Source organism: Mobula birostris, chromosome 6 (assembly GCF_030028105.1).
Source record: "Mobula birostris isolate sMobBir1 chromosome 6, sMobBir1.hap1, whole genome shotgun sequence".
In the NCBI taxonomy this organism is placed as follows: Eukaryota; Metazoa; Chordata; class Chondrichthyes; order Myliobatiformes; family Myliobatidae; genus Mobula; species Mobula birostris.
Window position 1 is genome coordinate 168,431,568 of NC_092375.1, and position 233,925 is coordinate 168,665,492.

At 41.3% G+C, this 233,925-nt stretch overlaps 4 protein-coding genes across 11 annotated transcripts; 2 read left to right on the forward strand and 2 right to left on the reverse strand.

The window, feature by feature from the left end:
- The first annotated feature begins 11,534 nt into the window (after positions 1-11,534).
- Positions 11,535-127,672, forward strand: LOC140199562 (lysosomal cholesterol signaling protein-like). Of its 8 annotated transcripts, XM_072261837.1 has the most exons (17): positions 11,537-11,840; positions 27,490-27,693; positions 29,450-29,923; positions 43,572-43,971; positions 55,617-55,782; positions 69,797-69,952; positions 82,475-82,558; positions 95,210-95,330; positions 95,823-95,901; positions 100,530-100,623; positions 106,044-106,251; positions 107,496-107,594; positions 111,087-111,217; positions 114,537-114,632; positions 114,765-114,829; positions 115,172-115,309; positions 126,782-127,672. In XM_072261837.1, the coding sequence occupies exons 3-17, from the start codon at positions 29,467-29,469 to the stop codon at positions 126,987-126,989; spliced, it is 2,502 nt and encodes an 833-aa protein (XP_072117938.1). In that variant the 5' UTR covers positions 11,537-11,840; positions 27,490-27,693; positions 29,450-29,466; the 3' UTR covers positions 126,990-127,672. The 8 variants fall into 8 exon arrangements, with proteins under 8 accessions (XP_072117945.1, XP_072117944.1, XP_072117941.1 ...); XM_072261843.1 differs by lacking the exon at positions 27,490-27,693 and having other exon boundaries at positions 11,536-11,840; positions 126,816-126,933; XM_072261836.1 differs by lacking the exon at positions 27,490-27,693.
- Positions 127,673-142,361: 14,689 nt separating this feature from the next.
- Positions 142,362-170,369, reverse strand: scrn3 (secernin 3). The gene is made up of 8 exons (XM_072261845.1): positions 170,280-170,369; positions 162,468-162,642; positions 155,156-155,337; positions 153,169-153,368; positions 150,238-150,444; positions 148,130-148,292; positions 143,937-144,117; positions 142,362-143,089 (listed from the first exon to the last, which is right to left on the reverse strand). Exons 2-8 carry the CDS (start codon positions 162,639-162,641, stop codon positions 142,931-142,933), a joined length of 1,266 nt encoding a protein of 421 aa, XP_072117946.1. The 5' UTR covers position 162,642; positions 170,280-170,369; the 3' UTR covers positions 142,362-142,930.
- A 45-nt stretch (positions 170,370-170,414) lies between these two features.
- Positions 170,415-202,413, forward strand: cir1 (corepressor interacting with RBPJ, CIR1). Its single transcript, XM_072261846.1, has 9 exons — positions 170,415-170,563; positions 173,112-173,206; positions 177,050-177,123; positions 177,396-177,456; positions 180,198-180,246; positions 182,408-182,525; positions 189,726-189,832; positions 196,716-196,801; positions 201,412-202,413. The coding sequence occupies exons 1-9, from the start codon at positions 170,492-170,494 to the stop codon at positions 201,983-201,985; spliced, it is 1,236 nt and encodes a 411-aa protein (XP_072117947.1). The 5' UTR covers positions 170,415-170,491; the 3' UTR covers positions 201,986-202,413.
- Positions 202,414-217,128: 14,715 nt separating this feature from the next.
- On the reverse strand, positions 217,129-218,771 carry sp9 (sp9 transcription factor). Its single transcript, XM_072259646.1, has 2 exons — positions 218,751-218,771; positions 217,129-218,492 (listed from the first exon to the last, which is right to left on the reverse strand). Exons 1-2 carry the CDS (start codon positions 218,769-218,771, stop codon positions 217,161-217,163), a joined length of 1,353 nt encoding a protein of 450 aa, XP_072115747.1. The 3' UTR covers positions 217,129-217,160.
- Between the last annotated feature and the right edge of the window lie 15,154 nt (positions 218,772-233,925).

Below are 233,925 nucleotides of genomic sequence, written 5' to 3' on the forward strand. Positions count from 1 at the left end.
TATTTCGGCATCTGTTACCGGCAACTGGTCCAGCGATAGATAGATAGATAGATATACTTTATTGGTCCCGAGGGAAATTGGGTTTTGTTACAGCCGCACCAACCAAGAATAGAGCATAAATATAGCAATGCAAAAACCACAAACAATCAGACAACAATATGCAAACTATGCCAGATGGAAATAAGTCCAGGACCAGCCTATTGGCTCAGGGTGTCTGACCCTCCATGGGAGGGGCTGCAAAGTTCGATGGCCACAGGCAGGAACAATCTCCCATGACGCGGTGTCTCAATGCAGTGTGGATCACTTCTGCTGGGTCACAGTATGAAGACTTTCCTTCTTCAGTTGCCAACCGTGGAAGACAAGACAAGCCATTAGTGTTGCTGTGTTGTTTGGTACCCTTCAACTCTATGTCATAAGAGTGGGATCGTAGGAATAGTGCCCAATGTTGTAGCTGGGTAGCAGTCATCACTGGAATTCCCTTCCAAGGATTGAAAATGGACACAAGGGGCTGGTGATCTGTCACTAGCGTAAACTTTTGTCTGAAGGAATAGTGGTGGAACTTCTTTATTCCCCATACTAGACTAAGTGCCTCTCAGTCGATATGTGCATAGTTGTGTTCTGCACTCGTTAGTGATTTTGAAGCAAATGCAATCAAATGTTCAGATCCATCTTTCATAATGTGTGACAAATGGCTCCAATACCATACAAGGATGTATCATGCACCAGTCTGATGGACAGCAATAGGTCATTGGATGTTATTAGTCTCTTTGTTTCCTTGAATACCCTTTCACATCTTTCTAACCATTTCCACTTTGCTCCTGTCTGCAACAGTGGATTCAATGGGTGCAGCACTGTAGTAATGTTTGGGAGAAACTGGTGGTGGTAGTTCACAAGGCTTACATACAACCTGAGTTTTGACACATTTTCTGGTTTGGGTGCCTGTAGCACTGCTTCAGTCTTCTTTTGTGAATTGTATAAGCCCTGCTTGTCAATAACATGTCCACAATTTGAGATTTCATTCTTGAAAAGCTCACATTCCTCTCTCATTGCATGCAGACCATACTCACTCAGCCTGGTGAACACTTTACTAAGGTTCTGGAGGTGCTCTTCATCATTCTTGCCAGTCATAATGATGTTATCGAGGTAACATTGTGTTCCTGGGATATCTTGGAGCACTTGGTCCATTGTTCTTTGCCAAATTGCTGGAGCTGATGCGAGACCAAAGACGAGACGATTGTGAGCGTTGATTGTGAGTCAATCTTTGAAAACCTCTCCCCACCTGCCAAGATTGCAAAAATGTCTTCTATTCATGGCAGGGGATACTGCACAGAATGCAGCACCGGGTTGATGCTCACTTTGAAATCCCCGCATTTGCGAACAGCTCCAGCCTTTCCTTTCTTGATAACTGGGACAATGGGTGAAACCCAATTGCTCCACTCAACCTTGGAGAGAATTCCAGATGCCTCCAAGTTCTGCAGCTCAGCATCCACTTTAGGACGTAGTGTGTAAGGCACTGGATCCCCTTTATGGAATCTTGGTGTTGCTGCTTCATCCAGTTCAATTCTGGCCTTCATGCCTCTGAGTTTAACAATGCCCTTCTCAAACACCTTCTCATTAGCATTAAGCAGCTGTGACAGTCTTTGGTTAGTGCTGCCATTTGGGCTGCAGTTGCCTGTTGATGAAACATGGAGAGCTTTGATTTTGTGCCAGTCTAGTTGGATTTTTCTCAACCATTCATGTCTGAAAAGTGCTGGCTCTCCACTTTTCAACACATAAAGCTCTAACTGCTGTGTTTGGCCTCCATACTTCATATTCACAATAACTGACCAACTCACTTGTCTTTATAATGTGGGAGGAGAGTAGAATGCCTGTAAGAGACCCCTGCAGTCACAGGCAGAACATGCAAATTCCACCCAAAAAAGCATCCAAAATTAGAATGGAACCCGGCCTCTGGAATTGTGAAGAAGCAATTATAGTAGTGGCACTACGAGGCTGCCCAATAAACCTATGCCAAAACTGAAGTCATTTTTCATCTTAGAATACAGATACAAAATTCCCTAAAAGTGGTGTCACAAGTAGATAGGGTCGTAAAGAGAGCTTTTGGTACATTGGCCTTTATTAATTGAAGTACTGAGTATAAGAGCTGGAATGTTATGATGAGGTCGTATAAGGCATTGGTGAGGCCGAACCTGGAGTATTGTGTTCAGTTTTAGTCACCAAATTACAGGAAGGATATAAGTAAGGTTGAAAGAGTGCAGAGAAGGTTTACAAGGATGTTGCCAGGACTTGAGAACCTCAGTTACAGAGAAAGGTTGAATAGGTTAGGACTTTATTCCCTGGAGCGTAGAAGAATGAGGGGAGATTTGATAGAGGTATATAAAATTATGACGGGTATAGATAGAGTGAATGCAAGCAGGCTTTTTCCACTGAGGCAAGGGGAGAAAAAAAACCAGAGGACATGGGTTAAGGGTGAGGGGGGAAAAGTTTAAAGGGAACATTAGGGGGGGCTTCTTCACACAGAGAGTGGTGGGAGTATGGAATGAGCTGCCAGATGAGGTGGTAAATGCGGGTTCTTTATTAACATTTAAGAATAAATTGGACAGATACATGGTTGGGAGGTGTATGGAGGGATATGGTCCGTGTGCAGGTCAGTGGGACTAGGCAGAAAAGGGTTCGGCACAGCCAAGAAGGGCCAAAAGACCTGTTTCTGTGCTGTAGTTTCTATGGTTTCTATGGTTTAATTAAATATTTCTGGAATTCATAAACTTTAATCTATAGCTGTAAGTATTACATTTCTACAATCATCCTTAATATTAACAAATTATGGCAAAGGATTATGTTGTAAGATTGTTAGATTGTGTTTCAAGACAAAGATTAACAAATGAATTCAGAATTAAATACAGATTTCCTCCACCTTCATTCTATCATTAAGTATTGACTGTCAGGTCATTAAGATTGACATTAAACTGAACTGTATGTTATCTGGATGATAGTGTACATTTGAGTAAATGGCCTATGAATACAATGAGCTTCTTATTTGTATAATATAATGGATTGAAAATTTGGAGATTTTGACCTAAGTCCGTCTCTATTGTTTTAATTTTGTCAAGTGAAGAATTGTGTGGAGCTGAGCAAACAACCCCTGTACAATCAGATATTTTAAAAACTGGTTATTTCAAGGAAAGCATTTCTTGCATGTATAAATTGTGTTCATTTTCTTTGCAAATTAGTAACCAACTCTTTATAGCATCTCTGCAGTGCTACTCTTGGCCATCTACATTTCTCAAGTGGGATTAAATGCTGCAAAGGTACTCAAGTAGCTCAGAGCCTTCCGTAGGAGAGCAGCAGCTCTTCTGATTGGTTTATCAATCTCTTTGGTCAATGCTCTTCACTGGTGTAAAAGGTGCTTGCAGCTAAAGTTACTTAGCCATTTCTCACTAACCTATCGCCGAGAAAGGAGAGCAGCAATGACCTTCCCAACTATTTGTCTTGCTGTCTCTCCATGTTATACAGGAATGCATTTAGTTGCATAAATGAACAATTAGGGGATATGATTAAATGCAAGAAATGCATAGAGGATTAAATTCTTATAGCTTTCTTCCAGCCAAGTCTACGTTGGAGTGTTCGTATCACCAACATAGAACGTTACAGCACAGGCCGTAGGTAGCAGTTATTCACAGGCTGCACATCTGGCATTAAACATAGGCAATTTACAGTATAACAATCTCCAAGTCACACAGAATCCTGACTTGAACACTGAAGTCTAAATCTTTCTACAATCCCATTGTAGCCTATCAGCTACTGTCAGCGTAATGTGGCACCTGCCTACCCCTCATCCATTGGGTGACCAGGGATGGGGATCCGCCTGATCTTGTCTGAATTGCCCACATTCTAAAACAATATTGTCATGTGTTATATTTCTCCATTATGTTGTGCTTTTGACAATCCACAGTGGATATGAAGCAAAAAGTTGACCTGGCACACTTCTGTTATATTCACAGTAAAAGGGAGACATGGGAGAGACTATTCACTGCAATTTCTTCCGGAGAAGGTATGACCTGTAAAAAATGGAAGAGTTACACCTGAACTTGAGAGGGACCAACATCCTCAGGGGAAGGCTTGCAAGAGCTGTTGGGAAGGGTCAGAACTAGTTTGGCAGTTGTATGCGATCCAGCGTGTTTGGTCAGATAATGGACCAGTTAGTGTAAAGATAGATGTGATGTGTAGAGACACTGTGAGGAAGTGCAGGAGCCAGGCATCTGTTCTCCATCTGCATTGTATTCTGTGTTACATATTTATTATCATAACTAGCCACATGAATGGGGGTGTGGTAAAAGCGAAGAGAGTAAGTTATGTATTCGTGCTTATTTCATTGCAGATTGTAGCTTGGGACCAGCGAATGTCGTATTTTTTGCTGACTGCTAAATAACACTCAATTGCCCTTAACCTACACTTGGGTATGCTTAAATTTTATCGCTTTGAGATTGAATGTTTGCTAATTGCTAATCAGAATCAGGGTTATTATCACCAGCATGTGTCGTGAAATTTGTTAACTTAACAGCAGCAGTTCAATGATATACATGATAATATGGAAGATAAAAAGTAGATCAATTACTGTAAGTGTTTATATGTATATTAAGTAGATTAAAATAATGCAAAACCAAAGTAATATATATTTTTTAAAAAGTGAGGTAGTGTTCATGTGTTCGATGTCCATTTAGGAATCAGATGGCAGAGGGGAATATGCTGTTCCTAAATCGCTGAGTGTGGTGGCTTCAGGCTTCTGTACCTCCTTCCTGACAGTAGCAATGAGAAGAGGACACACCCTGGGTGATGGGGGGGGGGGGGCGGTCCTTAATAATGGACGTCGCCTTTCTGAGGTAAGACCATAGAACCATAAGGCATAGCAGAATTAGGCTATTCAACCCTTTGAGTCTGCTCCACCACTTCATCATTACTTATCTCCGATCCCATACACCTGCCCTCTCACCATATCCCTTGATGCTCCGACCAATCAGGAACTTATCAACTTCGGCTTCAAATATACACACGGACTTGGCCTCCATCACAGCCTGTGGCAGAGTATTCCACAGATTCGCCACTATTTGGCCAAAAAAATTCCTCCTTACCTCTGTTCTAAAAGGTCACCCTCAATTCTGAGGCTGTGCCTTCTAGTTCTGGATACCCCCACCAGAGGAAACATCCTCTCCACATCCACCTTATCTAGTCCTTTCAATATTCATTAGGTTTTAATGAGATCGCCATGCATTCTTCTAAATTTCAGCAAGTACAGGCTCAAAGCTGCCAAACACTCCTCATATGTTGACCCCTTCATTCACGGAATCATCCTTGTGAACCTCCTCTGGACTCTCTCCAATGACAATACATATCTTGGATACTTCAGAGGCTATTACCCAAGATAGAGCTGACTAACTTTATACCTTTCTGTAGCTTCTTTTGATCCTGTGCAGTAGCCCCCCCGCCAACCCCCATACCAGACAGAGATGCAGTCTGTCAGAATGCTCTCCATGGTACATCTATAGAAGTTTTCAAATGTTTTAGGTGACAAACCAAATCTCTTCAAATTCCTAATGAAAAATAGCTGCTGTCTTGCCTTCTTTATAGCTGCATCCATATGTTGGAACCAGGTTAGATCCTCAGAGATCTTGACATTCAAGAACTTCAAATTGCTCACTCTCTCCATTTCTGATCCCTCTATGAAAATTAGTTCATGTTTCCTCATCTTACCCTTTCTGAAGTTCACAAACAGCTCTTTTGTCTTACTGACATTGAATGCAAGGCTGGTGCTGTGATACCACTCCACTAGTTGGTATATCTTGCTCCTGTACACCGTCTCAACACAATCTGAGATTCTACCAACAATGGTTGTATCACCAGCAAATTTATAGTTGGTACTTGAGCTATACCTAGCCACACAGTCATGGATTTAGAGAGAGTAGAGCAGTGGGCTAAGCACACATCCCTGAGGTGCACCGATGTTGATTATCAGCAAAGAGGAGATATTATCACCAATCTGCAGAGATTGTGGTCTTCCAGTTAGGAAGTCAAGGATCCAATTCAGAGGTAAGTACTGAGACCCAGGTTCTGTCGCTCATCGGTCAGGACCAGGGAATGATGGTGTAAGATGTTGAGCTATAGTTGATGAACAGCACCCTGACATACGTAGGTGTTTGTATTATCCAGGTGATCTAAGGTCGTGTGAAGAGCCATTGAAATTGCAGCTGCCATAGACCTATTGTGGCGATAGGCAGATGGCAGTGGGCCCAGGTCCTTGCTGAGGCATTTCATCACCGTAGATGTGACTATCACCGTAGGAGATAGTCGTTAAGGCAGCTCACAATACTCTTCTTTAGCACTGGTATAATTTGCCTTTTGAAGCAAGTGGAAACTTCCACCCATAGCAGTGAGAGGTTGAAATGCCCTTGAATACACCCACCAGTTGGTTGGCACAGGTTTTCAGAACCTTACCAGGTACTCCATCAGGACCTGCTGCCTTGTGAGAGTTCACCCTCTTTAAAGACAGCCTAACGGCCTCTGAGATGGAGATCACAGGGTTACCAGGTGCAGCAGGGATCTCCACAGCTGTAGATATATTCTCCCTTTCAAAGTGAGCCTAGAAGGCATTGACCTCATCTGGTAGTGAAGCATCGCTGCCGTTCATGATGTTGGGTTTTGCTTTGTAGGAAGTACTGTCCTGCAAACCCTGCCAGAGTTGACGTGCATCCAATAGCACCTCCAACCTCGCACGGAATTGTTTCTTCGCTCATGAAAGAGCCCTCCACAAGTCATACTTGAGTAACAAGACTTAAATGCCTTAGATCTAACCCTCAGCAGATGACGAGCCTCCTGGTTCATCCACAGCTTTGGGTTTGGGAACGTACAGCAAGTTTTCATCGGCTCACCCTCATCCACACAGGTTTTAATGAAGTCAGTAACAACTGCGGCATACTCATCCGGATTGGAAGATGAATCCCTGAATGCAGTCCAGTCCACCAATTCAAAGCAGTCCTTTAGGCGCTTCTGTGCTTCCCTTCTCCATACCTTCTTGGTCCTCACGACTGGTGCTGCAGTCTTCAGTCTCTGCCTGTACTCAGGGAGTAGAAGCACAGCCAGGTGATCAGACTTTCTGAAGTGTGGGTGTGGAATGGCACGGTAAGCACTCTTGATGGTGGTGTGACAGTGGTCCAGTGTGCTGTTTCCTCTGGTACTGCAGGTGATTAGTTGATAGTAATTATTTAGTGACTTTTTCAAGCCGGCCTGGTTAAATATCTATATATTGTTCTATATACTATTTCTTCTCAGTGTTTACAAAGGGGAATATCATGGTAGCCAAATAAATGAGGATAATAAATAATGAAATCTTGGAACATATATACAAGGAAGGTGATATTTCTGGTCTTGAAGTGTATTAAAGTGGGGAAAGTATCCATGGCCTGACCAAATGCACCCTTAGACCTTATGAGAGGCCAGAGAATAATTTGTGGAGGTTCTTGGAGAGGTATTTGTTTTGTAGTTAGCCAGGGAGAAGTTCCAGAAGACTGGAGTGTGGCTCATGTCTTCCATGGTAGGCTGATCTGGAAGGTTTAGTCACATGGGATTCAAGGGGAGCTAGCAATGTGGATTCAGAATTGGCCCAATGATAGGAAGCAGAGCGTGATGGCTGAAGGTCAATTCTCTGACTGATGGGTGCCCCAGGAATCAGAGCTGGGACCACTGTTAGTCATTATTTATGTAGATGATTTGGATTTGAATGTACAATGAATAATCAGCAAGTTTGCTGTTGTTACTAAATTAAGGGTGTTGTTAGATCATAAGACATAGGAGCAAGTCAGTCCATTCGGCCCATCAAGTCTGCTCCACCATTTCATCATGGCTGATCCTTTTCCCTCTCAACTTCGTTCTCCTGCCTTTTCCCCACAACCTTTCATGCCCTGACTAATCATGAACCTATCAACCTCCACTTCAAATGCACCCAGTGACCTGGCCTCCACAGCGGCTGGTGGCAATTTTAATTCCACAGATTCACCACTTTCTGGCGAAAGAAATTTCTCCTCATTTCTGTTCTAAATGGACATCCCTCGATTTTAAGGCTGTGCCTGCTGGTCCTAGTCTCCCCCACTAAGTGAAACATCCTTTTCACATCCACTCCATCTAGGCATTTCAACATTCAATAGATTTCAATGAGATCCCCCCCTCATTCTTCTACATTCCAGCTAGTACAGGCCCAAGGCTTTCAATCGCTGCTGATATAACCCTTTCATTCCCTAAATCATTCTCGTGGACCTCCTCTGAACCCTCACCAATGTTAGCACATCCTTTCTTAAATAAGAGGCCCAAAACTGCTCACAATACTCCAAATGAGGCCTCACCAGTGCCTTAGAAAGCCTCAGGATTACATCCTTGTTTTCATATTCTGATCCTCTTGAAATGAATTGCATTCACCTTCCTCACCACTGATTCAACCTGCAAATTAAGCTTTCGGGAATCCTGCAAGAGGACTCCCAAATCCCTTTGCACCTGAGATATTTAAACTTTCTCCCCATTTAGAAAATAGTCTTTACTTTTATTCCTTCTACCAAAGTGCATGACCATTCACTTCCCAACACTCTACTCCATCTGTCACTTCTTTGCCCATTCTCCCAAACTGTCCAAGTCCTTTCTGCAGCCTCGTAGCTTCCACAACACCCCCTGCCCCTCCACTTACCTCGATATCATCATTGTTGTTGACAGTGAAGCACATTACAATGAATTACAAAGAGAACTTGACCAGCTAGGGAGATAGGCTGAGAAATGGCAAATGGATTTCAACTTCGATAAGAGTGAGTTGATGCATTTTGGATATTCAAACCAGGTTAGGACTTACACGGAGAATGGTAGGGCACTGGTAAGTGTGGTGGAACAGAGAGACTGGAGTACAAATGCACAGTTCACAAAAAGCTGATGGGGTGGTGAGGAGATTTTATGGTATGGTGGCCTCATCAGTTAGGGCATCAAGTTTATTGACATCATCTTGCAGTTATATGTCATTGTTGAGACCACACTTGGAGTACTTTGTACAGTTTAGGTCATCCTGTTAGAGGAAAGATATTGTCAAGTGGGTGAGTGTACAGTAAAAATGCAGCATGGATGAAAGATCTAAGATCTAGGAGAGGTTGGCCACACTGCATCATTATTTCTTGGAGCAAAGGTGAATGTCAGACATTCATAAAATTATGAAGGGTATGGATGTACAGTCTGTGTGAAGTTTGCATTTTCTCTTTGTGGATTTCTTCCAGGTAGTGTGGTTCCCTCCCACATCCCGAAGACTTGGGAGGTAGGTTAAACAATTGCTATAAGTGATATTATTTTTGTTAAATGGCCAACAGAAAAGCATGTAAAGAGTGTGGGAATGTAAGAGGGAGTTAAAGGTGAATGTGACTGATGAGTTGACTCTGCCAGGAGCCAATGCTCACCCAATTGGCTGTTTGCACATCACAAGTTATAAAACACAGAAGCAGACCCTTCAGCCCATCGTGCCCATGGTGACCATCAGGTACCTATCTATAATAATCCCAATTTTCACACAACGTAAACAACAGGAATTCTGCAGATGCTGGAAATTCAAGCAACACACATCAAAGTTGCTGGTGAACGCAGCAGGCCAGGCAGCACCTCTAGGAAGAGGTACAGTCAACGTTTCGAACGCAGCAGGCCAGGCCGTCCATTATTTATTTTTATACATGCCCCACCTCCCCCTCGTACCCCATCCATTATTTACTTTATACACACATTCTTTTTCTCCCTCTGTCCCTCTGACTATACCCCTCACCCATCCTCTGGGTCCCCCCCCCCTTTTCCTTCTCCCTGAGCCTCCTGTCCCATGATCCTCTCATATCCCCTTTGCCTATCACCTGTCCAGTTCTTAGCTCCATCCCTCCCCCTCCTGTCTTCTCCTATCATTTTGGATCTCCCCCTCCCCCTCCCCCTCCCCCTCCCCCTCTCAAATCTCTTACTATCTCTTCCTTCAGTTAGCCCTGACGAAAGGTCTCGGCCTGAAACGTCGACTGTACCTCTTCCTAGAGATGCTGCCTGGCCTGCTGCGTTCACCAGCAACTTTGATGTGTGTTGCTTTCACACAATGTGTTGCCTTCTGTGTTTTGGAGTTTTAAACACTCATCTGAATACTTCTCAAATCTCGTCAGTCTCTACCTCCACCAACCCTCAGACAGTGTATTTCAGATTTCAACAATCCTCTGGGTGCAAATATTCTTCCAGAAATCACTTACTCCTAAACTTAAACCTATTTTGCACTGGTCGCAGACAGCACAGCTAATGGAATGCACTTATCTATATCTCCTCTGTCCAGGTAACTCATACTTGTGCATACCTCAGTCACGCTCCTCCCTCAACCCTCACCGTTTAAGCCAGCTTATCTACTCTCCCCTCATAAATGATATATTCCACCTGAGGCAACATCCTGGTGAATCTCCTCTTCAAAGCCTACAGTGAAATTGAAGTTGAAGTCAAGTTTATTCCCACATTCCTAGATACCAAGTACAGGTGCAATGTAAAACTTACTTGCAGCTGCATTCTAGGCACTTCCCTATAGCTTCAGCAGTGCCCTGATGGTTTATATAGTGGCACCATAACCTCCTTCTCTCCCCGTTTATTTAAGACTTTCTTAATCATCTTATATCTTCAGGATTTTCAGAAATCTACATTAAGGCTTCTCTGGTCCTTGGCACTTCCCTGGGTTTTTAACCATTCATTATTTTATCAGTCCTCGCAAAATCTATGACTCCATATTTTCTAGATTAAATTCTATTCTCATTTCTCTGCCCATTTTATCAACTCATCAGTATTCCCACCATGTGAGCATCAACCACACTCTCCGACATACTTAGGTCACCTCTGAAAAGTTGCTCAGTCCAAGGGTAAGGCCAGTCCCTTCTTATCAAAGCTATGCAGATGTGTTGTATTAAGTAATTACGTGCAACTCTTTGGATGTCGCCGGCAAGACCAGCAGTTAATGCCTGTGGCTATTTGGCCTTGATTCGATAGCGGAAAGCTGCCGTCTTGCACGGTGGTTCAGGGGTTTAGCGGTAAACTTTGGCAGGTCCCGGTTGTTGGTTTGTGACTTGTGTTTTCGGTGGCAGGCGGTCACGAGCTGAGAGTTGCCACAGCGTATTTTTTTTTCAGATGTAACGCTGCAGCCACGGGTGAGGGAGAAAACGAAAGTTCGGCAGGAAGGTCATGGTGACAGTCAGGCGAGTTGCCTTGTCCTGGGTGGCAAAGAGACTCTCGACTGTTCTTGCAGCTGCACTTCAGTGGAGAGTACTGTCGCAAGAAGAATCAGTCAAATAACTTAAGAGTGGTTGCAACAGCGCTCTGAGTTTCTCAAGTTTATGATCCGAAGTGTTTGGGGGCCAGACTGCTGAAGCACCGTACTTCAATGCGGTCCCAGGGGACGGAGCGCCCTTTCTGGCGGAAGGAAATGTTGGCCCCGCCTCCTTCGCCTTGTCGGCTCAACTTGGCGATGAGCGCCGGCCGCCCCGCGGCTGCGGTTGGTGCGTGGCCGTCCGGGGAGTAGCCGATTGGCTGGGCCCCGCTGCCAATCAGAAGGGAGGGTGTGCGGACTGCGCTGGAGCAGTGTCGGGACAGCAAAGGGCGGGCGCCGGTGAGCTCGCAGTCCAGGTCCTTGAACCATGTGCACGGTCGCCGTCTCCGTCTTCGGAATCACTGCCCACACAGCAAACAGCCGGCCTTCGATGTCTTTGGGCGAGGGCAGTGTTTGAACGCCCTGTCCCCGACGTAACCTGGTTTTGCGACACTAACGATCGGTAAACACATTTTATAAAAACATTGTACTTCAGCCAGGGCTCCCTTGCAGATACTGGGCTTCATCACCTTCAGAGGGGCAGAATCTTTCAATGTCGCATGTTGGTAGTTGCTGTAAGCGTTGTATAATGAATTGTCAAATACGATGTAAAGCCCGACGCGTAACATCTCTTCAGATGACAATATTGTGACAATAAATCTAGTACAGTCGAGATAATCGGACAGGGTAGGCAAAGTTAAGCGCCATGCACTTCGTTACCATGGGGGCGGGAGAAAGGGCGTGGGCGGGGAGAAGCATTTAACGAGGCACAGCATCGAGGAAAAAATGAAGAGATAACAGCAGCTTGAGCTGCCATAACTTCATGTGTACCTTCCGATAACTAGATGGTAAATGTTGCAGGTGTGTATGATACAGTACTATCTATTGCAGGAATACCCAACCTGGGATTAACAGATCCCCCGGTTAACGGTAGGGGTCCATGCAATAAAAAGGTTGGGAACACCGGATCTATTGAAAAATGATCCCTCTTGTGACTTGTAGTTTGGTTTTGGACTCATCGATATGTTGTATTGCCTACGTGCATTGCCATTTCAAACTGTGTGCAAACGACATTATTTTGAGTGTCCATGGGCAATACCAGTAAGTGCTGATATAAATTGGAAACGATTGAAGATACTCAATTATATATATGTTAATTTTCAGTATTAGTAATATGTAGCTTATTGATTGCCTTTAACGGAATCAGGTTTATTATCATTGTCTTCTGTGACATGAAATTTGTTGTATTTTGGCAGTGCAAAGTCATAAAATGACTATAAATTACAAAATTAGAAAAGTGAATAAAAAGGAATAAGGAGCAACGTTCCCTCTAATTTTTTTAACAGCTGCGTGGACCAACCATTGGTTTGAGCAGGAAATTTTACATGGCCTAGAAACTGCTAGGCACTTTAATAAAGCACTATATAAAAAAAAATTGCAGCTGCGTGGCAACGAAGGCTATGTGTGCGGGAGCATTTCAGTTACTGTGCAGCTGCACAGCTTAGAGGGAGCAGTGATCATGAGATAGTGTTCATGAATTCATGGACCATTCAGAATTCTCTTGGTGGAGAAGCTGTTTATGACTCATGGAGTGTGGGCCTTCGGGCTTCTGTACCTCCTCCCTATTGATAGTATCAAGAAGAGGGCATCTCTCAGATGAGTGAAATACTGCAGATGGCAGAATCCCAAAATAAAACAGAAAATGCTGGAAGACTTGAGGTCTCAGCAGAGGGAGAAACAGGGGAAATATTAAATTGTTTTCTCTTTCCACAGTTGCTGCCTGACTTGCTCAGTATTTCAACACTAGTTTTCAGTGCAGAATATACAATTATTACTTGCTGCTCTTTGGAACACAGAAACTATTTCAAAACTGAAACTACTTGGGCATTGAGACACAAAGGAGAGTTGATTGGCATATGTCAATGTGAGAGACAGAGATAAAGAATAAAATGCAGGACTCCAGAGAAAAAGAGGGTGAGTGAGTACTGGAATTGCTGTGCTAGCATGGTTCTGATGGGCAGAATGGTCTGCCTTCAAACACATGAGTATGCTGCTGGTTTTTGGCCTGTGTTGTGAGATCCTTATGTGATTTAAGTAGATTTTAGCTTTCTCAGCTGCCAGTTGTGTTTTTTTTAACCCTATTTTGGATGTGTGTTCTTTAATCTGGCGCCAGTTTGTTCTCATTATCTACCATTGTCTGTCCTATAGTGTTTCAATTAGATGCAACTGAAATGGAGCAAACTTGGACTGTCAGAGTTTACAAGGAGTTCTCATAAAAGCCTGAAATATTGAGATTCAATCAGCCCTTTCTTTCAGAGGTTAATTAATATTTTACAAACCTTGGCTAGATCATTTTTGAAGAAATCATGTTAGATTTAACATTACAAAGATATTTAAGGACTGGAGCAAAATCTAATTAGCCTAGAGTCACCTATTACAACATTGCCACCCACAATCAAGCTGAAAGCCAGGAAACAGGCAATCCCCTTGGTGCTCCTTGACTTAAAACACATTCTTGGTTGCATTGTGCCCCATATTTGTTATTTAAGGTCAAAGGCTTGAGGGCCCTGCAAATATTGCTTGAATCCTGAATATTCTCAGTTATGAACACTGTAATATCTTAGTTCCAAAGAAAGTGGGCATCTGTGTATAATGCCAGAAATTATATGTTAATAAATTCAAATTAAATACATTGATTTGATCTCCAAACGGAAACACAGTGATCTCAGGAGTTCTAATTTGGAACAGTTGAGTTTGTCATGCCTTTAATGTAAATTGGTTATGTTTTGGATGCGATCTATTCTAAATATTAATTCTTATGTCTGTATCAGAATTCTGTAAGAACTACACATGTATTTAATTTTATTAACATTGCACTTTTTCTTTCTGGATATAATATCTTCAAGCTCATTCAGTGCACATCATACCAAGGGGAAAATGTATTGTTTGGACACTAAGCATTACCTTGTGCAATACTGCTCTTTGATTTTTATTTTTCTGAGACAATTGGTAATGGATCCAACAAATTAACTGGAAATTATGAAATTGTTAGCGGGGTAGAGGGAGAAACAATACCTACCCAGAACTTTTTCAATCGGAGTTATTTTCTAATTTGGCTTTTCACCAATCTGAAGGAGGGAAGTTAGGTCGATGTCTGAGTTGAAATCAAAGTCAAAGTTGAGTTTATTGTCATATGCACAGTACACTGAAAAACTTACTTGCAGCAACATCACAATCACATGGTATTGGATACAGAATATTTGCAATTAAAGCATATATTATTACCACAAGTTACACTAAATTATATAAGAAAGAACACAATAGTTGACCAATAGTTGCATTGACCAAATACAAATGACCTGAGATATTGTCTTTCTGAGAAGTGGTAATTATTTTCAATCTGCATGGGAACAGCACTTTAGAATAACAGCCATAGTAGTTCAGAACCTACAGATGAAAAGACATTAAATATGAGAACCTCATCAGAGAATGACCTCAATAAAGAATTATTAAAGAAAACAGAATATAAAAAGGATGGAAAATAAAAATGGACTGTAGGGGGCTTCAGATATATGTGACTAGGAAAAGACATGAAATAAAATTAAGGCTCTTGTGGACAAATTGGAAGGACTTATAATTGAGAATTTCATGTAGGGATGGTAGAATTTATATGTGGAATAAGAAAGAGAGAGGAAGGCAGTGAGATTTGGGTAGGCAAAGTGAGTGAGAAAAAAATTGGTCAATTGGAGTACAAAAGTGAAATGGTCAATTTTGCTAGGAAAAATGCAAATAATACATTTTATATACGATGAGAGATGAGAGGCAGAGAGATCTGGGTGTTCTAGTTCATGGCTTGTGAAAGACTACAAGGTGGATACAGGTCCTTTGGCCCAGTGAGTCCTTGCTGACCTCAGTGCCCATCCAGCTAGTCCCAATTTCAGACATTTGGTCCATATCCTTCCAAGCTCCTCCCTTCGTTTGGGCAATATCCTCCCACAGTTCTGCTCTTTATTGCTTGTACATTGTGACGGAGACGCAACATAAAAGATTTTTACTCCCTTGGATATAAGATGTAAGAGTTAAGAAATACCTATCCAACTATGTCTTTAATTATACTATTGTACCTGTTTCAACCACTTCCCCCAACACACATCAAAGTTGGTGAACGCAGCAGGCCAGGCAGCATCTCTAGGAAGAGGTACAGTCGACGTTTCAGGCCGAGACCCTTCGTCAAGACTAACTGAAAGAAGAGATTTGAAAGTGGGAGGGGGAAGGGGAGATCCAAAATGATAGGAGAAGACAGGAGGGGGAGGGATGGAGCCAAGAGCTGGACAGTTGATTGGCAAAAGGGATATGAGAGGATCATGGGACAGGAGGCCCAGGGAGAAAGAAAAGGGGGGGGGGGGAAAGCCCAGAGGATGGGCAAGGGGTATAGTGAGATGGACAGAGGGAGAAAAAGGAAAGAGAGAAAAGGAATGTGTGTATATAAATAAAAGACGGATGGGGTACCGGGAGAGGTGGGGCATTAGCACTGTTCATGCCATCAGTTTGGAGGCTACCCAGACGGAATACAAGGTGTTGTTCTTCCAACCTGAGTGTGGCTTCATCTTTACAGTAGAGGAGGCCACGGATAGACATATCAGAATGGGAATGGGACCACTTCCCCCGGAAGCTAGTTCCATATATTCACCGCCCTGTGTAGAAAAATTTACCCCTCTCACCTTAAATCCATGCCCCCTAATTTTGGACTCTCCGACCTTGGGGGGGGGGGGGTGGAACCTGTTACCATCCACCTTATTCATGCCTGTCATAACTTGAAACATTTCTATAAGGTTCCCTCTCAATCTCCTACTGTACATTCCAAGGAATAGAGACCTTACCTGACTCCTCTCCCTGTAACTCAGACTCTCCAGTCCTGGCAAAATCCTTGTAAACCTTTTCTGCATTCGTTCCAGTTTAACACAGTGACAACAACAGTACAGATACCCCACATGCACTTATACATTGTTGTAACACAATGTACTAGCTCCTGTACTAATTGTCCTGACTGATGAAGACCAGCATGCTAAGCTCTGTTTCCATCACCCGGTAAAGCTGTGACACCCCTTTCAATGAACATTGTTCCTCACTTCTATTCATTATCATCATCATGTGCCATGTTGTAGACAGTTTGAGGATAAAGGGGAAGCCTTTTAGGACCGAGATTAGGAAAAACTTCTTCACACAGAGAGTGGTGAATCTATGGAATTTTCTGCCATAGGAAACAGTTGAGGCCAGTTCATTGGCTATATTTAAGAGGGAGTTAGATATGGCCCTTGTGGCTAAAGGGATCAGGGGGTATGGAGAGAAGGCTGGTGCAGGGTTCTGAGTTGGATGATCAGCCATGATCATACTGAATGGTGGTGCAGGCTCGAAGGGCCGAATGGCCTACTCCTGCACCTATTTTCTATGTTACTATGTTTCTGTGACGTAGGCAACCACAGTCTTGACCATGATTGTCATTGGCAAATTTTTCTACAGAAGTGGTTTGCCATTGCCTTCTTCTGGGCAGTATCTTTACAGGACGGGTGACTCCAGCCATTATCAATACTCTTCCGAGATTGTCTGCCTGGCGTCAGTGGTTGCATAACCAGGACTTGTGATATGCACCAGCTGCTCCCATGGCTTCACATGACCTTGACTGGGGGCTAAGTGGGTGCTGCACCTTGGCCAAGGGTGACATGCAGGCTAGCAGAGGGAAGGAGCACCTTACACCTACTGTGGTAGAGATGTATCTCCACCCCAACACCATGTTCAATTACACTGCCTATCGCCTTACCACTCATAGTATGTCCTACAGAGGGTTGACATGCCAAAGTACATCACCTCACACTTACCTGTACGGTAATTAATTTGCCACTCCTTAGCCCACTTCCCTAACTGAGCAATTTAAATGAAGTACATTAATTTAGTCTCCAAACAGAAACATGGTGCTCTCTGGAATTCTGATTTGGAAAAATTGAGTTTGGCAGGCTTTTAATGTAAATTGGCTGTATTTGGAATGTGATCTGTTTTAAATATTTATTCATATAACCACACATCAGAATTCTGTTTAAAATCTACACCTATTTTTAAACCCATGTATTCTGCAATAACCTTCATCACTATCAACAACACCTAATTTCAGATAATCTGCAACCAAGTTATTTAACTGCCCTCTTACCCAGTGCCTGCTTCAGAGTCAAGTAGCCATGGGCAGCAGAATCTACCACAGGAGTAGAATTGTTCCGACGAGGCCCAACATCTGCTTATCAGCATTCTGTATTTCCCTCTGGAGCAAGTCCGTGACAATTTCCATTTTGGGTCCGGGCGAGTGTCGCGTGACAAGGCAGCGTGCCATTTGGTTGAAGATGTTACCGTACTCTGCTGTTTTCATCCCTTAGAGAGAAAGCATACTGAGAAAAAATGTTTCAGTTCATTTTAAAGTATATGGTCTTAAATACACATGGTGGTACCATTTGGATCAGTTATCAATTATCGTATGTTGCGAGCTAAATTTGTGTTAGTGCTTTGGTTCTACCATTGAACTCAAAATTGCGACTGTAAACAAAAAGGTCAGGCTGCATTTTCTTTTAGGAGAGATCCCACCTAATTCATACAACTTCAACTTATCGGAGAAATCCCCTTGTCCAATACGTTCCCACCGCCACCACACTCTCCACCCCCTCTTCTCTAACTTATTTCTCTCTTCCTCATTTCTGATTTTCTTTCCACATATGCTGCTTGACCTGCTGAGCTTTTCCAGCATTTTCCATTTACTCTTTTTGTCTGTCACGTTCTCTTATTTTACTCTTACATCTATGGTGCCAGGGTCGCGTAGCGGTCAGCACAACAATATTACAATGTTGCAGTTCAGGGTTCAAGTCTGGCCCGGTGTGGAGTTTCAGGTTTGCACTTCTCCTGATGACTGCGTGAGTTCCCTCTTGTTGCTCCAGTTTCCTCCCACAGTCCAAAGACCTGCCGGTTGGTAGGTCAATTGGTCATTGCAAATGCTCCTGTGATTAGGTGAGGGTTAAATAGGTGAGTTGCTAGTGGGTCAGAAGGGCATGTATCTCTAAATAAATTTAAAGACCCCTGGGCTGCTGGGCAGGTCCCACACCATTATCATTAACAACACAAGCCACCTGCTGATCACTGCTCCCATTAAGCCTTTTTGACTGGCACGTTGACAGGCAACCTCTTTTGTTCTGTTCAACCCTACCTCACTTTTCCTCCCACGTGTCCCTCTGAATATACCCCTTGCCCATCCTCTGGGTTCCCCCCCCCTTGTCTTTCTTCCCGGACCTCCTGTCCCATGATCCTCTCTTATCCCTTTTGCCTATCACCTGTCCAGCTCTTGGCTTCATCCCTCCCCCTCCTGTCTTCTCCTATCATTTTGGATCTCCCCCTCCCCCTCCAACTTTCAAATCCCTTACTCACTCTTCCTTCAGTTAGTCCTGACGAAGGGTCTCGGCCTGAAACGTCGACTGCACCTCTTCCTAGAGATGCTGCCTGGCCTGCTGCATTCACCAGCAACTTTTATGTGTGTTGCTTGTTTCTCTCCCTTTCCCAGTTCTGACAATGGGTCTCAGGCCCAAGATGTTAATCACCTCTCTCTTCACAGACACTCTCTGACCTGCTGCCTTTCACCAGCATTTCCTCCTCTTGTAACTATTGTAAGATGGAGAATGCTGAATTACAAGTGGAAAGTGGAAATGCCCAGCTGGTCTTGCAGCATCTCCAGAGAGCTGATGTTATGAATGGATGAGCTTACATTAGAGGAGACCAGTTCTGAGGGGCTACAGCATGCTAAGTTGTTATCTTTTGTAACTCCAAAACAAAAAATAATTGAAAGCAATAGCATGGAGCCAGGATATGTGTCTAACTTCATTTTTACTTTAAGCAAGATGCGCACATACCATGTGGCAGCATCATAACATATGCAATTCTTTTTCAGTCTTTTTATTAATGTATGCAATTCATATAACCGGTAATGAATTATTTAAACAAACAAGAATACTTAATCAAACAATATATTTATAATATTACTCAAATATTATATAAGGCATCTCTGTTAGTCTTGCGAGACCATGGATCTGCACCTGGAAAGTCTTCACTCTCCAGGGCAAGGTTGTATGGAAGACCAGCAGTTACTCAAGTATTACTGAAATATTGAATACACAGCACTCCTTCCCTGCTGAGCTATAAGCTCCAACTCAATACAGAATGCATCTCAACTTATATACACAGTATCCTATATAATACAACAACATACAGACATCCACAGCATAGTAAATTTTAAATTGGCCCATTCAGGCCCAAAGACTTTAAAGATGTAATCTCTGTGAAGGCTTTCTTACTCTTGTGGGATAACGTCTTTCTTGACAGGGTGGGGGTCACTGTGCTTCGCAAACGGGGCTGTGAAACGGTCCCAAGATGTACTTCCTGGTGGTTGAATGAGTTGACTCTGGGACTGCAGGAAGTAGTCCTTCACACCTTTCTTGCAGATGTGTTGGCATGCCAAAAGGTGCATGGCAAGCTTCGTTGGATGGTGTGGATCATAATGTGTGAATGCAATGTCTGACGTCACCATTTCCTTTACGTTTTGGAAAGCCACATCACACTGCTTTACCCATTGCCATTTCTTCCCAATCTGTAGTAATGAGTTCATGGGGTGGAACACAGTAGTAACATTTGACAGGAAACTGTAACAATAATTGACAGATCCTAAAAAGGACCCCAACTGTGACACGTCCTTTGGCCTTGGGACATCCACCACTGCTTGAACTTTCTCAGCCCACTTGTGTAAACCTCGTGCATCAGTGGTGTGATCACAGTAAGTGATGCTTGGTTTAAAGAATTCAAACTTCTTGTGTTGTGCTTTGAGCCCATAATCTTCTAATCTTTTTAACACTGTCTTGACATTTGGATATGTTCCTTGCAATACTGGTAATAATAATGTCATCTAGATAACATTGAGTGCTTGGGCAGTCTTGCGGCACCGGGTTCATAGCTTTCTGCCAGATTGCAGGTACAAATGCTACTCTAAAAGTAAACCTATTTTTAGCAATAAAGGCCTTTGTGAGTGTTTATGGTGAGAAACACCAGGCTCTTTCTCCATCTCCAACTGTAGGTAGGCCTCAGCTTAGTCCTCTTTACTGAAGTGTTTTCCTCCAGAAAGATTTCCAAAGGTATCTTCTATCCTGGGCAGAGAGTATTGATATACTTACAGCACTGAGTTGATGGTGACCTTAAAATTACCACAGAGCCTGACAGAGCCATTCTTCTTGGCTACTGGGACCACTGGTTTTGCCCATGGGTTATACTCAACCTTGGAAAGAATCCCTTCGGCTTCCACGTGATCTAGCTCACTGGCTACTTTATCATGAATGGTATAATGAAATGGATGGACTTTGTAAAACTTGGGTGTGGCATTTTCATTTAACACTATTTTACCCTTGATATGTTTGAGGTTTCCATTGCCATCCTTGAACACTGCTGTGACATCATCCAGAACCTTTCCAATTCGCCAGTTGACTCTGTTGCAGACTTGATGGATCTCCAATCAAGTTGTACTTGGTCTCAGTCAATCACACCACACAACGCTGGCCCTCCTGTTTTTATCACATACAAACCCAATGTGGCTTGTTGGTTGTTTTATTTCACTGTTGTGAACATCATTCCCACAGAAATTATCTTTTCTCCATTGTAAGTTCTCAGTTGGATATCTGCAGGCTTCAGTTCAGTATCTTTGAAATGCTGGTCAAACTTATTTTGTGCAATGACTGAAAGAGCCGAGCCTGTGTTCAATTCCATTTTAATTGCCGTTCACTTCTGGTGTAAGCCATATTGCTTGTCTGTTGTTGGCTTTCACATTGTAAATCTCAAGGTTACTCAGTCCAGTGTCACTCTCATCAACACCATGCAGATTGGTGTTCTCTTTGAAACTGCAACGTGATCTTTTATCTTTCTCTCTTCCCTGTTATGTCCATTTATTTTTGTCTGCCCGACATGCTCTTTATATGTGTCTTGCTTTGTTGCATTTTCTGTAAATTTCACCATTAACCCTACAGTGGTCTGGTGTACGTGAGTCCCTGCCACAAGGGTAACACAATTTGTTCAGCCAGACAGATTTCTGTTTAGATGTTGCAATTTTGTTCATGCTCACTTTCATTCCTGACTGTAATTCAGTTGTGTCCCTGGCTATTGTATCTATTGATACAGCTATTTCAACTGCTCCTTTAAAGTTGAGTTGTACTTTAGTTAAGCACCATTTTTGAATACTTTCTGTTAAGATTTCACAAACTGAATGATCTAAAAGGTGGGAGGAGAAGATGGCGGCGCGATGCAGCGTGCACGGCCTCTCCGGTGAAATGGTATCGTATTTGTTAAATAGGGGGCCGTGCACAATTCCGATTTGATGAAGACAGATATGAGAAGCACGGAGGAACATCTGGAGAAACTTCTGAAATGCCCGGTTTGCTGCCGCTGCTACTGTGCAATTGAGAATCTCTGGAGGGTAGGCCCCAGATCCTTGGCTTTGCCTGTTGCTGGTAGCCAGGGTTGGGGTCGAGGCGCTTGGCAGAGATGGTGTTCGGTGATCGGTGTCGGAGGGCTGGTCGAAAGCTCGAAGTTTTCGGATGATTCAGAGTCGGACTGTGGTTGGTGCTTCCAGGATGCTGCATCGGCAAGTTTGCGGAGCTGGAAGCATGGCAGGGAGAGTTTTCTTCCTTCTCCCATCTGCATGAGATCATGGGACTTTGGAGAGACTTTGAACTTTTTTGACTATGCCCATAGCCTGTTCTTCATCAAGTTACGGTATTGCTTTGCACTGTTGTAACTATATGTTATAATTATGTGGTTTTTGTCAGTTTTTCAGTCTTGGTCTGTCTTGTGTTTCTGTGATATCACACTGGAGGAACATTGTATCATTTCTTAATGCATGCATTACTGAATGACAATAAAAGAGGACTGCGTGTCCTCATAATCATAATAATCTCTCTGTGCGTCATTAAGCCCATTACTGAACTGACAATGCTCAGACAACTTCTTCAATTCAGCCTCATGCACTGAAATGGACTCCCTTTCCTTTTGATTCCATTTATGAAACCTAAAGCAATCAACAATGGTTTCAGTTCTAAGTATTCTTGCATTGCTTTCACAATATCAGTAAACCCAGTTCGGGTGGTGTGGTTGTAGCAGTTAGACTTCTAAGCAAACTGTATTCCTTTAAATGCAATGCACTCAGCAAATTTGGCACTTGCTTCTCATTGGCTACTTAATCTGCTTCAAAATGCTGCTCAGTTTGCTCAGCATACAATACTCAAATTGTCTCTTGTGCAATTGAATGTGTCCAACTTTCTGATGCAGCCAGCCATTTCTACTTTTATTTTACGATTTTTATCACCCGGTATTCACTCTGTTTATAAGCTCATGAATTCATCTGTTTTCTGCCCTTTTTAAACTCAACTTTGTCTGCCCTTTAAAAGAAACGTGTTGCTCTGCTTTTTTTTGGTTCTCACTGTGCTTTTTTTTTTAACTTCAGCATCTCGCTGCACTTCAGCGGGTTGGTGGGTTTGTTTAAAACTTCCTCGTTGCCACTGTAATGTTTTGTAGCTCCAGAACATAAAAGCTAATTGAAAGCAAAAACTCGGAGCTGGGGTGCAAGTCTACCTTGGTTTTTACTTTAAGTGAGGTGCGCTTGTATCACGTGGTAGCATCATGACATATGCAGTTCACCTATTTATACATATAACCTGTAATTAATTATTTAAATGCTTAATCAAACAATATATTTACAATATTCTTCAAATATTACTGAAATATTAAATACATAATATAAATGGAGTAAGATTTGTTCTCTATGCTTACGTGGACTTCAGTGCAACAGCACAGAAGGCTAAAAAGGGAAAAGTCAGCATTACTTACCACCCCATGAGCTTCTGCACCCAGCACGTTCTTCACAGCTTCCACCATCTTCAAAGGGATCCTACCACTAAATACATCTTTATCTCCACTCACACTCTGCTTTCAACAGGGATCGCCTTCTCTGTGATTCCCTTGTTCATTCGTCAGTCCTCACTGATCTCCCTCTTGGCACTTATCCCTGCAAACAGTAGTAACGCTACACCTATCCATTCACCCCCTCCCTCGTGGCCCCAAACAGTAGTTCCAGGTGAGGCAGCACTTCACCTGCAAGTCTGTCGGGTTATCTATCTGCTGGTGCAGCCTCCTCTACGTCGGTGAGGCACAACATAGATCAGGAAACTGCTTTGTTGAGCATCTGCACTCCATCCTCTGCAAGGTAGCCAACCATTTAAAATCTAATCCTCCTCTGGGCCGGCTGGTGGCACAGCGACATCGGCACTGGACCCGGGAGCGGAGGTTCCCGGGTTCGAAACCAGTTGGGTCCGCTCCCCAGTACGCTTTCCATCCGTGCCGGGTTGAGTGTCGAGATCGCAACTCAACCTCATAAAATAAAGGGAAAATACTGCAAGAATGTCCGTGTGAGGGGTGGCGCACCACACAGTCTCTCTCTCTCTCTTGCTCCGCACCTTGTAAAAAAGCCATGAAAAGGACATAATCATGGATGCACACATGGACGGACACGCACGCAGACGCACAGACTCTCACACACGCAGGCACACTCCCAAAAAAAAACTAAAATCTAATCCTCAGTCCAATTCCGACATGCCCGTCCAGAGCATTTTCTATTGCTGTGATGGTTGGAGGTGCAACACCTCATATTCTATCTGGGTAGCCTACAGCCTGACAACATGAACATTGATTTCTCTAACTTACCATAATTTATCACCCCTCCCTCTCTTCTTTTTTTCTATTCCCCATTTTGGCTTTCCCCTTAGCCCTTCTCTTCTCCTCATCTCCCTATCACCTCCTCCTTCCCCTTCAAAATCAGGTTTAATCACTGGCATATGCCGTGAAATTTGTTAACTTTACAGCACCTGTACAATGAAATACATGATAAATAGATAAACAGAAAAAAACTGAATTAGTAAGGAGGTATTCATAGGTTCAATGTCCATTTAGAAATTGGGTTGCAGAGGGGAAAAAACTGTTCCTGAATTACTGAGTGTTTGCCTCCTTCCCAAAGATAACAATAAGAAGAGGGTATGTCTTGGGTGGTGGGGATCCTTAATGATGGATGCAGCCTTCCAAAGCACCGCTCCTTGAAGATGTCTTGGATACTACGGAGGCTAATGCCCATGATGGAGCTGACTAATTTTACAAGCTTCAGCAGCTTACTTTGATCTTGTGCAGTAGCCCCCCCGCCCCAATATACTGGTGATGCAGCCAATCAGCATGGTTTCCATGGTTCATTTGTAGAAGTTTTCGAGTGTTTTAGTTGACAAACCAAATCTCCTCAAACTCCCAATGAACCATGCTACCATAATGCAGCCATGGTCCACTCTCTTCTCTTATCAGATTCCTTCTTCTTTGGCCTTTACCGTTTCTACCTGTCACCTCCCAGTTCCTCACTTTATTCCCCCTCCCCCTCCCCAACTTTTTCTGGCTTCTTCCCCCACTTTCTTTCCAGTCCAGTCCAGTAATTAGTTCCTGTAGTTGTAAATGAGGAAAAAAATCACAAATTAGAGGTGCAAAGGGTCTTGGGAATCCTTGGGCAGCATTCCCTGAAGGTTGAGTTGGTGGTATGGAAGGCAAAGTGAATGTTAGCACTAATTTTGAGAGAACTAGAATATGAGAGCAAGGATGTAATGTTGAGGCTTTATAAGGCATTGGTTAGACCATGCTTGAAGTATTGTGAGCAGTTTTGGGCCCCTTATTTAAGAAAAGATGTGCTGGCATTGGAGAGGGTTCAGAGGAGATTCATGAGAGTGATTTCTGGAATGAAAGGATTAACATATGAGGAGCACTTGATAGCTCTAGGATTCTACTCTCTGGAGTTTAGAAAAAATGGGGGGGCATCTCATTGAAACCTATCAGATGTTGAAATTTCTAGATAGAGTGGATGTTGTGAGGATGTTTCCTATAGTAGATGAGTCTAGGACCAGAGGACACAGCCTCAGAATGTAGAACAGAGATGAGGAGAAATTCCTTGAGCCTGAGTGTAGTGAATCTGTGGATTTCATTGCCACAAGTAACTGTGGAGGCCAAGTCATTGAGCGTATGTAAAATGGAGGTTTTTGATTAGTCGTGGTGTGGAAGGCTACAGGAAGAATGGGACTGAGAGAGGTAATAAGTCAGCCATGATGAAATGGCAGAGCAGATCCAATGGGCCAAAAATGCTCCTATGTCATATGGTCTTATTGAAGGGTCTTGGCCCAAAACATCAACTCCTTATTCCTTTTCCTAGAAGGCACCTGACCGACTGAGTTCTTCCAGCATTTTGTGTGCGTTACTCTAGATTTCCAGTATTTGCAGAATCTCTTGTATATAGAATATGTGTTTGCTGGATTAAAGTGCAGACTGTAAAGGGGTGTTCCACAATGCCATCATCCAACCTGTGTTTAATTTCTCCATTGCAAATGTAAGCAGATTGTAAGAAGTGGAAGTTAATCTCTGCTTTATTTGAAAAGATGATAAGTGCCTCTGGTTAGTGCGAGGGTAGAAGTCAAAGGGCAGGTGCTGCATCTCCTGCAGTTGCATGGCCAACTATCATGGGAAAAGAAGTAGATGAGGAAGATGGAAAATGCAAATCTTGGGGATTTTTTAGGGCATAGCCTTTTCAGAATACTCAAAGGGGAAGCCAAGATTTATCTGGTGGTGCAGTTTAATTGAAGATGACGGGAATCACAAAATATGGTTGGTTGAATATGGAGGCTTAAGGAGCAGCTCACCTTCCATCTGAGCACATTGTAGCCTTATGGGCTCAGTGTTGACCTCAATAAATTTAGAATACAATACAACATTGAATACAATAACTCAGTCCTTCCAGGTTCTGATATTGGATCAGGTACTTGTAATTTATTTCTCCCCTCTACAGGTATTGCCTGATCTGAGTTTTTCCAGCAGACTCTTTCCATCAGATTTCCCACTCTACCTCTCATGTGTTCCTACATTTATTTTCTAATTCTCCTTTTTCATCTATTAACTAGATGGCATCAAAACCATTATGCCACCTAGACATTAGTCAATAATAATTCTTTCCCTTTGGCAAATTAAATACACAGTTGTTCTCTAACTTTTCCAAGGAGCTAGCATGGATGTGATGGCTTAATGGCCTCCTCCTGTGGAGTAATACATAGTTGTAAAATTAGTCTTGCTACTTTATTACCTTTTCAACATTTAAGAGGCGATTAGGCACATGAACAGGTGGAGAGTTGAGGGATATGGACACATATAGTCTGACGTGCAGTTTAAATTGGCATCACTGCTAGCACAGACGTTGTGGGGTCTCGGGCCTATTCCTGGGATGTACTGTTCTAGGTTCTGTGTAATGCCAGTGGCATCTGATTGATTTTTACTGCATTTGTTAATGTCACTACCCTTCAGTAAGGAAGGATTCCAGGAAGACTTTTGGTGCCAACTGTTGAATTTTGCACTGTGAATATGAGACGTTACATAAAAGTTATGCAATTGCTCAGTCAGATTATGATTCCAGACAGCTCCATTAGTACAAGTAAAACTTGTTCTCAAAATATTGCTGGCCATTTGGTTTCTCCTGTTGATGAAAGCAAATCATATTTCTGGCATCAGTTGAAGAATGTTGACTGGGCAGTCCACTTCAGCAAGACCTCCTTGTATGAACTGCTAATTAAGAACATGTATCTGCAGAATCTCTTGTGCTTATGATGGATTAATGCCAGTTAAAGTATAGATAAAATCTCACCTAACTAGTGCGAGAAATTTCAGAACATCAGAATTGTGTTGCTGACAGTAATTGCAGAGAAGTAATACTGCACTGTGGTTAGAGGCATCAGATAAGCTGGCCCATTGTATATGATATGTTAGGATCAGTACTATTGCAATTTAAGCGAGGTAACATCTTGTTGTTATAACTTTGAAAAGTTCTAAATAATCATCAGGATTTGAAATGTTCAAAATAAATTTATTGTTAAAGTACATATATGTTACCATAAGCTCCCTGAAATTGATTTTCTTGTGGACATTCACAGTAAATACAAAGAAACACCATAGAGTCAGTGAAAAACCGCACAGAACAAGATGGAGAAACAACCAATGTGCAAAGCACAAACTGTGCAAATACAAAAAAACCCCAACATCATAATAATTAATTAATAAGCAATTAGTATCGAGAACATGAGATGAAGAGTCCTTGAAAGAGAGCCCACAGTTTATTGGAACACTTCATTTTTGGGGTGAGTGAAGTTATTTCCTCTGGTTCAAGAGTCTGATAGTTGAGGGGTAATAACTCTTCCCTGAACCTGCTGGGGCACTTCCTGATCCTGTTGTACCTCCTTCTTCTTGGCAATAGCAAGAAGGGAGCATGACCTGGGTGGTGGAGGTCCTTGATAATGGACAGTGCTCCTTGTAGGTACGCTCAGTGGTGGGGAGGGTTTTACCCATGATGGACTGGGCTGTATTCACTCTTTTTTTTAAGGCTTTTCTGTTCAACGGCTTTGGTATGTCCATACCAGGCCATGATCCAACCAGTCAGTGTACTCTCCACATCTGTAGAGGTTTGTCAGAGTTTTCGATAACGTGCCGAATCTTCTCAGCCTTCTCAGAAAGTAGAGGCACTGCTGTGCTTTCTTTGTAACGGCACTGACGTGCTGGACCCAGGTCAGGTCCTGTGAAATGATAACACCGAGGAATTTCAAGTTGCTGGCCCCCTCCACCTCTGCACCTCTGATCCCCTGATGAGGACTGGCTCATGGACCTATGGTTTCCTCCTCCTGAATTCAATAATCAGCTCTTTGGTCTTCCCGACATTGAGTGAGAGGTTGTTGTTGTGGCTCCACTCAGCCAGATGTTCAATCTCCGTCTCATATACCGATTCATCACTACATGTGATTCGCCTGTGACAGTGGTTTCGTCAGCAAACTTGCATATGGCATTGAAGATGTGCTTGTAAGTGTAAAGCTTATAAAATTTAAAACACTAGTAGTTACATTGACTAAAGATGACCTTTATTAGTACATTGAAACATCGGAATATACAGTGAAAATGTGCTGCTTGTGTCAATGACCAACACAGTCTGAGGATGTGCTGGGGGCAGCGCACAAGTGTTGCCATTCTTCTGTCGCCCACAGAGCGTGCTGGCAACTCGATAGCCTTAACCCGTATGTCTTTGGACTGTGTGAGGAAACCATAGCACCCAGAGGAAGCCCACGCAGTCAAGGGGAGAACATGCAAACTTCTTACAGACAGCGGTGGGAATTGAACCCGCGTTGCTAGCTCTGTAAAGTGTGACGCTAATCACTGTGCTGCCGTGCCACCCCTCTACCCTTTCATTGCTGCCCCTTCATTGATAATAAAGGTGGTGCTTTTGTATCTGGCTCACTGGACATCCCTCACAGTTTATCAGGTTCATTGGAAATATCCTACTGTGTTATGTCTTCTAATTCACTTATTTTTTTAAAGTGCATTGGATGTTATTAAATAACATCCAGCGCTCCAGATAAGTTACAAGTCCAGTTCCACTAAAGTCCTGAGTGTGCCAGATTAACAATTTTTACTTTAAGGGTGTTCTTTAAAATATCCTAAATGTTCATTAAGCACGTTGAGAAGGTAGACATACCAAAATGACTTGACTGTCAGATTATTTTTATATAAACAGTCCTGCATTCTGTTTGTGGTTATTAATGCCACTGGTTTCCAGTTGCTGTGATAACAGAGACAGGTATTCCAATGTTGATTAATGACGTTCCTATGTTTATTAATGATTATGGAATTACAGAGATCAGTAAACTGCCAACATAGTGGTGTGCACTCAGAATTAAATGATACTTGCATATAATCCAGAAAGTTTGTGTAAGCATGGTTCCTCTTAAATAAGGAATGAGAAACCATTTAATCCAATACCAGGAAAAGCCAACAAGGTTAGGGATCAAGTTTGGCTTTGTCCTGAATAAAGACTTTAAATTATCATTTGTGTTTTTGTTTGTCTTCCAGCATTCATTGATACATGAATGATCTCATCATTGACCCAAGCCACACTTTCAAACTCCTCTGTGGAAAGAAGCATGGCAAGTCTAGATATCGCCACAAATTCCTCCGGGGCTGTTGCTCTTGAAATATCCATCAGCAGGCTTTTCCCTGCTCTTTTAGAGTGCTTTGGCATTATACTTTGTGGATATGTTGCTGGACGAGTGAACATCATTAATCCTACAGAGACCAAAGGTTTAGGAAATTTTGTGTCAATGTTTGCACTTCCTGGCCTCCTTTTTCAGAATATGGTGGTTTTGGACTTCGCTCACATAAACTGGATTTTTGTGTGCAGTATTCTTGTGGCTAAGGTTGCAGTCTTCATAACTGTCTGCATTCTGACTCTGCTGATAGCAAGTCCAGAAAGCCGATTTGGCAAAGCCGGGCTCTTCCCCATCTTTGCTACGCAGAGCAATGACTTTGCTTTGGGATATCCTATAGGTGAGTCCATTATATGAAATTTCATTGAACTTTAGTTTTGTTTAGACACAATTATCAAATTTTAAAATGCTGCTTTTTGGAGAAATGGTTAAAGTTGAGAAGGGCAGAGGATTGATGGGCATTGACTTTGCAGGCACCTGATTATTTTAAATATTCGGCTTTGTTGAAAAGGAAGTACTAAGCATAAAACTTCAAATGAATGCTGTGTTTGTTATGATTCTGCCATTAGCTGTTTCTGGCTGTGGAAAGCATTGCTCGCATGTTTAGAGATAAAAATTACATTTTCTTTTTGAAGCCAATTCAGGTAAGGAAAATAGTGCAAAGTGCGTATGTGAATTTAACATGACGTGAATAATTCAACAAGGGCTTCCTCGACAGTTCTGAAGGAAAATAATGGCAGACTTCAAGAAGTTGCCCGCAGTCTTATGAATTGAATTGCCACATGCTAGATGCAATATAATGCAAGTAATTTTTTTGTTTTTTTCCTTTGATACATGTTATTGCTGACATGACAAACGGGTTTTACATGCTCCTTAGTTACCATTCATAAGGTGGTGGTGAACAGCTGTGGTCTTTCTGGTTGAAATACTTCAGCAATGCTTTTGGGTAAAAAGTTCCAGCACTGAAATCCAGCTATGGTGATGAAGCAATAATATTTCTTATTTTGGGATGATACATGACTTGAATTGGAATATGTACAGTACTGTGTAAAGGTCTAAGGCCTATTCATATAGCTGGGGTGCCTAAGACTTTTGCACACTAAGGCGTTTGTCAAAGTGGAACAGAGAGTGAGTTTGTAAATCTGGTGGGAGCAAAGAATGTTGGGAATGGCAAGGGTGGAGCACCGCAGGAGGGGTGTGGGACAGGTGGCAGAGAAGGAGTGCTCGGCCACAACCAGCAGAGAGGCAACAGGTGATGTTACTTGATTCCAAATAATTGGTTTATTGCTCATTACAGAATGTCTCTCTGGTGCTTCCCACTCTTTACCTTCTCCCTTCACCTTTTCCCAACCATGGTTCCCCTCTCCCTGCCCCCTTCCCACTCTCAGTCCACAATAGAGACCCGTATCAGATCATCTCTCACATTTGTCATGAAATTTGTTGCTTTTTTGTGGTAACAGTACAGTGCAATGCATAAAATTACTACAGTACTGTGCAAAACTCTTAGGCATCTTAATACTGTATGTATGTGCTTAAGGCTTTTGTACAGTACTGTAGGTAGTATTACCTTTTGCACCTGAAGCTCTTGGCCTTCATGGTTTTTAGAAGTCTGTAAATTTGGGACTTGTTAGTTTGGGATTTAAGCAAATAACTATAATGCATTTTGCAAATGGTGTTCTCTGCAGCCATTGTGTTGATCCTGCACGAGGAATTCCAAGCCCCTTTGCACCTCTGATTTCTGAATTTGCTTACCGTTGAAAGAAGTCTAACTTTCATTCCTTCTATCAAAGTGCATGACCATACACTTCCATACATTGTAGTCCATCTGACACTTCTTTGCCCATTCTCCTAATCTGTCTAAAACCTTCTGCAGGCTCCCTGTTTTCTCAGCAGCACCTGCCCCTCTGCCTATCTTTGTATCTTTCACCAAAAGCTAACCAGAAAAGGGCTCCTTTATTCCCACTCTTTGCCAGCCAATCTATCCATGCTAGTATCTTTCCTGTAATAGAATGGGCTCTTACCTGGTTTAGCAGCCTCGTGTGCAGAACCTTGTCAAAGGCCTTCTACGAACCTAAGTGAACGACATCCCTTGACTCTCCTTTGTCTGTACTGCATGTAATTTCCTAAAAGAATTCCAACGGGTTTGTCAGGCAAGATATTCCCCAAAGGAAGTTATGCTAACTTCAGCCCATTGTATCATGTGCCTCCAAGTAGCCCAAACCACATCCTTAAAAATGGACTCCAACACCTTCCCAGCCACTGAAGTTAGACTAACTGGTCTATAATTTCCTGTTCTTTACCTCCCTCCCTTCTTAAAGACTGGAGGGGACATTTGCAAATTGCCAGTCCTCTGGAACTATTCCAGAATGTAATGATTCTTGAAGGATCACTTCTGATGCCATCAGAATGTCTTGACTTTGTCCACTATTTTTTTGATCCCCCATTACTACCCCTCCAGCAGTCAAGTGTCCACTCTCCCCTCTCTTTTACTCTTTATATATCTGAAAAACTTTTGGTATTTTCTCTTACATTATTAGCTAGCTTACCTTCCTATTTTAACTCCCAGGTCATGCCCTCTTCTCATTGTTACCATCAGGAAGGAGGTACAGAAGCCTGAAGGCACACACTCAGTGATTCAGGAACAGCTTCTTCCCCTCTGCCATCAGATTCCTAAATGGACATTGAACCCATGAACACCATCTCACTGATTTTTTAATAGTATTTCTGTTTTTGCACTATTTTAAATTTAAATATTTAATATACATTTGTATGCTTACTGTAATTGACTTATTTTTTTATATATATTATCATGTACTTCTGCCGCTAAGTTAACAAGTTTCAAGACATATGCCAGTGATACTAAACCTGATTCTGATTCTGAACTATTCTCTCTTTATTGTTTTTTTTATTTTCCTTCTGTTGGTATTTCAAAGCTTCCTCATCCTTTAGCTTTCCATTAATTTTTGCTATATTATTTGCCCTCTCTTATACTTTTATGCTGTCTTTCACTTCCCTCGTCATCCACAGTTGCCTCATCTTCCCTTCTTCGTCTTTGTGAAGAACCTATCCTCCACCTTCTGAATTGCTCCCAGAAACCCCAGTGATTGCTGTCCTGCCGTCGTCTCTGCTAGTGTATCCTTCTAATTAACTGTGGCCAGCTCCTTTCTTATCTCTGCTGTAGTGGTTTACCTTAAACTCTCTAAATTAATCTGGTTCATTACCCCACACCCAATCCAGAATTGCCTTTTCCCTATTGGGCTCAACCATAAGCTGCTCTAAAAAATGCCATCTCGTAGGCATTCTACAAATTTCTTCTCTTGGAATCCAGCACCAGCCTGATTTTCCCAAACTACCTGCATATTGAAATCCCTTGTGACTATTGTAACATTGCTCTTTTTATATGCTTTTTCTGTCTTCCATTGTAATTTATACTATGCATCCTGGCAACTGTTCGGAGGCCTGTATATCAATCTCATCAGAATCTTCTCATCCTTGCGGTTTCTTAACTCTGCCCACAAGGATTTTACAACTGCTGATTCTATGTCACCTCTTTCTAAGGATTTGATTTCATTTTTTACCAATGGTGCTACCCCACCCCCTTTGCCTACCTACCTGCCTTTTTGATACAATATTTATTGTTGACTTTTAAGCTCCTAACTGTAATTTTCTTTCAGCCATGACACAGTGATGCCCACAATGTCATATCTGCCAATCTCTAAACTATGCTACAACATCATCTGCCTTATTCCATATACTGTGTGCATTCAAATACACTCAGAGGCCACTTTATTAGGTACACCTGCTCACTAATGCAAATATCTCATGAGCCAGTCACGGTGACAGCAACTCAATGCATAAAAGAATGCAGATGTGATCAAGAGGTTCAGTTGTTTTTCAGACCAAATATCAGAATGGGGAATAAATGTAATCTAAGTGACTTTGACCATGGAGTGATTGCTGGTGCCAGATGGGGCAGTTTGAGTAGCTCAGAAACTGCTGATCATCTGGGATTTTCACGCACAACAGTCCCTAGAGCTTACAGAGAATGGCGCTAAAAACAGAAAAACATGCAGTGTGCGGCAGTTCTGTGGACAAAAAGGCCTTGTTAGTGAGAGCGGTCAGAGGAGAATGGTCAGACTAGTTCAAGCTGACAGGAAGGTGAGAGTAACTCAAATAACCATGCATTACAACTGGTCTGCAGATAGAGCACAACATATTGAACCTTGAGTGGATGGGCTACAGGTGCAGAAGACCACGAACATATACTCAGTGGCCACTTTATTAGATACAGAAGGTACCCAATAAAGTGGCCAGTGAGTATATAACACCTTCAGTTCTGTATCCATCGCCCTTTACAATTTTGCCTCCATGTTATTGAAAGTTACATTTTTGTCTTTTTACTTATTCTGGAGACCTTTGTAACCTTTCCTGCACTCTTTCCCTTTTACCTTATCCTTACATTTTCAAACTGTTGAAACCACTCATTCTCCACGGTTTAGTTTGAAGACAAACTTCAAGCCATTCCTCTGACTGCAGGTTTTGCCCTGTCAACTAACTGCCTGCCCTTCCTCACGGTCTGACAACATGCTACGTCTACCTGTATACTAACTGCCCCATCCTCTGTCCTATCAGTCTGGGTTCCTTCCACCTGTCAAATGAGTTTGAAGATGTCTTTGATGATGGGGAGAACTGTGGCCACAGTGGAGCCGGCTGAGTGAACAATCCTCTGCAGCCTTGCACTGGAGCCTCCATCCCAGGCTGTGATGCAACCAGTCAGAATGCTCTCCAACATACCTCTAAAACAAATTGCAGAGCCTTTGGTGACAAACCAAATCTCAAACTCCTAACAAAGTATAGATGCTGACATACCTTCTTCGTGGTTCAATCAATGTGTTGGGCTCAGGATAGATCTTCCGACCTGTTGATGCCCAGAAACGTGAAGCTGCTCACCCGTCCCACCACTGACCCCTCAAAGAGGACTGGTGTGGGTTTTGAAGTCCACAATCAAAACTTGGTCTTGCTGATGGCTGAGTGCGAGATTGTTGTTGTGACACCACACAACCACCCAAACTGTCTCACTCCTGTCCTATCCTTGTCACCATCTAATATTACGCCAACAGCAGTGGAGTATCTTATTCATGACTGCGTCAATGTGTTCTGCTACTGAAATCCACTTCAAGAATCAAGAATCTAAGGACGTACTGTATCTGGGTTCCAAATCTAGTGGGTTATCAGATTCAAAATACCAAAATGTAAAAACATTAGCATCCAGAATTTTTTTGCAAAGCGCACACTCTTAAGTCTTCCATACCCTACTATTTATTGCAAGAAGATTTGAGTACATGAGTGTCACCTTGTTGCAGTTACATACAGCAGCTCCCTGGTGGGACTGCACTTGGAGTATTATGTACAAGTCTGGTCTCCTTACCTTGTGGAATATTGCATTTTTGATAGAGGCAGTGCAACAAGTTCACCAGTCTGATTCCTGGGATGAGTCTTGGTGTGAATGGGGGATTGTCATGCAAAGAGAGATTAAGTAGATTAGACCTATATTGTCCAGATGGAGAGAAGATGTATTGCCTGGCTGGGGTGTTGAGAACATAGTCATACTTTATTGATCCCAGGGGGAAATTGGTTTTTGTTACAGTTGCACCATAAATAATAAATAGTAATAGAATCATAAATAGTTAAATAGTAATATGTAAATTATGCCAGTAAATTATGAAATAAATCCAGGACCAGCCTATCAGCACAGGGTGTCTGACCCTCCAAGGGAGGAGTTGTAAAGTTTGATGGCCGCAGGCAGGAATGACTTCCTATGACGCTCTGTGCTGCATCTTGGAGGAATGAGTCTCTGGCTGAATGTACTCCTAAACCCACCCAGTACATTATTTAATGGATGGGAGACATTGACCAAGATAGCATGCAAGTTGGACAGCATCCTCTTTTCAGACACCACCGTCAGAGAGTCCAGTTCCATCCCCACAACATCACTGGCCTTACGAATGAGTTTGTTGATTCTGTTGGTGTCTGCCACCCTCAGCCTGCTGCCCCAGCACACAACAGCAAACATGATAGCACTGGCCACCACAGACTTGTAGAACATCCTCAGCGTCGTCCAGCAGATGTTAAAGGACCTCAGTCTCCTCAGGAAATAGAAATGGCTCTGACCCTTCTTGTAGACAGCCTCAGTGTTCTTTGACCAGTCCAGTTTATTGTCATTCTCAAAGGGATTGAACCATTCAGAACAGAGATGAGAAGGAATGTTAGTTTTTTTAAATATATCTCATTTGTCTTTACACATAATACAGGAGGAATTCAGTGGGTCAGTCAGAGGGAAATAGTTGACATTTTGGGAAGAGACCCCTTCATCAGAATGACCTGCTGAGTTCCTCCAGCGTTTTGCGTGTTGTTCCAGATTTCTAGCATCTGTTGTCTCTCTTGTGTTTCATTTCCCATTGCTATCCTCTTAGAAATGTGTGGTTAATTGTAAGAATGAGAAAGGTATTTTTTCTTCTATCTGAATATTCCCTAACAAATAAAGTATCAACACTAAAAAAAATGTCTAACAAAACCAGAAGAACTCAAGCAACGGCTTTGGAGGCAAAGGGTGTATGTTGATTGTACAGGTTGAGACCCTGCTTCAGGACTGAAAGAGAAGAAATATTGCCAGTGTACAGAAGGGAGAGGTGGGACAGAGGCTGCTTGGTGATAGACAGAACCAGAAGGGAGGGTGATGAATGGCACATGGAGTCATGTGTGGGAGGGGATGGTGGCAGGGCGGGAAAGGTGAACAAGGAGAGAAGAAACATACAGTAGTGGGCAGATGAGTGTGTCTCTTTAATCGCTTGAATTCCTCATTGGCAGATCTCAATCAATAAGAGATTTAGCAGGTTTAAATTTCTGGGTGTTAACATATCAAATGACCTGCCCTGGCCCCAGCACATAGGTGTAATCACAAGGAAGGCATCATTCTTAGAAGGTTCCAGAAGTTTGGTTTGTCGCCAAGTACTGTAACTTATACAGATGTACTGTTGAAAGTATCCTGACCAGTTACATCGTGGCCTGGTACAGAAATTCGAATGCGGAAAGTGGTGGGCATGACAGGCGCATCCCTCCCCACTATCAGTAGTATCGACAGCGGGCACTGCCTCAAGAAAGCAGCATCCGTCATCGAAGATCCCCACTGTGCCACCTTCTTGCAGCTACCATCAGTCAGGAGGTACAGAAGCGTGAAGTCCCATGGCGCCAGATTTAAGAACAGTTCAGCCTTTTAGCCATTCAGTTCTTGAACCAACTTGCACAACCCTAATCACAAGAGATCAGCAACACTGTGACTACTTTGATCACTTTGCACAAAATTAACATTGTTTTGTTTTGTTCTGTTCTGAATGTAGTCTTGTAAAAAATAATGTATAAACAAGAATTTATTTTTCTTGTGAATGCTGCTTATATAATGCAATATGCCTGTGGTGCTGCGGCAAGTAAGTTTTTCATTGCACTGGTGCACATATGTACCTGTGCTTATGGCAATAAACTAAACTTTGATTGTGAAAATTGTCACCTAGTCAATGGCTGGTTTGTTCAACATAAGGGCCGTATTTTAACATCTGCGGTCTCTTTTTGTCTTCAAAACAGCTGTGCAGTTGAAACAAGGAAAAAGCTAAACTGTGGTTGAGGGAAATATGGACAAAATATAGAATCTTTGAGTCATAGAAAACTAAACCTCTGAACCAGGTCCTTCGGCCCATCTCCTCCATGCCAACCAATTTAAACTGCCTAGTCCCATTCTTGACCTGCACCCAGACCATAGCCCTCCATACCCCATCCTTGTACCTGTGCAAATTCTCTTAAATGTTAAAATCAAAATCCCATCCACCCCTTGTGCTGGCAGCTCGTTCCACACTCTCACCACCCTCTGAGTGAAGAGGATACCCCTCATGTTCCCCTTAAACATTTCACCTTTAACCCATGATCTTTATTTATACCCCTGATAATTTTGTATACCTCTATCAAATCCCCTCTCAACCTTCTACGTTCTAGGGAATAAAGTTCTAATCTATTCAATCTTCCCTTATAACTCAGGTCCTCAAGTCTCAGCAACATCCTTGGAAATTTTATCTCTACTGTTTGAATCTTATTTACATCTTTCCTGTAGGTAGGTGACTAAAACTGCATACAATACTCCAAGTTTGGCCTCACCAATGTCTTCAACATAACAACCCAACTGCTGTACTCAATACTTCGACCTATGAAGGCCAATGTACCAAAAGCTTTCTTTACAACCCTACCTACTTGTGACACCACTTTAAATGAATCATGTATCTGCTTTGTTCTACAGCACTCCTCGGTGCCCTGGTGCCCTACTGCAAGATCTACCCTGGCTTCACTCTTGACTGCAATAAATTCCATCTGCATTTTTCAATCCATATTTACAGCTGGTCCAGATCCTGCTGCAAGCTCTGATATTCTTCCTCAATGCCCTCTACTCCCCAAATCTTGATGCCTTCTACAAATTTGCTGACCTAGTTTACCACATTATCATTCAGATCATTGATGTAGATGACAATCAACAGTGGACTCAGCACTGATCTCTGTGGCACACCACTAGTCACAGAACTCCAGTCAGAGAGGCAACCGTCTACTACCACCCTCTGGCTTTTCCTGCAAACTAATGTCTAATCCAATTTACCACCTCATCTTGAATGTCAAGCGACTGAACCTTCTTCATCAACCTCCCATGTGGGACCTGCTCAGTTGCCTTGCTGAAGTCCATGTAGAGAACATGCACAGCATTGCCTTCGTCAATGTTTCTGGTGACTTCCTTGAAAAACTTTATAAGATTGGTTGGACATAACCTACCAGGCACAAAGCCATGCTGACTATCCTTAATCAGTCCCTGTCTATCTCAATACTTATATATCTAGTCCCTTAGAATATTGTCCAATAAACTTCCTTCTACTGATGTCAGGCTCACTGGCCTATAATTTCCTGGCTTGTTCTTAGTGCCTTTCTTAAAAAGTGGAACAATATTAACTACCCACCAATCTTCTAGTACCACACCTGTCGCTAAGGATGATTTAAATATCTCTGCTGGGGCCCCTGCAACTTCTGCGTTTACCTCCTGCAGGCTCCGAGGGAACATGTTGTCAGGCTGGGGGGATTTGCCCACCCTAATTTGCCTCAAGACAGCAAACATCTCCTCCTCTGTATAGGGTCCATGATCTTGCTGCTGCTTTGCCTCACTTCTCTAGAGGCTGTGTCTGTCTCCCGAATAAATACGGATGCAAAAATCCATTTCAGGCTCCCCCATATCTTTTGGCTCCACGCAATGATTGCCTTTATCATCTTCCAAAAGACCAATTTTGGCCCTTGCAATCCTTTTGATCTTAACGTAGCTGTAGAAACCCTTAGGATTCTCCTTCACCTTGTCTGCTAGTGCAACCTTATGCCTTCCTTTAGCCCTTCTGATTTCTATTGCATTTCTTATGCTCCTCAAATACCTCATTTGCTCCTCACTGCCTGCACCTGCTATATACCTCCTTTTTGTTTCTTAACCAGGGCCTCAATATCTCTTGAAAACCAAGGTTCCTTACACTTATACTAGCTCTTCCTTCAGTTAGTCCTGACGAAGGGTCTCGGCCCGAAACGTCGACTGTACCTCTTCCTAGAGATGCTGCCTGGCCTGCTGCGTTCACCAACAACTTTGATGTGTGTTGCTTGAATTTCCAGCATCTGCAGAATTCCTCATGTTTACGTTCCTTACACTTGTTATCTTTACCTTTTATTCTGACAGGCACATACAAACTTTGTTCTTTCAAAATTTCATTTTTGAAAGCCTCCCATTTACAAAGTACACTTTTGCCAGAAAACAGCCGATCCCAATCCACACTTGCCAGATCCTTTCTAATACAATCAAAACTGGCCTTTCTCCTATTTAGAATGTCATGCTGTGGACCAGACCTATCCTTTCCCATAATTACCTTGACACTACTGGCAGTATGATCTGTAGAAACATAGAAAACATACAGCACAATACAGGCCCTTCAGCCCACAATGCTGTGCCGAACATGTCCCTACCTTAGAACTACCTCGGCTTACCCATAGCCCTCTATTTTTCTAAGCTCCATGTAGCCATCCAGGAGTCTCTTAAAAGACATTATGGTTTCCACCTCCACCACCGCTGCCGGCAGCCCATTCCATGCACTCACCACTCTCTGCGTAAAAAACTTACCCCTGACATCTCCTCTGTACCTGCTTCTAAGCACCTTAAAACTATGCCCTCTCATGCTAGCCATTTCAGCCCTGGGAAAAAGCCTCTGACTGTCCACACGATCAATGCCTCTCATTATTTTGTACACCTCTATCAGGTCACTTCTCATCCTCTGTCGCTCCATGGAGAAAAGGCCGAGTTCATTCAACCTATTCTCGTAAGACATGCTCCCTAATCCAGGCAACATCCTTGTAAATCTCCTCTGCACCCTTTCTATGGTTTCCACGTCCTTCCTATAGTGAGGTGACCAAAATTGAGCACAGTACTCCAAGTGGGGTCTGACCAGGGTCCTATATAGCTGCAACATTACCTCTCAGCTCTTAAAGTCAATCCCACGATTGATGAAGGCACATTACCTCTCGGCTTTTAAACTCAGTCCCACGGTGGAATCTCTAGATTTAGTGTTCTGTTACATAAACTTCTGTCACATGTTCCATATCATTCCCTAATAGGAGATCAAGTATTGCACACTCTCTCATTGGGACTTCTATGTACTGATTAAGGAAGCTTTCCTGAACATATTTGACAACTCTATTCCATTTACAAACGTTTACAGTTCTTTTACTGTATCAAGTCCCAGTCAATGTGTAGAAAGTTTAAATCACCTACTAGCACAACCTAGTGTTTCTTGCAACAGCCTGTGATCTCTCTACAAATTTACTCCTCTAAATCCCCCGGACTGTTGGGTGTTCTATAATGTAGCCCCATTAACGAGGTTGTATCTTTCTTATTCCTCCGTTCCACCACCCATAAAGCCTCACTAGACGAGTTCTGCAGTCAGACCTGACTGAGCACAGCTATGACATTTTCCCTGACTCGTAATGTCACCCCTCCCCCTTAAATCCCTCCCACCCTATCGCGTATAAAACAATGGACCTCCAAAATAATGAGCAGCCAATCCTGTCCCTCCTGCAACCAAGTCACGCTAATGACTACAATATCATAGTTCCATGTGTTGATCCATGGCCTGAGCTCACCTGACTTTCCTACAATTCTCTTTGCATTGAAATATACATATCTCAGAACATTAGTCCCACCATGCTCAAAACAATGACTCCTGACTTTGTCTGAGATCTTAACAACATGTCTCCACGACCACTCCATTATCTGTTCTGGCACTCTGGTTTCCATCACCCTGCAACTCTAGTTTAATTTTTAAATTAGAGTTTTAATTTTTAATATTTTGTGATATCGACAAGAACTAAGAACAGGAATGGCCTTGAAGGTTTTGCTTCCATTCGGTAAAATTATTACTGATAATGAGTATTGTCTTCAAATCTCTATTGCTACCTTCCTCTTAAAACCCTTGATTGCTCTGTAGCTTAAAACATGCCACCTCAGCCTTGGGTATACCTGACTCTGCATTAATTGTCTTTTTAGATGGAGCAATTCCAAAAATTTATAGTCCTTTTAAGAGAGAAAAATCCTCATCTATCTTAAATTGGTTACACCTTATTCTTAAATTCTTCCCCCTATTTCATGAAGGAGAAATACCCTCTTTATATCTACCCTATTTATATTTACCATTTATAAAACTCCTTCAGTCTTCTCTTCTCATTGCCCTAAACTCCAATGAGAATGGAGCCAGTTTGCTGAGTTTTGTCTTGTATAACATTGTTTTATCCTACGATTAACCTAATATACCTCCACTGTCTCTAAAGCAACTATATTCCTCCTTAAATTAAAAAAACTAAAATTACATGAAGTACTTAAGGTGCCGAAACAACTTCCCTTTTTAAATAGTTTATTTCTCTTGGAGTCTTTGCTCATTGTCTTGCATCATAATTCCATAAATACTTACTTGTGCCATGTACTGTGACTGAGAAAGAGAAATTTAGCTTGAACTAATTTGTCTCCGTTGCTGAGGTGAAGATGAAATAATTTTAAATCATTGTTGGTTGAGTGAAGAACATTTTCTGGAACAGATTAAAAATAGTTCAAGTTAACGCTTATTGTCATTCAACCATACACACGTATAACCGCCGAATGAGACCGCATTCTTCTAGATCACAACACAATACGTATAACTCACACACATAGCTCGTAAAGTAATATTACCACAAATAAATTAATGAATAATAAACTGCATATACGGTACAAGTTTAAAAAGTAAGCAGTATAATGCTACTGGTGCTTCATAAATGATGAGACCTGGTGATGTCAGTGAGTTCCGTAGTCTGGGGGAAGCAGTTGTTTCCCTTCCTAACAGTTGAAATTTTGTCTAGTAAAGATATCTTTTGACCTCAGCAGAAAGAAGGTATTGGGATAGGTTGCTGAAATCTTAAACATGTTCATCTTTATAAAATACTGTTTTGCAGTGCTACTTGCCACAGTTTTCTAAGCAACAAGATATGAAAGCCTAATTTAGAACTGTGTATAAAACTGTATAAAATTGAGTACTTTTTTAATAATTTGTTCATCACTTCATAATTTTATACATCAATTTGCATTTATAATGCATTAAAATATACATATGTATAACAAATTACACATGTATAACCCAAAAATAGATACTAGGAGAGATAACTACAAGGTTAGTAATCCTCCAGAAAGTGGACCAGAATCAATTGTATAGACTGCTGCTGAAGTGATTAAAGAACAGTAAGGAACCAGCAGATATTTTTGAGGATATCTTTAGGATAAAGTTGAAGCATGAGTGCATGGTTAGTTAGTTATATGTCAGTAATGGGTATCTGCTATTTTGTCCATTTTAAGCAAAGATGAAGGGCAGATGAGGGAGTGGAATATTGTAGAAATATTTCTAGGGGCTATGTTTTCCACTCATAATCTTGGAATAAAGTTCAGTTTTAGCAGAGCCAATTATGACTCAGTAGTGCTTGAAGCATCCCCTATTATCCTTGCTTCATGATTGATCATGACTAGATCTATTGTCTAAGAGACCTGGAACACTCCCCCCAAAAATCATCATCTTTCTGCTGTCAAGACATTAAGTTGAACCTATTTCTTTGAATGAGTTTTAGCTATCAGATCAAAAATAACTTTATATCAATCATTATGTCATATATATTACTCCAGTGAAATGTTTCTAAAGAATTGACTACAGCAAGGTTGTCTTCTCCAGTCCTTGTTTGAGCCAGATGTGAGATTGATGGCTTAAACAGTCCTTCACCCAGATATAGGCTCTTGCAAAATTGATGTGACAGGCAAGGGGTGTGTTAAAGTGACTGGCCTGGTCGAGGGGAACATTTTTCTGCAATAGTGGCAAAAATGCTGGTATTTACACTAATAGTATACTAATTCCATTTTATTCTCCCCTCATTCCCATCAGTTCTGACCATGTTCTACCACTTAACTACACTATGACTTCTGGGGTAATGTAAAAGGGAATTTAGGGCAGTGGTTTTGAACCTACTTCCATAATTCCCCACAAACTAACAAATGCTTTCTGTAAAGCAAAATTCTTCAAATGCAGGAAATTTGAAAGGAAAGTGGAGAACACTGGAAATGTCCACAGACCAGACAGAGAATGAATGGATGGAAGTTCATCAACCTGCCACATTAGCTCTCTCCTGTTTCTGTCTCTGTCTCTCTCTATCTCCTGATACTTTTTGACCTGCTGGCAATTTCCAGCATTTGGTATTTTCATTTATGATATTGTAAAGTCAGTTACTTATGCAATATGAAATGTGTATACTTAAGGCAAATCTTTTAATTCAAGATTTTTGTGATAACATAATGGCTTTGTGTATTTCAGTTGAGGCTCTCTACAGAGATACCTGTCCAGAATACCTTCAGTATATATACCTGCTCGCTCCCATCTCACTGTTATTGTTAAATCCAATTGGTTTCATCTTCTGTGAAATCCAGAAATGGAAGGAAGATTTGAACCTTCAACAAAGCAAACTGAAGACTATTGCAATGGTACTGTTTCAGGTTTTAAAAAACCCAATTGTTTTTATGGTCATTGTTGGAATTTGTGGGAACTTTATCTTTGAACAAAAGATTCCAGCGATTATTGGAGAATTTCTGGATGGTCTGGCCAGCTCCTTCAGTGGTTCAGCGCTCTTTTACCTTGGACTTACAATGGTCGGGCAGATTACAAAGCTGAAAAAAACTTCAGTTCTTGCAATTATTCTTCTGATTACAGCCAAATTGTAAGTAGATAAACTTCATCTTCTGATACTAATTTCAGATAAGTGTTGGTCTGGTTAACTTGTATTTTCCAATCTGGGCTTTAAAGTGGTTGACACTCTTCTTAATAACAGGATAATGTTCAGAGCCACACTTCCCTGTATTGATGTGTCTGTGACTGATTAGTCTCGAGACAAAATAGCGTAAAAGTCTGTTTTACAAAGATCAGAAAGGCAAGTGTTGAGGGACAGCCACGGGTTCAATTCAAAGGGGAGGTGGAGATGGGGAGGTGGTCAACCTGAACTTGTTTGATAGGTATTCAGCTCTTGATGCCAAGAATGAGGATGTGTACTGGGTCACCATAGAATGTAATTGAGGGCAACAGCAGGAATCGACACAAGCAAAACACAGGATGAGTCAAAGAGCAGGTGAGCATCAATTGTAGGGGATTCATTGATTTGGGAGATAAGCACATTGTTTTTCCTCTGGGATTGTGATTCTAGGAGTCAAGGAAACAGGCCTTTGCGCCCTCTGGGTCTCCATCAACTATCAAGCACTGATTTATTCTAGTCCCATTTTACTTTCCTTCCAATCCTACCATATTTTGCCACCCATCTGCGTGAGGAACAATTTACAGTGGCCATTCATCCTACCAATCTACATGTCCTTAGGACGTGAGAGTAAACTGGAGTGCCCGCGGGAAACCCACGTTCACAGGGCGAATGTTCAAACCAACCAGACTGCACCAGAGGTCCAGATACCTACTCCTGAATTACATCCAGTCCCCAGAACATGATGGAAAACATATAAAAATTTTAATGTGACCGAAGTTTCTGATTTATGTTTCTATGAAACAAAAAGGGAAGTGTGAAGTGGACTTTTATATAGAGCCTGAAGTGTTATATTTAATCTGAGAAAAGCTAAGGTAGAAAAGTGATGGAACAGATCACAGTTTCTCATTGTGAATGGGAAATTGGCCAAAGCAGGGAAAGCAAAGGAAAATTGTCTTGTGATGTTTCTTTGATATTAAGGGGGAGGGGGAGGGTGTCAGTCTGTGGATCCAATAGTAATCTATGAATTGAAATTTAATAAATTTGAGTTTATAATTGATATCGAATTAGAGAAATTGACAAAAGGAGTTTGTATAGGATGGAAATTAGACTGATAATTGGCTGATCAGCAAGTCTGTTAGCGTGAAGAACTTGGAGGTGACCAATGGTTCAGGGCTTTTCCTCCAGCATCTCGTTGCAATTAAGTCTGTTTGAAACATGCTGATGTTTGAAATGTGAAAAGTGTAATAAATTTAAGACTGTCTTCACTTGTACTTGTTATAACTTTAATTCTCTCTCATTCTTGTGCATGTTAATTTCAACAAATTTCTCTTTTGCATGTCCTCTCCCTTATCTTTTGGATATCATTGTGAGGGGCAGGAAGAACCTGATGTGTTACAGTTTAGAACTTATATCAGTGAGCCACTTCATTTCCATCATGACTACTTGGTCAAATGTTTTTTTCTCTAGTGCCTGTCTATTCAAATTAATTCTCATGGTCAACTCTTCCATCCCCAGCAACCACTCTCCTTTCAGCATGTTCCTCTGCAATAACCAGAGGTACAACATCTGACCCTTTACCTCTTCACTTTCTGCCATCTAGACACTCAAAATGTCCCTTCAGTTTAATCAGCAATTTGCTTGCACTTCTTCCAATCTAGCCTACTGCATATGGTCCAATCACAAACAAGAGAAAATCTTCAGGTGCTGGAAATCTGAGCAACACACACACACACACACACACACACACACACACACACACACACAATGCTGGAGAAACTCAGCAGGCCAGGTAGCATCTATGGAAAAGAGTTTCCATATGGAAGGGTTTCGGCCCGAAATGTCGACTGTACTCTTGTCCATAGATGCTGCCTGGCCTGCTGAGTTCCTCCGGCATTTTATGTGTGTTGCAATTGCATATGGTACTTACAATGTAGTCTCTACACTGGAAAAAGAACCAACACGGATTGAAAGATCACTTTGCAGAACTTCTTCTTTTAGTCACCGGAGTGATCCTGAGCTTGCAGTTCCCTAAAACTTTAATTCTACATCTCACTCCTGGCACACCTATCTGTCTGTGCCTCCTGCACTATTATAACAAAGTCCACCATATGCATGATGGACATAACCTTTTCTCTGTGTACGCTCTGTTGAGTCTTCCAAAGTCAACCTGGTGTTTGCTCTTTTTCTGTTTGCACCAGAACCAGCCAATTCTGCTGTGTCATCCAGCTATAAATTTGGCTCAGTCTCTCCTCCATAACTAAACTGACGCTCCGAACTTTCCTTGGACCCTCTGGAGTGTTATCACATTCATCCTGTACTGTGGTAGCCAGAACTGTGGTCGGTGCACTAGTATTGGTGTACCTCCTATTTTACATTGTTCCTATCTTCAGGATCTTGACCAGTGAATGCATACATCTTGTGCATATTTCAGGATCTTGGTCACTGAATGCATGCATCTCGTGCATATGCTTCCATCTGGCTTATCAAATTCCCCTACTTCCCTCGAAGACCTGTGTAAGGTTGTTTTATTCCTGTACACTTCTTCACCTGGGGTGTATTCCTCCCTGTTACAAATGTTCAAGGTTATGGAAAATAGCTCTTGCAGAATTCACAAACCACTACCCAAAAATTCGTGATATGGAATAAAATACATTCTGGCAGAACTTGTATGGAAGAAAAAGTAAAAATTCAGCGTACAATTTATTCTTTTTTTTTCAGCTCCTGTTTTTTGATGCATGCACAAATGTTAAAAAAATGCACAAACTTCTCCACCTGACAGTTCCATAAATATAATTCTGCAGTGTACACTTAGCTTTCTCTTTGACCATCAAGCCACTTTTCATCTGAAAGCTACATAGCAATACCTAAGATATAAATTTTTATAACATTGATCAAATCCTACAGATACATAATTTTAAAAATGAGATCTCGGAAATCCAAAATGAATGGCCATCTAGTCATTAAAATTTACATTAGTCAAAATTCTTTATTACCCTGCCCTGATGCAGTTTCTTGGATCTAACTTGCCATTTTTCTTTTAACTTAGAACTGATTGTACGTCTCTAACCAGTTGCAACTGGGACTTGGTCAAACACTTTGCTGAAATCTTTTCGAATTACACCTTTGGCCCACATTCCCAGAACTTATTACTTCTCAGAAACTCTTCAACCAGCTCTTCAAATATACCCTTAATAGATTCATGCTGATGTTACAATATTTTGAAGTAGTGGTTTACACTGTTCCTCAAATTTTTTCAAAAATTGCTTATCAGCCGTGTTAATCCAAATGGTCCTAAATATACTTCCCAACTTAAAAATAAAATGACATACAGTACTGTTTAAAAGACTTAGGCACTCTTGCTAAAATATATATATTTATTTTGCGCAGTATTGTATTCGTCAACGTGGAGTGGAGGGCAAGTTTGCAAGTCTAACTGGAGCAAAGGATGTTGGTACTGGCAAGGGTAGAGTGCCACGGAGGGAGTGTGAGACAGGTGACAAAGGAGTGCCAGGGTGGGGGTGGTTGGTATGGCATGTCTGTCTGTCTGGCTGTCTGTCAGACATACCCAGCCCTGGGGCAGCAGGCAAGGTCATTTGATTCCAAACTGTTGGTTTATTGATGATTATATAATGTTTTTCTGGTGCTTCCCGCTTCCTTCCCTCTTCCTTCCCCTTTTCCCAACCGTGATTCCCTTGCCGTGCCCCTTTCCTTTCTCAGTCCACGATGGAGACCCATATGAGAATCAGGTTTATCATCACTCACATATGTCGTGAAATTTGTGTTTGTTTGCAACAGCAATACAGTGCAGTATTTAAAATTACTGCAGTACCATGCAAGAGTCTTAGGCGCCCTAGATACCGTATATACGTGCCTCAGACCTTTGCTTGGTGTTAGAGTTCTTCTAGTCACCTGGTACCATGTCAACAGCCAAAAATGATTGGTGAATGATGGCCGTAGTCTCCACGATCTTCTTCCTTGTTCTCCACGTCAGGTATTATTCATCTTTAAGGACTCTCTGTCAGTTCATATTTCTTTTCTGGTTGTTTCAGCCAGTGTGTTATACTTCCTCTTGAGATTGCCTGTAGCATTTGGATAGGTGCAGGGTTTTCAGTAAGACTCGTATCCACAACATCCTGCACCATGTAACATTGATGCTGCTCAGGACCACAGTATGTATTTATGTGTGTAAGAATCACCTTTTGTTTTTCCAATATATTTGCTCTTCTATAACTATCATGGTCTATAATACACTTGCAGTCTGTGGTATCCCTTTAGTCCAGTGTGTGATCCTTACTTGCAGATCTGATTGTTTCTTTAATCACAGTTCGTCCCTTCAGTCTTCAGATTTTTGCTAATTAATTTTTATAACCATAGTAAATTGGTGCTTTGTACTCTCCTTTTCAAATCCCTTGTCTTTTCGCCTTTGCTGTCCAATCTGAAATTGTGCTAGCATTCCTGCCCTAGTATTTCTAATAGTGTCAGCATTTTCTTGGAAATGCTTGTGTGAAATGCCTTGGGACACCCTTGCATGATGAAATTGTCTGCACGTGTCCTCAGTTTACCAGCTTTATGCAAGTGCAAGCAGACCAGGAACCATATTATTAAGTAATAGCAAACACTTTTATTATTTTTATTCTTGCTGTTGTTTCTTCTACCTTCTGTGTTATGATACATGGGTTATGACTGAAGAAAAATGGCTGGAGTCACTCAGCACTTTTGTCCGCGGGTGTTTAAGAAGCGCGTCAAAAATCAAAATTATAAAAATTAGCAAAGCACAGTGGAACTGCCATTATTTACAAAAAGATATCTGCTAGAAAACGCAACAAATAACCCCATACTGAACTCCTGGCATATCTATCTATCTCTCTCTCTCTCTCTCTCTCTCTCTCTCTCTCTCTCTCTCTCTCTCTCTCTCTCTCTCTCTCTCTCTCTCTCTCTCACTCCCCCCCTCTCTCCCTCCCTCCCTCCCTCTCTCTCTCCCCCCCCCCCCACCGCCGTGAGTGATCCGTCCCATTTTTTTTAGGCACCAGGACATACCGTCGTTAATTACCCACAAAGTTAACTTAAGGCTACACATGAATCAGAATATGATACACCCCACAATGAGGTTACAATCATATTATAAAATAAACAAAGATTACTAGATTTTAAAGACACAGTGAGTGTAAGGGCACTTTATCTGAATGCCCATAGTATTTATAACAAGGTTAGTGAACTTGTTGCACAGATCAGTATAAAGGGGTATGATTTAGTGACCGTTGCAGAAACATGGTTGCAAGGTGCAGAGGATTGGGAACTAAATATCCAAGGATATCAGGTAATATGGAAGGATAGGCAGGAAAGGTAAGGGAGGTGGGGTAGCGCTCTCAATTAAGGATGAGATCAGGGTGATAGTGATAGACGATATAAAATCTAAGGAGCAGAATGTTGAATCCATCTGGATAGAGATGAGGAATAGTAAGGGAAAAAGTCACTGGTGGGAGTTGTCTTGGCCACCGTTACAGTGACACAGGCAATAAACTGAGAAATATCTGAGGTACACAAGAATGGAACAGCAGTTATCATGGGGGACTTTAACTTGCACATAGATTGGTGAACCAAGTTGGTCAAGGCATTTTTGAGGAGGACTTCATAGAATGAAACATGATATCTTTCTTGAAAAGTATGTTGCCGAACCTACAAATCTTGGATTTGGTCCTGTGCAATGAGACAGGTAAAATTAGCAATCTTGTAGTTAGGGATCGTCTTGGAAAGAGTGATCACAGTCTGATTGAGTATACAAGTGGAGGGTGTAATCGTTTGATCTAAAACCAGTGTATTATGTCTAAACGAGGGAGATTATAATGGGATGAGGGAGGAGTTAGATAGGGTAGACTGGAAACACAGTCTATATGGTGGGACGACTGAGGAACAGTGGAAGACTTTCAAAGAGATTTTTCATGGTGCTCAACAAAAGTATATTCCAGTTAAAAGCAAGGACAGTAAGGGTGGGAAAAGCCAGCCATGGATAACTAAGGAAATAAAGGAAGGCATCAGACTAAAAGCTTGTGCATACAAAGTCACCAAGTAGTGGGAAACTGGAAGATTGAAACAATTTTAAGAAGCAACAAAGAACCACTAAGCGAGCAATAAAGGGATAGAAGATAGATTATGAAAATAAACTAGCACAAAATATAAAAACAGATAGTAAAAGTTTTTTTAATTATATGAAGTGGAAAAGGGTGGCTGAAGTGAATGTAGGTCACTTGGAGGATGAGAAGAGGGAATTGATATTGGGTAATGAAGAAATGACTGAAGCTTTGAATGACTATTTTGTGTCGGTGTTCGTGGCGGAGGACAGGTCTAACATGCTGAAGAGAGATGATGTTGATACAATGGGAGGTGCGGACCTCGATACAATAGCTATCACTGAAGAAGTAGTGCTGAGTGAAAATGTGGGCCTAAAGAGAGACAAGTCCCCTGGTCCTGATGGAATGCATCCCAGGGCGCTGAAAGAAACGGCAGAGGTTATGTTTGAGGTTTTGGTGATAATTTACCGAAATTCTCTGGATTCTGGGCAGGTCTCAGCAGATTGGAAGAAAGCAAATGTCACACCACTGTTCAAAAAAAGGATGTAGGCAAAAGGCAGGTAACTATAGGCTGGTTAGTTTAATATATATAGTTGGGAAAATGCTTGAAACTATCATGAAAGAAGAAAAAGCGAGGCAGCTGGACAGAAATAGAAGATTTAGTTGTTGTTGTTATTATTATTATTAATTTATTATTTAAATGGGAAAAGATTGCAGCTTGCTGCTGTGCAGAAGAACTTGGGAGTGCTTGTGCATGAATTGCAAAAGGTTGGTTTGCAGGTGCAGCAGACTATCAAGAAGGCAAATGGAATGTTGGCCTTCATTGATAGAGGGATTGATTTTAAGAGCTGGGAGGTTATGCAGCAACTGTATAGGATACTGGTGAGGCTGCACCTGGAGTATTGCATGCAGTTCTGGTCTCCTAATTTGAGGAAGGATATACTGGCTTTGGAGGCGGTGCAGAGGAGGTTCACCAGGTTGATTCCAGAGATGAGGGTGTTAGACTATGAGGAGAGATTGAGTCACCTGGGACTGTACTCACTGGAATTCAGAAGAATGAGAGGAGATCTTATAGAAACATATAAAATTATGAAAAGGATAGATAAGTTAGAGGCAGGAAAGTTGTTTCCACTGGTAGATGAGACTAGAACTAGGGGACATAGCCTCAAGATTCGGGGGAGTAAATTTAGGATGGAGTTGAGGAGGAACTGCTTTTCCCAAAGAGTGGTGAATCTGTAGAATTCTCTGCCCAATGAAGCAGTGGGGGCTATCTCAGTAAGTATATTTAAGACAAGGTTGGACAGATCTTTGCATAGAAGGGGAATTAAGGATTATAGGGAAAAGGCAAGTAGATGGAGATGAGTCCATGGTCAGATCAGCCATGACCTTTATAGAATGGTGGAACAGACTTGACGGGCCAGATGGCCTACTCCTGCTCCTATTTCTTATGTTCTTATGTTATCTACCTTAAATACAGGATGCAAACAATATATTCATATTTACACATCTCCATTACTAAAGAAACGGAATATTCCACTGTGTATGGCAGGAAAGACACAATAAAGCCAATCCATTATGAGAACGCACCGTGGGGGGTGGGGTGGAGGAACATTGATGTGCATACACTCAGCACAACGACAGCGTAATGAGAAGGCTGTGTGTGTGTGTGTGTGTGTGTGTGTGTGTGTAGATGCACATGTGTACGGAGTGTGTTTACTGAACCATCTCCTTCACAATCTGCTTTATACTTTCCTTATTTGAATCAACATTTCTTTACCACAGTTTAAATTCTGTTCTTGACAGTACTTGTCACGAGCTGTTTGAGGATAACAATCTGTCACTTGTAGTTCCTGCCAAGAATCGTAGCAATGCCCATGTATTTAAATTCTTCTGTCCCTGCAACATGGTTACAACTGTGCTTTCATCTGTCATTTTCTGCTATTTCTATCGTCTGCACTGGTCGTTCTCTGCTGGCTTCAACTCACTTTGCATAATTTTGGTTGACTATCCTAAATCAATGATGTGATCACTTCCTCATTCAAAAAAGTATGAGAAAGAGATCTCATTCAGCCTCCCTCACGTTATTTTCTTTTTCTTTTGCTTACATTCTCCTATCTTCTTTCTTGTATGTGAACGCTGTTCATTATTTTTATACATTTATCTCATCTCGTGAGCTTTTAGCTCATGATCTCCCTACATCTTACATACTCGTGCTCTTTTCCTTGTTTTCGTCATGCGTGTCCCTTCATTTGTTGGGTTTCTTCCTCACTGGTCTGTTTTGTTTTCTAGGCTTTCTCTCACTTTCTAAACTGATCTGCTTCTGTTTCTGTACTGCCTCACCTCATCTTTCAGATCCTGTTTTACAACCTTGTATGAGATGCTCCCGATTGCTATCACTGTCTATCGCTGTTGTTTCTTCATATCCCTCTCTGCTGTTTTTTCTCTTACCTGTTTCAAGTGCCTGCTTTTTTATACTTCCTGTTTTTATGTATATGAATTTGCACACACAAAAAAAAAAGAATTGCCATTGCCAAAACCAACTTCCAAAGAATAAAACCCATTTTTACCAACAGACACATTTCTATGACAACAAGACTTAGGCTACAAAAATGTTACATCTGGTCAATTTTGCTGTATGCTTCCGAAACATGGACTATAACACCAGAACGCCAAAGAAACTTAGAAGCAACAGAAATGTGGTTTCTTAGAAGAATGCTGAAAATATCATATAGAGATAGGGTAACTAATGAGACAGTACTCCAACATGCCCATACAAAAAGATCTTTAATGAGAAACATTAAATGAGTGAAAACTTAAATTCCTGGGCCATGTCATCAGAAAGGGAGAAATAGAATGCCTTACATTACAAGGCCGTATGCCTGGGAAACGTGGAAGAGGAAGGCAAAGAAGAAAATGTATGGACACTGTGAAAGAACTAACAGATCTAAGTGTGCAAGATGTCATTGACACTGCGAGGGATCGTTCAACGTGGAAAGCCATGATCGCCCAAGCGTGTAACGCGCAAGGCACATGAAGAGAGAGAGAATTTGCATTCCTTTTGTGCCTTTTCGGCTGTGTGAGTGGATAAGCTCTCATTTATTTTACATTTTCACTTTTCATCTTGAGTTCAGTTTCCTTACTAATCTCTTGCTCTTCTATCCTCCTTGTGTGCTCGTCCTGCCCAAGTGCCAACTGCTTAGCTGTCATCAGTCTTTTTTACCTTAATACATAGGAGCAGAATTAGGCCACTTGGCCCATCGAGTTTGCTTCCATCATGGCTGACTTATTATCCCTCTCAATCCCACTCCCCTGCCTTCTCCCAATAATCTTTGACACCCTTACTAATTAAGAACCTGTCAACCTCTGCTTTAAATATACTCAATGACTTAGCTTCCACAGCCGTCTGTGTCAATGAAATCCATAGATTCGCCATCACCTGACTAAAGAAATTCTTCCTCATCTCTGTTATAAAGGGACATCCTTCTATTCTGAGACTGTGCCCTCTGGATTTGGAGAGAATGTTTCCTATAGTGGAGGTATCTAGGACCACTCTATCTAGGCCTTCCAATATTCAATAGTTTTCAATGAGATTGTCCCTCATTCTTCTAAATTCCAGCAAGTACAGCCTGAGAGCCATCAAATACTCTGCAAACATTAACCTTTTCGTTCCCAAAATCGTTCTCGTGAAATTTCTTTGAATCCTCTCCAATGCCAAAACTGCTCACAATACTCAAAATGTGGTCTGAATAATGTCTTATAAAGCCTCAGCATCACATCCTTGCGTTTATATTCTAGTCCTCTCGAAATAAATGCTAACATTGCATTTGCCTTCCTTACCATCCACACAGCCTGCACATTAACCTTTAGAGAATCTTGCACAAGGATTCCCAAGTATCTTTGCACTTCCAATTTCTAAATTTTCTCCCCATTTAAGAAATAGACTATACTGTTATTCCTTTGTATCATCTGCAAATATGGCCACAAAACCATCAATTACATCATCTTGCCATCTTATCATATCATTTGATCTGTGGTGCATTCTTTCTCTAACCTTGGTATTAACCCTTTTCTTTTTGGTAATAATGCATCTGAAAATTCTTGCTTCTACCCTTACAGCTTTATTTTATACCTTCTCTTTATCCTAACATACATTAAATTTATTCTGCTCTGGCCCTTGCACAATGGTTTCACTGGCTTTTTTATTCTTCATCAAATAGTTACTATTCTTGGCTGAGAAATCGTACGAACACTGAAAAGTAAATTTAGATGAGGTTCGGAAAGTAATATGATTGGCATGTTGGAGAAGATTCCTTTGTTGTCGCCCTCCCGATCCTGACCTAGACAAAAATATCTGTTGTGATAGGTAATGTGCTTTTCACCCTGGCCTTTAATTTCTTCATTATAATGTTTTATTGTGCATTAGCTTGAATAATCCTTTATTGGTAATTATAATGAACCACTTTCATATTCTTCAGCCGTTCAAAAATACTGCCCTTGTAAATTTAGTCGGCTTCATCTTGGATACGAGCCAACAAAGTACCCAGGACATTTTCAGGGAGTGGTGTCTCAGAAAGGCAGCGTCCTTTATTAAGGACCTCCAGCGCCCAGGGCATGCCCTTTTCTCACTGTTACCATCAGGTAGGAGGTACAGAAGCCTGAATTCAGCAATTCGGGAACAGCTTCTTCCCCTCTGCTATCTGATTCCTAAATGGACATTAAACCCATGAACACTACCTCACTTTTTTATTACATATTATTTCTGCTTTTTGCACGATTTTTAATCTATTCAGTATGTGTATACTGTAATTGATTTACTTATTTATTATTATTTTTTCTTCTATACTATGTTTTGCACTGAACTGCTGCTGCTAAGTTAACAAATTTCACGACACATGCTGATGATAAGAAACCTGATTCTGATTCTGACAAATTTTGTTTTTCCAGTCAGCCACTTATTGCAGCCAAGATTCATTGCGTAGTGTCCTTTGAAGTCAATCTTTAGAGGACCTTAGAGCTCGGGAATGTTCTACCTTGCTATAAAGATTCTAAAGTAATTAACCTTGTGACTAGCATAGGAAATGTGCTTTGCCTACCCATCTGTTCAAATGTTTTCAAATATTTAAAACCATACCAAACAATTTAGCCTTTCATCTGTCATAGAAAATCCCAGTAACTCAAGCCACCCACATACTTAATCTCATAAAATCTTTAGCTTCATTCTGGTAATATTTACATTATCTACCATTTATGATTTTAATGTCCACTCTGCAGTGCATGCCTAAATCTGCAAAGAATTATTTATTTCTGACGATCTGTAAATATTTTTGACTGCTTCAGTGGTGTCTTATCCTTTTTCTTTTGTCTGTCTAACAAGTTGCATCTAGGATCTGATGCAACTTGAGGGTTTTCTGCCATTAAGTTGGGTGATAAACAATTATTCAAAGAATTTGATGATGATGACATCTTGTGTTAAATTTGCAGTTTATTAAACTCCTCAAATGATGATGTTATCACTTACTACAGAATATTTGTTTTTAACAATCGTAGATTGGTGTTTCCTCTCATTAGCCGTGAGATGGTGGAAATGCTGAACAACCGCGACACTGATGCTAACTACACCAGTCTGTCGAACTTTGCTTTCTTATATGGAGTTTTCCCAACGGCACCTAGTGTAGCTATTTATGCAAATCAGTACAATATGGAAATTGAAATTGTAAGTATATAAATGATTACTCTAACATTGATTTTAAACTAGAGAATGCTGTAGGCTTTTAAAGGACTGATATCTTAAGCATGTACTTTTATCTCTTGCTCTTATACACTAACTTGTATGACATGCCTATACCAAGTAATTCAAACCACGGTAAAGTTTAGTTAAACCACTGTGTGTAAACTTTCCAAGCAAGGTTATGAATCCTCTTTCAAACCTATAATGAAGAACAGAGCTTTGAAAAACAGGCACCAAAGGTTGGGAGATTGTAAATAATTTATCTTTGAAGGGTATATGTAGAATTCTTGGGAAGAGATGAATATTCTGTGAGGCTTCCTTTCAGCTTTGACCTGTCATTTCACCTGAGCAGTGGTGGTTGATGTACTTTTCAAGAAGAATCTTTGTGCATCTAGGGATGGTTCCATTCATTTTTATGGGTGATGGTGGAAAGAATATTATCCAAATTATAAAATGCAAACAACAGGAATTCTGCAGATGCTGGAAATTCAAGCAACACACATCAAAGTTGCTGGTGAACGCAGCAGGCCAGGCAGCATCTCTAGGAAGAGGTATAGTCGACGTTTCAGGTCGAGACCCTTCGTCAGGACTAACTGAAGGAAGAGTTAGTAAGAGATTTGAAAGTGGGAGGGGGAGGGGGAGATCCAAAATGATAGGAGAAGACAGGAGGGGGAGGGATGGAGCCAAGAGCTGGACAGGTCATTGGCAAAAGGGATATTAGAGGATCATGGGACAGGAGGCCCAGGGAGAGGGACGGTGGGGGGGGGGGAGAACCCAGAGGATGGGCAAGGGGTATAGTCAGAGGGACAGAGGGAGAAAAAGGAGAGTGAGAGAACGAATGTGTGTATAAAAATAAATAACGGATGGGGTACGACGGGGAGGTGGGGCATTAGCAGAAGTTATAGAAGTCAATGTTCATGCCATTGAGTTGGAGGCTACCCAGATGGAATATAGGGTGTTGTTCCTCCAACCTGAGTGTGGCTTCATCTTTACAGTAGAGGAGGCCGTGGATAGACATGTCAGAATGGGAATGGGATGTGGAATTAAAATGTGTGGCCACTGAGAGATCCTGCTTTCTCTGGCGGACAGAGCGTAGGTGTTCAGCAAAGCGGTCTCCCAGTCTGCATCGGGTCTCGCCAATATATAGAAGGCCACATCGGGAGCACCGGACGCAGTATATCACCCCAGCCGACTCACAGGTGAAGTGTCGCCTCACCTGGAAGGACTGTCTGGGGCCCTAAATGGTGGTAAGTGAGGAAGTGTAAGGGCATGTGTAGCACTTGTTCAGCTTACAAGGATAAGTGCCAGGAGGGAGATCAGTGGGGAGGGATGAGGGGGGGACAAATGGACAAGGGAGTCGCGTAGGGAGCGATCCCTGCGGAAAGCGGGTGGGGGGGGGAGGGAAAGATGTGCTTAGTGGTGGGATCCCATTGGAGGTGGCGGAAGTTACGGAGAATAATATGTTGGACCCGGAGGCTGGTGGGGTGGTAGGTGAGGACCAGGGGAACCCTATTCCTAGTGGGGTGGTGGGAGGATGGAGTGAGAGCAGATGTGCTTGAAATGGGGGAGATACGTTTGAGAGCAGAGTTGATGGTGGAGGAAGGGAAGCCCCTTTCTTTAAAAAAGGAGGACATCTCCCTCGTCCTGGAATGAAAAGCCTCATCCTGAGAGCAGATGCGGCGGAGACGGAGGAATTGCGAGAAGGGGATGGCATTTTTGCAAGAGACAGGGTGAGAAGAGGAATAGTCCAGATAACTGTGAGAGTCAGTAGGCTTATAGTAGACATCAGTAGATAAACTGTCTCCAGAGATAGAGACAGAAAGATCTAGAAAGGGGAGGGAGGTGTCGGAAATGGACCAGGTAAACTTGAGGGTAGGGTGAAAGTTGGAGGCAAAGTTAATAAAGTCAAGGAGCTTAGCATGCGTGCAGGAAGCAGCGCCAATGCAGTCATCGATGTAGCGAAGGAGAAGTGCGGGACAGATACCAGAATAGGTTTGGAACATAGATTGTTCCACAAAACCAACAAAAAGGCAGGCATAGCTAGGACCTATACGGGTGCCCATAGCTACACCTTTAGTTTGGAGGAAGTGGGAGGAGCCAAAGGAGAAATTATTAAGAGTAAGGACTAATTCCGCTAGACGGAGCAGAGTGGTGGTAGAGGGGAACTGATTAGGTCTGGAATCCAAAAAGAAGTGGAGAGCTTTGAGACCTTCCTGACAGGGGATGGAAGTATATAGGGACTGGACATCCATGGTGAAAATAAAGCGATGGGGGCCAGGGAACTTAAAATCATCGAAAAGTTTAAGAGCGTGAGAAGTGTCACGAACATAGGTAGGAAGGGATTGAACAAGGGGGGATAAAACCGTGTCGAGGTATGCAGAAACGAGTTTGGTGGGGCAGGGGCAAGCTGAGACAATAGGTCTGCAAGGACAGGCAGGTTTGTGGATCTTGGGTAGGAGGTAGAAACGGGAAGTGCGAGGTGTGGGAACTATAAGGTTGGTAGCAGTGGATGGGAGATCCCCTGAGTGGATAAAGTCGGTGATGGTGTGGGAGACAATGGCCTGGTGCTCCTTAGTGGGGTCACGATCGAGGGGTAAATAAGAGGAGGTATCTGCGAGTTGTTGCTGTGCCTCGGCAAGGTAGGGGTGAGTACACCAGACTACAACAGCACCCCCCCTTATCGGCGGGTTTTATATTAAGGTTAAGATTAGTGTGGAGGGAGTGGAGAGCAGAGCGTTCGGAAGGAGTGAGGTTGGAATGGGAACAAGGTGCGGTGAAGTCGAGGTGGTTGATGTCCTGTCGGCAGTTAGCAATAAAGAGATCCAGAGCAGGCAGAAGACCAGAGCAGAGTGTCCATGAAGAGGAGGAGGGTTGAAGGCGGGAGAAGGGGTCATCGGTGGGGGTGGAAGAATCCTTGCCGAAGAAGTAAGCTCAGAGACGGAGACGGCGGAAGAAGAGTTCTGCATCATGGCGAACACGGAACTCGTTGAGCTGTGGGCGAAGGGGGACAAAGGTGAGGCCCTTACTGAGGACAGAGCGTTCTGCCTCAGGTTGGAGGAACAACACCTTATATTCTGTCTGGGTAGCCTCCAACCTGATGGCATGAACATTGACTTCTCTAACTTCCGCTAATGCCCCACCTCCCCTCGTACCCCATCCATTATTTATTTTTATACACACTTTCTTTCTCTCACTCTCCTTTTTCTCCCTCTGTCCCTCTGACTATACCCCTTGCCCATCCTCTGGGTCCCCCCCCCTCCCCCGTCTCTCTCCCTGGGCCTCCTGTCCCATGATCCTCTCATATCCCGGTTGCCAATCACCTGTCCAGCTCTTGGCTCCATCTCTCCCTCTCCTGTCTTCTCCTATCATTTTGGATCTCCCCCTCCCCCTCCCCCTTTCAAATCTCTTGCTAGCTTTTCCTTCAGTTAGTCCTGAAGAAGGGTCTTGGCCTGAAACGTCGACTGTACCTCTTCTTGGAGATGCTGCCTGGCCTGCTGCGTTCACCAGCAACTTTGATGTGTGTTGCTTATCCAAATTATATTAGGTTTCATTTTGATTTAAGTTAATTTCAAAATTGACCTTTGCACGAGGTTCAAACATGTTATCCAATAAAAGTGAATTAATATCTTCTGCAGCTTAGGACGATTACTCCTATGTTTTGTGTCATTGTAAGGAATGATTCGAATTGCAGGTCTCCATAGATTGGAAAATGCTTTGTTACAGTTCTTACAGTTTAAAATCTTACAGTCCTTGCAATTCTTATAGTTTAAAAAAAATCTGTGATGGAAGTGGAACGCATTCAGTTTGAATTGTTGTTTTTTCTCGAGTGTTGTCTTCCCTTTCTGCATCTGTTTCTGACAAAGCTGAGGTCCCATTTCTTCAAAATGAGCGATCAAAGTGAGAGACCAGAATCAGAATCAGGTCTAGCATGTGCCGGGAAGTTTGTTAACTTAGCAGCAGTTGTTCAGCGCAATCGGTGAAAGTATAAAATAATAATAAATAAGAGAAGACATTGTGTACAGAAACCTGCCAACCAATGAGCCAAAGCTGAGTGAAAGACATTGACTAGTGGATTGCAGGGCAAAGCTACAATGCTCTGAAATTGTAGAGGAAGGAGGTGCTGGGTAAATTTAGGATTTATCACGGTGTTGAGATTCTTTCAGTATGTGTGAATCCGATAGGCCTTTATTCCATGAATTCCCAGAACTGTTGAACCAAATGACCAGGATGGTAATATGATTACTTTTTGTTGAAGTATTAAGAGCCACATTGGAGCTAATCATTAATAGGAAATAAAATGCAGTGGGTTCCAGTTAATTGGTCCATTGTTTAATTGGGGCGGCCACTCTTTGTCCTCAGAGAACAAAAACTAAATGTGAAAATAGCTGCCATTCCCTTTGTTTATTTGAGACACTATGCCATTTAACTGGGACAGGAGACTGTTGCCAAACAGTTTCTAACTAGCATCAATCATGTGAACTTGTGTGGACGTTAGAAACTACACCGTTCTTAGAGTAAAGAGTTCTTAATTAACGTAATTTGCGTGTGTTTGTGTTCAAAAATCAGTGATTTTGGTCACTGATGGCGAGAAGTGAGCAGTAAGACAATTCAGAATTGGTTTGCTCGCTGTGGTTTCAAGCATTCAGGCTTGGAGTGGCCGGGTGTGAAAATGAAACAATTTCACTGCTTCAACAAGTTCAGAACTCCGAAGAATTTGCAGGTATGGACAATCATTTTGAATACTATAATGAAAATGAAGATTTGGAGGATGCAATCATAGAAAGCATTGTATGAAGTCAGTCTATTATCTGCACTAGGTGTCTGTGCTAATTGTATCATTTAAAAGAACACAGAAGTGTGTTGGTTGCCAATCGTATCCGTGCAGGGGAGTTATATAGTGGAAAAGCTAGTGCACTGGGATAGTTTCACTCTCTTGACTTCGGAAGTCTGGGTTCAGTGGCACGTGTAGTCATCACAAACTGGGGTCTTCCTTGGTTGCGGTGGATGACCATGACCTCTTCTGTGCCTTGTTGTGCTCATCGCACTCCAAGTAGTTTTGCACAACTGCCTTCTTGGCCGTTGGATCCATCTGCCCAATCAGCAGGAGCTAACCTCACATGTGAGGATGCGATTGTCCCTGTTTTGCCTGGGTATGAGGTCTGCCGGCTACGCTCACCTGGTGTGGCGGCTGTCGCAATAGCTGGGATTCCCTTTGTGCTCGGAGCCACGGGTGAGAGCTGAGTGTCTGGTGGGGACCAAAGGTGAGTCAGCTGCCCCAGAATGGACAGAACAAGTCCCTTCACCAGAGCTGCTACCCCACCCTGGACACTCCATACACATCAGCCTATACCAGAAAAATTCCTCCGTTGATAACTATAATACACAGTTTTATAGTACTGTAGTCGTATTGGTAGTGTTCCAATTAGTTCTGTATTTGAACGGTACTTTGTTTTAATACCTTTTTAAACTATTTCCATGAAACTTCGGCTAATTGGGACAGCCACTTAATTGCATCAAAAAATATTGGTCCCATTGTGCCTCAATTACTGGAATCCACTGTATAACTATTTTGCTAACCAAGTTCAGTATCTCTCCAGTAACAGTTAACTTACGTTCTTCTCCTCAATGTAAATATATCATCTGCTTCCTGACTTGAAATGCTCGTTCAGCTAGATAAGCAAATTAATGTAAGCTGCATTCTTTAATATAAAGCTAATTTGGGCAAGACAACTCTTTTTTCCGTTAGTCATTCGGCCACCCTGCAAACAGCAGTGAGCAGAAAAACCGTATGTCCTAGCTTTGTTTGAGCTGTGCACTCCCTGGTTTGCTAATATGACGATACAGAACAATTTGTAAGTGGATTGTGGCATAGAGGCAGTGCCTTCATCCCACTATGTCTATATCTATACTTTTCCTATTTTCCATCAGTCAAACTGCAACCTTCTATGCCACCACCTTAAGTGCTGCGAGAGTATTTGTCTCCGACATTCTCTCAGGCAGTGCCTTTCAGATTGCAACTACCTTCTGAGCAGAGAGAAAATATCTTACTCAAATCTCCAAGCCCTTACCTAAGACCATGCCCTCTGGTTATAGATGATACCTTTGCTAAGTGCAAAATGTTCTCACTGACTACCCGATCTATGACCCTCATAATTTTGTATACTTCTGTCAAGTTTTCCTTTATTTTATTAACTCAAGAAAATCAAAACTAACCTATCTGGTCTCTCCTTGTAGTTAAAATGCTCCTTCCCTGTCAACATCATTGTGAATTTCTTGGGACCCTCTCCTAGGCAATTAAATCTTTCTGATAGTATGGAGACTAGAGCTGTTCTGTCTTGTAACTCCAAAACTTAAAACTAATTGAAAGGAAAACATGGGAGCCGAGGATAACTCGTGTACGCTTAGTTTCACTTTAGTGAGGCACCCACAGATGACGTGGTGGTGTAATAATGTATGCTATTCGTGTACTTCTTACATATAGTCCATAGTGAATTATGTAATTAAATAATGATTAATCAAACAATATATTTACAATATTACTGAAATATTAAATACACTACACTTTCCTGCTTAGCTATGAACTCCAACTCAATATAGAATGCATCTCAACTCACATACATATGTAGCAAACTGCTATCTAGTCATTTTAATGCACAGTGTATGTAAATATATGCACACACACATACACACACATATACAGACACACACACACACACACACACACACACACACACACACACACACACACACACACACACACACACATACAGTGGAGGATTTCTTTCTCTTATGCGATAACATTTTCCTTGACGGGGGGCCTCTCTTCTTGGCAGATGAGACTTAATACAGTCTCAGGTTCTGGGACTGGTTGTAGGAGTTGAGTCTGAGACTGCAGGAAGTGGTTTTGACAGCCGTGGACACCTCTCTATTGACCTCTATTGACGCTGCTCTTCTTGACTGATCGATGTGTTGTCTTCAGATGACATCAGACGCAATCTCCATCTGGAGGTGAGCGGTCCAGTTCTGTCCTTAATCTTTCCACGTACCCACTGTTGATCACCTCTGTAGTCCCTCGCCGGGACTGCTTGTCCAGGAGTGAAACATCGAACCTCCTTGTTTGAGGAGCCGTTAATTTGCCTCAGCTGTTTGTGCTGCACACTCACAATGTGCAAGGGCGGAATTGCTGAGCTTCTGGTTCAGTGCAGTGTGTTCTGCAGCATGTTTTTAGACTCTGGGCAAACCTTTCCACAGCCATTTGTAGCTGGGTGGTACGGTGCAGGTGTAAGATGTCTTATTCCATTCATTTTCAGGAATGACTGTAACCGTTCTGCAATGAACTGTGGTCCATTGTCACTGACTAAGTGTTCTGGAACAGCAGTCCTTGAGAAGAGACTTCTCAACACATCAACAGTGAGCGAGACTGTAGTGGAGAACAATTCTGCCCCTTTAAAGCTGCATCCCCTACTATCAAGAAATTTGCGCCCATGAATTGTCTGGCACAATGCACATGAATTCTCTGCCAGGGTAATGCAGACCATTCCCGGAGATGGAGAGGTGCTGCTCTTGGCATCTTCTGGATGTGTTGGCATCCCAAGCAGTGCTTGGCAAGCTGCTCGATCTGCTGATCTATCCTAGGGCACGAGGCAAATCTTTCAGCCAATGCTTTCATTTTGACCATGCCTGGATGACTGGCATGTAGCTCCTCCAACACTTCAGCTCGCAGTTAATTGGTGGAAATGTACGTAATTCACAACCACTGACATTGAATTAGGGTTTCACTGTAAGAAGCTGGTTTGATGGAGTGATGTAACTTCATAAATTTTTTACAGCTCTTTGTGTTCAGTGTTTGGAATATTTTATTAGCAAAAGCTTACATTAGTGACCCCAATGCTCTAGGATGATTCCAGAGTTATTGAACAAGTTGGCCAATACGGTCACTTTGAAACTGCTGGAGTTTTTGGAGCACAATGCCATTGCTTGGTTCATACAAGCCAAGGCCCAGTTTGTGCTGCGAGAAATCACTGCTGACAACACCGAATATTTCTTTCTGGAAGTGTCACTCAACAACTCCACAGCTGCGAGAGTGGTGAGTCTACTAGAATACCCGCCTGAACATGATAAATACTGATCGCTGAAAACTCATCTTTTACAGACTTCCGGACTTTCAAAGTCTGAGCGTATCAAACAGTTGCTGTCCATGCCTGGCCAGAGCTACTGGACCACATGCTGTCTCTCCTGGGAAATCACCATCCTTATTTTATTTTTCAAGAACTCTTAATGCAGCAAACGCCTGATCAAGTTTGCTTAGCCCTTGCTAAGCACTGTTGGGAGCTTGCTAAAATGGCTGATAGTCTAAACTCAGCTAGGCAGTGGTGCATAATTCCTCCTCCTTTCTCAACCTCAATAACCCTGGCCAGCAAGGACCTGCACGGCTGCAAAACAGATGATGCCGGGCCTGTGTTTTTACCACACTCACTTTGTACGAATGCCTTGCAGCTTCGACAGTGCCAACGTATCGGGACATCGGAGGTCTGTGGACACTGGGTCGTCTGCTGTTCATTATGGACACCCTTTCAGGGTGATGCTTCCTGTGTGACATAGGTACTCAAGTGAGGGTGCTGTCAGCATCGCCTATTGATGAGAAAGACATGACAGATGATGCTGTGCTTCGGTGGTGATGTTACACATGGGATTTCATCCTGGCTAAAGTGGCTAGGCCTCTACTCAGTGTGCTCAAGGACTGTTAGTCGATCTTAAGAACTGCTGGGTTGTGGATGTCAAGGGCTGTAGGTTGTTACCCTGCTTCCCCAGTAAGTTCCCCACAATGACTCTGTCAAATGCATGCACCACCGCATGTGAACTTACTCAGCTGCTGGGCAAATTCCCAAACCTCACCAAGCCCACGTTTTCCACTACAGTCACAAGATAAGGGGTTGAGCACCACATTTCTACAGCAGGCCTGCCAGTGCGTGCCTGAGAGTGTAAACTGGACCCAGAGAAGCTGACAACTACAAAGGCTGAGTTGGCCAACGTGGAATGACTTGGCATTGTATGCCGGTCAAATAGCTGCTGCGCTTCAGCCCTCCATAAATCCGATGGTGGTTGTCAACCATGTGGTGATTACCAACACCTTTTAGAGGCCAACATCCCCTATCGTTACCTGGTCACAGACGTCCAAGTCCTTTTGGCATGTTTAGCTAGAAAGTTAATTTTTTCCAGGTAACTGTGTGCTCAGGAGACATTCCCAAAACAGCTGTGATAACCTCCTTTGATCTCTCTGAGTTTCTGCGCATGCTGCTTGGGCTGAAAAATGCAGCAGAAACTTTTCAACGGCTGATGGGCTCTATATTAAAAGACTTAGATTTTTTTTGTTTACCTGGATGACATACTTGTCGCCAGTGCATCCAAATCTGAACACGTATCTCAGCTCCGCTCACCTTTTGAGCACTTAAGCCAACATGGGTTGATTATTAACCTTGCTAAGTGTCAGTTTGGGTTGTTAACCATTGACCTTGGCTATATTATCCCCACAGAAGGTGTGAGTCCCCTCCCATCAAAAGTAGCCGCTATTTTGGATTTCCCACCACCCCACAGTACTAAATAGCTGCAAGAGTTTTTAAGGCATGGTGAATTTCTGTCACTGCTTCATTCCGTGAGCTGCTGAACTTGTGCTACCCCTGTAAATCTGCTTAAAGATATTGCCCCTAATCGCATGCTTGACTGGTCAGCAGACACAACCAGGGCATTTGATGATACCACAGAAGCTGTTTCCGAAGTGACCCTCCTAGTGCACACTCCCCAATGCAGCCATAGCTCTACTGATGCTTCAGACTATGCTGTGGGTGCTGTGCATGAACAGTTGGGCACAGGCATGTGGCAACCATTCGCCTTCTTTAGCCGGGAGTTCCGTCTCCCTGAAAGGAAGCGCAGCATGTTTGACTGTGAGCTTCTCGGTCTCTATCTGGCTGTCTGCCATTTTCATTTTCTTCTAGAGGATCGCCATACCACAGCGTTCGTTGACCACAAACCCCTCGTGCATGTGATGGCCAAAATATCAGACCCTTGGTCTGCCTGGCAGCAATGCGAACTGGCCTACATATCAAGGGGAAAAATAGTGCCGTGACTGATTGCCTCTCAAGGCCGATCATTGGGGTCCTACACATAGGGGTTGATTATGCCAACATGGCCACCAACTAAGCTACTGGCACGGAGGTTGAGGCTTACTGAGTAGCAGTCACAGGCTTGTGGTTGGCTGACATGAAGTTTGGGAAAGCTGGAGTTTCCCCCCTGTGCGATGTCTCAACCAGCAAACTGGAGTTTTTGACTCCATACATGGCCTCTTGCCTCTGGGCTAGAAGGCCTCACAGAAACTAGTTACACTAAAGTTTGTGTGGCATAGCCTTAGAACCGATGTGCATGATTGGAGTACAGCCTGTGTGGAGTGCCAGCGGCCAAAAATTAACCATCATGTTCAGGCGTCATTGGCACGTTTTGAGGTCCCTGAGCGATGGTTTGACCATGTCAATGTGGATCTTGTTCATCCTGTTCTCCAGCCCCCCCCCCCCTTAGCATGGTGTACCATGAGAGTTCATCCCTCTTGTATCGTCAATGGCTGCAGACGTGGCTCGGGCGTTCATCAGCACCTGGGTTGTTCGATTTTGGCACCCCACCTGATATTTCCTCTGTCTGCAGGACCAGATTCACATCAGACCTCTGAGCTACGAAGGCCCAGAACTTTGCATTAGGCTACATCACACCATGGTGTATCACCCGCAGTTCAATGGCCCATGTGAGCAGTTTCACTGCTTCTTAAAGCCTGCTCTGAGGGCTTGCTTGACTGATGAGCACTGGTACGATCATTTCCCGTGGGTCCTGCTGGGGCTCAGAACAGCTCTAAAAGAGGGCCTGCAGTCATCTGTGGCTGAGTTGGTATACGGGCAGCCTTTACCCTTGCCAGGTGATTTCATTCCTGAAACCACAACTGCCTGGTTGGCCTCTCAACAGCGTCCCACCCTCCTCATAAATTCAATTCCTTTTCACCTATTCCTACCTCCCATCATGGCATATGGCACTCTTGGTTTCCTGTTGACCTACCTTCGACCTCGTTTGTTTCTGTCCACCACCATCCCCTTAAGCCTCCTTACAATGGCCCATTCCATGTTTTGGAATGGGGAAAAAAGACTTTTATCATAGAAAAGGGGGGAAAACCTGAATATATTTCAGTAGATTGCCTTAAACCTGCCCACAGAGATTCAGAGGATTCCACTACCGTGCCTCTGGCATCGCAGCATGACAATGAATGTGACAAGCCAGAGGCACCTGCAGTTCCTCCACCCATGGAACACAGGACTCCAGCCAGGCGGCTCGTCCGAGCTCCGGACAGGCTCACAATGCCAATTTTAATGAATTCTGGGTGGGGAGAGGGGGTGGCGGGCACTGTGTAGGGTAACATAGTTGTTGGAAGTGTACATGATTCACAATCACTGACACCGAGTTGGGATTTCACTTGAAGAGCCTGGTCTGGGGTGGTGATGCAATTATGTAAATTTTTTACTGCGCTTTGTGTTCAGAGTTTGGAGTACCCTAAGTGGGTGGTTACGTCCTTGCTTAAACATAAAACACCTCCACTGTTTTTGTTAGCGAAAACCTACAACATGTTTGTATTTTCCAATGCCATCCTTGAACACTGCTGTGTTATCATCTCGAACCTTTGTTAATTTGTTTTCAGTTAACTCTTTTGCAGCTGATGTGGCATGCAAATGGTGGATCGATCTACAATAAAGTCGTAGCTGTTTCAGTCAATGCTGGCCCTCCTGTTTTTGCCATGTACAAACCCAATGGTGATACACCATGGTGTGATGTAGCCCAACACAAGGTTCTGGGCTATCGTAGCCCAGAGGCTAGATATGAATTTGGTCCTGCAGTCAGAGAACATATCAGATGATTGTTGTATTTCACTGTTACAAATGTCATTCCCACAGGAGTTCTATTTTCTCCATTATTTGTTCTGAGTTGGATACCTGCAGGCTTCAGTTCAGTATCTTTGAAATGCTGTTCAATCTCATTTTGTGGAATGACCGAAACAGCTAAGCCAGTGTTAAATCTAATTTAATTAATTTGCGGTTCACTTCTGTTGCCTATTGTTAGTTTCCACATTGTAAATCTCAAGGTTATCCAGTACAGTGTCACTCTCATCATTATCAGATTTTTTATCAACAGCATGCAGATCAGTGCTCTTTCTGAAACTGCAACTTGGCTTTTTATCTTCGTCTCTTCCTCGTGCAGTCCATTTGTTTTTGTCTGCCCGACATGCTCTTTGTATGTGTCCTACTTTGTTGAATTTTCTGCAAGTTTCGCTTTTAAACCTCCATTGGTCTGGTGTACGTGAGCCCCTGCCACAACGGTGACACGTCTTTGGCCAGGCAGGTTTCTGTTCAGACGTTGCAGTTTTTGTGCACGTCACTTTTATTCCTGACTGCAACTCAATTGTGTTTCTAGCTGCTGTTTCCATTGATACAACAGTTTCAACTGCTCTTTCAAGTGTGGGATGTGCTTCAGTTAGGAGCCATTTTTGAATGCTTTCTTGTAAGATTCCACAAGCTAAACAATCTCTCAGTGCATCATTAAGCCCATCACTGAACTGGGAATGCTCAGACAATTTCTTCAATTCAGCCATGTATGCTGAAATGGACTCACTCCCCTTCCTTTCAACAATGGTTTTGGTTCTAAATGTTCCTGCAGTATGTTCTCAATATCAGCAAAGCTCATTTTATCTGGTTTGATTGGAGCAGTCAAACATCTAAAAAAAACTATATGCTTTTCCATCAATTGTACTCAGCAAACTGGCACTCATTTTTAATTGGCTATTTCATTTGCTCCCATGTAGCCAGCCATTTCTGCTTTTTTAAAGTTTATTATTTTCATCCAGCATTCACTGTTAATGAACCCGTGAATTTTGTCTGTTTTCTGTTTTTTTTTCTTCAACTTGAACATCTCTGCCACTCCTAGCAGAAAAAAAATCCACTTGCTATGCTTCATCAGGTAGGTAGTTGGCTTGGGTTTGTTTTAAAACTTGGTGAGGTACTTATATATGGCATGGTGGCATAATGACATATGCCAGTCACATACTTCTTACATATAACCCGTAATGAATTATGTAAAGAAAGAATGCAATATTACCCAAATATTACTGAAATGGTAAATACACTACAAGAGCACCTAGCAGTCTTCCAGCTATGATCTACCTAATGTATGATATAATTGTGCATATGAAAGTTTTACCTTTGAATTCTGTGTCCTGGCTAATGAATGTAGGCATCTTAATTGCCTTATCTCCCTGTGCCTTTCCTTTGTTCCTCCATAGTTCCTGATGTCCTACCATTCACTGTGTATACCCTACCCAGTTTGTTCTTCTCAATATGCATACCTCACATTTTTAAGGACTCAGTTCCCATCACAAAAAACAATACTCAACCATTATTATCCTCTGACTTCTGTCAACAGGCCCGTTTCTGACCCATTTTGCTCGATTGCCCTGGATCTCATGGACCAGTCTCCCACTGAATGCTTTGTCAAAGGCTTTACTGAGTCCATGCCAGTTATATTAATCACACTATCCTTAATAGAAACTTGGTTACCTCTGAAAAATTCAGTCAAATGTGTGGAGCAGGTTTCCTCTGGAATATGTTTTGCTATCTTTTATACAGAGTCTTCTTTCTGAAGGATTCTCTGATGGCCAGCCTTGGGTTCATAGTGATCATTGTTAATGCTTGTTCCTACAGATAAGTTACATCATTTAAAATGATATTCCTTTTGGTTTCACTTCTAGACTTGCTAGAAGAAATTTCTTAAACATTTTTAAATGGAAGTACCATCTTTGTGTATGAGAATAAACATGCAGTGAAGAAACTCCTACTTATCTAACTGTGACAGTGAAATAGCATGCAGTATTCTGCTTTGATTTTAATATTCTAAAAATAAATGCAATTTATCTTTGTAGGTGACTCCAGGGATGGTGATAAATACATTAGTGTCTGCTCCCATCATGTATGTTTCGGCTTGGCTTTTGACAGTTCCATCCATGCAAACAGAAGTTTTGCGGTCTGCAATTCAGGATGTCAGCTTTGACCTGAGTATAGTCACCCTATTTTTTCTGGTTGGTATCATTTAAAAACCTTTATATCATTTTGATTCAGGCATGACTTTCCACCATTGCTAAGGAAATGTTGCATCTCTATGTCATATTTTGAAAAGGTGATGCTTGTTTATGATATAGGTGATGCATATTTCAAGTCACAAGTTATCATGAAACTTAAATTGATGCTATGTTTTCATATTGAATTCTCAATAATTCATAAATACTAACCTTTCCAATTAATGTCTCTTCCATATGCTGCAACATCTCTGGGTTACTGTAAACAGTTGAGTGCTCGCCCCCAAATTCTGCCAATATCCAGGATTCAAATAACTGTTGGTACATCCCATATTTGCCAAGCATGTGCCTCCAACTGAAGCATTAGACATGTACTTATAAGTAATATATATAAATTGTATAATTAATAACATTAATATATGAGCTATATATTAATTTTTTGCATATGTTCAGCTTTAAAGTACTCAAATAGTCAGGAAAGAAAAAAAGACATGGCTGAAAAAAACAGATTTTGTTTCCTTCTCCAAAGCACCAGTAATGTTCTCAGAATCCAATTTAATAAACGATTTTAACCAATACGTTCACTGCATATCAATAGCACAATAAATTATCCTGCAAAACTATAAGAGTAATCACGTCAACAAAATTACATCCGGGGGACTTCCGGTAGAGTTCATGGAGTGAAGTCGTGTTCTTGACTTGCTCCATTACCCCTGAGTTTTTTTTCTTATGATCAGCTATATTTTAATTAACCATTAAGGCATCGACTTTTACAATACTTTGAAACAAATTGGGCTCTTCGATAATCGGATGTTTTTAAGGTCTGCTATGTCTAAGAATGGAAAAAATGGGAAAGACGGCAAACCTCCGGTTAGACCGAAAGGTACCGATCTTCCTCCGACTGAACCACCGGTGACCTTGAAAGCTATATCGGATCTAATTCAAAGGGAAATTTCAACCTCTATTACGGAACTGATTCATTTGGAAATTTCAATTAATTTCCAGAAAATTGCCAATTCAATCGATAAAATACAATTATCTATTACGGAACATCAGTCGGCTATATCTAATCTTCAAAAATCCATGCAACAAAATAAACTCAAGATGGGGAAAATTGAAGAAACAATTACTATAATGAAGAAAAAACTTGACTTTCTGACCTTTAAAAACTCTGACTTAGAATCCAGAATGCGACGGCAGAATCTTCGAATGATTGGTGTGCGTGAAGCTGTGGAATCTGACAACCCTATGAAGTTTTTTTCTCAACTTTTAAAAGATGCATTTCCTACTGTATTTCCTGACCAACCACCGTTATTGGATTGGGCTCACAGAGTTCCATCATACTCGTCTAAGTCAGATAAACCTCGACATGTCATCTTACGTTTTCATTACTTTCAAGACAAAGAGAAACTGTTTCGATTCGTTCGATCTAAAGGTTACATTGATTTTTCGGATCTTAATTTCCGATTCGTGGAGGATTTCAGTAAACCAATTCGGGATCAACGGGTTCGTTACAGATCTGTGATGTCGGAACTCTACAAGATGGATTTAAAACCAGCGCTGCTTTACCCAGCACGTCTAAGGATCCGTACGTTGGATGGAGCCCTCCGTTTTTTTGAATCTCCATCGGATGCCCAGAGTTATCTGGATCAATTTTCACCTTCAACATCTTAATCGTAATTTTTAACTATCTCCATTTGATCGGAGGTTGTGAATCTGTCGGCCTTAATTTTTTTTTTGCCTTATATGGGCAGAAAAGTTTATTTTTGATTAATTAATATGGCTGCTAAACTTTCTTTCTATCTATGTCATTCCTTTCTTTTTCCCAGGGGATTTTGGGTGGTTATTTCCTCAACGTCATTCTACGTATTTCCTTTGAGGCCTTAAATTTTGTAGTTTTTAAATCTACTTTTTTTGCAGGTTTTTATAACTAGTTTATGTTAATAATTTCATTTCTTTTTTTTGTTTATTCATAGGGTCTGGGGTTTGTTGCGGTTTTTTTATATTTTCTGGCTTTTTCTCTGTTATATTAAGTGTTTGTTTTAATTGATTTACTTTTTTTATTCTTTTACTGTTTTATAATTTGCTGATCTTTTTTATATTTACACTTTTTTTTAGTGAGCATCTATCGGAAGTCATGGGGGTAGTTTTAGTGCTTGCTTCTTTCTGGCTGGTCTGTTTTAGATTTAGCCTTGGGGTCATGGGGTGGGGGGTGGTGGGAGGGGCTTCACGTTTTAGTTTTTTTCTTCTTGGGCTATTTACACTATTGAAGTATTGGTTGCGTTCTCCTTCCCGGTATCTCTTGCCTTTCCGGGTTCGTGGGTCGAGCCTATCGTCAATCCTCCCTTTTGTGGGTTGACTTTAGGGTTTATGAGGTCTATTATTAATTTTGTCTCCTGGAATACTAATGGTCTTAACCATCCTATTAAAAGGAAAAAAGTTTTTAAAGTTTTCCGGAGACTTAAAGCACAAATTCTATTTTTATAAGAGACCCATGTGCGGAGGGGGGACAGACTACGTTTTTTTAAATTCTGGAAGGGTCAACAGTTTCATTCGAACTCTAACGCTAAGATTCGAGGCGTCTCTATTTTTATAGACTCCTCAGTTACTTTTATACAACATGATATTATCTCTGATCCGAATGGTAGATTTCTACTGGTTAGTGGTTTACTATTTAATAAAAAGGTAGTTTTGGTTAATGTTTATGCTCCCAATATGGACTGTCCGGAATTTTATAAGTCATTATTCAATCAGTTCCCGAATTTGAATGAGTTTTCATTGATCTGGGGCGGAGATCTTAATACCTGTTTATCTCCAGCTTTGGACCGTTCGGCTCCTCTACGGACCTTACCTAATAAATCTGCGACTTTGATGAATTCATTCTTCTCTGATTCTGGGTCGACGGATAATTGGCGTTTTTTTGCATCCTCAGGAAAAAGATTTTTCTTTTTTTTTACATGTTCACCATTCTTATTCAAGAATTGATTATTTCTTTATTGACTCTCATCTTATTTTTTCAGTGATTAAATGTGATTATGACTCTATAACCATTTCGGATCATGCTCCACTTAAGCTTTCTATTAAAATTCAGGCCAATACACAAAATAATAGACAATGGCTTTTTAATTCGCTGTTGCTTCAGGACTCGGACTTTGTTAACTTTATGAATGAACAGATTGATCTTTTTTTTTACAATCAACTATACAGAGGATATTTCTGTGAACATTCTTTGGGATACTTTTAAAGCTTATATTCGTGGTCAGATTATCTCGTATTCTGCTGCTTTGAGGAAGAAGCTGAAGCAGGAGGAGTTGATAATTGTGGACAAGATTAAGGAAATTGATAAGAAATATGTTATAGCTCCCTCTGAGGAGTTATATAAACAAAGAAGTGAACTTCAAATGGAACACAGTTTATTACTTTCGTCCTCGATTGTAAACTAATTAAAGAAAACAAGAAGTGAATTTTATGTACACAGTGATAAAATTGGCAAACTGTTGGCTAACCAATTGAAATCTAATTATACTAAGTCTCAAATTAATCAGATTTATAATCAAAATGATCGACTGATACTTGATCATGCGGGGATTAATCAAACCTTTTTTGATTTTTATTCTTCCTTATATCAATCAGAGTCCTCTCGAGACTCTAAATATATGAATGATTTTTTAGATAACCTAGAATTCCCTGAGATGTCACGGGATATGTCTTCTATGCTAGATACTCCCATTACCACTGATGAGATTAAGAATGTTATTTCCTCTATGAACCTGGAGAAAGCTCCTGGTCCTGATGGGTTTACCGCAGAATTTTATAAATGTTTTGCATCTTCATTAATCCCGTGGTTCTGTAGGGTTTTCGAGGCTTCATTAAAACTGGGTAAACTTCCCGAATCTTTCAATAGAGCGTCAATCTCTCTAATATTAAAGAAGGATAAAGATCCTGCTCAATGTGCATCTTATAGACCAATATCTTTATTAAATGTTGATTCTAAAATTTTTTCTAAATTATTAGCAAACAGATTAGAAAAAGTACTTCCTTTTATTATTTCGGAAGACCAAACGGGTTTTATTAAAGGTCGTTACTCTTTCTATAACATATGTACACTGTTAAATATTGTTTATACCCCCTCACAAAATGTTCCTGAGTGTGTTATCTCTTTAGATGCTGAGAAAGCTTTTGATAGAGTAGAATGGCCTTACTTATTTAAGGTGCTTGAAATGTTTAATTTTAGCTTGAAATTTATATCCTGGATTAAACTGTTATATCATTCTCCTGTAGCCTCGGTCCGTACTAACTCTTTAAGCTCACCTTTTTTCCCTCTTTTTCGAGGTACTCGACAAGGCTGTCCTCTTAGTCCTTTATTATTTGATATTGCATTAGAACCTCTTGCAATTGCCATTTGAGAATCTCCAAATATTACTGGGATAACTCGGGGCTTAAAGTCCCATAAAATATCACTCTATGCTGATGACTTACTTTTATATATTTCTAATCCTCAAAAATCCATCCCTGCTGTTTTAGATTTATTAGCACAATTTAGTCTTTTTTCAGGTTATAAATTAAATCTTAGTAAGAGTGAACTTTTCCCGATTAATAAACAACGTCTCTTATATCACAACTTTCCGTTTAAATTGATTAATAATTATTTTTCATATCTTGGGATTAAAATTACTTGTAAACACAAAGATTTATTTAAGATTAATTTTTTAACCTTAATTGACCATATTACTCAACTTTCATCTAAATGGTTTCCATTATATTTAACTTTGATTGGTTGTATTAATGCAGTTAAGATGTTTTTTCTGCCAAAATTTTTATATATATTTCAGGCATTACCGATTTTTGTTCCAAAATCTTTTTTTGATAAAATTGACTCAAAAATTTCTTCATTTATTTGGCAAAATAAAAACCCGAGATTGGGTAAAATACATTTACAGAAAGCTAAGAGAGATGGAGGTTTAGCATTACCTAACTTTAGATTCTATTATTGGGCAATTAATATTTGACATATGAAATTTTGGTTACTTGACCAGGATATACTATCCATTCCTAAATGGGTAGTATTGGAATTACAATCTGCTCAGGGCTATACACTTGGCTCTGTTTTATGTTCCTCTCTTCCTTTTGATCTGAAACGCCTCAAACAGGTCTCTAACCGGATAGTTAAATATACCTTACGTATTTGGTTTCAATTCAGAAAATTTTTTGATCTTAACCAATTTGGGCTAGCGACTCCTATTTTAGGTAACATATTTTTTCCTCCCTCTTTCATGGATCATGCTTTTCAAATTTGGAAGACTAAGGGTATTTCACGGTTTTTGGATTTATTTTTAGATGGTTCCCTTATGTCTTCTGAACAATTATCTAATAAATATAATTTATCAAGAAAACAATTTTTTAGATATCTACAAGTTAGAAATTTCCTAAGTACTATACTTTCTTCTTTTCCAATGCTTCCTCCTACATATATCTTAGATACTATAATTAACCTTAATCCATGTCAGAAAGGTGCATCGGCTATGATTTATAATATTATTATGAAACTTAGGAAAGCTCCATTTGATAAGATTAGGGTAGATTGGGAACAGGAATTGGGGTCTATCATTTCTGTGGATGACTGGGGGCAGAGTTTACAATTAGTCAATACTTCCTCTATCTGTGCTAAACATTCCCTAATTCAATTTAAAGTTGTTCATTGAGCACATATGTCCAAAGATAAATAAGCTCGTTTTTATTCTCATATTAATCCTTTTTGTGATAGATGTCCAGGGCAGATAGCCTCTTTAACTCATATGTTTTGGTCTTGTCCTACTCTGGAAACTTTTTGGAGAGACATTTTTAATATTATCTCAAAGGTATTGAATATAGATATCTCTCCTCACCCTATTACTGCTATCTTTGGATTACCTAAAATTTCCAGTAATCTTTCTCCTTCAGCCCGTAGAATGATTGCATTTCTTACTTTAATGGCGAAAAGATGTATCTTACAACATTGGAAAGAGCTTAATGCTCCATCTTTTTTGGTTTTCTCAGACGATATTATGCTTGAATTTGGAGAAAATTAGAAGCAATCTTTATGATTCCTCACTTAAATTTGAACAGACCTGGAGATCTTTTATTCAATATTTTCATTTAATGTAATTTTTTTTTCTTCTTCTCTTTTTTGCTCCATATTTATATTCCCTTCTTGTTTTTTTTTACTGTTTTTAATGGAGGTTGGGTTTGAGGATGTGATTTTAAGTTCTTTAACTCTACTTGTTTCCAAGTTAGCCCATTGCTTTGCTTTGCTTTTAGTTTAGTTGCACGGTGGGTTTTTTTTGGGGTTTTTTTTTTCCTTTTTCTATTGATATATATATATAAAAATTAGTATACTATTATGTTACCTTATTATTTTATGTTTAAATTACATTGTTTGTATCATTTCTTTTCTGTTTTAATATCTCCTGTAATTTTATTATATTCTAACAGTGTATTAGTGCCTATATGGCTTATCTTTTGTATACTTATTCAATAAAAAGATTTAAAAAGAAAAGAAAGAAAATTACATCCATGTGCGCAGTAGCTTCACTGCAATTTTGTATTACAAATTCCTGTGTTCAGATTAAAGTTGAAATTTTCTCTGTGTGCACCCTGCTGTAATTGTACTTTCCTGCCATTATAACTGCCAACATCTTGCCATTAGCAGAAGCTACAATTACCACGTCAACTCGATGTTGGCTACTTCTGTTGTGACTATAGCTATAGAAGTATACTGTGTAACCTTTAAAAATAGTAGCTGAATTAATTATCTGCACCCTTGTTCAATTACTTGTATTTCTTTTGCAGATTAATTGCCTAGCTGTCTGCAGATATGTCTGTGTCGTATATTTGTTGTTGTATTATATCAAATTGCATTTATATCAAATATAATAAGGATTGTTTTTCATTGGTCTCAAAGTGAAATCAAGACATTTCAAAGTGTAGTTATTACCATTTTTAAATGGTGGGGTTATCTGCTCATTGGACCCAGCTCCTCTTGATGAGTCGACTTGAATGAACAGCCACAACTATGTAGGTTGATGGATTTTATTATGCTGATTTGCAAATGCAATGCAACGTCTTCCAATTGGTTCCATTTGGCAAACTACCCATTTCCTTGCTTGCACTTGCCTACAGCAACCTGATTTCTGAAACAATAGGCTCTTGATTGTTGTAGCCCTTCCCGTTGATAATAGCAGGCCACGGCCCTAGAAATTCTATTGCTAAGAAGCTAAACCGCACCCTTGGACAAACGGGCTGCCAGAACTGTCAGAAGGATTTCGTTTAACAATAGGTATCTGTGACGTTTACGAACATCCAAAAATAATCAACAGCTATTAATGAGCTATGTTTAGAGAAATATTTCTTAAAGTAAATTTTAAAACATTTAAACAGAATAGTTAAATATATTTAAGCTAAATCAATTAATTCACAAAACATAAATAACCTGAAACACTTTCTTTCCAAATTCATTCATTTTGACTGAAGTCAGGTTTAATCTGCTACAAGTGCAGTGGGCAGATTTTCTAGCATAACCTTGGGTTGTTATTCTGGTCTTTTGGGTTGTCATTCTGGTCATCACTGATACTGTTTTTTTAAGTTGTGTTTCAATGTTTAGAGCAGAATAAGCAACCTGGAGTAGTTGCTTCTGATTTCAGTGAGGCTAAATGTTCTTTCTGCCAGCATGTGAATTCTGCCAGATCTGAAACTGTTGATCTTTGTGGTGCTTAAGCATCTGGTACAAAGTTTCAATTTGCAATACGCACTGTGTGGCTCATATTAACACTCTAGCACTTCATTTTCCATATCTGAATACAGGTTAAACACCCTTTCTCCAAAATGCTTGAGGCTAGGTTTCAGATTTTTTCGGATTTTAGAATATTTGCCTCTATCTGATGAGATAGTTTGGGGCGATGCAGCCCAAATCTAAACGCGAAATCCATTTGCATTACATATCTAGCTTATACAGTATCCTGAAGATGGCTTGGTAAAATATTTTTAATAATTTTGTGCATGAAACAATAATGTGCACATTGAAGCATCAGAAAGATAGGCTATCACCACCTCAGCTGCCCAGGTGGACAGTCAGTAGCTGTTTGGCATCGCTGTCATTCCGGACTCTGAATTTATGTGCTACCAGTGAGCAGTCTGTATTTTACACTTGTTCATCACACGTATGTACTGATGCAGCCTTTTAGCATAGTAGATTTTCATCAGCAATGATCTTGTCACACTCATCAATGAATTTCTCTGCTGCGTTGTGCTCAGCAGATGCTTATCACCGCAAATGTTTAAAAATGTACTGCCGCGCCTTTTCTTTACCTTCTGTTATCAGTCTGTTGAATATTCACAATTACCTACAATTTTCAGGCTACATTCACACTAGACCGGATAATTTTAAAAACGCTGGTTTCACGTAAAAATGATAGGCGTCCACACCAGGCGTTTTTGAAAATATCTCCGTCCGCATTAAAATGGGTATTTGGGCAGTTCTCCTACTGGGCATGCTCAGGACACATCTACAGAATTCACCTGCTTCGACGAGTACGCCCAACTCCGACAGTTTGGACCAAACAACAGGTGATGGCTGTGACACGTTTGGTGTAGAATCTCGCCGTGAAAGACTTGGTGCGCGTTTGTCCAGTTACAGACTAGAAAAACTTAAAAGGAAATTGCCAAACGACGGATAGCTGTTGGCTTTCACGCAGGAGGACTTAAAACTGAAAAAAACAAATACTGGAGCGTATGGAGGCAACCGACAGGGAGTTCACGGACAGTATGACCCAGCTGACGACGAACATTGAAAAACTGACTAACTCTGTTGCAGAGGGATTTGCAATGATGAGGCATATGATGGCTCCCGCCCCCCCCCCCCACCGTACTTTTCACGCCACGATACCAGCCTCATAGCCACTACAATAGCTACACATATGGACACATAGACCCCCAGGTGGCCCCACCAACATTTTCCCCACTCCCACAGAGGGGTCACCTTGGAAACATTTCCTTCAACCATAGTCTCTTCACCGATGAAAGGGACAACAGCAATAAGGCTTGTTATTGGGCAAAAGTGAAATTTGCTGTTACCTCATTTGTTTGCCTTTACTTTTGCCATGTCTTTCTGTATTATTTTGTTGTATTTAACATGTGCAATAAAACGAGTTACTGGGCAAAAGTGATTTTATTTTTACCTGAGTAAAAGTGTAACTTACAATTTTCTTTTTTTGGCCTTAACATTTTCACGTCTATGCGAAACATAAGCTACTACTTAAAAATGACATTTTGGAAGTAGTGACAATTGCATCTGTTGAATGTTTGTACAAGCAAAACATTAATAAAGCACCTTGTTAAATGTATAAAACATGTCTGCATCAGTGTTATCTTGTATTTCCATACAATGTTACATTAGGCTGTTACACAGCTATTGTCAGAGAAGTGCTTGCATAAATAGATAAACCACCTCCATACAAGCAAGGACAGAAAACAGGGCAAAGTGAGTATACTTATTTATTCAGTATTCAGTAAGTGATGGGTGAAAGTATTTGGTGAATACATTTCTAACTCTTCTGGCTTCAGTCTCATTGCCATCTGTTCTGAAATTGTTAGGTTGTGTGGAGGGTTGAAATTAACGTAGACACACATGAAGCCGTCTGCCATTGTTGTTGTGGTGTTGGAGGTTGTGTTCAAGAAAACAATGAGATGCCGCGCTGCTGCCACCATCTGTTCCGGCACGTCATGACAGCGTTTTTAAAAAGAGCTGGTTACCCCGTACACACTACACCAGCCATTAGGTGTTTTCAGATTAAATCACTCTGGAGAGCGTTTTTGAAAAGCTCCGTTTTCGGGGGAGGAGAACGCCGTTTCAGTGTGGACGGAAGGTCAGAACGAAGAGAAAAGGCTTTGGTTACGGATTTACCCGGTCTAGTGTGGACGTAGCCTCAGTACGTCCTGCTAGATCTTTGCTTGTTTCGTGGTTAGCACATCGTTAAGCAGCATATGTTCTCTCCGATGCTAACAAACTCGTTCATTCAATACAGGATTGAGATCTTCATTTTACACTTTATGCAGTGGTTTTCTATTGTTCATTAATTTCTGTTCATTCCATATGTGAGGTCATTTCTCAGAATCGTCTGTGGTCCGCAGAGACTTGCACATCGCCTGGGAACCTTCCCAGTGCCTTGTGGAGTTTTCCATTTGTGACATCATGTCAGTGCTCCAAAATTTTTGGATTTTGGAGATTTTAAACTTCTGGATTTTTGGATGAGGAGTGCTCAACCTGTATAATCCAGATAGTTTCTGAGGGCTTTGAGCATTTGACTTTGTGATGTAAAATTGCTAAAATCCATTCAAAGTTGCCTACATTTAAGTCTTAATCGAAAGGCAGCACCTCCAAAAATTACAGAGCCATATTTCTCTCCTGCTGTAGAGTACTAAGGGGATTATGATATAAACTCACAAAGTTCTGATTTTAAGATGAGTGCTTCATTGATCCGAGTGCTTAAATCTGGATTTTAACAATATACTACATTTATACTTCAATTCTCTTCACTTTGGTTAATTGGCATAATTAGTTATCACGTCATAAAGAGCTCAAGTTACACAATGACCTCTAAACTCTCTTCAAAATAAACTATAATGGTGTTTGTAATTAAACATTAACCAACCTCAAAGAGCAAAAAAAGATGAGTGATCTAATGTAACATAGTTATTATCTACTGTATGCAATCTATGTTTAGGACATCCCAAAGTGTTACAGTTGATTTAACTATTACAGATACAAACAATATGTCCAAAATATAATTGTTTTAGATCAATGAAATGTGAGTTCTTAAATATCTCAACCAATCATCTGAAGCAGCATTAGGGTGCCATTGTTTTAAAAAGTTAGTAAAAACAAGAAAATGAGTAGGTGTTGACTGAATAAGCAGGCTAGTGATCCAGATGGCAGAACTAACAATCCCATAATGGAATTTAAAAGTAGTAACACCTTTGTAATGGTGATTACAAAGCCAATACTATGAAAATACATCTGATCCATTCATGTTTTTAACCAGTCTGGTCTAATCATGACTCTGGGGTACCTCTTAAATTCCTAGCAGAAACGGAATCAGATTTGTTGTCCCTTTCTTATATGGAATGAAATTTGTTGTTTTGTGACAAATTACAAAATAATTAATTAGTACAAAAACAAAAGGAATACTGAAGTCATGTTGCTCGGTTCATGGGCCATTCAGAAATAGGATGATAGAGGGGAAGAAGCTATTCATGAATCGTTGAGTGTGTGTATTCAGGATCCCCTACCTTCTCCCTGATGGTTTTAACAAGAAGAGGGCATATCCCACATGGTGTGGGTTCCAAATGATGGATGCTGCCTTCTGGCACCACTTCTTGATGTCCTCATTGATGAGGACAGTGGTGCCAGTGATGAAGCTAGTTGAGTCTATAACCCTCTGCAGCCTCTTGCGATCCTGTGCACTGGAGGTTCTGTACCAGGTTGTGATGTAGCCAGTCAGAATGCTTTCTACCATGCATCTGTAGAAATCTGCTAGAATCTTTGGTGACGTATCAAATTTCACTCTCCTAACACGGTAGAGTGGCTGTCATGCCACTTTCATGATTGCATCAATGGCTTGGACCCAGGGTAGATCCTCTGAGATGCTGACATCCAGAAATTTGAAGCTGCTTACCATTTCTACCTCTGACTCGTTAATGAGAACTGGTACAATGAGATACACCACACAATTGAAGTCCAGATAAATTCAGGCCTTGCCGGCAATGTCTAAATTCCAAAAAGCAAATAGACTAAAATCCTTATTTCCTCTGATAACAATTGCCATCTGAGCTCAACCAGCCCATTAAGACATTGTAATGATCTGTTGCTGGTGTTTTAAAACAACCGTCTCTGTACACAAGTAGTTTTTTTTAAATTAACCTTCTAATTAGTCCCACAATGTGCCTATTTGTAGTACTAAACCACAAGTGCACACCGCTACCTAATATGGATTTTTGGAAAAGTTTAGAAGGTTATGGAGCAAACACTGGCAAATGGGACTAGTTTGGTCGGGGCATCTTGGTTAGCATTGACCAGTGAGTCAGAGAGCTGTGTCCGTGCTCTGTAACTCTATCAATTCTAAGAACTGATTGAATAATTATATCATTAAGCTCCTTTTCAAGTCCAATTATACTTGAGATTTCAAAGAACTTAACCAGATTAAGAACTGTTCCAAATCTGCAGTGTCTATTTATATGTTGGCAAAAGAACCTGGGAAATGCAACAAGTCCTCTGTTTCATGTTGTTATATGATGTAATTGTTCTGCTGCTATAAAGAGTATCCCCAGATTTGCCAGAAGAAATACCATTGGCAATAGTTATTATATGCCATTGCTTCATAATGAGGGCAAAATGCACTTTTTTGATACCTTTTCTTTAAGAAGCTGAGTCCATATTCACTGAGTCCATTTTAAATTTGAAACCTCTTATAAACATTTTTTTTCTTCCTGTAGGTGTGGACTCTAGCTGTTATGCTGCTAAATAAGAGATTTAAGCAGTTGCCTCATTTATTCTCTCTTAACTTGCTGATTGCACAGGTAAAGATATTTAATTATAAATTATTAGGATTATTTTATTATCTCTTATTTGGAAATAATGGACTGCTGGGCAGTAAATATTTTCTGTAATTATTGCAAACTTGAATAGAAGGAAATTAGATCAATGATGAAATGTTTCTATATAAAGTGAAGTGCATCCCAATATTGCTGAAATTCTAATGAAAGCTGATTGACCTGAAATGTCAACTCTATTTCACTGAGCACAGATGCTTCCTGACTTGCCAAGTTTATCTAGCATTTTCTGCTTTTGTTTCAGGTTTTGGCAAAATTTGTCATTAATTTTGGAATGTTTAGTGAAGAGGCAGAAGGAAACAAAATGTTCAGGAAGCAAAAATCAGACAGGTCTCTTGAGTCATAAGGTAGCCAGTAAGGAGCTTAAGAAGGTACTTAAGAAAGCTAGAAAGGGACATGAGATAGCCTTGGTGAATAGAATTTAGGAGAACACCAAGGCATTCACGTATGTGAAGAGTAGAAAGACGACCAGAGTGCGAGCAGGACTGCTCAAAGATAAAGGAGCAAACATGGGCCTAGAGGTGGAGGAGATAGGGGAGGTCCTTAATTAATACTTTGCTTTGGTGTTCACTGGGGAGAGGGACTTCGATGAATGTGAGGTCAGCATATAACGGTCAGCATATAACAAGCTAAAATGCTGGAGCATATAGAGGTTATGAAAGGGAGAGTATTGGAGCTTCTGAAAGATATTAGGATAGATAAGCTCCCATGGTCGGACAGGAGATATCCCAAGTTACAATGGCAAATGAGGGAAGGGATTGCTGGGATGTTGGAACATAGACAATGATATTTGAGTCCTCCCTGTCCACGAGTAGTACCAGAGGATTGGACGATGCCAAGTGTTATTCCATTGTTCAAGAAAGGTAGAAGGGATAATCCTAGGAATTATAAACCAGTGAGTCTTACGTCAGTGGTGGCAAACAAACAGAGAATTCTTAGAGGCTGAATTCATGAACATTTTGAGAAGCATAGTCTGATTAGGGGTAGTCAGCTTGGATTTGTGCCTCATGAGCCTGAATGAGCTTTTTGAGTAAGTGACAAAACAAATCGCTGTGGGTAGAGGAGTGAATGTGGTGTATACAGATTTTAGTATGGTTCCCCATGGTACGCTCATCTTGAAGGTGATGAAGCATGGGATAAGATCATGAGACATAGAAGCAGAATCCATGGGAGCTTGGCTGCATGAATTTGGAATTGGCTTGCCCACAAAAAGTAGAGGGTAGTAGCAGATGCAGCAGGTTCTGCCTCGAGGTCAGTGACTTGTGATGTTTTGCAGGGATCTGTCCTGGGACTCCTGCTGTTTCTGATTTTTATAAATCACTTGGATGAGAAAGGAAAATGATGGGTTTATAAGTTTACGGATAACATGAAGGTTGGTGGTGTTGTGGATAGTGTAGAAGTTTGTCATAAGTTAAAAAAGGGACTTTGATAAGATGCAGAGCTGGGCTGAGAAATGGCAGGTGACATTTAATCCAGAGAAGTATCAAGTGATAAACTTCGAAGATCAAACTTGAAGGCAGAGTACAGGGTTAATGGCAGGATTTTAGCAATGGGGAGGAACAGAGGGAACTTGGGGTCCAAAACCGTTGATCTCCCAAATTTGCCACTGAATTTGATAGGGTGTTTAACAAAGTGTATGGTGTGTTTACCTTCATTAGTCAGGAGGCTGAGATCAAGAGCCACAAGGTAATTTTGAAATTCTATAAACCTCTGATTAGACCACACTTGGGGTATTGTGTCCGTTTCTGGTTGTTTGATTGTAGGAAGGACGTGGAGACTTAAGGAAGGCGCAGAGGTGACTTACCAGGATGCTGCCAGGATATAGAGATGATGTTTTAAGATGGAATGAGGGAGGATGAGAGGCGACTTGATAGAGGTATATAGCATTATGAGAGGCATAGTTAGAGTGGACAGTCAGAGTCCTTTTGCCAAGGTGGCAATGGCCAATACAAGAAGACGTCAGTTTAAGGTGAGCGGAAAAAAGTTTAGGGGACATGTCAGAGATATGTTTTTTACACAGAGACTGCTGTTGCCTGTAATGTATGGTCAGGTGTGATGGTGAGGGCTAATACAATAGGAACATTTAGATAGGTACGTGGATCTGAGAAAAATGAAGGGTTATGGGCTGTGACGAAGGGAAGGATGAAACTGATTGTGAAGTAGGTTTGTATAGGTCAGTACAATATTGCGGGCTGCAGGATTCCTACTGTGTTGTACCTTTCTGTGTTCTAACTACAGATTATTTTGTGTGTACTTTTGTTTTGTCTGTTAAATTTAGATGTGCAATCTGATGTTTCTGGAAAGAATAATGCTAAAACAGCTAAGCTACATTCGTGCCATTTTATTGCTGAACTCCTTGGTGCATTCACAAGTCAGAGAGAGAAAAGCACAGAAACAAGCCATTATGGTCATTAAATGCATGCTGACTATCAGCCTCCAATTTGCACGAATCCTATCTTTGGATGAACTCCCCAAGCTCTACACTTACCTACACCATAGGGGAACCGGACTGATGGGGCAGTTGGTTTACAAACCGAGGCAGAGTGCAGTCAGACTACTAGCAAGGACAGAGTGATGGTACAGCAAAATTGCGGTTAGCGGGGTGTGTTGCAATGGAAAACGGAGAGAAAATCAAAAAAAAAACCATAAGATATGGGAGAAGTAGGCCATTTGCCCCATTGAGTCTGCTCCACTATTTCACCATGGCTGATCCAATTTTCCTCTCAGTCCCAGTCTTCTGCCTACTCCCCATATCCCTTCATGTCCTGACCAATAGAGAATCCATCAACCTCTGCCTTAAATATACACAAGGATTTGGCCTCCACAGCTGCCTGGACAAAGAATTCCACGCATTCACCACTCTATGGCAAAAGAAATACCTCTTCATCTCCGTTCTAAAAGGATTCCCCTCTATTCTGAGGCTGTATGCTCTGGTCTTAGACTTACCCACCATAGGAAACATCCTCTCCACATCCACCCTATCAAGGTTTTTAATAGGTTTCAATGAGGTCACACCTCATTCTTCTGAATTCCAGTGAATATAAGCCCAGAGCTATCAGACACTTTTCATATGACAAGCCATGCAATGCTGGAATCATTTTTGTAAACCTCCTTTGAAATCTCTCCAGTTTCAGCACTTCCTTTCTAAGATAAGGGGCCCCAAATTGCTCATAATACTCCTAGTGAGACCTCACCACGGCTTTATAAAGTCTGAACATTGCATCCTTGTTTTTATATTCTAGTCCTCTTGAAATGAATGCTAACATCACATTTGCCTTCCTCACCACAGGCTCAACCTGTAAATTAATCTTTAGAGAATTCTGCCAAAGGACTCCCAAGTCTCTTTGAGGCTCAATTTTTTATATTTTCTCTCCATTTAGGAAATAGTCAACTCTTTCATTTCTTCTGTCAAAGTGCGTAACCATGCACTTCCCAAGACTGTATTCCATCTGCCATTTCCTTGGACATATTCCTAATCCTTGTGTTTACCTCCTGTAGCCTCTCTCCTTCCTCAAAACTACCTCCCCTCCACCTATTTTCACTTTGCAACAAAGCTATTAATTTCGTCATCCAAATCATTGACATATAATGTAAAAATAATCGGTCCCAACACAGACCCTGTGGAACACCACTAGTCACTGGCAGCCAGTCAGAAAAGGTTCCCTTTATTCCCACTCTTTGCCTCCTCCCAATCAGCCACAGCTTTATCCATGTTAGAATCTTTCCTGCAATGCCATGGACTTATAGCTTGTTGAGCAGCCTCATGTGTGAAGCCTTGTCAAAAGCCTTCTGAACATCCAAAAACACAACATCAACCGATTCTCCTTGTCTATCCTGCTTGTTATTTCTTCAAAGAATTCCAATGGATTTGTCAGGCGAGATTTTCCCTTGAGGAAACCATGCTGACTGCAGCTTATTTTATCGTGTGCCTCCAAGTACTCTGAGACCTCATCCTTAATAATTGACTCCAACATCTTCCCAACAACTGAAATCAGACTAACTGGCTTACAGCTTCCTTTCATCTGCCTCTCTACCTTCCTGATGAGTGAAGTGACATTTGTAATTTTCCAGTCTTCCAGAACCTAGTGATTCTTGAAAGATCATTACTAATGCTTCCACAATCTCTTTAGCCATCTTTTTCAGAACACTGGGTTATACACTGTCTGATCCCAGTGGACTGATATACTTTGACACCTTTCAGTTTCCCAAGAACTTTCCCTCTAATTGAGGTAACTTCACACTCTTCAGGACCCCTGACACCTGGAACTTCCACCATACTGCTGGTGTCTTCCACGGTAAAGACTGATGCAAAATATTTACACACTTTGTCCACCATTTCCATGTCCATGTCCCCTGTTACTACCTCTCCAGGATTGTTTTCCAGTGGTCCAATATCCACTCTCCCCTCTCTTTTACACTTTATATATCTGAAGAAACTTTTGGTATCCTCTTTAATATTATTGGCTAGCTTGCTTTCGTATTTCAACTTTACATTCTTAATTACTTTTTAGTTGCCTTCTGTTGGTTTTTAAAAGCTTCCCAATCCTTTAACTTCCCAGTAATTTTTGTTCTATTATATGCCCTCTCTTTGGCTTTAATGTTGGTTTTGACTTCTCTTGTTAGCCATGGTTGTGTCATCTTTCTTCCTCTTTAGGATGTATATATCCTGTGCCTTCCAAATTGCTTCCAGAAATTCCAACCATTGCTGCTCTGCCACCATCCTGGCCAGTGTTCTTTTCCAGTCAATTCTGGCCAACTCCTTTCTCATACCTCTGTAATTCCCTTTACTCCGCTGTAATACTAATACAACTGACTTTAGCTTCTCCACAAATTTCAGGGTGAATTCGATCATATTCTGATCATTTTTCCCTTAAGAGTTCTTTTACATTAAGCTCTCTAATCAATTCCGGTTCATTGCACAACACCCAATCCAGAATAGCTGATCCCCTAGTGCAGTGGTCCCCAACCTCCGGGCTGTGGACCAATACTGGGCCGCAAAGCATGCAGGGGTGCAGTGGTAGCTAGGACGCACCCAGCACATCTTTAAGAAAAAAGCCGAAATAAACAAGCTAATTAATTAGGTGCCGCCCGGCACGTAAATGTCGGTCTAGATCAAAGGTGATTGCCGATTGTGTAGAGCAAGTGAAATGGGTGGCACCTAATTAATTAATTAGCTTGTTTATTTCGGCTTTTTTCTTAAAGATGTGCTGGGTGCGTCCCAGCTACCACTGCACCCCTGCATGCTTCGTGGCCCGGTATTGGTCTGCGACCCAGAGGTTGGGGACCACTGCCCTAGTGAGCTCAACTACGAATTGGTTTGAAAAGCCGTCTCATAGGCACTGTAGAAAGTCCCCCTCGTGGAACCAGTACCAACCTGATTTTCCCAATCTACCTGCATACCCATGACCCCCATGACCTTTGCCCTTTTAGCATGCATTTTCTATCTCCTGTTGTGATTTGTAGGCCACATCCTTACTACTGTTTGGGGGGGTCTGTGTATAACTCCCATCAGGGTCTTTTTACACTTGCAGTTCCTTGGCTCTATCCATAATGATTCAACACCTTCCAACCATATGTCACCTCTTTCTAATGATTTGATTTTATTTTTCAAAAGAGCCACCCCCTCTGCCTTCCTGCCTGTCATTTTGATACAATGTGTATCCTTGGACATTAACTTCCCAGCTATCATCTTCTTTCAACCATGATTCAGCAATGCCTACAACATCATATCTGCAACTGTGCTGTAACGTATACTGCACGCCTTCAAATATAACACCTTCAGTCCTGTATCCACCCTTTACAATTTTGTCTGCCTTTTACATTGCAGCTCATCCTATTGACTGCAATTTTGCCCTGACTACAGCCTCTCCTGACTACACAGTGCCTCTGCTTGTAACCAGAATTGATTAGGGAGCTTAAGGTAAAGGAACCCTTAGGAAGCAGTCATCAAAATATGATAGAATCCACCCTGCAATTTGAGGAGGAGAAGCTAAAGTCAAACATATCAGTATTACAGTGAAGTAAAGGGAATTACAGAGGCATGAGAGAGGAGCTGGCCGAAATTGATTGGAATGGGACACTAGGAGGGATGACAGCAGAGCAGTAACAGAACATAGAACGCAGAAATCTACAACACATTCCATCCTTCGGCCCACAATGTTGTGGTGACCATGTAACCTACTCTAGAAACTGGCTAGAATTTCTGTACCGCTTAGCCCTCTATTTTCCTAAGCTCCATGTACCTATCTAAGAGTCTCTTAAAAGACCCTATTGTATCCACCTCTACCACTGTCACTGGCAGTCCATTCCATGCACCTGCCATTCTCTGTGTAAAGAAACTTACCTCTGACACCCCCTTGCATCTACTTCCAAGCACCTTAAAACTATCGTGTTAGCCATTTCAGCCCTGGGAAAAAAGCCTCCGGCTATCCACATGATCAATGCCTCTCATCATCTTATGCATCTACACCTTATACAGAAGACACAGGATAGATACAACCCAAAGTAGTATTCTAAAGGCAGGATGACACAACTATGGCTGACAAGGGAGGTCAAAACCAACATAAAAGCCAAAGAGAGGGTAGGTGATAGAGCAAAAACCAGTGGGAAGTTTGGGGAGCTTTTAAAAACCAACAGAAGGCAACAAAAAAAGTCATAAGGGGAAAAGATGGAATCCAGAGGTAAGCTAACCAATAATATTAAAGAGGATACCAAAAGTTTCTTCAGACATATAAAGAGTAAAAGAGAGGCGAGAGTAGATACTGAACTGCTGGAAAATTATGCTGGAGAGGTAGTAATGGGAGACTAGGAAATGGTGGAGAAATTGAGTAATTATTTTGCATCAGTCTTCACAGTGGAAGATACCAACAGTCTGCTGGAGGTTCAGGTGGAAGTGAGTGAAGATGGACCAGATGGTGTACACCCCAGGGTTCTGAAAGAGATGGCTGAAGAAATTGTGGAGGCATTAGTAATGATCTTTCAAGAATCACTAGATTCTGGAATGATTCCGGAGGACTGGAAAATTGCAAATGTCACTCCACCCTTCAAGTGGAGAGAGAGACAGAAGAAAGGAAAGGCCAATTAGTCTGACCTCAGTGGTTGGGAACATGTTGGATTCGATTGTTAAGAATGTGGATTTGGAGTACTTGGAGGTACATGATAAAATAGGCCATAGTCAGTATGGTTTCTATAAGGGAAAGTCTTACCTGACAAATATGTTGGAAGTTTTGAAGAAATATGAAGCAGGATAGACAAAGAAGAATCGGTGGATGTTCTGTACTTAGATTTTCAGAAGGCCTTTAAGAAGGTGCCACACGTGAGGTTGCTTAACAAGTTAAGAGCCCATGGTATTGCAGGAAAGATAGTGGCATGGATAGAGCATTGCTGATTGGCAGGAGTCAAAGAGTGGGAATAAAGGGAGCTTTTTCTGGTTGACTGCCAGTGACTAGTTGGTGCTCCACAGGGGTCTGTGTGGGACTGATTCTTTTTATGTAAAATATCAATGATTTGGATGACAAAATTGACGGCTTTGTGGCCAAGTTTGCGGAGAATACGAAGATAGGTAGAAAGGCATGTAGTGTTGAGAAAACAGGGTGGCTGCAGGAGGATTTTGACAGATTAGGAGAAGGGGCAAAGAAATAACAGATGAATACAGTTTTGGGAAATGTGTGGTCATGCAGTTGGGAAGGAGAAATAAAAGTGCAGACTATTTTCTAAATAAAGAGAAATTTCAAAAATCTGAGAGTCCTTGCGCGGGATTTCTTAAATGTTAGTTTGCAATTTTAGTCAGTGGTGAAAAGAAGGCAAATGCAATGTTAGCATTCATTTCGAGAGGACTAAAATATAAAAGCAAGGATGTTGAGGCTTTTAAGGCATTGGAAAGGTCTCATTTGGAATATTATGAACAGTTTTGGGTCCCTTATCTGAGAAATGATATGCTAACATCGGAGAAAGTACAGAGGACATTCATGAGAATCATTCCAGGATTGAAAGTTACCACAGGAAGACTGTATGATGGCTGTGGGCCTGTACTCACTGGAATTCAGAAGAATGAGGGGAATCTCATTGAAACCTATCAAATGTTGAAAGGTCTCGAGTGGATATGGAGAGGATGCAGACCCTTTTTAATTGCAAATAGTGCCTCTCCCATGACTATTCTTGCAAACAGCAGATTCCAGATCATATCCACCCTTCAAGTGAAGTTTGCTTTAGAGTCATTGTTTGCGGTAGCACGGAAGCAGATCCTTCGGCCCATTCAGAGCATGCTGACCTTATTCTGCCAAGTCCCATCTACTTGCTCCTGTGCCATTGCCATCCATACCCTCCCATTCACGTACTTATCTAAACTTCTCTTAAGTATTGCAATCAACCACTTTCCGATGATCTCACCTGGTCCCTGAACTCCTCCATCCTGATCAAAAAGGTCCGGATACTGATGGACTTTTACCACTGTACCACTGAGAGCATACTCACTAACTGCATCTCAGTGCGGTACAGCAATTGTCCTGTATCAGACCGCAAAGCACTCCAGCGTGTGGTGAAAACTGCCCAGCGGATTATCGGCACCCAATTGCCCACTATTGAGAACATCTACCATAAACACTGCCTGGGCAGGGCGAAAAGCATTATCAAGGATACATCTCACCCTAACCATGGACTTTTTACTCTCCTCCCATCCAGTAGGTGCTACAGGAACCTCCGCTCCTGCACCAGCAAGCTCAGGAAGAGCTTCTTCCCTGAAGCTGTGACCCTGCTGAACCTCACATCACAGCGCTAAGCAGTATTGCACCCGTATTGTATTGTCTCAGTACTTTTATATTTGTGTGCTGTAGCGCTTACTTTTTATTTGCAGTTATTTTGTAAATAATACTATTCATTTGCTCTTCTGGTCAGATGCTAATTGCATTTCATTGGCTTTGTATCTGTACTTGGTACAATGCCAGTAAAGTTGAAACTAATCTAATCTAATCTAATTTTATCCACCACTTCTGACAGTTCTCAAATTCCCAAAATCCTTCAGTCTTTGTCCTAATTATTTCATTCTGCCTAGGTCTCTCATAGTTATATGTGCCTTAATTAAACCTCTATTCATCTCCTGTGTTCCAAAGGAAACAGCATAGCTTAGTTAATCTTTCCTCTTAATTAAACCACACGATCCTTGTTGTTCTCTTCTGAGCCCTTTCTCATGCCATTGCAATGTTTCTATAATATAGAATTATATTATAGGAGATGAGTTATTAACTTCAAGCTTTCTGCATAATCACTCAAAGAGTTGAACTGCACGTGCATGTAACGAGAGCTGTATAACTCATCTCGTTCTACCTTAGGCCACGAACTTATCGATCACCCCCGCTGTGGACACTTTCTGGAGGTCCAAGACATAGACTTCTACAAAAAAGGGATCCATATGCTCCACGACCACTGGACTAAGTGTGTAAATGTAGGAGGGGACTATGTTGAAAAATAAATGTGCTGGGTTTTCTAAAATTGACTCTTTCTACCTTAGGCCATGAACTTATCAATCACCCCTCGTACAGTTGTCTAGAAATGCCCTAATTAGTTTGAACTCCCTGTTAGTCCTTGATCAATGAGAGGAATATTCAATAGCCTGCCTTAATTACTCTATCTACCTTTTCTATTATGTTTTGTAATTAATTCTAATGACCTATCAGGTGTCTCTATTGCAGTGTTTTCAGTATACAACCATGTATTGCTTATTCCCTTGCTTTGCTTGCCCTCCCAAATGCAATCTCACACTTAGTCCCATTGCACTAATCCATTGATATCTTTGTGATCTTGAGCTTTCCTGCTCATTGTCTGCCTCATAGCTGGGTTTTATGTCATTTGAATGCCTCAGAATCATGCCCCTGACATTTAAGTTCGAATCATTAAACTTCACCATAAAAAGGCAAAGCTCCTGGCACTGAACATTGTGGAATCCTGTTGCAAACAATCTTTTGAACTAATAAAACATCTGTCCACCTTTTGCTTCCAGAAAAGCAGATAAATTTTGGATCTGATTTGCCACCTTTATTTATGGAGACATAGAGCACTACAGTACAGAATCAGGCCCTTTGGCCCATCTAGTCTGTGCCAAATTATTATCCTGCCCAGTCCCAATCACCTGCACCTGGACTCCATTGGCCTGCTTCTCTGGTTAGTCTGCCCGATCTGATTTTCTCAGATGCTTTGCCAAGATTCATGTAGACCATATAAACCTCATTAAGCTGTCTTGTAGCCGCCTCAAAATGAAATTATCATTTTTTTAGATAGATGCTTCCTACGTCAGCATGGTAACATAGTGGTTAGCATAAGGCTATTGCAGTACGAGCCCTGGATTCAATTCTGCTGCTGTCTGTAAGAAATTTGTACTTTCTACCTGTGACCGTGCGGGTTTCCTCTGGGTGCTCCAGTTTCCTCTCGCATTCCAAAGACATGCAGTTAGTAGGTTAATTGGTCCCCTGAGTATAACTGGGCATTGCAAGCGCATTGGGCTGAAAAGACGTGTTAACATGCTATATCTCTAAATAAGTAAATGAAAAGGGCAAACTGCAGTGGCTTTATTACTAAGTAAATAATTCAGACTCCTGAACTAATGACCTGGAGATGTCCAGTCAAATATACAATAGAATACAGGTAGGTAAATACATCTAGAATAAAAGGTAGTACCAATAAATGTCTCCTCAACAACTTTCAATTCCTTGGCCCTGATTGCCTGATTTTTACTATGAATGCCCAGTCCTTATACAGTTTTATCTCCCATCAAAAAGGCCTTAAAGCTCTCCGCTTGTTTCTCAACAAAATACCCAAGTTCCCCTCCCTTCTACTGTCTGGCATAACTGATCCTCATCCTCAACAATTTCTCCTTCGGCTGCTCCCATTTTCTCCAGACTCACGGTGTAGCCATGGGCATCCGGGTGGGTCCAGGCTATGCCTGCCTTTTCATTGGGCTACGTGGAACAGTCCATGTTCCAAGCCTTCCCTGGTAATCGTCCCCAACTCTTCCTGTGCTATATCGATGACTGCAATGGTGCTGTTTCATGTACCCATGCTCAACTCGTCAATTTCATCAATTTTGCCTCCACCTTCCACCACGACTGTTCCCAGGGTGTGGCTTTTGTTTCCAGGACATCAGAGATGTCTTCCTTCTTCAAAGAACGGGGTTTCCCTTCCTCCACCATTGATACTGCCCTCGCCTTACCTCCTCCATTTCCCGGACATCAGTGCTCACCACATCTTTCAGCCACCTTAACAGGAATAGAGTTCCTCTTGTCCTCACCTACCACCCCATGAGCCTCTGTATCTAACTCATCATTCTCCGCAATTACCACAACTTTCAACGGGATCCTACCACCAAACACATCTTCACCTCCCCCACTCTCTGCTTTCTGCAGGAATCGCTTCCTTCGTGATTCCCTTGTCCGTTCATCCCTCTCCACTAATCTCCTTTCTGGTACATATCCCTGCAAGCAACAGAAATGCTACACCTGCCCATTCACCTCCTTCCTCATCTTCATTCAGGGCCCCAAACAGTCTTTACAGTTGAGGCAACACTTCACCTGTGAATCTGCCTGGATTGTCTATTGTATCCAGTGGACCCAACGCAGCCTCCTCTACGTTGTTGAGACCTGACGTAAGTTGGGGACTGTTTTAGTCAAGCACCGCCACTCCATCCACAAAAGCAAAATTTCCCAGTGGCCAACCGTTTTAGTTCCTAGCCCCGTTCTCGTTCTGACATGTCAGTTCTTAGCCTCCTCTTCTGACACAATGAGGCCACTCTCAGGGTGGAGGAGCAACACCTCATATTCCTTTTTGGTAGCTTCAAACTTGATGGCATGAACATCAGTTTCTCCTGGTCATTTTTTTTTTCTTTCTTTTTCTCTTTTCCTCTCCAACTTCCTCCTCCTTCTATTCCCCACTTACCTCATCTCCTCACCTGCCTATCACCCCTCCTTCTACCCATCTTCCTATGGTCCACTCTCCTTTCCAATCAGTTTCCTCCTTCACCACCTTTCCCATTACCATCTACTGCCTTCTAGCTTGTCCTTCCCCTCGCCCCACCTTTTTATTCTGGTGTCTTCCCCTTCCTTTCCAGTCCTGATGAAGGATCTTTGCCCAAAATGTTGACTGTTTATTCATTTCCATAGTTGCTGCTGGACCTGCTGAGTTCCTCCAGCATTTTGTGTTTGTTGATCAATAAATGTTTCCCCAGAAATTCTTGGATTGTTCTTCAAGTGTGAGGAGTTTATGAATGTCACTTTAGGAAAGACAATCTGCTGTTTTTATTTGACTTGGAGTCTAGATTGTAGGTGATTCTAAACTCACCCCTTTTAGTCTTAACTGCCTTGCAGAACGGGCTATAAGTTCTAAAGAGAAACTCCTCAACAACTTCCCAACAGCAATTAGAAATGAATAGTAAATACCAACCTCCCAGAATTTTCTACGTGCAATGAATGGATTAACAAAGGAGTCGAAGTTACAATGTTCAGCATGAAACGGGGTGAAGAAAATTAATTTTATTTTGTAGGAGAAAGTGGAAAATTCTACTTCTTATGCTCAAGTGGTGAATTTTGTCATTTGAAAATCTATTCACATTTTACTTTTAAAATTGTTTTCCAGTGTATGGTCTGTATAGGAATGATCCTGTGGTATGTTATCATCAAGCAAAATAGCCTCCTTGGTCAAGTTCTGGGATTCATTGTACTGTATAGTTCGTTGTATAGTGCATACATGTGGACAGGTAAGGTGCCTAGAATGTAAAACCTCAAACTCAACAATCACGGCAGCATTTGAGGAAAGAGAAACAGTCAACATTTTGTGTCTGCAGTCTGATGAAGTGTCACAGCGATAAAGTGATGACTCTGTTTCTGTCCACAAATGCTGTCCATCTTGCTGAGCTTTTCCATCATTTTTGTTTTTTATTTCAGATTTGCAACACACACACGCACACGCGCACACACATACACATTTATCTACGTAAGCAGTGCAAACAGAGAGCAGAAGGTAGAGTTCCACTCATTGTCCATTCAGGAATCTGATGGCAGAGGGGAAGAGGCTGCTTTCCTCTAAGTTTTCTGATTGCTAACTTCATAAAAATTCTAGATGTTTGTTTTCTAAGTTAGTTGCTTTTTAAGAAAACAGCCATCCATCTGATTGCCTGTTTCATTAATTGGATCTCAATTTGGTGACTTCTTGTAAAATGATTGAAATGTCAACCTGTTTATTGTATCAGGTCTGATAGCACTGTCATTACTTCTGTTGGAGCAAAATGTATCTAAGCACAGAGGATTCTTCATTGTTGCTGGATGGGGGTAAGAACTTTTATTTTTGATCTTGCTGCTATGATACTTCGTGATTACAGAAACTGATTACATTAAATTAATTTGTATGATAAGTGTTTTAAGTCTACAACAAATGGAAGTAACATGATAACTTTTTGTTTGTTTTCTAAATCTAAACTGTATTATTGATTGATCCAGATGTTTTGCTTGCCCTGTTATAGGAAAGATGTAATTAAGCTGGAAATGGTACAAAGCAGATTAACAAGATTGTTGCCAGGACTTGAGGGCCTGAGTTATAGCAAGAGATTGGACAAACTGGGAATTTATTTATTGAAGTGTAGAAAACTGAGCGATAACAACCTTATAGAGCTGCATAAAAATCATAAGCGGCATGATTTAGGAAAGGGAATAAAATGCTGGAGGACGTAGATTTAAGGTGAGTGGGGGCAGACCCCGAGAGCCTATTCTTCATGAAGAGTGTGCTGCATCTGTGGAACGAGCTGCCAGAGGAAGTGTTTGAAGCAGGATGCATTAACATTTCAAAGACTTTTGGACAGTTACGTGACAGGGAAGGTTTAGAAAGATAATTTGGACCAATAGGCCTGCTTCCATGCTGTATTGCCTGAACGGGCTTGCTGCAGGCACGGGTCACGTTTTCCCAAGCACGCCCCATTGCAGCCTTCGGAACGCTGGTTTCTCGGGCACAGCTGCTGCCAGAAGTAAGTTGGCAGCTGCCGTGCAGTTGGGACCCAGATCAGTTTAATAGTCTGAGCTGAGATGGGTCAACCGGAACTGATCCTGGCACAAAATTCCTCTGGAAGCCTTGGACAGCTGGAGAAACGTTCCGCTCAGATTCACCTCCTGTCCATGCTGCCTATGTTTTCCAGTCTACTTGAATCTCTTTGGGCTAAAATAATTAAATTGTCAAAAGCCAGATACAATACACTTCAACAGAACTTTTAAACACAGCACTAATAATTAAAATAAAATCTGCCTTGCGTGTTCCTCCCCTCCTTCCCCTGCAGTCCATGTTCCTCACTCAAATGAACAGGCTCATTCTGGATCCAAAAGCCTCTTGGCCAGTTCCTGCTCTCCCACTGGACTCTGAAGATGAGTCTAGTAGCTGAGTGAAGCCCGTAGCTTTCGCTGGAACTCAACCACTAAGGTTAGGATCTCTGCAGGAAAGTAGATGACCAAAGGTCACTGGCACTTAAGGTGGAAATCCAGCTTACTTATTACTAACCCTGACTACTACTATAACCCCCATAGTTTTACATGCAAAATAAAGCTGTTGTTCCATCCCCATCTCGCTCACCAATAGAAAGACTGTTTGGGTCCACTGGAAACTCTGCATGGGCTTTGCTCAGAACATCTCTTGTCGTAGATGCATTAGCTCAGTGGAGGTGGTCTGCTGGAGGGATCCGCTCAGTGTCTCTTCAAAGGGGCAGAGCAGATTGTAAGTGATGACTGAGCCTCGGGCAGTGAACCTGAGTCTGAAATCATTTCCTTAATGATCTTTGATGACATGATATTAAAAAAAAGTTTAAAGCAGTTAAAATTGCCTAAGACATGAAATGTGGTTAAAAGTACATTGTACTGCCGATAATTAATTAATTTAAAATGTAAGTAGAGAAAAATATACAAAGAAGCTTATCAATGAAGGTTGGTGACTAATAAATGGGATTGTTGTTTGAATACCAGAGAGGACCACCACTAGGTGCTGTTGTGAACCCACTGTCATCTGAACTTCATCCAACCTTCAGTGACTGTAGTGCACTCTTATCAGCCAAAGCTACTGGTTCTCTGCTGAGCTGTGGCTCATAGTGACATGCAGAAAACTGAAAAGCTTTGCACTTGTCTGCACTTACCAGTTTTCAAAATCCTGGGATACCCCAAAGCATTTAGCGAAGGAACTTTGAATGTGTGTCGCAAGAAAAACATGATGGCCAATTCATAGAAAGAAAAGCTCCTGCAAATACCAGCAAACATTCAGACTTTATTGACTTGATGGAGGGATAAGTACTCACCAAGACACCATAGATAACAGTCTGCTTTTTGTGGTGGAGTAACAGGACCTTCCATGTCCATTAAAGGGGCAGACAAGGACTCAGAAATAGAAAGGCGGCCACTTTGTTGTAGAAAGAAAAGGTACATCGCATCTAATAATAACAAAATCTAAATCTTATACTGGCCAAACTTGTTCCTGTTCTATTTTTTCTCTGGGAAGTGGCAAAGACTTACCGATAGCCCTTATAGAACTGGTTAGGCTACAATATTTGAATATTTGAGGTAGTGCTCTGGGAACAAGGGAACCCAAATGTACTCTGATTAGGAGCCTTCAGCTCCATCTCCAGGCATGGCCAGGTTACATCATGACTGGCTGATCAAATTGACTGAATCTTGAAGAAGGGATGCCCATGGTCCATGAACACTACTTTGCTATTCTTTTTTTTTGCACTACTAGTTTGTAATGATTTATGGCAATTTTTCAAAAAAAACAAATTTCACAACATATGAGCCAGTGATAATAAACGTGATTCTGATGAGGGAAAATGTACTTGATCCTCTGCAATCAGATTTAGCTGTCGCATATGCATTGTCTTTTCGTGAAGGTAGGAGTGATCTTTTGGAGCCAAAATATTGCAGTCACGTTGAAGGTAGTCTCAAACATAGGCTGTGATTATCATTATATAAAATCATTTGGATTCAGAATAATAATTCAAAACTTTGCATGGAGCGAGGCTTGGCAGGATCAACAGAATTTTATTCCATCACAATCTGCAAGCTCATCAAGCCAGGGGGTCAGGACTAATTTAGTGAAGTATATAGATGTGAGAAATTGTACAGGATGTATCTAAAAACATTGTGCTGATCTGGTAAAACTGCAGTGTGGAGCTGCCTATATGTAAACATATCATGTTGTTGACAGAAGTAAACAATCCTAAAACCAAAGAATCAAACCAAACTCTCATAATCCTGCCAATTTCAGCTGAATTTAATCATTACATTGTTGTTGAACAACTTCTGCTTTGGCTCTGAAATCTCATCTGCTTCTCCACCTCTCTTTCCTCTAAAATACTCGTTAAAATTTGCTCCTTAGCTAAGCATCTGGTCTTATCTGGAACTATCTCTCTGTAAGTGTCTTGAGATCATTTCTACATCATTAATAGAACTATGTCTGGAAGCCTGTGATTAGTGATGTGCCACAGGGATGGGTGCTGTGTCCATTGTTGTTTGTCATCTATATCAATGATCTGGATGGTAATGTGGTTAACTGCATCAGCAAATTTGCAGATGACACCAATTTGGGACGTGTAGTGGATAATGAGGAACACTATCATAGCTTGCAGCAGGATCTGGACCAGCTGGGAAAATAGGCTGAAAAATGGCAGGTGGAATTTAATGCAGACAAGTGTGAGGTCTTGCATTTCGGTAGGACCAATTTTGGTAGATACGTCTTACACAGTGAATGGTAGGGCGCTGAGTAGTGCAATAGAACAAAGGGATCTGGGAATACAGGTCCATAATTCATTGAAAGTGTGATATAAGTTGATAAGGTTGTAAAGAAAGCTTTTAGTACATTGACCTGCATAATTCAAAGTATTGAGTACAGGAGATGGGATGGTAGGTTGAAGTTGTATGAGACATTGGAGAGACCTAATTTGGAGTATTCTGTGCAGTTTTGGTCACCTTCCTACAAGAAAGATGTAAACAAGGTTGAAAGAGCACAAAGAAAATTTACAAGGATGTTGCCGGGTCTGGAGGACCTGAATTATAAGGAAAGATTGAATAGGTTAGGACTTTATACTTTGGAACGTGGAAGATTGAGAAGAGACTTGATAGAGCTATACAAAATTATAAGGGGTATAGATAGGGTAAATGCAAGCAGACTTTTTCCACTTTTGTTGGGTGGGAGTACAAGCAGAGGTCATGGGTTAAGGGTGAAAGGTGAAAAGTTTAAGGAGAACATGGGGGGAAACTTCTTCACTCAGAGGGTCGTGAGAGTGTGGAATGAGCTGCCAGCACAAGTGGTGCATACGAGCACGATTTCAACGTTTAAGAGAAGTTTGGATAGACAATAGACATCGGTGCAAATCGATGGGAGTAGGCAGTTTAAATGATTCAGCATGCACCAAAGGGCCTGTTTCTGTGCTGTACTTTTCTATGACTGTGTAAGCGTAGGCGGTTCTTGCTATTTACTCTATTGAGACGCACCTTCCTCGAGTTACGGCTGGAGGACCACATTCTCTGCCTTCTGCTAGTGAGTTATACTCTCTTCAGAGGCTGAAAGAGAACTTTGAGCTCCCTCAGCTCTTTACTTTGGTCACCAGCAATCTTTTCCCTGGTGTTTGACCTTTCTATAAATTTGGGGGCAGCCTTTCCCTATCAGCAATCCATCTGATAGTTTGATTAAGTTTTGCATCAGCATTGAGATTGGAAATGAATAGTGTATGGTTTGGGAAACCTGGAAATAATGTAGTGGCTGGACTAAAGATGTCTAGACAAATATATTGGATAGAATTTTAGATCCATTAAACATTTGCAGGTGTGGATGCCATAATTACCTTTAATGATGAACACCTCAGAGAAGACAGCTTTTCCCTACAACTGTGCATTATTATGATTAGTTATTTCAACAATTCTGGTTGTTTTACTAGAATACCAGCATTCACTGTGGGACTCTTATTGATTACTGCTCATCCAGATATGCAATCACTGGGTGATTCGGCATTCTTTTACGGACACTATCAGGTAAGAAATAAATCCGTATCTCTAAATTGTTCAGGAATGTTTGAAGTGTCTTTTTTTTGCCTTGGAATTTAGCCATTTTGAGCTCCCATCTATCTGACCATCAGGTTTCCTCACTGTGGATTCATTGTTAACATTTCTGCCTGCTTTATGTGGACAGGTCCCTTCATATCTTACTGAACATCAGTTTGCCATCTTTTGGTTCTTTCTTTGTTGAATCTAGCTAAATTGCAATACCTATTTCCAATTTCTCTTTCCCTCTCTAAATTGGGCAATTATTCGAGTATTGTCAGATCTAATAAAAATACTCATCCAGGAATTGGTCAGATAATTTCTGGAAAGCAGTCCTTACTTTTATAGGGTTAAGGGTGAAAGGTGAAATATTTAAGGGAACATGATGGGGGGGGGGCTTCTTCACTCAGTGAGTAACGAGCTCTCCATGGAAGCAGTGGATACGGGCGTTGTTTTCAACATTTAAGAAGAATTTGGATAGGTACATAGATGGGAGAGGGTATGGAGGGCTATGGTTCAGGTGCAATGACTAGGCAGAATAAGAGTTCGGTACAGACTAGATAGGCCAAAAGGTCTGTTTCTTTGCTGTAGTGCTCTATGACTCTATGATCACAATTGCCTACAAACAAATTTAGATGTTGGAGCACCATACATTATGGAAACAGGCCTGCAGTGCATGCTAAGCTCTTGTTTCCACAATTTTCATGTTCTTGCATGCTAAGCACTTGTTTCCACAATTTTCATGTTCTTGCATGCTAAGCACTAGTTTACACAATTTGCTTTTTATTCTCCTCACATTCCCATCAACTTCCCCTAAATTTCGACTCCTGCGCTGTGCACGAAGGACAATTAAGGGTGGCCAATCAGTGGATCAGTCTGCATGCCTTTGGGACTTGGAAGGAAAATAGATCATGTGGAGGAAATTTTTGTGGTCTCAGGAAGACCCTGCAGACTCCACACAGACAGCACTGAAGGCCAGGATTGTATCTGGATTGCTGGAACTGTGTGGCAGTGGTCAGACCAGTTTACACCACTGTGCTTTATTTTTTTTTTGGCATGTGCCTGTGTGCGTGTGCGCGTGTGTCCGTCCGTGATGATGTCTTTTTCATGGCTTTTACAAGGCGCAGAGTGAAAGAGAGTCTGTGTTGCGCGCCACTCCTCACACAGACATTTTTGCAGTATTTTTCCCTTTTTATTTTACGAGGTCGAGTTGCGACCTCGACACTCAACCCGGCACGGATGGAAAGCGTACTTGGGAGTGGACACGACTAGTTCGAACCCAGGAACCTCCGCTCCCGGGTCCGGCACCGATGTCCTTGCGCCACCAGCCGGCCTACTGTGCTTCATTATTAAGAAGTGACCCCTCACTATCTTTCAGCATCTCAGGATGAGGAATAAATGTGGCCTTTTTTGTACCTACACGAATACCTCCAACCAAGCTATTAGATATTTCCTTCTGTTTCTACAGTTTGCTGACCTTAGGAATGCACCAACAGTTGACCTTTACCCCTTCCTTTTTAGCTGTCCAAGAAGGGCTGCACTTCTATTCCCTATCTTGCTGAGTTTATTTGTTCTGTAGTTTGATTTCCAATAACAACACTCATCAGCTCATTCCTGGTAGTTGAGTGAGTGTCAGAGGAAGGGAAGGGCAGACTGGGTGTGGTTGGTGTTGTTGGAAAAGAAATATTTTGATAGCTGGCCGAAAGTTGGATGATGATGCTTAAGTGTGTGTCTTTAGGTGAAGGTTAGGTTGTTTTGCATACAGAAAGAAAGCATTATGTGGGCTTTTACTCACATGCTTTTCTTGTGTCTAAATGTGAGCTACCTCAATCAACTGGTAGCACTCACATCTACCACAATGAAGTGCTTTGAGTGGATGGTAATGGCTGGAATTAACTCCTAACTAAGCAAAGGCCTAGACCCAATACAATTTGCCTACCCCTGCAGCAGATCTACAGGTCTCCATGCTGCTTTGGAGCATTTAGTCAACAGCAAAACGTACATCAGGCTGCTGTTGGTAAATTACAGCTTGGCATTCAATACCATCATCCACTTAGTATTAACTACCAGGCGTCAAAACCTGGGTCACTGTACTTCCCACTGTAAATGGATCCTCAAGTTGCTTATTGGGAGACCACAGTCACCGTGGATCGGTGATGGTATTTCCTCCTCAGTGACTGTCAACACAGGTGAACCACAAGGATGTTTGCTCAGCCCACTGCTTTGCTTACACTACTTTCATGACTGCGTGGATAAACACAGCTCAAAAGCCATTTATAAATTTTACAGATGACACCACTGTTGTTGGCAAAATCTCAGATGGTAAAGAGGAGTGAGATAGATCGGCCAGTTGAGAGGTTGAAATTAATTGAATTGAATTGACTTTATTATTTACATCCTTCATATACATGAGTAAAAATCTTTACCTTATGTCTCCGCCTAAATGTGCAATGTGCAATTTATAGTAATTTATAATAAATAGTATATACAACAGGACAGTCAATATAACATAGAAATACAATTGTATCAGGGTGAATTAATCAGTCTGATGGCGTGATGGTGGGTGAAGCTGTCCTGGAGTCTGTTGGTCTTGGCTTTTATGCTGCGGTACCGTTTCACAGATGGCAGCAGCTGGAACAGTTTGTGGTTGGGGTGACTCGGGTCCCCAATGATCCTTTGGGTCCTTTTTACATACCCGTTTCTGTAAATGTCCTGAATAGTGGGAAGTTCACATCTACAGATGCACTGGGCTGTCCGCACCACTCTCTGCAGAGTCCTGCGATTGAGGGAAGTACAGTTCCCTTACCAGGTAGTGATGCAGCCAGTCAGGATGCTGTCAGTTGTGCCCCTGTGGAAAGTTCTGTCACAACAACAATGTCAGTAAGACAAAGGAATTGATGGTGGATTTCAGGAAGGAGAAATTGGGAGAAGCGCAGCTGTCCTTCATGAGGAGCCAGTGGTGGAAAGGGTGAAAAGCTTTAAGTTGCTAGCTGTCAACGTCTCTGAGGATATGCCCTGGGCCAGCAGATCGATGCAGTCATAAAGAAGGCAGAATTGTGGCTTTACTTCATTAGGAGTTTGAGAAGATTTGGTATTTGGCGAATTTCTATAGCTGCCTGATGGAGACCATTCTGGCTGGTTGCATCACTGCCTGGTGCAGGATTGCAAAAGGCTGCAGAGGGTTGCAGTCTCAGCAAGATCACAACCTTCCCCACCATCGAGGACATCTTCAAGAGACTTTGCCTCAAGGGGGCAGCGTTCATCATTAAGCCCCCTCACCATCCAGGACATGCCCTCGATTCTTTACTACCATCAAGGAGGAGGTACAGGAACCTGAACAACAATTCAAGAGCAACTTCCTCTCTGTCATCAGATTTCTGAATGGTCCATGGACCCATGAGCATTACCTCATAATTCCTTTGTGTTCTCTATTCATTTCGTAGATTAGAGTAATGTTATCCTTTGCACTGTCCTGCAATAGGAAGGTGGAAGGTTATGGTTGAGGGCTGTTCTTGGATTGGAAATCTGAGCCTTGGTGATGTTGAGGATAATGCTAGACCCTTGCTGATTGTAGTACACATTAAGAATCTGGATGTGAAGATAGGAGTTCTGATTAGTAATCATGCAGAAGATGCAAAGACCTTTGGTGTTATTGAAAATGAGGATGGTCTGCATGAGGAGAAAATCTTTAGACAGAGGGTGGTGAATCTGTGGAATTCATTGCCATAGATGGCAGTGAACCTCAGGGTTGTATACTGTATACATACTTTGATAATAAATGTTCTTTGTATCTTTGGAGGCCAAGTCATTGAGTATCTTTAGAGTGGAGTTTGGTAAGTTCTGATTAGTAAAGGTATCAAAGGTCCCAGGAAGAAGATAGGAGAATGGTGTTGAGAGGAATAATAAATCAGCCATGATGGAATGGTGGAGCAGACTTGATGGGCCAAATGGCCTAATTTGTTCCTATGTCATATGACCTTATGGTCATTCACAAAATATTGATGAATTGGTATTATGGCTGGAGAAAAGGTATTTGGAATCTATTACTGGAAAGTATGAATTAATGCATCTAGAAGGACTCTTGCAGAAAAAATATACAGAATAAATGAAGGAACCTAGAGAAAAAGAGGGAGCTTAGAGAACAGATTCAATAATAGCCTCTGTGTTTTGTGACATATTACCTGTGCTGAATGTTGTAGACCAGAATGGTTTGGGCAGTTCAAAAACTTGTCATTCGTGAATCTGGTGACATGATGGTGCTCCTCGTTATGGTTTGCACATTTTCCTTGTTTCCCATGGGTACTCCAGATTCTGTCTGGATTCCAAAGGTATGTGAGTTGATAGGTTAATTGGCCAAGTGCGATTAAGTGGTAGAATCTGGTTGGGGCAGGGTGTTGATGGGAATGATGTTGTGATTGTTCGTTTCTGTGCATCGGGCGACAACTTCGCAGTTTCTTCAGCACTTCTGTCTGTTTTTTTACGAGACCAAGTTGCTAGCTCAACACTTAACCCAGCACAGATGGAAAACGTGCAAGGAGCCAGCCGCATTCGAACCGGGAACCACTGGCCTCAAAGTCAGTTGCGAGTGCCACTACACCATCGGACAGTTTTGATAAGAATGTGTGGAGATTAAATTATAGAGAAACAATTTAGAGCAGGAATGAAATTTTTTAAATCTCCTCTGGTTTTATAATTCTTCCCACTTTATATATTAGTGTGGGCACGTGGCCAAGTGGTTAAGGCATTGGACTAGTGACCTGAAGGTCGTGAGTTCGAGCCCCAGCCAAGGGAACATGTTGTGTCCTTGAGCAAGGCACTTAATCACACATTGCTCTGCGACGACACCGGTGCCAAGCTGTATGGGTCCTAATGCCCTTTCCTTGGACAACATCAGTGGCGTGGAGAGGGAAGACTTGCAGCATGGACAACTGCTGGTCCATACAACCTTGCCCAGGCCTGCACCCTGGAGAGTGAAGACTTCCCAGGCACAGATCCATGGTCTCTCAAGACTAATGGATGCCTTTACTTACTTTATATTAAAAAAAAACCCTCATTCTTTTTACTCCAGATTCTATTGTTGCAACCTTTGTTAATATTAATTTGGGAAGCAAGGCGCATGTGAAGGATATCACATTGAGAACGTGCACAGGTTTCAGTCATTGCCTGAGAAATCTCAGTCATTATAGGAATCATGTTATATTTATTGTGGTAGAACTAAAATGCTGTAAGAAAAGAAGTTATTTTCATTTTGGGCTTCCATTAAGTAGTAAAATATATTGACCTATGTATATTACGCACAATAACTGAAAGCATTTGTGTTTCATGAGCTTTGGCAGGGATTCTTGTTGCTTTGACATTCAAGTTTGACAATCATGTTGCTGATTCCTTGCTACATATTTTGTCTTTTACAGGTTATTAGTACAATGGTGGTGCTTTTGTGTAGCATTATTCTTGCAGGTTCCTCACTGATGCTACTGAGTCGAAACAGACAGAAGAATGCTTACCGGATGCTGCAACACAGCTCCATTTCCAGGAGTATTAGTGAGGATGGTGTAGCGAATGAAATCCAAGTAACAGCTAGCAATGGAACGTCAAATATAGAATTTGCATCAGGAGAAGGTAAACGTGTTTTAGGGTACACGACACCATATAAAAAAAAAATGGAAATTCCTGCCTGTTACCTAATGAAAAATTCAGCGCATTGTTTTTTTTTAAATTGTGGGAATAGTGTGGGTTGTTCCTTTCCTCCACCCTGCTCTCCCTGGCCTACTGTGAACTTCCACTGAATTGTTTTAAATTGGATTCATAGCTTGTTGTTGCCGAGTTTAATGATTGGTATCACCAAACCCTGCAAGTTAATAGCCATCCCAGGGAGAATTGTGAGCATACCCAGGGTCCATGTATATTTTTGGCAGTTCATGACATCTTCATCAGTGTACATGGTACTGAACCCAACAGATACTTAATGTCTAAAGTACATTTATTATGAAAACATGTATACTGTATACAACCTTGAGACTCGTCTTGTTGCAGGCAGCCACGAAACAAAGAAACACAATAGAACCCATCACACACCCCACACAACAAATACCCAGTGTGTGAAAACTTGAACTAGTCTGGCTATTCTCATCTGACCTCTCTCATTAACAAAGCATTTTGGCCTCCAGAACTGCTGCTCATTGGATTTTTTTTTGTTTTTTGCACCATTCTCTATAAACTCTAGAGACTGTTGTGCGTGAAAATCCAGAGATTTGTAGATGGTACAAACAGCTGAAGTGAGTGAGTGAAGAAGGGGTGTGGGTGGAGTGTCTATCGAGCAGGCTGCTATGTACTGTATCTTGAGTGTTTGATGACATCCATCCATTTAGGCAATGGAAACTATTCCATCACAGTTCTGACTTCAACACTGTAGGCGGTGGGCAAGTTTTAGGGAGTTAGGGGGTGAGTTAATAGCTGCAGGATTCTAAGCCTCTGATCTGTTCTTTTAGAAACATTGAGTTAGTGATAATTCCAATTTAATTTTCTGGTGCATGGTAACCCCAGGGTGTTAAAAGCGGGGTGATTCAGTGATGGTAATGCCATCAATCTTATGTGACTTGCTATCTATGACATAATTATCTCAGAAAATTTAAGTCAGTCTTCACATCATCTGCAGTTATTCATTTCAGGACAAAATGCAGAGACTTACTACATTAAGATTTTAAAGTAGTCATTTATGAAAAAGTAAAATTATTAAATTGAACAGTACCTGTTGTAGTTTGAAACGTTTATGTGTTTATAAACTATGCATGTAAAAGTTAACTTTGTTTGCAGACAGAGCTAATTATAAAAATGGGTGTTAAAGGTATTTATTTTATTAACAGACATTTGTGAAGAGCAAATAGAAAATCAAGGTGAATTATGTTATGCCAACCAGGAGGTTCCGAACGATAACAGGACCATAAATACGACGTTACTGGATGGTATAGTTATTAAAAGTTAATGATGTGTCCTGTTTAATCACTTGAATATTTTACTAACGAAGGACAATATGAAATATATGAAATGCACTGTAGGACATTAATATACACTGATCTGGAAATTCTTATAGATCAAAACATAATAGCGACTCATGACCAAAACAAAACTAATCTGCCTTTTCTCAAACCTCAGAAGTGGCAACTAGATAAATACAGCTCACATCCTCTTCTAAAGGCTCTCATCTAGAACACGGTTTCCCTTCCTCTGCTGTCCTCACCTGCATCTTCTCCTTCCCAGACATCCACCATCACCTCATCTTCAGCTGTCTTAACAGGGATAGAGTTCCTGTTGTCCTCACCTACCATCCCATGAGTCTCCACGTCCAGAACATCATTTACCACAACTGCTGTCATCTTCAATGGGATCCTACAACCAAACACCTTTATCTCCCATTCCACCTCCCCCCCCCCCCCCCCCCCAGCATCACCCCACCTTCTACAACACTTCACCTGTCAGGGTCATCTGTTGTATCCAGTGTCCCTGGTGTTGCTTCCTCTATGTCCATGAGACCAAAGATATTTGGAAAACTGCTTTGTTGAGCACCTTTGCTCCATTGACAATAGGGAGGATTTCCTGGTGCCCAACCGTGTTAATTTCACTCCCCATTCCATTCCAACATGTCAGTCCATGGCCTCCACTTCTGTCACAACAAGGCCAATCTCAGGTTGGAGGAACGAAACCACGTATTCCATCTGGGCAGCCACCAACCTGATGGCATGAACATCGACACAAGAAATTCTGCTGAATGCTGGAAATCCAGAGTACCCCATAGAAAATGCTGGAGGAACTCAGCAGGTCAGGCAGCATCTATGGAGAGGAAAGAGCAGTTGATGTTTCAGGCTAAGACTCATCATCAAGACGGGAGATGAAGGGGGAAGAGGCCAGAACAAGAGGTGGAGGGAAAGGAGTACCATATAAACTAGAAGGTGATAGGTGAAGCCAGGTGAGGGAGAAGGTAGATGGGTGGGGGAGTGGTGGGTGAAGTGAGAAACTGGGAGGAGGTAGGAGAGGAGAGTAGACCATGACAGACAGGAAGGAGGAGGGGCAAAAAGGGGAGGTGATAGGCAGCTGAGAAGAGGTAAGGGGAGCCAGAGGGAGGAATGGAAGAAAAGGGAAAGGAGGAGGGGGAAATTACCAAACATTGGAGAAACCAATGTTCATGTCATTAAGTTGGAGGCTCCCCAGAGGGAATATGAGGTGTTGCTCCTCCAACTAGAGAGTGGGCTCATCATGGCAGTATAGAGGAGGCCATAGACCAATATGGCATGAGCATCGATTTACATAGAAACATAGAAAACCTACAGCACAATACAGGCCCTTCGGCCCACAAAGCTGTGCGGAACATGTACTTACTTAGAAATTACTTAGGGTTACTCATAGCCCTCTATTTTTCTAAGCTCCATGTACCAATCCAGGAGTCTCTTAAAAGACCCTGTCGTATCCGCCTCCACCGTCACCGGCAGCCCATTCCACGCACTCACCACTCTGCATAAAAAAACTTACCCCTGATGTCTCCTCTGTACCTACTTCCAAGCACATTAAAACTGTGCCCTCTTATGTTAGCCATTTCAGCCCTGGGGAAAAAAGCCTCTGACTATCCACACGATCAATGCCTCTCATTATCTTGTGCACCTCTATCAGGTCACCTCTCATCCTCCGTCACTCCAAGGAGAAAAGGCCAAGTTCACTCAACCTATTTTCATAAGGCATGCTCCCCAATCCAGGCAACATCCTTGTAAATCTCCTCTGTACCCTTTCTATGGTTTCCACATCCTTCCTGTAGTGAGGCGACCACAACTGAGCACAGTACTCCAAGTGGAGTCTGACCGGGGTCCTGTATAGCTGCAACATTACCTCTCAGCACCTAAACTCAATCCCACAGTTAGTGAAGGCCAATATGCAGTATGCCTTCTTAACCACAGAGTCAACCTGCGCAGCTGCTTTGAGTGTCCTGTGGACTCTGACCCCAAGATCCCTCTGAACCTCCACACGGCCAAGAGTCTTAACATTAATGCTATATTCTGCCATCATATTTGACCTACCAAAATGAACCACCTCACACTTATCTGGGTTGAACTCCATCTGCCACTTCTCAGCCCAGTTTTGCATCCTATCAATGTCCCGCTGTAACCTCTGACAGCCCTCCACACTATCCACAACACCCCCAACCTTTGTGTCATCAGCATATTTACTAACCCATCTCTCAGCCAGGTCGTTTATAAAAATTACGAAGAGTAGGGGGTCCCAGAACATACCCCTGAGGCACACCACTGGTCACCGGCCTCTATGCAGAATATGACCCGTCTACAACCACTCTTTGCCTTCTGTGGGCAAGCCAGTTCTGGATCCACAAAGCAATGTCCCTTTGATTTCTCCAACTTCCAGTAATTGCTTCCCTCGCCCCTTCTCTCCTTTTCTATTCCCCATTCTGGCTTCCGTCTTACCCCTTTTCTTCTCTTCACCTGCCTTTTACTTTCCTCTGGTGCCTCTCCTCATTCCCGATCTCCCATCTGAGCAGGTTCTTTCTTCTTCACCCCTTTACGGTTTCCGCCTATCACCTTCCAGTTTCTCACTTCATCTCCCTTCCTCGACTCACCTGTCTTCCCTCTCACCTGGCTTCACCCATCCCCTTCCAGCTTGTATTCCTTCCCTCATCACCACCTTCTTTTTCTGGCTTCTTCCTCCTTCATTGCCTAGTTTCAGTTTTATTATTCGGTCATTAATAAGGAACTAATGGGAACACATTTTCTTCCCACTGTGGCACTGTTAGCTGTGGTGTCATTCTGCACTAAGGTCCTCCAAGTTCTATGCACTTCTCTAATTCTGCGCTCTAAATTAACTTTGATTTTAATAATTTGACCTTCTGCTATGAAAACCGAGTCTGTAACTCCTTTTACATCTGTCTGCATTTCTACTTTCCTGCTTTCAGACACTCCTTAAAAACCACCAGCTTGACCAATTCTTTGTTCCTATGTCCTGATTTCTCCTTTTAATGTTCAGTGTCACATTTGTTCTTAAACAAATACATTAATACTGCAGATAGTGAAAAGCTGGAAATACCTCACCTGTTAGACGGCATCTGTGGAGATTGATTCAAAGTTAATATTTCAGTCTAGTGGCCTTTCAGCAAAAATTCTTTCTCTACCTTCATGAATACTGTGCAACGTACTAAGTACTTTCAGATTTTTTTTCTTTTGTTCGTATTCTAGTTGAGTACCTTTTGAATATCTTACTATGACACAAGTACTTCATAAATACACAATATTTTAATTTGGCGGAGAAGTAGATAGGAGTTAGTATTTTGAATGGGCTGTCTTCCTCTTTGTGCATTTTTTGATCTTAAGTTAATCGGTTGTATGTCTCAGTCGATAATAGTTGTTTCCATTATAATGACAATATGTTAGCTTTCTCCAACTACAAATCTTATCTACCAGCAGAACAAAATAGGGAACCTTGCAACCCTGAAAACACGTTGATGCAAGAAAGGGAACGCTTACAGAATAGAGATCCACAGTTCGCCAGGCACGTGCTACTGTGTTTGCTTCTCATTATAGGCATGTTTGCTGTAAGTTTGACGTTAAAATAATTTTGCTTCCTTTTAATAAATATGTTAATCAAAAACAGAAACAAAAAAATCACTTATGTTCTTTTCATGTAACATCTACAAAATCCTGGAGGAACTCAGCAGGCCAGGCAGCATCTACAGAAAAGGCTAAACAATTGACATTTCATGCCGAGACCTTTCATCCCTTCATCCTGAAACATTGACTGTTTACTCTTTTCCATAGATGCTGCCTGGCCTGCAGAGTTCCTCCAGCATTTTGTGTGTGATACTTGGATTTCCAGCCTCTGCAAATTTTCTTGTATTTATATTCTTTTCATTTTTTGTCGGTCTCGGTTTATGCTTTGCCTTTCTCAGAAGCATTTTTGTTGTTTATTGAAGTATTCGGCAGGTACCTTTAAGCTAGTACAGTCCTCCTCAGGAAAGTGTGATGCAATGTTAACCTTTGAGTGCCAATTTTTATGAGGTAGCTAAAAGGAGGCACTCAATTGCGGAACTGTGACTGGATAGAATTGAAGCAACTTAGGTTATTGCTAAACTTGTATGGTACTTGATTAGAGCAAGCTCGGAGAACTATGTATAGATCTCGTCATGTCGTCAGTAGAGAGTGGAGAGAGTTCAGAGACAGTGTTGAAGGATGATGCCACAAATGCCAGGGTACATTCATCAGGAAAGGATAAGTGGACTGAAATTTCTCTCCCTTGAAAAGAGAAAGCTGAGGGTTCACCAGTTAGAGGTCTTTAATATAGTGGAAGGTTTTGATAGCGTGGATAAGAATATTTAGAGTGCATAGAGTGGTGAAGAGCGTTAATCAAGAGGACATTTGACATAAGATGTTCAACAAGGAATCCAGCAGAGAGCATGAAAGAGATTACCCAAGGAGTGGTGATGATGTGGAACTGGTTACCATAAGCTTGAAATACATATGAAGGTGAAGGGAATAGGTGTTGGCTTGATAATTTTGTGTGAGGAAAGATGGGAGAAGGCTAAAGTGCAGCATAAATTCCATCATGGGCAGGTTGAAATAAATGACCTGTTTCTGTGTCATATATCCTTGGCTACATTTTCTCCGGCTGCTTTTATTACAGTTGAACCAGAGCAATGCACTTTAGTTTCCCTAACAGATCTACATGAAGCGCTGGCCCAGAATATTATAAACACCAATAGATTCTGCAAATGCTGGAAATCCAGAGCAACACAGAGTGCTGGAGGAACTCAGCAGGTCAGGCAGCATATGTGGAAGTCAATAAATAGTCCTTGTTTCAGGTTGTGACCCTTCATCAGGAGTGGAAAAGAAGGAGAAGAAGCCAGAATAAAAAGATGTGGGGAGGGAAAGGAGTCTAAGTTCGAAGATGATAGGTGAAGCCAGGTTGGAGAGGGGGAATGAAATAAGAAGTGAGGAGGTGAGGAGTGGAAAAGTTAAAGGGCTGGAGAAGGAATCATATAGGAGAGGAGGGTGGACCGTGGAAGAAAAGGAAGGTGCAAGGGCACAAGGAGGAGGTGATAGACAGGTGAGGAGAAGAGAAGAGGAGACCACACCAGGAGCACCAGATACAGTAAAAGACCTCAACAGATTCACAACTGAGGTGTTGCCTCACTTGGAAAGACTGGTAGGTTCCCTGAATAGAGATGAGGGAGGAGGTGAATGCGCAGGTGTAGCACTTCTTCCACTTGCAGGGGTAAGTGCTAGGAAGGAGATTAGTGGGGAAGGACGAATGGACAAGGGAATTACAGAGGGAGCAATCCTTGCAGAAAGCAGAGATTTGGGGAGGAGGTAAAGATGTGCGTGGTGGTAGAGTCCAGCTGAAGATGGTAGAAGATGCGGAGAACAATGTGCCGGATGCGGAGATTTGTGGGGTGGTAGGTGAGGACAGGAATATCACTGTTAAGTCAGCAGGAAGATGGGATAAGGGTGAACCTCCAGGAAATGGAGCTGATGCAGGTGATAGCAGTATTAGTGGTAGAGAAGGGAAATACAGTTCCTTGAAGAAGAAGGAGGAGGGCATCTCTGATGTCCTGGAAAGGAAAGCTTATCCTGGGATGAGATGTGACAGACAGAAAGGAACTGAGAAAAGGCAGTGATGGAGAAGCAAAGATCCAGAGCAGCCAGAGAACCAGAGTGGGGTGTCCGAGAAGACGAGTGGTGTTGGAGACAGGAGAAAGGACTATTGCTGCGGGTTAGAGAGTCCTTGCCAAAGAGGTGGGCTTGCAGACAGAGGCAACTGAAGAAGAGCTCAGTGACATGGCGGGCACTGAACTCACTGAGTTCTGGGCGAAGGGAGACATCATTCTCCGCAACTATCACCCACTTCAGTGGGATTCTGCAACCAAACGCATCTCTATCACCTCCCATTCTCTGCTTTCCACAGGGATAGCTGCCTCCGTGCTTCCCTTGTCCGTTCGTTCCTCCCTACTAATCTCCCTCCTGGCATGTATCCCTGCAAGTGAAGGAAGTGCTACACCTGCTCATTCACCTCCTCCCTTATCTCCATTCAGGGCCTCAAACAGTCTTTTCCAGTGAGGCCACACCTCACTTCTGAATCAGTTCAGTTCGTCTACTGTGTCTGGTGCTCCCGATGTGTTCTCCTCTACTCTGGTGAGACCCAGTGTAAATTGGGGGACTGCTTTGTAGAGTATCTTCTCTCCATCCGTAAAGAGCAGGATTTCCTGCTTCCAACCATTTTAATTCCAATCCCCATTCCCATTCCCATTCTGACATGCAAGTCCATGGCCTCCTCTACTGCCACGATTAAGCCATTCTCAGATTAGAGGAGTAGCACCTGATATTCTGTCTGGTTAGCCTCCAATCTGATGGCATGAATGTTGATCTCTCCAACTTTTGGTGATTTTCTCTCTCCACTCTTCTACAATTATCTATCTGGACCCCTTTTAGCTCTTCCCTTCTCCTCACCTGCCTATCACCTCCTCCTTCCGCCCTTGGCCCATCCCTTTCTTCCATGGTCCACTCTCCTCTCCTATCTTGATTCCTTCTTCCTTCTTCTCCAGCCTTTCACCTTTTCCATTTCTCACCTCCGAGCTTCTTACTTCCTCCTCCCTCCCTTCACAATCATATTTTAGCTCGTACTCTATCCCTTCCGCCCACCTTATTCTGGCTTCTTCCCTCTTCCTTTCCAGTCCTGATGAGGCGTCTTGGCTCAAAATGCTGATTGTTTATTCATTTTCGTAGATGCCCCTTGGCTGAGAATATTGTCTGTTTTTAATATTGCTTTTTACTGAAAATGTATTGTAGTGTAACTACAGTACTTAAATTGTCTGCAGAATTTTTATTGATCCCTGACTGACTGTGTCTGCTATTTTTCAGAATGTTTCTAGTTGTTTGTGGTTATTAGTTAACCCCGATCCAGGTCGCCTTTATGTTGAACTGCAGTTTTTCTGCGTAATCTTCAATTTTGGACAGGTTTGTGTTCTTTAAATGACTGCTTTCTATGAAAGTATTTTGATGTTTGAATCATGATGTTGATTTAATTTAGTGGTCAATGTCAGTGAAAGCAATAGGCTAAATAATACATCAATTCTTGTTTCCCTTCAGGGTTTTATTTCATTTGGCATATTTGGATTAGACAAGCATTCAGTCATTCTTCCATTTAAAAAAAGGTAAATAATTTTATTTTATGCAACTACATGATGTGTTCCTCCTACTCTTCACTTTAAGAAACAAGATTTACATACTGAGTAAACTACAATATACATAGGAGAAATATGTCAAATTGTATTAAACTGGTAAATTATGTATTTTTTACAAACTAATTTGGTATATAGCAATATGTTTTATCAACTTTGTAATTATGGGATGGCACAAAGCAAACTATATGAATTCTGGTCTTCCTCATTATGCAGTTCTTGTGCCACAAGAATTGTCTCAAGTGTTTCAAGACGGGTGAAAATCTTGAACTTTTTAGCAGTTTATCCATAAATAATAGCCTATTCACTTAATAGGCTTGAAAATCTGTGGTATGGAAAAGATTTTGGAGCACAAACTGATAATGCAGTAGCTGAGCAAGTAAGGATGACTTGCCAACAGTTTACTCAGTATCATCATGATCAGTGTGCCAAAGACATTGTTGGAAAGAGGAGGTAAGAGTTTCTGTTAAGTTGTAGCATTTGCTAATTTAACTTGCTTGAACTTCAATAATAAAAAGTTAATCTTGAAAATTGGTTTCTAAAATTTGCTAAGATTCCATTACTAATTATAAAAAAGTCCAACAATTCAATTTTCAGATTTAAGCATGCATGGATTGGTTAAATCTGTTCATCAATATAATGTGCTTAATTGTGACACAGTATATTAATGAAGAAATGATTTGTGGAGAGAAAGTTGAAATATTAAGGTATTGAAAACAGTGCTTCATTTTAATTAGGGATTCTTTGTGACCTCTTCTACATATCTCTACAGCTTTTTTTCCCTGAACTGAGTAATTTTCCTTTCTACAGATGTTTTACGAGTTGGGTTTCATCCCAAAACATCACTGCTTCCTTCCCCCCCCATCCACCTCCCAACCCCCCAAAGATACTGCTTGACCCATGGTGTTCTTCAGCAGATTGTTTGTTGCTCTTTCATGCAAGCGTTGCTTTATCTTCAGAAGTAGAGTGCTATTTGAATGATTATTGTGATTACTGCATAGCTGAGTGAACTAATTGCATCATGAACCCCTGTGATGTGATGGATAATGCAGTGCTACCCCAACTTCCATTAGTGCAGGTAGGAACACGCTGCTCGATGGAAAAGTGGAGATATCCATTTTTAACAGAGCAAAATGCTTATTTAACTTTCCCCTGTTATAGCGAAATGATCCCTCGCAGATAGAACAGTGAGCATAAATCAATTTTCAGTTTTCACTGCAGTTTTCAATAGTTAATTTGTAATTTAGTAAGCTCTCAAGTGTATTTCCCTGTGTACATTACAATCACACAAAATCCCACGAGAATCTCAACTAAATTCATGTAACTCTGCCTCCTATAAGAATGCCATTTCATTATCCCACTATAACTGCTCCGATGATGAGAGATTTCTCATGGGTTGTGTATCACATTCTTGAACCGTGGTTTCCTCCATATGGTGTGGTTGACTGAGTTCTTTGTTGCATCTCTTCAATTTCTGTCACCTCCATTTGCGCTCCTGGACAGATCCCTTCAAATTGCTTCATACTGAATACTTCAGTATTCACTATGGAAAGGATCTTGGTGATTGTAGTGATGACTTGCAGCGGACTGAAAAGCTTGAGCATGCAGAAGCTAAGAAAGAGGATGTGCTGGAGCTTTTGGAAAGCATCAAGTTGGATAAGTTGCCGGGACCGGTTGAGATGTACCCCAGGCTACTGTGGGAGGCGAGGGATCTTGGGGTCCAAGTCCATAGGATGCTCAAAGCAGCTGTGCAGGTTGACTCTGGTTAAGAAGGCATACGGTGCATTGGCCTTCATCAATCGTGGAAATGAATGTAGGAGCGGAGAGGTAATGTTGCAGCTGTATAGGACCCTGGTCAGACCCCACTTGGAGTACTGTGCTCAGTTCTGGTCGCCTCACTGCAGGAAGGATGTGGAAGCCATAGAAAGGGTGCAGAGGAGATTTACAAGGATGCCTGGATTGGGGAGCATGCCTTATGAAAACAGGTCGAGTGAACTCAGCCTTTTCTTCTTGGAGCGACGGAGGATGAGAGGTGACATAGAGGTGTAAAGGATGTTTCCCATGGTGAGAGAGTCTAAGGCAAGAGGGCACAGCCTCAGGATAGAGGGGCACCCTTTCAAAACAGAGATGCAGAGAAATTTCTGTAGCCAAAGGGTGGTGAATTTGTTGCCACATGCAGCTGTGGAGGCCGGGTCGTTGGGTGTATTTAAGGCAGAGATTGATCGGTTCTTGATTGGACATGGCATCAAAGGTTATGGGGAGAAGGCTGGGAAACGGGGTTGAGGAGGAGGGGGAAAAATAAAGGATCAGCTATGATTGAATGGCGGAGCAGACTGGATGGGCCAGGTGGCCTAACTCTGCTTCTATGTCTTGTGGTCTTATAAGATGATGAGAGGCATTGATTGTGTGGATAGTCAGAGGCTTTTTTCTAGGGCTGAAATGGTTGCCACAAGAGGACACAGGTTTAAGGTGCTGGGGAGTAGATACAGAGGAGATGTCAGGGGTAAGTTTTTTACGCAGAGAGTGGTGAGTGCGTGGAATGGGCTGCCAGCATCGGTGGTGGAGGTGGATACGATAGGGTCTTTTAAGAGACTCCTGGACAGGTACATGGAGCTTAGAAAAATAGAGGGCTATGGGTAAGCCCTGGGTAATTTCTAAGGTAGGGACATGTTCGGCACATCTTTGTGGGCCGAAGGGCCAGTACTGTGCTGTAGGTTTTCTATTTCCATTGTCCTTCACTAATGTCACATTCAACAAATCATCATTCACAATTACAGGTATTGCCACCTTCAATAAAATTCCACCATTAGACACACCTTCACATCCTCTTCTCTCTTTTCAGCATTGTAAAGGGCTATTCTTCTTGCAATTTCCCAATCTAAACTCCTATACCTCTCCTTTTCTCTTTCTTTCCTACCTATCATCTATGGACCTGAATAGTTCCTTAAGGTGAAGCACTGATACACTTGCATGTCTACTAATCCAGTGCATTTTGCTTGGTGCTCTTCATGTAGTGTTCTCTATATCAGAGAAACCAAATGTGGCTTGGTGATCACTTTACAGAGCATCTGAACTTAAGCCACAGTGGTGATTCCAACAAAACACTGGAAGAACTCAGCAGGTGAGGCTGCATCAATGGAAAAGAGTCAACAGTCAACATTTTGGGCTGAAAAATGTTCTGGCCAGAAAAGTCGCCTGTTTACTCTTTTCCATTGATGCTGCCTGACCTGACCTGCTGAGTTCCTCCAGTGTTTTGTGAGTGTTGTTGTTTTGGATTTCCAGCATCTGCAGACTTCCTCATGTTTGCAGTGATTCCTGTTGCCTTTCATTTTAATTCTCCATCTCACTCCTTTGATCCATCTGTCTGTTTCTATTCTGTTATAACAAGGTCTAATGTAATAATATTACCTTAGTTTGTCTCTCTGTATTAATACCACCTGAACTACTGAGCTTTGCTATTTGCAGCTTTAATGCTTGTCTGTTCATGTATTCTTCCCCTTCTCCATCCTGCTCCTCCTCCTCCTCCTCCTCCTCTCTCTCTCTCTCTTCTCCTCTCTTCTCTACCCCCCCCCCCACAGAAAAGGAGGAAGTCATGGAGGGGTTGTCTACGGAGTCTCTGTGGGGGAAAGTTCGGAACAGAAAGGGGTAAATAACTCTACTGGGAGTTTTTTTCTGACCACCCAATCGTAACAGGGACATCAAGGAGCAGATAGGAAGACAGATTCTGGAAAGGTGTAATAATAGGGTGGTTGTGGTGGGAGATTTTAATTTCCCAAATATTGATTGGCATCGCCTTAGAGCAAGGGGTTTAGATGGGGTGGAGTTTGTTAGGTGTGTTCAGGAAGGTTTCTTGACACAATATGTGGATAAGCCTACAAGAGGAGAGAGTGTACTTGATCTGGTATTGGGAAATGAACCTGGCCGGGTGTCAGATCTCTCAGTGGGAGAGCATTTTGGAGATAGTGATCACAATTCTATCTCCTTTACAATAGCATTGGAGACAGATAGGAACAGACAAGTTAGGAAAGTGTTTAATTGGAGTAAGGGGAAATATTAAGCTATCAGGCAGGAACTTGGAAGTATAAATTGGGAAAAGATGTTCTCAAGGAAATGTACAGCAGAAATGTAGCAAATACTCAAGGGATATTTGCATGGAGTTCTGCATAGGTACATTCCAATGAGACCAGGAAAGGGTGGTAGGGTACAGGAACTGTGGTGTACAAAGGCTGTTGAAAATCTAGTCAGGAAGAAAAGCTTATGGTATATATAATGGCTCCGTCTGTCTAAGTAGACAATGGATGCGCCCGGTTTAGGACTCAATCGGGTGTGGAACAGCGTCGGCTGTGGCTGAATAAGCTGATTCTGGAGCAGCAGTCCTTGGCGCGGCTGCTGCACACGAAGGCTGATGGCTGCGGCTGGGTCGTCACTGCCGCAGCTTTCCTTCTCCCTCTTCTGTCCGACCACAGTCCAGTTCGTTTTTCCTCTGCATTGGTAATGCCTGTACGTACAGCCTGTCGCCAGGTGCAGCGATTTGTAGCTGTTTCTTCCCGAGTGTTCATATCAGCAGACTTCAGGTCACGTTTACAAACGTCCCTGTAATGCAGCAGTGGGCGCCCTGTGGGCCAGGATCCTGCGGCGATTTCTCCGTATAAGATGTCCTCGGGGATGCGGCCATCCTGCATGCAGCGAATATGGCCAAGCCAGCGCAGTCGTCACTGTGTGAGAAGGACATACGTGCTTGGCATGCTGGCCTGGTCCCGGACGTCCTTGTTTGGCACGCGGTCTTTCCAGGAAATGCCCAGGATCTGACGCAAGCACCGTAGGTGGAAGACGTTGAGGCGGTGCTCTGGGCGCAAGTAGGTTGTCCAGCTCGCGCTGCCATAGAGAAGAGTACTCAGTACGCAGGCTCTGTACACTGCAATCTTAGTGGCTGTGGCGAGCTTGTTGTTTTTCCACACTCTCTTTGACAGCTCGGCCATAGCAGCGGCGGCTTTCCCTGTTCACCTGTTGAGCTGTGAATCGAGGGATAGATGGCTGTAGACTGTCGATCCTAGGTAGGTGAATTCATCTACCGCTTGCAGGGTGTGGTCGCCGATGCTGATGCTGGGGGCTTCGCTGACGTCCTGGCCCATGATCTCTGTCTTCTTCAGACTGATGGTGAGGCCAAACTCTTGGCAAGCATGTGCCAGGGAACTGACTAGCCTCTGGAGACCAGACTGTGTGTGTGACATCAGGGCAGCATAATTAGCATAGAGTATTTCCTGGATCAGGACCTGACACACTTTGGTCTTTGCTCTGAGGCATGCAAGGTTGAAGAGCTTGCCATCGGACCTGGTGTGTTGGTACACTCCGTCATCAGATGTCCTGAAATCATACAACAGTACAAGGGAGAAGAAGATCCCGAAGAGCGTCAGGGCAAGGGCGCAAACCTGCTTCATTCTGCATTGGATGGGGAAGGGCTCTGAGGGTGATCCATCAAATTGTACTGTCCACTGCATGCCGTCATGGAAAGAGGCGATGAGATTCAGCAGCTTTGAAGGGCATCCGGTCCTCTTCAGGAGTGCGAAGAGGCCTCTTCTGCTAACCAGGTTGAAAGCCTTGGTCAGATTGAAAAAGGCAATGTACAAAGGCTGTCTCTGTTCCCGGCTCTTCTCCTGGAGCCGCCTGAGTGAGAAGATCATGTCGATGGTGGGTCTCTCTGCTCTGAAGCCACAATGGGACTCAGGGTAGACGCGTTCTGCCAGTGTCTGCAGTTGCTTCAGAACCACTCGGGCAAACGCCTCGCCAATAGTGTTAAGCAGGAATATGAAGCTTATGAAAGGTTCAAAAAAACTAGGTGATGATAGAGATCTATAAGATTATAAGGCTAGCAGGAAGGAGCTTAAGAATGAAGTTAGGAGAGCCAGAAGGGGCCATGAGAAGGCCTTGGTGGGCAGGATTAATGAAAACCCCAGGGCATTCTACAAGTATGTGAAAAGCAAAAGGATAAGATGTGAGAGAATAGGACTAATCAAGTGTAACAGTGGAAAAGTGTGTATGGAACCGGAGGAGATAGCAGAGGGACTTAATGAATACTTTGAAGTATTCAGTACGGAAAAGGATCTTGGCGATTGTCGGGATGACTTACGGTGGACTAAAAAGCTTGAGCATACAGATATTAAGAAAGAAGATGTATTGGAGCTTTTGGAAAGCATCAAGTTGGATAAGTCACTGGGACTGGGCGGGATGTACCCAGGCTCCTATAGGAGACGAGGGAGGAGATTGCTGAGCCTCTGGCAATGATCTTTGCATCATCAATGGGGACGGGGGAGGTTCCAGAGGATTGGAGGATTGGAGGGTTGTGGATGTTGTTCCCTTATTCAAGAAAGGGAGTAGAGATAGCCCAGGAAATTATAGACCAGTGAGTCTTACTTCAGTGGTTGGCAAATTGATGGAAAAGATCCTGAGAGGCAGGATTTATGAACATTTGGAGAGGCATAATATGATTAGGAATAGTCAGCATGGCTTTGTACCTTACAAGCCTGATTGAAGTTTTTGAGGATGTGACTAAACACATTGATGAAGGTAGAGCAGTGGATGTAGTTTATATGGAGCTCAGCAAGGCACTTGATAAGGTACCCCATGCAAGGCTTATTGAGAAAGTAAGGAGGCATGGGATCAAAGGGGACCTTGCTTTGTGCATCCAGAATTGGCTTGCCCACAGAAGGCAAACAGTGGTTGTAGACGGTCATGTTCTGTATGGAGGTCAGTGACCAGTGGTGTGCCTCAGGGATCTGCCCTGGGACCCCTACTCTTCGTGATTTTTATAAATGCCCTGGATGAGGAAGTGGAGGGATGGGTTAGTAAATTTGCTGATGACACAAAGGTTGGGGGTGTTGTGGATAGTGTGGAGGGCTGTCAGAGGTTACAGTGGGACATTGATAGGATGCAAAAGTGGGCTGAGAAGTGGCAGATTGAGTTCAACCCAGATAATTGTGAGGTGGTTAGTTTTGGTAGGTCAAATATGATGGCAGAATATGGTATTAATGGTAAGACACTTGGCAGTGTAGAGGATCAGAGGGATCTTGGGGTCCCAAGTCCATAGGACACTCAAAGCTGCTGCGCAGATTGACTCTGTGGTTAAGAAGGCATACGGAGCATTGGCCTTCATCAACCGTGGGATTGAGTTTAGGAGCCGAGAGGTAATGTTGCAGCTATATAGGACCCTAGTCAGATCCCACTTGGAGTACTGTGCTCAGTTCTGATCGCCTCACTGCAGGAAGGATGTGGAAACCATAGAAAGGGTGCAGAGGAGATTTACAAGGATGTTGCCAGGATTGGGGAGCATGCCTTATGAAAATAGGTTGAGTGAACTCGGCCTTTTCTCCTTGGAGTGATGGAGGATGAGAGATGACCTGATAGAGGTGTATAAGATAATGAGAGGCATTGATTGTGTGGATAGTCGAGGCTTTTTCCTAAGGCTGAAATGGCTAACACGAGAGGGCACAACTTTAAGGTGCTTGGAAGTAGGTACAGAGGAGATGTTAGGGGTAAGATTTTTGTGCAGAGTGGTGAGTGCGTGGAATGGGCTGCCGGCAGTGGTGGTGGAGGCGGATATGATAGGGTTTTTTAAGAGATTCCTGGATAGGTACATGGAGCTTAGTAAAACAGAGGGCTATGGGTAACCCTAAGTAATTTCATGTTCGGCACAGCATTGTGGGCCGAAGGGCCTGTATTGTGCTGTCGATTTTCTATTCTGTCCCTCTCCCTCTCTCTGCACTCTCTCTCTTTCCATTCTCCCTCTCCAAAACTATCTAAGTTAAGTAAGACAGAAAGGTTGCTTGATGATTCTACGTTCAGAGAAAATCAGAAATGAGACAGAAAAATTATGACTTCCTTTTATAAAGCAGTAATAAAGTTGTAATCTTGATCCGAATATGAGATAGTGCTTCTAGCTACTCTAACCACAAAAAATATTTTATAGCTCAATTGAAGGACCATATGCTGATTGGAAAATTGTTATTATTAAGGACTAGATAATTGGTTTGATATTTTGATTTTTTGAAACCCATTTATGGGATTTGACTGCTACTGGCAAGTCTAATTATTATTGCCCACTCTTAGTTGCCCAAGGGATAAGCCTTGGGTTGCTACATTCTAGTAAGTGGAACTACTGCTATACAGCTTCTGGTAGATAATCAGTGACAAAGTAACAATGATTTATTTCTCGCTCTGGGTAACATGACTTGGAAGGGAGTTTGCAGATCGTGGTGCTTCCATTTGTCAGCTGTCCTTGGTGGTAGAAAATCTGGATTTGGAAGATGGCATCAAAAATACTTCATTGTATTCCTGCTGTTCATTTTGTATGTGTTGTCTCCACAATTTGCCTGCTGTTGAGGAAATGCATGTGTAGTGAGGTGACTTGGGTGCCAACTATGCTTTGGGTGGTGTTAAACTTGAGTGTTGATGAAGCTGCATTCAACCAGGCAAGCGAAGAAAATTCCAGCTCCATTCCCGACTTGTGCCTCACAGATGAAGGAAGGTGTAAAGTCTCTATGGGTTGAGTTAAGAAACGACAAGGGTAAAAGACCCCTAGTGGCAGTTGTATACAGGCCTCCAAACAGCAGCCAGGATGTGGATTACAAATTACAGCAGGAGATAGAAAAATTGTGTCAGAAGGGCAATGTCATGATAATTGTTGGGGATTTTAACATCGAAGTGGATTGGGAAAAGCAGGTCAGTACTGGACTTCAAGAGAGAGAATTTGTAGAATGTCTAAGGGATGGCTTTTTAGAACAGCTTGTTGTTGAGCCCACTAGGGGATCAGCTGTGCTGAATTGTGTGTTGTGCAATGATCCGGAGGTGATAAGAGAGCTTAAGGTTAAGGAACCCTTAGGGAACAGTGATCACAATATGATTGAGTTCACTTTGAAATTTGAGAAGGAGAAATTAATTCCAATGTGTCAATATTTCAATGGAATGAAGAAAATTACAATGGCATGAGAGGGAAACTGGCCAAAGTTGACTGGAAAGGGACACTAGCATGAAGGATAGCAGAGCAGCAATGGCTGGAGTTTCTGTGAAAAATGGGAGAAGTGCAAGGCAGATATATTCCAAATAAGAAGAAATTTTCAAATGGAAGGAGGACACCACCATGGCTGATAAGTGAAGTCAGAGCCAAAATAAAAGCAAAAGAGAGGGTATACAAGGAAGCCAGAGCTAGTGGGAAGATAGAGGATTGGGAAGCTTTTAAAAACTTGCAGAAGGAAACTAAGAAGGTCATTAGGAAGGAAAAGATTAATTATGAAAGGAAGCTGGCAACTAATATCAGGGAAGATACTAAAAGCATTTTAAGTATATAAAGGGTAAAAGAGAGTTGAGGGTAGATATAGGATCAATAGAAAATGACATTGGAGATATTGTAATGAGAGACACAGAGATGAGAGAGGAACTGAATGTGTATTTTGCATCAGTCTTCACAGTGGAAGACATATGCAGTATACCAGACATTCAAGAGTGTCAGGGAAGTGAAATATGTGCAGTGAAGACTACAACTGAGAAGGTGCTCAGGAAGCTTAATGGTCTGAGGGTGGATAAATCTCCTGGACCTGATGGAATGCACCCTTGGGTTCTGAAGGAAGTAGCTGGAGAGATTGCGGAGGCATTAACATTGATCTTTCAAGAATCAACGGATTCTGGCATAGTACTGGATGACTGGAAAATTGCAAATGTTACTCTGCTATTTAAGAAGGGCGGGAGGCAGCAGAAAGGAAACTATAGACCTGTTAGCCTGACATCAGTGGTTGGGAAGTTGTTGGAATCGATTGCTAGTGATGAGATGACGGAGTTCCTGGAGGCACATTACAAGATAGGCCAAAGCCGGCATGGTTTCTTGAAAGGAGAATCCTGCCTGACTAACCGACTGCAAGTTTTTGAGGAAATTACGAGCAGGGTAGACAAAGGAGATGCAGTAGATGTGGTGTACTTGCATTTTCAGAAGGCCTTTGACAAAGTTGCTGCATATGAGGCTGCTTAGCAAGATAAGAGCCCATGGAATTACAGGGGAGTTACTAGCATGAGTGGAGCATTGGCTGATCGGCAGAAAACAGAGAGTGGGAATAAAGGGATCCTATTCTAGCTGGCTGCCGGTTACCAGTAGAGTTCCACAGGGGTCGGTGTTAGGACCACTGCTTTTTATGATGCATGTCAATGATTTGGACTATGGTATTAATGGATTTGTGGCTAAATTTGCGGATGATACAAAGATAGGTGGAGGAGCGGGTAGTGTTGAGGAAACAGACTTAGATAGTTTAGGGGAATGGGCAAAGAAGTGGCAGATGAAATAAAATGTTGTAAAGTGTATGGTCATGCACTTTGGCGGAGGAAATACATGGGCAGACTATTATTTAGATGGAGAGAGAATTCAAAATGCAGAGATGCAAAGGGACTTGGGAGTCCTTGTGCAGGATACCCAAAAGGTTAACCTCTAGGTTGACTTGGTGGTGGAGAAGGCAAATGCAATGTTTGCTTTCATTTCTAGAGGTATAGAATATAAGAGCAGGGATATGATGAGGCTCTATAAGCCACTCATGAGACCACACTTAGAGTATTGTGTGCAGTTTTGGGCTGCTTGTTTTAGAAAGGATATACTGACATTGGAGAGGGTTCAGAGAAGATTCACGAGAATGATTCCAGGAATAAAAGGGTTACCATATGAAGAACGTCTGGCAGCTCTTGGGCTGTATTCCCTGGAGTTCAGGAGAATGAAGGGGGATCTCACAGAAACATTTTTAATGTTAAAAGGCCTGAACGGATTAGGTATGGCAAAGTTATTTCCTATGGTAGGGGAGATTAGGACATGAGGGCATGACTTCGGGATTGAAGGACGTCCACTTAGAACAGAGATGCAGAGAAATTACTTTAGTCAGAGGGTGACAAGTCATTGGAATTTGTTGCCATGAGCGGCTGTGGAGGCCAAGTCATTGGGTGCATTTAACGCAGAGATAGATAGGTTCTTGATTAGCCAGGGCATCAAAGGGTATGGGGAGAAGGCAGGAGAGTGGGGATGACTGGAAAAATTAGATCAGCCCATGATTGAATGGCGGAGCAGACTTAATGGGCCAAATAGCTTACTTCTGCTCCTATATCTTATGGTCTTATGGACATTTTTAGAGTCACGAGGTGAGCTGCTGCTGGAGTGAGGTAAGTGTACTCTGGTAAATCCCAGGAGTTTGGTGGTGGAAGACTCAATAATTTTTGAAAATCCCAAGAGTGCTGAGATTCCTTTCTGGATTTACACATTGCAAGGTACAAGAAGCACAAAGGTTGCTTGCTGTTTATCAAGCAATGCTTGAATATTGCCCAGTCTTCTTACAAGTAGGCATGGACTAGTTTATAATCTGGGTGATTGTAAACTAAGTTCAATATTGCCCAGTTTTCAGAAACTTCGCTCTAATTCTCCAAACGAATGATAGAAATTATGTTTGAAGCTAGAGTAATAATGATGAAGAAATAGATCGAGACTCAACACTGCATCAGATAGAAAGATGAGTTTGTTGAGGCCTGAGAGTGACTAGGGAATAAGGTTTGCAGGACTGACTTTCACCTGCCAGCAGCTAAATAAGGAAATATGGCATCATCTAGAGGTGAAATTTGGACAGGTAGTGTGACACCACATGGTTGAAGGGCAAGCCAAGGATAAAAGTTATGATGTAGAGTTAAATGTTATCTTTGTTCTTGTAGAGGCAAAATATTTTGTTATTCAAGACTCAAATGAACCTACATAGCTTCAGTTAATGATGCTGATTTTTTTTTTTAGTTTGTCTATAGCAAACGTTTATTTCATTCTGTCTCCTTCCTGTCTTTCTACCGTTTACTGTTTCCTTTCCTGTGGAACAGTGATATAAGACATGCAGACCAAGTGGATGAATCATTCCTTTGACACAGGTGTGCAGCAGAAGCCTCTTCCGGCATTTTCCAGGGCTGTCATCTGGTGGACTGGTTGATTCGAGCTGGCCTCGCCCACGACCGAAGTGAAGCTAGTAAATATGCAGGCTGCTTACTTCAGGGTGGCATAATTCAGCACTTAACCAATGAATCTCCATTTCAAGATGATTCACTGTACTACTGTATGGTGCAGAGGAATATTGCGTGATCTGGACTTCATTAGAGCTGCTTTGAATTCAGAGCTGAAATGCACAGGAACTTTCTCTTCTTGCTGTAAAAATGCATTAAGTTTGTTTAAAAATCCTATTATTAACCAAAGATTTTGAAATCTTGTTATTAAAGATTGTTAATTTGCCTAACTGTCTTTTTTTACTAAGATGTAAATTGTTAGTGCATTAGTGTATATGGAAGATGATTTTAACCCACTTAAATGTAAGACAAAGATTGTTCTGTCAGATCAGGGTAAAAACGTCATGCAAATAGATTTAAGCCATGGATTGCACTGAAGTACTGAGTTATTTTGTACAAGAAGCACAGAAGTTAACATTTCTGTTTGCAGCAAGCTGTCTTATCCAAAATGCTTCCACTGTCCACGTATCCATGATTTTGACATTCAAGACTTGATACTGTGTTATCTTAACTTTACTAAAATACAGCTGATCTGCTGCTGTTCTGAGGGAAGTATTTGCACTTTATGTTGAAAGGTGCACTTTTAAATTTGGTCGCATGTGAATACCTGCATGTAAAACTGAATGATTATATTTGTTAAAAGTATTCTATTGTTTAATGCTGCTCATAGTTCAAGACAGAATCTAACGCATTTATAAATAGGTTCTCTTAAACCTATTTCTTTTAACTTCAGTTCTATCATATTGAAGTGATATGTTTTTTTGGAATGTTTTTTAATGAAATAAATATTTTAATAAGTTAAAGAGATTCCCTTGAATTCTGTGTAAATGTAGAAATCTAATTTCAATCTTCTTGATTATGAAAAAGGATGTAGTGCTTTCCCAGTGTATATGACAAATAAACTCGAGCTTCCAGCTAGGTAGAGCCTATTGATTTTAACTGACTGTTTCGTTGACACACTGTGCCAACTTCATCAGGGATGATGCCTGGGCATGTCTAGTCCGATGGCATTTTGTGCTCCCATCGTCATCCCTCCTGATCGGTTAGTCCTCATCCAATCAGGTTTCTGCTGTCCCACCTTGTTTATAATTGAATTCCAGTTCTTACTTAGAGCGAGACCTTAGTCTTTGTTAAAAGTATTTTCCTCTAGTTTTATTTCAATGGCTTCGTTCATCAGGTAGTCCTAAAAGCCATTGGTGCAGCACAATAGTTCAGTGCCGTCGAAGTCACTCGTATGGCCATTGCGAATGGAATGTGTTGCTGCTGCCAATTTTCTCTGGGTTGAACTTCTTAACTCAAAAAATACTCATCTGTCTTCTAAATTAGTATGTTTTTTTTGTAAAATTAGATTAGATTCAACTTTATTGTCATTGTGCCGAGTACAGATACAAAGCCAATGAAATGCAGTTAGCATCTGACCAGAAATGCAAAGAATAGTGTTATTTACAAAATGACTGTGAATAAAAAGTGCTACAGCACACAAATATAAAAGTACTGAGACAGTACAATATAGATGCAATACCGCTTAGCGCTGTGATGTGAGGTTCAGCAGTGTCACAGACTCAGGGAAGAAGCTCTTCCTGAGCCTGCTGGTGCGGGAGCGGAGGCTCCTGTAGTGCCTACCGGATGGGAGGAGAATAAAAAGTCCATGGTTAGGGTGAGATGCATTCCTGATAATGCTTTTGCCCTGCCCAGGCAGCGTTTATGGTAGATGTTCTCAATGGTGGGCAATTGGGTGCCGATAATCCACTGGGCAGTTTTCACCACACGCTGGAGTGCTTTGCGGTCTGATACGGGACAATTGCCATACCACACTGAGATGCAGATGGTGAGTATACTCTCAGTGGTACAGCGGTAAAAGCAGTGAAAATCTGTTGCCTAGAAATTGGATTGCACCTGTTTTCCATTTATCTCCTCCCGGAAGTGTAAAAGATCATTGCATGACCCCTACAGGACCAGCCAGGGTTCAGTACAGCTGCTGCCGCCTTGCTCAGCAATAATGAGAACATTCTCCAGTTATCAGGCACCTCCATTATGACTGGTCCAGAGAAGAGAATGACTGCAGGAGCGGAGATAGTTCCCAGAATTCCAGGGAAGGGCGTTGAAGTGCTCATCAGTGTGGCCATTGACATAAATGTGAGCAACACGGAGCAATGTTGTCAAATTCATAACCTTAAGATCCATCAAGGTAATCTGCTGACCAGTATGGACACGTGCAGGTGTGTGTATATACACACACACACACACACACACACACACACACCCCCACCCACCCACCCACCCACCCCAAATCCCCAATCATAGGGTCATGAAAATGTCTCTCTCATCTCCTCCACTGAGGTTTGAACATGAGGGAATACAGAGGGATTTCATTGGGATAAACATGGGCCTTCGTGATCACATAGTCTCACCAGGCTGCATGGGACCATTCTCCTTGACACGGGCAGAAGCAACACTGAAGCTATAAAGCACTGAAATGAGCAGAGGGCAATATAAGTCTGCTAGGTGTGCTTATTAACAATGTTTCTTTGTTTTCAACACTTCCCTGGTGTAAACCTCTTTATTACCATGTACTCCTGGAAATATGTTTTGGGTGCATCATGAATATTCCATTTTGTCTGTGCAGGGAATGAGTAGAGACCTTGTTTCCCCTTTCCACCACCATCCACAAGGAAATAGAGGAGTCGGAGAGAAGATGGAGTGGAGGGGGGAGATGGTCAATGGTGATGATGAACACAGTGCATTATTAAGTCTGACACTCTTACTGCGAAATGATGCTGTGAGGGGTGAGTGTCACTGGGAGTGGAAGAGGGTCAGGCTCTGTGCATTCTGGTATGAAACACAGGGAATCTTGTGTGGGAGCTGGCCAGGGGAGGGAGAGGGGCATGGGGCCGAGTGTTGTCACACAATCTGCTGCCGACCAAAACTGGGATGCTTTTTTGAGGCGGCTGTACGGTAGCCCAGCGCTGCTGCTGTGGGAGCCACTGATGTTCGAGACATTGAGAACTCTCATGTTGATACAGGTAGACATCTTTCCAGATGGATATAGCCTGAAACTCTTCTGAAATGGTGTTTGCCACCAAGGAGTGAGGGTGCCACCAGTAAGCAGAGAAATGCCAATCATTAGCAGGTTGGTACTCTTATTGTACACAGAAATATTGCCCATAGGCAGGCTCAAAGGTTCATTTTACTTTCAAAGTATGCATTTACCACTCTGATATTCGTCTTCTCCAGATAGCCATGAAGTACAGAAAAACCATGGGAGTTGTTTAAACAAGAGACATCAACTCCCCCCCACCCAGCACAAAGAAAAAAAAACAAAACCTGCAAACCCCCAACCACCCCCCCGACCCTCCCTCACACAAAAAAAAATAAGTTTGCCCACATGGAAAACAGACTGAAACATCAAGAACCCCAAAGCCCCCAAGCTCCTCCCTTGCAAAAAAAACCACTTAGGACAAGACCCTAGTACATATCCTGAAGAATTCAGTGGCACTTGGCTTTCATTGGTCTGCTTGCCAATATGGCACCATTGAAAAAAGAGACACCATTATGTGGGATAAGGCCTTAGTAAACCCACTTAGTAAAAGAAAGGACATTAAAAGGTGAATGGCATGATTTTAACATTCTTTCATTTCACCTTATAAATTATTTTTATACTTTAAATATCATTCAAATTTATTCTTGTTCTGGCCCCTTTTGAGCCCTTTACACAAAGGCAATCCCAATAAATTGAAATCCCCTGGTGCTACAATCCTACTTTCTTATATCTCTCAGCTATTTACCTTTATTTCATTACATCGCTCTGCTACCTGCCTAGGTGGAGTGCAGAATATATTTTTTTTAAAAAGCTGCAGTTGCTGGAATTCTGAAATAAAGAATGGAAAATGTACCAAAAAAGAAATCACCAGGTAAGACAGCATCTGTGAAAAGATTTAACATTTCGGGTTTGAGGTCCTTCAGCTGAATGAAATAGTAATGGGCGACTCTAGCAGAGCTGCTACCCCACTGCTTCAGCAACACAGGTTTACCTTTGACCTCTGGAGTTAGCATCCTCTCCCCGTGACCACGTGGGTTCTCTCCAGATGCTCTGGTTTCCCCTTACGTTCTGAATAATCAACCACTGCAAATTTTTGATTGTGTGGAGGTGCGTCATAGGATCTGGGAGCAGTTAATGAGAATGTGGAGAGAATACAATGGGATTCGTGTAAACTGGGGGCTCGATGGTCATCTCTTTGGGCCGAAGGGCCTGTTTTCATGCTCTCTTACTCGAGGGCAATGTGTACTGAGTGGAAGTGTTCTACAATACTTTTACTTTCACTAATGCTAAGGAGGCTATAACATGAGTGCTAAAGGCAGCACTAATTTGGAAAAAACACAAGTAACTTGCTACTTTGTCTGGAATGAGTGTTTGAGCCCCAGGAAGGATAAGAAGGGGCAAGGTAAAAGTGCGGGTGTTGCCTCTCCTGTTCGTGCATGGGAAGGTGCCACAAGAATGGAAATGGATATAGCTGGAGATGAGAGGGTGGATGAGGGAGTTCCAAAGGGATGTCTGTAGATGGCATCTCATCGAAGGTTGTGGAAATTACACATCCATTGAATGTGTAGGTTTGTGAGTAGAGGTGAGGTCCTATCTTTGCTCTGGTGGGAGGAGAGAGCAACAAAAAGATTGTGGAAATGAAAGGGATGTGGTTAAGGGTTCTGTCAACTATGATGAAGGAAAAGCCACAGTTAAGGGAAAAGAAAGACAACTTGAAAACCTACATGCAGAATGTATTGTCATTGGAATAGAGCAGGAGAAACGAGGAGACTGGAAGATAGTCCTTACATTGGTTTATTCCTGTATTGTACCTACATTGCATTCCATCTGTATAGTTCATTTCATCTCATCAGTGCATTGAGGTAATACAGGGGAAAGCAATAACAATACACAATAAAGTGTCACAGTTGCAGAAAAAGTATTACACACATAGGCAACAACATGCAAGACCATAACAAGCTATATTCTAAGATCAAGAATCAATTTTGTCACACCAGAGGAACTTTCAATAGTCTTTTAACAGCAGGATAGAGCTGTTCTTGAGCCTTCAGGACATGGTTTCAGGCTCTCGTATCCACATCTGTCCGAATAGAGAGGGAAGAGAGAATGTCCGGGGTGGATAGTGAGTGGAAGGTGGGGGGGGGTGATCTTTGATTGCCTTGCCGAGGCAGTGAGAGGTGTCCATGGAGGGGCCTGGTTTCTGTGATGTGCTCAGTTGTGTTAACAACCCTCTGCAGCTGTTTTGTAGTTACAGGCTGAACAGTTGCCATAACAAGCCGAATGCTCTCTCCCATACATTAATAATAAATGGTGAAAATCAAAGGGGATATGCCAAAATTCTTTAGCCTGCTGAACTGGTGCACTGTAGCTCTACAGTGTGTGATTGGAGCAGGACAGCTTATTAGTGATGTTTAATTCTAAGAACTTGAAGCTCTCAACCCTTTGATTGTATCACCATTAATGTAAACAGGAGCATGTGCAGCACCCTTTTCCTGAAGTCAATGACTAGCTCTTATGTGTTACAGACATCAGAAAGATTATTGACAATACACCATGTCAGCAGGCTTTCTATTTCCTTTTTGTATGCCGACTCATCATTATTTGAGATATGGCCCACTAAGGTGGCGTCATCTGCAAACTTGTAGTTAGAGCAGAATCTGACCATGCAGTCGTAAATTTTTTAGGGAGAGACAGAGGGCTGAGGACACAATCTGGTGGAGCACCAGTGTTGAGGATGATCATGGTAGAAATGTTGCTGCCAAACCCTACTGATTGCCGCCTGTTGGTCTCGGATCCAGTTGCAAAGGGAGATGTAGAGGAGCTTGGCAAAGAGTTTGTTTGGAACTATAATATTGAAGGTAGAGCTGTAATCAATAAATAGTATAACACGGATGTCTTCTCCGTCCAGTTGCTCCAGAGATGAGAGTAGGGCCAGGGAGATGACATCTTCCATGCAGATGTTTCGGCCGTGAGCAAATTGCAGTGGGTGAAGGTTGTCTGGGCGGCTGGACCTGATGTGTACCATGACTAGGCTCTCGAAGCACATCATAATGATGGATATCAGAGCCACCAGGCAGTAATCATTAAGTCCTTACAAGGAAGCAGTGGGGAAGGAAGTGTAGTCAAGATAGCTATGGGAGCCTGTTTGCTTGAAATAGATATTGGTAGCTAACTTATTCCCAGAGAAAAGATCAAAAAGATCAAGAAAGGAGAATGTAGGGGACAGCAGAAATGGGCAATAAAGGTGAGGAAATTTTTGAATGCTGTATAAGAATAAGAGACAGCACTAATAGTTATTCAACAGAGCAGGAAACGATCTAAGGGGCTTGGAAGGGATGGATAGATGAGGATGGGTAAACTGAGTAGGGCTGAAACAGTGACTCTTCCATTTATTGCGCAGAGTTAAATGTAGCTTGAACCCATGCAAGTTCCAATAGGTATGTATTTGATTTGCATCAGAGTCCTGGCTGAAATGGAGAAAGAACAGAGTTGGGATTGGAAGAAGTAAATTCTATGGATCATGAAGAGTCAGTGAATTCACCAGATAGTCCTGTTTGAGAATTTTGAGTAGGAGGTAGAAGCTGTGTGAAGCTTCCAAATATTATTTTGACATTGACAGTTCTGTGATATATTAGTACACTCTGCTGAAGGGAAGTTGTCCTGTTTTCTATGAGTATGTACAGTATGTTTTTTTTCTACTGCTGGTGTTTTATGAACTAAGCGAGAAAGAATTTGCTGCCAGCAATGAGTTAATCATTCTCGTTGTTGTGTGAAGAAAACTGACTGATCTTGCCTTTTGCCAATCTCCCCCTATAAATCTGTTGCTATGTGATGGCCCAACTCCAGGGCCACAGCTCCATGCAAGAACAGTTCCGGAGCATGTGAATGCAGTGATGTAGTGAGGGAGGGTCAGACAAGCCCCATCCCAAAACAACTGAAAAAATCCTTGATAACTGGTTTAACTGTAAAAACCTGTATTAAAGAAATGTTTACTGAAGATCAGTAAAACAATAACACTTTTTTAAATATTTAAAATACAACATAAATGAAAGTAAATTATTTTTATTTGTTTTTAAGTATTATTTTTTTTAAATGATATGCATAAGCTGGTCCATGCTTCCTTGCAACTCTTTTCCCCATTCAGATAAAAGGGGTTGTTGTTGGACATCCAGTGATTGATTGATACCCAATTCATGTTTGGGGAATGAATGCAATTTTGATAGTGGACTCCAAGAATATCCAGCATCAAAGCATAGTCCTGCAATTGTTGGTGAAGAGACCACAGGATCTCTGTGATGGAGGATCATGAATGTAATGGTGACGTGCAGGGAATTGCTAGCAATTCTTTGTAAAATCGTTACCAATCGCCTTATTAAAACATTGGCCATGAGACCCATCAGAAAAGAGGAGTGGTGGCCAGAGAGTGCAATGCATAAATTCATGCCTCTAGAACCAGGTTCCAATGTCACAAAAGCTTTAGTAACCTCACATAGGTGTCAAGACAAGTGTATGCTCAAGTAACAATAATCTCTATCGATCTGGAGGAAGGTTGGATGAGCTCACAGAAGTGGTTGGAGGGTATTCCGTGTAAGAACAGGAATTGCAAAGCTGAGGCAATTAGCGTACTAATTGCCTGGGGGAAATCACCAAACACCATGGTGATGGATGAAGATTCAAGATTGTTTAATGTCATTTCCTGTACACAAGTGCAAAGGAGAACAAAATAATTGTTACTCTGGATCCAATGCAGCACAGAAATAAACACAATAAAATAAAGAACACAATAAAAAAAAAGTATAAATACATAAGATAACTTATATACATGGATTGATTGTATGTCCATAAAGTGATTCACAGTAGTGTCTATACAGAAGGTAACTGACAGGAAATGATAAAGTAGTGGTGTTCGGGATTGTGGAGGGGTGGGTTAGCGGGTGGAGGTGTTATCAGCCTTTCTGCTTGGGGAAAGTAACTGTTTTAGAGTCTGGTGGTCCTGGCATGGATCCACCCACCATAGCCTCCTCCCTGATGTGAGTGAGACAAGCAGTCCATGAGCAGTGTGGGTGAGATTCCTCATTATGTTGTGGGCCCTTTTCAGACATCTTTCTTGATAGCGGATAGGACACCCATTTCCTTTGTCTTGTTGACATTAAGGAAGAGGTTATTTGCCTGGCACCCAGTCTCAAGCTCTTCCAGCTCCTCTCTGTAGGCCATCTCATCATTGTTGCTGATGAGCCCCACCACTGTCGTGTCATTGACAAACTTGACATGGTGATTATACAGGTGTTTGGCTGTGTAGTCAGGTATGAGCAGAATGTACGGCAATGGGTTCAGCACACAGAGCTGGGGGAGTAGCGCTCATGTTGAGGATGGTGGGGAGAGAGCAGCAGTTGTGCATCCTGATGATTTAAGGTCTGTAACACACACAAAATGCTGGTGAACGCAGCAGGCCAGGCAGCATCTATAGAAAGAAGTACAGTCAACGTTTCGGGCCGAGACCCTTCATCAGAACTAACTGAAAGAAGGGTAGGAGGTAGAAATGGGAAGTGCGGGGTGTGGGAACTATGAGATTGGTGGCAGTGCTTCTTTCAGTTAGTCCTGACGAAGGGTCTCGGCCCGAAACGTTGACTGTACTTCTTCCTATAGATGCTGCCTGGCCTGCTGCGTTCCACCAGCATTTTGTGTGCGTTGTTTGAATTTTCAGCATCTGCAGATTTTCTTGTGTGCCATTTAAGGTCTGTGTTTGCTGGTTGGGAAATCTAACACCCAGTTGCACAATGATGTATTTAGACCGAGGAGTAGGAGTTTATTTACCAAGATCTGTGGGACAATAGTATTGAATGACAAAAAGTCTTGAGGACTTCGTAGAATGCATCCGTGATGGCTTTCTTGAACAGCATGTTACTGAACCTACGAAGGAACGTGCTATTTTAGATCTGGTCCTGTGCAATAAGACAGGTAAAATTAGTGATCTTGTAGTTAGGGACCCTCTTAGAAAGAGTGATCACAGTATGATTGAATTTCTCATACAAATGGAGAATGCAATAGTTCGATCGAAAACCAGTGTATTATACCTAAACAATGGAGACTACAATGGGATGAGGGAGGATTTGATTAGTGTAGAATGAGAAGACAGGCTATATGGTGGGACAGTTGAGAAACAGTGGAAGACTTTCAAAGAGATTTTTCACGGTGTTCAACAGAAGTATTTTCCAGTTAAAAGCAAGGACAATAAGGGTGGGGAGAACCAGCCATGGATAACTAAGGAAATAAAGGAAGGCATCAAACTAAAAGCTCGTGCGTACGAAATCACCAAGAGTAGTGGGAAACTGGAAAATTGGGAAAACTTTAAAAAGCAACAAAGTGCCACTATGCAAGCAATAAAGAAAGGGAAACTAGATTATGAAAATAAACTAGCACAAAACATAAAAAACAGACAGTATAAGTTTTTATAATTATATAAAGCAGAAAAGGGTGGCTAAAGTGAATGTAGGTTCCTCGGAGGACAAGAAGGAAGAATTGATATTGGGTATGATAGTGGGTATGGCCGAGGCTTTGAATGACTATTTTGTGTCGTCTTCACAGTGGAGGACACATCTAACACGTCAAAGAGAGATGTTATGGATGCAATGGGAGGCGAGGACCTCAATACAATAATTATCACTAAAGAGTTATTGCTGAGCAAACCTGTGGGCCTAAAGATAGACAAGCCCCTTGGTCCTGATGGAATGCATCCCAGGGTACTGAAAGAAATGGCATGTTATAGTTGAGGCTTTGGTGATAATTTACCAAAATTCTCTGGACTCTGGGACGTCCCGGTGGATTGGAAGATGGCGAATATCACACCACTGTTCAAAAAAGAATGTAGGCAAAAGGCAGGTAACTATAGGCCAGTTAGTTTAACATCTGTAGTTAGCAAAATGCTTGAAGCTATCATTAAAGAAGAAATAGTGAGGCATACGGAAAGAAATGGATTCATCAGGTGGATACAGCATGGATTCAGGTTCTTGCATAGTAAGGGAATTAAGAGTTATGGGGAAAAGGCAGGTTGGTGGAGATGAGTCCATGGCCAGATCAGCCATGATCTTATTGAATAGCGGAGCAGGCTTGACCAGCCAGATGGCCTACTCCTGCTCCTATTTCTTATGTTCTTAAGTAAAATGAAATCCAGAAACAGTATTCTAACATAAGTGTCCTTGTTTGCTAGGTTGTGTCAGTACCAGCTGTGTGACTGATGCTGTGGCATCGGTTGTAGAGCAGTTCAAGTTCAAGTTTATTGTCATCTGATTGTACATTCATACAGCAAAACAATGTTTCTCCAGACCACGGTCACCCACAAAATATATAGCACACACAGCACATAAACCAAAATATAACCCATAAATAAATCAATGAAATATAATTCAAAATTTATGTAGTGCACTACACAAGTAAACAGTAATCAGCTCACTGCCCTAGTGACAAGACCTCGGTGGTGGCAGCATATTCATTAGTCTCACAACCCGAGGGAAGAGGTTACCCTGAGTTACCCAGTCTGGTAGTCCTAGTCCCGGTGCTTCGCATCTCCTTCCTGACAGTAGTGGGTCAAAGAGACTCTGGGATGGGTAGTAGGGATGCTCAACAATGCTGCAGGCCCTTCTTCTGCATCACTCTCGATAAATGTCAGAAATATGGGGGAGGGAGACCCTGGTGATCTCTCAGAGATTTTTAACTATTATCTGCAGGATTTTGTGGTCTGATGCCTTGCAGCTTCCATACCACACGAGGATGCAGCCATACAGGGCATTCTTGATGGAGCTCCTGTGGAAAGTTGTTAGAATGAGGGTGAAGAGCTTTGCACACCTCATTCTCCTCAGAAAGTGTAGATGCTACTGTGCCTTCTTGACTAATGAGGAAGTGTTGTGGGTCCAGGTTAGAATGTCTGTTATGTGCACACCAAGGAACTTCATGCTCTTCACTCTCCCCATGGCAGAGCCATTGATATGCAATGGCGCGGTTGACCTGCACCTTCCTGGAGACCACAATCATCTCTTATATTAGGTTGTTGTTCCCACACCATTTGACAAGCCTCTCAACCGTCTCTCTGTATGCTGACTCATCATTGTTGCTGATAAGGCCAACCACCGTCAGCGAACTTGTTGGTGCAGATTGAGCTGAAACTGGTAATGCAGCCGTGAGTCAGCAGTGGGATGAGCGCACAATTCAGGGGAGCACTAGTGCTTAGCATTGAGATGTTGCTACCAACTCGGACTCACTGGGGCCTTTCTGTCAAGAAGTCCAAGATCCATTTATAGATAGGGGTGTTGATTCTCATCAAGGACAATTTATCCACCAGACTCTCAGGATAATCTTGTTAAATGCTGAGCTGAAGTCGATGAACAACATCCTGGTATATAAGGCATCATTTTTTAGGTGGGGAGGACAGAGTGGAAAGCCAAGGCTATGGCATCATCAGTGGACTGGTTTGAGCAGTAGGCAAGCTGGAAAGGGTCAATGTAGCTGGAATGTGAGATTTTGTATGATCCGCTAGCACTTTATGATTGTTGAAGTCAGTGCCCACTGTATGGTAATTGTTTTGGCCAATTACGGTCACTCTGTTGGGAACCAGGATAATGGTGGCTGCCTTGACTCCTGTAGGGACAATGGACTGTTTCAAAGAGATATTAAAGATGTCCATTAAGACCACTTTTAGCTGGGCTTCACAGTCCCGCAGCATCTGACCATGTATGTTGTCTGGCCCCATAACTTTACATGGTTTACCCCGGCTAGGATCCTCCTCAGCTGGGCTGCAGCCAGACAGGGTGCCTGTTCCTTAGGGGGAAAGGGTGCGACATATCATTCATTGCAACAGATTGTGCATAGAAGGCATTCAGCCTGTCAGGTAGGGAGCCATTTCTGTTATTGATGCAGAGGGTAATCAGTCATGGTTTGTATATCTTGGCGCATGCACCGCATGTCCCTGCTGTCACAAAGGTGTGAATTTTCTGTGTGTACTCACACTTTGTCTTGCTAATGGCATGGCAGAGCATGGCTCCTGCTGACTTTAGAGTCATCCTGTCCCTCGATCTGAAGGCAGCTCCTGATCCCTAAGCAGAGCATGAACCTCTGCAGTCAGCCATGGTTTCTGGCTTGCCTTCGCAGTGTAGTATTTAAGCATTGGCTGAATCGAAGGTGGTGGCGAATAAGTATTTCGGAGGGAAGTTGAAAATCTTGTAGAAAGGTGCCACAACAACAACCTCTCACTCAAAGTCAGCATGAAGATGATTATAGACTCCAGGAGGAGGAATCCGGCGATCCATGAGTCAGTCCTCACCGGGGGATCAGAGGTGGAGAAAGTCAAAACCTTGACAAACTTCTTTAGGTGTGTGGTGCAGAGTATATTGACTGGTTGCATCACGGCCTGGTATGGAAACACCAACTTGCTTGAATGAAAATGCCTACAAGAAGTAGTGTATACAGCCCTTCCCACCCCTATTGAGTACACCTACACAGAGCGCTGTTGCGGGAAAGCAGCATCCATCCATTCAGGGCATGCTCTCTTCTCGCTGCTGCCATCAGGGAGAAGGTACAGGAGCCCCAGGACCCACACCAGCAGGTTCAAGAACAGTTATTACTCCTCAACCATCAGGCTCTTGAACCGGAGAGGATAAGTTCACTTGCCCCATCACTGAACAGTTCCCTCAACCTATGGACTCGCTTTCAAGGACTCTTCATCTCATATTCTTGATATTTATTGCTTATTTATTTATTATTATTCTGATTATTTTGTTTTTTCTTTCTATTTGTATTTGCACAGCTTGTCTTTGGTTGTTTATCTGTCCTGCTGGGTATGGTCTTTCATTGATTCTATTGTGTTTCTTGTATTTACTGTGATTGCCTGCAAAGAAAATGAATCTCACGGTTGTGTATGGTGACTTATATGTACTTTGATAATAAATTTACTTTGAACTTTGAGTGTCCAATGTAGTAGGAAAGGAGTTTTTGATCTGTACCAGCCATTCAAATCATTTAATGATGATTAGTGCAGTTCTACTGAGCGGTAGTCATTTAGTTCTTTGGTACAGGGATGAGGGTGGTTGATTTGAAGCATGTGGGGACAGTAGCTTGGGTGAGCAATGTGTTGAAGATGTCAGTGAGCTGGCATGCACACTCACGTAGTCAGCCTGGGATGTTGTCTGGCCCGGATGCCTTACAGGGTGGACTGTCTGCTGAGTCCTTCTCACGTCTGCTGCTGTATGGACTGTGGCTGCTCACCTGGGAGAGGGGTAGTTTTTGTGGCCCAAAGCAGGTATTAAAAATTGTTTAGAGCATTAGGGAGGAAGGTGTCACTGGTACAGTCGATGCTGCTTTTCCTTGTGTCGTCAGTAATGCCCTTCATGCCCAACCACATTTGCCGGGGATCACTATCAAACAGGTGTTCCTGGATTTTTTTTGAGTAGGCAGCCTTTGACCGCTTGCTCCTCAGATGAGATTTCTCCTGGCTGCTCTGACAAGTGTTTTCTCACCAGACTTGAAGGCAGCAACCTGGGCTTTTAGTAGGGAGTGCACCTCAGCATTCAGTCAGGGCTGTGAGATGAACGTTGTTGAGGTACCAATGTCGCCTGCACGCTTACTGATATAGTTGACGACAGAGGATTTAGCGAAGTGAAGTATTTTGCAGCAGAGTTTGTATAATTAAGGTAAGGGAAGATGGAAGGTGGCCATGGAAACATTAGAGCAGTTGAAACCACAGGGGTAATCAAGTACCTTTCCTTATTATTATAAAACGTAAATCTGGAGGATTCAAAGGTTTTTGTACCACTAATCTACCTGGAAGTCCACTGAATTTTGACTGTTTGTGAAGAACTAGGAGCACCATTGCTAAATTAGTATGTTCCAGTTATGAATCTGTGCCTCTCATTTCTTTTTCACTGGTTGAAATAATTTGAAATGATTTTCCATGCAGCTTATATACAGTACATCTGTAAAGATTGCTATGCCACTCTGGTGCCATGACTTAATGGGAACAGAAAACATTGGAAGTGAGCTTACTTACATCTAAAGAATAGTGTTAAAGGTGGTTCAGCTTTCTCGGCCATTAGGACAGCAACCAATGTAGGGCAGTAACCAACGTCTTTGAAGAAACTGTTGAGAGATTCTTTAGATGTAAGATTGCTCTAGGTGACATTCTGTACACACAAGATGCCGGAAAACCTTGAGAAACACACACAAAATGCAGGATGAAGTCAGCACATCAGGCAGTATCTATAGAGGGTAACAGACAGTTGGTGTTTCGGGACAAGACCCTTCATCTGGTCTGGAAAGGAAGGGGTAAGAAGGCAGAATAAGAAAGGTTGAGGGGCGAAGGAGTACAAGCTGGCAGGTGATCGGGCAAACAGGTAAGGGGTGAGGGGGAATGGGTGGGGGAGGGAGGCATGAAGTAAGATGCTAGGAAGGGATAGATGAAAAACGTAAAGGGCTAAAGAAGAAGGAATCCAATATGAGAGGAGAATAGACCATTGAAGAAAGAGAAGAGGGACCAAAGGGAGGTGATGGACAGGTGAGAACAGGAGTGAGAGGGTAACCAGAATGAGAAATTATAAAAGAAAGAATGATAAAGGGGGAGAAAGAACTGGAAGTTTGAGAAATCAATGAGTAGAGGCTACCGAGATGGAATATGAGGCGTTGCTCCTCCAACTTGAGCTTGTCCTCATCCTTGCAGAAGACCATGGACAGACACATCAGAATGGGAATGGAACCGGGAGATCCTGCCTTTTTTTTTACAGCAGCAGAGCGAAGGTGCTCAACAAAACGCTCCCCCAGTCTGTGCTGGGTCTCACTATGTTGAAGAGGCTGCACCAGCAGCACTGGATACAACAGATGACCCTAACTAAATTGCAGGTGAAGTGTTGCCTCACTTGAAAGGAATTTTTGGGGCCCTGAATGGTGGTGAGTGAGAATATGTTGGGGAAGGTATAGCACTTGTCAAGCTTGCAGGGATAAATGCCTGGAGGAAGATCAGTGGGGAGGGATTAGTGGACAACAGAATCATACAGAAAGAGATCCCTATGGAATAATATGCTGGATATTGATGCTCATGGGGTGGTAGAATAGGACAATGGGAACCGTATCGTCGTTATAAAAAATGACTATAGGATGAAGGGATGGAGAAGATGCAGGTGAGGGCAGTTTCAATAATGGTGGAAGGGAAACCCGTCCTTTGAAAAAAAAGGATATCTCAGATGTTTTAGAATGGACAGCTTCATCCTGAGAACAGATGTGGCAGAGATGGAGGAATGGAGAGAAGGGAATAGCATTTTTACAACTCATTGGATCTAGGAGACATATGCTTGTGACCTGATCCAAGTAGAGAAAATCATTATATTTATTCAGATTACTGTCATGGCAAATTTTGCATGATGGTGGCATTAGTGAAATTATAATAGTGTGGCTTTAATAAAAAATATTGCAAAATATACTATTTTTAAAATTTTTATCCAGTATATATTTATATCAGGTTGAGCACCCCTTTTCTGAAATTCCAAATCCAAAACTTTGTTGAGCGCTATCAAAACACCACAAATAGAAAAGTCTACAAGGTGCTGGGAAGGTTCCCAGGTGAAGTGCAGGTCTCTGTGCGCCACAGACAGTTCCGAGAAGTGATCTGAAGTACCCTGAGTGGGACCCTGTTGGCACCAGTTTGTTTTTAGCCGTCAGCATAGCCAGACCTTCGTGCATTATATATACTGTAAATGTAATGTAAATAGATATTGTGTTGGATTTGGTTCTCATCCCAAGCTATCTTATTATTTCGATGCAAATATTCCAAAATCCAAAACACTTCCCACCCCAAGCATTTTGGATAAGGGGTGCTCAGCCCGTATAAGTTAGTATTGGATCAGTCAGTTTGAAAGTTAGATGCCCCTTCATCGTCACTTTTTGCAGCAATGTATCTTAAAAACAGAAATATCACCACAGAAGTATCCAGTTGGATTGGATAATTACAAATTGTAAATTGATATTTCCTCAGTTACACAATCAGAAAAGAGATGAACAACTTTTGTCGTATCTGGTATTCCATGCTGAAGGACATCCTCCACTGTTTCAAGCTGCTTCTTTTCCAGTGCTTTTATATCTTCAAGCATCTTAGAAGCTTTAGCCTGGAGAATCAGAGCCAGGTTTATTGTCAGTGACATATATCATGAAATTTGTTATTTTATGCAAGACATAAAAATTATTTTGTTACAAACATGAATAAATCATGCAAAAGATGAATAATGATATCGAGTTCACGGGTTAATGGACCATTCAGAAATATCGTGGCAGAGGCCCTTCTTAAAAAGTTGAGTGTGGGTCTTCAAACTCCTGTACCTCCTCCCTGATAGTGGTAACAAAAAAAGGACGTCCCAGATGGTGAGGGTCTTTAATGATGGAAAAGGCACCACCTCTTGAAGATGTACTCAGTGGTAGGAAGGATTTCAAAATCATTTAAAAAGAGGACTCATAGTGCTGATCAACAAGGAGAAGGAATAGTGTTTGGAGCATCTGACACTGTGGGGCTGGACATGAAAATGTCCAATGAGACACCTCACCAGGCTATGCTTCTGACATTTCCAAGTATCAAATGCAAGTGCAATGGCTTCCCCCATTTATATAACACCCTCTCTGGCTGTCTCAATATCAATTGAACCCTTAAAGTACAACCTACAACTGTTGTGAAACAGCCTGAGTGTAACAGTATTTTGCTTGTTCATTCCCTCTTCTTTTTCACTCCTTCTCCTATTTTTCCTTCCACCTACTCTCCCTTCAGGGCATAAAAATGGGAATTGACAGAGTGCTGGGAGCTAAGGCACAATGCCAGGTGAAAGCTACTGTAAGGTTTTTGTCAAACCATAGCAATATATGTATTTAACATGATAAAAATATTAAAAGAAAAGTTTGCTACTGTGTTAATCACACACATTTATGGCAAGTAACTGACAGTCCTAATTAACAGATTTTAAATACCTTTTTGGTCTCCATGAATGCAGCTGCCACTTCATGCTTTTTATAGAGGGCATGTCTTCTGTCTGGTTTACTCTGGAACCGGGGTTTCTTTTTTACTGGATCATCGGGACCAAATGAAGGTGAACTTGTCAGTAAAAACTGCCTCATATTTTGAACAAAGATAAATGGTTTGAAAACAGACCTAAGAAAAGACAGACCAACATGTTTTGTAAATACCAACTACTTGCAAACATTACTATTTCATTTTAACAATAAAAATATTAAGTTGCTTAATGAAACTAAATCATGACTTATAAGCAGTTTTCAACAAAATATATAATCTTTCATGGTTGGGGTTTCCATCTTAACTATGTGAGCATTGAGAAAGAGATGCAACTCCAATGACACCTGGTGGTTACTGAGAAAATGTTATCCATGGATTTCTGTGAGCAATGGATTTCTGTAATACAGAAACTACAGGCAACTTGACAAAACAAGCCACCAATATTGAGAATACTGACTTTGAGACACCAAGACAATGACCATTAAGTTCTTACTGTTCATTTATTAATGGTGTAGGCTGAAATATATTATGAATTTAAGACTGAGACACACCACCTGCCCTGAAAAACTTAGCAACTTGACAGTCAGCATCATGGGATTGAAGCAGTAAAACATAATCTTACTACAGTCAGCTAGCCTAGTCAGCTCAGCAGAGTAGGAGGGATTCCTGTCTGTCAGAGCTGAACCAAGCAAATGCTACAGGCTTGCACATAACATAAGATTAAACAAACAAAACAGAGAAAAGGATAAGAGGCCTTGCACAGAACTACTGATCATTCACTTTGATCTTTCTCATATGGATATTCTGTACCCCATATTAAGTACAGGTATTGTCTTGGCTATCTGCCAGTCTCAGACACAACAGCTTTTAAATGTGTGTAATAATGCCTATTTATCTCTTCAGATACTTTTAAAATGCTTGGATACAATAAATCCAAGTGTTTTTATCTTCTTAGGATTTAATATATCCCCCTTTTCTATATTAAGTGCACTTACCCAACCATTAAGCTCCTGAACCAGAGGGAATAACTTCACTCACCCTATCACAGAACTATTCCCACAACCACTTCACCTCATGTTCTTGATATTTATTGCTTACTTATTTATTTATAATTCTTATTTTTATTTCTTTTTCTATTTGCACAATTGGCTGTCTTTTGCACATTGGTTGTTTGTCAGTCCTCTTGGGTGTGGTCTCTTGTTGTTTCTATTGTGTTCCTTGTAGTTACTGTGGATGTTCACAAGAAAATGAATCTCATCATTATATATGGTGACATATAACATGTGTACTTTGATAATAAGTTTACTTTGAACTCATCATTCAACGTCTGTCCATCTGTTCTATTTTCCTGGAAAATATCAAAGTAAAATGATGATATAATATTTCTGCATTTCTCTGCTATTGCTGTGATATTGCCAAGTCCATCCAATGATTTCCTTACTCCTATCCCAAACTTGCTATTTCCATTGATGTGTATGTAAAATACCATATTTCACAATTTTGTTTCATGTTTCTTGATTACTTGCCCAGGAAAGCAAACAGAAACTATGAAATTATTGGTTTGACGACGTATTTCTCTCAATTCCTTTGTATTCTCCTTATCACAGACTCTTCTGTAGTATTTATACTTAACAAAGGTCTCTTCTTATCCTCAGTATCCATTATGTCTCTATTTAGTAGAATGAATATATTTTCCTACACTTTGTCGATTACAATTTGTATTGTTAACTATTGTTTGCCAAAATTGTAACTCATTTCATCTTCTCGGTATCTCAAAATCAGCTTTTCTAAAATTTATTAACCTGCTTTTTTTCATAAATGTCCTTACCCAGAATCAGCTCAAAGCATGTTACACCATGGTCACTATTTCCTGGATGTTCTCCCACTCCTGTGTGCTTCAGATCATACCCCACTACTGGATTCACTGCAAATTCTTCATTTGTGTATAAATGTTTGGCTGGAAGTAAGTCCGATACATATTGTAGGAAATTATTTCCTTTTCTTAATTATATATTTCTTTGGTGCCAATGATATTGGGATAGCCAAGATCCCCCATTATGAGTATTTTTTCCACTCATTTCATCAAATTTGTCTGCATATTTCTTCCATCTCTTTTCCACTGTTTTTCTACACTGATTATGTTACATCTCATGAGTATCATGAACCATCCACCCATTTTTCCTTTTCTATCTTTTCTAAATATAGGATAGTCTCAAACGTTTAATTGACACTTGATTTTTCAGTAGTAATGCCTGCAAAATTTTTTCTCAATCTGTTTCATTTTGCTTCCGTTTATTGGGAACATTATGTGTACAGCTCTACAGATGCACTTTACTACTTTTAATAATAATTGGATTCTCAGAACTAGCATTAGATTTTGGAATGGTTCCAGTAGAATGGAAAATTGCAAGTGTCACCCCACTCTTCAAGAAGGGAGAGAGGCAGAAGAAAGGAAACTGTAGGTCAGTTAGTCTAACTTCAGTGGTTGGGAAGATGTTGGAGTCAATTATTAAGGATGAGCACTCAGGGTGGACGGAGGCACATGATAAAATAGGCCATAGTCAGCATGGTTTCCTCAAGGAAAACCTTGCCTGTCAAACCTGTTGGAATTATTTGAAGAAATAGCAAGCACGATAGATAATGAAGAATCAGTTGATATTGTGTACTTTGATTTACAGAAGGCCTTTGACAAGGTGCCACATGAGGCTGCTGAACAAGCTATGAGCCCATGGCATTACAGTAAAGATTCTAGCATGGATAAAGCAGTGGCTAACTGGCAGGAGTCCAAGAGTGGAAATAAAGGGAGCTTTTTCTGGTTGGCTGCTGGTGACTAGTGGTGTTCCACAAGGGTCTGTGTTCAGACTGATTCTTTTTACATTATATGTTGAAGATTTGGATGATGTAATTGGTGGTTCTGTTGCAAAGTTTGCAGATGATATGAAGATAGCTGGAGGACCAGTTAGGAAGCAGAGGGGCTACAGAGGACTTGGACAGATTAGGAGAATAGGCAAGGAAATGGCAAATGGAATACAGTGTCAGGAAGTGTATGGTCATGCACTTTGGTAGAAGAAATGAAATGGTTGACTATTTTCTAAATGGAGAGAAAATACAAAAACTGAGGCGCAAAGGAACTTGGGAGTCCTTGTACAGGATTAGCTAAAGGTTAATTTGTAGATTGAGTCTGTGGTGAGGAAGAAGTATTGTGAGCAGTTTTGGGCCCCTTAGAAAGGATGTGTTGAAACTAGAGAGGGTTCAAAGGAGGTTCATGAAAATGATTCCAGGATTGAATGGCTTGTTATATGAAGAGCATCTGATGGTTCTGGGCCTGTATTCACTAGCATTCCGAAGGATGAGGCATGACCTTGTTGAAATCTATCAAATGGTGAAAGGCTTTGATGGAATGGATGTGGAGAGGGTGTTTCCTATAGTGGGAGAGCTTAAGACCAGAGGACACAGCCCCAGAATACAGGGATGTCCTTTTAGAACAGAAATGAGGAGGAATTTCTTTAGTCAGAGAGTGGTGAATCTGTGGAATTCTTTGCCACAGGAGCTGTGGTGGCTAAGTCTTTATGTATATTTAAGGTAGAGGTTGATAGATTCTTGATTGGTCAGGGCATGAAGGGATACAGGGAGAAGGCAGAAAATTGGGGCTGAGAGGAAACTTGGATCAGCCATTATGAAATGGTGCAGCAGACTTGATCAGCCAAATGGCCGAATTCTGCCCCTATATATTATGGATTTATGGTCTACCTTACCCATTGGCCTCACCTTTGTTTCATCACAGGCTTGTTCAACTCTACTCTCAGTCTCTATCGCTGGCTCATTCACAATTTATTTATTAGGATTTCACATTATCTTCCCTCTCTCTTCAGTACTATTAACTGTCTGCCTTTCTTCTTCAATTTTTATTCATTGGCATTTTGAAATTATTCATCGTAAGCCTTGCTTTCTTTGCTCTCTATCCAATGACATGTTTTATTTCAATTTATTTTGTACTCTGATAGGTTGTACAGATTTGAAACTTCTTTATTACACTTCCATTATAAATGATTTTAATCTGAATATTGTAAGATATTGTAAGCTAATGATCAGGAAAGTATCAAGATAAAATGAAATATGTGAACAATTGAAGAGGCGTGTTTTGCTTTACCTCTCAGGGTAAGGAGTTGCTGTAAAAAAATGAATGCAGTGAAGATTAGTGTCCGTTGGAAGAATGGAGGCCATGCTTCCTGTTGTCGTGAAGCCACCTTCCATGTTAATACCACTCTCTTTGTCCCGGAGAATTTCCATCATTGTTTCAACTCTAATATTTCCTATTATAAACAAGATCATAATGTAAACTAATCTTTCAAACTAAAAAATAAAGGTAATAACAAAGGCAAAAACTATCCTTGGACTTGTGTACCCCCTGTGAAAATCAGAAACAGTTGACGCTTTCCACAGGTCTGACAACTGACTGACGGAAGGGGTTAGATGTTTCATGATTCCAGTTAAGTGATCTAAAACTCAATCTCACAACTTTTCACTCAAAGATGAGAGCATAATGATGCAATAAAAACTCACAAGATATTTTATATGATTATCTAAAACATTATGAAATTTTTACAGATCTGTTATATTAACCTCTCTTTCTTAGAGCTGATTATTGCTTTGCTCTGCAAACAACATGTATTGTAAATATAATTGTAATGTGCTGTAAGGTTTCACTGCTAATGTAATAGCTTCTCTGTGATGTTCCACTGCTAAGGTAATGGTTTCTCTGTAGCAGCAATGTTTGGGTTATGACTAGAGATAACGGGACATGTTAGCCAATGAGCAGGATGTTGTTCTTTCTTGTGTGTCTGGGAGCCGGGAATTCGCGGTCTTTTGCCGGGGAGAGATGAGGAGAGAAAACGCAAATGGAGAGAGTTGGTAGGCCGCCAGATGGAGTGGACTTGGAGTGAGGGTCTGAAGGTCAGTAACCATCGGAGGAGGTCGATGCTGGACGAACGACCTTATCAGTGAGCTCCAACATTGTGCATTAGACTGTTTCATGAGAATAGGCCCTTTTTCTTTTTTTGTTTTCTTTACTAACCATCTAGTCAAATTAAGGATTCTAACGCTCAATCATTTAATCGCCTTTTGTGTACCGTTTGTTATTTTGTGGTACTGATTTGTAACAGGGGACACATCATGCAGCATCCACCCAGACGAGATTTCTTAAGTTTGGCCAGGTCGGGGGGGGACTATCATCCCCTATATTAAGCTGCTAGCCGAAGCCAGAGTTACATAATTTCTAAAACCACTTTCGTATTGTCAAAAACTAAAGTAACCTCAGAGTCATAACCACGGTAACACCAATTATTTTACTGAGTCTGTCTTACCTCACATGCTATAGTTCAATTATATCTTAATGCAACTTAAAAGTACCACAGAGAAAATACTGGAAAAATGCAAGTCAGGCAGCATCTGTAGAGATGTTTTGGGTCTAGACCTTTCATTTGGGCTGAAAGACAGAAGGGAGGGTAAAGGGGTGAAGGAAGGGAAGAGGCAAGGCTCCATCTATTACTTCTCCTCACTTGAATCCACCTTGCACTTGCCATCTTTTGCCTGAAATGTCTTGACCCACAACATTGACTGTCCATTTTCCTCCAAAGATGCTGCCTGAAATACCAAGTTCCTCAACATTTTGTTTGTTGCTTCAGATTCTGCAGTTTCTTGTGTCTTCTTTCAAAGCACATCTGTTTACATCCATCTATCATTATCAGTTATTATAATTTTTAATTAATTGGCTCTGACAATAAGTTCCTTAAAGACTCTCTCATAAATCAGAAATAATTTCCTAACTGAAGTGTGAAATACACTCCTGAATAATCATAAAAACCTATTGTCCTGTGTTTACTGTTGAAAGATTTTAGTCTCTCATACTATTCTTAGTATTCTACTAATATTACAAGATAGCATATGGATCTGTGAAAACTAGTCCCTTCTGAAAAAGCAAATGTCTTGCAAACATCATTAAAAAAAACTGGTGTATAATTTATAAGGTAGAATACTCATCCTCAACAATGAAAATCAGCTCTTCTCACTAAGACAAACTAATTTGTTTACATTTCTGTATTTATACTGTATAAAAGGTTCATGAATTTCTTTAACTGGAAACAGTCTACGTTTCCTATGAAAATCTATGTTTCTTTAATAACATTTAAAGAGAGATTGTTGAGAGAATTAATTAATCTGTATGTAAGAAACATTTCAAAGTTCATCGTTTTTAATTACCTTTATGCTTATTCAGAAGACGGAGGCCAGCGCAATATCGATCATCCAATTCCTTAGCAGAGCCCTGATAGGAATACACAGCAGCAAAGTCGAACTTCATTTTACCATCCCACCAGCCTCGATTCTTTGCATGATCTCTCAGTTCTGGGTGTTCTTTATTGATCTTCGTTGTTATGGAAAGCTGATTGGAAATATTCCGTACCCCCTCTGAACATAGAGAAATGGAAGACCATCATATTTTTCTATTTAACCATTATTTACTGTAAATTATTAAAGTTATTAATCATTTTACAAAAGTCAACAGCTAAGTAAATACAGTATATGGAAGGTTCAGTTGATTATTTCACAATAATGACTTGACAGAGTAATCACAATAAAAACATCACATAACATCAACAATATCTGCAAGTTTGGAATAATGGCTTTCACTGCTTTTGGGGATTTTCTGTGCAGCAGTAGAAAACCGAATAGAGATATTCTCTACCACATTTCACTCCATTGCACTCAATAACATAGGATCTAAAGCACTGAAAATATTCAAAATGTGAAATTACTAGACCAACTAACACATCTATGAATTACAACTAGCAGCAGGAAGGGGTTGGGGATGGGAGGTGGAGTATTTCCTATTCAATAATCCATAAAAAGTGCACACGACTGAAGGACAATAGATTGCAAAGGTATCAGGAAAAGATCCTTTAATTGAAAGCTATTTTGGGTAGTAGAAAACAAAGGGGACAGAAATACTTCTGCTTCAATTTCCTTAACCAATTACTAAATGACCTTTCCTCAAATTCCTACCTCCCATTACTTAAATAGTCCTTGGTCCACATTTAAGGATTTCGATCATCACACCAAAGTCATAAATTTTAAGGACATCTTTGAACATTATGCTTCAATGGTCTGCACATACTTAATCTGAAATGCCTAGCTCATTACTTCCTCCAATCCCCATTTTCACTCTTGCCCTTGAGCCTATTATTAAAAAAAGATTGGATAATAACAACAAGGTTCAGTATAAGAATAGAGACATCAGAAATTCACAGTAACACACATGAAATGCTGGAGGAACTCAGCAGGCCAGGCCGCATCCATGGAAAAAAGCACAGTTGACATTTCCGGCTGAGACCCTTCAGCAGGACTGGAGAAAGGTGGGGTAGGGGAGAGAGAAACACAAGGTGATAGGTAAAACCAGGAGGGGAGGGATGAAGTGTAGAGCTGGGGAATTGATTGGTGAAAGAGATACAGGGCTGGAGGAGGAGTCTGATAGGAGAGAACTGAAGGTCATAGAAGAACAAAAAGGGGGGAGGAGCACCAGAGGGAGGCGATGGGCAGGCAAGGAGATAAGGTGAAGAGAGGGAAAAGGGGATGGGGAATGGTGAGGGGGAAGTGAATTACTGGAAGTTCAAGAAATCGATGTTCGTGCCATCGGGTTGGAGGTTACCCAAATAGAATATAAGGTGCTGTTCCTCCAACCTAAGTGTGGCCTCATCACGACAGTCCAGGAGGCTATGGATTGACATCCTGGAATGGGAAGTGGAATTAAAGTGGGTGGCCACTGGGAGATCCTGCTTCTTTTGGCAGATGGAGCGTAGGTGCTTGGAAAAATGGTCTCCCAATCTATGTCAGGTCTCACTATTATACAGGAGGCTGCACCGGGAGCACCGGACACAGTATATGGCCCCAATAGACTCACTGGTGAAGTGTCACCTCACTTGGAAGGACTGTTTGGGGCTCTGAATGGTAGTGATGGAGTAGGTGTAGGGGCAGGTATAGCACTTATTCCACTTGCAAGGATAAGTGCCAGGAGGGAAATCATTGGGGAGGGGTGAATGGACAAGGGAGTCATGTAGGGAGTGATCTCTGTGGAAAGCAGAAAGTGGGGGAGGAAAAGATGGGCTTGGTGGTGGGATCCCACTACCAAGGCAATCTCCAACATCGATTTCTTGAACTTCTGGTAATGCCCCCCACACCTCCTTCACCATTCCCCATCCCCTTTTCTATCTCTTACTTATCTCCTTGCCCTCCCATCGCCTCCCTCTGGTGCTCCTTTTTTTACTTCCATGGCCTTCTGTTCTCTTCTGTCAGACTCCCCCTTCTCCAGCCCTGTATCTCTTTCACCAATCAACTTTGCCCAGCTCTTTACTTCATCCCTCCCCCTTCAGGTTTCACCTATCACCTCCCCTCCCCCACCTCTTAAATCTACCCCTCATCTTTTTTTCTCCAGTCCTGCCAAAGGGTCTCGGCCCGAAATGTCAACTGCACTTTTTTCCATGGATGCTGGCTGGCCTGCTGAGTTCCTCCAGCAATTTGTGTGTGTTGCTTGGATTTCCAGCAACTGCAGATTTTCTCGTTTCAGAAATTCACAGGTTGAACTCCTTGACCGAGAATGACATTCATCACAATGTCTGGAAAGTGAGAAGACCTGGATTGAAGGAATAGCTACAATGAAATAGTGATAATTAAAACAACTAGGGAAAGCTGGACAGAAGCAAAAAAGAGTAATTGTGTTAATTAAAAATAAAGTAGCTGCTATATTGAGACATTATAAGGAAGATTATACAGTACATATAACGTGAGGCCTTGACAGCGAACTCTTGTGCCAAATTTGTTTAGTCCACTACAGCATGAATATTAACTATCTAAACATTTCTGAATAAACTCTTCTTGGGCTTCCAGCTGGGTACAGATATCGATTTTAACTAGATCCCTTTTTTTAAACACTTCTGGCGTCTGCTTATCCCTAAAGTTTAACAAAGCCATTTTATTTCAAAAGTTCTAGTGTACATACAGTAAATTAAATCCCCTGAAATATTGTCTAAAAAGATCAGCTGTGTCTGAATATAATTCAACAACTGTTACCAGTTCAGTTTTATTTAAAAAGGCAAACAAAATTATCGACTTTAAGACTGATGTGTAATCTTTATATACCTGAAACTCTTTCTGCTGCCCAGTATTTACCAACCGTCTCTAATACCCATGCTTCCTTTTTGTCAGCAATTAGAAAGCTGTTGTAATACGTAAACGTAACTTCATCTTCCATGCAGTTTCCACCCTGTCCATATTTCTCTAGCAGATCAGTAAGAATATCGACTGCCTCCTCTGCTGTTTCAGAACGTTCAAGTCCAAGTCTACAAAAATGTACATAATCCACAAATAAGTACTTCCAAAAGGAATTGTGCTTCTAATGACCAAACCAGCCTACATGTTAACAAGTTGACCTACAGATTATCATTGACCAGGTATTATTTCAAGTTCAAGCAACTTGTGGTACAAATAAATACAATTAGTTCAGTTAATAACTAAACAAATAGAACCAGAATCTGGCATATGTCATGAAATTTGTTATTTTGCAGCAGCAGTACATTGCAGTACAGCACATGATAATAAAAACTATAAATTACAATAACAAGTATATCTAAAAATATTAAATAGTGCAAGAAGAAAACAGTACTGAGGTAGTGTTCGAGTGTCCATTGTCCATTCAGAAATAACAATGACACATTTTTAAATGTTATAATCATACGCATGAATATCATGTGGGGGTAATGTTATATTGGATTTATTTTCTTTAAGTCTTTGATAAATCGTCTTGTTACTACTTTCTTCAGTATGTCCCTTTCTGAAATAAAGTTTTACCCTAGTAGGATCAAAAAGACAATGCTATAAATTTCCAAAATGATACTAGAAGATCTGACAATTTTTGTCAATTAATTTCAACTATCTTTCAGCATACAGGAAGTCATTTGTGATTTTGGAAGGGGTCGCTTTGGTGGACAGAGGTGGAAATTGGAAGGATTCAAGTATTGAATTCCAAAAATGATTGGCATAGATTTGGGAGGCATCAACATGTTTCAAGTGGAAACCATAGAAAGGGTGCAGAGGGGATTTACAAGGATGTTCCCTGGATTGGGGAGCATGCCTTATGAGAATAGATTGACTGAACTCGGCCATTTCTCCTTGGAGCGATGGAGGATGAGAGGTGACCTGCTAGAGGTGTATAAGATGATAAGAGGCATCGATCGTGTGGATAGTCAGAGGCTTTTTCCCAGGGCTGAAATGGCTAGCGCAAGAGGGCACAATTTTAAGGTGCTTGGAAGTAGGTACAGAGGAGATATCAGGAGTAAGTTTTTTACGCAGAGAGTGGTAAGTGCATGGAATGGGCTGCCGGCGGCAGTGGTGGAGGCAGAAATGATAGGGTCTTTTAAGAGACTCCTGGATGGCTACATGGAGCTTAGAAAAATAGAGGGCTATGGATAAAGCATAGGTAGTTGTAAGGTAGGGACATGTTCGGCACAGCTTTGTGGGCCGAAGGACCTGTAGGTTTTCTATGTTTCTAAGTCTTTGGACAGGAAAGGATGGTCAGAAATGAGCAGTAATTTGCAAGACTGCATTTATCAAAATTGATGAAAGCTGTTCCAAAAGCATATCTAAATCAATAATTGATTCTGTTTTAAATATTAAATAGAATCAATATTACAAGTTTCTTAGGGTCAATTTCAATCAAGCTCAAGGTCAATCATCACCTCCACCAAGATTAAACCCAGTATTACACTCAAAAAGGCATGTAGCAATTAGAAACTTGGCTGCAGCCACTGCAGGAGATTAAGGTGGAAGTAAGCATCTCTGGCTTTGTGGTTCAGCTTTAGAAACTTTAAGTTGGGTGGTTCTTAAGAAAATATTGCCTAATTACCAACTACTTTAGAGATAGATCAGTATACTCTGGAGTAAGCAACAGTATCACATACTGTGGACTTAGAAAGCTCAATAGAGGCAAGATGGATGAATAGTTTAGTCCTTGCTGTCAGATAAAGGAACAAATGTGAAAAAAACTGTAACAACAGGAAAACATTAAAGTAAGTACATAAAGTACCTTTCCCACAAAGAATTATTCAACTTGTAGTAAAGTAATTCAAACCTCACTAAATCCATGCCCAAAAGAGCTTCTTTGTCATTTTGTTCTTCTTTTCCCCAGACTGCCTCATTGCCGATACATACTCCATGTTCATTGGCTCCCATTTCAGCCCCCCATAGCCAAGACGGACGGCTCAGAACAACTGCATGCGTCTTTGCAACCTGATCAACCTGTATGTATGTACACTGAAAAATAAAGAAAACATTATCTTAATGCAGAAAGTGGATAGCTGATTATCTTTAGAGTCAGCAAGTTTGTTTTCACTGAGATGTATGACTTCAAATGCATAGATGTACCTGGATAGGTGTCTTCCAAGCTTTAGAGTTATTCCAGGCTTCTATTGCTGATCACTGTAGCATCTGACACGTTATTTCTCAATATCACATTGCAAAATTTGCCAGAATGCCATACTCATGGAGAGAAGATTGATTTATCTTCATACTACAGGAGTAGCCAGGGCAGGCACAGCCATTTGCTTGGTTCACAGGATTCCCCAAATTGCATGACATCATAGACAACACTTGGACAGTATTTTCAAATTAAGCATTTTGATGCTTAATTAATCAATAGAAAAAGGGGAAACTGGAAGATTGTCAAGGTTTTGCACATGGGACCAAACCAATTAGAGCTGATATGGGGTTTCAAAAAAATGAGAGGCACAGATTGGATAGACAATCAGAATCTTTTCCCCACAGAGAAAGTATTAAACATCAGTAGACATGGGTTTAAAGATAGAGGAAGGAAGTTTAAAGGTGATGTGAGGGTCAAATTTTTCACGCTGAGAGTTGTAGTCACCTGGAATAGGTTACAAAGATCAGAGTGGAAGCAGGCAGTTCGGTGGATTTAAGAGGCTGTTAGATAGGTGGATGCCTACGACAGGAATGAAGTAACATGCATGATACACAGGAGGACATTTATTATACACTCAGTGGTCACTTTATTAGGTACTTCCTGTACCTCAGATGTACAAGTGTACCTCATAAAGTGGCCATCAAATGTAAACAGGCATCAAGTTCAGCACACACGAGGAAATCTGCAGATGCTGGAATTTCAAGCAACACACATAAAAATATGAGATATGAGAGGATCATGGGATGGGAAGCCCAGAGAGGAAGAAAGGGGGAGGGGGGAAGCCCAGAGGATGGGCAAAGAGTATAGTGAGAGGGCCAGAGGGAGAAAAAGGAGAGAGAAAAAAAATATAATAATAGATAAGTAAAATAATAAATAAATAACGGTTGGGGTACGAAGGGGAGGTGGGGTATTAATGGAAGTTAGAGAAGTCAATGTTCATGCCATCAGATTGGAGGCTACCCAGATGGAATATAAGGTGTTGTTCCTTCACCCCACCAGCCTCCGGGTCCAACATATTATTCTCCGTAACTTCCGCCACCTCCAACGGGATCCTACCACTAAGCACATCTTTCCCTCCCACCCCTCCCCGCTTTCCGCAGGGATTGCTCCCTACGCGACTCCCTTGTCCATTCGTTCTCCCCCCCCCCCCCCCGCATCCCTCCCCACCGATCTCCCTTCCGGCACTTATCCTTGTAAGCGGAACAAGTGCTACACATGCCCTTACACTTCCTCCCTCATCACCACTCAGGGCCCCAGACAGTCCTTCCAGGTGAGATAACACTTCACCTGTGAGTCGGCTGGGGTGATATACTGCGTCCGGTGCTCCCGACGCGGCCTTTTATATATTGGCGAGACCCAACGCAGGCTGGGAGACTGTTTCGCTGAACACCTATGCTCTGTCCGCCAGAGAAAGCAGGATCTCCCAGTGGCCACACATTTTGATTCCACGTCCCATTCCCATTCTGATATGTCTATCCACGGCCTCCCCTACTGTCAAGATGAAGCCACACTCAGGTTGGAGGAACGCTGTTTTAGAGTTATTAGCACAATTTAGTCTCTTTTCAGGTTATAAATTAAATCTTAGTAAGAGTGAACTTTTCCCGATTAATAAACAACTTCCCTTATATCATAACTTTCCATTTAAATTGATTAATAATTATTTTTCATATCTTGGGATTAAAATTACTTGTAAATACAAAGATTTATTTAAGATTAACTTTTTACCCTTAATTGACCATATTACTCAACTTTCATCTAAATGGTTTCCTTTATATTTAACTTTGATTGGTCGTATTAATGCAGTTAAGATGTTTTTTTTGCCAAAATTTCTATATATATTTCAGGCATTACCAATCTTTGTTCCAAAATCTTTTTTTGATAAAGTTGACTCAAAAATTTCTTCATTTATTTGGCAAAATAAAAACCCGAGACTGGGTAAAATACATTTATAGAAAGCTAAGAGAGATGGAGGTTTAGCATTACCCAACTTTAGATTTTATTATTGGGCAATTAATATTCGACATATGAAATTTTGGTTACTTGACCAGGATATACTATCCATTCCTAAATGGGTAGCATTGGAATTACAATCTGTTCAGGGCTGTACACTTGGCTCTATTTTAGGTTCCTCTCTTCCTTTTGATTTGAAACGCCTCAAACAGGTATCTAACCCGATAGTTAAATATACCTTACGTATTTGGTTTCAATTCAGAAAATTTTTTGATCTTAACCAATTTGGGCTAGCGATTCCTATTTTAGGTAACATATTTTTTCCTCCCTCTTTTACGGATCGTGCTTTTCAAATTTGGAAGATTAAGGCTATTTCACGGTTTTTGGATTTATTTTTAGATGGTTCCCTTATGTCTTTTGAACAATTATCTAATAAATATAATTTATCAAGAATACATTTTTTTAGATATCTACAAGTTAGAAATTCCCTAAGTACTATACTTCCTTCTTTTCCAATGCTTCCTCCTACATACATTTTAGATACTATAATTAACCTTAATCCATGTCAGAAAGGTGCATCGGCTATGATTTATAATATTATTATGAAACTTAGGAAAGCTCCATTTGATAAGATTAGGGTAGATTGGGAACAGGAATTGGGGTCTATCATTTCCGTGGATGACTGGGGGCAGATTTTACAATTAGTCAATACTTCCTCTATCTGTGCTAAACATTCCCTAATTCAATTTAAAGTTGTTCATAGAGCACATATGTCCAAAGATAAATTAGCTCGCTTTTATTCTCATATTAATCCTTTTTGTGATAGATGTCCGGGGCAGATAGCCTCTTTAACTCATATGTTCTGGTCTTGTCCTACTCTGGAAACTTCTTGGACAGACATTTTTAATATTATCTCCAAGGTATTGAATATAGATATCTCTCCTCACCCTATTACTGCTATCTTTGGACTACCTAAAATTTCCAGTAATCTTTCTCCTTCAGCCCGTAGAATGATTGCATTTCTTACTTTAATGGCGAAAAGATGTATCTTACAACATTGGAAAGAGCTTAATACTCCAACTACCTTTTTTTGGTTTTCTCAGACGATATTATGCTTGAATTTGGAGAAAATTAGAAGCAATCTTTATGATTCCTCACTTAAATTTGAACAGACCTGGAGATCTTTTATTCAATATTTTCATTTAATGTAATTTTTTTTTCTCCTCTTTTTTTTGCTCCATATTTATATACCCTTCTTGTTTTTTTTTACTATTTTTAATGGAGGTCGGGATTGAGGATGTGATTTTAAGTTTTTTTTTAAACTCTGCTTGGTTCCAAGTTAGCCCATTGCTTTGCTTTGTTTTTTAGTTTAGTTGCACGGTGGGGGTTTTTTTGGGTTTTTTTTTCCTTTTCTCTATTGATATATATGTATAAAAATTAGTATACTATTATGTTACCTTAGTATGTTATGTTTAAATTACATTGTTTGTGTCATTTTTTTTGTATTAATATCTCCTGTAATTTTATTATATTCTAACAATGTATTAGTGTCTTTATGGCTTACCTTTTTGTATACTTATTCAATAAAAAGATTTAAAAAGAAAGAAAGGTTGGAGGAACAACACCTTACATTCCATCTGGGTAGCCTCCAACCTGATGGCATGAACACTGACTTCTCTAACTTCCGTTAATGCCCCACCTCCCCTTTCGTACCCCATCCGTCACTTATTTATTATTTTATATATATTTTTTTAAAAATAAATTTTCTCTCTCTCCTTTTTCTCCCTCTGTCCCTCTCACTATACTCCTTGCCCATCCTCTGGGCTTCCTCCTTCTCCCTTTCTTTCTCCCTAGGCCTCCCTTCCCATGATCCTCTCATATCCCTTTTGCCAATCAACTGTCCAGCTCTTGGCTCCATCCCTCCCCCTCCTGTCTTCTCCTATCATTTTGGATCTCCCCCTCCCCCCCCCACTTTCAAATCTCTTACTATCTCTTCTTTCAGTTAGTCCTGACAAAGGGTCTCGGCTCGAAACGTCGACCGTACCTCTTCCTATAGATGCTGCCCAGCCTGCTGCGTTCACCAGTAATTTTTAAGTTCAGCCCAGCATTGTGAGCTGAGTGGTCCGTGCAGTGCTGTACTGTTCTATGATCTATGTATTCCACCAATTCAACTACAATGGATTCGGGTTAATTGGGATATAATGGAACCTGTACATTTTGGCCCAATTAAGCAACCGTGCCAGCTAGGCAAAGTTTCATGAAAATAGTTGAAAGGTAAAAAAATACGTACTACCATTTAGCTGAGTAACAAATTATGCATTTAAATGAAATACAGACAGATTAAAATACTGCTAATACTACTACAGTAATATAAAACGCTGCATTTGCTCCTAACAGTTATTGTCAGTGGCATTCATCTAGTGTACTGCCATGTTCTTTTGATTGACTCCAAATGAACAAAAACAGCACAGACACCTGGTGCCGATAATGTACTGCCTTCATTGCTTTCCTGCATAAAATCAAAACTTAAAAAACAAAATTCACTAAAACACTGCTTTTTGAATCAGCATATGTAGCCCAAATAGATAACATAACACTAGCGCACACAACTGACACACTATATAAAAACGGTTTGTTCCCTAGTGTCTAACAGCCACACTAATAAATGTGAAAGACACTAATTAGAAAAGTATGAAAAATACTGACTGAAAAATATGGAAATTACACCGAATGCTAATATTTGCCATTACACTAACGTTGATATCATTTGGTGGACTATCATGCTGAAAAAAATGGGTTTGTACAAGCAAAAATGAAAATCTTTGCTCCTAATTCCCAATGAGGAGTAAGGCTCTCAGTAAAATGGGATTTACCATACATTCTCTGGCAACTTTACCAGTTACACCTGCTCATTAATGCAAATATCTATCAGTCATTCTTCACTCAGAGGGTCGTAAGAGTGTGGAAAGACTGCCAGTACAAGTTGTCCGTGTGAATTTGATTTTGATGTTTAAGAGAAGTTTGGATAGGTAGGTGAATAGTAGGGGTGTAGATGGATAGTAGGGGTATGGAGGGCTATGGTTCCTGTGCAGATCGTTGGGAGTAGGCAGTTTAAATGATTTTTGGCATAGATTACTTGGGCCAAAGGGCATGTTTCTGCGCCGTACTTCTCTATGACTCTATGTAGTAACAACTCAATGCACAAAAGCATGCAGATATGGTCAATAACTTAAGTTGTTCAGACCAAACATCAGAATGGAGAAAGAAATGTGATCTAAGTGACTTTGACTGTGGAATGATTGTTGGTGCCATCTGGGGTGGTTTGAGTATTCCAGAAACTCATACAGTGGCCATTGAGTGTATTTCAATACTCTGGGTAAAGCCATGCTTCTGACCACGCTGCATTTTATTATCATGAAAAGAAATTTTTAGGCTTCAATGTCTATGAGTGATTTATAAGCATTTAGAAACTGAAAACATAAAAAAAGTACTGAAAGACTGCATAATCCAAGCAAAAATGGACCATTATGCTTCCAGGGATTTTCAATTTAAACATTTTGAATGCATTAAAATGTCTAAACTCCCATTAGAGATTGAAAGATTATTACAGACATAATCCACACACAGTTTTCCTTAACAAAGATTGACTTGAAGATCTTACATCCATTCCTTCCATTAAAACTAATGGAGTAAACCAGTTGTGCTACCTCTTATCCAACACAGGATTCTATGTCAGGTGCAAAAACAATTATAGGTTATTTTACCTGAGTCCATACTTCTATACAGAGATTTCAGCACTGACACATACTCGACTTCTGGTAGTAAACCTTTAACAGCAACCTCTGTATTTGTGCATTCGTGAGCAGGTATGCAGAAATGAAGTTTCATTTACTGGAGCATTAAGTGCCAACAAAATCAATCCATAAAATCCAAGTTAAAGTTGTTTTTTTTAAGGTGCTGAACAAACATTTAATTAAACTGAAATCTATAACCCCTTTCATTATGTGGAAGCAGAGGTTGAACTTGAAAGCAAGCTAACTGGAGAGAGCTTATAAGAAGACAGTTAAACAGAACAACAAACGAGAAAATCTGCAGATACTGGAAATCCAAGCAACACACACACACACACACACACACAAAACGCTGGAGGAACTCAGCAGGCCAGGCAGCATCTAGGAAAAAATAGAGTACATTTGACATTTCAGGCTGAGACCTTTTAGCAGGACCGTTACACAGAATCATTAGATTGATGAGGTTTCCATAGGTATTAGCCAGAGACGGCAAGACAGGCAGAGGCTGAAAACTGAACAGGTGGACACTGCCACGGGAGCGAAGCAGTTAGCACAACGCCATACAGCTTGCAGTGTTCCGGAGGTCAGAGTTCAACTCCAGTGCCGTTCCGTAAGGAGTCTCTATACGTCCTCCCTGTGGAATGCGTGGGTTTCCTCCGGGTCCTCTGGTTTCCTCCCACAGTCCAAAGACATACCAGGTAGGTTAATTGGTCATTATAAATTATCCCATGATTAGGTAAGGGATAATCAGGTTTGTCAGAAGTTGCTGGGGCAGTGTGGCTCAAAGGGCTGTAAGGACCTATCACTAAATAAATAAATATGGAAATAAATTTTAGGATGAAGTGATCAGACCAGACAGGAAATCTTGATCTTGCACTTCCTTAGTTTTAGTTAAAAGTATACACAGCCTTTTCATACTAAGTATATTGAACCATTTACTTGTGTAAGACTAATAAAGTGCATTAAAACCCTTATAAGTAAAACTACAGTAGAGGCCAAATAACTGTCCCCGAACAGAATTCGGTGTTAATTAGTAAAGTCTAAAATCTACTATACAGGTATAGGTATGTTGATGATCTTTAAAATCTATGACTCTTTATTTTTAAAAACTACAATTTATAATCCTGTAATATAAATTTAAACTTTTTTTTTACTTTTCTACACTTATTAAAATCATGTAGGCATGTTTTAATACTGAATCTGAAGGTAAAGAAATTGCTCACCTCAACCTTGTCTCCTGGTTGATAGGTTGCTGCAGGAAAGAAAACAACTTCCTGGACTTCATCAGAAGGTCTGTCTGAGTTTTTTCCAAAAATTAGCTGATTATCAACTGTTGCTGGAGGTAAAGCCACGAATGTGTCACAAGACTTTGGAGGATACTTGCTTCTGAAAGCCATACTAGAGAAGTAAAATATAAAGAATAATAAGTAATTATGTACAGTTTAATGCAAAAATACTGAATGATTTTACTTCCAGTAGAAGAATCAATGTTGTGAACTCACAGTAAATACTTTTCGTTGACCTAACTTGCAGATAGCAATATATGAGATTAATTTCTTTTGAGTATTTTAAGCCCAGCATCATTTTTGCAATTTACCATAGAAAAACACAGGTTAACACAGTATAAAATGACTGTGGAGCCACACTTCAACTTCTGGCTATATTATCCACCCACAGCTGTGAAATTCAGTTCAGCAGCATACATTTTGGAATGCTGTGAACTCTGAATTGCTTTGTGGGTTGAAGGCCCTGTATTGTGCTGTAGGTTTTCTATGTTTCTGTGATTCCAATGTGCCAACTGATGTCTATACCTGAGGTACACTGGATATAATGTTGGTGAAAACAGTGTGTTCATCTGAACCTCTTTAGAAGCATAAAGAATAATCAGCTTGTGATACCTGCTGTTGGGTGTCCCAATCTGATGACAGCACTGCCCATTTGGAGCTCAATAGTCTAATCCAGGGATCCCCAACCTTTTTTGCACTACAGACTGGTTTAATATTGACAGTATTCTTGCGGACCGGCCGACCGGGGGGGGTGGGGGTTAATCACGACCAGAATACAGTATAGGTGATAAGTCAACTATAAGTCACTTATAAGTGGCTAATACACTCAATTTCGTTTCTAAAGGGGCTTATCTAACAAATTTAATATTTAACACACAGCTCATATTTTCCTCGCATGAATGTAGTGATAAGTCAATTATAACAGTGGTCCCCAATCTCCGGGCCGCGAACCGATACATTGCCGCGAAGAATGCTGCGGTACAGCAGTGTCCGGAATGCACCCAGCACATCTTTAAGAAAAAAGCCGAAATAAACAAGCTAATTGATTAGGTGCTGCCCGGCACGTAAATGTCGGCCCAGATCAGAGGCAACGCAATCGACAATCGCCTCTGATCTGGGCCGACATTTATGTGCCGGGTGGCACCTAATCAATTAGCTTGTTTATTTCTGCTTTTTTCTTAAAGATGTGCTGGGTGCGTTCCGGCCACCACTGTACCGCTGCATTCTTCGCGGCAATGTATCGGTCCGCGGCCCGGAGGTTGGGGACCACTGAATTATAAGTCACTTATAAGTCAATAACATCATAACATTTTAAGTAACGTTTGGATATTAAACACACAGCGCATATTTTCCTCATATGAACATATAAAATCATTGCAACACACCAATATCGCTGAATCAGTGGGAGCCCTGGGCTTGTTTTCCTGCAACAAGACGGTCCCATCGAGGGGTGATGGGAGACAGCGATACTCGAAGGGGGTTCCTTATGTCCAGTCTATTCTGCAATTTAGCTTTCGTTGCATTCATTGCAGAAAACTCCGCTTCGCAGTGATATGTTGGAAATGGAAGCAACGTTTTCAGTGCTTTCGTGGCTATCTCAGGACTTTGAGCCTTGACTTTGATCCAGAATGCTGGCAGAGATGTTATGTCAAACATACTTTTCAGCCCGCCGTCATTTGCAAGCTCGAGGAGTTGATCTTTTTCCCGCGCTGACATGGAAGATTCACCGGAAACATTCACAAATGGGTCATGGACTATTTGCAAGATGGTCCTTTGCACGTCTTGGGTCATTTGTGTCTTGGGTCACTGATGACCTCGCATGCGTTAAAGTTCAACAGTGGGCGTGACAGGGTATGAGGAAAGGTGCAGCTGACTCATATCATTTCCTCGCGGCCTGGTAGCACATGCTTTGCGGCCCGGCACCGGTCTGCAGCCTGGTGGTTGGGACCACTGGTCTAATCAACATCTCTTAAGTTCATTTTGCTGATAAATTTATTTCAAGATAGTTGCTAAATGATTTCTCCTTGTTTTTACTTTAGTTCTAAAATTTAACCCCAACCTTAGATGGCATATACCCCTCATATTTAAGGATATAGCAAGAATCTCAGCTGGCAATAAACAGTTAAGAAAATCAAGATTGTTTGATAAATTTACCTCACCGTTTAAGTTGCTATTTAAAAATCTGAATAATTATAGACAATAGACAATAGGTGCAGGAGTAGGCCATTCGGCCCTTCGAGCCAGCACTGCCATTCACTGTGATCATGGCTGATCATCCACAACCAGTATCGAGTTCCTGCCTTATCCCCATAACCTTTGATTCCGCTATCTTTAAGAGCTCTATCCATCTCTTTCTTGAAAGCATCCAGAGACTTGGCCTCCACTGCCTTCTGGGGCAGAGTAGTCCACATATCTACCACCCTCTGGGTGAAAAAATTTTTCCTCAACTCCATTCTAAATGGCCTACCCCTTATTTTTAATCTGTGGCCTCTGGTTCTGGACTCACCCATCAACGGAAACATGCTTCCTGCCTCCAGTGTGTCCAATCCCTTAATAATCTAATATGTTTCAATCAGATCCCCCCTCATCCTTCTAAATTCCAGTGTATACAAGCCCAGTCGCTCCAATCTTTCAACATATGACAGTCCCGCCATCCCGGGAATTAACCTCGTGAACCTACGCTGCACTCTCTCAATAGCAAGAATGTCCTTCCTCAATTTTGGAGACCAAAACTGCACACAATACTCCAGGTGTGGTCTCAAAATTATGTTCAAAATTAAGTTGACTGAAGCAAAGTCAAAGTGATTGCAGACAGATGAAGGCAAAACCAATTACAAATTAAAGTGGCATAAAAGTACAAGACAAGAAAAAGTAAGTATACTCTTTCAGTATTGAAGCTTACACCCCTCAGTTTTAAGGACAGATCAAGAATCTAAATACTTACTTGGTGTAAAGATAAGTACTAACAACTTTGGCCATGCATTTTAAATTACTTACTAATGCTTAAATTGCAAACTTTTAAGTTTACCCATACTGATGTTATACTAATTAATGTATAGTTAATGTATTGTCCTTCTTGAATAAGGTTATAATATTCACTACCTGAGATTTAACAATACTATTTGCATATTTAAGGAGAATGGAAAAATCGTGGTCATAGCTGGTCAACTATCTCTCTGATATACAATGGAATCTGATTATTTGGGTCATCACTTAATCAGGACAGCCCCTTATTTGGAACAGCACTTACAGAACGAAAACTAATTGAGAAGATAGCCAGATTTCCTTTGTTTATTTGGCCCACTACTCCAGTTAATTGGGATAGGAGAACTGTTGCTGAACAGTTTTTAACTGGCGTCAGTCGCATGCACTTGTGTGACCATCAGACACTGCCCCCATCTTAGTGATCAGTTTTTATATAGCGTCAGTTGCATGTGTTTGTGTTCAAAAAGCAGTGATTTTTGTCACTAATAGTTGGCAAGAAATAAGCCATAAGACAATTCAAAACAATTTTGTTCACTGCGGATTCAAGCATTTGGGTTTGAAGATGCGAGAAACAGCAGGAAGTTAACATGAAGCAATTTCACTACTCCAACAAGTTAGGAACTGCGAAGAATTTGAAGGTATCAGCAATCATCTTGAATGTTACAATGAAAATGAAGATTTAGAGGATGCAACAATTTCTAACTAGTGCTAGTCACATGCACCTGTATGGGCATTAGACAATACACTGCACATAATAAGAACTGTTTTTAAATAGCTGCAGTTGAGTATGCTTGTGTTATGCTGTTCATTTGGTGCCAAAAACACCAAACTAAAAAGCAGTGAGTTTTGACACTACTTCATGCAGGAAGGCAATGAAGGCAGTCTATTATCTGCACTGGGTGTGCAGATTTTGTTCATATTCAGTCAAATAAATGAACACTGTATGAATTCCTCCATTATAACTATTAATAAGCAGCTTTATAGTACTGTAGTAATATTGGTAGTATTCTCGTTTGTTCTGTATTTTATTTAAATACATAATTTATTACTCAGTTAAATGGTAGTTTGTTTTTTAGTACTATTTTCATAAACTTCAGCTAATTAGGACAGCTGTTTAATTGGGCCAAAATGTACTAGTGTCAATGTGTCCCAATTAACTGGAATCCACTGTATTTCAATTGCCTAAGGAAATATTGCTGAGGCTTTGAAGAAAAGGGGGGTTTCACCTATCTAAGAGGCTTACGGAAAAATTCAAAAAACTACCTTATTGCATGAAACAGTCTATGAACAGGATGAAGGTTTGAAGGACCTTTTTGCCCTTGGAATGCAGGATAACACATCCTTAAAAGTAGCAGGTTAGGTTGATAAAGTAGTTTAAGACATATTGGATGGTTTCCGTTATTAACCATAGGCATAAAATGGAAGTCTGGGTTACCCATATTGGCCCTTTCTACCCTTTGACCCAAAAGAAAATGGGGTGAAAGTAAATCATCCTACATCTCAAGTGACTGCTGGGGAAGAAATGGACGTTCAGATTCCTCTGCAGCTCACAGCTCTGCAATTTAAATATTTCCAATTTCACATTTTCCCATAATGTATTCCATCTGCTAGATCTTTGCTCACTCGTTTATCCCATCCTTTAGTAGCTTCCTTTTATCTTCTACATAATTTACAGCATATCTTTACATCATCAGGAAATTTAGCAAATTTGGAGCCTTCATCCAAGTCATCTATATAAGTTGTAAAAGCTGAGGCTACTCGTTGTTTCCGAAGGCATACCTGTTGGTTACATTTTGAGAACCAAGAAAAAGAACTTTTTAAAAAAGTACTTAACATAAACCTGAAGATGCATAATCTGTAAGATTAAAGAATATTTCTGGAAATGAGATTAATTTGGGTTCTTTTTCAATTCGCACAGTGAAATCAGGATAAATGGTTGTAAATTTTCTTTGAAGTCCAGCTGGTGTGACCATAGGCAGCTTATCATGCGAGTCAACATTTGGTCAAGTCATAATCTGTCCATCTGCTCGAGTCCACAGTGCCATCAGTACCTCACCACCACAACTCAACAATAACGGTTAACCTTTGATATTATATCTTGTAACCTCTGCAAGCTATCCAAACACATAACCCACACACAGCACGTGCATAAAATTAAAGCCAACTGCAGCAGGTTCTCACCAGGAAGAGTGTAAGAGGATTTGGAAAATATACATGCAGCTGTGGGTCAAGATGCCTAACCTTAAAAGTACATACCCTTGACATGAGCATCAGCCATCTGGGCAGGCCAGCATGCTGACAGAAAGCAAAAGCCTCAGGCAGAGTGGGATTTTAGGGATCACAAGTGCTGTCAGAGAACAACTCCATTTCCAGCAATAATTCTGCAACACACTGAAAAATCTTTCAAACATTGTTAATCACAAGCAACAGCAAAGGCGTTCTGAGCTTGCCTGTGATGAATCTGACCTTGCAAGACAGAAAAACAAATTTGTCATGCTGACCTCTGAGAATGGGTTGTCGTTGGTGCAAATTTCACATAGGGATCCACATAGGGATCAGGGTTGATCAGGTGAGACAGTAGCTCTACCAGCCTTGCCACCATATATGATTGGGAAAAAAAGTAAACATTGATAAGGCCTATAAGTAACAATATAGTTGCAAGTTCTTTACAGTGAATTGTTAAAAAAATGAATGACTTGAATTGCTGTGTTCTGTTTTATAATGAAGATATACGGTGGAAAGCATTCTGACTGGTTGCATCACAGCCTGGTACGGAGGTGACATCTCCATCGTGGGCACAACTCTCCTCACCACTGGGGGCATCTTCAAGGGGCATTTCCTCACTAAGCACCTTCACCTTTCCAAGACATGCCCTCTTCTCATTACTACTAGTAAGGAGGAGGTACAGGAGCCTGAAGATCCAAATTCAACAGCCTCTCCCCCTTTGCCATCAGATTTCTGAATGGCCTGTTAACTGAGGAACACTACCTCATAATTTTTGCACAATTTATTTATTTTGAAATTTATAGAAATTTTATGTCCTTGCATAAAAGGACATGCTGCCACAAAACAATGAATTTCACATCCTATAAGACAGTGATTTCAGGATGTGCTGAAACTAGAGAGGGTTCAAAGGAGGTTCTCAAAAATGATTCCAGGTTTGAACGGCTTGTCATATGGACAGCATTTGATGGCTTTGGGCCTGTATTCACTGGAATTCAGAAGAATGAGGGGTGACTTCATTGAAACCTATTGAGTAGTGAAAGGACTTGATAGAGTGGATGTGGAGAGGATGTATCCTATGGTGGGAGTGTCTAAGACCGGAGAACACAATCTGAGAATAGAGGGGCGTTCTTTTAGAATGGATGAGGAATTTCTTTAGCCAGAGTGTGGTGAATCTGTGGAATTCTTTGCCATAGGCAGCTGTGGAGGCCAAGTCTTTACATATATTTAAGGCAGAGGTTGAGAGATTCTTGGTTGGTTAGGGCATGAAGGGTTAAGGGGAGAAAGCAAGAGATCGGGGCTGAGAGGAAAAATGGATCAGCCAAGATGAATTCTGCTCCTATGTCTTATGGTCTTATGCTTATGATAATATGCTGGGTTCTGATAATCTGTTGTTAGCAGAATCTCAGATGGTGACAAGGAGGCATACAACACTGAGACAGATTGGCTGATTGAGTGGTGTCACAGCAACAGCCTTGTACTCAGCATCAACAAAACGAAGGAATTGATTGTTGACTTCAGAAAGGGGAAGTCGGGAAACATACAACAGTCCTCAATGAGAGTGTCAGTGGTGGAAAGGTGAGCAGCTTCAAGTTCCTGGTCATCACATCTCATTCTGTCCTGGACCCAACATGTTGATGCAATCATGAAGGCGGCATGCTCTTCATCATTTGAAGTTTGAAGAGATTTTGCACGTCACCAAAGACGAGCAATATCCTCTGGAGAGCATTTTTACTGGTTGCCTCAGAGCCTATGTGGAGCATCCAATACACTGTATCACAAGAGGCTGCAGAGGATTCTAGTCTCAGCCAGCTCCATCATGAGCACAACCTTCCCCGCCAGCAAGGACATCTTCAAGAGCTGGTATGTCAAGAAGGTGGCATCCATCATAAATACCCTCACCATCAGGGGCATGTCCTCTTCTCTAACTACCATTGGGGAGTACCTGAAGACCCTCAATCCCGAGGCTCCTGTATCACCTACCTGATGGCAGCAGAGAGAAGAGATCTTGGCCTGGATGGTGGGAGTTCTTGATGATGGATGCTGCTTTCCTGGGACCGCGCTCCATGTAGATGTGCTCAATAGTTTTACACTTGATGGAGTGGACTGTATCCACTATTTGTGTAAGTTTTTCTGCTCAAGAGCCTTGGTGTTTCCATACCAGGCCGTGATGCAACCAGATGTCTTTCGAAGTTCGTCAAAGTTTTAAATGACTGCCGAATCTTTGCAAATTTCTAAGAAAGTAGAGGCGCTGCGTGATTTCTTTGTAATGACACTTACGTGCTGGACCCAGGACAGATACTCTGAAATGATAACACCGAGAATTTCGGGCTTAGACCCTTCATCAGGAGTGGTATCTATGGAGGGAAATAAACAGTGGCCAGACCTGAAGGAAGTCTGACCGGAAACGTCGACTGCTTGTTCTCCTCCACAGATGCTGCCTGACCTGTTGAGTTCCAACAGCTTTTTGTGGGTTGCTCTGGATTTCCACCATCTGCAGAATCTCCTGTGTTTATTTTCAACTTATCCGCTAGCAATTACCTGTTGGTTCTGGTATTGTTGGTATTGTTGATCTTCCGCCACTGATCGCCGTCACGGCAAGATGACAATCAGCCTGTCAATCAAAGGTCAGCTTCCGCTCTCACCCGGTAGTGTTCCCGGCGCGTGGGCTTTTGGGATTGTAGTCTGAGAGGTTCGACAGTGATAACATTTCTCTCCCTTCCTTCGGCCGTTGTGGGGCGGCTCTGTTCACCATGGGGAAATCATTTGCCAATTTCATGTGTAAAAAGGATTTCCATCCTGCCTCCAAATCCAACATCAAAAAGGTGAGTCGGTGCAGGCCGGTTACGCTCCGCTGTCAGCTGTGGGGAAGGGGGATTACGGCCTCCCGGGGAAAGAGCTCAACCCAAAGCGCGGACTGCCCACTCGGCAACCTCCACAAAGTGCTGCTTGACCGCCTGTTCCCTCAGCAGTTCTTTGCTCCATATTCCAGCGTCTGTAGTCTCTTGTGTCACATTTGTGTAAACATAGGCATGGTCTCGAGGATTATTTTTCATCTCTGCACTCCTTAAATAACTACAGTTTAAAGTTTGTTTTTCAAAATATAACTGTTATAAAAGTTAACCTGGGCGTTGTTCTGCAATTCTGTACTTTGAATTCGGTAATTCTGTAGTTTTGCCAATGTCGTCCTTTGACCTGTGTTAGATTCGTATCGCCGAACAAATTATCCTCCGTGAAATATCTATAGTTTTCATTGCTTTCGTTAGTCACCTCAAAATCTACAAACCTGCGGGCTGGGGGACAGAGAAGCAAGTCATGCCCAGTCTGCGGCAAGAAGTATTTACGGTGCCGATCAGAAGGACTGAATTTTTTAAAAAGCATAGAGCGGATTTATTGCTATGGAAGGAGATGGTTTGATCAGGAATTACGTTGTAATTTGGAGTTCGTAATTTCTAAACAGTTATTTTTGAGATAAACTCAAATCGTCAGGAACATAGACATTTTGGAGGATTGGATGATACTGAAGACAGATGAGACCATAAATGTAAAAGGGCGGATACGCAATTTTAAGTAAAGTTACTTTTTTATATGGGAGTTAAACGTAATAATCAGGAGTGGGACCAGCTATTTATACACACTGGTTCCTGGGAGACTTGGGTCTACTGTGAAATTTGCATTCACACAGTAAATGGAAGAAAATATTTTGGGATGGATCGAGCGGAGAGGAAAGAAGCTATATGTGCAGTGTTTGGCACTGTAACAGAGGATCATGATATGCAGCAAACTCATCACAAATGAACCTTAACCTTTCCTCTGCAGTAAAGTGCTGCATATTCTGCCGTTTGGCCATGCCACGAATAGAAACATAGAACATAAAATAGTATAGCACAGTGATGTTCTGCCCATGATGTGCTGACCTTTAACCTAACCCATAATCAATGTACCCCTTCCCTCCTACACAGCCCGTGACCCTCCATTTTTCCTACATCCATGTACCTGTCTAAGAAATTCTTAAATGTCCTCATTATATCAACCTCTGCCATCACCCTCCTGCAGTGCATTCCAGGCACTTAATACTTGGTGTTTAAAAAATAAATAAATCCCTAACTTTCCTGCAATCCTTGTTAAAAAGATGCCCTCTGGTATTAGCCATTGCCACCCTGGAAAAGGCACTGACTGTCCTCTGTATCTATGCAGCTTAAAATCTTAGACACCTGTTTCAAGTCACCTGTCATCCTCCTTCACTCTGCAGAGAAAATCCCAAACTCACTCAGCCTTTCCTCGTAAGACATGTTCACTCATCCTGCCACCAGGTCCTGAAGAATAGTGTCACCGAAACATTGACTATAGACGCTGCCTGACCTGCTGAGCTCCTCCAGCATTTTGTGGGTTGCTTTGAGTTTCCACCATCTGCAGAATTTCTGGTGTTTACCATCTGAGTAAATCTACTCTGCACGTTTCAAAACTTCCCCATCATTCCTGTAATGAGGTGACAGCAAATTTACTCCAGTTATGTAATTGACAGTTAGCATGATAATTTATTTAAGTCATCTGTGTTTTAATGCATCGTAGGGCTGTTTTCCATTTGTGAAACATTCTAAGACTCATATCTTTTATTCCATTTTGTTTCTCTGACTCTGACCTTGTGTCTCTTGTTTAGCTCCAGCATTGATAGCCTCTGCAGTTTCATCTCTAATTTCTCCTGCTTCCTCTTTCCCTTTATTATCGTCAGTAAAACTGACACTTAGCAAAGCTTTTAGTCACCCTAATGGGTTTTTTCAACATTGATGTCAATGGATTTCTTCATAAATCTGTAAATTTGTTTTGGTAGTTGTTCCTACATTAAAGGCACCATTTAAATGCCATTTGTTTTGGGACATCCTTTAGATTAGTATAAAATATGTGGGAATTTTGTTTACCTAGATTTATCAGAATTGTAGTTAATAGATGCAGCTTGTAATAAGAGTTAATTCTAATCAGTGCTGTCTATTTCAATTCGACTATTGAACTGTCTGACTGATAAATATAAAACTTTGTAACCTTGCAAAGAAGGAACCCACAATAACAAGTGTGAATCCTACTCCTGAATCAAATTTGTTATCACTGTCTCATTTGATTTGAAATTCATTGCTTTGTAGCAGCAGTGCTATGCAAAGACATAAAATTATTGTGAATTATAAAGTAGTACACACAAATATAACAGCAAGTTGGTGTTCATGAGTTCATTTCCTATTCTGAAAACTATGATGGTGGGGGTGGGAGCTGTTGCTGAATTGTCTACTGTTCCCTTAATGAGGACTGCTGTGTTTCAAAAGGCACTAAACTGCCGTTAACTGTAAGCAGTGACCAAATTTATCTGCATCTTATTTTGAGGTATGGATGGCAGAACAAAAAATTTCATACGAGAAGAAGAAACAAGAAGAATTAATGCAGCAGTACATAAAAGAACAAGAAGTATATGATAACAGGTATGAAATTGCATTTATTTTGGTTTTTTTTACATCAAATTCTTAATTGTAAATGTTAATTTTTCATTCTGACACTTAATGCTAAGTTTTTCATCTTGGTTTTATATGCAGTATGCACACAAACAACACCCCCTCCATTGCAGTTCTGTGCTTCTGAACCAATTGTATTCAAAGAGGAATCTAGAGAATATATTGAAGTATCCTGTGCACCTTGTCAGTACAAGTGCCCTATCAGTTGAGCTGAAATTCTTCAATAAAAAATGTTTTTATTGAAATAGTTGGCCAGGCATCTGGTATTCCCCTCATAATAGACCCACCTTCTGTTTCTGTTTCTGCTTCTATCAGCTTCCCCATCGTTGCTCCCTCTCCTCCCTCCTCCAACATTCTCCGATGCACTAGCAGTGGACTTCATCCATGTGTAAATACTCTCAGGATTGTAGGTATTTCAAATGGACTAAAATACCAGCCCACTTGAGTCCCATTTTAAAAAGTGTTTTATTAAAATTCCATTAAGTTGAATGTTACAGAATCGTAGAGTACAGCATAGAAAACAGGCCCTCAGGCCCAACTTGTCAATGATCGGGGTGACCACCTAAGCCGTTTGCCCATCTTTCTGAAGAAATAAATTGCTCTGGTGGACTTAGTTTTCCATGGCCAGAGAGGTGGTTCAGCATTAATCAAGACTCTATTATTCAAGCTAGACACTTTGGATGTTGCAAATGTAAAACAAATAGTGGCTCCAGAAACCCAAGTTTAATCCTGGTGTTTGCTCTCTGGAGTTTGGATTTCTATTAGTGACCACATAAGCTTTCAATTTGGTCCCAAAGATGTTCTGATTGATAGGTTAATTAGCTTCTGTAAATTGTCCCTAATGTGTTGATGAGTGTTATGCTCGAGGGTGGAGTTGATGGGAGTGTGGGGATAATAACTAGGGTTAACATAGCACGAGTATTCAAAAAGGTTCATTTATTATCAAAGTATGTGTCCACATACAACTCTTGAGATTCATCTTCTCCAGATAGCCACGAAACAAAGAAAGAACATGAAAGCCATTCAGAAAGAAACACTAAACCCACACCTGCCACACACAAAAAAATGGCATCCTGATCATCAACCCCTCAAAACCCCCTCCTCCTCACAAAAATGGAACCAGAACATTGACTCCCAAATAATTCCTCCTCACACAAAAAACAGAACACAACAAGAACATCAAGCCCCCTCCCGCACAACAAAATGGAAAAGGAACAGACAATCTAAAAAAAACACAGAATATAAAAACCAAAAGTCTGAAAAAGTTCACAGTCCATAAACGCAGAACTACGATACCATCCTTCGATATCACCCGTATTCATCAAAAGAGAGGGACACCTCATGAGGCAGAGGCCAACCTGCCTACCACAGCGAGCCACATGGTGATAGTCCACTCACAGACAAGGCAGGCGGTCAGCACTGAACTGTCGCTCACCTTCCGCATTCACTTTGACCTTTCAGTCTTCCTCAATGAGTTAAACAGTGAAATAGAGTCGAACATCAGCCTGCACTCTGTCTCTAAGTATCTTCACATCGAGGCTGTCCGACTACACGATCTCTTCCTGGAATCTTCAGAGACAGCAGAGTGCTGGATCACTCAGTAGTTCTCCAAACTGTAAATCACAGGCTCTACCAGCCCGGGAAACACATTTAAGATGAAAACCCAGACATAAAAAATATAGACATTTTCATGGGTTATCTGGAAGTTGTCAACTGAGGGAGTGTGGTATGCTGGCACCATCTTGACCGGACAGATATTCAATGATCAGCAAGGACTTGGTGAGTCGAAGGGCCTGATTCCATGCTGTCTGACTGGAAAATGCTTGAAGTTCTCAAATTAGACAGAATGAATAGAGAAGAAATCAGACTTTAAAAATTTGGTCAGTGACTTTTGATCTGTGTAGTTCAAGGTGAAAAATTTGATCTTGCTGTTCAGAAATGCAAAATTTATAATTTAAGAATGAAATAGGAAATATAAATTGAAGTACATGATTCTAAAAGGAATACAAGAACAGAGAGAGCTTGTGTATTTGTGCAATGTTAATTTAAAATGGCAATGCAAGTTGAAAAAATGATTAAAAAGGTTTATTGAATAGACTTTATAAATAGAAATGAAGTGATGATGAAACATTGATAACACTCCATTTCTGGATGTCACACTTAAGGAAAGTTGGAACTGCTTTAGAGAAAGTGTAGCGGGGATTCATTAAAATTATTTCATGGACTTGTAATGTGAATAGACTGCAAAAATGGGGTGTTTTCTCTAGTAAACAGGAAGCTACAAGAGAATCAGATATATAGGATGTATACAAATCGTGAGAAGAAAAACAAGGGATCTTGGAATGATGATTGGCAGTAGAGCTGAAACTGACATCATGAAATCTTTCTTGCTGAGCAAGTAATTTGGGATTGGAATGCCCTCTTGGGTAGTGTTAGAGACAGTTTAATTGTAATCAAAAGGAAGATGGGTAAGTTGGGCTCTTGTATCTTCTGCCTGATGAATATCTGGGGTGAGTGGGATCTTAGATAATGCTAGCTGCCTTACTGAGGGGGTGAGAAATGTAGACAGAGAGGCTGGTTTCTGTGATGTGCTGAGCTGTGTGCACAACTCTGAGCACGTTCTTGTAGTCGCGGGCAGTGCAGTTACCATATCAAGCCGAAATGCATTGATGGATGCTTTCTGTAGTCCATCAATAAAAATTGATAGGGTCGATGGGGAAATGCCAATGAGTAAGTAGAGGTGTTGGTGAACTTTTTGATAGTGATGTCTGTGTGGATGGGCCAAGATATTGGTGATGTTCACTCCTAGGAACTTGAAGCTCTCAAACCATTCAACCTCAACAGGAGCATATGTGTGACCCTCCCTCTGTGAAGTCAATGACCAGCTCTTTTGTTTTGCTGACATTGAGGGAAATGTTGTCATGACACCATGTCACCAGGCTACCTCTTTCCATTCTGTACTCCCAACTCATCATTGCTTAGGTGTGGCCACTATGGTAGTATCATTAGCAAATGTAGATGGAGTTAGAGCAGAATTTGACCACACAGTCATGAATGTATAAGGAGTAGAAGACTGAGGACACAGTCTTGTGGGGTGCCAGTGTTGAAAGTAATTATGACGGAGGAGTTGCTGCCTGTTCTTACAGATTGCAAAGGGAGGAATTGAAACCCAGGCTTAAAAGTTTGGAAATCAGTTTGCTTGGAAATATAATATTGAAAGCAAAGATGTAGTCAATAGACAATGGTCTTTACTGTCCAGATGCTCTAGTGATGAGAGTAGGGCCGGGGACGGTATCCACCATAGACCTGTTTTGCAGTAGGCGACTTGCAGTGGCTCGAGGTTTTCTGAGAGGCTGGAATTAATGCATGCTATGATCAACTATTTGAAGCATTTCATGATGATGGATATCAGAGCCACTGGGTGGTAGTCATTAAGTCTTCAAAATAATAAAAATTTTTGTACAGAGAATATTGTGGGGAAGAGCATAGCGATAAACACCATTAATTGCAGATATCCATTGGAGAAGTTGGATTTTATCCAAAGTGGGGTGAGAACGTGGAAGTCACTAGCACAGGGATTGATTGAATCAATGGAATTAGGGGGAAGCTGGAAAAGCATATGAGGGAGAAGGGAAAAATGAGTTCAGATTTAACTGGAGCATAAATTCCGTCATAGACTGGTTGGGAAAATAACCTTTCTCAGTGTAATTCTGCGTAAATAAAGATGTTTAAAAACAAATTTATCTAGTATTGATTCTGTGCTCTAAAGACTTCAAATCCACAGTAGCAGTTTACAAATTAACTTTTTTTCAGATTACTTATGGGTGATGAACGTGTTAAGAATGGGCTTAACTTTATGTATGAAGCACCTCCAGGAGCAAAGACAGGTAAGACCTAATTAAGTTTTACATTATTTCACAAATTTTTTGAGAGAGACTGCTCCAATCTACTCATTTTTTGATTTTGAACTTTATCATTGTGGAGTACTGAAAGCTAACTTAAGTTTCCTTTATTTTTCTTCAAATGACTAATAATCAAGAAAATAAAGAGGTAAGAAAATCAAAATTTAATATCTTTACCTCACCATTTAAGATAATACTTAAAAATCTGAAGAGTTAGTTTAAAAAGAAGTAACATGAACTGAAACCCATGTGATTGCAGACAGAGGAAGGTGAGACCGAATACAAGTTTGAGTGGCAGAAAGTTGCTCCACGAGAAAAGTAAGTACAGTACAATTTTTCATGACGAAAAGCAGTCTGGCTAACATCTCTCAGTTGAAGGATGCAGCATTAAGATGTTTGAAAATCTGTTAGAACTCAAAATAAACTGTAAGAATTGAAAACTAAAATTAATTTCAAGTGCTGGCAGTAATTTAAAAACATTAACCAAAACTAAAATAATTTAACATTTTCTTTGCCTCCTAATCTCCAGTGGAATTAATGTCATCTTAGGTCTGTTGCAAAGTCTAACCTGGAAGAGGGCCTGAGTGAAGATCTCCCCACTTGTAATACCAAGTAATACCAGTGAAGTTGGCTACTCTATCGGTCTCTGTGTGAAATCCAACAATAAAGCTCAAAGATGTATCATCATTGGTCCCTCATTAGGTCCTAGCCCCTCAGTGCAAATATGTGACTCATCTCTTTAAATAGCTGAATTACCAGCTACAAGCCGAAAGATTTGGCCTGATTTTTTTTTCTGCGTTGTTCTCCATATTCTCTCCATAATAACAATATGAAATTTATTCCTTCAGAATGACATTCCCTCGTTCTGGAAATCTCTCCAGTATTTCAGGCATATGACTTCTTCATTCCTGCACCAGCTCTACAACCTTACATTAATTTTCGTTTTTATTTCTCATTATTTAACTATTACGCAACACAGGAAGCAATTCAAGATTTCTGCCTTGCAGGTTTTGGGTCAACTGAGATCTCTTCAAAATCTTAAAATATAGTTTTGCTGTATCTTGATTCTAATGTGAACTGCAATTTCATTTTTCCCCTCCCCTCCCCTCCCCTCCCCTCCCCTCCCCTCCCCTCCCCTCCCCTCCCCTCCCCTCCCCTCCCCTCCCCTCCCCTCCCCTCCCCTCCCCTCCCCTCCCCTCCCCTCCCCTCCCCTCCCCTCCCCTCTCCTCTCCTCTCCTCTCCTCCCCTCCCCTCCCCTCCCCTCTCCCTCTCCCTCTCCCTCTCCCTCCCATCCATGACATTTTCCAACTTGCTTCCTTGATGTCTTTCTTTGCTGTCAGAGACTGTTTCTTAATGATGCAAAAATACAAATTGTTATTTCTATCTTTGGAACTGGTATGATAGTATTCCTGACAGTCACCCTGGTGCAATGAACTAGCATAACATACCATCACTGTCTTGTTGAACAATGGATCATGGCACTTGGTTTTAAAATATTTGACCCATCTTCTCTGTACTAGCAAAGCCTGCTGTATATTTCCAGTATTTCTTTATTTTACTACTGTATTAACTCTTAGATTTAAATAATTAGTCTTTCTCTCTTGTTGTCTTCTCCGTAATTGTGTTGATTTCACATACAAGATCACAGGATTAGGCCCTCTGGCTCCTTGAACCACCTTTCAATAATATTATAGCTAATATAGTTGATATTATTATTCTTAATATTCTTTCATTCCTTGTGTATCAATAATCTATCTACCAGTGCCTTAATAATCAGATAATCTGCATCCTCCATTGTTTGAGCAAGGGACTTCCAAGGACACTCAACCATCTGAGAGAAAACCTTTCTCCTCAAAGTTCAAAGTAAATTTTATTACCTTAGTGCATGTATGTCACCATATACAAACCTGAGATTCATTTTCTTACGGACATATTTCATCCAACAGGGTGAACCACCAGTGTGCAAAAGACAACAAACTGTGCAAATATAAAAAGAAAGGAAAAAAACAAGAACTAATAAAAATAAATAAGCAATAAATATCATGAGCAAGAGATGAAAGGTCCTTGAAAGTGAGTCAGTTGGTTGTGGGAACATTTCAGTGATGGAGCAAGTGAAGTTTAATGAATAATACCCTCTGGTTCAGGAGCCTGACAGTTGAAGGGTAATAACTGCTCCTGATGGTGTGAGTCCTGAGGTTCTTGTGTCATCTTCCTGATGGCAGCAGCAAGAAGAAAGCGTGGCTGGGGAATGGGAATCCCTGATAATGGATGCTGCTTTCCTGCAACGATGCTTCACATAGATGTGCTCAATGGTGGGAAGGGCTTTACCTGTGATGGACTGGGCCATATCCACTACTTGTTATAAGGTGGTGACCCATTATTTTTGTACTAGTGCCTCCAGAATTATTCTTCTTTAGAACCTGGCACATGATTCCTATTGATCATTGGAAACACAAAGCAGACCATGCTAGCACAGCCAAGTAGGCTGATACTTCATATAGTTGTTGCATGGTCTAGTGTTAACAATGAGAAGGTTGGCAATAATAATTGCAGCAAGCTACTGTTAGTATGAGAGGTTTCTATAGCCAACCCTGAAATGGCTACCCACGTTTCCTACTTTATCCCTGTGTTCTGAACTCTGTCATGTTACATCTTTGGTGAAAGGCTGAGCAAGATTCAATGTTGAAGTGTAATTTATGCATGAACAAAGTATAACTTGTTTGTGGGATCCTGATGTGCAAAAACATTCCTGGTTTATTTTTTTCTTGTAGCAATCACCACCTATGGTATATATTGAAGACTATTGAAACTTTGAATCATCCTCAGGGTGTGACGTACAAATGTCCTCTTAAATGTGGATGGTGGTCATAAAACATGAGAAACAGGAATAGGGCATTCGGCCCTTTGTGGCTCCTGCACTAATGTTGTGTCCCTTGACTCCTTTAATGTTGATCAGTGTCTGTTGAATATATACAGCAAATGAGCTTCCACAGCTCTCTAGGGTAGAGAATTTCGAAGGTAATCTACATGTTAATGGTCTTTTTTTTAATTGAAACTAGATATGCCAAGGATGACATGAACATTAGGGATCAGCCTTTTGGAATCCAGGTCTGTATGAACTTTACTCGTCAGTTCAAAAAAACACAATTGAATTACAATTAAATCAGATCCAATGTGTATGATGGGAATTACTCTGCACTTGGCAGTTTGTTAACTGGTCATCTTTTGGATTGACAGTATTTATTTCCCACCCTCAATTTTCTGTGAGAATATGGTGTGACATTTTCTTGAACATTTGCAGTTTATATGGTGAGGGATTTGCACATAGTGATGAAGGAAAAGTAGCTGTATACTTCCAAGCCAAGAAGGTATGTGATTTGAAGGGGGCCTGGCTGCCACTGGTATTCCAATGCACCTACTGTCCTTTATTTTACAATAGAGATTGTGGATTTGGGAGATGGTGTCCATATAGCCTAGGTGAGTAACACTGTATTTTGTCAATGGTACACACAGTAGCCATGGTGTACCATTAATGGAGAGAATAAATATTGGATTACTAAATATCAAGCTGGATGCTTTGTCCAGGATGATACTGAGCTTCCTGATTATTGATGGAGCTGCACTCTTCCAGGCAAGTGAAGAGCATTGCATACTTTGGAATATTAGGAGATGAGGCACTCATAGCAGAATATCTGGCATCCTGCTCTTCCAGCCACACAATGTAAGTGGCTGATCATTGGTGAAACTTCTCCCACACAGCATGATAACAATGGTGGGGGACTCAGTGAAAATAATGCAGTTCAATAAGGGTAATATTGCCTGAAACTGTTGTGACATAATGGTATTGCCACTTCTCATACTGGCCCTGAAAGTTGTCTTAAGTCTTGCTGCATGCTCATGGATTATTGCATTTGCTGACAAATTACAAATGGAATGGAACATTATCCAATGATCACCAGGCATCCCCATTTCAGACCTTATGATGGCAAGGACATTTTAACAAAACAGCTGAACTCCTTTGAGTCTATGACACTGCCATGAGTCATTAGAATTTAAAATAAGTTCTGTCATTCAAGGTTAATAAGCATGTTGCTTTGTGGTGCTTTGTATCTGTGTTTTTATCTGTTATAGAAAAGTAAATTTATTTTTTATGCTCATGGTGATCTACATCTTGCTTAGAAATAAGAAAACAAAAATTCCAGTCATCACCTTTAAGCATTCTGGATAACATGTGAAGTCGCCAGATCCATAACTGTTTCTTCACACCAAATCTCAGAAAACAGATATTCTAAGTTATGTGCATTTTTTTAAAAGACTGTTGTGATTTCTTTAATTTGCACCTTTCTTGCTGAGTTGCCTCACTCTTCATATTTTTAGATTTGCTTGTTTCTTTTTCTTTAAATTATTTTGCCTTTGTTTTTATTTTGTTCTTTACTAATTCCGAGATGTATTTCTTTTAAATGTTATATTTTTATCAATACAAATCATGTTACTGTTTAGTATTATTTTGGTTGCTTAAGTTTACATTGAAGAGGTTTTGTCTTTAAGCCATATTTTCCCTTGTACCTGAGATCCTCGTGTCAGAAAATAATTAAAGTGATGTGTAATGAAGGCATATAATGTGCAATACAATAAGTTAATTTTAAAAGTTATGTTCCTTGGTGCAGTTTATATTAAGGAGAAGAAACACTTTAATGGACTGTCTTTGTATGAATGTGGATTTGGTGTGCAATGACCAACTGATAGAAAATTAGACATTTTGCTCAAAGACTAAATAAGTGATTGCTCCAGGTATTATTTAATATAATAGAAGAATGTAAATTTGAGTTCATTCATTTCTTTGGAGTTGCACTTGGAGTGCTGAATGGTTTCTCATCCCCACATAACATTTAAATACCAGAAATTTTAAAAATGCAGGTGAATGGTGTTGTAAGGAAACTTCATATTGCTATCTCATAAAGTGCAATTCCTTTTTTTTAATCTAACAATGTGCATTGGTCAATTGAAATTTGCATTCATGATCTAGGTAACCAAAAGCCTAATATTAACTTGCCTTCAATTTCACACACCTTCCCTACATTGCCTCAGTTAGGAAATATTATTATCAATTTAATTCATTGTCCTTGATATGTGATTGATCTACTGCAATGTACTTTTATTTGGAAAATTAAATTTGAGATTTTTTTAGGTCTGAAAGAGAAAACTGTTTGAAAGAGAAAAAAGTATGTTTATGCTTTTGACTAATGACATTTGAGCTCTTCCTGTTTAGGTGCGGAATGTGAGATGCATCAAGTGTCATAAATGGGGTCATGTAAATACAGACCGTGAATGTCCACTATTTGGACTCTCTGGAATCAATGCAAGCTCCGTTTCAACAGATGGTGCAGGTTCGTAATGCATTCAACACAGAACTCTGATCTTGTGTCTTGTGTTAATTTTCTTTGGTCTGTAAAGCGTAACAGCACAATCACCAGTAGCATCACAGTATAACCAACAAGACCAAGTTACCCCAATATGTTTTAATCACAACAGTTTTAAAGTTCAAATCCTACAATAATTTTATAGCCATTAAAAAATGGTATTCCAGGAATTTTGACGTTTCAAACTTTCAATGTTTCATACCTGCCTCCTGCTCTTAGAATTGTGTTGTTCTAATATTTTAAGTAGAAGTACTTTTGAGCACTCTTACGACACAGATGCATAGAACATGGTACAGGACAGCACACGAACAGATGTTCTGGCCCATGATGTCTGCTCCAACCATGATGCTGATTTAAACTAATTCCATCTGCTTGCACATGGTCTATAAGCATACATCCCCTGCCTGTGTCTGCTGAATAAATGCTTCAGTAGCTGACTATCATATCTCCTTCTGCCACCTGCATGTTCCAGGCACTTTCCACTCTTGTATATATATATTTTTTAAATGGCATCAATCTCCTTTGAACGACCCTTATCACTTCAAATCTATGCTCTAGTATTGGTATTTTTTTAGTGAATTTCATGTACTTCATTGTATAAATGAAGCTAATGGTAAAATTTCTGATTTATTTATCACTTGTGCATCGAAACATAAAGTGAAATGTAATTTGTATTAAAAAACCAAGGATATCTGGAGGCAGCCTACAAGTGTTGCCACACATTCTGGCACCACCATGCCCACAATGTTCAGCAGAGCAACAGAAACAGCAACAACAAAATAAAGCAAGTCAATAGCAAAACAAAGTGTCGTTCCCCCTCACACAAACTGGCCACCATCCCAGGACAGGTCACCTCCTGGCCTCCTGTCCTTTGGCCCAGGCTTTCAGACTCAGACAATGAACTTCCAGCCTCTGGCCCTTGCTATGAACTCGCAGACTCGACAGACCTCCTGACACACTGAGCTCTCAACTTTGACCTTTGGCTTCACCCTCTGGGTCTCGACCCCAGGACCTGCTGATCGTGGGTTTGACCTTCGGACCTTGACCCCAAGACTCACCAATGGTGGGTGTCTGTCCTTCAAGTGGACCTCCAACTCCAGTGATCCGGACGGTGGGGGTGTGTTACTTGTCCTCTTGACTCGCATCTGTATAAACCTCCAACTAGAGTCTCTCCAACCTGTGGACTGCTGGTCTCCTCAGCACCTGACAACCAGAACTCTGGAATTGCTGCCCTTTGTCTGTTGGTATGTGTGAAGTACTCCTATTTGGACTCCTGCCCCCACAGTTCATTCTTGTCCCTAAATCCTCAATGACCCCTAACTCCCCACACTGTCCCAAAAATCATCCCTACAAACCTAAAAATAAAATGGCTGAGCCTGAGCCTCAACATTGGACAGCTCAGCACCATCTTAACCAGAATAATCCACGCAAAATGTTTCAAGATGCAAATTACTTTGTCCTCATGGCAGCACACGCATTTTAGTGAATTTTATAAACTGCTGCTCAATTTGGCATCTGTTCTTTTCATAGAATCTTGTGGATAAAGTGGGAAATGGTGATGTAAATAGGAATAAAGATCACATTGCAGTAAAAAAAATCTTGCATAGTGCCTTTCTGTTTGATTTCTGAAACATACATAACCCTGCTGATTACTCCAATTCTCCTTTGTGCCCTTGCTTCAATCATCTGTGTTTCTATTCATTTGATTGTTCACTCTGATAAACATGTTTTTCTATTACAAATTGTATGCTATGGAACTTCATTCCTGAATACGTGTTCTGTTCTCACGACTGCTAACTTTGAGAGCTTCCCTTTTCGCTTCCGCTAAAATCCCTGTCCATTCCTAAATTTGGGTTAGGTTTTCATTTATTATTGTCACACATACTGAGATACAGTGAAAAGATTGTCTTACATACTGTGTGTACTGCTCAGATCATTACACAGTGCATTGAGGTAAAACAAGATAAAAATAATAATGCGAAACAGCTACAGAGAAAGTGTATTACAGACAAATAATGAAGTGATATGTCATAATGAGGTAGGCTGTGAGATTAACAGTCCAACTTGGTGTACTAAGGAACTATTTAATAGTTGGAATGGCTTGTCATATGAAGAGCGTTTGAAGGCTCTTGAGCCTGTATTCACTGAAATTCAGAAGATTGAGGGGTGACCTCATTGAAACTTATCAAATGGTGAACCGCTCTGAGTGAGTGGATGTGGACAGGATGTTTCCTATGGTGAGAGAGTCCTAGACCAGAAGACGCATCCTCAGAATAGAGGGGTGTACTTTTAGAATGGAGATGAGAAGTAATTTTTTTTTAGCCAGAGAGTGGTGAATCTGAGGAATTCGTCAGCACAGGCAGCTGTGGAGGCCGAGCCTGTATGTACATTCAAGGCAGTGGTTGATAGATTTTTAGTCGGTCAGGGCATGAAGGAGTACGGGGAGAAGGCAGGAGATTGGGGCTGAAAGGAAAAATGGACCAGCCATGATGAAGTGACGGAGCAGACTTGATGGGCCAAATGACTTAATTCTGATTCTAAATCTTATGGTCTTGTAATAACAGTGGGGTAGAAGCCGTACTTGGGCCTGGTGGTACATACTTTCATGTGTTTGTATCTTCTGCTTGATGGAAGAGGAAAGAAGAGAGAATGTCCAGAGTGGGTGGGCCTTTGAGTATACTGACTGCTTTACTAATGCAATGAGAACTGTAGACAGAGTCCTTAGATGAGAAGCCGATTTCCATGATGTGCTTACCTGTATCCACAACTCACTGCAATTTCTTGCAGTCACATGCATAGCGAATTGTGATGCATCCAGATAGGAATTGCATCAAATAAAACCTATGTGATTGGATCAGGAAAAGATATTGATGTTAACTCTAGAAACATGAAGCTGTCACCATTGATGTAAACAGGAGCATGTGCTCAACCCTTCCCCCCTCCTCCCCCCTCCCCCCTCCTCCCTCCTCCCTCCTCCCTCCTCCCCCCTCTCCCCCCCCTCCCTCCTCTCCCCCCCCCTCCCTCCTCTCCCCCCCCCTCCCTCCCCCCCCTCCCTCCTCCCCCCCTCCTCCCCCCCTCCCTCCTCCCCCCCTCCCTCCTCCCCCCCTCCTCCCCCCTCCCCCTCCCTCCTCCCTCCTCCCCCTCCCTCCTCCCTCCTCCCTCCTCCCTCCTCCCTCCCCCCTCCCTCCTCCCTCCTCCCTCCTCCCTCCTCCCTCCTCCCTCCTCCCTCCCCCCTCCTCCCCCCTCCCTCCTCCCTCCTCCCTCCTCCCCCCTCCCTCCTCCCCCCTCCCTCCTCCCCCCCTCCCTCCTCCCCCCTCTCCCCCCCTCCCCCCTCTCCCCCCCTCCCCCCCTCCCCCCTCTCCCCCCCTCCCTCCTCTCCCCCCCTCCCTCCTCTCCCCCCCCTCCCTCCTCTCCCCCCCCTCCCTCCTCTCCCCCCCCTCCCTCCTCTCCCCCCCCTCCCTCCTCTCCCCCCCCCTCCCTCCTCTCCCCCCCCCTCCCTCCTCTCCCCCCCCTCCCTCCTCTCCCCCCCCTCCCTCCTCTCCCTCCCCTCCTCTCCCTCCCCTCCTCCCCCTCCCCTCCTCCCCCTCCCCTCCCCCCCCTCCCCTCCCTCCCCTCCCTCCCCTCCCTCCCCTCCCCCCTCTCCTCTCCCTCCCCTCCCCCCTCTCCTCTCCCTCCCCTCCCCCCTCTCCTCTCCCTCCCCTCCCCCCTCTCCTCTCCCTCCCCTCCCCCCTCTCCTCTCCCTCCCCTCCCCCCTCTCCTCTCCCCCCCTCCCCCCTCTCCTCTCCCCCCCTCCCCCCCCTCCTCTCCCCCCCTCCTCCTCTCCCCCCTCCCCCCTCCTCCTCTCCCCCCTCCCCCCTCCTCCTCTCCCCCCTCCCCCCTCCTCCTCTCCCCCCTCCCCCCTCCTCCTCTCCCCCCCTCCTCCTCTCCCCCCTCCCCCCTCCTCCGCTCCCCCCCTCCTCCTCTCCCCCCTCCCCCCTCCCCCTCTCCCCCCTCCCCCCTCCTCCTCTCCCCCCTCCCCCCTCCTCCTCTCCCCCCCTCTCCTCCTCCTCTCCCCCCTCCCCCCTCCTCCTCCTCTCCCCCCTCCCCCCTCCTCCTCTCCCCCCCTCTCCTCCTCCTCTCCCCCCCTCCCCCCTCCTCCTCTCCCCCCCTCCCCCCTCCTCCTCTCCCCCCCTCCCCCCTCCTCCTCTCCCCCCCTCCCCCCCTCCTCCTCTCCCCCCCTCCCCCCCTCCTCCTCTCCCCCCCTCCCCCCCTCCTCCTCTCCCCCCCTCCCCCCCTCCTCCTCTCCCCCCTCCCCCCCTCCTCCTCTCCCCCCTCCCCCCCTCCTCCTCTCCCCCCCTCCCCCCCTCCTCCTCTCCCCCCCTCCCCCCCTCCTCCTCTCCCCCCCTCCCCCCTCCTCCTCTCCCCCCCTCCCCCCCTCCTCCCCTCCCCCCCTCCCCCCCTCCCCCCCTCCCCCCCTCCTCCTCTCCCCCCCTCCCCCCCTCCTCCTCTCCCCCCCTCCCCCCCTCCTCCTCTCCCCCCCTCCCCCCCTCCTCCTCTCCCCCCCTCCCCCCCTCCTCCTCTCCCCCCCTCCCCCCCTCCTCCTCTCCCCCCCTCCCCCCCTCCTCCTCTCCCCCCTCCCCCCTCTCCTCTCCCCCCCCCCTCCCCTATCATAATACTATATCACTGAACTCTCTGTCTCCTACTCTGGCTCATTGTTATTTGAGATGCGACCCACTACAATGGATGTTTGTAGATGGAGTAGGTGCAGAACCTAGCCACACAGTCATGAATTTACAGGGAGTAACTAGGGGGTTGAGGACACAACCTTGTGGACCTTGTTGAGAATAATGTGGGGAAGGTGTTACTGCCTATCCTTGCTAATTGTGGTCAATAAGCTAGGAAGCTGAGGATCCATTTGTAGGTTGAGATGATGACACCCAGGTGTTATCAGTCATCATCCAAGTACAAAATAGTAATTCGTAGAGGAAGACTAGTTTGCATATTGTTTGTCTGGTATTGCTTCCCTTTGAAGATTGTTCTAGTGCTCTAAGTAAGTTCATTGCTATCTCCTCAACATCATATCAGCTTTATTTTTCCAAAGTACCCAACAGATGCACTATGTAATGGAATATTAATTTAAGAATGTCTACATAACTTCAGTCATGTAATTAAATTAAGCTTTAATTAATTTGAGGCTGTAATTTGATCTTGATTCTGAATATAGGTACTTCTAGTTTGACAGCAGGCATATTTTAATTACGGCCATTTGAGAATGGGTACAGTATATATCTTTACCCTGTAGTTTACTTTCTGTTTTGAAAGCAAATTCATTGTATGACCAATGATAGTTTGAGAGTTCTGATCACTTAATGGTGAAAGATATTATATGGATTTTTGTTACTGTGCAGATTAAATTTGAGTAATCAAGGAGTTCCTTAAAGATATTTGAAAGATTATATTATTATTGTGCTCCAACATTTTTTAACCAACTATCTGCAGGACCGTTGGATTATCACCAACAAACCTGACAGAATTAAATTTTAGTCGCTGGTCTTTGCTGAATTAGTTGATTAAACACTAAAAGGGTGCTGCAATTAGCTATGTTAGGAATACTAAATTAGCTATTTGCTACGTGTAGGTCTGTTAAATTTCAGATTCCAGCATCTGCAGTTTTATTTGTTTTCCATAGGGACTGGGATATGGGATTAATCTATGTCTGCTGTTTTCAATGCAGACAGCATACCAACTTAATGCTGCATGCAGCCCGATGTAAAAGCACTGTTTATTGGTTTACTACCATGGGGTGTCCAGTTCAGTCATGACAAGAAGCAGCTAGTCTGCACTATTAACCTAGCCTGTAAATCTTGAAGGAGAAGCTTTGCTGAAACAGGTGATAGAATCACTTAAATGGGAGAGTGCCCTCTGTACTGTATGTAAGATTTTGTACAAGAGGTGGAGAAGGACACTTTCCTGAGGATGCCCAGAAGCCTTCCAGGTACATATTGTGTAGGTGGTGGTGAAGTAGTTGTCATAAGTATGGCAATGATTATCATAATTCTGAGACATAGCCTAATATATTATGAAGGTTAATTAATAATTCGTTTTTGGCTCATCCAACCAACTGCATTGCTAACAAATCATTATAAGTGCTCCTACTCAAAGTTTATCTTCTTCTGCTTACACACTTAGTGTCGCTGCAAGCCTCACATCCACATCTCAGAGTTTGCTCAATACACTTTACATTCAGCCACAGGCATAATACGAGCATTTCACTCATTCTGCAGTCTTCCTCCAAGTCTTCCACCTTGTTGTGGTTTGGAGGTTTGCGTGCTCCATGATTTGGAAAGCTATGCTGGCTGGAGTTAGGGCATTGTGGTTTGACTGTTGGTGTGGTCACCCATGCCAAACAGGTGAGGGGGTAGAGGCTGGACTAAGAGTGGTCCAGGTTCAGCTCAGGGGTAACAACCCAGACTGATAAAACAAAATTGGTATGGAAACAGCAATGAGGAATCCTTCTGCCTCTGATTGCAACGGTTTTCCTGGGTCTCCACCTGGAGCTTGCACAACTGACAGGAGTGAAAACTGAGAGGAAGCTACCGACATGATGAAGGAAGCCCTGAACACGGCCAGAGATGGAGGACCTTCATTGCTGTGCTGAACGCCAGTGGTGTAAAGGGCAGTAAACAAAACTTCCAGTCTTGGCTGCCTCACTTTACCCTATGAAAGAGCCAGGGCACCTATTACTGAGCAAGTGGATAGGCCAAAACCAAAATTTGACAATATCCTATTCCTACATTTAACTTACCCCTCATTCCACAAACGTCTCATTACATTCCTTCTCCTTGCCCTGTACCTTTACAACCTTGGGTATCAGATATGCTTAAACTTTTTGATTCTGTTTGCCATTGACTACACTAAGGGGTAATTTAACTGACCAGCATGTCTTTACGATGTCGGAAGAAACCAGAGCATGAAACTTGGGTCCCTGAAGCTTTGGCACTAACTTCCGCACCATTGTGCAACCGTATTTGCCATGTAGCAGCAATTTGAAAGAACAACAGAAAATCATGCGAGTGACATATCCTGAAGTTTCATCGTAAACAAACCAGCAAATAAATTACCACATCATGAGATAAATCCTAAACCCAGACAGTTGTTTAAAACTTTGAAATCATTATTTTCAAACAGGTCCATCAATGCACCCTGCAGAGCTGATGGCAGAGATGAGGAACAGTGGATTTGCACTAAAGCAGAGTGTATTGGGGAAGAAATCAACTCCAAATGATCCATCACAGGTATTTCCAAAGTTAATATGAAACCGAATTTTTTTAAATCAGAAAATAATTTTGGCTTCAATAATAAAAATGGTTACTACTGTTCTGGAAAATTTTACTGGGAAGGCAGTGGATTTGAAATAGTTACTTTAGTTCTTAGACATTTCATGAAGCAACTTACTACTTTCATTTCGAACACGAGGGTATTTATTTGGGACAAGTATTTATTGCCTCTTGTAACTTCATTGTATCTTTGATTAAAACGGGGATTCCCCACCATTTTGATGCCATGGACCAATACCAGTCAGCAAGGGGCAAATGACATAGCTCTGCTCTTTTGTCGTATGACAGTGGTTCTCAATGTGAACCCCAGGTTGGGAACCCCTGCCATAAGACAAAAGAGCAGAGTTACAGCATTTGACCCCTTGAGTCTACTCCACCATTCCATTATGGCTGATTTATTATCCCTCTCAACCCCATTCTTCTGTCTTCTTCCTGTAACCTCTGACGCCCTTATTAATCAGGAACCTATCAACCTCCACTTTAAATATATCCAATGACCTGCCTTTTTCCCAGGCAATGAATTCCACAGATTCACCACCCTCTGTTCTAAATGGAGTTCCCTCTATTTTGAGGGTGTGCATTCTGGTCCTCGACCACCCCCCCCTCCCCCCACTAAAGGAAACATTGTCTCCACACCCACTGTATCTTGGCCTTTCAATATCTGATAGGCTTCAGTGAGATCCTCATTAACCTTTTAACATTAACCCTTCGATTCTCAGAATTATTCTTGTGAACCTCTTCTAGACCCTCTCCAAAGCCATTACATCTTTTCTTAGATAAAGGGCCCAAAACTGCTCCCAATACTCCAGGTGCAGTCTGACTAATGCCTTAAAAAGCCTCAGCATTACATCCCAAGTCCCTTTGCATCTCTCAATTTTGAATTTTATCCCCATTTAGAAAATAGTCTGTGCCTTTATTCCTTCCACCAAAGTGCATGAGCGTACGCTTCCGGACACTATATTCCATCTGCCACTTCTTCACCCAGTCTCCTAATCTGTCTAAGTCCTTCTGCATACTCACTGCTTCCTCAACACTACCTGTCCTCCACCTATCTTTGTATCATCTGCAAACTTATCCAGGTCTTTGACATATAATGTGAAAAGAAGTGGTCCCAACAGCAGACCCCTGTGGGACATCATTAGTCACTGGCAACCAACCAGGAATTGGCTCCCTTTATTCCCACTCTTTGCCTCCTGTCAGTCAGCCAATCGTCTATCCATGCTAGTACCTTTCCTGTAATACCATGGGCTCTTTTTTAGCAGCCTCGTGTGCAGAACCTTGTCAAAGGCCTTCTGAAAATCTAAGTAAACAGCATCCACTGACTCTCCTTTGTCTATCCTGCCTGTTGTTTCCTCAAAGAATTCTAACAGGTTTGTCAGGCATGATCTCCCTTGAAGATAATCATGCTGATTTTGACCGATTTTATCATGTGCCTCCAAGTAGCCTGAAATCTCATCCTTAATAATGGACTCCAACATCTTCGCAATCACTGATGGCCTTTAATGTTCTTTTTTCTCCTCCTCCCCCTTCTTAGAGTGGAATGACTTTTGCAATTTTCCAGTTCTCCAGAACCATACTAGAATCTAGTGATTCTTGAAAGATCACTTTTAATGTCTTCACGATCTCTTCGGCTACCTGTTTCAGGACCTTGGGTGTAGTCCATCTGGACCAGGTGACCTATCTACCTTCAGACCTTTCAGCTTCCCAAGTACCTTCTCCTTAGTAATTGCAATTACACTCACTTCTACCCCCTGACACTCTTGAATTTCTGGCATTCATTAAAACTATACTAAAAAATTTGATTTGCTGTGTACAGTGAAAGAAAATACAAACTGCATATTCAAAGCAGTGACAAATAATAGCAAAAATTATTCAAATCTATTGGAGCTACAAATAAATTACTACTTTGTTCAGTTACAATAAAAACAATTTGTATTAACAATTTTAGAGAGTACATTAGTCCAACGAATCAGTACATCACTGCCTTTATCATCTTTCATTGAGATGGATGGACTGGGTACTTCTCAGCATCAGGCTGTATTGCACTCAGATCCCCACGTTCAGTAATATGCAGTCTGTTTTGTTGCTTTGAAATAAGTTGTGTGACTGCACTGAACCACACCCCACTAAATTTGATGTTGGAAAGGCAATAATGAACATCTTGACCTTTTTCCACAATGCAGGATAGTGTTCAGAGATTTCTTTCGGCAACCAAAAGTCTTTATGATGTTTTGAACCCTGGCTTCAGCTCAAAGTCATTTTGTAGCGTGATCAGATCTTCCTTCACCCTTCTTCTTAATTCCTTATTACAAATGTTCAGGAATGAATCTTACCCAATCTGGAATTTGGATTGAGAGAAGATCCTGAAACCTCTCTGACGTGTCTTTATATAGCTCACCCAAGTGGACACAGTATACTTGAAGATCATCATCTGGTATTCTTACTTTCTCTTCCAATTCGGAGGCTCAGAAATTGGAAAACATTGCGATGGCCAATGTTGCACTTAAATCAGATAACTTGGACAGTAACGTGGAGACGACTGATTTGACTGTGTTAAGATTCTCATCATTTTCCTTGCAATTGAAGATTGATGACATTAAACTTTGTGAATAATTCTGACAAATAAGAGTATCATGTCTAATATTCATGAGCTGATTACTGAAGCATTCCATTCATGAAATAATTTGATCACAGTTTCAAAAAGCTTCTCAGGCAGTTTCCTTCTGAGAGCCATCTGATTTCTGTGTGCAACAACAAGCATTTAAACTGTTCATCGTTCTCAGTACAAAGCTCTCAAAATAGTCGAGAATAGAGAGCATGGGACTTGATTTTATTTACCGCTGTATTAACAGTATTTAGTGATTTGTGCAGCTGATCACTTAGGTTTTTTGCGACAAGATGTTATCTGTGAATTTCACGGTGACCATAAAATTATAAGATGGGAGCAGAATTAGGCCATTCGGCCGGTCGAGTCTTTCTGCCATTTCATTGTGGCTGATCTATTTTTCCTCTCAGCCCCATTCTGCTGTCTTCTCCCCATAACCCTGACTAACCAAGTGCTTTCTCACACAACAGACACGTTGGTTGCGTGGTGCTGCTATAACTCCATGTCTCAGATACTCCACACTTTACTGTCTGCACTTCTTTTTCGTTTGTTCTGCTTCTGAACTTTTCCTGTGATTTAGGGTAGACATTCAATGGGGTAATGTGCCACTGTGTGATTAGAGTATGGGAATCGTACTAGCTAACATAGTACTACAGCAGTGAAAGACAATAATGTGTGGGCCAGATAATTTCTTTAGTCCAGATTTCTCATGATATGCCAAATACAAAAGTGTCACATTGATGTGCTTCGAGCAAAGCCTGAGAGAACTGGAGCTTAGCAAGATATGAGGTGATTATGTGATCATTGTAGTCAATTATGAGGCACTGAGGATCAAACATTTATAATAAGTAATTTGTTAAGCTTGTAATCCCTCAGCTTCTCCCCTTGCTACTGATTTTGCCCTCCACTATCCCCTTAATCTTTATTGCCCCCAGGGACAGTGGCTGCCATATCTCCCGTTTTGGAAAGCACTGTTCTATCAGTTTTAGTGAAGAATTATTGACCTGAACATTGAGTCTGTTTTTCTGCCTGACCTCAGAGAGAGAAACAGACCCTTTGACCTCCCATGTCTACTTTAAACATTAAGCACCCCATTTTTCACACCAGTCCTGTCCTAACCATTTTCTGCTCATCTTGTTATCAACTCCCAGGTTCAAATACTTACCTGCATATTAGGGACAATTTACATTGGTCAATTAATCCTACCAGCCTGCGCATTTTTGATGTACAGGATGACACTGGAGTATGTGGAGGGAATCTATGCAAGTGCACAGTCAGCACGTGACATCATGATTGAACCTAGGTCACTGGAGCCAAGAGGCAACAGCTCTTCTGGTGCTGCCACTAAATACAAACCTGCTTAGTGTTCACACATTTTCAGCTTTTGATTCTATATTACCATCACTCAGTACATTCTCTTTTCTCATTGCTACCATCGAGGAGGGGGTACAGGAAACTAAACATTTTAGGAATAGCTTCTTTCCCTCTGCCATTAAATTTCTGGAAAGACAATGAACCCATGTAAAGTACCACATTGTTTCTGCTCTCTTTTTGCACTAATTATCTTTTGTAAGTATACTGTATTTCTTTTTGTAATGTATAGTTTATTATTATGGACTGCAGTGTGCCGCTGCTGCAAAACAACAAATTTAACGATATATGCCAGTGTTATGAAACCTGATTCTGATTACTTAGGTCCCATTTTTCATATACAGATTTGACTATCACTGGCTTTAAAATTTCTTTTGGCTGATTGTCTGTTGTGAGAAAGCATTCTCATTTTAGACTCCCAGTATTTATTTGAACTCCTTTGTTTTCATATTAAAACAATTTATCTACTGAGCTGCATTTTCTGATGAACAGCAAACACATAAGCTCACTGGTCCCTGCCTATTGACCACACTTTCCCCCAGCAAGGTCCCTGCCTCAATTCTCTGAAACATACACAGTGGTGCTAGAAAGTTTGTGAACCCTGTAGGATTTTCTCTATCTCTGCATAAATATGATCTAAAGTGTGATCACATTTTCATGTAAGTTCTAAAACTAGATGGAGAACTCAATTAAATAAATAATACAGAAAACATTATACTTGTTCATTTATTTATTGAATGCCTTAGTAGTAGTTATTGAAGAAAATGATGCAGTATTACATGTGTTTGTTGGAAAAAGTGTCTGAATCTCTGAGGTAATGCCTTCTACAAAAGCTGTTTGGAGTCAGGTGTTCCAGTCAATGAGATGAGATTGGAGGTGTGGGTTGTGGAGGTGCCCTGCCCTATTTTAAAAAAAATAAAATAAAATAAAGTCAGGTTACTGACAGTCTGCTCTTCTCAAGAAAGATCTGTTTATGTGCACCATGCCTTGATCAAAACAACTGTCAGAGGACCTTAGAAGAATTCTACAGGTGCATGAAGCTGGAAAAGGCTACAAAAGTATTTCTAAAGACCTGTGTGTTCATCAGTCCACAGTAAGAGAAATTGTCTACAAATGGAGGAAATTCAGTATTGTTGCTACTCTCTGTAGGCGTGGGAATCCTGCAAATATCACACCAAGAGCACAACGTGCAATGCTGAAGGAGGTAAAAAGGAACCCAAGGGTAACAGCAAAAGACCTGCAGTAATATCTAGAACTTGCTAAAGTCTATGTTCATGTGTCTGCTATAAGAAAAACACTGAACAAGATTGGTGTTCATGGAAGGACACCACTGAGGAAACTACTGCTCTTTTAAAAAAAAAGACATTGCTGCACATCTCAAGTTTGCAAAAGACCACCTGGATGTTCTACAACACTGCTGGGACAGCGTTTTGTGGATAGATGAGACAAAAGTTTAACTTTTTGGCAGAGGTGCACATTGCTGTACTTGGAGTCAAAAGGACACTGCACAGAAACACCAAAACCTCATTCCAACTTTGAAGCATGGTGGAAGAAGCATCATGGTTTGGGGATGCTTTGCTGCCTCGGCCTGAACGGCTTGCAATCATTGAGGGAACAATTAATTCAAAATTTTCTCAAGATATTTTACAGAGAATGTTAAGGTAGCAGTTCATCACCTGCAGCTTACTAGAAGTTGGATGATGCAACAAGACGATGATCCGAAAGATAACAGTAAATCAACAACAGAATGGCTTAAAAAGAAGAAAATTTTGTGTTTTGGAATGGCTGAGTCAGTCCTGACCTTAATCCTATAGAAATGTTGTGGAAGGACCTGAAGCAAGCAGTTCATGCAGTGAAGCCCAGCGACATCCCAGAGTTGAAGCGGTTTTGTAATGAGGAATGGCCTAAAGTTCCTCCAGCTGATGTGCAGGACTGATCACCAGTTACTGAAAGCAAAGAGTCACACAGTTTTTCCAACAAACACAAGTAATACTGGATCGGATGCTTCTAGTATGCTGCATCGGTAAGTTGGCGGCGCTGGAGGTTCACCGTCTGCGTGAGATGTGGGACTGTCGAGAGACTTTAAGACTTTTACCGTGCCATGGTCTGTTCTTATCAAATTACGGTATTGCTTTGCACTGTTGTAACTATATGTTATAATTATGTGGTTTTTGTTAGTTTTTAAGTCGGTTTGTCATGTGTTTCCGTGATATCATTCTGGAAAAACATTGTGTCATTTCTTAATGCATGCATTACTAAATGACAATAAAAGAGGACTGCATGTCCTCATAATCTAAATCTAATCTAAGTCACTTTTCTCAATAAATAAATGAGCAAGTATAATGTTTTTAGTGTTATTTCTTTAATTGGGTCCTCTTTATTTAGTCTTAGGAGTTGTGTGAAGATCTGAACACATTTTAGGTCATATTTATGCAGAAACAGAGAAAATTCTACGGAGTTCACCAGCTTTATAGCACCACTGTAGTACTCAACTCCCAACAGATCAGTGAGGGTTTTTTTTTGACTCCAGGGTTTGGCGCAAGGGATCTGTGGTGAATTTTAATCATAAACTGATACTGTACTTGACTCTGGAAATTTCAGTGGACAATCTTGCCTAATTCAGAAGTTCTTTTAGTTAGTAATATTATTTATTTTTTTAAATAACCCTTTTAAAGATTTTCTATGCATGTAATTAGCTTGGATGACAACATGATATATATTTATTTAGAAATGTTTCCCAATGTTATTTTTTAAATTATTTTTATAGTAGCTCTGTAGAGTCCCTGAAAATAGCAACCGGGTAAATGAATTTTACGTGAAATCGCCTTCCGCAGTAAAATGTAATTTTGCCACTGATTTTTTAAGGAATACATTGCAAGTGAAGATGATGATGATCCTGAGGTGGAGTTTCTAAAATCTCTTTCAACTAAACAAAAACAGAAGCTTTTGAGGTATGTTGTCAGAAAGTTTTATAAATTGTTGATGATAATTCCCAAAACTGCTCTTTCTCCAGCAAGGCTTGGAAGTTGGGATAGAACAGTTTTTCTGCTTGGTGCCATTCTTGGTGCATGAATTTTTGCTATAGACATTTCTCAGAGGAACAATGAAGCTTTAAAACATACAATTAATTTATCTGAGTCAGCAATCTAGGCATATACTGAAGTAAGCAAAGTGAGCAGACATTTTAAAAGCTGCACTTATTCTTTCATGTGCCTACTAATGAGATTCATTTTACATAGAATTTGCACTAAACCTTTCTTCATATCCAGTAAACCCTTATTGTGATCATCTCCCAGATTGCCATTAGATATACAAACCCCATTTCCAGAAAAGTTGGGATATTTTCCAAAATGCAGTAAAAACAAAAATCTGTGATGTTAATTCACGTGAACCTTTATTTAACTGACAAAAGTACAAAGAAAAGATTTTCGGTAGTTTTACTGGCCAACTTAATTGTATTTTGTAAACATACACAAATTTAGAATTTGATGGCTGCAACACACTCAACAAAAGTTGGGACAGAGGCATGTTTACCATTGTGTTACATCACCTTTCCTTTTAATAACACTTTTTAATCGTTTTGGAACTGAGGAAACCAATTGTAGTAGATTTGCAATTGGAAATTTTGTCCATTCTTGCTTGACATAAGACTTCAGCTGCTCAACAGTCCGTGGTCTCTGATTCTCCTCTTCATGATGCACCATACATTTTCAATAGGAGATAGATCTGGACTGGCAGCAGGCCAGTCAAGCACACGCACCCTGTGTCTACAAAGCCATGCTGTTGTAGCCCGTGCAGAATGTGGTCTGGCATTGTCCTGCTGAAATAAGCATGGACGTCCCGGGAAGAGGCGTCGCCTTGATGGCAACATATGTCTCTCTAAAATCCTAATGTACGCCTCTGAGTCAATGGTACCTTCACGTACATGCAACTCACCCATGCCGTGGGCACTGATGCACCCCCATACCCTCACAGATGCTGGCTTTTGCACCTTTCGCTGATAACAATCTGGATGGTCGTTTTCATCTTTGGCACGGAGAACTCGACGCCCGTTTTTTCCGAAAACTAGCTGAAATGGGGACTCACCTGACCACAGCACATGGTTCCACTGTCTTTCGGTCCATCTGAAATGAGCTCAGGCCCAGAGAACTCACCGGCATTTCTGCATAGAGTTGATGTGTGGCTTCCTCCTTGCATTTCTGGATGCAGCGACGGACTGTGTTGAGTGACGATGGTTTTCCGAAGTACTCCCGAGCCCATGTGGCTATAATTGTCACAGTAGCATGACTTTTCTGTGCACTTTTCAATCTTATTTTAACTCTGTCCTAACTTTTGTTGAGTGTGTTGCAGCCATCAAATTCTAAATTTGTGTATATTTACAAAATACAATTAAGTTGGTCAGTAAAACTATTGAAAATCTTTTCTTTGTACTTTTGTCAGTTAAATAAAGGTTCACATGAATTAACATATCACAGATTTTTGTTTTTATTGCATTTTGGAAAATATCCCAACTTTTCTGGAAATGGGGTTTGTATTTCCTTTGAAAAAATTGCATGGGAGAGTAAAGAGATTTGGGAACTGCCATTCAGGTATCACCAGAAACTGATAGATAGGGAACTGAAGTTACTAGAATAAGGGAAACCTCAAGGGTACCAGTGTACAAAAGAGTAGAACTTGTACTTTTGCTCTGAAGCTCTGGTTAGACCAAATATATTGTACTACATTCCTTTCTGGGCATTTCATCTCAGGAAGAATATTTTGGCCTTTGAGTGGACATAGTGCAGATTCACCAAAATTATACAAGGGTTTAGAGATTAATAGTACCAAAACTGGATGCATGGACTTGACATCCTTTTTAAAAACTAATCGTAGAAAGGGAGAAGGAAGCCTTAAATATGAATTTAGCTGTTCAGGGATGTAATTGTGATATGCTTCATTTTACAAAGTGTGGGGAAATGAAAGTCTGTCAAAAAAAAGAGCTTTAGCTGATTAAAAATTTCATGTAAGAGTATTTTTCCATAAGATTACTGAGGGGAAATAGTACTGAACTGGATGAATATAGATACATAATAGAACCAGTGATTTATATAAGTTGTCTCCTGCACTAAAAGTTCAAGTGAGCATATCCAGTTGATCTTGAAACAGTTTGGAAATTTCAAAAATATCATGGATCAGTTTACTGTACATTTTACCTTTCACTATTTGATGAGGGTGCTAGCTTGTGCACTTAGTCTAGCAGAATCATTACACTGTGTTAATCAATGCATTTATTTCTACGTCCTCATCGTCCTACACACCTTCATCATTTATGTTCACATTATGTTTACGTTCACATTTATCCACTGACTAAACATAATGTCATCAGAAGCTTTGGAAGTAGCAGCAAAAAGGTGGGGTATAAAACTTTAATAAAAAGGAGTAAATATCCTCTTGTTAAACTTCTGTTTGCAGAAACATGGTTAACATCATGAGAATATGATGTTGCAGGAAATAAAGTTTCCTTTGCTCATAATCAAAGTAATTGGAGCACAAAGCACCAGAAGCAATTGTATCTCAAGAATATTAGATTTTTAAACTTATTAAGTATTTATCAGCTTTACAACAGTTTTTTGGCATTATTGCAACTTTGCAATGGCTGCTTAGCTGTGCTTTAGATCTCACCCATCCAGGATATAAATAAAATTTAGATCTCACCCATCCAGGATATAAAAAATATTAAATGTTTGTCACAAGTGAAATTTAGACTATCTATGGTTGAGATTAAGACCTAAATTTTGAACTGAGGCAGATCTCTGTTCTATATTATTTAAGCAAATAGTTAACAGAAGTTCTAACATACAGCCTATCTCGACATGATTTGCTACATTCATAAATCATTCATTAAATGTCTTCCTTTTCCAATTCCATTGCTATTTATCACTCACCTGTACATATGGAATATGTCTCCTAATACACCATTTGTTGATTGGTAGAATACTCTAATTTTGCAACATTTCTGCTGGGAGGTGAAAGCTATAAGCTTAAAAAAAAATAAGATTTATGATTTTATAAATTCCTATACTATTATTTTCTGTTGGGACAGAACCAAGTGTCTCAATAGTGTTAAATCTACAATGTTGCTGAGTGAAACAAATTCTATTGTATATTTAATGTACAAACAAAATATTAAAACCTGGTTGAGCTGTATCTGGGGAGGTGGACATTGTTAGCAAAATTTTCTCTTATTTCAGATATCTAACATCTACAATATTTTTGTATTTATTTTGTTGTCTCTAAACGTGCAGCTTCTCGCTTATCTAGAAAAACTTCAGTAACTACATTGTTCATATTTTGAATGCTAATCGGTCTCCTCCTCTGCTTAATGCTAGATAGTCCTTCCATTGACTTAAGCAGTTGTAATGTTCACACCCATTGACCAGTTCTTGATCTGCAATACCCTCAGGACTTCTGCTGTTGGTTGGCATGTTTTGTTTTTACATCCCACTGGCAAGTTTTTCCCTTATTGCCAATTGAAATACTCTGAATGTAGTACGATCCCCTGATCTGATGAGTGATCTGTATTTTTGGGCTTTCATTAATTTCTCTATCAGCATGGTGGTAGTCAAAAGGTACACGTGGTGTGGTCTGTTCATCCTGTGGTTCATGATATTTTGTCAATATTAAAGACTTATTTTTAACATTGCAAATTTTGTTTGAGATCTGGTAACCAATTTTTCCACTGAATAACTATTGAGATAAGCATCATAACTGGATCTGGCTTTGAACCATAACCATGACTCACACCCAGGAATTCACCTTTGTGTGAAGACTCGATATTATGTGAGTGATGTGGGTTTTAAACTGACCTGCTAGATGGAACAATTTGAATGAGGACATTTCTACTGTGTGCAATAGTAGTTGTTCAATGAAAATTACTTTATACTAAATTTTGTAACCATGTAACATATAACAATTACAGCACAGAAACAGGCTATCTCGGCCCTTCTAGTCTGTGACAAACTCTTACTCTCACCTAGTCCCACCGACCTGCACTCAGCCCATAACCCTCCATTCCTTTCCTGTCCATATATCTTCTTCACTTCTGGAGCTCCCAGCCAAGTAGATGAGGCACAAGAGTGTAAAATGCTATAATTCCTTTTTACCAGTTTCACCACAATGGCAAAAGCTGAGTGCCACATGATGTTCTTCAGCCAAATCTAGTATTACAATTCTTCAAGCACTTGTAAATCACAGCCAAATGTTGAACGGATCAAAACAGAACAGCATTGACAGTCAGAACAGTTAACTTTGATTACGTGCTTGATAGCTACAAAATGTGTATTTTGAAACATATAATATTGTTCAAGAGGAAATTGTGTTTTAGAAATTGCTCTTCAAACAAATTTCTACTATCCTAATGGCAAGGACATTACTAACCAAACATCTGTTTGGTCACAGTGTAATCATTTGACTATTTTCACTTCAGAGTGTTCAAAAGTGGGGAAGTGGTGAGGATAAATATTGTTCAGTTGTATTTTGTATGCAATTTTAAACAAAATTTGCTGATTTGACTTCTGAATAGGAAACTTGACCACCTGGAAAAAAAGAAAAAACGAAAGAAGGAAAAGCAAAAGAAGAAAAAGAAAAGGAAACATAAGAAAAAAGAATGCAGTCCACCTACTACCAGCTCTTCCAGCGAAAGTGATTCTGAAAATGAAAAGAAGGAAACACACAGCAAAAAGGAATCACACAGCAAAAATAAATATTTAAAGAGGGAGAGGGATTCAGCATTAGGCAATAAACACAGCTCCGAAAAACATGGAGGAGTTTCCAAACAAAAACCCAACGAGCCTTATTCAAACAGTTACTCCAGGTCTGAAGACGATGACACAAAAGTTCATGGAAAGCATTACAGAAGCAAAAGTAAAAAAGACAGTAGACATAGCAGCAAAAGTGACAGGGAGCAGAGACATCGGAGTAGAAGCAATTCCAGAGATGCACGTGGAAAAGTAGAAGAAAAGGACGTACGAAATTCAACTTACAGTAGGGAAAAGTTCTCTGATGAAAGGCATGTTAGTAGATGTGAGAGCACACATTGCAAAGAGAAGACTGGAAGTACCAGATACACATCGGGAAATAAAAGGCAGAGAGAGTGAGACTCCAGGAAGTAACCAAGAGATTTATATAGGGTAAAGATTAGAAACAAAAAGAGTAAGTTGGGATAGGTTGTAAGAAAATTGGGAGTCTGTGAACTAAATAAAAACGACAGTTCTGTTAAACTACAGAAAATGCTAGATATACTTAACAGATCTGGCAACATCTTTGGAGAGAGAAACAATTACTTTTGAGGCCAGAGTCCTGATGAAATGTTGAATCTCTATTTCTCTGTCTTGGTTCAGTCCAGTCTGTGGAACTTCTTGATTTAATTTCCCATTTTCAAGATGTGCAGCTATTTCCTTTACAATTTCAGTTTTCTATTCTCTGGTTGTAATTGAGATGATGTATGATGCAATTTCAGATTCTTCCAGAACTTTATTTCATACTTTTTTCTAGAAGTTGTTAATGACTTTGTAATTATTTGTACTTTTGTGTAATGAATAAAGTCTACAATGAAAGATTGATACCAGTAACTATTCCTCCTTTCTCCAAATTTAAGAATATTATTTTCATGTATTTCTTGTAGTAATTGTAGTTAATTTTATTTTCAAGTATCCTTCAGATTCCTTCTGTTTATCTGTTAATATCCACCATTTTCTAGTATAGAATAACTATTACAATAGCAGTTATACAGAAACTATAACAGTGGAAAAGTTATTTAGCCCAGCACACAAAATACTGCAGTTACCTGGTGTGTCAGGCAGTATCTATGGAAGGAAATGAACAGTGAACATTTGAGATTGAGACCCAGTATGTCTACTGTCCATTTCCCTCATTTGATGTTTCCTGACCCATTGAGTTTTTCCAGCATTTTGTATGTTACTCCAGATTCCAACATCTGAGGCCTCTTCTGCCTTCAAGTTATCTAGCCCAACCAAACTGTTTTGGTGTCTGTACTTAATACCATAATCATCCTCCTTTTTGGCAGTCTATTATCCAGTACCACTGAAATGTTAGAATGGACACTTCTGTCTCACCTGCCTGCTGCATGATCTCACTCAATCCCTTTGTTGATAGGGAAGCTATCTAATGGGAATCTCACTGCAAATGAAGTTTAAAGCCCAAGTAGCTTATACTCTACCAGTATACAATAGACAGTTTTGTTTATATATAAATGTTTTTTTATTTCTTCAACACTGTGCTAGTGCCCACTGGCCCTTGACTAATGAATTTTGAGCAGTTTCCCCAAATAAGCTGAACGCCAAAGGTTAAGAAAAAACATCTTTTATTCTATGTTTTAATGGCAGCGTGGACTTACCTGGCATAGGTTCATTTTTCATTTAAGCACCACCTGCTCAAAATCATTCTGTTAGAAATTAGTGATAGCCACTATAAAAGTGCATGAGAAGGAACATTACACTTTCCCAGTTTTACTTAAGAATATTCATCTTTATGGAAATTAAAATGAATTTTGTTCGAGTATATGTCCATAGTTTTAAAGTTGTACATAAAGAAGCAATGATAAATGTTCTAAATTTAGTGAAGATGAAACCACATGATGTTTGAAGACCAGACAAATAGAATTTACATTTAAAATGGCAAGGTGGTTAGTGAAAGGAATCTGCAAATTTACATATAAATTTGGAGCAAAGGTAGGCCACTTAGTTGTTTAACACTGCTCTAGTATTCAACAAGATCATGTCTTAGAGTTGCAAGAAAAAGTTTGTGAACCCTTTACAATTACCTAATTTTCTGCATTAATTACTCAAAATGTGCTATGATCTTCGTCTAAGTCACAAGAATAGACAAATGCAATCTGCCTAAACGAATAACACACACAATTGTACTTCTCGTCAATATTGAGTACACCATTTCAACAATCACAGTCTAGCTTCAAAAAACTATGTGAACCTCTGGGGTAATGCCCTCTACAAAAGCTATTTGGAGTAGGGTGTTCCAAACAATGAGATGAGGTTGGAGTTTGAAGGTTGGAGGTGTGGGTTGTGGTGGTGCCCTGTCCTACAAAAAAGACACACAAAGTCAAGTTACTGACAGAGCCTGCTCTTCTCAAGAAAGATTTGTTTACGTGGGCCATGCCTCGATCAAAACAACTTTCAGAGGACCTTGGAGGAAGAATTGTAGCAATGCATGATGCTGGAAAAGGCTACAGAAACATTTCTAAAGACCTGAGTGTTCATCAGTCCACAGAATGAGAAAATGTCTACAAAATGGAGGAAATTCAGTACTGTTGCTACTCTCCCTAGGAGTGGGCATCCTTCAAAGATCACACACCAAGAGCACAATATGCAATGCTGAAGGAGGTGAAAAAGAACCCAAGGGTTCTTACAGGAACCTCTTGAACTTGCTAAGGTCTCCGTTCATGAGTCTGCCATAAGGAAAACATTTTGCTTCTTGCACGGTCAGGTATAAACATGAGGAACAACACTTCATCTTCTGCCTAAGCATACTGCAGATTTCCAAACTCAATGTCAAATTCAACAATTTTAGATAATTCACTTTCTCTATGTATCTGAACTGATCGGTCCTATAAGTTACCCAGCTTTAACTTACTTTTCTTTCAGCTGCCTGGTCTGTTGAGTATTTTCCACAGTTCTGATCTGCAATTTTAAATTTCCTATTATCTTTTCTCTCTGCAATTACCCTCATTAATCCCATCAACAGCCTATAACCAAAAGATTCCTGGCCTCACCCTATCAGAGATATTCCGTTTGTCTTATTCATCTCTGACTCATGCACTCTGCAACTCAACTAACTTGTTCTCCGTTCCCAGCTCTAACAAAGAGTCTTTGACCTAAAGCACTAATTGCTCTTCTTCTTTCCGCAGATGCTGACTGACCTGCCAAGTATTCCTGACATCTTCTGTTTTTTTTTATTTCAATTGAACTAATCAGATGTGACCTTTCCATAATAAATTCATTTAAAACAAAATCTGTTCAAGGGAGTCTCTTAAATAGATGTCAATAACTTTTCCTTCTCAAGATAAACTAACTGGAATGTAAATATTGGGTTTATCTTTTCCTTTCTTTTGAAACAATGGTACAGTATTATCAATCTCTACAGCCAAGGAGAATTTAAAAAGTGGTCAGAACGTTCATAATTACCTTCCTCAGTGCATTTGACAGTGGAATTTATCCATGTCCAAGCAGCTAAATCATTTAATGCCTCCTATTTTACTATTTATCCCTTACAATATTTCACACTCTTCATCCCAATCAATAGAATTGCATCCTCTTTATTGTAAAAACTCCTGTGAAGAATTTATTAGAGTCTTTTCCCATAATCTACTGTATACCATAATACATCTTTATTGTCCCTAGTGTTCTCTTTGGTTAACCTTCTTCCTCTTTTTGCACTTACAAAAGAAGATAATTCTCTAGACACATGAGATTTTAAATCTTGCTATTGAACAGAAAGATATTCTGGTTGCCTGTGATTTTTTGAAGGTTGCTTGTTTCTAAAACTGGGTCTTCAGGCTTAAGAGGTTTATAACTTTGAGTAAATCTCATATTTATTCAATAAAATTTGTCACAAGAAATAGAAGAAATTTACACACATAGCAAAGTAAATTTGATTATGTTTTCAAATCTTGTTTCTGTTATGGCTATTTGGAATTTTCTTGTCAGAGTATGTATTTAGATCATCAGAAGATCATTCTTTAGCAATTTATTACACATTAGATGCTTGTTATTGCTAATGGATTCCTAATTTAGTTTTTTTTTATAAATTTGATGTGCCAGGACAAAAATAAAGAACAAAAGAAGAAAATTGAAACACCTGTGACAGATATGTAGAATTAAAATACAGTTTGAAATTTATATCATCATTCATATTCCAGAGAAGAAAAATGCCTTGCATTTACTGTATATACACAAGAAAGTATGCAGCTGCTGGAAATCCAAAGTGACACAAACAAAATTCTGAAGGAACTCAGCAGGTCAGGTAGCATCTATGGAAATGAATAACCAGTCAATGTTTCAGGCTGAGACCCTGAAGAGGCTCAAAACGTCAACTGTATATTCATTTCCATAGATGCTACCTGACCTTCTGAGTTCCTCTAGCATTGTGTGTGTTGCCTTGCATTTACATATGCTTCATATTAATATCAATGGTCTTTATAGCCAATTAAGTATTTTTGGTAGTTCTTTAATATTATGGAATATCTGAACTAAATATCTAGTTATTTTTATTTATTAACTTTCACCAATCCCACATTTACTGGTGAAAAACTATGTATCAAAAATTTCTTGTTAAATTTCTCTCACTCTACTTGCATTCAAAGACCTACTTAAACCCCATCTTTTCAGTCTTTTACTCTTCCTTCATATCTATAACACTCTGTATTAGTATTCAGTTATTTTTTCCATTTTTCTATCATGCATTTTGCAATATTTCTGTGGTAAAGATGTGTAAATGCCAGTGATTGTTATAGTGGTTTGTCTATACAATTTTCATTCACGCTCTTAGTGCACAAGTGTTTCTTTTTCCACACTCATGCTCTTCATTGCTTTCTGCCTTTGCTGTGTCTTTCTTGATTCCAATATACACTGACCACTATTTTATGAGCATTCGTTTAAATGGTCTGAAATTCACATGCAGAGCAGAGTCAAATTTCCATTCTCTGTAGTCAAGGCTTCCTCTCAAGTGCATAAAGTTGTAAAATTTCCCCTTTTATCATTTGTTGAATAGTCCTACTTATGCTGAGCATTGCAGAGAGGACTATAGATAATAAAAAGCCTTGAACACAAGACAATTGGAAACCTCTGTATCAGCTCCACTTTTTTACCCTTTTCTCATTCTGTTTATCTGAACAATAATCTGTTGATCTCAGTATTGACTAATTTGGATAATTGTACACCATGGGCCTTCTCGCACAGAGAATTCTGAAGATTTGCAAACCTCCTCATTGCAGTCCTAAATATCCACATCTAATACATAGACTAACATCCCATAATTCTCTCCAGCCAAAGCAGCTTCTAATTATCTATGATATCCACTGCATTTATAATTCTACACGCTTCATTGAGCTTATTTTCAACTCCAAAATCCAGCCATTATAGTTAAATTCTGTTCGATCTCCTCTTCCTAGGAGTAAGATTTAGCAACATTTGTTGTATTCCCAAAGATGGCCCTTAGCCCAATGGACTACCCATGAAAAAGAAACTTCCCCTTGAAGACAATTATATCCTTATAAAGGAGAACAAACCACAATGCTGTACTCCATGAGCACTCTAATATCCTTGTCCACTGTGATGCAACAAGATTTCCCTGCTGTTGTACATCGCCCTCTTCGCAAGCAAAACTAACATATTGTTTGCCTTCTCAATTTGTTTTCCTACCTGCTAGCATAGGTTCTGTGATTAGTGCACAAGAAAATCAGCAACTCTTAAACTCTTCCTTAGAAACATTTTTTCTGCAGAACTAGATGCTTAATGCTTCCCAAAGTTACATTCTTTTCACCATGTTGCCAGATCACTTTGCTTTGCACAGCTTCTTTGCATCCTCCTCACGGTTCATTTTTCAATCTAGCTTTGCATCAGCAGGCATAGCTCTCTGTCCCCTTATCAAAGTTATTAAAATAAATTGAAAAACATTACTTTCCAAGGATGCATCTCACAACACTCCATTAATTGCTCTAATTACCATTCCAAAAGCATGTCCTGGTTTTTAACTACTCACTGCTTTCTCTTCCCAAGCCCTGCTAATACCTTACTATCTAATTCCTCAGCCCTAATATCACATAACAACCATGTGACAATTTATCTAATAGATTCCAAAGATACCACAGTCACTGGTTTGCCTTTTATTTGCCTTAGTTTCACTTTTGCTGAAAGGTCAATAATCTAAAACATTCTCTGTCCACAGGTAATGCAGATACTGCCTGGCTGCTGAGTATTCCCAAAGTTTTCAATGATTTTAAAGTTCCAGCATCAACAGTTTTTGTCTTATGAATCCTTTTAAAACCCAAGAATTAAGGATATTTATTGAAGTGATATAACAGTTTTAGGGGATTTTAAATACTCCAGTATGTTGGCTTCACTAATACTGAATACATCAAATTCCACATATTCAAGAGACTTTTGGTTCTCCCCACAATTTCTGATACGATTATTGTAGCCTCTATAATGAAAATAGACAAAAATATTTATTTTACTTCTCTGGCATTTCCTGATGTTGTATTTCTTGAATCTAATTCCCAGGATTATTGTGTTTTCTTTGTCATGTTCTTCTAATTTCTTAATTTCCACTCTCTACAATTGCTATTTTGTTGAAGTGTGGCTGCTCCCACTTTTATTTTCTGTCCTTTAGCTCCACCCAGACTGAGTTCCAGGGTGTTTTTTTGTCCTCCTTTAATATCAAGACTCCACCACCTCTTTGCCATTTCCCTGTTTTGTCAAAAAAGATGATCCAGTTCACAATGTTTGTCTTCTTGCAATCAAATTTTTAGTAATGGCCAGAAGATTAAACCCTCTTATCTATATTTCTGCTGTTCACCTTACAAATTTTTCATATTCTCAGATATAATTCTACTAACGTTAACATCATGCTATTGTTTTTTGATGCATCTTCAGGTGCTATTTTCCTACTATTTCATTCTCTCTCTCATTTCTGTCACAACCTATGTAATTTTATACAAATTGTTTCTCCAGCCTCTGATCTTGACTTTTTTAACTAGATCATAAAATATAAACATAATCCAACCCCTCAATCCCCATAATTGGCTTTATGTTGTAACTGCTAAAGTTATTTGATTCACCAGGAAACAGGATTCTCTTAATGTGATAGTAAATACTGTGGTACTGACTTGTAAAGATGAGAAAACCCTCAGATCACCTGAGTCAGTTAATCTCAATTCAGTTAATAGGCCACAGTTTCCTCAAGCTGTTGGAAACAAATGCTGCTGCTCCATTCATTACCAGTGAACCCTGTACGGTTGTCAATTGAGGACTTAGCGGGCTCAGCTTTGTTGGTCTACCTTGCTGACTTGCCAGCAGACATGCTCTCCAAATTACCTTGAAGGGTGAGATATCAAAAACCACCAGAAAGGTGTTGATGTCTATTGGTCTCCAGTACTCATGTTCAGAAACATAAAAACTCGCTTGCATGGAAAGAATGAACTTAAACAACACAAAAAAGTTTACATTTCAAAAGTACATTTCCAGGTCTCGGCATATTCCAAATGCTGTTATGCAGCCTAAGAAGTATTTTTCAAGAGTAGTCACCCCTTATAATGCAGGTATAACATCAAAGAAAGATGAAAGGGATACAGGAATAGAATAAGTAAAGGTGTCTTTCAAATAAGTGTGGTGAGTGCAAAAGACAGCATGACCTGTTGACTTCCATGACCCTGACCATCAATGATAGATATGTCTGCACCTGTAATTTTAAGTTAAAATTATGTAGGAATCTGAATGAAAACCAGTAATCAACGGGGCATTCATGGAAGGAGAAAGAATGGCAATATGTACTGCAGAAGTTCAAATAGAAACTATGTTTTATAATCTTTCAAATAATTTGTATTAAAATGCCCCACCACAGTTTTTGTTAATGATTTTTTGTTGCAGATTATTGTTATATTAGTTTATCACAACTAGAAAATAATGACATTGTAAAATGTCCGGTTTCAAAATCATGCTAAGGGGTTATTTTGGGAAATTACTCAGTATACACATTTTAGAGAACTGAGATCACCTAATCTTTACAGTTTTAGAGGTTACAATAATAAAATTCAGATTTCATTGTTGCTAAAGAGTTGTTGAATTTAAAGCACAGTGGGACAAAATGAAATTTAAAATGTAAAATATTGCCTCATAAATAATGCTTGAACAGAATTACAGACTGAAATGTAATTATTTATTTGCTATAATACCAGGGAGAATTAATGATACTTTTATCCCAAGTCGGTCATCACCTTCTGCCACACCTTCACTCTCCCAATCTCACTAACCCCCATCAACTCACCAGCATTTACCCTTGATACATTGATCCTACTGGGTAATTTTTTCCCAGTTGTCCATTTTTTAGGTTTGCTCAGACAATTTGTCATGGTTGGTTAGTTGACCATGAATCATTACAGTGTAATTTCGTATTCATGTGATTTAAAATGTGTTTGAATTTGGACATTATTTGTTTTCATGTAAAGGCCTTCTGTTTACTTTCAAACTTTAGTAATTATTCTCACAACTTATGTCTTGTGTCAATTACATATTGCAGGTCTGGATTCCACACACAGGAGGCTATTATTGAACCAGCTTTGGGTTTTAAAGGGTGGAGAGCTAATAATCATTTATTGCCAGGTTTGGAGATTTGAATTCAGAATCTTTAGATTGCAAGTCAGTGCAATATTGCTACAATAATATACCCATATTCAGCAGACGTTGCAAGGTAATGCTGAGGAATTGACATTTCAGATGATGTTCTTCTTCCCTATCCAGCATTAATAAAACAAGTTTCACAATGGGCGTCTGTAAACGAGCAAGGCGTCAAACCTGGAATCAGTCTACATATCCATTCATCCCATTGAATTAATTGGATGGCAAAATCTTCACCAGTTTGAACAGAAATATTTTTTATGTTGCACCGTCTATCTCTCCACTATTTATTCATAATGTTATTACAAGATAAAATGTAAAATTGTCTTTTGTCGCTTTTGCTATATGTTAATTGTACAGTATATGTGTGCTTTAAATCTGCAGGATGATTATTTTGAAGGAATTTTAAAAAATAATTATCCGGTAGATGGCAGCCTTGTCTATTTGCTGCAATGTACCACGTCTTGGTGAAACGTTCGCTCTGCATGTTTTTTTTAACTCACATAAAATTTCATAAATTTTACTTGTTAAAATGCAGTATTCTTCGCGATTGAAAATGTAGTGCGACTTTTTTGAGTTACATACCAGTACAATATTGTAAATGATATTGTTTCCCCTTTGGCGTTGAAATTAACTTTTGTTTAATTACAGCATAAATAAATCTGTTTTAATAATGTCAAAGGAAGCTTTTGATTTTCCACTTCTATTTTGAATATACTGGAATATGTTGCGCAGTTGATTGCATGTTTTAATTTTGTTTCCGTATTTAAATAAGAAGTAAAAACTAGGCTAAAATCACACATTGTATTTCTATCCAAACGTTCCCCTCTTGTACTTCAGCGTCAAAAATGTATCTCGATTAGTTTTTCTCAAACTTGATTAGCCGGCATTCAGAGATACTATTCGTCCCAAACGGGAGACCGGCTGATCCAAAACGTCACAGGTTGTTTTGAAGTATTTTTGCTTCCTGCGGGTGAGAGGAAAAACGACAGACTTGTCGCTGTGTCACATACAGTGTTTTATGTTATTTCTCACCATAGGAACACGTTGAAGAGGAATGTTACTGCAGGTTTTTTTTTTATCGATTTAGTAGTATAAATAATAGGTTCCCAGGAAAATGGAAGTGCATTCGTTTAACAATTACTAACTGCGTTCTTTTATTTTGCTCTGTTAAGATCCAGCAGCTATTTATAGTGAACTTTTCCGATGAAAGACTTATTGTATGACTGGAATTTTTAAAAGTAGATAAATAACAATTTAAGCGCTGTGTTTCTGTCCTGTTCACCTCATTCCCCTTTTCATAGTAGCAGGCATATATGAAGGGGAATATTTGTTATACATGAGCTCAGCTGTTTCTACCCCCAATGATATTCCATAAATAATTGTAAATTGTTATTTATGTAAGTGTGTGCTTATGTTGTCATTGATTAATACACACTGTATAGCTCATTAGATTTCGATTATGAACGATTTGATGCTAATTGAGGTAGTTGTATATCATTTGTTAGACATTTCAACTTATAATTTGAATGGGCAAAATTACTATAATTAAAACACAGGTAACGAGTTTTGTTTTAAAGGTGATCACTCTGGGTGGCGCTTGATAGAATATTTTTCATTTTTATTTAAATTAACGAGCATATGGAGAGATAGAAAAATCACAACATTTTAATTCTTCGTGTATTTACATACGTCTGGATTGAACAAGCTGCCAATTGAAAAACATTGGCAGTGTAAGGATGTTTCCATAGTAAAGTCCCTTTACTGGGTAACCTCTATATTAAAAAAAACATGCACTCTATGAATAGCTGTTTCAAGTACCATTCTTTATCGATTCATCACAATAGCTTTTCTTTAAAAACTTATTGACCTTTTATTGAATCCTAGCTAAAAATGACAATATAAAGAGATCACTGAATGTTTGAAACTGATGTAAATTTGACAAGCAAATTGTTCTGAAATGCGAACCTCTAAATCGAAGCCCGGCACGATCTATAGAAGGCTTTTTTTTTAATGACCAATTTTCTGTTACTGTTCTATAGTTACCAGGTTATCTTGGATATTAAGATTAGATATTGAATGAAAATTCCAACAGTAGCTGAAAATTTTATCATGAACTGAGTGTGCGTTTTATCAATTTATTTACGTAACTAAAACTGGCTTTTGCTGTGGAACAATGCTTTATTTGCCCGTTATAGTACAGTATTGTCATTGGGTTTGTCAGAATGCGTAGCAGCATGACTACTTTAAATATTCAAAAGAAATTTTGAAATTTTAAGATCTTGTGTTGATGGTATTGACTGGATTTATTTAGAGGCGAATTGATCGGCGTTCAGGTGCTGGCGTTCTGTTTTTCGATATAACTGCCTGAGTCTTTTGGCATCGACATAAAGATAATTCGCAGCGCCTGTTGTTTGTAATAGTAGGAAAATCAAATTAAATAAGTAAAAAGCTGACCTGGCGGGTGGGTGACCTGATACAACGACATACTAATCCAGGAAAATTTCAGGTTCGTGAGCTTTGGTTCTAACTCGACTCTCGTCTAGTACATTATAAAAATACCGACTTTAGTAAAAGCCAGCGAGGCACACTCCTGTGTGCTGTGGAATGCCGCAATAATCTTTTGATGGAGCAAGGATGTCATCGATCAAAGTGAAAGGTGTCACTTAATTAGTCCATCGCTCATTACAAGCAGCTGGTTCTATTGTTGTACCTGACACTTCGTCAACAGAGGCAAACACCTGTTTTGAAATATATCATTTCAATTATTCTGACCACGGTTACCTGGTTTGTAGCCAATAACTGCAAAATGCTTGTTCTGATTGCTTTCTGATTCTGCCAAAGGCATGATTTGCTGTTGCAACTTATATGGATTCATACAAAAGTTCACATTCAAAATAACTTTGTCGTTATATTGCAATTCAACTCAGTCGTTCCTCTTTGCCACTCGGTTCTTGTATCTCACCGCCACATCAGCGCCACGTTAAATTTTCTGGTGGGTGGGAAAGTCCAAACCCAGAGCATTCAGACTATTTATTCTAAATCTTGACATATTAAGAGGTATACATTTGGAGTGTGAAGTCATATGTGAATATTGACTGAAGTATATATTTATTCATTACCATATCTTTTCTAAGATCTTATAAAGTAATTACGACGACGGATATTTACAAGAACAGTCTTGTGACGTTTCCTGCTGAAATATGGATCATTCAGCGATGAAAATATGGAATTTAAACTAATATTGAATGTTATATATATTGCCACTGTTATTAAATAGATACTTTGACTACCACACGAAATCGGCAGAATGTCGTGTATAATATTACAACGTGTCACTGAGATAATAAACAAAATAGTCTCGAGAAAGGAGCACTGGGGTGGAGTCGGTAGATGTCGCTCTATGGTCGTGCCTTAGGAAAAGGGAGCTGCTGAAAGTCGGAACCTTCGCCGAATTTAGCAGCACCTTTTGAGTCCTCAGAATAATTAGAGCACCGCAGTTTGCACAAATCGCTGCTCTTTGACGCAACTGGTTAAAAATAAGGTCAGAAAACTGAATCCTTTCAGCCTTATTCCTTTCGTTAATCCAAATTCGCCGAGTTTGGAAATAAGTCCCGAAGCTACTATCCTTGAATTGCTGACCTACAGAAATTATTTCCCTTCGAGGAACTTGTACTATAAACTTTTCTTTCTGTGAGATGATAGCTGTAAAAATGAAATGTTTCAAGAAAAAAAAGAAGTTTCCCCACGCAAAAAATTAAATTGAGTAGTCTCTCAATAGAAAATCCAATTAGGTTTATAGACAGTTTATAATAATTGTATTCCTCCCCAAGCTGGCGTCATGCAGTCTGCCCAACTATTATTATTTAATGTTCTGCGGTGCTTAATTTAAAGCAAACAAATGCCTATGCTACCATAAAATACTGTTTATCGTTGCCTAACCCCCAAATAATCCACGATTAATTCACTTTAAACAACTTCTAAAAATTTAAATTAGAGTGCTTACTTGCAACTTTGATAAATAAAAGCTGCCCGTTTCTTCATTATTAATTTTGCGTCGGACAACCTCAATCGCACCTTTACTAGCCAGTAGTTTTCTTTGCACTTTGAAACGTTGGGATATGTACAAACAATTGTTTATTCTTGTTGGGGGGAAATAAGGGAAAGTTGCCATGTATAAATAATTATCCTTACAAGTTATAATGTCTTTATTATGACTTCGTGTGCTCACCTGCTCGTTAAACAATTTTACTACCGTATGGTCATGTTGGCTATTTTCTAATTCCGCTCACATAAATCAAATCAAGATACCAATTTCCATGTGAATATTTTTCTCTAAAACTCATGAAAAACAAAACGTGCTAAGTTTATGAAAAGTGATATCACGAATTGTGTGGTTTTAGCATTTTTCATTTTGAACTTCTAAAATACCCGATTCTTTTCTGTTAAACTGGGAAACCGTTTTCGTTTTCAAGTTCGCTTATAGACTAAATGGAACTCATCCTTAGTGTTGCTGAATTATAACAACGCTTCGCTTATTTTGAGTTGTGAAGGCGGTGTGCATTTTAACATATGGCTGAATTATAGCAGTTTGTCTTACTCATAAATCCTCGTTGTCCGCAATGAATTTAAGATATTTTGCTTGCGTCTAACTTTCGTGGTTGACGTATTTTACAATGCGTTCCAGCACAGAAGATAACTAAGCCAATTCGGTAATCACTTTAATAATAAGAATTACATAGCTGAAAAATAATTATTTAAGTTAGCCGAGGCCTTGCATAATGTTTTAGGTATACATTATTTACAGTATTTCCAATACGTTGGATTTCTTATGTTTGTATGTCGCCGATCCTCTTTTGGGGAGTTTCAAGTGATGGACAACCGTTTGACCTGCGAGGGCCAAAAGCAATCCAAACTGAGCCTTGATCATTCAGCTGGGAATTGTAACCCTGTGGCCTGTCGTGAAGCGGACCAGTAAGATTTGCTTTGATCTCCATTGGTTCTGTGTGGAAAACAATACTGACTTCAGCCCAACACCCACTGAGAATGCATACCAGAAAAACAACCAGCAAACAGAATTACTGGCAGTGACTTTTGTGCAGTTCCCCAGGCACCAGCCCACCTTTCCCTGCAAACTAGCGCACGCACAATTATCCATAATAGACATGCCAGTTCTTTTAAAATCTCGGTACTTTTAAACTGACAAACCTGTGTGCAAAATTATTTGTTTTGAATAATGGCTTGATTGTAGAGACAGACTTTCATTTTGCAGATAATTTCCCTCCATGTCAATGGCGCCTGCTTGTTGTTAGGATGAATATTATGCAAACCTCGCTGAGTCTCAGAATTTTGAGGGGAAATTATGGGACAGATGCTTTAAAAATATTAAGGGAAAGCTCAGCAGATTTGCCGTTATAATGCGTGCGAGCTGAGAACAAAAGATAATTAAAACTATTTTCTTTCCGATAATTACCTTCTGGTCAATTTAACTGTACAGAGTTTGAAAGAACCTGGGTAAATGAGATCCCGGTCCCAAACGTGTTCCCATGCCTGAGCCTAGCCTATAATTATTCGTTTGGTTTCATTTGCTTCAGACGCTGCAGTGAGTAATCACAAAGAAGTCAGAGAGCATCCTTGAACCTTTTCAATACCCAAGCCAGTGATATTCAAATAACGTTTAAGGGCCATTTGACTGGGAACATAAGCATTTCAAATTCAGCATTAGCATACATTTGCTGCGTTTGAAAAGCAATGAAACAGTTGCCTTCATAACATAAAAAGCAAGGTTATCAAATCGAGAGCCCCATTCCTCCTCCTCCCCCCCCCCACCACCACCACCAACGCTCACATGTTATCTTGAATTCGTTTTTTTTTATTCGTTTGACATGCAAATATGTCCAGTTAATTTGAAAAATTAAAATGGATCTTCAATGGCGCTTTGTCGCTAGAAATCTCAGGAGTTTTACATGGACAAGCTTGGATAAAGTTCAGGGGAACAAATGATGTCTGAGAGATTAATTGGATATTTGATAAAACATGAATCTCTAATCGGGAATACAAGGCACTGGGGGCTGCTGTGTGTTCCGAGTCAAAATTACTAACATTTAACAAGCTTTTCATTAAGGCATGAAATGTTTGCTACGGGGTATTAACTGTTCTCGTATTCCACAGAGAACTCAGCTGTGCCCCCGTTTTCACAGTATTGTAATCGCTTTGGACGTCAGGCATGTACATTCAAGCGTCTTGTAAAAAACGGTTACTAGCACCACGATAATGTTCTTAATTTATATATTTCAATATGGCTAAATCTATTAACAGCCTAGTAAGCAATTCATATTATTTGATGTTTGGAAGCAGGTCTGTCGATTTCCCTCCGGTAGCATTGTCGATATGTTTTCTTATCTTTCGATTTAGTTTGGAAGATTTCCTGTTAATATTTCGTGGCTTCGCTAAAGGGAAAATAACAAAGAAATGTCCCAAGTTTGTACTTGCACAATTTATTTATACAGATAAATGCATATAATATTTTTATGCGGCGCAGATTTTCTGTTCATATAGTATGGACGAGCTGATTAATATGCAATTTATTACATATCGACTTTCACAAAGTGCATCGAAATCATAGAATTCCCAGTTTCAAGTGCGACCCGGTCACAAAATAGTTTTATCAAACACTTACAAGAAAAAAAAGAGGAAACACAGGACATTTTGAACTTTTTCTGTACATAGAATTTTAAACAATCTTATACATAGAGAAACAAGTCCCAAGCATTTGATGCACATATGCTCACCTCCTTTTAAGATGTAACTTCCGTGAGAGTGCAGGGCTTGGAACTCCAAGTACTTAATAGTCATATTGTACTGGACACAAATTTTTAATAAGTTCCTGTTTTGGGTATTAGATTTAGGAATCATTTTGTACCGGAGTGGCTGTTTTGATTGCTCTATTGGAATGCACAGCCTCCATGAGGATATCTGGCGATTCTGATCTGGGGGTCTCCAAGTTGCTGGTGTCGGTATCACTATCGCTGCCCTTTTTGCCTCCGCCGCCGCTGTGTGTTTTGATGTGTTTACTGAGGTGATCACTTCTCATAAAGCGTTTGTTGCAGACCGGACAGGCGAAGCGCTTCTCTCCCGTATGGGTTCTCAAATGTCTCTGCAACTCGTCCGATCGGGTGAAGCGTTTGCCGCAGAACAACCAGTTACAAACGAAGGGCCTCTCCCCAGTGTGCCATCGTAAGTGTGCCTTGAGGTGAGAGGTCTTGCCGTAGACCTTACCGCATCCTGGAATGTGGCAGCTGTGGAGGCCTTTCCTCCGAAGGCTGGCTCCCGCAGGTCCAAGGCGCTCGGCCTCCTGGCAGTTGGGGCAGTCGCAGGTTGCTCTGCCGGAATATCGCCGTGAGGACCTGGCTGAACTGCCTAGTCCCGACGGGCCTGAAATCATCGAGTTCGCCGTGATTGCAGCAGAGGTGGAATCTGTATAGGACGGAATCATAGGTTTGAAGCCATCTTGAGCGAGGAGGTGCTGCCCCGTGGACAACAGGTGAGAGGCGGTGGAGCCGATCCCGGTGGAGCTGAAGGCGGAGTGGCTCAGAGTTGAGAAATCCGCGTTGTAAGTACTAAGCTGTGTGTGCAGTGAAGCCTGTGCGCTCCCGGAGTGCAGGGTGGGCTGGAGGCCCCCATTTGGATTCTGAACTTCCAGCCAGCTGGGGTTAGTGTGCACGTCCCACCAGGAGGACGCCCCGCTGCCAACCTCGCCAGAAATGCTCGTGTGGAACCCGGATTTGTACCAGGATTCATAAGGATGAGCCATGCCGACCCTCGGGTACATTCCCTGAAGAGTGTCAGCGGAAGAGTGGACTTTGGATATGAAAGCCGATTGTCCGGTGTCTTGCGTGTTGACACTCGCCGAGACGGAGTTGGAGAAGAGGTTGTATTCAGTGCTGAAGGCAGAAGACGTTGGAGAAGTGGAAGCCAAACAGAAGGCGCTGTTCCCGGAACCGCTGCTCACCGAGAAACTGTTGCTTATACCGCCTGAGGCTCGACTGTTGGCCACGCTGAATCCCGACAGGCCCGACCCCAGATTACAGTTGGAGACAGACCGTTTCCATGGATGAAATCCGCCCTTCCCAAATGCACTGGATTCTGGCAAAGTTGTTAATGGGCTTGTATTGCCAATCTTATTACAAGTTGCGGCCAACATTGCCAACGGAGTGGTTCCAAATCTGGGTTCTTCCTGGTGGTGGAATCATTATGTTAAGTAATATATCATCGATAAAAAGAAAAATATAAACCCAAACACAATAATTGAAAAAAAGATATCCAAAATGATTCTGAGAAATAATCTATATTTAACATGAAGGCAGTTATTTTTTTCTGAGTGTATAATAAAGTACTGCAAGATATACTGCAATGTCTACTGCCCGCAAATTATGACGATATTTATGAAGATGAAGCTTATTCAACTATTTAGCATTAAGTTTGCGCAACTTACCCCAAGTATTGAAGTTGCCATGACGGCTTCTTTCTTCCCTTTACTGTGCTTAAATTAACAGAACTAAGCTGTCACAGTTGAAGATGATGTCTACTCACTCACTGCCTTGTTCTCCGGACTACTCGACCTAATTGTAGTGAGCGCACCCTTTGAAGTGCCGCTGTGCTGAGCTCTGAGCCAATCAAACCTTTTATTACACGGACAGGGCGAATAGTCAGCCACTCAGAGTGCCCAGCACGCCGCAATAGATAGGTCACAGCCAATCACGGTATCTGGAACTGGGCAGCACGCGTCAATCACCCGTTGCAGCATCTCACTGCTCTGCACGTTAATGTAATTGATATACATTCAAGTTCAGTTCGCATATACACGGTAATTCAGCGGTCAGTTTGATCCATTGCCAGATATCACAAGAGGCTCGTGTATTACGAAGTATTTTAATATGCTGAACATTTTCCGAGGAGTAGAGCGAAAAGGGGCTACATAAGTTGGTGGAGGATCACCAAACTTGCTTGTTTTACAATTAAAATAGCATCTTGGCTTAACGCAATGAATCATTTTGCATCAGTTCAGTTTTGTGTGAGGGTTACAGTTATGTTCAGGACTAAGGCATTTGTTGTGAACGTCAGCGTCTTATTTAAGAGTCTGTTAGCCAATTTATCCAATGACTTCCGAATCCCATTCCGGAGCATTTCCTGAAAAATGCTTCAGAACCTGCTTACATCATTAATACATTTTTTATGGATCCGACTTTACGATGTCTCGTTAGCTTCTATTTCATTGTATTTACTTTGCTACCGTTATTAATTTGTTACGATCGAGTTGCGATTTTATCGTACCGTTATTTCTGTATGTATGTTGGGGGAGGGGCGTTGTAGAAGAACGATATCAACTCCGACTAAACTACATTAAAAGGCTAGGGAAAGTTCAATATCAATAGCCAAATTATATACTTAGTTTCTGTGTAAAGAATATTTAACATAGTTTTGTTTTACAAAGTAGACTACGTTAAAAAAATGCTTCTCGGATTCTGTAGGGAGAGCTAACTAAATTATTTGTGCAAAGTTATAATATCAGTATAAATAGTGCAAGCTGAACTGCAGCCGAGCATAATAAAGTTAAACATGCGTCAGGGTCCAGAGTGTGCATCGCAGATCTGAATTACTAATCGCACGTCTGTCTCAAGCCTGAAACGAGCTGAAGCTTACCCTTGGGGACTGCGATCTTGATCAAAATGACGCCGCTGTTATGATTCTTGTTTGATCTACTGAGAGAAATAACGAAGCTGCTTAGACTTGCATTTATTGAGAGTCTGTTTGACAGCAGGTGAATATTGCTCTTTACTGTGTATTAGGAAATTAAATCTGTTTATTTCTGCCATGTTTACTGGGTTTTGCTTATAGCTGTGATTACAAGATGTCAGTAAGGCGTTTCCGACCGGCCCAGGGGCAGGAAAGGGAGGGGAGGGATAAAGGCGTTTTTTGTGTCGCAGAAGACTGATTGACGGAGTAACAAGTGAATTTGTGAAGATTTCTTTTGTTCTTATTTATTTTGATTGAACAAGTTGCGGTCAAGGGGTTCAAAGATCTGGCTTCTTACATCTTTACAACATCGTGAGTTAAAAGTGGATATCAATTATCGGAATGAATGACTTGTATTCAATACGCTAAAACGAAATGGACTTTCTAGTGTACGTCACCCACGGATTTATTAAGACGCATTCATATATCTTTACTGATTACGAGAGGTCTTAACAATCTTCTGGGAGTGAAATAATTCAGAATGCTAATAATCCAAACACGAAGACATGATTTTAAAATTCTTCGAGTCTGTGTGCATTTTAAAGCATTAATTCACAAAGTCCCTTACAATAGGGAATTTTGAACTTTTAACAATCATAGCAGAACATGGCTTTAAACCGGGATCCGTGCATTATGCGAATGAGTTGTGCTAACGGTTAAAACATTTAGAGGTAATGACAATCTAACAAAGCCCTAGTTCCGAGTGTAATCGCCTGTGACTCATCATCCTTTTTAAAAGTTAAAGCAATTTCAGGAGAGACGCTTTCAGTAACTGCTTTACATTATTCAAAACGGACAAATAATACTCTATTATAGCGCTTGAATGCTGCCAGTCATCAGATGTGCAATTTATCGAAAAAACTCAATGTGCCAAATATCGCAGTCTTTATAGGGTACTGAATCTAAAACAATTTCTTAGAATCTCTGCACAAATTTCGAAAATTGCTTCCCATTACAATCATCCCAATTTGACGAGAAGGCAATTAACACTATTAAACGTGGATTCTGCATAAACAAATATAATAGAAATGCAACCAGTTACTTGCCACAAAGGAAATTCAGTTCCATAATTGCTTTCCGTGATGAAGTTTCTCAATCTGCTAATGTAAAACCATATTTAAAGTCGGTTTTTCTAACGTTCTGATTAACGACTAAGTTGAACGTTTCAGGTAGTCCCATGAGGAGATAATTTCCCATCAGTTGGACTCTGTCTGCTTGAATACGCTGATAAATAAAGACATCTAGAAGCTTTTAAAACCTCTCTATGTTTACTTATTCCGATACTTTTGATAGCCCTTCGTATTTACTTATAAGATATTAGTGCTATCCAAATTGTAAGAATGTTGTCACTATAACTAAAAGTTAGTTAATTCTAGAAATATTTAAATTCTACGAAAGTTTTGTCATATTTGTTTTAATAACTGTTCCTTAACCATCTCTATTCTAATAAGTTAACAAACATAAGGGGAAGTTATTTCATATAATTGGGCTTAAAATCTCAAACGCAGGCATTGTTTCCATGTAGACGTAAACTGCCATCAAACACATTTGTCTTGCAAGATTATTTTCCACATTTTTTGCTTCACAAAGCCTTCTTTTACCTTTGTAATCTGCAGGTGTAATTCGCAATGGTAATTTATTATCAGATGGCTTTACACGGCTGATCTACTCAATTCTATTTTCATATTACAATTCAACTGTATGTTAACAGGATAAGACGTAGAGTCTAGAAATATAAGCAGAAATGCATTAAAATAATAATTCTGTACAATAGAGATGGTCGAGCAGCTTGGTGTTTCAAAATCCGCATTGTAGATTATCATTTCGGGTCTACCTGTTATAGCCGAAACCGTTTTATATATAAGGTATCTTTTGTTTCAGACAATACTTCTTTTATTCTTCTTCAAATAATATTAAAATTGGATCACATTAAGGGAGATCTTAGTTTTTAATTATCGGCTTAAAAGACCATGTAATCATTACATATACCAATGAGAAAATATCGTTCAAGTGCAATGTGGACAAAGAACAGATACGTTTTATTTGGTTTGCTTTGTTATCTTGTCCACGTGAATGAAGTTTGATTCAGAAGCGTTTTGGAAAAGCATCGGGCGTCTCGCAAAAGATTCTGGAGGGCGAAAGCAATAGCAGCAGCAGCGGCGGCAATGTTTGAGAGTGGCAGGCTGCGGAAGATGAATGCTCCATCTGGGATGCAGGATTTTAATTAGAGTGATTATGCACAGATCGCCCTCATTCATTCATCAGCTGATCAGTAAGTGGCGCTGCCAACGCTTTGGAAAATGCGGTCGTGATCAGGCAAATTATTTTAAATGAGTCGCAATATTCTTATATGAAGTGGTCCCATGGTAACGACCAAACCACTCGGTAGGGTCGATAAAGTCTTCAACAATCACGTGTTATTGAAAATATAAACAAACAACATTTATAAATATTTATTCGGGTAATAAATTATTGTGCACATCACCCAACTAATTATTCTGTCCGTATAAATCTTGGAACACTTGGAAATACTGTCCTGAGCAGTTTCATGTTGCTACAAGTAAAAATGTACCATTACCATCCAGGCGTCACATCTTTTGCGAGCTGTACACCACGAGGAACTCAAGACTTACTGGCATTGAAACAGATGGAACAAGTGCACACAGCCCGTTCACATTTTCAGAAGCATCTTAGTTAGGTTGCTGTTGTGTGGTGGTAATTTAGCTCTACCTTTCGGGATTTCAGAATATATTCACTGAAAAGTAAATATATCTTAACCAGACACGCAAACAAAGTTTTATATCTTTGAAACACGACGTGCACCAACGCACGAGATTAACGTAATTTTTGAGAAAATAAACAGGTCGCTTTCTATAAAGTGGAAGGGTAAGTAATTATTCTTAAACATACAACCCATAATAATCAGAATGAAATATCTTAATACGATCAATGTATTGAGTTTTTTTTTCTTTTCGTTAGTCGCAATTCTTAGTGTATATTGACTGAGGGAAAATATCATTTGTACGATATATGCGTGGATTGTACTACCGTGTTCTTCGCGATGCGAGAGCTTCTGCCGGTAGCTGATGGTTACAGTCGTCTCAGGGTCGCAATATGGTAATGCGTGTAGACATTGGTGGGCGGGGGGGGGGGGGGTCTGTGAAAATCCAGGCAGATTTAACTCACCTTCTTGCCAAGATCTGAACAGTTCATAAACAGAGCCCATTTTTATTAAAGTATGCAGCAAGAATAAAGGTCGATTATTTCCTGAATGTGTACAGGGCTCCAGCTGACATATTTTAGAACTAGTACTTGCATCTTCTGAATTGTCCTTGCATGTTGACCCTGAAGGCTTGACTTGAACGATCCACAAACTACACCAGACATCCCTCTCTCTTCTTTTGATAAAGTAAGTTAGTATTATAACGAAGGAATCAGAACCTGCCCAATGACATATTTAACGAATTTGACTGGAGTAGGAGCATTTTTCAGTTGTTTTGAATTTGGTTACCGGCATTGCCACCGAAACGCTCACTGTAATACTTGCCACAAAACACGGTTTAAACTGTGATATAACACGCGCATACTCATGAGAAACCTTGAAAAAACCCGACGCTAGTTTTTTTTTGGGGGGAGGGAGAGTTGACTTAATTGTTTTTGAGAGCTGAGTTGTTAATATGGTAAACAGCCACAGGTATCGGCGATTAGCCTATTTCTCAATCAAAGAGAGTCAGACCCAATCACAATAATTGACTCGAGCAAAGATCATACAATATGCAGTATTGAGACTGAACCGCCCCATTTGTGCGGGCAGTCCTCGCTTCGTATTTTGAAATCTCTCCACTGAGGGCATTCTGTCTATCGCACTTCGCTGTCGATTTCAAATCCATTTTCGTATTAGACCGTATTAACGTCGCATCTTCTCAGTAGAATTTACCCAAACAGTAACTGGGCGAGTTCTTACAAGGGTTAACCATTATCTGCTATGGTCGTGATCTTTTATTTAGAAAGAGGTGGTTCAGATCGGTTTTTAGCCAATTCTTGGGAGAAGGGCTTCCGGAAATCAATTATCAAGCGCTATTATAATTGCTTTGTGTGGTTCTCAAAATTATGCACTTCAGATAATAAGTGCTTAAAATACAATGGAACAGTTGAGGTCCAGCGTCCTAATCTGCATTGTCGATATACTCCTGCAGTACGAGTTGACACTTCCAACGCAGTATTATACTTCCAGTTTCTCAACGTTAGTTATGTCCAGCTAGCTAAATGTAGGTGTTAGTTAAAGTTATCGTTAAAGAAATGAATCTGGAAATCAATATGCAACTTTACAGGATTTGACTTTCTTACAGGTTGATGTTGCCATATTTAATTAAGGTACTTTTTAGATGTTTATAGTTATCTGACTTTCTTTAATCGTTTTTAGAATATCTTACAAAAGGATCAATTGTTTTCAATGCTGTCTTCAGATATCCTTACCCCTATTAATTATTGCTCATCTCGTGCTCTTGTACAGTGTCTTAGAATATTAGACTCTTAAAATGCAAGACGTTATTGTCACAATTGTTACAAAATTTCTCCTTTCTATCTCCCTCAGAATCCGTTTAGTTTGCAACAGCATTTATAAATCTTGCAATCAATTTACTGTAAATAATAAAGAAATCCAAAAGGATACAGATTTAGTGTATTGTGGACACTTTTTGTGCAGATGAATTTGACTTGTGAAACTGTAATGCATTCATTTCCACAGAGTTTAGATAGTCTATCTTATGGAGTGTGTAAGTATTGTTAACAGCAACTTTGGCCTCTCTTTAAATCCTCTCCTGAAATATTTCTTGGTACCTTCTTGCAATCAGACAATCAAGGTTTAGTTGAGATGAGTATGTTCCTTGTAAATTCAATCTCCAGGTTAGAAAGCCTAGGATAAAGACCCCACTTTCCTTATTCCAAACACTAACTTCCATTCATACAGAAGTAAGAATTGTGAGCTCTGATGTTAATCTGCTATGGGAAATGTATAGGCATGGTAAAGTGAATGCCAAACATAAATGATGTGTTGAAAAAGATGAATGCATAAACAACAGGGAAATAGTTCAATCAATAGTTGGTCGAGTCATAAATGGTATTTAGATTGGAGAAAATTAGGAAACAGGATACTTTGAGGATCAATAATGGGACTATGATTATTCATAATTTATATCAATTATTTGAATTTATGCTTAAATGACATGATATAAAATCTGTAAATAATACCAAAGTGTGGTCTATAACAGATATCAAAGAATAATGTATAACAGTAGAAAATGAGTTTACAAATCATTTACAGTGGTGCTAGAAATGTTTTCTGTGTTATTTATTTAATTAGGTTCTCTTTATCTAGCGTTAGGACTTATGTGAAGATCTGATCGCATTTTAGGTCATATTTATACAGAAATAGAGAAAATTCTACAGGGTTCACAAACTTTCTAGAACTGTACACATGAATAAGTAATTGGAAAATGATCTTTAACATAAGTATGAGTTCATCCATATGGGCATAATGTAAGAATTAATAATGGGATAGTGCTACAGGATGATCTACAGATACGTGTCCAAATTGTTAAAAATACCATTTGGGAGAGCAAGGTGAATAAAATGCAAATAAACAATGGTGATTTTTCTCGAGGGGTATAAAATTAAAGCAATGCAGTTATACTGAACTATTTGAACAGCACACATTTAGACGACTGTATACAGTCCTCTCTATAAAAACAACAAAGAAACACAATAGATGGTGTAAAATGATTTGCAGGCATCACACACAAAATGCTAGAGGAACTCAGCAAGTCAGGCAGCACCTACAGAGGTGAATAAATAGCTGACATTTCAGGCTGAGACCCTTCATCAAGACTGGAAAGGAAAGGAGGAAGAAGCCAGAATAAGGAGGAGGGGGCAGGGGAAGTGGTACAAGCTGGTAGATGAAACCAGGTGAAGGGGAAGGTGGGTGGGTGGGTTGAATTCAGAAGCTGGGAGGGAATAAGTGGAAGAGGTAAAGAGCTGAAGAAGAAATCTAATAGGAGAAGATGGTGGACCATGGAAAAAAGGAGGAGAGGGACCAGTGGGAGGTGATGTGCAGATGGGAAGAGAAAAGATGAGAGGGTAACTAGAATGGGGAATAGAAAAAGAAAGAGAGGGCAGGGGAGTATAAATTAGTGGAAGTGAGAGAAATTGATGTTCATGCCATCAGGTAGGAGGCTACCCAAATGGATGGCATGAACACTGATTTCCAGCATCTGCAGAATCTCTTGTGTTTATTATTTAGAAGTACCCGTATGATACCATATAGTGATTATGACTAGAAGGAAAGACTGGAAATTGTACATGGTGCATTTTTCAAGATAAATCACGTTGAGGTTATTTTTTATGCATGAAGCGTGTCTGCACAGAATCTATGAAAAGAACAAAGTGATAGAGATATAACATACATAAGAATGTTGTACAAGAATCGTGCAAGAAAGGAAAATAATTTAAACCCCCAAAAATTAAACAAATTTCCTTGCAGTGCAAAGTGGTCATAGTGTTGTTATAAAGAGGTAGTGATTAGGGTTGTACAGGTCGTTTCTAATGATTGAAGGGAAGCAGCTGTTTTTGTACCTTATGGTGTGGGACTTCAGGCTTCCGACTGATGGTGGTTGCAGTGGCACGGATAGTGGGATTCTTTGATGATCGATGCTGCTTTTTTGAGGCACTGCTTCCTTAGGTATTTTTGGTGATGAGGAAGGATGTGTCCCTGATGAATTGGACCGAGACCACTACCCTGTGCAGCTTCTTGCATTACTACTGTGGCGACCCACTTTCTACGCAGGCGAACCATCTCACAAAATGGTGCGCGTGTCGGCAGAGAAGCCAGCCCCAAAATGGCACTGGGCCTTCTTCTTTACCAGCAAGGGGAGAAAGCCCGTGCGCAGGGAGAGACTTTTGTAATGCACCTCTGACGTCATTTCCGCCTGGAGAAGGCGGGAATGGGATTGCGTAAAAACCAGTGCCGCAAAGTTTGAATAAACTAGTCTCGAGTGCAACTTACAGACTGCATGTCGTTATTTCTAGCTCTGTGTGTAGCACATCACTACATTGGTGACCCCGACGGTCCAAACGGGATTTGGACCAAAGATGATCGACTCTTCATCTGTTCACACAGTTTCGCTAAAACTGCCAACCTTCTGGACACCGTGACCACGCATGTGGTTTGACCAAGGAGAAGCCCAGTTCCAGATTCGGCAGATATCTTCTGATTCCACACGTTACTATTACATGGTGAGCTCCCTTGACCAGGAGACAGCCGCCCAGGTTGAGGATTTCATACAGTCACCCCCGGAAGAAGGCAAGTATGCAGCATTCAAAGCGCTGCTCATAGGGACATTTGGCCTCTCACGGCGTGAGCGAGGTGCCCACTTGCTGCACCTGGACGGTTTGGGAGACAGGCCGCCGTCAGCACTAATAAATGAGATGCTGGCCCTGGCTGAAGGACACAAGCCCTGCCTCATGTTTGAGCAGGCGTTCCTACAGCAACGGCCCAAGGACATACATCTGCTGCTGGCTGACGCAGATTTCAGTGACCCCCGGAAGGTGGCGGCCCAGGCAGAAGTGCTGTGGAAAGCAAAGAGGGAGAGCAGGGCATCTGTCGAACAGATTACCAAGCCACGCGCCCAACAGCAAGCCAGTCCAGGCCCGGCACTGAAGCGCACACAATCCAGAGGCAGGAGTGAGGAGGCCAATGAACAGTGGTGTTTCTACCATCAGCGGTGGGGCACAGAAGCCCGCCATTGTCGCCCGCCTTGCAAGTTCCCAGGAAACACCAGGACCAGCCGCCGCTAATGGCTACTGCAGCTGGCCACCAGGACAGCCTCTTGTACGTCTAGGACAAACAGTCGGGACACCGCTTCTTGGTCGACACCAGAGCAGAAATCATCGTCTTACCCCCGACGGGGTACGACACCCACAACAGGGAGCCGGGACCCACCCTGAGGGCCGCAAACATCAGCACAATATGGACCTACGGCATCCGCACAGTGCAGCTGCAGTTCGGCGCCAGCCGGCTCACGTGGGACTTCACACTGGCCACCATGGCCCAACCACTCCTCGGGCTGGACTTCTTGCGAGCCCACAGCCTGCTGGTCAACTTGCAAGGGAAAAGACTGGTCCATGCCAAGACTTTCTAGATGTTCTCCCTGGGTGAAGCCAAGTTGCCGGCCCCACACCTGGACTCCATCATGCTGTCTGACAACGAATTCACCAGAATCCTGGCGGACTTTCCATCGGTTCTGGCACTGCAGTTCACGGCAGCCACGCCCAGACACAGAGTACAGCACCACATTCCAATGTAGGGACCACCCCTCCAAGCCCGCACACGAAGGCTGCCCCCGTACAAGCTCTGCCTGGCGAAGGAGGAGTTCAAGAGGATGGAGGAATTGGGGATTGTACGGCGGTCCGACAGCCCATGGGCCTCCCCCCTGCACATGGTGCCCAAAGCAGCTGGGGGCTGGAGACCATGCGGTGACTACCACAGACTGAACGAGGCTACAACTCCAGACCGGTACCCCATGCCGCACATACAGGACTTCACAGCAAACCTGCATGGGGCAAGCATCTTTTCCAAAGTAGACCTCATCCGGGGGTACCATCAAATCCCGGTACACCCTGAAGACATCCCCAAAACAGCACTCATCACCCCGTTCGGCCTGTTCGAATTCCTCCGAATGCCTTTCAGCCTGAAGAATGCCGCACTGACGTTCCAGCAACTAATGGATGTGGTGGGACGCAACCTGGACTTTGTGTTCATCTATTTGGATGACATCCTCATAGCCAGCAGTAGTCGTCAGGAGCATCTGTCCCACCTCCGCCAGCTATACTCCCGCCTGAGTGATTTCGGCCTCACGATCAACCCGGCCAAATGGCAGTTCGGACTTGACACCATCGACTTCCTGGGACACAGGATTACCAAATACGGGGCAACACCTCTGCCTGCCAAGGTAGATGCAATCTGCCACTTCACCCGGCCCAACGCAGTCAAAGGCCTGCAGGAGTTCGTTGGTATGGTGAACTTCTACCACCGCTTCCTTCCTTCAGCAGCCCATATCATGTGCCCTTTGTTCACCCTGATGTCGGGTAAAGGCAAGGACATTACTTGGGATGAAGAGGCCGCGGCCACTTTCATTAAAGCCGAGGAAGCCTTGGCAGACGCCGCGATGCTGGTACACCCCAGAACGGACGTTTCAACCGCCCTCACAGTGGGCGCATCCAACACAGCAGTCGGTGGGGTGCTGGAGCAACTCATCGAGGGGTGCTGGCAACCCCTGGTGTTCTTCAGCAGGCACCTACGGCCACCCGAACTCAAGTGCAGTGCCTTCAACCGGGAGCTGTTGGCACTATATCTGGCAATCCGGCATTTCAGGTACTTCTTAGAAGGCAGGCCGTTCACCGCGTTCACAGACCACAAACCGTTGACCTTCACGTTCACGAAGGTGTCCGATCCCTGATCGGCCCACCAGCAACGACATCTGTCCTACATCTCCGAGTACACGACGGACATCCAGCATGTCTCGGGAAAGGACAACGTTATGGCGGACGCACTCTCCAGACCAGCTATCCAGGGCCTGTCCCAGGGGGTGGACTATGCAGCACTGGCAGAGGCGCAGCAGGCAGACGACGAGATGCCCAGCTACAGGACCGCAGTTTCGGGTTGCAGCTGCAAGACTTCCACGTAGGCCCAGGTGGGAGGATCCTCCTGTGTGACGTGGCTACTGGCCAACCTCGCCCCATCGTCCCGGCAGCGGCGAGTTTTCGACTCCATACACGGCTTGACGCATCCACCTATCAGGACAACCATCCGGATGGTCTCCAGCAAGTTCGTGTGGCACGGACTTCGCAAACAGGTCAGCCAATGGGCCAAAACGTGCACGCAGTGCCAAACAGCCAAGGTGCAGTGGCACACCAAAGCTCCGCCGCAGAAGTTCGAACCCACCCGCTGGAGGTTCAACCACATTCATGTGGAAATCGTGGGGCCCTCCCAGTGTCGCGAGGAGCGCGGTACCTCCTAACTATGGTAGACTGGTTCACAAGATGGCCAGAGGCGGTCCTGCTCACCGACGCTACCTCCGAATCCTGCACCCGAGCACTGATTGCAACCTGGGTAGCACACTTCGGGATACCGGCCCACATTACCTCCGACAGAGGCGCCCAGTTCACCTCCAGCCTGTGGTCGACTGTGGCCACCCTGTTGGGAACACAATTACACCATACAACTGCCTACCACCCACAGTTGAATGGACTAGTGGAACACTTCCACCATCACTTAAAGTCAGCTCTCATGGCCCGCCTGAAAGGGCCTAGCTGGGTGGACGAGCTTCCCTGGGTCCTGCTTGGAATCCGCACAGCACCCAAAGAGGATCTGCACACCTCGTCGGCCGAGCTGGTGTACGGCGCACCCCTGGTCATCCCAGGAGAGTTCATACCCCAGCCCCAAGGAGGCAAGAGGAAGAACCCACAGCAGTCCTGGACAGACTACACGAAAGGCTCGGCAACCTGGCCCCTGTAGTGACTTCACAGCACGGACAGATCCCGACCTGCGTACTCAAAGACCTGCAGAACTATAAGTTCGTATTTGTACGAAGGGGCGCACACCGGGCACCGCTACAGCGGCCGTACGAGGGGCCCTTCAAGGTGATCAGGAACAACGGATCCATGTACGTTCTGGACATTGGGGGGAAAGAGGAGGTTTTCACAGTCGACCGACACAAACCGGCCCACGTGGACTTGGCGCAGCCGGTCGAGGTTCAGGCACTGTGGCGCAGAGGCAGACCGCCCAAACAGAGACTGATCCAGACTGTGGACATTGGGGGGGTGTATCAGCGGTTCAGTGGGGGGGGGGAGTTCTGTGGCAACCCACTTTCTACGCAGGTGAACCGGCTCACAAAATGGTGTGCGCATCGGCAGAGAGGCCAGCCCCAAAATGGAGCTGGGCCTTCTTCTTCACCAGCAAGGGGAGAAACTTTTGTAATGCACCTCTGATGCCATTTCCGCCCGGAGAGGGCAGGAATGGAACTGCGTAAAAGCCAGTGCCGTAAAGTTTGAATAAACCAGTCTCGAGTGCAATTTACAGACTGCGTGTCATTATTTCTAGCTCTGTGTGTAGCATATCGCTACACTACGCATTTAAATTGCCGTATTAGAAAATGCTGCAGTCAGGGTACTTTCAATAGTACATCTGTAGAAGTTTGTGGGCTTGGGCTTGTCAGTGACAGGCCGATCCTCCTCAACCATTTTAAGAATTAGATTTTTCTTGTGATTGCCTCTATGTGCTGTGTCCAATATCGGTCATACAATATGTTAATATCCAGGAATTTAAAGTTGCTTACCCTCTCTGCCATTAATTCACCATTATAGACTGGCACATATTTACCCTCCTTACTCTTCCTGAAGTCAATGATCATATCTTTAGTTTTACTGACACTGTCACCGCAGTACCACTCAATCAGACACCCTAGCTTGCTCCTGTACATTGATGTATCACCACCCATGATCTGTCCAATGACAGTGGTGTCATCACCGAATTCGCAAATGGCACTGGAGCAATGCTTAGCCACACGGCATGTGTCTATAGAGAGTAGATCGAAGGGCTGGGCACGTCGCCTTGAGGTGCACCTGTGTTGATGGGCAGGTGATGCTATTACCAATCCTCACTGACTGAAGTCCTCCACAACCTGGAGCCACGTTTGACATCATGTGCTTCAAGGGCTCCATCAGGTGATGCCAACCCAGGGCCACCCATGATGGAACATCTGTGGACAAGATGCCAGACAAAAATTGATCCAATCCTGGCTCCCGAACGGGCAGACTCATGTCTGCCCCTCCTGGGCCACACTTCATCATGAATGTCAAGCCACGAGCTGGAAGGAACGGCTCGACAAAAAGACAATCAGAAGTGTGAAGAAAAAACACCTGCCATATGAAACAACAACTGACTGAGATCTGCCAGAGGGATTTCAGTTGTGAGGCCGGTACAGACGCTTGGTGATAAGATAGGAGGAATGATTGTGTTGAATACTACACAGTAGTCAATGTAAGTGTGTGTGTGGCATACGTGTTCCTGTTGTCCAGATGATTCACAGCAGGATGAAGAGTCAAAGGAATAACATCTTTTCACTAGCCTATCACTTACCCCTGGATCCCCTCCTCCTTCCCTTTCTCCCGTGGTCCACTCTCCCCTCCTATCAGTTTCCTTCTTCTCCATCCCTTTACCTTCCCCCCCACCCCCGCCACCTTTTTATTCCGCTGTCCTTCCCCTTCAGTCCCGAAGAAGGGTCTCGGCCCAAAACGTTGACTGTTTATTCATTTCCATAGATGCTGCCTGACCTGCTGAGTTCCTCCAGCATTTTGTGTGTGTTGCTCTGGTTTTACAGCATCTGCAGGATCTCTTGTGTCTATGATGTGTTATAGACTTTTTGTGGTAGGAGGCAAATTTCAGGTCATCTCTGAGACTAGAGCTGATTTGTGCCATAACCAGTTTTTCAAAGCACTTCATTATAATCGGTGTAAGCAATTCCAGGCAGCAGTCATTAAAGCATGTCACCATTCTCTTCTTGGGCACTGGTGCAATGAGTGCCTTTTTGAATCGGGTGGGATCTTCAGACTATTGAATTGAGAGATTCAACATGTCCGCAAATACTGCAGCTACTTGGTCCACACAGGTTTTTATTACTCTGCCGGGTATGCTGTCTGGACCAGTTGCTTTTCCTGGGTTCATTTCCCAATTTGCTCCTCTACCTTTCCCATCCAGGACTTCAGGCCTCCTCACTGGTACAACACGATTCAGTTTCTGTCTAAACACAGGGAAAAGAAGTCCAGCCAGGTGGTTGGATTTACCAAAGCACGGGTGAAGGATGAAACAATATGTGTTCTGGTGGTTGTATAGCAATGGTTGAGTGGGTTCTATTCTTTAGTGTTGTAGATGACATGTTAATGATAGATAGACAGAGACTTCTACAAATAGCCTAATTACAGTGTCCCACCATGATGTGACAGACAGGGTCTCAACTCAAGATCACTGAATCCTGAGAGTTTTGCTGAGTTCCTCCAGCAGTTTGTTTTCTAGTCCAGGTAACAGGATCTGCAATCTCTTTTGTCTCCGTTATATTCCAGACAATTGATTTTCCATTGGTTATTTTCCCATCCCAATTACATTCAGTATCAATGTTGTGCATCTGTGTAACAGTCATTATTAACAGGCATTTAATATTGTCATCCATCACACCTCGTTTCTCTCAGTCATTTAAGTCACTCTGTTTCACTCTGGTGTTCTTTGACTCCAGAGAGGAGCAGAGAGCTATAAGCTGTCCTCCATGGGTATGGGAGATGGGGAGAAGAGGAGGTAGAAGCACCACAGGTACCTGGTAATAGAATTGTATCTCATGCAGACACATGTATTCAACACTCACTCATGGAGTTGAGCTCAGCAGCACATGAAAAATAATGGCACACTCAAAAAATCCGCAATAGAATAACAAACGTAACGGAATCAGTGAAACACTGCACCAACTTGGGCTTTCAACCAGTGTGCAAAAGACAACAAAACAGTGCAAATACAAAAAGAAAAAAAAAATAAATGAACAAACAATAAGCACCGATAACATGAGATGAAGAGTCCTTGAAAGTGAGTCTTTAGGTTGTGGGAATATTTCAATGATGGGGCGAATGAAGTTGAGCGGAGTTATTCCCTTTGGTTCAAGAGCCCGATGTTTGAGGAGTAATAACTGTCCCTGGACCTGGTGGTGAGAGTCCAGAGGCTCCGGTACCTTCTTCCTGATGGCTGCAGCAAGAAGGGAGCATGGCCTGGATGGTGA

Coding starts and splice junctions, on each gene's coding strand:
- LOC140199562 (XM_072261837.1), top strand. CDS start 29,467: ATGATCTCATCATTGACCCAAGCCACACTTTCAAACTCCTCTGTGGAA. Junction 95,902..100,529: donor TTCATTGTTGCTGGATGGGG/GTAAGAACTTTT, acceptor TTGTTTTACTAG/AATACCAGCATTCACTGTGG. Junction 115,310..126,781: donor GACATTGTTGGAAAGAGGAG/GTAAGAGTTTCT, acceptor CCTTTGACACAG/GTGTGCAGCAGAAGCCTCTT.
- scrn3 (XM_072261845.1), bottom strand. CDS start 162,641: ATGGCTTTCAGAAGCAAGTATCCTCCAAAGTCTTGTGACACATTCGTG. Junction 148,293..150,237: donor TCTTCTGAATAAGCATAAAG/GTAATTAAAAAC, acceptor TGTTTATAATAG/GAAATATTAGAGTTGAAACA. Junction 143,090..143,936: donor CATTCATGGAGACCAAAAAG/GTATTTAAAATC, acceptor CTGATTCTCCAG/GCTAAAGCTTCTAAGATGCT.
- cir1 (XM_072261846.1), top strand. CDS start 170,492: ATGGGGAAATCATTTGCCAATTTCATGTGTAAAAAGGATTTCCATCCT. Junction 177,124..177,395: donor ACCTCCAGGAGCAAAGACAG/GTAAGACCTAAT, acceptor CCATGTGATTGC/AGACAGAGGAAGGTGAGACC. Junction 189,833..196,715: donor CTCCAAATGATCCATCACAG/GTATTTCCAAAG, acceptor TGATTTTTTAAG/GAATACATTGCAAGTGAAGA.
- sp9 (XM_072259646.1), bottom strand. CDS start 218,771: ATGGCAACTTCAATACTTGGG. Junction 218,493..218,750: donor TGGCAACTTCAATACTTGGG/GTAAGTTGCGCA, acceptor TTCCACCACCAG/GAAGAACCCAGATTTGGAAC.